The 288,358-nt window shown below is 50.2% G+C and overlaps 2 protein-coding genes across 11 annotated transcripts; one reads left to right on the forward strand and one right to left on the reverse strand.

Moving 5' to 3' along the window:
• Positions 1 to 4,476: 4,476 nt before the first annotated feature.
• On the reverse strand, positions 4,477 to 93,237 carry ccdc166 (coiled-coil domain containing 166). 6 transcript variants are annotated; one of them, XM_038793171.1, is made up of 9 exons: positions 93,139 to 93,237; positions 71,742 to 71,867; positions 69,331 to 69,464; positions 66,119 to 66,172; positions 65,203 to 65,257; positions 34,241 to 34,385; positions 13,749 to 13,828; positions 9,010 to 9,186; positions 4,477 to 5,161 (listed from the first exon to the last, which is right to left on the reverse strand). In XM_038793171.1, exons 3-9 carry the CDS (start codon positions 69,435 to 69,437, stop codon positions 4,706 to 4,708), a joined length of 1,074 nt encoding a protein of 357 aa, XP_038649099.1. In that variant the 5' UTR covers positions 69,438 to 69,464; positions 71,742 to 71,867; positions 93,139 to 93,237; the 3' UTR covers positions 4,477 to 4,705. The 6 variants fall into 6 exon arrangements, with proteins under 6 accessions (XP_038649099.1, XP_038649100.1, XP_038649098.1 ...); XM_038793172.1 differs by lacking the exon at positions 93,139 to 93,237 and adding an exon at positions 93,048 to 93,066; XM_038793170.1 differs by lacking the exon at positions 93,139 to 93,237 and adding an exon at positions 72,240 to 72,382.
• si:dkey-183c6.8 (protein O-GlcNAcase) lies at positions 85,478 to 161,116 on the forward strand. Of its 5 annotated transcripts, none has more exons than XM_038793164.1 (17): positions 85,478 to 85,683; positions 88,415 to 88,466; positions 96,832 to 96,929; positions 103,149 to 103,279; positions 107,263 to 107,434; positions 110,142 to 110,240; positions 120,035 to 120,301; positions 127,584 to 127,676; positions 129,217 to 129,854; positions 132,470 to 132,644; positions 135,196 to 135,252; positions 138,440 to 138,525; positions 141,671 to 141,775; positions 147,772 to 147,863; positions 149,757 to 149,949; positions 151,593 to 151,749; positions 160,359 to 161,116. In XM_038793164.1, exons 1-17 carry the CDS (start codon positions 85,653 to 85,655, stop codon positions 160,430 to 160,432), a joined length of 2,520 nt encoding a protein of 839 aa, XP_038649092.1. In that variant the 5' UTR covers positions 85,478 to 85,652; the 3' UTR covers positions 160,433 to 161,116. The 5 variants fall into 5 exon arrangements, with proteins under 5 accessions (XP_038649092.1, XP_038649091.1, XP_038649093.1 ...); XM_038793163.1 differs by lacking the exon at positions 160,359 to 161,116 and adding an exon at positions 156,050 to 157,333; XM_038793165.1 differs by lacking the exons at positions 88,415 to 88,466; positions 160,359 to 161,116 and adding an exon at positions 156,050 to 157,333.
• Positions 161,117 to 288,358: the final 127,242 nt, after the last annotated feature.

Raw genomic sequence — 288,358 nt, forward strand, 5'->3', positions numbered from 1 at the left:
ACGTAACCCGTATACCCGTAACCCAACAATCCCCCCATTAACCTTACACTACAGGCAATTTTTCCAAGCTTGGTCCATGTACATGGGAGAATGATCTGGATAAATGGCAAAATCACTCCGCCCGACACTGTTACAGACACCACAGTTATATAATTTTCCAAAAATCAATGGCCCACCCCAGTTGGACTTGATCCAATCCTTGGAGCTGTCAATTTTATATTGACCAATGAAATTTACTTTCAGCAAAATGATGACTGTGATCAGCTCATGATTTAACCCCATCCTGCCACCTGTTGTTTACCAGGATACTGTGTCCACTATAAAGTTGTTTTTTTGTCCATTCCCATCTTCCTTATCACAGCCAATTACTGCCTACCTCATTGTTAATCTAGGGGCAGGATGACAAAGTCCCCTTTACACCATGGATTGTCTGAGGGATGTTGGGGAACTGATAAGAACTGTTTACTGAGCTGACTGTGTTATTGTTGACCACACTATTTATGGCTAATTCTGTTTGTCTCAAAAAACATGGGCAAGTTAGCTAGCTTAAATCCCATCATGCATTGTGGCCACTGCTTTTAGCAAGAGTTTGAATGCTTATTACTGCTATGTCCCAAAAAATACAGATTTAATGGTTAATAATGATTGCTGGGTATACTTTCTATGATTAATCTCAATCCTCAATAAACTAATTTATGTAAAACTATTCTAGTGTTATCCTAGCTATCCAGTTTTAAGGGGTCTCATCTCAGGACACCCCTCTTCAGCCTCAGAGCTAATAGAGACCAAGGACCTTGGAACAATCATCATCAACAGGAAATAAGTACTAAACAAATTATTGGGATTGAAGGCAGACAAGTCCCTAGGGCCTGATGGCCTGCATCCTAGGGTCTTGAAGGAAGTGGCAGCAGAGATAGTGGATCCATTGGTTCTAATATTCCAAGATTCCCTGGATGCGGGAAAGGATGAGGAAAATGCTAATCTAACGTCCTTATTCAAAAAGGGAGGCAGAAAGTGTAGGAAACCATAGACCAGTTAGTTTAACAAATGTCGTTGGGAAATTGGTAGAATCCATCATTAAGGAAGTAATAACAGGACATTTGGAAAGTCAAAAAGTAATCCATCAGAGTCAGCTTGGGTAGTGGTTAGCACTGTTGCCTCACAGCTCCAGGCACCCGGGTTCAATTCTGGCCTTGGGTGACTGTGTGGAGTTTGCACTTTCTCCCCGTGTCCGCGTGGGTTTTCTCCGGGTGATCCAGTTTCCTCCCACAGTCCAAAGTCCAAAGATGTACAGGTTAGGTTGATTGGCCTCGATAAATTGCCCCTTGGTGTCCAAAAGGTTAGGGGGGTTACTGGCTTATGGGGTTCGAGTGGAGGCATGGGATTAATTAGGGTGCTCTTTCCAAGGGCTGTTGGAGACTTGATGGGCCAAATGGCCTCCGTCTGCATGGTAAATTCTATGATTCTATTTTATGAAGGGTGAATCGTGTTTGACGAGTTTGCTAGAGTTCTTCGAAGATGCAACAAATCAAATGGATATTTGGAATCCGGCAGTAGTACTGTATATCTGGACTTCCGGGAGGCATTTGTTAAGGTGCCGCAAAAAGGTTAATACACAAGGTAAGATCACATGGGATCAGGGTAATTTATTAGCTTGTATGGAAGACTTGCTTATGGACAGAAGGCAGAGAGTCGGTATAAATCGGTCTTTTTCTGGTTGGCAAAATGCAATTAGTGGGTTACTGACCTCGGGTCCCAACTATGTATAATGGTTTGGATGCAGGCATTGGTACTATAGCCAAATTTGCTGATTACACTAAAATAGGTGGGTTGATAAGTTGCAAAGAGGAAGTAAGAAATTTACAAATGATATGGATAGGTTAGGTGAGTGGGCCAACATTTGGTATGTAGAGTTTAACGTGGATAAGTGTGATGTTATCCATTTTGCTCGGAAAAATAGAAAGGCAGCTTATTATCTAAATGGAGAGAAACTTCAGTGCACAAATCACAGAAAACAAGCATGCAGGTAATAAAGGTGGCAAATGGAATGTTGCCACTTATAGCTAAAGGAATAGAATATAAAAGCAAGGAAGTATTGCTGCAACTTTACAACGCATTGGTGAGACTGCGCCTGGAGTACTGTGTCCAGATTTGGCCCCCTTATTTGGGGAGGGAGGTAGTGGCATTGGAGTTCAGAGGAAGTCCACTCTCGTGCGACTATCCTCTTGTACAACTTACTACCAACTGCCGATATCTCGAGCCACATGGTAGATCTCTATCACCACCAGCTGGTTGGAGGTCGCATCAATAACTATATACATTGATAGACAACTATGTACAAAACTGTGCACAGGCCACCACAAAAGATATTGACAAAGTAGACATAGAGCAGGTGGCTTTCTCTTGTGGGTTAATCTAGAATGAGAGGTCATAGTTTTAGGATGAGGGGTAGTAAATTTAAAACAGAGATGAGAAGAAATTGCTTCTCTCAAAAGTCCTAAATCTTTGGAATTCACCACCCAGAGTGCAGTGAATGCTGGGACATTGCATAAATTTAAGGAGTTAGACAGATTTTTAATCCGTAATGGGTTGAAGGGTTACGGAGAAGGGGCAGGAAAGTGGAGTTGAGGCCGAGAGGAGATCAGCCCTGATTGTATTGAATGGTGGAACAGGCTGAAGGAGCTGAATTGCCTACACCTGCTCCTAGTACTTGGGCGTGATTTAACGGAAACATTTACTTTTTTTTAAAGATATTTTATTCCAGACATATTTAATATCAACAAAATACACAGTCTATCAAAGCATAGTCAACAGTTCGTACAGTTATTTCCCTGCTGACCCCCCCCCCCCCCCCCCCCCCCACACAACGAACAGCTCCTCAAATAAAGTCATGAACAGCCTCCACTGCACCTCAAAACACTCTTCTCAACTCAAACTTAATCTTCTCCAGCCGGAGAAAGTCCCCCAGCCAGGCCACCACCCCCGGCAGTGTATCCAACTTCCCCGGACAGTCAGAGAAACGAAGGCCGCTACATCGACCACCTTCCCCTCCAGCAGCTCCGACTTCTCCAAAACCCCAAAGATCCACGCCACAGGGTCCGACCTGACCTCAGCCCCCACTATCCTGAATAACATCCCTATGTTCAGCTTGTTTCTTGGAGGGGGAAGGGACTGCACGTTCTCCCCGTGTTTGCGTGGGTTTTCTCCAGGTGCTCCGGTTTCCTCCCACCAATCCTGAAAGACGTGCTGTTAAGTGAATTGGACATTCTGAATTCTCCCTCAGTGAACCCGAACAGGCACCGGAATGTGGCGACTAGGGGATTTTCACAGTAACTGTATTGCAGTGTTAATGTAAGCCTACTTGCAACACTTATAAAGACCAACAAGCTGCAAGGGTAAGTTACCTACTGTCTCCTGGCATCAGTTCCGCCTGCCACCTCTAAAATTCCCAACACCCCCTCTCACAAATCACTAGCTGACATGTCACACCCTCCCCACAATATATGAAGATGAGTTGAAGGCCTCACAGATGAAAAACCCCATGCATCCCCGCCCCCATCACCCGCGGCTGATAGGTGACCCCCGACCTGGAATGCTTCAGCCCCCTGACCAAGCCCAACCCAGAGGACCCCTCCACACTGCATACTCCCCCCCCCCCCACCCACCCAGCCCTGGGGCTGACGTTCTAATGCTTTTGAGCTGCATGCTGGAAAATGAAAATGGCTACTCACCTCCTCAGCAGCCATTGCGCCAGCTTCATGTTTTTTAAATTTTAACTAAACGAAGCCCGCGTGATTTCTCGCTGGAGAGCCGGTTAATTCCCGGGAGGCCATTAAATTTGACTGTAAGCTTGCTAATAAGATGGAAGTTAATGCCATGTTTGAGCGAGATCCACAATTCACCATTAAGAGCGGGCCAGTGGGCGCGAATCTCCATTTTGGCCTATCCCTCTCTTGAACCGCCGCACCAGATCCATGCCTGGCCCAATGCAGTGGTTAAATCGCACCTCTTATGACAATTGATGATGGCCAATTTTTTCTTATATTCATTGATGGCTGGGTCAGCATTTATTGGACATCTCTAATTGCCCTTCAACTTAGTGGTTTGCTCGGCCATTTCAGAGGGCAGTTCAGAGTCAACCACATTGCTGTGAGTCTGGAGTCACATTTGGCCACACCAAGTAAGGACGGCAGATCTCCTCCCCTAAAGGACATTAGTGAACCAGATGGGTTTTTGTAACTATCAATGGTTTCATGGTCATCTTTAGGCGTTTACATCCCAAAAATAGTTCACAGAAAAATAGTTTAAATCTTTTTGAGAAGGCAGCCCATGACTATGCTGAGGAACACTAGCATTACATGTGTCTTTGCAACCTCCAAAAACAATTGTGGAAAACTGACTGTGTGCACTTTGGGTGGAGAAGATCTGTGGTTGGGAAGCAAATGTGTATTTAAAGAAATTACTCGTACTCGAGACTGTACAATACATCAGTTTAATATTCATTGATGGAGACAACAATCAAGTTGCAGAATTTTGGGAAAAAAGAAAAACTGGAAGAGGATGATTCTGATATCTTCCTTGGGTCAAGCAATATTTGTCATATATACACAGGAGAGACAGCTGATTAAATGAGTCAGGGCTGCCTGTAAGTTGCATGGTTCTGGCACTTTCTATTCTCCAGCCCAGCCTCTTCCAGCTTGGCTAACTACTCGTCATCTAGATCATCATCATCATCATCATCATCATCACTGTCTAGATCATCGTCATCTAGATCGTTCTCCTCTTGCTCCTCGAGCGTCAGCTCTTCCTTGGTCTCTGACAACTCCTCAGACTCTGGCTCCTCCTTTACCTTTGGCTGCTCCTTTATTACTGGCTCCACCTTCACCTTTGGCAGCTCCTTGATTTCTGGCTCCTCCTCGACTTTAGGCAGCTCCTTGACCTTTGGCTCCACATAGTCGCTGAGTTGCTTCCTGTACCGCAGTGTCCTCAACTTGCTGCAGTAGTCTTTCTCCTGCAGCAGTTGCTTGTGCTGTGCCTCGAGCTCCTCCTGCTGTTCACGGAGGACCCGGGAGCGTCGGATCAAACACACCAGTACCTCTCGCAGTTGCTGATTCTCCACCTTGATTGATTCGATGTGCTCAATCAGGCAGCAGACTGCCTCCTGTGGGGCGGACAGAAGACATGGTTTGAAACTTGACATATTACCTTCAACATCAGTTTTCTCCTTTGTCCTCTTAACCTGCAGGCTTTTGAAACCAACACACTGTGTTAATGTATTGGCCACACTAAATTGCCCCTTAATTGGAAAAATGAATTGAGTACTTTAAATTTATAAAAAATCAATGTCTACAGTCCCACTCTTTTTAAGCTGGTTTGTCTCCTGTACTATGGGCCTTCACCCAATTCCTGAGGGTTTGCCAGTCTACCATGGTGTGTAGAAGCAGGGTCATAGCCAGGAGTTTACTGGTTCCCACGGGTGGGAGAGGTGCTGGTAAAGTTTTGAGGATCTGCATTGGATCAGCTCCCCAGTGCTTCCCGCCATCGGACTATTTTTAAAAAAAATTTTTTTATTCTCCTCCCGTTTCACATTTTCTCCCAAATTTACACCCCACCATCAATAAACAATAGTCAGTAACAAATATGTCAATCCCCATATCAATAACAACGATGCCATCCTCCCACCAAACCCCCAACATTATCCCCATGTTCACACAAACAAATGACAAAAAGGAATCAGGGATTACCCATAGTCACCCGTAATACACACAGCCCCCCCCCCCCCCCCCCCACCAACCCTCCCACCCATCCCCTCCAACTAATGTTCAATGTTATCCCGTTCTTGAAAGTGTATAATGAATAATGCCCATGAATTGTAGAACCCCTCCATCCTTCCCCGCAGTTCAAACTTAACCTTCTCAAGAGTCAAGAATTCCAACAGGTTCCCCCGCCACGCCAGGGCACAGGGTGGAGAGGCTGTTCTCCAACCTATCAGGATCCGCCTTCGGGTGATCAACGAGGCGAAGGCTACATCTGCCTCCGCACCAGTTTCCAATCCCGGCTGGTCCGACACCCCGAATAGGGCCTCCCGGGGGCCCGGGTCCAGTTTCACGTGCACCACTTTAGAAATTATCCTAAAAACCTCCTTTCAGTAATCCTCTAGCTTTGGACAGGACCAAAACATATAGAACATAGAACATAGAACGATACAGCGCAGTACAGGCCCTTCGGCCCACGATGTTGCACCGACATGGGAAGTCAAAAACTAAAGGCCATCTAACCTACACTATGCCATTTTCATCCATATGCTTATCCAATAAACTTTTAAATGCCCTCAATGTTGGCGAGTTCGCTACTGTTGCAGGTAGGACATTCCACGGCCTCACCACTCTTTGCGTAAAAAACCTACCTCTGACCTCTGTCCTATATCTATTACCCCTCAATTTAAGGCTATATCCCCTTGTGCTAGCCACCTCCATCCGCGGGAGAAGGCTCTCGCTGTCCACCCTATCTAACCCTCTGATCATTTTGTATGCCTCTATTAAGTCATCTCTTAACCTTCTTCTCTCTAACGAAAACAACCTCAAGTCCATCAGCCTTTCCTCATAAGTTTTTCCCTCCATACCAGGCAACATCCTGGTAAATCTCCTCTGTACCCATTGCAAAGCTTCCACGTCCTTCCTATAATGAGGCGACCAGAACTGTACGCAATACTCCAAATGCGGCCGTACTAGAGTTTTGTACAGCTGCAACATGACCTCATGGCTCCAGAACTCAATCCCTCTACCAATAAAGGCAACACACCATGGGCCTTCTTCACAACCCTATCAACCTGGGTGGCAACTTTCAGGGATCTATGTACATGGACACCGCGATCCCTCTGCTCATCCACACTACCAAGAATTTTACCATTAGCCAAATATTCCGCATTCCTGTTATTCTTTCCAAAGTGAATCACCTCACACTTCTCCACATTAAACTCCATTTGCCACCTCTCGGCCCAGCTCTGCAGCTTATCTATGTCCCTCTGTAACCTGCAACATCCTTCCGCACTGTCTACAACTCCACCGACTTTAGTGTTGTCTGCAAATTTACTCACCCATCCTTCTGTGCCCTCCTCTAGGTCATTTATAAAAATGACAAACAGCAACGGCCCCAGAACAGATCCTTGTGGTACGCCACTCGTAACTGAACTCCATTCTGAACATTTCCCATCAACCACCACCCTCTGTCTTCTTTCAACTAGCCAATTTCTGATCCACATCTCTAAATTACCCTCAATCCCCAGCCTCCGTATTTTCTGCAATAGCCGACCGTGGGGAACCTTATCAAACGCTTTACTGAAATCCATATACACCACATCAACTGCTCTACCCTCGTCTACCTGTTCAGTCACCTTCTCAAAGAACTCGATAAGGTTTGTGAGGCATGACCTACCCTTCACAAAACCATGCTGACTATCCCTAATCATATTATTCCTATCTAGATGATTATAAATCGTATCTCTTATAATCCTCTCCAAGACTTTACCCACAACAGACGTGAGGCTCACCGGCCTATAGTTACCAGGGTTATCTCTACTCCCCTTCTTGAACAAAGGGACCACATTTGCTATCCTACAGTCCTCTGGCACTATTCCTGTAGCCAATGATGATATAAAAATCAAAGCCAAAGGCTCAGTAATCTCTTCCCTGGCTTCCCAGAGAATCCTAGGATAAATCCCATCAGGCCCCGGGGACTTATCTATTTTCACCTTGTCCAGAATTGCCAACACTTCTTCCCTACGCACCTCAATGCCATCTATTCTAATCGCCTGGGTCTCAGCATTCTCCTTCACAACATTATCTTTTTCCTGAGTGATTAGCCCCCCCCCCCCCCCCCCCCCCGCAACGTTCTCACACATCTTCTACTCCTTCAAAGAATCGGCTCATGCTCGCCCTCATGAGGTGCGCTCTGTATACCACCTTCAGCTGTATCAGCCCCAACTTCGCGCACGAGGGGGAGGCGTTCACTCTCCGGAGCATCTCACACCAGAACCCCTCCTCCATATCCTCTTTCAACTCTTCCACTTTGCTTTGATCCCTTCCAGTGGTGCCTTCTCCTCTTCCAAAATAGCTCCGTAAACCGCTGACACTACCCCCTTTCTCCAGTCCCCCTGTCGTCAGCACCTCCTCCAGCAATGTGGAGGCCGACTCCACCGGGAAGCTCTGTATCTCCTTTCTGGCAAAATCTCGAACCTGTATGTATCTAAACATTTCCCCCTGCTCCAGTCCATACTTCGCTTCCAGCTCCTACAATCCTGCAAACCAACCCCTAAGAAACAAATCTTTTAGTGTCTTAATCCCCTTCTCCTCTCATTTCCGAAAATTTCCATCCCACTTGCCGTCATACTATTTTAATGACAATAATACTACACATGGAGAGACTGTTCGCCTCCATCATCATGATTCTTTATGATTTTATCTTCACACACACACATACACAAACATCTTTTAAGTGGTGGGAGGATTCCAGTGCTGATTATCAATCAACCCGTTGTACCGCATTGTAAACGTTCCCACCAGAACAAGAACAAAGAAAATTACAGCACAGGAACAGGTCCTTCTGCCCTCCCAGCCTGCACCAATCCAGATCCTTTATCTAAACCTGTTGCCTATTTTCCAAGGATCTACTTCCCTCTGTTCCCCGCCTGTTCATATATCTGTCTCGATGCATCTTAAATGATGTTATCGTGCCTGGGTGAGAAGGTAGATATGGAACTTGGGGCTGGTTTAGCACGGTGAAGAATGAAGACAGGGTGAGGGAGGGTGACTGCCTCCGTTGAATCACATCTCAGCAAGAATGAGAGGAGAAAACAGTGGAGGAGAGAAGCATGAGAAAAGGGTGAAGGAAAGACCTCTGGAATAATTAAACTGATAAACGCTCCCCACATAAAATTGCCTCGCTGATTTGCCAACTGTGTTATTTCAGTGTCATTTTGGAGTTTGAAGTCCCGAGCCCTTCCTTGCTCACCTTGTTTGCATCTTTCTCCAGCTGCTTCACCATCTTCCTGGCGTTCTGTTTATACTCGGCCTTCTCCTTGTTGAAGTTGAGTTTGAGGTCGTATACACACTGTGAGTGTTTGGCTCGGGCATCCATCACCAGTTTGTCCAGTTCACTGATTTTGGCCAGCTGCTGTGCCCGCAGTTCCTAATGGGCCAGGATAAAAACAATTGTTTCACCATGACTGATTTTGATTGCTCTCTGATTTCTCTCAGCTTTTTTCGTCTAACTTCCTTGGTCAACATGGCTCTTGGTGCAGAGCAGATCTCCAGGCACCTCCCAGTGACTCTGTCATTTACCCGAGCACAGAAAGAGGAGGAGGTTATTCAGGAGCTCAAGCCAGTGGAAGCAGTCAGGTTGTGGTTGATCTGTACCTCAACGTGATTTACTGCATAAAAGTTTTGATCTCCTTACATGAGGAAGGATATATTTGTTTTCGAAGAGGTATGACTATTGACTCCTGGGGTGAGAAGGCTGTCCAATGAGGAAAGACTGAGTGGAATGGGCCCTTTTTTATATTCATTCATATGATGTGGACATCACTGGCAAGGCCAGCATTTATTGTCCATACCCAATTGTTTTGGTGGTGAGCCACCTTCATAAACTGCATCAGTCAATGTGGTGTAGGTACACCCATGTCCTGGTAAGGAGGGAGTTCCCGGATTTTCACCCAGTGACAGTGAAGGAACGGCGATATATTTCTAAGTCAGGATGGTGAGCGATTCGGTGGGGAACCTCCAGGTGGTGGGGTTCCTTTGCTCCTGCTGCCCTTGTCCTTCTTGATGGTAGAAGGTTTGGGTTTGGAAGGTGATGTCGAAGGGGTCTTGTTGAGTTCCTGCAGTGTATCTTGTACATGGGACACACTACTGTTACTGTGCATCGGTGGTGGATGGAGTGAATGTTTAGGGTGGTGGATAGGGTGCTCATCAAGTGGGTTACTTTGTCCTGGTAAGGCTTCTTGATTGTTGTTGGAGCTGCACTCATCCAGGCAAGTGGGGAATATTCCATCACACTCCTGACTTGTGCCCTGTCGATGATGGACAGGTTTTGGAAAGTGTTAAGGGCTTAGATGAAGTGGAGTTATTAAAATGTATGCAGGAGAACATTTTAGCTCAATTATATAGAAGATCCCAGAAGGGATGGTGCAGTGCTGGATCTAACTTTGGGGAATTAAACTGGATAGGTAGTTGATGTGTTGGCAATAGTGACCACAACATGGTACAATTTAAGTTTGTTATTGACAAAGAAATAAACAAGTTGCAAAAAAAAGATTTTGGATTGGGGGAGAGCGGACGTTAGTAAAATAAGGCAGGATCTGGCCAAGGTAAACTGGAAAGAGTTACTTGTGGGAATATCTACAGAAGAGCAGTGGGGGGAACGTAGAAAAAGAAATGGGGAAGATACAGGCCCAACATGTTCTGGGGTAATATGAGGGAGTAACAAGCCCAGAGAACCAGGGATAAGCAGAGATATTCAGGATATCATGAGAAGGAAAAGAGGGACTTTTAGCAAATACAAGGGGAGCAAATCAACAGCGGCATTAGTGGAGTACACAAAGTGCAGGATGGAGTTTAAGGAAGTGAAGAGGGAGTATGAGAAAGTTCTGGTTGGCAAAAGTAGGGAAAATCCCAAGATATTCTGTAAGTATACCAATGGGAAGAGGATAACCAGGAAAGGATAGTATCCATTTGGAACCAAGGGGGAAATCTGTGGGTGGAACCAGAGGGCATAGAATAATAGAATTTACAATGCAGAAGAAGGCTGTTCAGCCCATTGAGTCTGCACTGGCCCTTGGAAAGAGCACCCCACTTAAGCCCACACTTGGAACCTATCCCCGTTACCCAGTAACCCCCACCTAACCTTTTTGGACACTAAGGGCAATTTATCGTGGCCAATCCACCTAACCTGCACATCTTTGGATTGTGAGAGGAAACCGGAGCACCCGCAGGAAACCCACGCAGACACGGGGAGAACGTGCAGACTCCGCACAGACAGTGACCCAAGCCGGGAATCGAACCTGGGACCCATGAGCTGTGAAGCAACTGTGCTAACCACTATGCTACCATGCTGCCCGTAAAATTCTCATGACATAAGTGATCAGAATCTAACCATCTCCCCATGGGCGCGATCTAACCAAATTTGTTCTGTGTGGTAACAAGCGGGAATCGCTGGGTGATTCCCGAGGCCATTGGTAGGGTGTTGAACGAATAATTCACATGTCTTCACCCATGAGAATGAGAAGGTAGATATGGAACTTGGGGCTGGTTTAGCACAGGGCTAAAGAGCTGTCTTTGAAAGCAGACCAAAGTAGGCCAGCAGCACGGTTCAATTCCCGTACCAGCCTCCCCGAACAGGCGCCGGAATGTGGCGACTAGGGCAACTTTTCACAGTAACTTAATTTGAAGCCTACTTGTGACAGTAAGCGATTTTCATTTCATTTTCCAAGGGGAGAGAGACACTGTGAGGTTCTTGAGCAAATTGCCATAGAGAGTGACAAGGTATTGGAGGCGTGGCTGGCTTAAAAGTGGACAAGTCTCCAGGTCTGGATGAATTGGGTCCCAAGCTGCTATGGGAGGCGAGGGAGGAGATTGCCGGGGCTCTAACCCAAATATTTACCCCTCTCTGGCTCAGGGGAGGTGCCAGAGGTCTGGGGAACAGCTAATGTGGTCCCACTATTTAAGCAAGGTTGTCGAGATAAGCTAGGGAATCACAGACCAGTAAGTGTATTGGAGAAACTTCTGAAGGAGAGAATCTATCCCTACTTGGGGAGGAAAGGTTTGATCAGGGGTAGTCAGCATTTGATTGAATTATTTGAGCATGTGACCAGGTGTGTAGATGAGGGTAGTGCAGTTGATGTAGTTTACACGGATTTCTGCAAAGCTTTTGACAAGGTCCCACATGGGAGGCTTATAAAGAAGTCAAATGCATTTGGTATACAGAGTAACTTGATAAGGTAGATTCAAAATTGGCTTAGCTGTAGGAGACAGAGGGTGATGCCAGACGGCTGCTTTAGTGGCTGAGTGCCAGGGTGTGCTGGGGCATGGGCACAGTATTGTACTGAGTGAGGCAGTGCCAGGCGCAGGGTCACCGAGAGGGGCATCTGGGAATGGCAGGGGGCCGATGCCAAGTCACCCGTGTTGCCCGGCGGTGCTGACCGATCTTCTTGCAGCATTGGGTGGTGGTCCTCCTGGTCACACTGTGCTGACGACTGTCACCACTGCCTCCCAGGTGGCACTGGTTGACCTGTGGCTGACCCTCCAACCTCCTCGGGGCAGGAGGGTATCCCTTCTGGACCCAACCACGTCCATGAGCCTGGCCGTGTCGGCATCACCAAATTGTGGAGCTGGTCAGCGCGGTGGCATGGCTGCGTGTTGTCTGGGGTTTGCTCGGTGGGATCAGTTTATGTGATGCTCCCCCTAGCGGGGAGCTGCCAGGAGCAATCACAGCAAATCAGATGGAGGGACAGTCATTTCCGACATAAAGCCCGTGAGACATCATTAAGTGCCCTAATTATCGTTAGATACCGGGAACGGCCTCACCAGATCGACCATCGGCAATCACCCAGCGATTCACTTGCTACCACACTTAAAACAAATTTGGTTAGATCGCGCCCCATGGGAGAGACGGTTAGATTCTGTTGGAGATGATCACCTATGTCATGAGAATTTTACATGCTGCTCATCAATCCAAGTCTGAATGTTGTCCAGGTCTTGCTGCATGTGGGCACAGACTCCTTCAGTATCTGAGGAGATGTGAATTGTACTGAACATTGTACAACCTTCAGTGAACATCCCCACTTCTAACCTTATGTTGGAGCAAGATTATTGATGATGCAGCTGAAGGTGGTTGATCCGAGGACACTGCCCTGAGCAACTCCTGCAAGTGATGTCCCGGGACAGAGGTGATTGACCTTCAGCAACCATTGAGAAAAATGCCAGTCTCCTCGGGGAAGGGACGGGGAAGGGACCTCATTGTCAGGGGAATGGGGAGGGGGAGCAGGGGAGGGAATGGGGAGAGGGAGCAGTGGCTAGTACTAGATAAGCTTTTCTGCTACTGTGCCTGTGCATATCTGTGTTTTAGTCATCAGAATGCGAGGATTCCCTCCTGAAAGAGGCTAGTCTGGGTTTTTATGAAAAGCCGACACCTTCACGAGTGCTGGAAATCTGAAGTCAAAGCAGAAAATGCTGAAAAATTTCTGCAGGACAAGCAGAATCTGTGAAGAGCATCTGAGTTAACCTTTCAGGTTAGAACACTCAGTTTACCCATCACCATTAACAAGACCAGCTTTAAACTGCTGGATATTTAAAACTGACACAGTGCATTTTGAACTCTCATTCGCTGGATCGCTTGTCCACTGAGGTAACCACTATACTGTCGAACCAAGTTTCAGTTTGGTTGCCTGAAGAAAAAAAGACTGCCCAGCTGCAATGTTTTACTCAGTGATGCACTATCAATTACAACGAGACGAGAGTAGAATGTAATTGAGGCTTTATTACCCAGAGATGTGTGGCCTCCGACAGCAACTGGTGAAATGGCTGCTGTTCTGAGAGCACACACATTTATACTCCGCCTACTGGGCGGAGCCAGCAGGCAGGGACCTACCCCGTACCTGTAGTACAGGGGCCTTACCGTAAAACACATATATATATATATATATACAGTATATACATCAGTGGTGACTACCACATTCAGGCAAGAGGTTCACTTACTTTATATTCATCCAGATCCTCAATCTCCTTTTTAAGCTCAACCAGCTCATTTTCCTTTTCTGCTTGTGCCATTTCCAGTTCTGATGGAAACAAATAAAGAGAAAGAAATCAGATTGACGGCCATTTCCCACCCACCTTTGTGACTGGGTTCATGTTCATAAATGACACTTAAACTAAAATATTTTATGTGTCACATCAAAGAAGGTCTTGCATTTATAGAGCATCTTTCACATTGTCGGGGGATCCCGAGGGACGATTTGAAGTGTATAGTCATTGGTAGGTAGAAAGTAGAGCAGCCACTTTGCGGGATCCCACAAAGAGTAATCAGCCTTGAATCCACCGTCTGCAGACTCGGGTGAGGCTGTTACCAGCTGAAAGCCGGTCTTCCTCCACCATCAGATCTGTAACCCAGCCAGGGCCAAGCTCAGCACGCTTTTTCCAAAAACAACCCAAGTTTGGGAGGACCAATTTCCAGAACTGAAGGCCTTCGCTGTTTGCCACTGTTCAACCAACCGTCAGCCATACCACAGAGACGATACCAGCTGTGGGTGGAGGTATTCATGGAGGTTTCATCACCCTGTATGTACATCATGATGCCCTCATTCTCAGCCAAACCAGAAAGGCCTTGGATGATGCTGGACTGTCAGGTAAACAGCCTTTCTTTCACCCCTTCTCCAATATTTATGTAACTAACAGATCAAAGTGCAAATGGAAAATGAGAAACAACATTCACAGTCTTTTTGTCCAATGCTCTTTTGATTTTTCTCCTGTACTTTGCTCATGCCAACATCTTTGTGATTGATTCCTGGAAATGCCAGGGAGGCAGGGTTCACTGATCTTGTCTGATTGGGGAAAGGAAGTATCAACTGCAGTTCACTATTATCCAGTGACAGCCAGCCTCCAGCCAGCTACAATATGGATACTGGGTGAGGGAAGAGTTAAACTCCCCTCGTGAGACCTCTGGCCCTGCCCCTAAAATCGTGAGCTTGCAAAGTGGAACAAGGAGTGTTAAGTTAGGAGACTCATAGAGGAGAAAATAAAGAGTTGCACATGCCGGGAGTCGTGAGAGGGGAATGTGGCACATGAGAGGGGTTACAGCGGCCATGCACATAAAACACTGTGGCACACTGTGGGTTATGGCGATAGGATTTCAGCACTTGTGTTGGGTTGTATACTGTTCAGGCTGTGCCTGAGGACTCTTTCGTGCTGGGACCCAAACCACAGAGGAACTGATCTGCATCATTCCAAATTCACTTCAACCCTTGGAATGGACTCCCAAGGTTGTAAGAATATCGAAACCATTGCAGCATCCAGCCCCCACAGTGGGCTGCTTCGAGTTGGTTATTAACCCCTGCCAAATTACCTCATTGTGTCTCACCCACCAGTATTTGGCCTGAGGTTGCTGAATGTCGACATCGGTGTGTCACACGACAAACTGGTCTGGGCTGTGCTAAGCTGGGGTGGTCGTGTCTCCCCTATGGATGATTACAGAAGCCCTGAGCAGATCTTCTATGGGGATCTGTTTCAGGACAAACGGCATCAAAGTGGTCACTACAAACGACGTCAGGACACCCTTAAAAAAATAGCAGTGCAAACGTCTGCATTTCAGGCTGGCTCGCTTGGGAAAACACTACAGGCGACCGGCCCACGTGGCAGAAATTACTGAAACCTGGTTCAGTTTATTCTACCTCAAACTCGCAGCATCCAACGTGCAGATGTTCCCCACGCACCAATAATAAGAACATGACTTCCGGTCCTGTGAATGTCCAAGTCAATCCAACATCGGACGCTTCAGTTACTAGAGGACCACAGAAGATAATAAAACAATTGACACTTGAACATGCTCGAATAACACGGAGTCTACCATTAATCTGGGGTGTAGGGAGTATTGCAGTGCAGAGGGATTGTCCAATGGTGTAGGGAGTATTGCAGTGCAGAGGGATTGTCCAATGGTGTAGGGCGTACTGCAGTGCAGAGGGATTGTCTAATGGTGTAGGGAGTATTGCAGTGCAGAGGGAGTGTCTAATGGTTTAGGGAGTATTGCAGTGCAGAGGGATTGTCCAATGGTGTAGGGCGTACTGCAGTGCAGAGGGATTGTCTAATGGTGTAGGGCGTACTGCAGTGCAGAGGGATTGTCTAATGGTGTAGGGAGTATTGCAGTGCAGAGGGATTGTCTAATGGTGTAGGGAGTATTGCAGTGCAGAGGGATTGTCTAATGGTGTAGGGAGTATTGCAGTGTAGAGGGACTGTCTAATGGTGTAGGGAGTATTGCAGTGTAGAGGGATTGTCTAATGGTGTAGGGAGTATTGCAGTACAGAGGGATTGTCTAATGGTGTAGGGAGTATTGCAGTGCAGAGGGACTGTCTAATGGTGTAGGGAGTATTGCAGTGCAGAGGGATTGTCTAATGGTGTAGGGAGTATTGCAGTGCAGAGGGACTGTCTAATGGTGTAGGGAGTGCTGCAGTACAGAGGGATTGTCTAATGGTGTAGGCAGTATTGCAGTACAGAGGGATTATCTAATGGTGTAGGGCACACTGTAGTGCAGAGGGATTGTCTAATGGTGTAGGGCGTACTGCAGTGCAGAGCGGCTGTCTAATGGTGTAGGGAGTATTGCAGTGCAGAGGGATTGTCTAATGGTGTAGGGCGTACTGCAGTGCAGAGGGATTGTCTAATGGTGTAGGGCGTACTGCAGTGCAGAGGGATTGTCTAATGGTGTAGGGAGTATTGCAGTGCAGAGGGACTGTCTAATGGTGTAGGGCGTACTACAGTGCAGAGGGATTGTCTAATGGTGTAGGGAGTACTGCAGTGCCGAGGGAGTGTCTAATGGTGTAGGGCACACTGCAGTGCAGAGGGGTTGTCTAATGGTTTAGGGAGTATTGCAGTGCAGAGGGATTGTCTAATGGTGTAGGGAGTACTGCAGTGCAGAGGGATTGTCTAATGGTGCAGGGAGTACTGCAGTGCAGAGGGATTTTCTAATGGTATAGGGAGAACTGCAGTACAGAGGGATTGTCTAATGGTGTAGGGAGTATTGCAGTACAGAGGGACTGTCTAATGGTGTAGGGAGTGCTGCAGTGCAGAGGGAGTGTCTAATGGTGTAGGGAGTATTGCAGTGCCGAGGGAGTGTCTAATGGTGTCGGGAGTATTGCAGTGCAGAGGGATTGTCCAACGGTGTAGGGGAGTACTGCAGTGCAGAGGGATTTTCTAATGGTATAGGGAGAACTGCAGTGCAGAGGGATTGTCTAATGGTGTAGGGCGTACTGCAGTGCAGAGGGATTGTCTAATGGTGTAGGGAGTGCTGCAGTGCAGAGGGAGTGTCTAATGGTGTAGGGAGTATTGCAGTGCCGAGGGAGTGTCTAATGGTGTCGGGCGTACTGCAGTGCAGAGGGATTGTCTAATGGTGTAGGGCGTACTGCAGTGCAGAGGGAGTGTCTAATGGTGCAGGGCACACTGCAGTGCAGAGGGGTTGTCTAATGGTGTAGGGAGTATTGCAGTACAGAGGGACTGTCTAATGGTGTAGGGAGTATTGCAGTGCAGAGGGATTGTCTAATGGTGTAGGGAGTATTGCAGTGCAGAGGGATTGTCTAATGGTGTAGGGAGTATTGCAGTGCAGAGGGGTTGTCTTCTGGTGTAGGGTGTACTGTTGGAGCTGTCTGTCAGATGCAATCTTAAACTGAGGCCCCCTCTACCCTCACAGGTGAGTGTGAGAAATTCAAAGAAGAGCAGGGGAAGTTATCCCTGATGTTCTGGACAATAATTATCCCTCAATCAACAGCAGAAAAACACAATTATCATCGAGACCGGAGGTTTGATTGGCAAGTTTGCAGATGACACAAAAGTTGGCGATGTGGTAAATAGACAGGAGGGAAGTCTTAGATTGCAGGATGATAAGGAAGAGCTCATTAGCTGGGCTGTACAGTGGCAAATGGAATTTGACCCAGAAAAATGCAAGATGATGCAAGTTCATTTTAGGAGGACTAATAAGTAAGGAGAATACATACTGAACGGGAGGAGCCTCGGAAGTACAGAGGGCTAGCGGGATTTTGGGGTGCATTCCCAAAGATTGAAGACAGCAGGACAGGTAAATAAGGTGGTTACGAAGTCAGATAGGATACTTTCTGTAGTGAACGTATTGCTGCTACAATTCACCACTGTATTGTACTGTATTATGTTGATGCCCCTGTGGGCTCCGCCCCCTCGGGGGTGGTATATAAACCTGCAGCCTGTAGGCGACACTCAGTACAGAGCAGTCGCAGGCAGGCACAGATCTAGTTTATTAAAACCACATATTGAAAGTACGTGGATGTTTGCACATTTTTGCCTTTTTTGCTTCCTTTCTGATGATGTCTGTAACTGTTTATAAAGCCAAAAACTACCTCAATAAAATTGTTTATTAAAAAAAAACCACTGTTCACTTCTACTAAACGTCTCATGTGAATTGATGGTCGCATCACTTTCCTTTATCAACCGAGGCACAGAATATAAGAGCAGGGAGGTTATGATGGAGCTGTATAAAACGATACAGCTACAGCACACTATAGGAAGGTTTGATGCAAGATGGCGCCGGAGCGTGGCGACGCTCTGCAGGCTCTCCACCCCAAATTCTCTTCCTATATCTATTATAACCGTACTAACCTTTTAAAACTTTAATTCTAGCACTAACACTGGGCGGCATTCTCCCCTACCCGGCGTGACGGAGGGTCCCGGAGTAGGGGAGTGGCGCCAACCACCCAGGGGTCGCGCCTCCCCAAAGGCGGGGAATTCTCCCCACCTTTGGGGGCCAGCCCCACGCTGGAGCGGTTGCCACCAGAAGACCGGCGCAAAAAACCGGCCCCCCGGCAGCGGGTTTGGCCGAAAGGCTTTCGCCGGTCCGCGCATGCGCCGGCAGTGACGTCAGCGGCAGCTGGCCGCTGACATAGCCGGCGCATGCGCGGTGTGGGGTTCTCTTCCGCTTCCGCCATGGCGGAGGCCGTGGCGGACGCGGAAGAAAATAGTGCAACCAGGGCACTGACCCGGAGTCTGAGCGGGGGGCCCCGATCGTGGGCCAGGCCACCATGGGGGCACCCTCCCGGGTTCGATCGCCCCTCGCCCCCCCCAGGACACCGGGGGCCTGCTCGCACCACTGAGCCCGCTGTTCCAAAGGTGGTTTAAACCTCGGCGGCGGGAGAGGCCTCCCAGCGGCGGGACTTCGGCCCATCCGGGCCGGAGAATCACCGCAGGGGCCTCTCCGATCGGAGTGGCGAGATTCCTGCCCCCGCCACTTCCCAGGGGCGGAGAATCTCTGCCACGGTGGGGGCGGGATTTTAGGCGCCCCCAGACGATTCTCCGACCCTGCTGGGGGTCGGAAAATTTCGCCCACTATCTCTAACCATGCTCTTTTATATTTACTTACAGGTCTGAAGATCCTCCGACGTCCGTGGACCGGCCCACATGACCCGACACGACCCAACCGAGCAGGACTCCTCCAGCGACCCGACCATGACCTCGACCTGGAAGCTGAAGCGGCCTGGCGAAGAGGCCCGACACCGACCTCGCGTGCGAATCGACCTGGCTCCCGAGTGCCTGACCCGGTCTCGGTAGCAACACTGGCCCCCAATGTGCCTGACTCAACTCCCGCAACGACCGACCCGGCCCCCGATCATGGGACCCGTCCTGACCCGGAGATGCCCGCCCAGTACCCTGGCGTACCAGAATATGAAGAGGAGAATCGACATGGAACCTTGACCAGGCCTATATCAAGGCCCGATCCTGACCCGACCAATGCTAAAAGCAAACACGTGACCTGCCCAACCTGACCCAGAAAGACCCTGCCAGCCACCCAAACCCAGAATAAACACCCCCAAAAACAGCAAAGACCCCAAGCAAGGACAAGCCAAAAGGTAGATCTGTCCCTGCAGAACGGCGGAGCCCGATTGGATCACGAACGTGCCCGCTCGGCGACCCCGAAAATCGCAACCGGCGACTGGGACCCCGCCAGACACAACCACTTACCTTGCACAAGGCCAGATGTCTCCCATTGGATCCCAGGACCATCCAAAAGCAGCTGCCGACTGAGGAAGCAAGGGAAACGCGGCGGTCTGCAAGTGAGACTAAACGCGGTTTCAAGTCTCCTCTCCCCACCAGACTCCTGACAAACGTCCAAGTGATCAAAAGCAAGCTGGACGAGCTTAACGCTAGACTTACCTCTCAGAGTTAAGTGAGAGCCTGCTGTGTGCTCTGTTTCACAGAGACATGGCTTACCCCTGCCTCACCGGACTGTGCCATACAGGATGGAGGGATGTGCCTCCTCACCAACTCCTCCTGGTGCTTGGATGTGGCGACCCTGGCGACCTATTGCTCCCCAGACCTGGAATATCTGACTGTGGAGTGCCGACCTTACTGCCTCCCACAGGAGTTCACTTCTGCCTTCATCACGACAGTCTACATCCCACTGCAGGCGGAAGTGAAGAAGGCGCTGGATGAATTGAGACAGTTATAAATAACAATGAAGCAGAATACCCAGAGGCCTTGTTCATCGTGGCCAGGGAATTTAACCAGGCCAACCTCAAGAGTGTACTGCCAAAATTCCACGAACACATTTCCTATCCCACCAGGGGCCCCAACATCCTTGAACACTGCTACACAACCATTAAGGGTCCCGACCGATCCATCCCCTGACCGCACTTCGGAAAATTGGACAACAAGGGGGCAGCTGGGTAGCACAGTGGTTAGAACAGTTTCTTCATAGCTCCCGGCTTGGGTCACTGTCTGTGCGGAGTCTGCACCTTCTCCCCGTGTCTGCGTGGGTTTCCTCCGGGTGCTCCGGTTTCCTCCCACATGTCTAAAGATGTGCAGGTTAGGTGAGTTGGCCTGATAAATTGCCCTTAGTGTCCAAATGGTTGTGCTCGTTCCAAGAGCCGGTGCAGACTTGATGGGCCAAATGGCCTCCATCTGCACTGCAAATTCTATGATAAGGTGCTCCTTCACCTGACATACAAGCAGAAACCTCAGCAGGATAATCCGTTTAAGAAGGTTGTGCAGTGCTGGTCCAAGGAAACAGAAGAACTCTTACGTGACTGCTTGGAGACAGTGGACTGGTCCATATTCAAGAACTCTGCGACCAACCTAAACGAGTATGCCACCACCATCACAAACTTCATCAATAAATTTGTAGAAGATTGCATGGCAAAAAAGGTAGTATGTGCGTTCCTCAACCAGAAACCATGGTTTAATCGGGAGATTCACTCCCTACTGAAGGCCAGGTCTGAGGCGTTCAAGACAGACGACCCTTACCTATACGAGAAATCTAGGTACAACCTTCCTAAAACCATCAGGGATGTCAAGAGACAATACCAGACTAAGCTAGAGTCACAGAGTAACGACACAGACTCTCGTCAGTTGTGGCAAGACTGTAACAACATAATGGGCTACAAAGCAAAGCCAAGTAGAATCTCTGGCAACAGAGCACCCCTCCCAATGAACTCAATGCACTCTAGGCTTGCTTTAAGCAGAAAACCAACAAACCGTTGTCAACAGCCTCAACAACCTTGGACACACCCATACCTACTATCACAGCCTCCAAATTCAGTCCGTCCTTCTCGAAAGTGAACCTTCGGAAAGCAATGGGTCCTGATGGGATCCCTGGTCGTGCACTCAGATCCTGCGTGGACCAGGTCGCAGGTGTATTCGCGGTGATCTTCAACCTCTCCCTATTCCGTTCCAAGGTTCCCACCTGCTTCAAGAAGGCCACCTTCATACCGGTGCTAAAAAAAACCAGGCAAAGTGCCTAAATGACCACAGTCCGGTGGCCGTGACATCTATCATTATGAAGTGCCTCGAGAGGTTGGTCATCAGACACATCAACTCCCTACTCCCAAAACACCTTGATCCTCTGCAATTAACATACTGCTACAACCAGTCCATAGCAGACACCATCTCCCTGGTCCTACACTCATCCCTGGAGCATCTCGACAACAAGGACTCCTACGTCAGACTCATTCATTGACTACAGCTCCACCTACAGCCAAGCTAATTTCAAAACTCCAAAACCTAGGACTTGGCTCCTCCCTCTGCAACTGGATCTTCGACTTTCTGACTCATAGACCATAATCAGTAAGGATAAACAACACTTCCTCCACAATAGTCCTCAATACCGGGGCCCTGCAAGGCTGCATACTTAGTCCCCTACTATACACCCTATACACACACGACTGTGTGGCATATTTCGGCTCCAACTCTACCTGCAACTTTGCTGATGACACGACTATAGTGGGTCGAATCTCACAACGATGAGTCAGAATACAGGAGGGAGATAGAGAACCTAGTGGAGTGTTGTAAAGACAACAATCTCTCACTCAATTTCAGCAAAACTAGGGAGCTGGTCATTGACTTCAGGAAGCAATGTATCCTACACACCCCTGTCTGCATCAATGGTGCAGATGTGAAGATGGTTGACAGCTTCAAATCCCTAGGTGTAAACATCACCAGCAATTGGAAATTTGGCATGCCCACTGTGACTCTTACCAATTCTTACACATGCACCATAGAAAGCATCCTATCCGGCTGCATCAAAGCCTGGTATGGCAACTGCTCGGCCCAAGACCGTAAGAAAATATAGAGTCGCGGACACAGCCCAGTCCATCACATCAACCTGCCTGCCATCCATTGACTCTGTCTACAGCTCCCGCTGCCTGGGGAAAGCGGGCAGCATAATCAAAGAACCCTCCCACACGGCTTATTCACTTTTCCAACCTCTTCCATTGGGCAGAAGATACAAAAGTCTGAGAACACGCACTAACAGATTCAAAATAGCTTCTTCCCCGCTGTTACCAGATTCCTAAATGACCCTCTTATGGACTGAACTGATCTCTCTACACCAATAAGACTCGCAATATTAAATGGCAGCCAGCGTGAATCGTATTGCACTGGGTGAGCGGGGTCAGGCGTGAGGCAGGCGCTCTGTCCAATGGTGGCCCGTGGTAAACTTTGAAAGCAGCATCCACAGACCACAAATGAATCGAGGTGGCCAAAGCAGACAGGAGGGGGGCTCTGTTTCCCCAGTGGCTGCCTCAGGATCATGGTAAAGGCAATAATAGAAAAGAGGGACATCCTGATGCCAAGAAGGCCTGGGCCGAGATGACAGCCAAGGTCTGTGGCCATGACCTCATCAGGCAAACCTGGATTCAGTTCCAGAAGAGTTTCAATTACCTTTTGTGCTCGGCACAGGTGAGTACTGAGTGGGCACTGTGCTGATCGGGGCACTGAGGAGTGTGCCCACCCATGGTTATGGACAAATGTGTGGGTTTCAGGAAGTCTCAAGACGCACAATGCTGGTGCGTCTCAAGGCTGGAGAGATGGATCAGCAGCCTGTGGTCCATCACAAGGTCAGGTGTCCAAAGAGGTGGTAATATTCTCAACCATCTCAGGGATAGTTTGAGTTGTTGGGGCAGGGGGGTGAGGGGGGGGCGGGGGGAACAGTATGGTTTTGGAGGTCACGCTTTCGGCATTCAATAGAGCTCTGCATTTACTTGCAGGAGAAAAAAAGTAACAATTGTGAGCGATTCGCCACTGGTGGTAGTATGCAAAATCTGACGAGCCTCACCAGCCAGGATCTTGGAGATCTGGAGGTTGAGGGAGAGCAAGGAAGCAGATCATCAGGTTTCAGAGATGCTGGTGTCTCTGAGGAAGGTAAGAGCCCAGAGGGCTAAAGCGTGACAGAATGAGATTGAAGTGATGAATGAGCATTTTGTCCATCAGAACAATCTCAGTTATGCACCAACCACGGAGCCAACTCAGTATAACTGAGACCAATCGCGATGGGGGGTATGTGCTGAGAATTGAATCCATGTGCTATGAGTCATGTGTCTCACCCTTTGTATTCACCGTTCAGATGAGCCGTCAAACTGAGCTAGCCAAGAGGCCGATGACCCTCCCTTGGCACCCGAGACATCAAGGAAAAGCGTGTGGCACACCATCTCTCAGCGCCGTGCACCCGAGCAGACACTGGCACACTGGTGGCCATGACCATGTTGGATGAATTGTTCGGGCATAACAGTGAGGGCACATCACGCTCGCAGGTGCAGGCAGGGAGCGCCCAATATGCCAGCAGCTGCAGGACTGCTGGAGACAAGGACCACACTGAGTCCGAGGAGGACTATGAGCCCCATGGAGTTGTCAATAAGGTGCCAAATGCTGGATGCCCAGCAGTATGCAAGGGGAGATCTGTGGGATATTTCCGAGGGATTGCATGCCATGGTATCTGTCATGGAGGAGTCCTTGCGTAACATGAATGCTGCAGTGACTCTGAGCTAACGGCCTTAACTATTGAGAGAGTGGTGAATCAAATGGAGAGGCAGCTCCAGGGGCATGGTGATGCCTTATTGGGTTGTGCTCGGATCGGCAAGACCTCAGGCAGTGTGAGGGAAAGAAGCATCAACTAATGTCACTGATGGTTGGCCATCTTTCATTGGTGAGCGAGGTGGTGAAAACTCACCTCAGAATGGTGGACAAGGTGGCTGTCATCTCTGTGGACTCTTCTGACGGATCCCGGAATAGGGCACTCCCGCTCCTCAGACTCACTGCCAGCCATTGCTCCATCCTCTGAGTCCGCGGCGACTGAGTTGCAGAGTGAATGTCCCAGGCGATGACTGCTCAGGCCCCGCCGGCCATAAGACAACCACCAAAGTCATCTGGACATAGCACCCGCAAAAAAGCTCAAGACACACTAACAGTCACTAACAGTGGTCCGCACTGGGGCGGCACGGTAGCACAGTAGTTAGCACTGTTGCTTCACAGCTCCAGGGTCCCAGATTCGATTACCGGCTTGGGTCACTGTCTGTGCGGAGTCTGCATGTTCTCTCCGTTTCTGCGTGGATTTCCTCCGGGTGCTCCGGTTTCCTCCCACAAGTCCCGAAAGACGTGTTGTTAGATAAATTGGACATTCTGAATTCTCCCTCCTTGTACCCGAACAGGTGTCAGAATGTGGCGACTCAGGGATTTTCACAGTAACTTCATTGCAGTGTTAATGTGTTAATGCAGCCTTTTTTTAAAAAATAATTTTTAATGGAATTTTTTGAAAAATATATATCAACGAAACAATAATAACAATAACAATAATAATAATAAACACCTCCCGGCACCCACAACAATGCATATAACAAACCCCCCCAACCCCAATAAACAACAGAATAAATTAACAATAAGCAAATTCACTTAAACACTATCCCCCTAAACCCCCCCCCCTTCCCCCCCTCCCCCCGGGTTGCTGCTGCTGCTGACCTAGTACCCTTATCGTTGAGCCAGAAAGTCGAGGAAAGGCTGCCACCTCCTAAAGAACCCTTGTACCGACCCCCTCAGGGCGAACTTGACCCTCTCCAACTTAATGAATCTCGCCATGTCATTAATCCAGGTCTCCACATTCGGAGGTCTCGCATCTTTCCACTGCAGCAAGATCCTCTGCTGGGCTACTAGGGACGCAAAGGCCAAGACATCGGCCTCTTTCGCCTCCTGCACTCCCGGCTCCACCCCAACCCCAAATATCGCGAGTCCCCAGCCTGGCTTGACCCTGGATCCCACCACCCTCGACACCGTCCCCGCCACCCCCTTCCAGAACTCCTCCAGTGCTGAGCATGCCCAGAACATATGGGCATGGTTCGCTGGACTCCCCGAACACCTGACGCACCTGTCTTCGCCCCCAAAGAACCTACTCATCCTAGATCCGGACATGTGGGCCCGGTGCAGCACCTTGAACTGGATGAGACTAAGCCTCGCACATAAGAGGAGTTCACCCTCTCCAGGGCATCCGCCCATGTCCCCTCCTCAATCTGCTCCCCCAGTTCCACCTCCCACTTAGCCTTCAGCTCCTCTACCGACGCCTCCCCCACCTCCTGCATTACCTGGTAGATGTCAGACACCTTTGCATCCCCGACCCACACCCCCGAAAGCACCCTATCCCTTACCCCCCGCGGGGGCAGCAAAGGGAACCCCTCCACCTGTCGCCGAGCAAACGCCTTGACCTGAAGGTACCTGAACATATTCCCCGGGGGGAGCTCAAACTTCTCCTCCAGTTCACCAAGGCTCGCGAACCTCCCGTCAATAAACAGGTCTCCCAACTTCCTAATGCCCGCCCTGTGCCACCCCAGGAACCCGCTATCCATGTTCCCTGGGACAAACCGGTGGTTCCCCCGCAGCGGGGCCTCCACCGAGCCCCCCACTTCCCCCCCGTGTCGCCTCCACAGCCCCCAAATTTTGAGGGTGGCCGCCACCACCGGGCTCGTGGTGTACCTCGTTGGAGGGAGCGGCAACGGAGCCGTTACCAGTGCCTTAAGGCTCGTGCCTCCGCAGGACGCCATCTCCATCCCTTTCCATGCTGCCCCCTCCCCCTCCATTACCCACTTGCGTACCATCGAGACATTAGCCGCCCAATAGTACCCAGAGAGGTTGGGCAGCGCCATCCCCCCTCCATTCCTGCCCCGCTCCAAAAAGACCCTCCTTACCCTTGGAGTCCCGTGCGCCCAAACAAATCCCAGAATGCTGCTGTTCACCCTCCTAAAAAAGGCCCTCGGAATGAAAATGGGGAGGCACTGAAACAAGAACAAAAACCTCGGGAGCACCGTCATTTTAACGGACTGTACTCTACCCACCAACGACAACGGCAGCATGTCCCACCTTTTAAATTCCTCCTCCATCTGCTCCACCAACCTAGTAAAATTGAGCTTGTGCAGAGTCCCCCAGCTCCTAGCCACTTGAACCCCCAGGTACCTAAAACTCCTCACTGCCCTCTTTAGCGGGAGCCTACCAATCCCCTCCTCCTGATCTCCCGGGTGTACGACAAACAGCTCACTCTTGCCCAGGTTCAATTTATATCCCGAGAAACTCCCAAACTCATCAAGAATCTCCATCACCTCCGGCATTCCCCCCACCGGGTCTGCTACATACAACAGCAAGTCGTCCGCATACAGCGACACTCGGTGCTCCTCCTCACCTCGCACCAAACCCCTCCACCTCCTCGACTCCCTGAGAGCCATGGCAAGAGGCTCTATTGCCAGCGCAAAAAGCAAGGGGGGCAGGGGGCACCCCTGCCTCGTCCCACGGTGGAGCCTGAAGTACTCGGACCTCCTCCATTTGTCACTACACTCGCCATCGGGGCCTCGTACAGCAACCTCACCCATTTAATAAACCCCACCCCAAACCCGAACCTCTCCAACACCTCCCACGAGTACCCCCACTCAACCCTGTCAAAGGCCTTCTCTGCATCCAATGCCACCACAATCTCCGCCTCTCCATCTGCTGCCGGCACCATTATCACATTTAGCAGCCTTCGCAGCGGTTAGTGTTCAGCTGCCTCCCCTTCACAAAACCCATCTGATCTTCATGTATCACCCCCGGCACAGAGTCCTCTATTCTAGTGGCCAAGATCTTCGCCAGCAACTTGGCGTCTACATTCAGCAGTGAAATCGGCCTGTATGAACCGCACTGCAAGGGGTCCTTATCACGCTTCAGGATCAGGGAGATTAGTGCCCGAGACATCGTCGTGGGCAGAACACCCCCCTCCCATGCCTCGTTAAAGGTCCTGACCAACAGGGGGCCCAGCAGGTCCGCATATTTCTTATAAAATTCAACCGGGAACCCATCCGGTCCCGGCACCTTTCCCGACTGCATGTTGCCAATCCCACTGACCAGCTCCTCCAACTCGATTGGCGCCCCCAGTCCCTCCACCTGCTCCTCCTGCACCCTTGGAAATCGGAGCCTGTCCAAAAAATTCTCCATTCCCCCTCCCACCGCCGGCAGCTCCGACCAGTACAGTTCCCTATAGCAATCCCGAAAGACCTCATTGACCTCTGCCCCCTGCCGCACCATATTCCCATCTCTATCCTTCACTCCACCAATCTCTCTAGCCGCGTCCCGCTTACACAGCTGGTGCGCCAGCATCCTGCTCGCCTTCTCTCCATACTCATAGACCGCTCCCTGCGCCTTCCTCCACTGTGTCTCCGCCTTTCTGGTGGTCAATAAATCAAACTTGGCCTGCAAGCTACGCTGTTCCCCCAGCAATCCCTCCTCCGGGGCCTCCGCGTACCTCCTATCCACACTCAACAGCTCCTCCACCAGTCTCTCCCTCTCCCTCCTCTCCCCCCTCTCCCTATGGGCTCGGATGGAGATCAGCTCCCCCCTAATCACTGCCTTCAGAGCCTCCCACACCATCCCCAGCTGGACCTCCCCAGTATCATTGACCTCGAGGTACCTCTCGATACATCCCCGAACCCTCCTGCACACCACCTCATCAGCCAACAACCCCACATCCAGATGCCAAAGCGGGCGCTGATCCCGCGCCTCCCCCATCTCCAGATCCACCCAATGCGGAGCATGGTCTGAAATCGCGATAGTCCTCCACCCTCGGGACCAGTCCCCTGCTCAAAACAAAGAAATCAATGCGGGAATAAACCCTGTGCACATGGGAGAAAAAAGAGTACTCCCGAGCTCTCGGCCTCCCGAACCTCCAGGGATCCACTCCTCCAAACTGGTCCATAAACCCCCTCAATACCTTGGCCGCCGCTGGCCTCCTGCCTGTCCTTGAACTAGAACGACCCAGTAGGGGATCCAGCACCGTATTGAAGTACCCCCCCATGATCAAGCCCCCCCACCTCCAGGCCAGGAATGCGGCCCAACATACGCCTCATGAAACCAGCATCATCCCAATTTGGGGCATACACATTAACCAACACCACCCTCTCCCCCTGCAGCTTACCGCTCACCATCACATATCTGCCGCCACTATCAGCCACAACCTCAGATGCCTCAAACGCCACCCTATTCCCCACCAGGATCGCCACCCCCCCGGTTCTTCGAGTCGAGCCCTGAGTGGAAAACCTGCCCCACCCACCCCTTCCTCAGACGGACCTGGTCCGCCACCTTCAGGTGGGTCTCCTGGAACATGGCCACGTCCGCCTTCAGCCCCTTCAGATGCGAAAACACCCGGGCCCGCTTAACCAGCCCATTCAACCCCCTCACGTTCCACGTAATCAGTCGGATCAGGGGGCACCCCGCCCCCCCTCCCCCGTCAACTAGCCATAACCCATCGACTGCTCGCCCCTGGCCATCACCCATTCGACCCGTTTCCCACGGCGATAGAACCTCACCCCGACCCCCCCCGAACTCCTCCCTGCCCAATCCAGCAGCAACCCAGTATCCCCCCCCCTCCCCCTCCCCCCAGGCTAGGACCCCTCCTAGCCGCGACTCTCCCTCCACTGTACTCCCGTGAGCCAGCTGACTTCTGCTGACCCCGGCAGCTCCCGCTCTAACTCCGACCCCTCCTGATATGAGGTCCCCCCTCCTCCCCTGCATCAGCTCCTGGGCACCGCTTCAGCGTGGGAAACTCGGTCTAATAACCACGCCCCTCGCCACCAGCTCCACCCCCTCATCCCGCAGCGTGGGAAACCAGAGAAAAGCCCGTGCTTTCACACTGCCCCACCCCACCAATGCAGCTCCCAAACCGCAGTCCCAACCCAACCACCAACTCCGTACAAACAAAGACACAGATCAACCACAAACCCCAGTACCCCCCTTAGAACACAGAACCATAACCCACATCGTCCGAAAGCGAGAGAAAAAACAAAAACAAACAGAATAACCCGCTACAGCATAAACAATGATACATGAATAGAATAGAAAAACTCCCACAGCCCCCAATCTCTAGTTCGAGTCCAGCTTTTCAGCCTGCACAAAGGCCCACGCTTCCTCCGGGGACTCAAAGTAGTGATGCCGGTCCTTGTAGGTGACCCACAGGCGCGCAGGCGGCAACATGCCGAACTTCACCTGCTTTCCATGGAGCACCGCCTTCGTCCGGTTAAACCCGGCTCTCCGCTTGGCCACCTCCGCACTCCAGTCCTGGTAGATACGCACTACCGAATTCTCCCACTTACTACTCCTCACCTTCTTGGCCCATCGGAGAACACACTCCCGGTCACTGAACCGATGGAACCGCACCAGCACCGCCCGCGGGGGTTCATTCGTCTTAGGCTGCCTGGCCAGTACTATGTGAGCCCCCTTCAGCTCCAGGGGCAGATGGAAGGATCCTGCCCCCACCAGCGAGTTCAACATCACGGCCACATAGGCCGGCAGGTCCGACCCCTCCAGCCCCTCCTCGAGGCCCAGGATACGCAGGTTCTTCCTCCGTGACCGAAGCTCCATCTTCTCGAACCGATCTTGCCACTTTTTATGAAGTGCCTCATGTATCTCCACCTTCCCCACGAGGGCCTAAACCTCCTCCTCGCGCTCAGAGGCCTGCTGCTGCAACTCAAGTATCGCTGCACCCTGGGTTGTCTGGGTCTCCAGCAGCTTACTCGTCGTCACCTTCAGGGATTCCAACAACTCCCCTTTCAGCTCTGTGAAATAGCGCAGAAGGGCCACCTGCTGCTCCTCCGCCCACTGCCTCCACTCCTCAGGGGCTCCACCGGCCGCCATTTTGTCCACCTTCCCCCGCTTTTCCAGGGGAGCTGCTGCCGTTTTTTTCCTCGCCTCACCTCGAGTCCGAACCATAAATCCCGGGTGGTTTTGCTCCAGACCCCTTTATCCACCGGGAATCGTCGGATCAGCGCCGTTTGGGGCCCTTAAAAGAGCCCACAAGTCCTTTTAAAGCGGGAGCTGCCGAACGTGCGGCTTAGCTGCGCATAGCCACAACCGGAAGTCATCCGTGTTAATGTAAGCCTACTTGTGACAATAAAGATTATTATTTTGCTTTCTTTTCATTTAAAGAACTATTTTAATGACCTAGATGGATTCGCTTTGATTTGTTTCATGTTAATTTTCTCACCATAAATAACTTGCTGCACTCAAGCCAGAAATATCCTGTGTGCTACATTGGTGTCAGCCTCACCACTGCCTGTACAGAGATGTCCAGAGTGACAGACTTTATTTGGAAGGGAATGGGCTCATGGAATGGCTGAGCGTTATCTGTTGGAGATTAAGGTAGGGTCCATTGGTGATGTAGTAAGGCAGGGCATGCCAGCCTATCTGAAGGACCGCTGAATCAGGGCATTGCTGGTGTGTGTCCCTGCCTTCTGAAGTCTCCTGATTGCACCATCAGCATCCTCACCCTGTGGCTGCCAAGCATCGGCATCAGAGTTTTCAACAGTGTCCATGCCTGAGGCAGATACTGCAGCATCAGCATCCTCCTGCTCAAGAGGATCCCCCTGGAGACAGCAAGGTTGTGACGAGCACAGCAGACATAGAAAATAAGAGCCTGTAATCACAGGTTTGTTCCCGGGGGAGGGGGCTGGACGAAGGCTTTAAGGGGTGGCAGCGGGCAGGGATTGTGAAATTTGGGGATTTCTTCGTTGAAGAAGGTTTCCTGAGCCTGGAGGAGCTAGAGGAGGAGTTTGAGTTGTGGGTGGGAACAGATTTCGGTACATGCAGGTACGGGATTTTGACCAAAAGCAGGTTCCAAGCTTCTCTAGCCTCTCTCTAAGGGGACTACAGGATAAGGTGATGTCAAAAACAGGGGTTAGGGAGGGGAAGGTCTCGGAAATATATAAAGAAATGATGGAGTGGGAAGGGATTCGAATCGGAGAAGTGAAGAGGAAGTGGGAGGAAGAGTTGGGAGGGGAACTGGAAGCTGGGTTATGGGACAAGGCCCTGAGGAGAGTTAATGCATCCTCGTCATGTGCCAGGCTTAGCCTGATCCAGTTTAAGGTGGTCCACATATGACTGTGGCCCGGATGTGCAGGGATTTTGAGGGGACAGGTGTGGGCAGTGTGGGGGAAGTCCTGCGAACCACGTACATATGTTTTGGGCGTGTCCAAAGCTGAGGGGATTCTGGCAGGGATTTTCAGATGTCATGTCAGAGGTTCTGGAAGGGAGGGTGACTCTGAGTCCAGAAGTGGCAATATTTGGAGTGTCGGAAGATTCGGGCGCCCGGGCTGACGTTTTGGCCTTTGCCTCCATGGTGGCCCGGAGACGGATTTTGCTGGGATAGAGGGACTCAGAGCCTCCAAAGTCAGCGTTTTGGGTCAGTGACATGGCAGGGTTTCTTAGGCTAGAGCTGATTAAGTTTTACCTTAAGGGGTTTTAATTTGCCTTAAGGGGTTCATTACAAGGGTTCGCTCGGAGGTGGCAGCCATTCATCGGCTTCTTCATGGAGAATTGACCGTCAGTAGGCGGGCGGGGGGGGGGGGGGGGGGGGGGGGGGGCACTGAAGTGAAAACTAAGGGTAGGGAATCTAATATACGGGTAGCTAGGAGTTAGGACGGGTGGACGTTGGGTATGTTATAGTGTTTTTTTTGCTTGTGTTGGATTGCTCTGTTGTTTAGAATGTTAAAATTATAAATGCCTAAATAAAATGTTTTCAAAAATCAAAAAGAGCCTGAGTAGGCCCTTCAAGCCTGTGTCTGTCCTCAGGCACCTAACGGGCATCACCTTTTCAGTGGGTAACCCTGGTTGCCAATCAAACCACCCATTGAGGTGAGGTGGAGCAGCAAAGTGCCCGGGCACCTGTGAGTGATGAAGAATGAATGGTTGTGCGAGCTGCCCGGGTACCTGGCACAAACACCTGCAGAACCTGGGTTTTATGGTCACACACGATCTGAATGTTCATCAAGTGAAAACCCTTCCTGTTCACAAAAGCACCCTGGCTGCCCAACTGCCACCCCGATGGCAACGTGGGTGCAATCAATAGCATCCCAGCTGCAGGACAGCCCTGTAATGGCGGTGAATCCTCTTGCCCTCTCAGCCAAGCTGACCTGGTCCTCCCTGAACTGAATGAATGTCCTCACATGGCTGGGCAGGGTGTCAATGACCAGCTTCACACAGCGGTGTGCAGCCGACAGACTCCACATGGAACGACCATAGCGCCCTCGAACAATCCGGACGCATAAATGTTTAGTGCCACAGTGATCCACAGTGTCCACCAATTGGAGGCTGCCTCCGGCTCAATCACCTGGCAGATGCTCGTCATGGCTTCCCTAGAAAGTCAGAACCTCCTGCAGCACTGGACCTCTGTCATGTCGCGGTAGATTGATCGCGACCTGTACACGCTGGCAGCAGGGTAGTGGAGTCTTCTGTAGGAGCGGTCTGCTTGCCCTCCCTGCTGGCCCTGGTCATACTGTACCTGCATTTGTGCCCGGGGGGAGTACCTGCGACCACCAGGCCATGTCACTCTTTGTTCCCTCTCCTCCTCAGAGGAGGATGTGCTCCCTGCCGAGTAGACATTCATTACCTAGGTTGGCAAATGGGACTCAGTCGTGTGAAAAGTGTGACAGAGGGACCCAAACCTCTGGTACCAGAAGATAGAAATGTCCTGGGAGCTGCGCACTGGGATGAACCCAACACAGAAGACACTCTATCAATACTCCAAAACACCAGCTCACCTCACTCCTGGAAAGGCGGAAAACCTCAGTCAGCCCCTTTTATCCCACCCCTGCATGGAAAAAGATCAAGGGGCGGAATTCTCCGCACTCACGACGGGGCGGAGAATAGCAGGCGGCGTAAATTTTTACGGCCACGCTGGTCCGACGCCCTCCCGCTATTCTCCCCCCCCCCCCCCACGCCCGCCTCCCGACACGAATCGCTGCCCGCCATTTTTTTTACGGCGAGCAGCGATTCACCTTGGCCGATGGGCCGATTTCCAAGGCCTTTACGACCGTTTTTATGAACGTAAATCACACCTGGTCTGACCGTTCGTAAAAACGGCCGTAAAGTCCCGATCTGGGGAACCATGGCACCGATTGGCATGGCATCACCACGGCCGTGCCAAGGGTGCCATAGACCCGCGATCAGTGGGCACCGATCGCGGGCAGCGGGTACTTACCCCGCGCACTCTATCTCCTTCCGCCGCCCCGCTGTATCCATTCGCGGGGCGGCTCAGGGGCATACCGGCCCGCGCATGCGCGGGTTTCACGCATATGCGTGATGACATCATCCGCGTATACGCGGGTTGGAGTCGTCCAATCCGCGCATGCGCGGCTGACGTCATCTGACGCGTCAGCCGTCGCTAACTCTGGCTAGCGGGCTTAACAAAATTCGTTAAGCCCGCTATGCCGGATGTCACGGCCGCGCGATGCTAGCCCCGACCGGGGAGCAGAATCGGTTCCCGGTCGGGGGGGGGGGGGGGGGGCGGTGGAGGCTGGCGTCAAACCCGCCCGTTTTTTGACGCCAGCTTCCCGAGTCTTCGTGACTCGGGAGAATCGCGCCCCAAATTCGGTGGGTCCACCTGCGTGTGCGACGAGCTTAAAGTCACTGCACGAACAACATTAAATTCTCGTTATTTGAAGACTTCATCCTCTTAACTACCTCCATTATTGTTGCGGGCTCGCTGCCGATTCACGCCTGTGCCTGCTGACCGAGGTATTGCGCGAGTGTGCGATGATGTTGGAATGCGCGTCCGACATCAGAATGTGTAATCACGCTCTTCCGGATTGAGCACGTGCCCGCCCAACATAAAATTCTACCCATGGAGTGATGAATGAATGGTGAGCCTGTTCAATCAGGCTGTCATATCAAGGTGAATGATTTACATTTGAACAAACCTTGTTTATGTCCCTCAAATCCGGCCACTAATTTCTCCTTTGCAGTCCTGATTTCTTCCAGGTTCTGGTGGTTCTGATCATTCAGGGTGATGATCTGATGCTGCCTTTTGTCAGTCCTTTTTGACATCTGTACAATGTATTCATGCTAAAGCAGATTATAATTAAAATGTGTTAAACTGCAAATGTATAAATTCAAAATTATTTGCACTCAGCCAAAAATGCTGATTAAATAAATAGTATTGCAATCTTCATCAACATAATGAAGTAATCGGGTAGTTTACATATTGGGATAATGCCTAATCTGTGTTGTGTTATATCCCATTAACACCATGAGGGGTCTGGTAGATTGTGTATAGGACAATACAATCTGGAGGCGATGAACAGTTGTGTTATTAAAAAAATGAAAATTAAAAATATTTTCAAGTCCGTTTCACTCTATAAAAGTACAGAGGAAATTTTAATCCGCTGTCGACATTCTTAGCACTTGGAGTGGATTTACAGAGATATTACTCAGTGTCTAACTAACAACAAAGATACACAGGGGTCTTGATTCAAATAGGAAACAGATTGTTCAAGGATTTGAAGATACTCTTTTCACGACACCATGGCTCTGACTGTAACATTATATTCTGCAGTTTCTCCTTCCTTCCTTATATACGGTATGCGTTGTCTGTATAGCATACAAGAAACAATACTCTTCACTCGATCGTAATACATGTGACAATAATAAATCAAATGAAATAATGGTGAAGACTGTGAAATCTCACTGTCAGCTTACGCCTAGGATATTTGGGTTTGGATCTTAAGGCCCTGGGATAGAGTTTTCACTTGAAGGATCAAATGGGGGCCAGAAGTGTGTGTGTGTGTGTGTGTGTGTGTGTGAGGGGTGGGGGGGGGGGGAAGTAGTCCACCCCCGCTGTAATTTGCCCCAAATTGACCAATTGATGGCCTCATCAACATGGCTGCGTTGTCAAGGCTGCAGTTCCAAAAGGAGGCCCTCCCTCACTGAAGAATCAGACGGCTGTCTTTTCAGGTAAGTCAGCGAGATTTCCTCGAGATGGAGGCACTCCCACTCCAACTTTTTCAACTTTAATATAAAAGTTCTCCTCAGCAGTCAGGCGACCAATATAATGGAATACAATATTGACAAATGTGAGGTTATCCATTTTGGTAGGAATAACAGCAAACGGGATTATTATTTAAACGATAAAATATTAAAGCATGCCGCTGTTCAGAGAGACTTGGGTGTGCTAGTGCATGAGTCACAGAAGGTTGGTTTACAAGTGCAACAGGTGATTAAGAAGGCAAATGGAATTTTGTCCTTCATTGCTAGAGGGATGGAATTTAAGACTAGGGAGGTTATGTTGCAATTGTATAAGGTGTTAGTGCGGCCACACCTGGAGTATTGTGTTCAGTTTTGGTCTCCTTACTTGAGAAAGGACGTACTGGCGCTGGAGGGTGTGCAGAGGAGATTCACTAGGTTAATCCCAGAGCTGAAGGGGTTGGATTATGAGGAGAGGTTGAGTAGACTGGGACTGTACTCGTTGGAATTTAGAAGGATGAGGGGGGGTCTTATAGAAACATTAAAAATTATGAAGGGAATAGATAGGATAGATGCGGGCAGGTTGTTTCCACTGGCGGGTGACAGCAGAACTAGGGGGCATAGCCTCAAAATAAGGGGAAGTAGATTTAGGACTGAGTTTAGGAGGAACTTCTTCACCCAAAGGGTTGTGAATCTATGGAATTCCTTGCCCAGTGAAGCAGTTGAGGCTCCTTCATTACATGTTTTTAAGGTAAAGATAGATAGTTTTTTGAAGAATAAAGGGATTAAGGGTTATGGTGTTCGGGCCGGAAAGTGGAGCTGAGTCCACAAAAGATCAGCCATGATCTAATTGAATGGCGGAGCAGGCTCGAGGGGCCAGATGGCCTACTCCTGCTCCTAGTTCTTATGTTCTTATGTTCATTGTGGAGAGGGATCCACACAATAGGGCAGCCTGCAGCTGGAGCTGAAGCCAGCTGGATGCGTGGGCCTTTCGACCTGCCTGGAACACTAGCCATTGTCGAGAGGCTGCCTGCAGGAAGCGACACTGTTCCTCGATGCCTCCAGAGATCTGGAGGCGGACTAGAAAATTCCAGTCTTAATAAGCCTTTCAGAAGTTGAATTGGACACCCATAGCTTGTGACAGGTATCCCCGATCCTGCCCTTTGGAAAATGGCTTGGAGGTTGACAGTGCTGGAAAACCAACATGCTGGCCGGCATGGACCACCAGAACCTGCATCTGTTTAAAGCAGACAGACTGTGTTGTTAATTGTGAAACAGAGCAGCAAAGTGCCCATGCACCTCAGCAAGCTGGCACAAACTCACATCATTGGCAGAGGTGACAGGTTCCAGTTTTCAGATAATCTGATGGATCTGAAATTCCACACAGGGCCTCAGCCAGCTCATCTAAGGATCATCACAGAATTATCCAGCACAGAAGAGGCCCTTCTGCCCATTTCTGCCTATGCAAGTATTTGAAAGAGCTTTCCACTTAATCCCAAAGCCCAAATGTTTTGCCCCTTTGAGCATTTATCAAATTTCCTGTTGAATCTGATTCCACTGCCCTTTCAGACAGCGCTTTCCACATCGTAACAATTTACTTGCCTCTGGTTCTTTTGTCAACTATCTGATATTCTTCTGGCTATAGAACGCCCTGTCTCAGAACAACTATACTAAAGCCCCTTATGATTTTGAACAGCTTTATTAAATACTAAAAGTGATTTGCCTCCCTCTAGTGGTTACAGTCTGTATGTACTGTGAGAGTTTTTCCAATCTCGCACATTGAACTGGAGATGCAACATACATACATACATTCACAGAAAATCAGCTCATGCTGCTTTGCAGGAGCATGATTAAATAAAACTGGGCAGAGAGCCAAAGGAATGGAGGAGCCACTAAACATTTAGTAAGTTTGGTGCGCTGAAGGCTCCACAGCACTGTCCAAACCAGCCACCTTCACTGTCCAGGACAAGGGCAGCAGATGCATGGGAACAGCACCACCTGGAGGTTTGCCTCTGTTATAGCAGGATCTCCAGGTGATCATCAGCAGACAACAGCGACAGTTTATTTAGAGGCAAAAACTATTTACAGAAAGTATAAAAGAACATGTCAAAAAAAAAATTTAGAGTACCCAATTCATTTTTTCCAATTAAGGGGAAATTTAGCGTGGCCAATCCACCTACCCTGCACATCTTTGAGTTGTGGGGGCGAAACCCACGCAAACACGGGGAGACTCTGCAAACTCCACATGGACAGTGACCCAGAGCCGGGATCGACCTGGGACCTCAACACCGTGGGGCAGCAATGCTAACCACTGTGTAACTGTGCTGCCCTAGAAAGGAACATTGTAATACCAGCCAGCGACTCCAACTCTTCTCCCAGACTGGATCTGTTCTGTCTGCTGAAATCGCGCGTGCTTTGCTCTGATAGGCTGGGTGTTGCATTGCCTCTGAGGTTTGCTGAGTCCTTGCTCGGGGAAGTGACGTGACCCCTAATGTTCACCGCAACATCCTTCCCCCCCCGCTCAGCTCCACTGGTACTTCCCACTGGTACTGGAGATGTTGGTCAAAATAGCTCAGTTTATCGCAGGCCCTCCCTTCACTGGTTGGGGTTCTCCCTCAAGAGTTGTTTTGCTTGGGCCATTCTCTCCAAATTCTTCTGTGGGTACTGTTAGGTCCTTGGCCTCCACTTCTGCTTGCCCAGTAACCTCAGGTTCTATACACATGACGGCCTGTTTGGCCCCTGATCGGCACTAACCATGGTTAGGTTGGATGTTGAAGACGCTACCGCCTCTAGTGAAGGTTCTCTTCTTCTTAAATGATCCAAATGCTTCTGCAGGATCTTATCCTGCATCTGTACCTCATATGATACTGGGCCTGCCTTGCCTACAAGAAACCCCGAGACCCAGCTCGGTCCATTTCCAAAGTTCCTTATGAAAACTGTGTCATTTATTTCAAATACTCTCTGCCCTCGACGAGTCATGGTTCCTTTATTGGAGATGTTGCCTGGACGCTACCGTCCACCAAATTTGGGAAGATCAAGCTGCTTTGGTTCTGCAAATGACGGCCAATCAGCAGCTCCGTCAGGGCAACTCCCAGGTGGAATGCGGAGTAATCTTATACAACAACACAAACCATGAAACCGTGGTATCCAAGGAAGCTGTCGACTGTTTTCTAATTCCAAGGTCTGCACAGCATGTTCTGCCAACCCGCTTGGTGGGTGGTATGGTGCCGGTTTTATGTGCCTAATCACAATGAAAGACATAAACCGCTGGAATTCCATTCTGGCAAACACGGTAACAATGTCCGAAACGAGGACCTCGGGTACACCATGGTCACAAAAACACTGGTGCAACTGATCGACAGTCAGGAAAGATGTAGTGGACTTCATCTGGTACACATCCATCCATTTTGAGAGGACATCTACCAACAAAAGGAACATGGTCCCCATGAAAAGCCCCGCAAAGTCGGCGTCTAACCTTACCCAAGGATGCTCCAAGGAATATTCATAGGATGACAGTAGAAACGGTCAGCGTTGTATTTGGGCAGAGGCAATAGGGGGTATTACCTCATCCTCCTTGAATAATGCTAACAATACTTTGTGATCCATCATCACCATGAAATGCCATTCATAGACGTATTGGTGGAATTTCTTAACGCTCAACACGATGGCCAAAGCCTCCTTTTCAATTTGAGAGGACCTTTCTCTGCCTCGGAGTAGGTTTGTGGGCATGTCTGTTGGACAATCGATGAGAAAGTACCATATGGAGACTCCCATATGGAGACTCGTCGCAGGTGAGGACAAGTTCCTTTCGAAGAACAAAATGAAAGAACAAACTAGTGGATTAAGATGCTGCTTCACTTGATTGAAGGCGTACTTTCCAAAACCTTTCCTGGTGTTTCTTCAACAAAGCATGCAATGGCACTAACAGAGTGGCCAGATTTGGAAGGAATCTGCTGTAATAGTTAATCATCCCGAAAGACTTCAACTCCATAGTGTTTTTTGGGGCAAAGCATCCCTGGTGGCTTTTATATTCTCCTCCACCAGGTGCAACCCTTTTGCGTCGACCCTGTACCCAAATAGGTCACCTCATTGGCCAGAACCGTACACTTTTCCTTTTTTAAACGCATGCCAGCATTTGCAAATCTTTTTAGCATTTCTTCCAATTTGGAACTGGTAATCAGGACATCATCTAAATAAATGGCAACTTAAACTAGGCAGTCCCTGCAACAAATTTTCCATGGCGCATTGGAAAATTGAGCACACTGACGATAGCCCGAATGGTAACCGAGTATACTAGAACATAGAACAGTACAGCACAGAACAGGCCCTTCAGCCCTCGATGTTGTGCCGAGCACTGTCCCTGTCATTCTGGTGTGCTCCATGTGCCTATCCAATAACCGCTTGAAAGTTCCTCAAGTGTCCAACTCCACTATCACAGCAGGCAGTCCATTCCACACCCTAACCACTCTCTGGTAAAGAACCTACCTCGGATATCCCTCCTATATCTCCCACCCTGAATCTTATAGTTATGCCCCCTTGTAACAGGTACATCCACCCGAGGAAATAGTCTCTGAACGTCCACTCTATCTACCCCTCATCATCTTATAAACCTCTATTAAGTCGCCTTTCATCCTCCTCCGCTCCAAAGAGAAAAGCCCTAGTTCCCTCAACTTTTCCTCATAAGACCTATCCTGCAAACCAGGCAGCATCCTGGTAAATCTCCTTTCCACCCTTTCCAATGCTTCCACACCCTTCCTATAATGAGGTGACCAGAACTGCACACAATACTCCAAATGTGGTCTCACCAGGGTCATGTATAGTTGCAGCATAATCCCGCAGCTCTAAAACTCAAGCCCCCTGTTAATAAACACTAACACACTATAAGCCTTCTTCACAGCTCTATCCACTTGAGTGGTAACCTTCAGGGATTTATTGACATGAACCCCAAAATCTCTCTGTTCCTCCACATTCCTCAGAACCCTGCCGTTGGCCCTGTAATCTGCATTCAAATTTTTTCTACTGTAATGGACAATTTTAATACTTAATATTGAATAACTGCTCAATAGTGTGATTAACTAAAGCTGCAGGCGTTTGTGTGTGTGTGTGTGCAAGGTTAGAGAGCGAGACAGACTGATATGCCAGCTGTATGAAGGACGAGATAGTAAAGCCAGGAGAAAAACAACTCCTTATATGGAATGGAGAAATACTAGTAAGAAGAGAAAGCCAGCCATTGTCTACATGAATGCCTGTGTTTAACCTGCTTATCTTTTGAATGTATAAAGACTGACGGTTGCGGCGCTCGACGCGCTTTCCTCTCTCTCCTATGGTTAGAGGAACGTGTCCTCTGCAGAGTTAAGAAATAAACTAACTTGCTCTTATTCATGACTGATTGTTTCTGAGTTTTCCTTTTTCCCACCACAATTGTTGGCAACGAGGATGGGATCCCGTGCTTGAGATAGACACTGGGAGATTCCGGGGAGGCGTTAGCACTGCGCCTCGAGGGCTTTTCACCTCATCTCAAATGCTTCAATTGGCCATCAGCGTGAGAGGACCAGGAAATACTGTGTCACCTCAACACCGGGATCCGGACTGAAATCTATGGTAAGGAATTGCTCTATTATTAATTATAGACAGTGGTGAACAGTCTCACAGTGACGGGTGGATTTAGACTTGGATCTATCAAACAGGTTGGACCTGTAAAAATACCTAAACGATAGGTATTGGTTTGCTGGTTTAGGAAAACCAAGCCACCTAAGCGGACGCGCTTACATGTGGGAGCCTCCGGAGGAAAATAAAGTCACAAGGGATAAGGTCGCTGTGAGTCTGGGTCACAAGTAAGAGACCGGTCATGGGTAATAGCAATGGGAAAAAACAAACAAATGCTGCAAGTTTAAATAGCCCTAATATACGATACATGGTTACTAATTATGGACAAGGCTCGGTGAGTCAAGTTAAAATGTGGGTGAAGGAGTATGGTTTTCCTGAAGGAGGAAGTTTTAGTTTAAGACAATTGGAATGATTAAAAACTCAGTTAGAACAGAGGGCAAAAGAAAGTGGAAAGAAAAGCAAAAGGAAAAGAGAAACAATAAATTGGGCGGCTTATGGTATGTGGAAAACAGAGGCAGAAATAAGAAATAGACGATCACAGGCGAAACCCAAAGAAACTGCAAATAAAGAGGCTGACCGTCACCCTCTTTACCCAGATATCAGTACCATGACTACATCTGACTCCCCAGTAGCTCACCATACCCGGAGTAAGGCGTCGTGCAGACCTAAATCTGCCCTTCCAGATGCACCAGAACCATTTAATTATAACAAAGGCGACGAAGAAAGGGAAGGAGACAGTAAATTTCTTGGCAGTGTCCTCAATGCTCCAATGATAGAGGTGGCGGGCCCGGAAGGACAACCGATACTTGTCCACAGACCGTGGACAATGAAAGACATTGAATGTGCCTATGAACAACTCCCGGATCCCAGAGAAGCGGGAGGCCAGAAATTTGCAGGCGAGGTACGCAATTTCTGCCTCGAGTTTTGCCCCACGTCTCATGAGATGCGGCGATTATTGGGGAGGAAATTGGGCGCAGACATCTCCAAGATACGATACAATTGGCCAGATGATAATGTACGAGCTCGCCAAGTTCAACCAGATCATGCAGATAATGTGCCTTATAACGCCTTTGTTACAGGTCTGGTGGACGCCTGTCAAACTGCCTTTCCGGTAAGAATGGACATGACAAAAATTGCCATGTGTAAGCAGCGTGACGGTGAAACTGTGTCCCAGTACCTGACCCGGCTCACAGAAGTCCATAACGCTCATAGTGGACTTACACCACCAGCTGACATGAATACAGCTGCAGTGGCTCTGTATGAGGAACAGCGGAACAGTTTTATAAATGGATTAAGTGAGGACATCGCTAAGAAGGTGAAAAATACATGTATTACATGGGACACAGGAAACTCAACTTAATCGGACAACACGCCATACACGCTGAAAAGCTACTGACACAAGAAAAGGCGAAGCGGAACAAAAGGAGGATCAGAGTCACCAAACACAGCTAACTATGATGCAGATGGTGACACAGGCTGCAGAAGGTCAGCAACGAGGAAGAGGTAGAGGACGGACAAGAGGAAGAGGCAGGGGAGGTCGAGGGCGAGGACGCGGTAAGACGGATGGGTGTTTCACGTGCGGAAGCAAGGACCACTGGGCAAGAGACTGCCCAACAAAGAGACAAGAAGGGCCAAGAGACGATGATGACAATGGTAATTGACAAAGGGGAGGAGAGGACGATGGAGGTATGCCTGAAGGAGAGGGTGAGTCCAAAACCTTGATGCCTTGCAATGAAGAACTGCTTAAGCTAACCTCTTGTACTAACGTTCTTGAAAACTTTACACAGACTATAGAGTGTGTGATGCACGAATCTAAACCGCGAGGCACTTATGTTAAGTATAATGAAGAATTCTATCAACGGATGCCAGTGTACGTATTAACTGTGGAAGGGGAAAGGCTTACGTTTTTAGTTGATTCCGGTGCGGGAAACTCTGTGATACAGATTAGTCAATTAAAGGCACCAATTAAGACAAGTGGGAGGTACCTGAACTCCATCGGGGCATCTGGCGTCATAGTACAAGAACAATTTACTGCACCCTTAAGGTGTGAGACTAATTATGAAGAAAGGTTTAAATTTGCATTTTTACTCTCTAGGTGTTGCCCGATTAATCTCATGGGATGGGATTTGATAGGAAAATTGGGACTTAGCCTGATCAGCACCCCAGAGGGACTAAGGGTTACGGAAGGAGAGGAAATAGCATTCCAAGGAGTTAAATTTGACGCCAGACCTCTGATGTATATTTATGAATGGAGATTGACTCCAGCTGCAGTGAGTTCAGTAAACCGAGCACTCATGGGAGAAGTACGCGAATGCGTTAACCCTATTAACACTGACTTTATGTCCGAGGAGAATCTGCACTGCACCGCACACATTCACTTGGGGGGACCAGATAATCGATATGAGAATGAATGGCTCGGGAAGTTGCAAAAGTCTGAGGTGCTGCTGATACGGGAATTATATTGGGATGAGCATAGGTGCGCTGCAAGTATAGACCTGTCTAGAATACGTCTGAGATCGGGAGTATCACACCACTTTACAATAGAATGGTCACACCCCCAAGTATCGTTAGCGAAAGGGTGCAATAGACAATGGAAAGATTTGGGACCGTGGGTCCTTAAAAATCTCAAAGTCAATGATTGGACACTGCTTTCAGACACAACTGTGTGGTTCAGTACGAGTATGCGAGCTTATAAAAAAATCTTAACTGGCTATCTCAGGCAGAGAGAGTGGTGGAAATAGTCCCCGCCTCGGACCAGAGCCATAGGGGAACAACCTGGAGTTTTGTACAAATTACTGCCGATGACCCGCGACTGCAGACAGTTCCGGGGAAACTTTGGGCAAAGGGAAAACATGATGTGGGTCTAATACGCGATTGTGAGCCCGTAAAGATTACACCAAAGTCTGATTATAGACCATGCAGAACACAGTATCCGCTAAAACCCAAAGCGGTAGAAGGGATCACCCCCGTATTCAATTCACTATTGAAGGCGGGAGTCATAGTATTCTGCAAAAACTCACCAGTGCGTACACCGATTTTCCCTGTAAAAAAGGCGACTCTCCCGGGAGAACCCGAGGGATGGAGGTTTGTACAGGACTTGCAGGCAGTCAATGATGCTGTTATGGCCAGAGCCCCTAATGTTCCGAATCCATATACCATTTTGGCACAGATCCCACCCGGTTCTCCGTAGTAGACCTCGCTAATGTATTCTTTAGCATTCCTGTTCACTCAGACAGTCAGCACTGGTTTGCTTTTTCATTTAAGGAAAGTTCTTATACATTTACAAGGTTATGTCAGGGATATTGTGAATCGCCCACCATCTACAACAAAACATTAAAAAAGAGTTTGGAGCCACTAATCCTGTCCCCAGGATCAGCCCTCCTACAGTATGTAGACGATTGTCTAATCGCAGCTCCAACCAAGGAGCAGTGTGAGCAAGACACATTGGCACTATTATGCCACCTAGCTGAGGAAGGACACAAGGCAAGCCTTTCAAAATTGCAGTTCGTGCAAGAACAAGTAAAGTTTCTGGGACATTTAATATCGGCCCAGGGTAAGACCTTAGGACAAAGCAGAGTGAAAGCAATCCAAGAAATCCCTAAACCCAGGACTAAAAATCAGTTGATGTCCTTCTTGGGGGTGTGCTCATACTGTAGGATGTTTATTTCCAACTATGCCGTCCTTGAAGCCCCTCTGAGTGACATAGCCCACGGGAAGGGCTTGAAAGCCCACAGTACACTCAGCTGGACCCCAGAAGCAGAAAAGGCGTTCAGCAACTTGAAATTGGCTTTACAGTCTACACCGACCATAGGAATTCCCAACCCAGATAAACCTTTTACCCAAACGGTAGATGAAAAATGAGGCTGCATGACGTCCGTGCTGTTACAAGAGCACGGAGGGAAACTTCGGCCAGTGGCATATTTCTCTGCTAAATTGGACCCAGTAGCAGCGGGGCTGCCTACTTGCCTGAGAGCAGTCGCAGCTGCCGAAAAAGCAATAGCAGTCTCTAGAGATATCGTGGGATACAGTGAATTAACTTTATTGGTACCACATGCAGTCTCACTACTTCTCCTAGAGCAAAAAACAGCTCATATGTCTGCGGCAAGGTGGTTAGGATATAACACGGTCCTGCTGGAAATGCCAAACATTACAGTGAAAAGGTGTACCATACTTAACCCCACCACTCTTCTTCCCACCGCAGGTGATGGGGAACCACATGATTGTGTTGCTCTAACTAATGAAGTTTGTAGTCCGCGACCTGACTTGCAGGATACCCCCCTACAAAATCCCGACATGGAACTGTTTGTGGATGGGTCTGCGTTCAGAGATCGAGAAGCGGGCCAGGACCGTGTGGGGTATGCCACAACATACTAAAAGCAGAGCCGCTTCCTAGACGCCTCTTCGCACAAGCTGCGGAACTGATAGCCCTTACAGAAGCATGTAAACTTGCAGAAGGCAAGTCTGTTATTATCTACACAGACAGTAGATATGCCTTTGGGGTGACTCATGATTTCGGAACCTTGTGGAAACATAGGGAATTCTTAACATCAACAGGCAAACCAATCACGCACCATGGGCTGATTTCTGATCTCTTGGACGCAGTCCTCTTACCTAAGTGTATTGCAGTCTGTAAGTGTGACGCACACACAGGGAAAACCGATCCAGTCTCACAGGGAAATGCAAGGGCGGATGCGGCAGCGAAAGCAGCAGCACGAAAACCTATCGGTGATAATGTAAATATGCCAATGCTAACAGTTCCTATCCCAACAGCGGACATACAAGACCTGCAAACACAAGCCTCACGGGAAGAAAAGAAAGAATGGTCAAAGGCAGGGGGTAAGGTAAAAGAAGGGGTATGGTACGGCCCCAATGATAAGCCATGTCTACCGAGAGCGCTATTTCCTCATTATGCTAAGTTGACACACAGCAAGGACCATGTGTCAAAAGGAGGGATGTTCAAGAGTATCGCTGCACATTGGTACACCAGAGGCTTTATTAGTTACTCACAGAAATTTTGTGAGCGATGTGTTATTTGTGCTACCAATAATGTGGGGAGAGGAATTAAGATAAGCCCAGGGGCGCACCCAGAACCACTGAGACCCTTCGAGCATATTCAAATGGACTTTATTGAGCTAACCCCAAGTGAAGGGAAGAAATACTGCCTAGTAATGGTTGACATGTTCTCTAAGTGGATAGAGGTGTTCCCTACAGCCAAACAAGATGCTAGTGCAGTAACCAAAACCCTGTTAACTGAAATTATTCCACGATGGGGCATCCCAGAGAAAATCAGCAGTGATAATGGTACGCCATTTGTAAACCAGGCTCTTAAGCAGGTAGGAGAATACCTAGGCATTAATCTAAGGCAACACTGTGCATACCATCCAGCGAGTGGAGGATCGGTAGAAAGGGAAAATGCCACTCTAAAAAATAAGCTAGCAAAGTGTTGCGATGAAATGGGAATACCATGGACGAAAGCCCTGCCCGTAGTACTAATGTACATGAGGACTAGGGTCAGAGGGAGAGCCAATTTAAGTCCATTTGAAATATTATTCGGCAGACCACCCAACACTGGAATTGGGCCAAAACCCATCGCGAGGACCCTGACTAGCCATTGTGAGGATGAAATGTTACGTTACTGTACAAAACTCTCTGCGATTTTATCTCAGGTGCAAGCTCAAGTGAAGGAAGCCCTGCCACAACCGGCTGAGGGGACGTTGCACGACCTGCAGCCAGGCGACTGGGTAGTGGTGAAAGACTTCAGGAGGAAGAGCTGGAGAGCTAGACGGTGGCCGGGACCATTCCAGGTGCTCCTTGTGACGCAGACAGCGATAAAGGTAGCAGAAAGAGCAACGTGGATTCACGCTAGTCATAGTAAGCGGGTGCCGGAGCCCCAGCTCACACCGGACAAGTCAACATGAAAGGGGTAATGTCGCTTATCATGATGCTTATCATAGAATTTACAGTGCAGAAGGAGGCCATTCGGCCCATTGAGACTGCACAGGCTCTTGGAAAGACCACCCTATCCCCATAACCCAGCAACCCCACCCAACACTAAGGGCAATTTTGGACACTAAGGGCAATTTATCATGGCCAATCCACCTAACCTGCACATCTTTGGACTGTGGGAGGAAACCGGAGCACCCGGAGGAAACCCACGCACACACGGGGAGGACGTGCAGACTCCGCACAGACAGTGACCCAAGCTGGAATCGAACCTGGGACCCTGGAGCTGTGAAGCAATTGTGCTAACCACAATGCTGCCCTAACCCTAACCCTAACCCTTATGCCGGAACTGGTAATGGGAAAAGCGTATTGGGCTGGAGAGGTTACAGTGACATTAACCAGAGGAGAGACAGGCACATTTACGTGTGACCCGTGGCCCTATAACTCTAAATACTTGCGAGATGATAAGTACTTATGCCGAGACCCCTGTGGCCCATACAACTGGAACCTGGTGGTGGCGACCACGGCGAAAGGACTCACCAAAACTGGTAATCGCTTCAGCATAACCAAGACAATCCGAAACACCGCCCTGGTAACCGTAAGAGCAGTAAAGAAAACAGATGGAGAGATGACAGCAATTAGAACCGCCGTGATCCAACACAGGCTGGCCCTGGACATCCTGTTAGCAGAAAGAGGGGGTGTCTGCAAATTGCTTAACATGTCCTGCTGTTTTTACATACCTGATGAGCATGAGAACATAACCAACATCATCAAGCACATGCGAGAGGCTATTTGAGTGCCCCCAGCAGCCGATGACTCCTGGTTTGCATGGTTCACCGGGTTATGGGGAGGCTGGGGGTACTGGATAACACATGTGATAATACCAATCGTAATCGTGTTCATATTTTTGTTGTGTATAGGACCATGCATCTGCCAATGCCTATAGAAAGCAGCTATAGCAAACCTGTCCCGCAGTTACCGGATGTTGAAACTATCTGACCCAACAGCAGCAAGGGAACAAGTTGACTTAGAGGGGGCAAACCAGTGGATACCTCCATTTGAGAATGAACTGTCAATAGACTAATCTTCTGTATCATATAGCTATAATGACAACCTGTTTATCATTTTCTGTACCAAAGATTAATGATGGTATTATTGAAAAATCTACAGGAGTACGATAATACCTGATGTATGTTCTTTGAGCAAACATTTGTTTAACAATAAGGGAATGCAGATACTGCTTAGGTGACTGGCTGTGATTAACATTTTGATAGATGTTGTCATTAGGATGACAAAAAGGAGGGAATTGTAATGGACAATTTTAATACTTAATATTGAATAACTGCTTAATAGTGTGATTAACTAAAGCTGCAGGCGTTTGTGTGTGTGTGTGTGCAAGGTTAGAGAGAGAGAGAGAGAGAGAGAGAGAAACTGATATGCCAGCTGTATGAAGGACGAGATAGTAAAGCCAGGAGAAAAACAACTCCTTATATGGAATGGAGAAATGCTAGTAAGAAGAGAAAGCCAGCCATTGTCTACATGAATGCCTGTGTTTAACCTGCTTATCTTTTGAATGTATAAAGACTGAAGGTTGCGGCGCTCGGCGCGCTTTCCTCTCTCTCCTGTGGTTAGAGGAATGTGTCCTCTGCAGAGTTAAGAAATAAACTAACTTGCTCTTATTCATGACTGATTGTTTCTGAGTTATCATTTTTCCCACCACACTACCAAAATGAATCACCTCGCACTTATCAGGGTTAAACTCCATCTGCCATTTTTCGGCCCAACTCTGCATCCTATAAATGTCTCTTTGCAGCCAACAACAGCCCACCACCTCATCCAATACTCCACCAATCTTGGTGTCATCAGCAAATTTACTGACCCACCCTTCAGCCCCCTCCTCCAAGTCATTGATAAAAATCACAAATAGCAGTGGAACCAGCATTGATCCCTGTGGTATACTGCTGGTAACTGCTCTCCAGTCAGAAAATTTTCCATCCACCACCACCTTCTATGTGACAGCTAGTTATTTATCCAAATTTCCCTCTATCCTAGACCTCCTTACTTTCTTCATGAGCCGACCATGGGGAACCTTATCAAACGCCTTACTAAAATCCATGGGTGTGATTCTCCGCAACGACCGACGTTGGAGGCCGCTCCTCGCCCCCTATTCCGCCCCCCCCCCCCCCCCCCCCCCCCCCCCCGGGGGGCTAGGAGCGGCCTTGCATGAATCTCAGGTGCCGGGCCTTGACGCTTGCGTCAAAGTGGCGCGCCGAGAATGACGCAACCGGCGGCACCTAAGTGACGTCAGCCGCGCATGCGCAGGTTGGCCGATCCAACACGCGCATACGCGGTTGCCGTCTTCCCCTCCACTGCCCCGCAAGACGTGGCAGCTTGATCTTGCGGGGCGGCGGAGGGGAAAGAGTGCGTTTCTTAGAGACGCAGGTCCGACGATTGGTGGGCACCGATCGCAGGCCAGTCACCTCACGAGCATGCCCGTGGTGCTCAATCCTCTCTCCGCCCCCCACAGGCCCCACACTTACCTGTCGCGCGATGTTCACGCCGGCAGCGACCAGGTGTGGATGCCGCTGGCGTGAACCGGTCGGGGTCGTCAGGCCGCTCAGCCCATCCGGGCCGGAGAATTGGCAATCGCTGGGAAAAACAGCGAGCGGCGACACGCCATTTTGGGGGGGGGGGGGGGGGGGGAAGGTCGGCGTGGCGTGATTCGCCAGGCCGTCCCGCGATTCTCCCGCCTGGCGTGGGTAGCAGAGAATCGCGCCCCATGTATACGACATCAACTGCTCTACCTTCATCTACACACTTAGTTACCTCCTCAAAGAATTCAATCAAATTTGTGAGGCAAGACTTACCCTTCACGAATCCGTGTTGACTATCCCAGAGTAAGCTGCATCGTTCCAAATGGTCATAAATCGTATCCTTCAGGACCTTTTCCATTAACTTACCGACCACCGAAGTAAGACTAACTGCCCTACAATTACCAGGATCATTCCTATTCCCTTTCTTGAATAGAGGAACAACATTCGCCACTCTAAAATTATATTCATACAAGCCTTCGTACGTGTTCATGGTAACATGCTCTCGGGATGCCTCATCTAACTCCAATTATAAGTATGCATGGCTCATGTGCAACATCAAACCCCCCAGCAAGCTTAATGTACAGGTCCTCAATCTTAGGTATGGGATTTCGGTCCAATCTGATCACTCAATTAACAGTTGCTTATAGGTAGGGTACCAGAGGATTGGAAAATGGCTAATGTAACACCCCTGTTTAAGAAGGGAGGGAGACAGAAGTCTGGAAATTATAGGCCCATTAGCCTGGCTTTGGCTGTTGGTAAGATTTTAGAGTCCATAATTAAAGCTGAGCTCGCACGGCTTTGTCAAGGGGAGGTCATGCCTGACAAATCTGTTGGAGTTCTTTGAGGAGGTAACAAAGAAGTTAGACAAAAGAGAGCCAGTGGACGTGATCTATTTATATTTCCAGAAGGTCTTTGACAAGGTGCCATATAGAAGGTTGCTAATAAGATAAGAGCCCATGGTGTTAGGGGCAAGGTACTGGCATGGATAGAGGATTGGCTGACTAGCAGAAGGCAGAGAGTGGGGATAAAAGGGTCCTTTTCAGGATGGCAGCCAGTGACTAGTGGTGTACCTGCGGGATCAGTGTTTCACAATGTGCATTAATGATCTTGAAGAAGGAACTGAAGCATTGTTGCGAAGTTTGCAGACGATACAAAGATGGGGCAGCACGGTAGCATGGTGGTTAGCATAAATGCTTCACAGCTCCAGGGTCCCAGGTTCGGTTCCCGGCTGGGTCACTGTCTGTGCGGAGTCTGCACATCCTCCCCGTGTGTGCGTGGGTTTCCCCGGGTGCTCCGGTTTCCTCCCACAGTCCAAAGATGTGTGGGTTAGGTGGATTGGCCATGCTAAATTGCCCGTAGTGTCCTTAAAAGTAAGGTTGGGGGGGGGGGTTTGTTGGGTTACGGGTATAGGGTGGATACGTGGGTTTGAGTAGGGTGATCATTGCTCGGCACAACATCGAGGGCCGAAGGGCCTGTTCTGTGCTGTACTGTTCTATGTTCTATATGTAGAGGGACAGATAGTGTTGAGGAGCAGGGAGGCTGCAGAAGGACCTGGACAGGCTCGGAGAGTGGGCAATAAAGTTGCAGACGGAATACAATGTGCAGAAGTGTGAGGTTATGCACTTTGGTAGGAAGAATAGAGGCATAGACTATTTTCTAAATGGGAAAAGAGTTCGGAAATCAGAAGCACAAAGGGACTTAGGAGTCCTAATTCAGGATTCTCTTAAGGTTAATGTGCAGGTTCAGTCAGCAGTCAGGAAGGCAAATGCAATGTTAGCATTGATGTCGAGAGGGCTATAATACAACAGCAGGGATGTACGGTAACACAGTGGTTAGCACAGTTGCTTCACAGCTCCAGGGTCCCAGGTTCAATTCCCGCTAGGGTCGCTGTCTGTGTGGAGTCTGAACATCCTCCCCGAGTCTGTGTGGCTTTCCTCCGGGTGCTCCGGTTTCCTCCCACAGTCCAAAGATGTGCAGGTTCGGTGGATTGGCCATGCTAAATTGCCCTTAGTGTTCAAAAAGGTTCGGAGGGGTTATTGGGTTCCAGGGATCGGGTAGATATGTGGGCTTGAGTAGGGTGCTCTTTGTAAGGGCCGGTGCAGACTTGATGGGCCGAATGGCCGCCTTCTGCACTGTACATTCTATGATTCTATGATAGTGTTGAGGCTGTATAAGGCTCTGGTCAGACCCCATTTGCTGTATTGTGAGCAGCTTTGGGCCCCGTATCTAAGGAAGGATGTGCTGGCCTTGGAGAGGGTCCAGAGGAGGTTCACCAGAATGATCCCTGGAATGGAGGACTTGTCATATGAGGAGCGGTTGAGGACTCTGGGTCTGTACTCGATGGAGTTTAGAAGGATGAGATGGAATCTCATTGAAACTTACAGATACTGAAAGGGCTGGATAGAGTGAACATGGAGAGGATGTTTCCATGTTTCATGGGGCTAGTTTAGCAAGGGGCTGGTTTAGCACATTGGGTTAAATCGCTGGCTTTTAAAGCAGACCAAGGCAGGCCAGCAGCACGGTTCAATTCCCGTACCAGCCTCCCCGAACAGGTGCCAGAATGTGGCGACTAGGGGCTTTTCGCAGTAACTTCATTGAAGTCTACTCGTGACAATAAGCGATTTTCATTTCATTTTCATTAGAGGAGAATCTAGAACCGGAGGGCACAGCCTCAGACTGAAGGGACAATTCTTTAAAACAGAGATGAGGAGGAATTTCTTCAGCCAGAATCTGAATGGTGAATCTGTGGAACTCTTTGCCGCAGAAGGCTGTGGAGGCCAAATCACTGAGTATCTTTAAGACAGAGATAAATGGGTTCTTGGTTAATAAGGGGATCAGTGGTTATGGGGAGAAGGCAGGAGAATGGGGATGAGAAAATATCAGCCATGATTGACTGGCGGAGCAGACTCAATGGGATGAATGGCCCAATTCTGCTCCCATGTCTTATGGTCTTATAAACCCCCAAATTCGGAGTGTCTTGTCCGGCTTGAGGACAGGTACGATGGGTACAGCCCGCTCTGCGGACTGTACCAGTCTAATGATAGCTAGGTCTTTAAGGAAGCTCGGCTTTCACTTTCTCTAACATGGAATAAGGAACTGGTTGTGGTGAATGAGATTCACACGGTATTATAATCTGTATATATATATCAATATTGTAAGTGCAGTTGCACTACCTGACCACCAGGGGGAGTAGCTCTGGGAGTACTCGAGAGTTTGTACTGGACTCCTCCCTTGGCTCCACCCAGGACTCCTCCCCCTGGAGCTGCTAATAAAGATCCGTGCCACAGGGTCAGCCAGTCAGTTCACCGAAAGTTCAACGGCTAACAGGCTGGCTCTGTTGTAAGTATATTAAAACCGCTATTCTAATCCGACAAGCACGTGTCCGTAGAATTGTTGGTTCCAACAATTTAATATACTTACGAAACAGTCGAAGTAAATCATGGAAGCAGCCCTCAAGCCCGGACGCCTAGAGCCCGACCCGCAGGATGCAGAGGCTAAGGAAATTTTTTCCCACTGGCTGAGATGTTTTAAGGCCTACCTGGCAGAAGCCAGTACCGCCGGAACAACGGAGGAACAAAAACTCAGCCTACTGCACGCGAGGGTAAGCCACAGAATCTCCACACAGCTAAATCCGGCCAGTTCTTCCACCGCAGCGCTGGCGATATTGGACAAAATGTACGTTAGGCCCATTAACGAGGTTTATGCACGCCACGTGTTTACGACTCGCCGTCAGCGGCCTACAGAAACGCTAGCCGAGTTGTACGGGAACTGAACAATCTTTCCAATGACTGTAATTATCAAGCCGTTACCGCGGCTGAACAAAGGAAGCTTGCTGTGCGGGACGTTTTCGTAGCGGGCCTTAGATCTAACTATGTGCGCCAAAGACTGCTAGAAAAGGGGGCCCAGGACTTAGATACTACTGTGGAGGCTGCTACCACTATGGAAGTCTCCTTCCGCAGCCTCACGTCGTTTCCCGCAGACCCCGCGACCGCATCGTGGACCCCCGACCAACAATCCCCCCCAGGCCTGTGCCGCACGACCCCCCAGCTACCGCGCTGCCAAAGCCAGTTACTCTGCTGCCTCAGCCAGCTACTCAGCTGCTCCAGCCAGCTACTCGGCTGCCCCAGCCTGCCATTTCTGTGGCCAAAGCCAGCACCCGCGGCAGCACTGCCCAGCCCGATCCACGACCTGCAGCAGCTGCAGGAAGAAAGGCCACTATGCCAGAGTGTGCCTCGCGAGAAGGGCCCCAGTTTTTAACTCCCCAGTAGAGAGAACAAATCGCTCCCAACACCAGCGGGCCCGTGGGGCCCGAAACGCTGCGGCCTACGCCCCGTCTCCGCCCCCTCCTGCCACGGGCGATCCATGGGGGCCAGCATCTTGGCAAACCCCCATCATGCGGCCGGCCACGTGCGACTCATGGGGGCCGCCATCTTCCTCGCCGCTCACCAACGTGCGATCTGCGGGCCCCATCTGCATCGGCAAAGCTCATCTGAAGACTACGACTTCCCCAGGCACCCATCCCGCGGCCCGCAACTCAGCGCAGCGATCCTGCATCAAGCTCACCAGAACGTACCGGCATCTACTCGACCGGACACCCACTCGGAAGACTACGACCTTCCCGGGCACTCATCACGCGGCCCGCAACTCAACGCGGTCACCCTAGATCAATCCTGCCCCAAGCACCTACGAAGTTCGATGGCGGGGGTCCAGATCAACGGGTACAGCACGCCATGCCTCTTTGACTCCGGGAGCACCGAGAGCTTTATACACCCAGAGCTGGTAAGACGCTGTTCGCTTCCTATTTTTCCTGTGAGCCAAACTATCGCCCTCGCTTCGGGCTCCCACTCAGTCCAAATCCAAGGACGCACCGTCGCTACGCTCACAATTCGAGGCGCTAGTTATTCAAAATTTAAACTTTATGTCCTGTCTGACCTCTGCACGCCACTCTTATTAGGCCTGGATTTCCAGTGCAACCTCAAGAGCCTCACTCTCAGCTTCGGCGGGCCCCTGCCCCCACTTACTATCTGCAGCCTAGCCACGCTGCGCATCGCCCCCCCCTCCTCTCTTCGCCAATCTCACTCCAGATTGCAAACCAGTAGCTACTCGCAGCAAGTGATACAGCCCACAGGATAGGGTCTTTATACGATCGGAGGTCCAACGGCTGCTCAGTGAGGGGATCATAGAGGCCAGTAATAGTCCCTGGAGAGCTCAGGTGGTGGTCGTCAAGACCGGGGAAAAATTTTGCATGGTCGTCGACTATAGCCAGACCATAAATCGCTTTACGCTCCTAGACGCGTATCCCCTCCCCAGAATTGCAGACATGGTTAATCAGATCGCCCAATATCGGCTATTTTCCACGGTGGATCTGAAGTCTGCATACCACCAGCTCCCAATCCGCCCGGAGGACCGCCACTACACGGCGTTCGAGGCTGATGGCTGCCTCTTCCAATTTCCTCTGGGTTCCCTTCGGCGTCACTAACGGGGTTTCGGTGTTCCAACGAGCAATGGACCGAATGGTAGACCAGTACGGGCTGCGGGCCACGTTTCCGTATCTGGACAATGTTACCATCTGCGGCTATGACCAGCAGGACCACGACGCCAACCTCCACCGTTGTCTCCAGACGGCACAGAAATTAAACCTCACTTATAACAAGGAGAAATGTGTTTTCCGCACAAACAGACTGGCCATCCTCGGCTACATCGTGGAGAACGGAGTCCTGGGCCCAGACCCGGACCGCAGGTTAGAACTCCCCCTCCCTCATTGCCCCAAGGCCCTCAAACGGTGCTTGGGGTTCTTTTCATATTATGCCCAGTGGGTCCCCCAATATGCGGACAAAGCCCGCCCACTCTTTCAGGCCACACGATTTCCCCTGTCTGCTGAGGCGCGCCAGGCCTTCAGCTGCATCAAGGAGGACATCGCCAAAGCAGCCATGCGGGCAGTGGATGAATCCACGCCCTTTCAGGTTGAGAGCGACGCCTCAGAGGTAGCTCTAGCAGCCACTTTAAATCAGGCAGCCATTGCATTTTTCTCCTGTACCCTATCCGCTTCAGAACTCCGACACTCCTCTGTCGAGAAGGAAGTGCAGGCCATCGTGGAGGCTGTTCGTCACTGGAGGCACTACCTCGCAGGTAGGAGGTTCACCCTCATCCCCGACCAATGATCGGTTGCCTTTATATTTGACAACTCGCAAAGGGGCAAAATAAAAAGTGATAAAATCCTTCGGTGGGGGATCGAACTCTTCACCTATAGTTATGATATTAAATATCGACCGGGGAAACTCAACGAGCTCTCGGATGCCCTATTCCGCGGGACATGCGCCAGCGCGCAGATCAGCCGTCTGAAAGCCATCCACGTGGACCTCTGCCATCCAGGGGTCACCCGGCTCGCCCACTACATCAGAGCCCGAACCTGCCTTTCTCCAACGAGGAGCGGTCACCAGGGACTGCCCGATCTGTGCAGAGTGCAAACCGCACTTCTACAGACCAAACAGGGCCCACCTGGTCAAGGCTTCTAGCCCCTTTGAACGCCTTGTGATCGATTTGAAATGAAAATGAAATGAAAATCGCTTATTGTCACAAGTAGGCTTCAAATGAAGTTACTGTGAAAAGCCCCTAGTCGCCACATTCCGGCGCCTGTTCGGGGAGGCTGTTACGGGAATCGAACCGTGCTGCTGGCTTGCTTTGGTCTGCTTTCAAAGCCAGCGATTAGCCCTGTGAGCTAAACAGCCCTTTCAAAGGGCCACTCCCCTCCACTAACAAGAACATTTATTTCCTCAACATCATCGATGAGTTCTCCCGATTCCCTTTTGCCATTCCATTCCCCGATATGACCTCCCACACAGTCATTAGGGCCCTGCATAGTGTCTTCACCCTGTTCGGTTTCCCCAGCTACGTGACCGGGGTTCGTTCTTTATGAGCGACGAGCTGCGTCAGTACCTGCTCGACAAGGGCATCGCCTCGAGCAGGACTACCAGCTACAACCCCAGGGGGAATGGGCAGGTGGAGAGGGAGAACGCGACCGTCTGGAAGACCGTCCTACTGACCCTCCGGTCTAGAAAGCTCCAAGTCTCCCAATGGCAAGAGGTCCTCCCAGACACGCTCCACACAATCAGATCCCTCCTCTGTATAGCTACAAATCAAACCCCTCACGAGCGGCTCTTCATTTTTTCTAGGGGCACTACCACGGGGGTCTCACTTCCGGCATGGCTGAGGACACCAGGCTCGGTCCTCCTGAGGAAGCACGTCAGGGGGCACAAAACTGACCCCCTTGTTGAAAAGGTGCGCCTCCTCCATTCCAACCCCCAGTACACATTCGTGGAGTTCCCGGACGGTCGCCAGGATACAGTATCCCTTCGGGACCTGGCACCCGCTGGATCCAGACCCCCCCTACCCCCACTAAGGACCCCTTACCCCGTTCCCTATGCTGCCGCCCCCTCGTGCCCCCGATTCCGCAAGCTCGCCCCACCGGTTCCACGCGTTAGCACCAGCCCGCCCCCAGTCTCCAGTCAAGCCAGAGGTGTATGAAGTTTGGACGAGACCCGCCCCGGAGTCTGCCATCGTATCCCAGCTCTCAACACCCACCCAGCCACCGCAAGAGGCTGCAACCCCGGTGCTCCGCAGATCGAAATGAACAATTTGTCTACCGGACAGACTAACTCTGTGAGCCACCACCCCCGCCGGACTCGTTTTTTTTCACAGGGGGTGAATGTGGTCAATGAGATTCACACAGTATTATAATCTGTATATATATGTATCAATATTGTAAGTGCAGTTGCACTACCTGACCACCAGGGGGAGTCGCTCTGGGAGTACTCGAGAGTTTGTACTGGGCTCCTCCCTTGGCTCCGCCCAGGACTCCTCCCCCTGGAGCTGCTGTATAAAGATCCGTGCCACACGGTCAGCCAGCCAGTTCACCGAAAGTTCAACGGCTAACAGGCTGGCTCTGTTGTAAGTATATTAAAACCGCTATTCTAATCCTACAAGCACGTGTCCGTAGAATTGTGGTTCCAACACTGGTCTAGCCCTATAAAATCTTGGTGTGGCCGCTGGGTCTGCATATATTTTGGCTTCAAGCGCTGTTTATCTTCCCCAGTACGTCCCGGAAGACCTCAGAATACCTTTGGATAGCTTTATACAGGTCATGCTCGACCATATTGAATATTCCGCCCAATTTAATTTTGTGTGTTGGAGCCAGTCATGCCCCATTGAGCTCGGGCCCTGTCCATTTATGGCGACAAGTGGGAGCTGGGCTAACTGCCACAAGTATGGTCCCAAAGCCATCGTGATCCCCTTGATTTTTAGCGCCCCTCCTATTTAAGTGGCTAACTGAGCCGCAGTGTTCTTCAACCTCAGTGGCTGGATCCCTTCCTGCAAGTAATGATGAACCTGTTTCACTATAACAGTAGCTGAAGACCCGGTGTCTACTTCCATTATTATAGGGCGTCTGTTAACAAGTAGTACCAAGGTTATTGGAACCACTCTGCCCACCTCAATATGATGCAACATTAACACATTCCGACTGGTATTCCTCCATACTGTGAACAACTGCCAATTATTTTCCCCTTTCTGAGCTGGGCAGGCTCTGCTTAACTCTGCATCTATGCCTCAAGTGAACACTTTTGCTGCATCGAAAGCACTTGGCCTCTCGGAACTTGCTCATTCCTGGTTCTTCCGCAATGGAAACATTCATTGAAACTTGCCATCCAATTAATGTGGCTCCTGCCCCAGTTCCCTCCATGGGTGAATCTTCCTCTGTCTGCGCTGTAAGCTTCATTCCTATTGCTGCTATTTGCGGCACCTTGCACCAACTGGTAGACCTTCCCCCTAGCACGATTTGCAATTCCTGGGCGCCTTTCTCAGCCCCCCAACTCTCTCACTGGGAGTGGCCCCGCTGCTCCTCTCCCCCTGTTAGTGGCCCCGCTGCTCCTCTCTCTCTGGGAGTAGCCCCACTGTGTTGGTTTCCTCCGGGTGCTCCGGTTTCCTCCCACAGTCCAAAAATGTGCAGGTTAGGTGGATTGGCCATTATAAATTGCCCTTAGTGACCAAAAAAGTTGAGGAGGGGTTATTGGGTTACAGGGATAGGGTGGAAGTGAGGGCTTAAGTGGGTCAGGGCAGACTCGATGGGCCGACTAGCCTCCTTCTGCACTGTTTGTTCTATGTTCTATGTTCAACTATGGAAAAAGCTATTTCGGCCGCCCTTTTTAAGTCCAGCTCAGGTTCCAACAACTTCTTCTGAATAGAAATGTTATTCACCCAACACAGCAGCGTGTCATGTAACATATAATTTAGGGACATCCCAAAATTAAAATAATGAATGCCAACGTCCTCAAGGTGGTCATAAAAATTACAATGGATTCACCTGGGGCCCTCTCCATTGAATTGAACGTATACGGCTGAAGGATGATAGAGGGTTTTGGGTGATAATGACCTCTGACTAATTCCACAAGATTAAATGGTTTCGAATCAGGGGCCTCAGGGTAGGTCAAGCTTTTTATTACACTGTAGGTCTTTTTTTTAATAAACATTTTATCGAGGTATATTTTGGTATTATAACACATGAAACTATAAACATAGTGCAAAAGCCATCTCCCTTCCTTACAGGTCCCACCTTTATTAACCCCTACTCTAAGCTAAACTCACCCCCCCCCCTTCTGCTGACGATTAATTTTCCATGAAGATGTCGACGAACGGTTGCCACCTCCGGGCGAACCCTAACAGTGACCCTCTCAAGGCGAACTTGATTTTCTCCAAACAGAGAAAGCTAGCCCTGTCCGATAGCCAGGTCTCCGACTTAGGGGGCTTTGAGTCCCTCCAAGCTAATAGTATCTGTCTCCGGGCTACCAGGGAAGCAAAGGCCAGAACGTCTGCCTCTTTTTCCTCCTGGATTCCCGGGTCTTCCAACACCCCGTAAATCGCCACCTCTGGACTCAGTGCCAGCCCTTTGGACATGGCATCTGCAAACCCCTGTCAGAATCCCCTAAGCTTCAGACATGTCCAGAACATGTGGACATGGTTCGCTGGACCTCCTGCAAATTCTGCACACCTGTCCTCCACCCCAAAGAACCTGCTCATCCGGGCCACTGTCATGTGAGTCCGGTGAACGACCTTAAATTGTATCAGGCTGAGCCTGGCACATGTTGCGGGCCCGTTTACTCTACTCAACACGTTCACCCATAGACTATCCTGTATCTCACCTCCCAGCTCCTCCTCCCACTTGCACTTCAGCTCCTCGGTCTACATCTCCTCTAACCCCATAAGTTCCTTGTAAATGTTCGACACGCTCCCTTCTCCTACCCACCCTTTGGAAACTACCCTGTCCTGAATCCCCCATAGCAGCAGGAGTGGGAAGGTTGACACCTGTTTACGTAGGAAGTACCGCACCTGCAGATACCTGAATTTGTTTCCCCTCGCAACCCAAACTTCTCCTCCAGCGCCCTCATACTCGGAAAGCTCCCCTCTATAAACATATCCCCCATCCTCTCAATCCCCGCTCTCCGCCATATCCGGAATCCCCCATCCATACTTCCCGGGGCAAACCGGTGATTATTACAGATTGGGGACCAGACCGATGCTCCCTCTGCTCCCACATGTCTCCTCCATTGCCCCCAGACTCTCAGGGCCGCCACAACCATGGGGTTGGTGGAGTACCGTGCCGGCGGGAACAGCAGAGATGCAGTTACCAACGCCCCCAAACTGGTGCCCTTGAATGAAGCTGCGTCCATACGCTCCCATTCCGACAGCTCCCCCACCATCCATTCCTGATCATGGCTATATTCGCCACCCAGTAATAGTTACTAAAATTTGGCAGCGCCAGCCCGCCCTCTCCCCGACTCCGCTCAAGCATTATCTTCCTTACTGTGGAATAAAGATGGGGAGACATTGAAACATGAACAGGAATCTCGGGAGGACCGTCATCTTCACCGTCTGCACCCTCCCAGCGTCCCAAATCCGAAAATCGTCCTTCATTTGGTCTATTAGCCGGGCCAGATTTAATTTATGCAGCCGGTCCCATTCCCGCGCCACTTGAATGCCTAGGTACCCCTACTAATCTAAACGGAAGCTCCCCCAATCGCCTCTCCTGTCCCCTCGCCTGGACCGCAAACATCTTACTTTTCTCCATATTTAGCTTATACTCCGAAAACCGGCCTAATTCCCCGAGAATCCTCATGATTTCTTCCAGCCCCTCTAATGGGTCCGATACATACAGAAGCAGGTCGTCTGCATACAGCGAGACTCTGTGCTCCACCCCCCCACCCACACCCCCGGACCAGCCCGTTGAGGCTCTCAGAGCAATTGCCAACGGCTCTATGGCTAGCGCGAACAACAGTGGGAAGAGGGGGCATCCCTGTCTCGTCCCCCGGTGAAGTTTAAAATAGTACGATGTCGTCCTATTTGTCCGTACACTTGCCACAGGAGCCTGATAAAGCAACCTGACCCAGTCAATAAACCCCGCTCAAATCCAAACTGTCCCAGTTGTCATGTGAGAGTACCTTTAAGAAATGGGTGTATGAAAGTGATGTCAGAGTGTGGGTGGAGCTGAGCTGTCAGTTTTTTATTATCGTTTTAGGCTGTTTGCTGCAGGGTGTGTTTTAGTTTTGTTTATCCTTTGGTGATTTAAAACTAATAACTGCTCTCAGTAGTGACTTTAACCTGATGTGCTTCTGTTGAAAGGTTTTTTTAAGTCGTATGGATGTTAAAAGGAAAGTAAGAATTACTTAGTGTTGTATTCTTTGGGGGTTGTATTTGAATTAATTGTTGCTAAGATGTTCACTGTATGTTTTAAAAAGGTTGAGTTCATAGAATAAACATTGTTTTGCTTTAAAAATTACTTTTCCATTTCTGCTGTACCACACCTGTAGAGTGGGCTGTGTGCTCCCCATACCACAATCTATTAAAAGTTGTGGGTCAGGTGAACTCCATGATACACTTTGGGGTTCTCTAAACTCTGGCCCATAACACAGTAACTCCCACAGATAATCCCATTCTACCCAATCAAAAGCCTTTTCTGCATCCATTGTGATCACTACCTCCACCTCCCTACCTTCCGGTGGCATCATGATCACATTTAACAACCTTATTACATTGGCCACCAACTTCCTACCCTTAACAAACCCCGTCTGGTCCTCCCCAATAATGTCCGGATCACAATCCTCAATCCTGGACGACAAAGTTTTGGCCAGCAGTTTGGCGTCCACATTCAACAGGGATATCAGCCTGTAGGACCCACACAGCTCTGGGTTCTTGTCCCACTTCAGAATCAGCGAAATCGTGGCCTGTGACATCGTCGGGGGCAGCACCCCTCTTTCACTTGCCTCATTGAAAATCTCATCCTGATCCACCCCGCCCATCTGCTCCCTGAACCCTTTTAGTTCCTTTGCCATTGCTGGCACCCTGCCCGTTTTCGAGCTTGACCGGTCCAAGCCAAGGTCCATAACTGTGTTGAAGTCCCCTCCCATGACCAATATCCCAGAGAACGTTTTACAAAACTCCATTGGGTACCTGTCTGGCCCCCAGGGCTTTACCCATCTGCATAAGCTTCAGACCCTCCACCATCTCTTCCAACCCGATCGGGGCCCCCAGCCCGTCCACCTTTGGGAAATTCAGCCAGCCCCCCCCCCCCCCCCCCCCCCCCGGCCAAGAAGTGCCTCATCCCCTCCGGCCTATACAGCCTACTGTAGAAATCCCTATTCACCCCGGCTGAATCACCAACCAGGTTCCCATCCCCGTCATTTACTTTCCCTATCTCCCTGGCTGCCTCTCTCTTTCAAAGCTGATGTGCAAGCATTCTGCTGGCCTTCTCTCCATGCTCATAGATCCCCCCCCCCTCGCCTTTCTCAGCTGCTCCACCGCCCTCCCTGTAGTCAGGAAGCTAAACTCCGCCTGTAACCTCCGCCGTTCCCTTAAAAGCCCTGCCTCGGGGGTCTCCGCATACCTCCTATCGATCTGTAGTATCTCCTTTACCAGTCAGTCCGTCTCTGCCTTGTCCACCTTCTCTCTATGGGCCCGTACCGAGATCTGCTCCCCTCTGATCACCGCCTTCAGTGTTTCCTAGACCACCGCTGCTGAAATTTCCCCAGTGTCGTTGACCTGCAGGTAGTTCTGAATACATTTCCTCAGCCGCTCGCACACCCCTCCATCAGTCCAAAGTCCCACATCTAACCTCCAGTGCGGGCGCTGGTTATTGTCTTTACTAATCTGCAGGTCAACCCAGTGCAGAGCATGGTCTGAGACTGTGATCGCCAAGTACCCCGTGTCCACCACCCCTGCAAGTAAGGCCCTGCTCAAAATAAAGAAATCTATCCGGGAGTACACTTTATGCACGTGTGAGTAGAAGGAGAACTCTCACCCTCGGCTGCCCAAATCCCCATGGATCCACCCCGCCCATCTGCTCCCTGAACCCTTTTAGTTCCTTTGCCATTGCTGGCACCCTGCCCGTTTTCGAGCTTGACCGGTCCAAGCCAGGGTCCATAACTGTGTTGAAGTCCCCTCCCATGACCAACCTGTGCGAGTCCAGGTCCTCTTTATAAACTCCACATCATCCCAATTTGGCGCATACACATTTACTAATACCACCTGCACGCCCTCCAGTTTCCCACTGACCATAATGTACCGACCTCCCACATCCAAAACTATTCTACCCGCCTCAAACACCATCCGCTTATTGATCAGGATCGCATCCCCTCTAGTCTTTGAAACCAGTCCTGACCCAGCCTTTCCTCAATCTAATCTGGTCAGCTACTCTAAGGTGTGTCTCTTGCAACATTACCACATCCACCTTCAGTCCCCTAAGATGCGCGTATATACGTGCCTTTTTGACCGGCCTATTTAACCGTCGAACATTCCAGGTGAACAGCCTAGTTTGGGGGGGGGGGGGGGCTCATTAGGGTTAGGGTTACCCCTTTGCCCATCAGCCATCCCCTTTTTGGGCCCGCCTCCAGCCCATGCTCTGCGCCTCCACCGGCCCAGCCCCAGGCAGCCACCGCCCCAACCTCCTCTCTGTCCCTTAACTCACTGAGCTCTACCGCTGGTCCCAAATCAATGCAGAAGGCATTACAAACAGCTTCCACAAAACGAAAATAGAGAAACGTTTTTTTTAAAAAAACAGAGAAACAAAAAGAAAGAAAAAACCATGAACGTTGCAGCAAAGTTCAAAAGTTCTCAGTCCACCACCAGTCCTTTCCTTTTCACGAAGTCGAGCGCATCCTCAGGAACTCAAAATAAAAGTGCTGTTCCTCGTGCGTGACCCAGAGACGGGCTGGATATAGCAGTCCGAACTTCACCTTTTTCTTAAAAAGGATCGACCTAATCTGGTTGATGCCTGCTCTTCTCCTGGCCACCTCCACACTCAGGCCTTGGTAAACCCGCAGGATACTATTGTCCCACTTACAGCTCCGTGTCTGCTTGGCCCACTGTAGAATACGCTCCTTTTCCAAGTACCTGTGGAATCTCACCACCATTGCCCTCGGGGGGTTTCCCATTCGCGGCTTCCTTGCGAGTGCTCCGTGAGCCCTGTGCACCTCCAAGGGTGGGCAGAATGTCCCATCCCCCAGCAGCTTCTCAAAAATATCTGTGATGTCTGCCCCAGAGTCCATTTCTTCGGATCCCTCCAGTACCCCAACAATTCTCAAGTTCTGCCGGCGGGGCCTATTCTCTAGGTCCTCCACCTTCTCCAGGAGCTTCTTCTGCTGGTCTCTCAGCATCCTTACCTCCAACTCCACAGCAGTTTGATGTTCCTCCTGTTCAGCCAGCGCCTTCTCCACCTTCTGGATCGCCCGATCTTGGGCGTCCAATCTAAGCTCCAGCTGCTCAATCGACTCTTTTATTTTGTCCAAGCAGTCCTGTTTCTGCTTAGCAAAGCCTTCCTGAATAACTAGCATCAGCTGCTTCGTTGACCGCTGGGTCAACAAACTGAGGTCCGGTCCTCTGCCATTATGTCTCCTGCTGCAGCTTCAGCCCAAGCTTTCTCTGTCTTTCTGTTTCTGCCTTTATGAGCACTTCTAGTCCTTCTCTCCATGCACCGATTTGGGAATTCAGTACACAATTGCCTCTGTGTGGAGTCTACACGTTCTCCCTGTGTCTGCGTGGGTTTCCTCCCACAAGTTCTGAAAGACGTGCTGTTAGGTAATTTGGACATTCTGAATTTTCCCTCAGTGTACCTGAATAGGCGCCAGAATGTGGTAACTAGGGGCTTTTCACAGTAACTTCATTGCAGTGTTAATGTAAGCATACTTGTGACAATAATAAAGATTATTATTATTATTAGTTTTTAATGTGCTGGAACTATGCGTGCTTTGCCCTGATGGGCTGGGCATCACGTGGCCTTTGAGGTTTGCTGAGGCCGTGGTCGGGGAGGCCACCTGAAACCCCCCCCCCCCCCCACCCCGATGTTTGCCACAATAGGTGCAAGCCACGTACCATTCTGACTTGGAAATATATCGCCGTTCTTTCACTGTTGCGAGGTGAAAATCCCGGAATTCTCTCTTCCGAACAGCACTGTCGGCGTTCCTACACCATAGGAATACCATAGGAGGTAGCTCACAGTGAGGGATGGGCAATAAATATTGGCCTCGCCAGCAATACTCACATCCCATGAGCAAATGAAAAAAGGCCACTCCCTGCCCCAACCCCCACCCCACCCACCCACCCACCTTTCCCAATCCTGACCACATGATCTAATCCATGATCCTTTGCCTCAGTCCCTGACACCCTGGCCCGGTCCCTAAGCCCCTGGTCCTGGCTCTCTATCTCCCCCTTGTGCTAATGTGCTGTATACTCACGGTCTCCAGGCGGGTCTGTTGAGCTTCCTTTTCTAGGAATTCATTCTCCTTCCGCCTGGGAAGTGATGGCTAAAGAAAGTTATCAGAAAATCATTTCTCTATAAATACACAAACATGCTTGCTATTTCAGGTAATATCTCCTCAATCAGTTCAGGTGAGGGAGACCATTCAGTCCATCATGTTGATCCGGCAGTAGCCCCTCCCAGAAGTTTTTCCTCATTCCCTTGTTGAAGGACATTGAAGGACCCTGGGCTGGATTCTCCGATTCTAGGGCTATGTCCCCACGTCGGCGTGGGAACGGTGGCGTTTCCACCAGAAAAACTGTTCTGCAGGGGACTAGCAGGACGGCAGCGTAGAGCACCCGTCTCTAGGTGCCGTTACGCCCTGGAGAATTGCGGCTCAGTGGCCGTTCCGTGCAACATGGTGCCAGCCCCGCGTGGACCCGGCCTGCAAAATAGTCCCCCCTCCTTTGGCCGGCGCGTGCGCCACGGACCACTCACCCCCACAGTGACCCGAATAATGTCCCCACCTGCCCGCGAATTGGCCCTCCCCCGATTGTGGCGGCACTGGACTGAGTCTGCAGCCGCCACGCGAGTTCCCGACGGGTGAGACCCACCGAGGGGGCGGAGCATCGCGAAGGCTTCACCGTTCCCGATTTGGTCGGAAACCTGATTCTCTGGCCGATTTGCCAAACTCGATATTGCCGTAGGCGACCGGAGAATCCAGTCCCATGTCTCTATTGCCTGAAGAGCAAGAGGAGATTGAACAGCAGTGAATTTCAGGTCTGCCATTATCCCCAAGCCAGGAGAGGACTGCAGTACCTGATCTGTCAAGGAAAAGATGAGCCACAATGGGCCATGTCCATTTGAACCACTGTCACATATCCACATGTTTAGAAAAGCACAGCAAAGGATACAGGTTATAAATCTTTAACTTCATTTGTTTCAGCTGTTTGACAATTTCATCGTACCTTTCAAAGAGAAAAATGAAAATATTAACAATTTTAGACTAATTATTCCAAACTTTCTTTTTCTTTAAATTTAGAGTACCCAATTATTTTATTTTTCCAATTAAGGGGCAACTTACCGTAGTCAATCCACCTAAACTGCACATCTTGGGGTTGTGGGGGTGAGACCCATGTAGACATGGGGAGAATGTGCAAACTCTACACGGACAGTGACCCAGGGCCAGGATTCGAACCCGGGTCCTCAGCGCCGTAGGCAGCAGTGCTAACCACTGTGCCATGTGCTGCCCCAATATTCCAAACTTTCACTTTAACTAATGGGTTGGTTGCTCTATGGCTTGTCTACGACAGCTGTCAGCTGTCTTTCACTATCCAGCTCTCAGCCAGCCTCGAACGCTCACATTGAGTCTAACTATTTCCATCTCTGACCCTCATTTACAGGTTGCTCCTTGGAGACATTTAAAATAGGCACGGAATTAAGCTCCCTCTACATTGTCCCCATCAAACACTCCCAGGACTGGTACAGCACGGGGTTAGATACAGAGTAAAGCTCCCTCTACATTGGCCCCATCAAACAATCCAAGGACAGGTACGGCAAGTGGTTAGATATAGAGTAAAGCTCCCTCTATATAATCCTCATCAAACACGCCCAGGACAGGTACAACACGGGGTTAGATACAGAGTGAAGCTTCCACTACACGGTCCCCATCAAACACTCTCAAGGACAGGTACAACACGGGGTTAGATACAGAGTAAAGCTCCCTCTACACTGTCCCCATCAAACACTCCCAGGACAGGTACAACACGGGGTTAGATACAGAGTAAAGCTCCCTCTACACTGTCCCCATCAAACACTCCCAGGACAGGTACAGCACGGGGTTAGCTACAGAGTAAAGCTCCCTCTACACTGTCCCCATCAAACACTCCCAGGACAGGTACAGCACGGGGTTAGATACAGAGTAAAGCTCCCTCGACACTGTCCCCATCAAACACTCTCAGGGCAGGTACAGGTACAGATTCAGAATAAAGCTCACTTATGGGCAGCATGTGGCACAGTGGTTAGCACTGCTGCCTACGGCGCTGAGGACCCAGGTTCGAATCCCGGCGCCAGGTCACTGTCCGTGTCGAGTTTGCACATTTTCCTCGTGTCTGCGTGGGTTTCTCCCCCACAACCCAAGTATGTGTAGGTTAGGTGGATTGGCCACGCTAAATTGCCCCTTAATTGGAAAAAAAAATTGGGTACTCTAAATTTGTTTAAAAAAAAGAATAAAGCTCCCTTTACACTGTCCCATCAAATACTCCAGGGCAGGTACAGTACGGGGTTAGATACAGAGTAAAGTTCCCTCTACGATGTCCCATCAAACACTCCCAGGACAGGTACAGCACGGGTTAGATACAGAGTAAAACTCCCTCTACACTGTCCCCATCAAACACTCCCAAGGCAGGTACAGCACAGGGTTAGATACAGAATAAAGGTTCGTCTACACTGTCCCCATCAAACACTTCCAAGACAGGTACAGCAAGGGGTCAGACACAGACTGAAGCTCCCTCTACACTGTCCCCATCAAACACTCCCAGGACAGGTACAGGCCCAGGGCCGGTGCTAGGAATTGCGGGCCCAATTAGAAAAGTGATGGCGGGGCCCCTACTCTACAAAGTAAAAATTTATGTATGTTTATATTTCGTGTAGTATGCTCGTCTTTAACCAAAAAAAACATTAAATGCTTGATATACTAAAATTTTGAAACTTACTTACCCGGGCGGAAGGATTTGGCGGCGCAGGGCTGAAGGATTTGTCGACAGTAATGCGGTGCGTTCCCCAAAAGTAAAAACTACCCTATAGTTCCTCTTAGAATACAGAAAAGGCTTCAAACGGTAACTCTGTCGCCGCTGGCGCGGGGCCCCCTTAAGGTGCGGGGCCCAATTTGATGAAATTGGTCAAATAGGCTTAAAACCGGCCCTGGCTGTACAGCACGGGGTTAGATGCAGAGTAAAGCTCTCTCGACACGATCCCCATCAAACACTACCAGGACAGGTACAGGCGTACAGCACGGGGTTAGATGCAGAGTAAAGCTCTCTCGACACGATCCCCATCAAACACTACCAGGACAGGTACAGCACAGGGTTAGATACAGAGTAAAGATCCCTCTACACTGTCTCCATCAAACACTCCCAGGACAGGTACAGTACAGGGTTAGATACAGAGTAAAGATCCCTCTACACTGTCTCCATCAAACACTCCCAGGACAGGTACAGTACAGGGTTAGATACAGAGTACAGCTCCCTCTACACTATCCCCACCAAATAGATGTAGCCAGAATAAATAAAATCTGGCCTCCAGCCTATCCCCCCAGTAATCCCACCCATCCTTTTGGACAGGAAACTGGAACATCCGGAGGAAACCCACGCAGACACGGAAAGTGCAAACTCCACACAGTCAGCCAATTGAACCCGTATGCCTCAAGCTATGAAACAGTAGTGCTAGCCACTATGTTGCCCTAGAACATCTTTAAACATCTATGACTCTGTCAAGTGGGACTAGCTTAGTGATCAAAACTGGGTGGCGTGGACAAGCTGGGCCAAAGGGCATGTTTCCATGTTGTAAACATCTATGACTATCTAGAATGGGCAACAAATGCCGGGCCAGCCAACAATGCCCAAGTTCATGAAAGAATAAACGAAAAGGTAACATATTGTGGTTGAGAATTGTGAGCCAGTGATTAGGGTTGTGTACTGTTGCGAATGGTTAGCCCTCAGCTCATTCTGCCTGTGGTTAACCCTCTAGCACTGAGGGATGCTCCATTGCACTGTCAGCAGGTGGGAGATTAAACCAAGGTTCCATCCACCTGTGGTGATGTGGAAGATCCCACAGCCATGATGGGAGATGGAGCAGGAGTTTTGCCCCAGAGGTCTGATCAGCAGTGTACCCATTGACCAACACCACTGAACCAGAGGGTCACTACTTTCTCATCACGTTCATGACCTGGGAATTTGCAAAATGGCTGCCGAGTTTAATGAGAGTTCAACATTGAGAATGTACTAATCTGAGGTGACAAAATCTTCTCCAAATGCTAGTTCTTCCTATCTTGGCTGTTGGCACTTGGTTCCATTCCAGCCCCCGCACCCTCTCTGTAACACCGGTTATTAAGTGCTGCCAAGCTCACTCATTTTGTAGTGTGACAATCCGCTCTGTCGCTGCCGTCAGAACCTCCAGTTCCATCCCAATTGGCTTGCTCTTGCCTTCGGCACGCCCCTTCTTCTTCTTTGACATACTTGCTGCTGTTTCTTTCTCCTTGGCCTGCATTAAAATGTGAGCAGGAAGTTACTTTTGATAATGCGGTCCATGGAACACTTTCTTACCAATTTCCCCCACCCTCCTGGATGACATGAAGCTTTGCCGTGTGTCCTCCCATCTCCACCCCCCAATTACCTGCTACCTCTCCACTTGACCATTCTTTCTCTTCATGTCTGGTTAGTGAGCAGCAGTAGATTCTTTGGCAGGGGAGAAGAGAGTGGCCTCGGTCTACACACAGCTCCACTCTCCATCGGGAAGCCAGCTAAATATGGAATTACAATTGGAACCAGAGTATGGATTTTTGATGAGGTAGTGGCGTACTGGAAACGTCACTGAACTGGTAATCTAGGAACATCGATTCAAATCCCACCATGGCAGCTGGTGGAATTTAAATTCAATTTGCAAATCTGGAATTCCAGCCTACTCTCAGTAATGGTGACCATGACAACCATCGCCAATTGTCGCAAAGCTTATCTGGTTCACTAGTTAATGTCCTTTAGGGAAGGAAATCCGCCATCCTTACCTGGCCTGGCCTACATGTGATCCAGACCCACAGCAAAATGGTTGACTCTTAACTGCCCTCAACAGCAAACCATTTGAGGGCAATTAGGGATGGGCAATAAAAACTGGCCTCAAACATAACGCCAACATCCCATGAAATAATTTTTTTTAAATTCATTCTCGGGATATGGGCTTAGCCAGTTTTTGTTGCACAGTCTGATTTACCTTGGGACGGTAAGGTTGTACCTTCATCTCTTTGAAGGCTCACCAGTCCATTGCAGAGGGCAGTTGAGAGTCAAGCACCTCAGTATGAGACTGGAGTCATATTTAGACCTAGACAAACTTAAGAACAGGAGGTTTCCTTCCCCAAAGTGTATTAATGAACCTGTTGTGATAACCTGACAGCTTTATGATCACTTTTATTGGCAGAAATTTTCAATTTCTAGATTTTAATTTAACTGGTTCTCAATCTCGGGGTTACTAGCCCAGTTGCATAATCACTATGCTGCCATATCCATCATTAATCCATCATTAATCTTGCTTCCTCAAACCCTCTCCCTCCATCATACTCTTATTGTAGCTACAACGAACATTGACTAACTGCATTTTGGGCACCGGTTTACTTATGGGGGAGTGATATGCACAGTCACAGTTTAGAACAAATCAAATTTCTTGACTTAGTCCTTGATCACTAACAATAGGGTGGCATCATGGCATGTTCACACTCAGTATCACTGAGCTGGAGTAACCCATGTTCAAAACAAGGAACGTCATTTGGCAGACAGTTGGACACATCAGTTGGGATATGGGGGGAAGAGGGGGTGGGATTTGGTCATTTGGGAAGATAAGAGGAATGCTGCGGTGCTTCCCACAGCCTTGTGACTGTTACAGAGGGCAGGACAGTTTAGGAAGGATCAAACTGATGATGGTCTCGGAATAAGACACAAAGGCAATGGTCCAAATGACCTGTTTCCAAACTGTATCATTTAATAACCCACTGCTACGCCAGCAGCCTGGAAATACAGTACCAGCTGAGGAACAACATTATATAACAAGGTCTGTGTTTTAGTAACTTGAAGATGATGATGATAATGATGATCTTTATTGTCACAAGTCGGCTTACATTGACACTGCAATTAAGTTACTGTGGAAAGCCCCCAGTCGCCACACTCCGGCGCCTGTTCGGGTACACAGAGGGAGAATTCAGAATGTTCAATTCACCGAACAAGAGCGTCTTTCGGGTCTTGTGGGAGGAAACCGGAGCGCCCGGAGGTAACCCACGCAGACACGGGGAGAACATACAGACTCCGCGCAGACAGTGACCCAAGCCGGGATTCGAAGCTGGGATCCTGGCGCTGTGAAGCCACAGTGCTAACCACTGTGCTACCATGCAGCCCCACAAAGTCAGTGGTTGTGGGAAATGATTTATTGAACTAAAGACGTAACAGCCTCCCCGAACAGGCGCCGGAATGTGGCAACTAGGGGCTTTTCACAGTGCTTCATTTGAAGCCTACTCGTGACAATAAGCAATTTTCATTTCATTTCATTTTTCATAGTACTATACGCACGGCAGTAACACACTCTCTACCAAGTCCCTGTTGGGACAACCAACAGCTCCGTGCCTTGTTAGGACCGGCTGCATATGTAGATCTAACAAGCTCCTGCTGGGTGGCCTCTGCCCCCTACCTAGGAAGCTCGTACTCCACGAGCCCCACGGCGAGATCGACAATGGTTTCCCTGTGGTCCTCGATAAATGCCCACATCTGCAATGGAACTTGCCTATGTAAACATGTCACGCTGCAATGACAGGCATCCACCAGCGATGGCGCTATTGCAGACCGCAAGCCCGAAGTTGGAAATTCATTCTGCTAACCGACTCTGTCCTCCTCCACTTTTTACTCCAGACTGTCAATACAAAAACAAATATTAGGCTCTATAAAAGTGAGGATAATACAGGATTTAAAATGCTGACCTGAGTCAGATCCTCCTACTTTCCAAGGATTCTCAGGTCTCAAATCCCACAACACTTGGTCCCCAACTTCCACAAAAATAACTAGCTGAACTTTTCAAAACAAAATGCTATAATCCGCATGTCCGTGAATGCTGTTCAATAACTGGGAGATCACTACTGTCGGTGTGAGCCCAGCAAACAGCCGTCACCATGGCAACAGCTGGAGGGCTCGTCCCCGTCACCATGGCAACAGCTGGAGAGCTCGCCCTTTCCGTTTCAGAAAAATGACTTTTATAACATACAGGTATTTTAAACAAAACAAGTACCCGTGAATAATGAGTCGAGGTGTAAATCGAATGAAATGTTTTGATTTTAAATATATGCCACAGGGCGGTCTTTTTTAAATTTTCAGTCGCCACGGCAACGGCCGGCACAGGAAGTGGATGGGCGCCGTGCTACTCCGCGCGTTGCATGCTGGCACCTTGGCTCTGGAGACTCGGGCGGCGCGAGGACGCATGCGTGAGGACGCACGGCTCGTTGTCGGCCGATGGGCCGGCGAATGCGACCTGGAGGCGCCGTGAGGGCGCATGCTCCCGGTGCAGAGTGGCCCCAGGATTGCTTGAAATACTCTGGGCGAAATTCTCCCCCCCCCACGACGGGTGGGAGAATAGCGGGAGGGCCTTCCCGACTTTTTTGACGCCCTCCCGCTATTCTCCCGCCCCCCCCGCCGAAATCCCGACACGAATCGCTGCCGCCGTTTTTTTACGGCCGGCAGCGATTCACAGCTGTTAGAAGGGCCGAAGTCCCAGCCCTTTACGACCTTTTTACGAACGGCAAACACACCTGGTCCTGCCGTTCGTAAAAACGTCGTGACCACCTGGAAAAAAATAACCATGGCACCGATTGGCACGGCAGTACCACGGCCGTGCCAAGGGTGCCATGGGCCCGCGATCGGTGCCCACCGATCGCGGGCAGCGGGCCCGATGCCCGCGCACTATTTGTCCTTCCGCCGCCCCGCAGTATCAATACGCGGGGCGGCTGAGGGGCAACCCGGACCGCGCATGCGCGGGTTTCGCGCAAAAACGCGATGACGTCACCCGCGCATGCGCGGGTGGAGTCTTCCCACCTGCGCATGCGCGGCTGACGTCATATGACGCGTCAGCCGGCGCTAAGTCCGACAAGCGGGCTTAACGATTTTCGTTAAGCCCGACTTGTCGGAGCCTCCGACGTCGGGCTGCTAGCCCCGACGGGGGACCAGAATCGGTCCCCCGTCGGGAAGGGGCGCGATGCCGTAAAACCCGCCCGGGTTTTACGGCAGTTTGACGATTTCTCCCGTTTTGGGAGAATTTCGCCCTCTATTAAAAATTCATCAAAGTACAGAGAAAAAAACAAAAAATACATTTCATGATAGTCGAGAAACAATATAAATAGAATAACCTACTTTGTTTAATGAAATATTGCACCTACGTTACATAAATATCCTTGACTAAAGACCTGACTCCAAGCCTATGCTGATCCAAGAGTGCAGTGCTGCACTGTCTAATTGTATGATGTTAATTCAAGACACTGTTAAGCAATTTCAAAGACCCCACAAAGCTATACATGGAAGGGGAGTTCTCCCCAATAGTATCTTTTTGAAATTTAGAGTACCCAATTATTTTTTTCCAATTAAGGGGCAATTTAGCATGGCCAATCCACCTAGCCTGCACATCTTTGTGTTCTGGGGGAGAAACCCACGCAAACACGGGTTGAATGTGCAATCCACACGGACAGTGCCCCAGAGTCGGGATCGAAACTGGGACCTCAGCGCCGTGAGCAGGGCTAACCCACTGCGCCACCGTGCTGCTCTGCCCAATTATATCTTACCCAACATTTTTTTTTAAATATGAAAATAAATGCAAAATTCTGCAGATGCTGAAAATCTGAAATAAAAGCAGAACATTCTGGATAAACTCTGTATATCTGGCAGCGTCCATGGAGAAAGAAGCAGAGTTAACACTTCAGGTCAAAATGATCCTCCTACCGAACAGGTCCTCTGCTTATCTCCACACTTGCTGCCAGACCTGCTGAGTTTATCCAGTGTTTTCAGTTTTTAAATATTTGGAAAAAAAACATGATCAACTTTCTGACTGGGAGGTTTGTTGTGTGCAAGTTGCCTCCCACGTCTGTTAAATCAGTGACTACTCTTCAAAAGTGCTTCATTTAGTGCAAGGTGCCGAAACAGAGAACTGGAATGGTATCAGCATGAGGAATTTAAGTTTACGCGGAGAGATAGAAAAGCAAGGGTTGTTAGAGCAGAGAAGGTCAAGTCGAGATTTCATAGAGGTGTTCAAAATCATGAAGGGTTTTGATAGCGTAAATAAGGAGACACTGTTACCACTGGAGGAAGATTCAGTACCCAGAAAGTGATTGGCAAAAAGGGTCAGGTGGGTCGTGAGGATTTTATTTTATGCAGTCAGTTGTTGCGATCTGAGATGCACTCCTAAGGAGGAAGCAGATTCAATGGTAATCATGAAAAAATAATTTGATAAATACTTGAAGGGAAATTTACTAGGATGTGGGAAAAGAACGGAAGGGTGGGATTAATTGGATGACTTTTGCTTATTCTAATCTCGATGTTTCATGGGCGCTATTTGACAAACAGCAACAGAGGCATCCCTTAACCAATGTCAGCAGAACAGGTTAATCGGTTATTTATTTTGTCGTAGAACCTCACTGTGCACCAATTCTCTGCTGCATGTACCTACATGTCAGTGATTACACTTCAAAATTGCATTGCAGGCCATGAGACATCGAAACGATGTGAGAGTTCCTACTAAAATCAAGTTATTGACAGATAACTACCGACGTGGCGTTGCATTTATTGGCAATCTCATTCAGAGATCACAAAATAATAGATGCAGGAATTGGCACATGCACAGACTGGTAGAGTTGGGCAGCACACAGTCAGTTGAGTTTGAGAGTCAGCTGCCTTGTGAGGGCAGAGTACTTCATGAGGCGAGGTTGGCAAAGTTGGGAATGTAGTCCTTGGAACAGAAATGGGGCAGCACGGTAGCATAGTGGATAGCACAATCGCTTCACAGCTCCAGGGTCCCAGGTTCGATTCCCGGCTTGGGTCACTGTCTGTGCGGAGTCTGCATTCTCCCCGTGTGTGCGTGTGTTTCCTCCGGGTGCTCCGGTTTCCTCCCACAGTCCAAAGATGTGCAGGTTAGGTGGATTGGCCATGATAAATTGCCCTTAGTGTCCAAAATTGCCCTTAGTGTTGGGTGGGGTTACTGGGTTATGGGGATAGGGTGAAGGTGTTAACCTTGGGTAGGGTGCTCTTTCCAGGAGCCGGTGCAGACTCGATGGGCCGAATGGCCTCCTTCTGCACTGTAAATTCTATGAAAAGGGTAACACCCAAGCTGGAGGGTTCCAGATGATGGGAGGTTGCAGCAGAGTGGAGCAAACCAGAGGTCATGGATCTAACACCATTGGCAAAAGATCCCAACAGAAGATGATGAGAAATTTTATTCACTAAAAGAATTGTTTCAATTTGGAACATTCTACCTGAAATGGTGGTGAAAGCTGATCCCATGAATAATTCGAAATGTCGGATAGGTACTTGAGGAATTTACAGGATTATGGACAGAAAGTGGAGGATGTGGCACTAATACAGCCACTAATACGGCCACTGTTGTAATAATGTGGGAAACACAGCAGTTGATTTGGGCATAGAAAGCTTCCACAGGGAGCAATGCCATAATTCTAGCGTGAGGTCATTGAACTGATACATTAACTCTGCGTTTTTCTCCCTCATGATGTGAGAGTATCTTTAAGAAATGGGTGTTTAAGAAATGTACCTTTAAGAAATGGGTGTTTATCAGTAATGTCAGAGAGTGGGTGGAGCTGGGCTGTCTGTCAGCTTTTTACTTTCGTTTTAGGCTGTTTGCTGCATGGTGTGTTTTAGTTTCGGTTTCAGAGCTGGATAGCTGCAGTCACAGCCAGAAGATGTATTAAGAGTCTCTCTCTCTGTAATTTAAAGACTGTAAATCGATCCTGGTGATTTAAAACTAATAACAGTAGAGACTTTAACCTGTCGTGCTTCTGGTAAAAGGTGTTTTAAGTCTTATGGATGTTAAAAGGAAAGCTTAAAGGATTATTTTGTGTTGTATTCTTTGGGGTTGTATTTGAATTAAAGGTTGCTAAGATGTTCACTGTATGTTTTAAAAAGGTTAACTTGAGTTCATAGAATAAACATTGTTTTGCTTTAAGAAAATACTTTTCCATTTCTGCTGTACCACACCTGTAGAGTGGGCCGTGTTCTCCCCATACCACAATCTATTAAAAGTTGTGGGTCAGGTGAACTCCATGATACACTTTGGGGTTCTTTAAACCCTGGCCAATAACACTCTCCACAGCACTTAGAGTCATAGACTTTTACAGCACAGAAAGAGGCCCTTCTGCCCATCCTGTCTGTGCGGCCATCAAGCACCTATATATTCAAACCCATTTTCCAGCCTTAGTCTGTAGCCTTATACGCTGCGGCATTTCAAGTGCTCATCTCAATGCTTCTCAAATGCTCTAGTGTTCCCGCCTCTACCCCGCTTTCAGGCAGCGAGTTCCAGATTCCCACCACCCTCTGGGTGAAACTATTTTCCTCAAAATCTCTCTCAATCTCTTGCTCTACTAAGGGTAAAAAGGGGTGGCACGACAGCATAGTGGTTAGCACTGTTGCTTCACAGCTCCAGGGTCCCAGGTTCGATTCCCGACTTGGGTCACTGTCTGTGCGGAGTCTAGTTAATTTGGACATTCTGAATTCTCCCTCAGTGTACCCGAACAGGCGCCGGAGTGTGGCGACTAGGGGCTTTTCACAGTAACTTCATTGCAGTGTTAATGTAAGCCTACTTGTGACAATAATAAAGATTATTATTATTTTCTTCCTACCTATGCCCCTCATAATTTTATACACCTGAATCAGGTCCCCCCCACAGCCTTCTCTGCTCCAAGGAAAACAACCCCAGCCTAACCAGCCTCCATTGACAGCTGAAACGCTCCAGTCCAGGTGGGTGAATCTCCTCTGATTAAACTTTCCAGCGTTTTCTTTTTTTATTTCAGAGTTCCAGCGTTTAGTATGCTTTCGGAATAACGCAATAATGATCGTTTTAGCAACTGGTTTAGGTTTGCGGATTGGTCAATGCACAAGGAATAAATCTCCTGCACGTCTTCATTATGGTGTTATGGGTCATCCACCAGAGAGGGAACTTCATCCAGAAGAAGGTATCGGTTGACAGTGTGGCACTCCCTCAGCATGACACTGGAGGGTCAGCACTCCTGGATTAATGGATGAAATGTGTTTTCCTTGGTTACCAACATTTTTGCCTGTGCAAACAATTTCCCCAAGCTACTCGGTAAGAACCTCTTAATATTCAACCCATCGAGTAGATCTCCACCTTGTTCTGGTGTACATTAGAGAGCCAGGACCTGGTTCAGTTCCTGACTCTGAGGCGTGATTCAGGCGACACCGCTCCGCCGATTCTCCGGTCACCATTGGCACCGGCACGCCGCCAGTTGGCCCCCCCCCAGTGATTCTCCCCACGCAATGGGCCGAGTGCCCGCCCAGTTAGGCAGGGTCCCGCTGGCACCGTTCTGGTATGGTATCACCCGGCAGACCTCAGCGTTCATTGTTGCGGGGGGCGGCCTGGTTGGGGGGTTGAGAGGGGAGATCAGACCCTGCGGGGGGGGGCAGCCTCCACGGTGGCCTGGGCCGCAATCGGCGGTCTACCAATCGGCGGGTGGGCTTAGCCTGGTGGGGACCAATGTTCCTCCGCGCTGGACCCCTGTAGCTCTCCGCCATGTTGCGTTGGGGCCGGCGTAGAGAAGGCAACTAGCTCGCATGCGCGAACTCGTGATGCCCGGTCTGACGCCGGTACCAGCAGCTGGAGAAGCGTGAGGCTCTCCGGTGACGTGCTGGCCTCCTGTGCAGCGCAGGATCGCCGATCCTCGGGGCCAGATGACGCCGTTGTAAAACGCTCCGGCGTTCACGACGGCATCAATACTGAGCTCCAGCTGCCGATAGGGTCGTGAGCACGGCTGGCGCGAGTGTGCGCGTGCGCGCAGGTTACCGTCTCCACGCCAGCCCCAACGCAACATGGCAGAGACCTACAGGGGCCTGGTGCGGAGGAACATAGCCCACCCCCTCCCCGGAATAGCCCATCCGCCGATCGGTCGGCCTCGATCACGGGCTAGGCCACCATGGAGGATCCCCCCCCCAACCAGGCCGCTCCCCGCAGCCAGAACGCGGAGGTCCCGCTGGGTGGGACCACGCGAGATCGACGCCGGCGGGTCTTGGCCGAACTCAGCGGGCACTCAGCAGATTGCGCGGGAGAAGCGCTGGGGGGGGGGGGGGCACGTGGAGCGGCCCCCGACCGGTGCCGCGGGGACCGGAGCCGTGGAATTGGCGGGGGGGGAGGGGGGGGGGCGAACTCCGCAACGCTGCTCCGATCCGGGGCGGGATTGGAAAATTCCGCCCATTATTTCTGCATTTTACTGATAATTCTGAGCTTTGTTTTAGGTGTGGACATCGGGGGCTCTAATACAAAAGGAAAAACTAACTGGTGCGACTTTAAAAGGAGGAATTGGCACAGTACAGGGGCAGAACATTATAGCGGAGGGAAGATCCGGAGAGGAAGGAATTACTGAGCTGATTTGCAGCCTCTCTGTGATGGTATCTGCAGAGCAGACTCCTATCCTCATGCTGCTTCACTACAAACCCCATCCTGGGCAGCAGCTTCTCTCCATCTCCCAACTCCTATTCTTTCCTGTCTCTCGTTTCCCCTCCATCCCTCTGCGTCCTCCTCCGTTTTCCTTCCTTCCCAGTTTCCGCTTCTCCTTTTCTTTCCCATTCTCCCCTAAATCTATCTTTCTCCTACTCCCCTCTCTTTCTCCCTTCCTCCTTCCCTCTGCCTCTCTTCCTCCCTCCAAGTCATCCACCCTCATCCTCTCTCTCCCTCTACCTCCCTCCCTTCTCCCTTCCCCTTTGCTCACTCCTCTCTCACCCTCACCTTCTCTCCCACTCCCACCGCTTTCTCCCACACCGTCCTTCCCCTCTACCTCTTTCCCTCCCTCCCTCACTCCCTCTTACCCTTCCTCTACCCTCTCTCCCTCCCCCTCTCCCCACCTCAATACCTCTCCCTCCTTTCATCTTCCTTTCTTCTCCCTCCCCTTAATTTCCTCTTTCCCTCTCTCTCTCCCTCCCTTCCTTCCTCCCTCTCCGACCCTCTCTCTCCCTCCCTCTCATTTCCTACCTCTCTCTCCCTCCCTCTGTCCCTCCCCTCCCTCTCTTCCTTCCTCCCTCCATGGCCCTCCCTTCCTTCGTCTCCCTCCCTTCATCTCTCCCTTCCCTCCGTTCCCCTTCCTTCCTTTTTCTCCCTCCCTCTCCTCCATTCCCTCCCTCTTTCTCTCCCACTCCCACCCCCGTCGTTGCCCCTTCCTCACAAACTCTCCATCCCCTGCCTCCCCTCTATTTACCTCTTTGATGCGACCATCAATTCACGCAAAACAGAGAGTAGATGTAATCTGAGGCTTTAATCGACTAGAACAGTGCCTGCCTGCAACTGCTCTGCTACTGAGAGCCGCCTACAGGGCTACTGCTCTTTATACCTCCCCTCAAGGGGAGGAGCCAGGGGCGGAGCCCACAAAGGCACCAACATGATACATCACAGGTAATACCTTACGATGGTCCACAGGTGGAGCCCTCATGGGCAAGAGTGTGGTACATTTACATACATGGTGAATGGTTAATGCAATCCGTTCACCACATTCACCCCCTGTTAAAAAAAATGAAGTCCGGCAGGTGTGAAAGGTTCACAAGTTCAGCCTGTCCGGCGCTCGGATCGTGCGCTGTGATCGCCGGAGCTCCGGCATCGCAGCTGGCCCGGGTGTCAAACTCATCCGTGCAGGCATGGGTAGTGAAGTTGCTGGTGTGGGTACCGATGTGCTCTCCGGGAGTGTGTCGTTTGGAGTTTCGTTCCTGTGGGTCGGTGAAGTGGGAATGGGAGGCGGGAGGGGGTGCGGGTGCCATGTAGGGACGGGGGCGCTGGTCAGCGTAGGCTGGGTGGGTTAAGTTGGGGTGGCGGTGGTAGTGGAACCTGCGGGCGCTAGGTCCCGGAGGGAAACCGTATCCTGTCGCCCGTCGGGGTGATCTATGTATGCGTACTGGGGGTTGGTGTGTAGGAGCTGGACCCTCTCAACCAGGGGGTCGGACTTATGGCTCCTGATGTTTTTGCGGAGTAGGACGGGCCCCAGTGTCTTCAGCCAGGACGGAAGCGAGGCCCCGGAGGTGGATTTCCTGGGGAAAACAAACAGGCGGTCATGAGGGGTCTCGCTTGTGGCCGTGCAAAGAAGTGACCTAATGGAATGGAGTGCGTCGGGGAGGACCTCCTGCCAGTGGGAGACTGGGAGATTCCTAGACCGTAGCTCAAGGAGGACGGCCTTCCAGACCGTCGCATTCTCCCTCTCCACCTACCCATTTCCCCGGGGTAATAACTGGTCGTCCTGCTCGAGGCGATGCCCTTACTGAGCAGGTACTGACGCAGCTCGTCGCTCATGAACGACGAGCCCCGGTCACTGTGAACATACATGGGAAAACCAAACAGGGTGAAGATACTATGTAGGGCTTTACTGACGGTGGCGGCGGTCATGTCGGGGCAGGGGATTGTAAAGGGGAAGCGGGAGAATTCGTCAATGACATTGAGGAAATATGTGTTGCGGTTATTGGAGGAGAGGGGCCCTTTGAAATCGATACTGAGGCGTTCAAAGGGCCGGGATGCCTTTACCAAGTGGGCCTTAGCCGGTCGATAGAAGTGCGGCTTGCACTCAGCGCAGATCGGGCAATCCCTGGTCATGGCCCTGACCTCCTCAGTGCAGTCGTGCAGGTTGCGGGTCTTGACGTAGTGGAGAAGCCGGGTGACCTCTGGTGGCAGAGGTCAGTGTGGATAGCCCGGAGTTCGTCATCTTGCGGGCTGGCGCTTGTGCCGCGGGACAGGGCATCTGTGGGCTCGTTCAGCTTCCCAGGACGATATACTGTATCGTAATTATAGGTGGAGAGTTCGATCCTCCACCTCAAGATCTTATCATTCTTGATTTTGCCCTGCTGCGTATTATCGAACATGAAGGCGACCGATCGTTGGTCGGTGACGAGGGTAAACCTCCTACCAGCGTGGTAGTGCCTCCAGTGCCGCACAGCTTTCACGATGCCTTGGGCTTCTTTTTTGACCGAGGAGTGTCGAATTTCAGAGGCGGTGAGGGTACGGGAAAAAAATGCTACTGGCCTGCCTGCCTGATTGAGGGTAGCAGCGAGGGTGACCTCTGACGCGTCGCTCTCCACCTGGAAGGGGAAGGACTTGTCCACCGCGCGCATTGTGGCTTTGGTGATGCCCGCCTTGATGCAGCTGAAGGCTTGGCGGGCTTCGGCGACCAGTGAAAAGGTGGTGGCCTTGATTAGTGGGCGGGCTTTGTCCGCATAGTTGGGGACCCATTCGGCGTAATAGAAAAAGAACCCGAGGCGCCTTTTCAGGGCTTTGGGGCAGTTGGGAAGGGAAGTTGCATACGATCGGAGTCGGGTCCTGGGACCCTGTTTTCCATGACGTAGCCGAGGATGGCTGGTCTGGTTGTGCGGAAAACACATTTCTCCTTGTTGTCAGTGAGGTTAAGGGTTTGGGCGGTCTGGGGAAATCTCTGGAGGTTGGCACCATGGTCTTGCTGATCATGGCCGCAGATGGTGACGTTGTTCAAGTACGTAAACGTGGCCTGCTGTGCGTACTGTTCCACCATTCGGTCCATGGTTCTTTGAAAGACCGAGACCCTGTTTGTGACGCCGAAGGAGATCTGGAGGAAGTAGAAGAGGCGGCCATTTGCCTCAAAGACCGTGTAGTGGCGATCCTCCGGGCAGATTGGGAGCTGGTGGTACGCAGACCTAAGATCCACCATGGAGAACACCCGGTAGTGTGCGATCTGGTTAACCATGTCTGTGATCCGGGGAAGGGGGTACGCATCAAGGTGCGTGCACCGGTTTATGGTTTGGCTGCAATCCCCGGTCCTGACGACCACCACCTGAGCTCACCAGAGGCTATTGCTGGCCTCGATGATCCCCTCCCGCACGAGCCGCTGGGCCTCGGACCGGATAAAAGTCCTGTCCTGAATGCTATACCGCCTGCTTCTGGTGGCGACTGGCTTACAGTCGGCGGTGAGATTTGCGAAGAGCGGGGGAGGGTCGACTTTTAGTGTCGCAAGGCTACATACAGTGAGTGGGGGTAGGGGCCCGCCTAATTTCAGAGTTCGGCTCTTGAGGTCACACTGCAAATCCAGTCCCAACAGGAGAGGAGCAGGGCGGTCGGGGAGTACATATAGCTTAAAATTGGCGTATTCGGCGCCCTGTATTGCTAGGGTTGCGGTAGTGCACCCCCGGATCTGCACCGAGTGCGACCCAGAAGCGAGGGAGATGGTTTGGTGTGCTGGGAAGATTGGGAGCGAGCAGCGTCTTACCATGTTGGGGTGAATAAAGCTCTCTGTGCTCCCGGAATCGAACAGGCAAGGTGTTTCGTGTCCATTTACCCAGACGGTCATCATGGAGCTCCGGAGGTGTTTGGGCCGTGACTGGTCCAGGGTGACCGCGCTGTGCTGCGGGTAGCCGGCGTGGTCGGAGATGCTGGGGTGGTCCCAAGATGGCTTGGGTCAGTCGCACGTGTCGGGTGGCGAGGAAGATAGCGTCCAAGTTGGCGGCCCCCACGAATGACACGTGGTGGGCCGCATGGGCGAGGATGGCCAAGATGGCGGCCGCGGTGAGTCACACACGTTGTGCCGGCTTGGACATGGCTGGCCCCACGGACAGCACGAGGCCGATGACGCGTCCGGGGTCGGAGCCGGCAGGCAAGCTGCTACACTGCGGGATCTGCAGACCGTGAGTCTGAGGGTCAGGCCTGCGATTTTGAGCGTTTGGACCTGGCCAGGCAAACCTGAGCAAAATGTCCTTTTTTCCCACAGTCGCTGCAGTTTGCGTTCCGGGCCGGGCAGTGATGCCTCGGGTGCTGATGGTGGCCGCAGAAATAGCAGGGTAGCTCCCCCCTGGTTGGGCAGGCAGCCGCGCGGCACAGGCCTGGGGTACTCTTTGGTCGGGGGCCCACGAGGGGGGTCACATGGTCAGACTGGAACGCGTTGAGGCTTTGGAACGCTACTTCTAGGGAGGAGGCTAGCTTTACCGCCTCTTCCAGGTCCAGGGCACCTTTCTCGAGTAGGCGCTGTCTCACGTAGTTGCACCTGATTCCAGCCACGTAGGCGTCACGGACTGCAAGGTCCATATGTTGAGTGGCCGTAATGGCCTGGTAGTTGCAACTTCGCGCAAGGACTTTGAGGTCGTGTAGGTACTCCTCCAGCGATTCCCCGGGAATTGGCAGCGAGTAGTGAGGAGATGCTGCGCGTACGCCTCATTCCCGGGTCTTACGTATAGGCGCTTCAGCATCACGAGGGCGTCTGCGTAAGTGGAGGCTTCCTCGAGTTGTACAGAGATTTGATGGCTCACCCGGGCATGGAGGAGGCTCAGCTTCTGATCGTCAGTGACGGAAGGTGAGGAGGAGGCGGCGAGGTAGGCCTCGAAACAGCTGAGCCAGTGCAAAAAAATCTCTTTGGCCTCCCCGGCCTGTGGGTCGAGTTCCAGTCGGTCAGGTTTGAGGGCCGATTCCATTGTGGTGTTGCAGTCGATTAAATTGATGCGACCATCAATTCACGCGAAACAGAGAGTAGATGTAAACTATGGCTTTAATCGACTAGAACAGTGCCTGCCTGCGACTGCTCTGCTACTGAGAGCCGCCTACAGGGCTACTGCTCTTTATACCTCCCCTCAAGGGGAGGAGCCAGGGGCAGAGCCCACAAAGGCACTAACATGATACATCACAGGTAATACCTTACAATAGTCCATAGGTGGAGCCCTCATGGGCAACAGCGTGATACAGTTACATATATGGTGAATGGTTACTGCAATACATTTAACACACTCTTTACCCCTCCTTCCCCTCCCTCCACTCTCCCCCTCCCTCTCTTTCACCCTCCGGCCTCCCTCTCCCTCCCCCTCTCCGTCTTCCTCCCTCTTGCCTTCCTCCCCTTCGCTCTTCCTCCCTCCCCCTTCATCTCTCCCCTCTCCCTCCCCACCTCTCTCCCTTCCATTGCCCTCCCTCTGCCTCCCTCTCTCCCTTCCCCCTCCGCCTTTCTCTCTCCCTCCCTCCACCCATCCTTCTATTCCCTCTCCCTCATCCTCTCCCTCCCCCCACTCCTATCCCTTCCATCCGCACCCTCCATCCCATCTCTCCCCATTCTCTCCCTACCACTCCCTGCTTCCCATTCCCTGCTCTCCCATTCTCCTCTTCCCTCTGCCCCTTTTCTTTCTCTCCCCTCCAGCCTCCCTCTCGCTCCCTCCTTCCCTTCCTACCTCCCATTTCCCTCCCTTCCCCCCTCTCTCTCCTTTCCTCCCTCCCTCTCCCTCCACCTTCTTACCCCCTCTCCTCCTGCTCTTAACCCCTCCCCCTCCCTACTGCTGCCACCCTCTCTCCCAAACGTCTCCCTCCATCCCCCCCATCGCCTTTTCTCTCTCCCCCTCCCTTCCTCCCTCCCTCCCTCTCTTCCTTGCCCCTTTCCCTCCCTCCCTCTTCCTGCCATTCTCTCCCCCTCTCTACCATTCCCTCCCCCTCCCTTCCTCTCTCTCCCTCCCCCTCCCTCCCTCCCCCTCCCTCCCTCCCTCCCACTCCCTCCTCTCTCCCTTCCTTCCTCCCTCCCTCTCTTCCTTGCCCCTTTCCCTCCCTCCCTCTTCCTGCCATTCTCTCCCCCTCTCTACCATTCCCTCCCCCTCTCTACCATTCCCTCCCCCTCCCCCTCCCTTCCTCTCTCCCTCCCCCTCCCTCCCTCCCCCGTTCCTCCCTCCCCCTCCCCCGTCCCCCCCTTCCACTCCCTCCCTCCCCCCTTCCTCCCACTCCCTCCCTCCCCCTCTTCCTCCCTTCCTCCTCCCCTTTCTCCCCCTCTCCCTCCCCCCCTTCCTCCCCCTCTCCCTCCCCCCTTCCTCCCACTCCCTCCCTCCCCCTCTTCCTCCCTTCCTCCTCCCCCTCTCCCTCCCTCTCCCTCCCTTCCTCCCTCTCTTCCTCCCTCTCCCTCCCTCCCCCCTCCCTCCCTCTCTCTCCCTCCCTCCCTCCCTCCCTCCCCCTCCCTCCCTCCCTCCCTCCCTCCCTCCCTCCCTCCCTCCCTCTCCCTCTCTCCCTCCCTCTCCCTCTCTCCCTCCCTCTCTCCCTCTCTCCCTCCCTTCCTCCCTCTCTCCCTCCCTTCCTCCCTCTCTCTCCCTCCCTTCCTCCCTCTCCCTCCCTCCCTTCCTCCCTCTCTCTCCCTCCCTTCCTCCCTCTCTCTCCCTCCCTTCCTCCCTCTCTTCCTTGCCCCTATCCCTCTCTCCCCCTCTCTACCATTCCCTCCCCCTCCCTCTCTCCCTCTGTTCCTGTCCCCCTCTCTCCCTCCCCTCCCTTTCTCACTCCCTCCCTCTCTCACTCCCTCCCCCCTCTCTTTCCCTTTCTCCCTCCCTCTCACTCACTCTCCCTTCCTCTCTCTCCCTTACTTCTTTCCCTCCTTCTGCCTTTCTCTCTCTCCCTCTCTCTCTCCCCACTTCCCTTTCCTGCAATAAAAACCATTGCTTATTGGGAGACTGAGGTGCCAGGAGACGGGTGGAGAAGATGTTGCCTTTTATCTGCGGGATTGTGGAAGGTCAGTGACAGTTGACAGCACTCTCTCTGCTCTCTCCATCTCCCGAGTATGTGCAGCGATTTGCCCTCGCCACGCTGTACCAAGCTGCCAGCTGCATTGAGATATTAGTCAACAAGCAAATTGAAAAGCAGCAAAGACTGGACTGCGAGTACAGCTCTTTTTTAAATTAGGCAGTGCGGCCTTTACGCTGACAGCAGAATTGCTCCGTCCTCTAATTTCCTCAGCATTGAAGTTTAACCCCCTGAACACCAGCTGCGAACAAATCCTGAGAGGAAAATCTTAACACCAACCAGAAAATGATTATTTTTTTGTGATTCTTCTTTGAATGCTGAAGAGTTATAAAAAATATCAGAGATGGGGAAGGCCTGATAGTGAGGTTTGACGGTGGTCTTGTGAGAAAACCTCCAGAAATGCCTCCAACCCAAAGTTTGGCAACCCCCTGGCCTGACCGGGCGGAGGAGGGGAAGGATTTGATGGGACTATAAAAGGATGACCTGTTCTTGGCATTGTAGCCAGGGTGACGCTATTGCTATGCAGTTGGCAGCAGGCCATTTGGCAAATGGGTGAGAGAGGATCCCACTTGACGGGTTCTTCATTTTCACAGGGTTGGAAGGGGCAGACGGTGTCCTTCGAAGATTGATTAACCATAAGACTATATGACACAGGAGCAGAATTAGGCCACTCGACCCATCGAGTCTGCTCCGCCATTCAATCACGTCTGATATTTTTCTCATCCCCATTCTCCTGCCTTCTCCCCATAACCCCTGATCTGCTTATTAATCAAGAACCTGTCTATCTCTGTCTTAAATACACTCAGTGATCTGGCCTCCACAGGCTGAGTAAGCCATTCAGTTCAAGGGCAAATAGGGATCACATGCACAGTGGTTAGCACTGTTGCTTCACAGTGCCAGGGTCGATTCCCGGCTCGCGTCACTGTCTGTGTGGAGTCTGCACGTTCTCCCCGTGTCTGTGTGGGTTCCCTCTGGGTGCTCCGGTTTCCTCCCACAAGTCCCGAAAGAGGTGCTTGTTAGGTGAATTGGACATTCTGAATTTTCCCTCCGCGTACCCCAACAGGTGCCGGTATGTGGCGGCTAGGGGCTTTTCACAGTAACTTCATTGCAGTGTTAATGTAAACCTACTTGTGACAGTAAAGATTATGAAGATTATTAAAAATAATAAATAATTTAGATGCACTGGTCTCCCTGCCTGCAGGAGGAATGGGTGGGGCCCCTTTCTCTGAATCAGAAGCTCTGGTTTCGAGCCCCACTCAGGAGAAGGTGCCCCTTACAAAGTGGATGAACAGGTTGAGTATAAACCTCTAAATTCTTCCAACACATACCGATGGCAGGCAGGATGTCAGAGCGACTGCTGCTCAGCCCTGTGAACATTGGAGCTTCTATTGTCACTGTCACTGGTTTAGCTCACTGGGCTAAATCGCTGGCTGTTAAAGCAGACCAAGGCAGGCCAGCAGCACGGTTCGATTCCCGTACCAGCCTCCCCGAACAGGCGCCGGAATGTGGCGACTAGGGGCTTTTCACAGTAACTTCATTGAAGCCTACTCGTGACAATAAGCGATTTTCATTCATTCATTCATTCCAGACTACACCGTGCATGGAAAAGTGCATGTTGCCACGGCAACCCGGACTGTGACCCCCACCATCATCGCAAGCACTCTGCTTTATTTCTGCACGGGACAGAAGTGAAAAGTAGGGAAGTTTTGCTGCACCTGGACTTTAGTCCACACTTTGAAGAACGGCAGGCGATAATGGTCGGCAGTTTATAAAAAGGATATCGAGGCTCTGGGGAGGGGGCTGCCAAACTTCACCAGAGTGAAACCGGAAATGTGAGGGTGCACCGATCAGGAAAGAATTGACAGGCCGGGGAGTTTTTCTTCTGAAAAAGGCGGCTGAAGGGCGACCCACCAGAGATCTTTAAAACGATAAACGGTTTTGATGAGTGGCTGGAGACCCCTTGTGGGGAAGAGCAGGACTCGAGACAGCCGATATAAAATGGTCACCAAGAAATCGAATAGGGAATTCAGGAGAAGCTTCTTCACCCAGGGAGTGGGGGGAATGTGGAACCTGTTACAAGAGAGAGAGTGGTTGAATAGTATTGCTGTATTTAAGGGGAAGCTGGACAAGCTTATGAGGGAGAAGACATGATGATAAATTGAGGTGGGGAACGACAGGAGGAGGCCTGAGTGGAGCATAAATGCTAGCAGACGCTGGTTTGGCCGAATGGCCTGTTTTAAAAAAAATTTTGAGGATCCAATTTTTTTTTTTCCTATTAAGGGGCAATTTAGCGTGGCCAATCCACCTGCCCTGCCCATCTTTGGGCTGTGGGGGCGAAACCCACGCAAACAGGAGGAGAATGTGCAAACTCCACACGGACAGTGACCCAGAGCCAGGATCGAACCTGGGACCTCGGTGCCGTGAGGCAGCAGTGCTAACCACCGCACCACCGTGCCGCCCTCAATGGCCTGTTTCTGCTCCATGGATCCTGTGTAATTCTATGTTAAATAATAAACGGGAAACACTGCCCCATTTCAGTGGATCAGTTTGTCTCCAATGCTGGTTGATTGAATTCAGTTTCACAAGTTTCAGTGGTGGGAAGAGAGTGGATTGACCAGCGCTGTAACTGTTGGACTGCCTGTTAACCCCTGCTGTCACTGGGATATGTGGCTCGTGGTCAATTACTGACGGGTTCCTGTATGTGTATGTTCTTTCCCTAGGTTTCTATGGCAGGCCATGGTCGATGGAACAGAGGATGGTGCTGTTCAAGTGGTAATGTAGACAAAATGTAGACTGTTGACATTTGCACTGCCAAGGATTTGGGAGAACGAGCATGCATTCAGCCCTGACCAAACCCTGGGGAGAGGTTTTAGCAGACGCCATTTTACCTCAAATCTCTTGTTCTCCAATTGCAGTATCCTTTTGGTGTGACCCAATTGGTCCAGAGGAAAGAAGCTGGTCCTGGGAAATGGGTTTGGTTCACTGCTTTGTTGATCCACTCAATCTTTTGGGTTGAACCCCAGCCATAGGAATTTAAAGGAAAATGATTCTCGTTTGTTAAACTGGAGGGTGTTAAAGGAACGAGTACTTTTGCACTGATTCAACTGTGGCTCGTCAAAGCTCTCCCCAAACAGTGAATTGCCTTGAAATGTTGCCAGATATGTCTCGCATCTCGTGCACAGTAAGATCCACAGTAAGAGACGAGAGGAAGACTTGCACTAAAATACCTTCATTCCCCACCCAATGCCTACCTCACAAAGTGCTTTTGAAGCATTGTGTGGGATACAGAGCAGCCAGTTTGAGCACTGCAAACCCCCACAAACAGTAATGCAATACTGGCCAGGTAATCTATTTCGTGTGACTTCAATTGAGGGAGAGGCATTGGCCACGACATCAGGGCGACTGATGGGCCATCAATAATAGACAGAGAGAGTTATAGAACTAAATTGTGGCTGTAATACACTGAGATGTGTGCCTGCCTGCAGCTGATCCCACATTGGGGGCAGGGCCACAGATCAGCCAACTATATACAAAGCCCGAGGGGCGGAGCCACAGGCGGAGCCAACAGAAGCAACAACAACAACAACAGTAAGTAACAATGGAACAAACAATAACAGTGAATATATATATACAGCAGTGAGTAACGGTGGAACGTGGTTCACTACAGCGACCTCCCCATCTCTTCTTCAAAATAGCGCCACGCGATCTTTTATATCCACTGATGGATCCTCGGTTTGACATCTTATCTGACAGACAGCACTTCCGGCAATGCAGCACTTCCTGCAGTACTGCACTGATGTGCCAGCCTGGATTTTTGGCTCATGCCATGGAGTGGAACTCGAACCCAGAACTTTATGACTCAGAGGCCAGAGAGCTGCCAACTGAACCAAGGCTGACAGGTTTAGCTGGGCATCTTTTGGGGATGACTTTTGAGGGGTGAATGTTGACCAGGACATTAAAAGAACTCTTCAAAGAGTGCCACAGGACTGTCAACATTCACCTGATGAGGTAGACAGGGCCTCGTTTTCACTGGCCGGTGCTGATGGGGAGTTTAAGGACAGTATTAACTGTCGATCGCAGGGGCAGGTGTTTTACCAACTCAATTTGGAGGGGAAAGGAGGCTGTCGGTTATCTCTTCAATAGATGAGGTCGGCAACTTGATTTGGAAGAGCTATTTTTGGCAACAGCTGTTTCTTTTTGCAGACGGGCCTAGTTTCCTGAGTGCTTTGATGACATCAGAGAGGAATTTTCCCTCCTACCTGAAGTGAGATATACTGTGGTTATATCATCAACTGGTAGCTTTGTCACCTCTAGTCTCAGTGGTCGACCTATCCTTGTACTCTTTGTAAACTTCACTTCAGCTTATCTAAATCTATGCTGTCCCATATTCTAGTAACTCACACAAAGTCCAGTTTCATCTATTACCCCTGTGCTCACTGATCTACATTGACTTCCACTTAGTAAACGCCTCAATTGACAAATTCTCATTCCTGTTTCCACACGTCTCCCTGACCCCGCTCCTCTCCATCTCAGCAATCTCCTCCAGCTCTGAGATTTCTGCACTCTTCCCAATCTGTTCCCATCCCCGATTAACTGACGGCTGTGTCTTCAGCTGCTGGAGCCTTAGGCTCAGGAATTCTCTCCCCGAACCGGGGCAGCACGGTAGCATTGTGGATAGCACAATTGCTTCACAGCTCCAGGGTCCCAGGTTCAATTCCAGCTTGGGTCACTGTCTGTGAGGAGTCTGCACACCCTCCCCGTGTGTGCGTGGGTTTCCTCCGGGTGCTCTGGTTTCCTCCCACAGTCCAAAGATGTGCAGGTTAGGTGGATTGGCCATGCTAAATTGCCCGTAGTGTCCAAAATTGCCCTTAGTGTTAGGTGGGGTTACTGGGTTATGGGGATAGGGTGGAGGTGTTGACCTTAGGTAGGGTGCTCTTTCCAAGAGCCGGTGCAGACTTGATGGGCCGAATGGCCTCCTTCTGCACTGTAAATTCTATGATAATGATAAAAAAATCTCTCTGTCGCTCAACCTTTCTCTCTCTTTCCTTCCTTGCTCCCCCTTGTTCCACCTCACCCCCTCTTCTCTCCCCCTCCCCCCCTTAGCCTCTCCCCCCCCCATCTCCCCTCTCTGTCCATTTGGGCCTGTGGTCAGCATCGGTTTTGATTGATAGGGATGCTTTAATATATTAGAAATACTACATTAATGCAAGTAGTTATTGTTGTAGTTGCTTTGTGGAGAGGAGCCATGAAGAATTCCAGCAGGAATCACTGACACTGGGTCCCAGAAGACAAACTTTGGTCCTGTCTTAATATGCCACCTTGATGATTTTCCGGATTCCTTCCGATTGCTGGAAAAAGAGACAAGTTGCCGATCGTTTTCATCTTGCACTAATCTAGACAAGTGCAAGAATGCAAAATTTCAAAGGATCAGAGAACAGGCCTCAGCATATGAATTTATTTCAGAAAATTAATTGGAGTTGAAGATATATCAAATTTTCTAGAAGGGTTACGGTACCGGACCAGACCAGACCCCAATTTACATTAGGAAACCGAACGAGGCACCCCAATAATTTTTCAACTTGTAAAACTATAAGGAGTGATTCCACTGACAAATAGGGATTTTGAATATTAAAACAAATTTTATAATTAACACAGGATTAATCACATGAACATCACAGAAAATAAGTTCAACAAGTGTTAAATAAAAGGAAACATTTCAACTACTAACTTAGACCTTCTCCACTTCCAATTAAGCAAAGCCCATTATATGTCAAAAGCCACTTGTAAATAAAGTAGACAAACACAGGGATACTTGCTGTACTATTATGTACAATTGAGAGACCCTTTCAGGAATAGCCTGCAAATACTTTGGTCTTTGTCAGGCTCCTGCTCAATCTGACAACATTTGACAAAACTGTTGCTCAATTTAAAAACTCCAAGTAGACTGCCAAACCTATACCAAACGTCAAAACTCCAGACAGACCTGGTCCCTCCCATTAATAACATCATCTTTATCCCATTCAGTTCCCACAACCTGCTTACCAAAGTCTAAACACAATGTCTCAAATTATCCACTGTCCAGGGAATCTCCAGTAATCTTAACTCCAATCGGCATCCCCTTGTAAACAAGTACATGGTTGGAATGAATGATTCTCTCACTTTTATGACATATTAATTGCATCTTTTGCTGATATGCCACCTGCCTGTATGTTAAATCAAGATTTTTTAAAAAATTACTGCAACAGTATATATATCTTAATTCAGGCTTTCAATAACATTAGCCTTAATTCAGGCTTTCAATAACATGCAATCTATATAGAAATTTCCTACATTCATCACAGAAGTGAAAAACACAGTGACCTGTTTTCGGCAAACAGAAGCAATATTTTCAAGCATTGCGCCAATTTGTATTACCTGGAAGATATAAACAAGGAACAGGAGTAGGCCGATTCAGCCCTTCGGACCTGCTTTGCCATTTACTAAGATTATGGCAGATCTGATAGTAACCACAAATCTGCATTTTGCCTACCCTCGAAAACCTACCACTGCCTTACTTAACAAGAATCTATTCAGCCCTTCCTTAAAACTAATCAGGAGACTCTGCTTCCACTGCCTTTTCCATCAGATTACAAATACAAATGTAAGAACACAGCCTAGAGTTCCCCATTGCTTTCTCCATGGCAGCAGGGGCTGGTTTAGCACACTGGGCTAAATTGCTAGCTTTGAAAGCAGCGCGGTTCAATTCCCGTACCAGCCTCCCCGAACAGGCGACTAGGGGCTTTTCACAGTAACTTCATTTGAAGCCTACTTGTGGCAATAAACTCTATGTTCTATGTCTTTTTTCAGCAAGATTCAAGTCCTATACTACTAAATGACCTGAATCACTAAATGAAACTAAATCACTAGTGGTTTAGGGTCTTATCATAGAATTTACAGTGCAGAAGGAGGCCATTCGGCCCATCGAGTCTGCATCAGCTCTTGGAAAGAGCACCCTACCGAAGGTCAACACCGCCACCCTATCCCAATAACCCAGTAACCCCACCCAACCCTAAGGGCAATTTTGGACACTAAGGGCGATTTATCGCGGCCAATCCACCTAACCTGCACAGCTTTTGGCTGTGGGAGGAAACCGGAGCACCCGGAGGAAACCCACGCACACACGGGGAGAATATGCAGACTCCGCACAGACAGTGACCCAAGCCAGGAATCGAACCTGGGACCTGGTGCTGTGAAGCCATTGTGCTATCCACTATGCTACCGTGCTGACCCTCAGTGTGGAACTATCAGACAAATATATAACCCAAAGGCCAGACCTCCACTGCCAGACCTGTACAATTGATGAGGAATACAAACCCTTGGAGTTGAAGACTGATTGGTGGCCCATTACGCAGCAATTATAGCAAAAGAACAAAAATAAAATCAGCCATGAAAATTTGATTCTGACCGTTCTGCTAGAATGGAGAAATACTGCCTTAAGGTTGTCTTGCGTCATTTATTTGCAAACTTCCCTGCTTCATTGTAAAACCTTGTTGCAGAGAAGGAGGGTTGATTAGAGCCGTGGCCTAGTTCTGAAAATAGAACTGATCTCTCAACCCTAATTGTATTGTTCTCAAATTAGAATTAATCAATCATCAGTAGTAATCCTGAAGCTGCCATCGACAACCTTTTTAAAATTCTGATTGGGTTAGATACAGAGTAAAACTCCCTCTACACTGTCCCCATCAAACACTCCCAGGACAGGTACAGCACGGGGTTAGATACAGAGTAAAGCTCCCTCTACATTGTCCCCATCAAACACTCCCAGGACAGGTACAGCATGGGTTAGATACAGAGTAAAGCTCCCTCTACACTGTCCCATCAAACACTCCCGGGACAGGTACAGCACTGGGTTAGATACAGAGTAAAGATCCCTCTACACTGTCCCCATCAAACACTCCCAGGACAGGTACAGCACGGGGTTAGATACAGAGTAAAACTCCCTCTACACTGTCCCCATTAAACACTCCCAGGACAGGTACAGCACAGGGTTAGATACAGAGTAAAGCTCCCTCTACACTGTCTCCATCAAACACTCCCAGGACAGGTACAGCACGGGGTTAGATACAGAGTAAAGATCCCTCTACACTGTTCCCATCAAACACTCCCAGGACAGGTACAGCACGGGGTTAGATACAGAGTAACGATCCCTCTACACTGTTCCCATCAAACACTCCCAGGACAGGTACAGCACTGGGTTAGATACAGAGTAAAGCTCCCTCTACACTGTTCCCATCAAACACTCCCAGGACAGGTAGAGCACGGGGTTAGATACAGAGTAAAGCTCCCTCTGCACTGTCCCCATCAAACACTCCCAGGACTGGTACAGCACAGGGTTAGATACAGAGTAAAGATCCCTCTACACTTTTCCCATCAAACACTCCCAGGACAGGTACAGCACGGGGTTAGATACAGAGTAAAGCTCCCTCTACACTGTTCCCATCAACACTCCCAGGACAGGTACAGCACGGGGTCAGATACAGAATAAAGCTCCCTCTCGACTGGAGTTTTAGGGGCTAGTTTAGCACACTGGGCTAAATCGCTGGCTTTTAAGGCAGACGAAGGCAGGCCAGCAGCATGGTTCAATTCTCGTGCCAGGCTCCCCGGAATGTCACAGTAACTTCATTGAAGCCTACTCGTGACAATAAACGATTTTCATTTCATTTTCCCACGTGTTTTGGGGTTCAATATTCTGTGAAATCTCCAATCCGTAACTCTGGTGAAGAAAATAATTTTATTGATGCTACATTTATTAAAATATCTTCACACCATTCAGTATTACAGATGGGTCTATTCTTCAATGCAGTCAGATATCGCTGCCATCGCTGGTGGTGATGACACAGGCACTGTGACTGTGAATGTGGTGAATGTGGTAATTGTGGTGGGAGCAAGCACAGCCTTTCAATATTCCCCTCCTCATGCTCTTTCTTCAGAGTCCAACTCTCACATCGCACTGGTGACTGTCAGCGTAGATTCCGTGCTGAATTTCCTGGAGTGGGGGTCATACCCACAACCTGCTCCCAGCCCTGACCCCAAACAGTGACACACTCCTGTGGGTGTCGTGTTAAGCACACTGAGATAACACGGGCTGCAACTGGATGCAGCTATGACTGAAATAGACTCCAGATCTTGAAGCTAGTTCAATTCGATTTTTTGAACCTGTCACACAGTTAGCTCAGCTCTCTGTGAGTTCGACTCTCTGCTAACCTAAGTGTGATCTCTCTGACTGAACCAGACTAGCTCTTAGCCACGTGCTGTATGCGTTACGTGATATATACACCGGATTCACTCTGTAGATGTCCCCAGTAGAAAGAGGCGGAGTGTGAGTGCCTCGTGCCATTTATAGTGGGAAACCACCCCCAAGTGCTCTGCCCTCTGATTGGTTATGTCCTGTTCTCTGTGTTCATTAGCTGCCTGTCTGTATCTCATTATGTGCATGTCTGCATATCATGACATCTCCCCTTTTGAAATGTTTTACTGCAGCCTATGTGAAAGTATTTACATGTGTAGGCCGAAAAACTAGCGTATTTACATGAGATGGCAGATAGGAAGATATGTATGTATGAAAACAGGAGTCTAGTGTGCAAAAACAGAACATAGCAAACAAAACAAATGTTCATAATTCCAGTCTCTGGGGCTTGCATCTGATCCTGGTTGACCGTCGGAGAGTTGGTGGTGGGGATGACAGCGCCCTGATGGGCGGGATTGCAGCCAGACTGGTGGTGCAGACCTGCACATGGCTGCATAGTGTCCAGGCTTCCCGCAATTTAAACAGCGTCTGCCTCTTGCAGGGCAGTGTTTCTTTAAGTGGGTGGTGCCACAGTTCGGGCACGTCATGACGTTGTTACGCTCCGTGCGTCCTTGCACCTGCGCAGTGTGGTGATCGGCCGCTTCATTATCCCATTTGCATCGCGCATGCATGGGGCTCCGGGAAGAGCGCGCAAAATGGCCGCTTACACCAAGGCTGAGGTGCTGCATCCGGGCGATGGCCTGCACACTCTCTGCCTCGTGGGAGGCAAGTTTCTCAGTTTCAGCCGATTTGTATTGGGAATACCGATTGTTGGCGTGCTCATGCACTGTGCATGTTTCAATCGCGACTGGCAGGGTCATATGCTTGATTTTTAAAAGCTGCTCTCTCAGAGGATCAGAGTGAACGCCAAAAACAATTTGATCTCTGATCATGGAGTCAGCAATATCACCAAAGTTGCAGGATAGCACCAGTAGACGGAGATTAGTTAGGAAGGAGTTGAAAGATGCGTCTTTACCTTGTAGGCATTGTTTAAATATATAGCGCTTGAAGATTTCATTGGTGTCCACTTCACGATGACTATCAAACTTGTCCAGGATGGTCTGAAACTTTGTCTTGTCCTGGCCTTCGGTGAAGTTAAACGAGTTAAAGATTTGGACGGCTTGATCCACCACAGTTGAGAGGAGAAGCGCGATCTTTCTAGTATCAGACCCACCCTCGAGGTCTGAGGCTTCGATGTACAGCAGAAACGTTTGATTGAAAGTTCGCCAGTTGGCACTGAGATTGCCGGAGGTCCGCAGCAGTTGAGGAGCCTGGATCTTCTCCATGGTGCCGGGATGCATTTGCTGGTCGTCACAGAATAGATTGAGGTAAACCACCCAAGGATAGCAGTCTACTGGTACCATGTTGTGTTAAGCACACTGAGATAACACGGGCTGCAACTGGATGCAGCTATGACTGAAATAGACTCCAGACCTTGAAGTTCGTTCAATTTGATTTATTGAACCTGTCACACAGTTAGCACAGTTCTCTGTGAGTTCGACTCTCTGTGTGATCTCTCTGACTGAACCAGACTAAAAGCCACGTGCTGTATGTGTGATATATTATCCGGACTCACTCTGTAGATGTCCCTAGTGGAAAGAGGTGGAGTGTGAGTGCCTTGTGCCATTTATAGTGGGAAACCACCCCCAAGTGTTCTGCCTGCTGATTGGTTATGCCCTGTTCTCTGTGCTCATTAGTTGTCTGTATCTCATTATGTGCATGTCTGCATCTCATGGCACAGGGTGTATGTGACTGGCGATGCTATCCGACTACCTCCCAGCTGCTAACAGACTTGTCTTTGCCTTATCTCAGGATGCAGAGCTGGGGGCTAAACGTTTACATGTATGGCCCAAAGGATGACCTGAAGCACAGGCTGTTATGGAGGGAGACGTACTCAGCGGAGGAGTCAGGTAAGGAACGAGCCTGACACGGGGGAAGGGTGGCGGGACATTGGGAAACTCCGGAGCAGTGAGCCCTTGTTCGTGTTGAGAAGTTGATTGGCAGTTTGTACTTTTCTAATCCTAAAATCGGTCTGTTTTCTCGATGGGTACCATTATCTCGTGTTATCTCTAATGGGTGGGATTCTCCATCCCACATTTCTGCCTCATCCCGCCGGAGGGATGCTCCGTTACGCCAGCCAGTCAATGAGGTTTCCTATTGTGGGGCAGCCCCACGCCGTCTGGAAACCCCCGGGCTGCTGGCAAAACGGAGCATCCCGCCAGCGGGGAATCCCGCCCATCATGTGTCTGTCCTTCTCTCTCTGCAGCCTTTAATTATTTAAGGATTGTGTCAGGGAGTTGGCTTATTTTTTGTTGTCTCAACCACGTTTGCTTGAAGGATGTTTGAAAACAAAAAAAGATGCAGAAAATGTCCGAATGACAGAAAAGAACGTGTATTTAGATAGCACGTTTGTCACAGGAATTTGGCCCCTCGCGCCTGCTCCACCATTCGATAAGGACATGGATGTGGTTTCAACTCCACTTTCTAGTCTGTCCCCTCATAACCCTCGACTCCCTTTGTCAGTCGAAAGAGTACCTTGCATCTATACTGTGACCCAGCCGGCATCGCCCTCTGGGGTTGAAAATCAATATCTCTTCACCTCAGTCTGAAGTGGGAGATCCCTCATTTATAAACGGGGTCCCCTAGTTTTCGACTCCCCCACAAGTGGGAACGTCCGCTCAGCATCCACACTGCCATCGGTCTAAACTCTAGTGGGTATAGGCCCAACCTGCTCAACCTTTCCTCACAGTGTTGTGTTATGTACTCTGGGATAACACAGGCTGCAACTCGATGCAGCTTTGACCAAAAGATACTCCAGACTTTGAAGTAAGTTCAATGTGATTTATTGAACCATTAGCACAGTTCTCTATGAGTTCAACTCTCCTGCTAATCTTGCTATAAGAACTCAGTCTAACTAACCAGTCTGCTCTAAGCCACGTGGTGGGTGTGATGCTTCTGATCTGCCCCTGTCCTACTCTCAAGTAGCGCCTGTGAAAAGGGTCAGAGTATGTGCACCCTGTCCTTATATATGGGTTGTGTAATGCCCTGCTTGTGGTCGTGTCACCTCTGGGTGTCTTGACTGCCCATTGGTCGTGTCCCATTCTATGTGTTCATTAGCTGTATGTCTGCATGTCATGACATCTCTGGTGCTCCCTCTAGTGTTTACTTAGTCGCAGTGTATTTACATTAACCCCTTGTGTATTTACAGTGAAGCATATCACCCCACACAGGTTACCCCTTCATCCCAGGAATCAGTGGAATTAACTTTCTTTGAACTGCTTCACTTGCGATTATATCGTTTCTTACAAAGGGACCAAAACTGTACACAGTGCTCCAGATGTGACATCACTGAAGCCCAGTACAGCTGTACAAACACGACTCTGCTTTTATACTCCATTCCCCTTGCAAAGTAGCAACAAAGCTGTTTTAAGGAGCAGGTCGAATCTGACACCAAGTCAGTGGGTAAGGGATGGGCACCACGGACCAGATTCATCAGAATGATACCCGGCTTGAAGGTCGAATTTGACGCTAACCCAACAATAGAGGCGTTCGGGGAGGTCACCGAAAGCGTGGTCAGAGGGGCAGCGACTGAAAGGAATAGCGAGTTATAGGGTATTCCAGAGCTTGAGACCAGACAGCTGGAGGTACAGACACCAGTGGTGGGACAAGGAATGAATATAGGAGGTGGACACGAGGCCTGAATACAGGTCCTGCAGAGATCCCGGAGGCTTATGAAATGAGCTTGGAGTTTTACTCTCTGGGAACACCAGATGTAAAGAATGTCTCTGATGTGGACCACAGGGGAACGATTAAGGTCAAAACCATGAGAAGTCATTTGAAATCTTCGTTGAGGCTGCAGAGAATTAGCCAATGCCTCTAGCTGAATTATACCACGGCAGTTTCTCAGCCTTCGTGTAAGGAAGTGCTTCCTCCAGAAAAATAAATCTGCTCTTTTAATTTTTAGCCAAGATGCAATCAATTTGCAGATCTGAAATGTTAACCGTTTCTCTGTCTCCACAGATGCTGCCAGGCATGCTGAGTATTTATTTCAGGTCTCCAGTCCCTGCAATATTTTTGCTTTGGGTGACATTTTTGTTGGAAGCTCCCTTTAAAAGTGGAGGCTGACCACATGAGGAGCTCATCTTCTAACCAGTGAACTCCAAAGCAGTTGAATTAAATTGTAGAATGATATATTTCTGCTGAAGGCCATTCGGTCCATTGTGACTGTTTGTGCTCATTGCAACAGAAACTCGATTTTCATTCCAAATCCTGGAACTCCCTCCCTGACAGCACAGCGGGTGTACCTGCACCACATGGACTGCAGACTCGAGGTTGAGGGGCGACCTGGTAGAGGTCTACAAAATTGTGAGGGGCATAGACAGAGTGGATAGTCAGAGACTTTTTCCCAGGGTCGAGGGATCGATTACTAGGGGCCCTAGGTTTAAGGTGCGAGGGGCAAGGTTTATAGAATTTACAGTGCAGAAGGAGGCCATTCAGCCCATCGAATCTGCACCGGCTCTTTGAGCACCCTACCCAAGCCCACACCTTCACCCTATCCCCACAACCCAGTAACTCCACCCAACACTCAGGGAAATTTTGGACACTATGGACAATTTAGCATGGCCAATCCACCTAACCTGCACATCTTTGGACTGTGGGAGGAAACCGGAGCACCCGGAGGAAACCCATGCAGACATGAGGAGAACATGCAGACTCCGCACAGACAGTGACCCAAGCCGGGAATTGAACCTGGGACCCTGGAACTGTGAAGCAATTGTGCTAACCACAATGCTACCGTGCTGCCCTTCGAGGAGATGTATGAGGCAAGATTTTTACACAGAGGATAGTGGGTGCCTGAAATTCGCTGCCGGAGGAGGTGGTGGAAGCCGGGAGGATAGTGACGTTTAAGGGGCATCTTGACAAATACATGAATAGGATGGGAATAGTGGGGTCCCAGAGTGTAGAAGATTTTAGTTTAGACGGGCAGCATGGTCGGCACAGGCTTGGAGGGCCGAAGGGCCTGATCCTGTGCTGTACTTTACTTTGTTCTTTGCAGCTCTTCGAGAGGCACATCAGCCCCACCTTCTGACGGGGCAATTAGTGATGGGCAATAAATGCTGGCCTGGCCAGTGACACCCACATCCCTCAAACTAATCCCCCGGATGATGTTGAGCTTCTTGAATGTTGTTGGAGCTGCACTCATCCAGGCAAGTGGAGAGTACTCCATCACACTCCTGACTTGTGCCTTGGAGATGATGGACAGCCTTTGAAAAATGAAATGTAAATGAAAATCGCTTATTGTCACGAGTAGGCTTCAATGAAGTTACTGTGAAAAGCCCCTAGTGGCCACATTCCGGCGCCTGTCCGGGGAGGCTGGTACGGGAATCGAACCGTGCTGCTGGCCTGCTTTAAAAGCCAGCGATTTAGCCCAGTGAGCTAAACCAGCCCCTAAAATTGCTTATTGTCACGAGTAGGCTTCAAATGAAGTTATGTGAAAAGCCCCTAGTTGCCACATTCCGGCACCTGTCTGGGGAGGCTGGTACAGGAATCAAACCGTGCTGCTGGCCTGCTTTAAAAGCCAGCGATGAAGCCCAGTGAGCTAAACCAGCCCCTTAGGGAGTGAGGAGGTGAGTTACCCACCATAGGATTACTAGCCTTTGACCTGCTCTTCCAGCCACAGCATTTAGAGGTTCAGTTTCTGATCAATGGTAACCCCCAGGATGGTAATTGTGGGGGTTTCAGTGATGGTAATGTCATTGAATGTCAAGGGGCAGTGATTATATTCTCTCTTGTTGGAGATGGTCATTGCCTGGCACTTGTGGGCACAAATGTTACTTGTCACTCATCAGCACAAGCCTGAATGATGTCCAAATCTTGCTACATTTGGACACAGACTGCTTCAGGGCCTGTGGAATCGCGAATGGTACTGAACATTCTTTAATCAACAGGGACGATCCCCACTTCTGACCTTATGATGGAAGGAAGGTCATTAAGGAAGATGGTTTGGCCTAGGACACTACGCTGAGAAACTCCTGCAGTGATGTCCTGGAGCTGAGATGATTGACCTCCAACAGCCACAACCACCTTCCTTTCTATTAGGTATGACTCCAACCAGGGAAGAGTTTTCTCCCTAATTCCCATTGGCTCCATTTTAGCTAAGCCTCTTTGATGCCTGACCACTGGGGTTCAGCTCTTTTGTCCAGACTTCAGGTCTGGAAAAACGTATCAGCGTTTGGCAAGACAAATGCGGTTACGATGCGATTTGGTAAGAGCTGTTATTGAAGAAATTGACTTGTGTAGTGCTGGAGTGGGTCTAGAAAGTTCGAAGTAATGTTAGAGATTTGAATCAGAGAACAGGAAAAACATTTTAGCCGCAGAAGGTTGTGAGGCGTTGGAATTCGTTATTAATGACAACTTGGTTCGATATTGTGCCTTTGAAATTCAGATATGCAGGTCAGGTGGGGTTACGGCGATAGGGAGGGGGAGTGAGCCGCTGTAGGGTGCTCTTTCAGAGGGTCGATGCAGACTTGATGGGCCGAATGGCCTCCTTCTGCACTGTAGGAATTCCATGCTTCGACGGTTCATTCAAAACAGTAAAATTACCCAAGGCACTTCTGAGTAAGGTTTTGAGGCAAATGTTGGCAGTGAGATATGATGGCACAGTGGTTAGCACTGCTGCTTCACAGCACTCGGGGCCTGGGTTCAAATCCAGCCTTGGGTGACTCTGTGTGGAGTTTGCACTTTCTCCCCGTGTCTGCGTGGGTTTCCTCCGGGTGCTCCAGTTTCCTCCCACAGTCCAAAGATGTGCAGGTTAGGTGGATTGGCCGTGATCAATGTATGGGGTTACGGGGTTAGGACAGGTGTAGATTCAATGGGCCGAAAGGCCTCCTGCTGCACTGCAGGGATTCTATGGAAAATGATAAATGAGGTGACTGGATACTTAGGAAAAGAGGCGAGTGTTTCAGAGTGAATTAGAGAAAGGGAGAGACAGAGAGGTTTACGGAGAGAATTCCAGAAGTTCGAGTCTACACTGGCACCAATGATTGGGTGAAGAAAGTGGGAGCTCCTATTGCTGGGTAACATACTTATGCTTGGTCACAGCCCAGGTAATGTCCGTAGGGAACACAATCTGTCGACCTCGCCTGACAAGGCCAGTAATTCTCGGAGAGGCCTCTCGGGAGATTTACCGGCCTCCTCAAACTTCGCGAGATCTAATGAGATCTCACATAGCATCGTGATCTGGTCCCACCCATTGAGGTCGGGACCCAGATTTGCATATTGAAGTGAGCAGTTAGTCTCAGTTGGATATGTCTACACCGGATCTACCCAGCGCCCGGGACCTGATGACGTTGCCTTGGAGACCCTGAGTGAGCGCCGTTTAGTATGGTTTGCACAAACATGGACCAGGCATACCGGTCTTGGGGGAGGTCTGCCAGAGGCGCCCGGTGTTGGGGCTCTAAGAAGGGCAGTACCTTGGCACCCCAATGCCACCTGGGCACCACGGGCCCCGCACCCTGGCAGAGCCATCTGGGCAGCCAGGACGTGCCACCCTGGCGGTGTTAGGGTGCCCAGGTTGCACTCTCAGACTGGCAGGGGTGCTGACAGGGTGCCACACTGGAAGTGCCAATGTGCCCAGATGGCATCATGCCCATGCTGGGTATCAGAAACGGGGGTGCCCCGCCCTTGTGAGGCGTGGTGCGGGGGGGGGGGGCTCGATAACCCCCTCATTGGTGAGTTGGGGCATTGGAAGGGTCCAGAGGCTATGGTGGGGGGGGGTTCATAAGAGCGCGTTAGTCCAAGAAACGGATGTTTGTAGCCTCAGCAGGGTATTACTCACTGGAGCCCAGAAATGAAGCAGAGTCCCAATTAATAGCGGGGTCATTGTTGGCAACGCCTACACCGGGAAACACCCGGCCAAATGCCCTCGACATGGGACTCATTTAATTTCTGTTAAATCGCACCTATGATCTTAAAATTAGTTCCCCTGCCAGTAACCTTCTATCACAGGTTTGCTGCCATTGATGAGGATTCCAACTTTCAGCTAAAGGGCGAAGGACCTCGATGTATAAAATCAAATAAAATCAAAGTGTCTGCTCCATTTTCAGGTTTCTTTTCTTTTCTTTCGACAGTTCAGCTCAAGGCGTTGGTATTGGGCGCCCAGGAGCGTGGGGTTGAGTTTGTGTACGCCATCTCCCCAGGACAGGACATCACCTTCTCCAGCTCGTGTGACCTGGCCTTGTTGAAGCAGAAATTGAGGCAGGTAGTGTGAATATTGATATGTACGGAACAGCTGGGTCGATGAGATTGTGTAAATGACGGTTGTGCCCATTTTTTCAAATTCATTTTTAACGGGCTGTGAGCTTCGCTGGCTAGGCCAGCGTTTGTTGCTCATCCTTAATGACCCTTGATGCAGTGGTGATGAGCTGCCATCTTGAACCGCTGCAGTCCATTCGCTGTAGGTACACCCACAGTGCTGTTATAAGGTTTTGACCCAGCGACAGTGAAGGAACAGCAATATATTTCCAAGTCAGGATCGTGAGTGACTTGGAGAGGAACTCCCAGGTGGTGATGTTCTCAGGTATCTGCTACTCTTGTCCTTCGAGACGGTAGTGGTCGTGGGTTTGGAAGGTGCTGCCTAAGGAAACATTCATGTCAAGAGGGCTGGAATAGAAAACCAGGGATGTACCTCTGAGGCTGTATAAGGCTCTGGTCAGACCCCATTTGGAGTATTGTGAGCAGTTTTGGGCCCCGTATCTAAGGAAGGATGTGCTGGCCTTGGGAAGGGTCCAGAGGAGGTTCAGAAGAATGATCCCTGGAATGTAGAGTTTGTCATATGAGGAACGGTTGAGGACTCTGGCTCTGTACTTGTTGGAGTTTAGAGGGATGAGGGGGGATCTTATTGAAACTTACAGGATACTGTGAGGCCTGGATAGAGTGGACGTGGAGAGGATTTTTCCCCTTGTAGGAAAAATTAGGGTGTCTGACACAATCTCAGACTAAAGGGACGATCCTTTAAAGCAGAGATGAGGAGGAATTTCTTCAGCCAGAGGGTGGTGGATGTAGGTTCTTGATTCATAAGGGGACCAGGGTTTATGGGGATTTGAAAAATATCAGCCATGATTGAATGACGGAGCAGACTCGATGGACCGAGTGGCCTAATTCTGCTCCTCTGTCTCATGATCTTATGGTCTTAGTGCATCTTGTAGATGGTACACACGGCTGCTACTGTGCGTCGGTGGTGGAGGGAGTGAATGTTTGTGGAAGGGGTGCTTTGTCCTGGATGGTATCGAGCTACTTGAGTGTTGTTGGAGCGGTCCCACCAAAGTTGGCCAATCATGGCGGGTTCCCGGTGGGTGAGCCACGCAAGGTCCATCCGCCCCGAGAGGGGGGGGCAATATCAGCCATAGCCAAGCAAAGGAAGAATGAAGGGATGCACAAGGGGCCAGAATTGGAGGGATCGAGGGTCATAGGGCTGAGGAGATTACTGAGATAGGGAGGGAGCAGGGCCATAAAGTGATTTAAAGGTGGCGGAAAATAATTTTAATTGGAAGTGTTGGAGGACTGACAGCCAATGTAATCCAGCGAGTACATTGAAGGTGCGTGAATGGGACTTGTGCACGTCAGGGCAGTGAGGGTTTGGACATGATGAGGTTTACCGTCTTTATCCCGAGAAGTTTGGAATATGAGTGAGGAGAAAGTGATGTGTTAGTTACACAGAGCCTCGAGCAGGCCTCAACTGGAGTCGCTGCATTCAGTTCTGGGTTCTGCAACTCACAAACAACATATATGGGACCTGAATGGGAACTGCCCTCCATAAACACAGGCTGAAAGAGCTAGAAAATAGAGGCATTTGTATTGATTGATGTTTGACTTAGGGACAGGAAGTTGGTAGAATCATAGAATTTGATAATAATAATAATAATAATCGCTCATTATCACACACAGGCTTCAATGAAGTTGCTGTGAAAAGCCCCTAGTCGCCACATTCCCCCACCTGTTCGGGGAAGCTGGTACGGGAATTGAACCCGCACTGTTGGCCTTGTTCTGCATTACAAGCCAGCTGTTTAGCCCACTGTGCTAAACCAGCCTTGGAGAAGGAGGCCATTCGGCCCATCGAGTCTGCACCGGCCCTTGAAAAGAGCACCCGACCGAAGCCCATACCTCCACGCAATCCCCGTAACTTCCACCTAACCTGTTTTGGACACTCAGGGCAATTTAGCTCAGCCAATTCACCTAACCTGCATATCTTTGTGGGAGGAAACCGGAGCACCCGGAGGAAACCCACGCGGACACGGGGAGACATGGGCAAACTCCGCACAGGCAGTCACCCAGCGGGGAATCGACCTGGGACCCTGGCGCTGTGAAGCAACTGTGCTAAGCACTATGCTATTGTGCTGCCCCTATGGTGGCTACATGTCACCATTTCAGTCATGTCCGCAGTGTTTGTGAACACTGGGTGGTTAATATCTGGCCTCTTAAGCATCCCTAATATCCATCCCTCAATCATTGCCTTCAGCTGCCAGGGCCCCAAACACTGGACGTCCCTCCCTCAACTCCTTTTATGCCTGTCTCTCTCTCTCTCTCTTTACCTCCGACCGTCCCTTCCCTGTATTCTCCCCTTTTAAGACACCCCTTAAAATGTAATGTTAATGTTCACCAGATTGGTTGCTGGGATGAGGGGATTGTCATAGAAACAGAAAATATGAGCAGGAGGAGGCCATTCAGCCCTTCGAGGCAGCTCCTCCATTCACTATGAACATGGCTGATCATCCAGCTCCATAGCCTGAACCCGCTTTCCCCCCTCCCCCCCCATATCCTTTGATCCCCTTCGCCCCGAGTGTTGTATCTAACTGCTTCTTGAAAACGTTCGCTGTTTCTTGAAAGCAGCCCTGTGCGGAGCGATTGGGTCGGCTGGGGTTGAAGTTTAGAAGGATGAGAGGCGATCTAAATGAAACTGAGAAAATATTCCCTGGGGTTGAAGAATCTAGAACATGGGGGGGGGGGATCTTGATCATTCAGGACTGAGGTGCGGAGAAATGTCTTTACTCAGAGGGTTGTGAATCTTTGGATATTTCTACCCCAGAGGGTTGAAAATTTTACCCAGAGGGAGATGAGAATGTGGAAATCATTACCACAGGAAGTGATTGGCCCACTGAGTATATTCAAAGCAGAGGTCAAGAGATATCTGGTACTGATATACTGGTATTTGGGATTTGAGACAAGTACTGAGCTAAGCAGCAGCCTCTCAGCTCCAGGGACCCCGGTTCAATTCCAGCGTTGTGGAGTTTGCACTTTCTCCCCGTGTCTGCGTGGGTTTCCTCCGGGTGCTCCGGTTTCCTCCCACAGTCCAAAGATGTGCAAGTACAGGGCTGGTTTAGCTCAGTGGGCTAGACAGCTGGTTTGTAATGCAGAACAAGGCCAGCAGCGCGGGTTCAATTCCCGTACCGGCCTCCCCGAACAGGCGGCGGAATGCGGCGACTAGGGGCTTTTCACAGTAACTTCATACTTGTGACAATAAAAGATTATTATTAGAGGGGTTGCTTTAGCACACTGGGCTAAATCGCTGGCTTTTAAAGCAGACCAAGGCAGGCCAGCAGCACGGTTCAATTCCCGTACCAGCCTCCCCGAACAGGTGCCGGAATGTGGCAACTAGGGGCTTTTCACAGTAACATCATTGAAGCCTACTTGTGACAGTAAGCGATTTTCATTTTCATTTCATTCAAATTAGGTGGATTGGCCATGCTAGATCGTCTTTAGTGTCCAAGGATGTGCAGGTTAGGTGGGGTTATGGGGTTACGGAGATAGGGCGGGGTAGTGGGCCTAGGCAGAGAAGGATGGTGCAGACTCAATGGACCAAATTGCCTTCTCTGCAATGTGCAAATTCTATGGATTTAAGTGCAGGAAGATGGTTTTTAGCAGTGGAAGAACAACCATGATCTTGCTGATATCTGGCACAGGATCAAGGTCTAGTCCAGCTCCTTTTTCTTATGTTCTTGTTGACAAGGTTTTGGTCACCTGTCCTAATATTACCTCATGTGGCTCGCTGTCAGAACATGTTTATTTTGCTCCTGCACCTCAGGGCGTTTGACTATGTTAATGGTGTAATCTAAATGTACATTGTTGTTGCATTGCTGGAGTTACTGCTGCTACTGGGCCTATTGCTGACACCACTTTTGCTGCAATTGTGGGTTTTTCACCAATTGCTCCCGCTGACCTTTTCTGGCACCCTTTGCCCTCTTGCAGGTCAAAGGGTTTGGGTGCATGGCCTTCGCTATCCTGTTTGATGACATCGACCACGCCATGTGCACCACTGACAAAGGAACCTTCAGCTCATTCGCTCACGCTCAGACATCAGTGGCCAATGAGATCTACCGGTACTTGGGAGAGCCTCCTGTCTTCTTGTTCTGCCCCACTGGTAAGGTCGCACAAGGCCCTATGCTCTGAAATGGGGTGGGGGGTGGGGACATGGGTCGAGAACAGGTTGATGTGTCGCAGGTCATTAAGAGTCCTATCTGATCCACCTGGAAAGCAACACGGCTGCTTCCAAAATACACGCATTTGCCAACAACTGAGGAGAAATTTTACCCAGAGGGAGATGAGAATGTGGAAATCATTAGCACAGGAAGTGATTGAGGTAAACATTTAAGGGAAGCTAGATAAATACGGTGAAGTGAGGATTAGGATGTGTTTATGACATGGTGAGATTGACGAATGGAAGGATTGTGGACTGTGAATACCAGTGCAGACCAGTTGGTCTGTTTTTGTGCTCTTTGCCCTTTACTTTCCTGACTCTCTCCTCCTTCCCCTGTCATGTCCTCTCTTGACTCACCAGTAACAACAACTTGCATTTTTATAGCGCCTTTAACAAAGATAAAATATTGGTTGAATATTAGGCCCTCTGGCCCTCATCCCTCACCTTACACCTCCTCACTAATCCCCCATGCCCCATCCATGCCAACTCACGCCAACCATCACCACCCCCCCCCCCAAATGGCCCTCTTTGCCAACCTATGGCTCTCTCATCCTCACGTCATCTGATAACAGTCTCACGAGTTGCATAGGTAGTTTCCTAACTACATTAGAAATGAAAGTTATCATTGTTACTTTTTGTACCTGTCCATTAGCTGGACACCCTTGTTATGGGCCAGGGTTTAGAGAACCCCAAAGTGTATCACGGAGTTCACCTGACCCACAACTTTTAATAGACTGTGGTATGGGGAGCACATGACCCACTCGACAGGTGTGGTGCAGCAGAAATGGAAAAGTATTTTTTAAAGCAAAATAACGTTTATTCTATGAACTCAAGTTAACCTTTTTAAAACATACAGTTAACATCTTAGCAACCATTAATTCAAATATAACCCTTATAGAATACAACACTAAGTAATCCTTAAGCTGTCCTTTTAACATCCAAAGGACTTTAAAAAAACCTTTAAACAGAAGCACATCAGGTTGAGAGCAGTTATTAGTTTTAAATCACCAAAGGATCGATTTACAGTCTTTAGATTACAGAGAGAGAGACTCATACACCTTCTGGCTGTGACTGCAGCTATCCAGCTTTGAAAATGATACTAAAACACACCCTGCAGCAAACAGCCTAAAACGAAAGTAAAAAGCTGACAGACAGCCCAGCTCCACCCATACTCTGACATCACTGAGAACACCCATTTCTTAAAGGTACATTTCTTAAACACCCATGTCTTAAAGGTACTCTCACATGACACCCTTTGCTCCTGTGCTGTATGTAATCGTGTGTGTCATGGGTGCCTTCAAGCACATTTCATTGTTTTCTGCCAGAATCTGGTTTTGGGACCAATGGCAGAGCTGATGTGAGAGTTTTCGAGGGACTAATGTGTGGCCCAGGGCGCCCACTGAGCTGTGCCGTGAGGTGAGAGGGGGTGGAGAAATTGCCACACAGACACGTGAACATGCACAACTGCAGTCATCAACATATGCACACACATGAACCCATGCACGCCTGAACACACACATACATACACGAACAAATGCACAGACACAAATGAACACATACAGACATGAACACACACTCAGATATTAATTCTCAGACAATGGCCTTGGGTGACTGTGTGGAGTTCGTAAGTCTCCCCCGTGTCTGCGTGGGTTTCCTCCGGATGCTCCGGTTTCCTCCCACAGTCCAAAGATGTACAGGTTAGTTGGACTAGCCATGATCAATGCGCAAGGATACGGGGATAGGGCGGGGGAATGGGCCTAGGTTGGATGCTCTTTCGGAGGGTCGGTACAGACCCGATGGGCTGAATGACCTCCTTCTTCACTGCAGGGATTCTATCGATTCTATGGAAATGTACACACGCACACAGACGTGAATGCACACAGACGACATGAATGTAAACACACAGACGACATGAATGTAAACACAGACATGAATGTAAACACAGACATGAACGTAAACACAGACATGAACGCACACACAGACATGAACGCACACACAGACATGAACGTAAACACAGACATGAACGCACACAGACATGAACGCACACACAGACATGAATGTAAACACAGACATGAACGCACACACAGACATGAACATAAACACAGACATGAACGCACACACAGACATGAACGTAAACACAGACATGAACGCACACACAGACATGAACGTAAACACAGACATGAACGCACACACAGACAGAAACACACACCGAAATGAGCGCTTACACACACAGACATGAGCATAACACAGACATGAACGTTAACACAGACATGAGCGTAAATACATAACAACATGAAGACATACAGATATGAACCTGCACACAGATGAGCACATACAGTCAAGAACATGCACACAGGCATGAACACACACACAGGCATGTACAGACACATACAGACATGAACACGCACACACACATTAACACATATACCAGCATACAAATTGGCGAAGCTCGATTCTTCCCTCAGATTGTGAGCAGGACTTCCACCCCCACCCAAGCGGAATTTTAGGCTTGGCGTTTCTGGTGACCATTTATGTGGTTCTAAATCCACGAACAATGATATTGTTCCTTTGGTAGTGGCTCAGAAATGCAGTTGACAGAAATTTCACGAGAAGTTAATCTGCTTTCCCTGTTCCTCTGGTTGTCTTTCAGAATACTGCAGTTCCCTGTGCTACCCCAGTCTCAGCAAGTCTTACTACCTGAAGGTCATTGGAGATGACCTGCACCCTGGGATCGGCGTCATCTGGACAGGTACCAGGCACACAGCTCACTTCCTATACTCCAAGATGGTCTGATGGCTGATTGCACTGTTACAGGACAGTAATTTTCTCAAATTCCCCTGGCAGTGGGGCAGCATTGGCAAGGCCGTATTTCTTACCCATCCTCACAGCACCAGGGACTTGGGTTCGATTCCGACCTCGGGTGGCTGTGTGGAGTTTGCGCTTTCTCCCCGTGTCTGTGTGGGTTTCCTCCGGGCGCTCCGGTTTCCTCCCACAGTTGTCCCTAAGTGTCCTCCCTTTGGGCAGCACGGTAGCATAGTGGTTAGCATAATTGCTTCACAGCTCCAGGGTCCCAGGTTCGATTCCCAGCTTGGGTCACTGTCTGTGCGGAGTCTGCACGTTCTCCCCGTGTCTGTGTGGGTTTCCTCCGGGTGCTCCGGTTTCCTCCCACAGTCCAAAGATGTGTAGGTTAGGTGGATTGGCCATGAAATTGCTCTTAGTCTTGAATGGGATTACTGGGTTAAGGGGATAGGGTGGGGTGTGGGTTTGGGTAGGGTGCTCTTTCCAAGGGCCGGTGCAGACTCGATGGGCCGAATGACCTCCTTTTGTACTGTAAATTCTATGACTCTATGACGTGTCCAAACATGTGAGGGTTGGGTGCGGTTTCAGAAATGGGATAGGGGTGTAGGCCTGGGTGGGGAGCTCTTTCAGAGGGTCAGTGCAGACTCAGTGGGCCAAATGGCCTCTTTCTGCACTGTAAGGATTCAATAAAATCAAATAACTTGCACTTATATAGCCCGTTTCACAAAGTCAGGATATGTGAATGCATTTTGAGCCAATCCAGTAATTAAGATGTTGCTTGTTGGCACTGATCCTCAACCCAGCTGAAAAGAGGAACATAAACGCAAATTCCTGCGGGTGCTGGAATCTGAAACAAAAACAAAACACTGGACAGTCTCAGCAGGTCTGACAACAGCTGCGGAGAGAAAAGGGAGCTAAGGTTTCGGGTCTGGATGACTCTTTGTCAAAGCTGAATGGGGGGGGGGGGGGGGGGGGGGGGGGGACGGACGTGGAGTGTGTCGCTTCTCATTTCAACTCACCTCCTACTCTCATGTCCACATGTCCATCCTTGGCATGCTGCAATGTTCCAGTGAGGCCCACAAATTAAGGGCAGCACGGTGGCCTAGTGGTTGGCACTGCTGCCTCACGGCGCTGCGGACCCGGGTCATTGTCCATGTGGAGTTTGCACATTCTCCCCGTGTCTGCGAGGGTCACACCCCCAAAGATGTGCAGGTTAGGTGGATTGGCCACGCTAAATTGCCCCTTAATTGGAAAAATCTTTTTTTTAAATGTTTTTTTCGAAAAGAAGCCCGCAGACTGGGTGACCGCTTTGCAGAATACCTCTGGTCGTCCGCAGGCAGGACCCAGCACTTCCTGACGCTGCCATTTAAACTCACCGTCCCCCTCTCACGTCCACATGTCCGTCCTTGGCCTGCTGCAATGTTCCAGTGAAGCCCAGCGCAAACTGGAGGAACAGCAACTCATCTTCCGCTTACCACGTCACAGCCTTCCGGACTTCATATTGAGTTCCACAACCTCAGACTGTGAACTCTCCCCTCCACCTTCACCCCATTTTTATTTCTATCAATTAATTTTTATTTTCATTTCTTCCATCGATCTGTTTTTCTGCCACCATTGTTTCCCCCCCCCCACCCCCCCCCCCCCCCCCCATCCCCCCACTCCACTCGGGTCATCTGTTCCCTGGTCCCAGTTGCCCCTTTGACACGCTGCTCCCCCTTTGTTCTGCCATTCACACATTCTAACCTCTTTATGTCCCACTATCAGCACCCTTCTTAGCCTTAATCACCCCCATTTACCTTCCTTTGTCTTCTGTCCTTGAAATCATGGTCCATCTCCACCAATCGCTGGCCCCCATTCCAGCCCCAGCACTCTACCCTCCCCCTCCCCCCCCCCACTACAGGACAAATCTGACCCTATTTCCAGTTCTCCCCAGCTTTGACAAAGTGTCATCCGGACTCAAAACGTTAGCTCCCTTCTCTCTCCACAGATGCTGTCAGACCTGCTGGATTGTCCAGTGTTTTCTGGTTTTGAAAAGAAACATATGTTGCCAAAACTTTTCATCCGGATTGTGGTGAATCACAGTAGCGTAATTCACACTGTATTACACATGTTGTACTATGTCTCTGTAAGCTCGGCACATGAGCAGTTGCGCTGCTCTGCCACTAGGGGGAGATGCACTGGGAGTGTACGGGAGTTTGTACTGGGCTCCACCCTTGGCTCCACCCCCGGCTCCTCCCCCTAACCGGAAGTATAAAGGTTGATGCTGAGAGCCTGCCTGCCAGTTCATCTGGAGTTCATCGTGTCACAGGCAGGCTCTGTTGTAAGACAATTAAAACCACTGTTCACTTCTAACCACGTGTCGCGTGAATTGATGGTCTCATCAATTTAATCGTCTTAAGAAACAGTAAGGAACGACTATGGATTTAGCCCTCAAGCCTGATCGACTGGAACTCGACCCACAGGATGCAGAGACGAAAGAAATCTTTTCACATTGGATCCGATGTTTTAAGGCCTACCTGGCTGAAGCAAGCACCCCAGAAACGACGGAGGAGCAGAAACTCAGCCTACTGCACGCAAGGGTGAGCCATCGTATATCTACTCAGTTAATTTGTACCGGCTCAGATACAGAGGCCCTGGCCCTACTCGACAAAATGTACGTGAAGCCCGTCAATGAGGTCTACGCGCGCCACGTTTTTACTACTCGCCGCCAGCGCCCCACAGAATCGCTAGAAGAATTTATAAGAGACTTGAAAGCCTTATCCCGGGACTGTAATTACCAGGCAGTAAATGCTGCTGAACATAGAGAACTTGCTGTCCGCGATGTCTTTGTTGCATGCCTTAGATCGAATTAAGTGCGCCAGCGACTACTGGATAAAGGGGCTCAAAATTTAGAAGAAACTGTTGAACACGCTACAACTATGGAGGTCTTGTTTCGTAGCCTCACCTCGTTTCCTGTGGACTCCGCGACCCCGTCATGGGCCCCCGACCAGTGACTGCCCCAGGCCTGCGCCGCGCGGCCGCCCAGCCACCATGCTGCCCCAGCCTGCCACTTTTGTGGCCAGTCCCAGCACCCGCGGCAGCACTGCCCGGCCCGCAACGCGACCTGCAGCAGCTGCGGGCGAAAAGGTCACTACGCCAGAGTGTGTCTGGCAAGGAAGGCCCCAGCCCCTAACCCTCTCGCGGCACAAAGCAACTGCTCTCCGCACTCACAGGCCCGCAGGCCCCGGAACGCTGCGGCCTATACCCCGACTCCGCCCCCGCCTGCCACGTGCGATCCATGGGGACCGCCATCTTGGCGGATCCCCACCACACGGCCGACCACGTGCGACTCATGGGGGCCGCCATCTTGGACGCCATCTTCCTCGCCCCCCCGACACGTGCGATCCACGGGGGTGGCCATCTTGGGCTCCATCCTCTCCAAACTCAGAAAATTTGATCGAAGACTGCGACCTCAGCGGACACTCATCACGGGGCCACCCCAGCGCAGCCAACCAAGCCGCCGACTACCCACAACTGAACGCAGTCACACTGGACCAATCGCGCCCAAAGCATCTCCACAACTCGATGACGACGGTCCAAATCAACGGGTACAGTACACCGTGCCTTTTCGACTCCAGGAGTACTGAGAGATTCGTACACCCAGATCTGGTAAGACGCTGTTCGCTCCCCGTCTTCTCTGCACGGCAAACCATCTCCCTCACTTCGATTTCCAACTCTGCCCATATCCAAGGGCGCACCGTCGCAACTCTAACAATCCAAGGCGCTAGCTACTCTAAATTCCAACTATACGTCCTGCCCGAACTCTGCGCCCCACTCTTATTGGGACTCGGCTTTCAATGCAATCTCAAGAGTCTCACCCTCAGCTTCGGTGGACCCCTACCCCCACTCACTATCTGCAGCCTAGCCACGCTGCGAATCTCCCCCCCTCCTCTCTTTGCCAACCTCACTCCGGACTGTAAACCTGTAGCCACTCGCAGCAGGCGGTACAGCCTGCAGGACACGGTGTTCATTCGATCCGAGGCCGGAGGCTCTTACGTGAGAGGACCATAGAGACCAGTAACAGTCCCTGGAGAGCTCAGGTGGTGGTCGTCAAGACCGGGGAAAAATTCTGCATGGTCATAGTCTATTATCAGACTATTTATCGGTTTACGCTCCTCGACGCGTACCCCCTCCCCAGGATTGCAGACATGGTGAATCAGATCGCCCAGTATCGGATTTTTTCCACGGTGGATCTGAAGTCTGCATACCACCAACTCCCAATCCGCCCGGAGGACCGCCACTTCACGGCGTTCGAGGCCGATGGCCGCCTCTTCAACTTCCTCCGGGTCCCCTTTGGCGTCACGAATGGGGTTTCGGTGTTCCAACGAGCAATGGACCGAATGGTGGACCAGTACGGGCTGCGGGCCACGTTTCCGTACTTGGATAACGTCACCATCTGCGGCTATGACCAGCAGGAACACGATGCCAACCTCCACGATTTCTCCAGACGGCCCAGAAGCTTAACCTCACATACAACAAGGAAAAATGCGTTTTCCGCACAACCAGACAAGCCATCCTCGGCTATGTCATGGAAAACGGAGTCCTGGGTCCTGACCTGGACCGTATGCGCCCCCTCTTAGAACTCCCCCTCCCTCATTGTCACAAGGCCCTCAAACGGTGCTTGGGATTCTTTTCGTATTATGCCCAGTGGGTCCCTCAATATGCGGACAAAGCCCGCCCACTCTTTAAGGCAACACTATTTCCCCTGTCAGCTGAGGCTCGCCAGGCCTTCAACTGCATCAAGGAGGACATCGCCAAGGCTGCCATGCGGGTGGTGGATGAATCCGTCCCTTTCCAGGTTGAGAGCGATCCCTGAGAGGTAGCATACTAAATCAGGCAGGGAGACCAGTCGCATTTTTCTCCCGTACCCTATCCGCTTCGGAACTTCGACACTCCTCAGTCGAAAAGGAAGCACAAGCCATTGTGGAGGCTATTCGCCACTGGAGGCACTACCTCGCAGGTAGAAGGTTCACCCTCATCACCGACCAACGATCGGTTGCCTTCATGTTTGACAACTCGCAAAGGGGCAAAAGTAAAAATGACAAAATTCTGAGGTGGAGGATCAAACTCTCCACCTATAAATACGATATTATGTATCGACCGGGGAGATGATGAGTGCAAGATAAAAAACTTTGTCTCTCTGTTCAGAACATGTGCTCTTTAAAACTTACCTCGTCAACCAAGATTTTAGCCATCTATCCTAATATCTCCCTCAGTCTCATGTCTTTTTTTGGCTGATGACATTCCTGTGATGTAATGTGACACTGGATAAAAGCAAATTACTGCGGATGCTGGAATCTGAAACCAAAGAGAAAATGCTGGAAAATCTCAGCAGGTCTGGCAGCATCTGTAGGGAGAGGAAAGAGCTAACGTTTTGAGTCCAGATGATCCTTTCTCAAAGCTCCCTGTTTAAGAAGGGAGAGAAGCAGAAGACAGGAAATTATAGGCCGGTTTGCCTGAATTCGGTCATTGCTAAGATTTTAGAGTCCATTGTTAACAATGAGATTGTGGAGTACTTGGAAGTTCATGGTAAAATAGGACTGAGGCAGCACGGCTTCGTCAAGGGGAGGTCATGTCTGACAAACCTGTTAGAATTCCAGAAGGCCTTTGACAAGGTGTCGTACAGGAGGCTGTTCAATAAGTTAAAAGCCCATGGTGTTGAGGGTAAGATCCTGGCATGGATGGAGGATTGGCTGACTGGCTGAAGGCAGAGAGTGGGGATAAAGGGGTCTTTTTCAGGATGGCAACCAGGTGACTAGTGGTCAGTAATGGGACCACAACTTTTCACAGTATGCATTAATGATCTGGAAGAAGGAAATTGAGGGCACTGTTGCTAAGTTTGCAGATGATACAAAGATATGGTAGGCACAGGTAGTATTGAGCAGGTGGGTGGGGGGGGGGGGGGGTGGCTGCAGAAGGACTTGGACAGGCTAGGAGTAGGCAGATGCAATACAATGTGGAACAGTGTGAGTTTATTCATCTTGGAAGGAAGAATGGAGGCATAGACTATTTTCTAAATGGGGAAATGCTTAGGAAATCAGAAGCACAAAAGGACTTAGGAGTCCTTGTTCAAGATTCTCTGAAGGTTAACGTGCAGGCGCAGGCTTGGAGGGCCAAAGGACCTGTTCCTGTGCTGTAATTTTTCTTTGTTCTTTGTTCAGTCGGCAGTTAGGCAGGCAAGTGCAATGTTGGCATTCATGTCGAGAGGACGAGAATACAAGAGCAGGGATGTACTTCTGAGGCTGTATAAGGCTTTGGTCAGACCCCATTTTTTTAGTATTGTGAGCAGTTTTGGGCCCCATATCTAAGGAAGGATGTGCTGGCCTTGGAAAGGGTCCAGAGGAGGTTCACAAGAATGATCCCTGGATTGAAGTATGAGCAGTGGTTGAGGACACTGGGTCTGTACTCGTTGGAGTTTTAAAAGGATGAGGGGAGACCTCATTGAAACTTACAGGATACTGTGAGGCCTGGCTAGAGTGGACATGGAGAGGATGTTTCCACTTGTAGGAAAAACTACAACCAGAGGACACCATCTCAGACTGAAGGGATGATCCTTTAAAACAGAGATGAAGAGGAATTTCTTCCGCCGGAGGGTGGTGAATCTGTGGAACTCTTTGCCGCAGAAGGCTGTGAAGACACTGAGTGTCTTTAAGACGGAGATCGATAGGTTCTTGATTAATAAGGGGATCAGGGGTTATGGGGTGAAGGCAGGAGAATGGGGATGAGAAAAATACCAGCCATGATTGAATGGCAGAGCAGACTCGATGGGCCGAGTTGCCTAATTCTGCTCCTATGTATTGCGGTCTTATGGTGATGGGTTTACAAAATGACATGACGTTTTCACAGCCTTTTTAAAGATCTGGTGCAAGCTCACAAATATATCACCATGTTTATCAAATTCAAGATTAGTGGGATATGAACTCTCAATCTATTGGGTTCTTAATACCAGTAACATTATCAGAAGGTCACTGTTCCCTAACTTCTCCAAGCTACTGAGGTAAAATGGTGGAAAGCCTTGCATTATATGGCATCTTTCACAGGCCGCAGGACATCTCAAAGTGCTTTACTGTCAATTAAGTATTTCTGAAGGGCAATCACTGTTACAATGTAGGAAACACCAGAGCCAACTTGTGCACAGCAAGCTCCCACAAAAACTAACATGATGTGTTAGCGGCATGGTGACACAGCGTCAGGGACCCAGGTTCAATTCCAGCCTTGGGTGACTGTCTGTTTGGAGTTTGCACTTTCTCCCATTGTCTGCATGGGTTTCCGCCGGGTGCTCCGGTTTCCTTTGTTGCTCTCTTGGTGGCTATAAATATGGTGATTAATAAGGTCGCCTTTCTTAATCTTAATTATGGATATGCTTTCAGAGTCGCCAGGTATCTCTTGATACCGCCACAAGGTTCAACCGAATACCGATCAAAGAACCAATACACCAGTTAGTTAGTTCAAAGTCAATGCTACTTTATTTACACACAATACAATTTACTCATGCACAATAACACTACAGGCTAAACTATGTCTGTCACTAACACCCATACTTAACTTCGGGTGCCCACTTAGGTCAGAAAAACAGTGGCCGTTGTTCGGATCTGTGAGGCTGTTGGTTTCCAAGAGGTAACAGGAGAACAGCTAAGGTCGTCCGTCTGGTAGCGAGCGTTGACGTTGAACTTACTGCTTCTGGTGGTGCTGGTGGAAGGGTCTCTCTGGTTGAGAGCCAATTCCAAGAGGCTGAATGTATGGCGGGGGTTCCTTCTTATACTTGGAGGGGCTTCGCGCGCTTTTAGGCGGGCCTTAAACTTGGTCCCAATCAATTGGGCAGCTTCTCGATCACCGCCATCGATCTGAGCCAATAAAGGGACAGGTGCCTTGATGGCTGGGCGTATCCTAGGTGGCCGTTGGCTTTGCTTTGTTTGTGTCTTCTTGCTGGGGGTAGTGGCGCTGGAATGTCTGGGCCGGTAACGGCTAACTGAGCACCAGTCTTTGTTCATTGGAGATGGGCCATCAATGTGCAAATCGGCCAAGAGTTTCGGTTCTGTCTGCAGTCTGTCTTTTAAATACACATTCAGGCTCTGTGCTGGCTTGTTGCTTTGTATTGTCCATTTTTCCCTGTATGCTCTGCGAGTGTCCATTTTATATGCTGAAAGTGGCCTTCCCAGATGGCTACACCTTCCACAGTCCAAAGGTATGGAGGTTAGGTGGACTGGCCATGCTAAATTGCCCATTTGTGTCCAAAGATTACATAGAATTTACAGTGCAGAAGGAGGCCATTCGGCCCATCGAGCCTGCACTGGCTCTTGGAAAGAGCACCCTACCCAAGGTCAACATCTCCACCCTATCCCCATAACACAGTAACCCCACCCAACACTAAGGGCAATTTTGGTCACTAAGGGGAATTTATCATGGCCAATCCACCTAACCCGCACATCTTTGGACTGTGGGAGGAAACCGGAGCACCCGGAGGAAACCCACGCACACACGGGGAGGATGTGCAGACTCCGCACAGACAGTGACCCAAGCCGGAATCGAACCTGGGACCCTGGAGCTGTGAAGCGATTGTGCTATCCACAATGCTACCGTGCTGCCCTGTGATGTGATGGTTAGGCCGGGTTACAGGGATAAGGAGGTAGGGATGCTGCTCTTTCGGAAGGGGGTGGAGACTCGATGGACCGAATGGCCCCCTTTTGCACTGGAGGGATTCTATGGATTCTATATTGATTAGAGATTGGCCTCTTGTCATTTTAACTTTCATGCAGCTTTTGAAATATTGACTTGCATTAATTTCCTAAAATTTCAAATTTCCTTTTACAATTTTTCCCTGATGGTGGAGGAAACATGGAAGAGATTTTTCGGATGTATTCATGAGGTGGAATGAAGTGTAATTACAAAATAGCAGGGAATCTGACAGAAAGTTCTCCTGTTCTTTTCCACCTAGTGGCCATGGGATGAATTACATCTGCCCGAGAGGGCAGGCCAGGCCTCGCTTTATCATCTCGGGTTGGATTCTCCGCGAAAAATCCAATTTCACGCCGAATTCGGGCCGGGGTCCCGTCCAACAGAGTTCCCGACAGCGTGGTTCTAACCACCTGTTGCCGTTCGGGAAGCACGAGTGGCGGCTGCGGACTCGGTCCATGGCCGCCCAGGTAGGGGGTGGGGGGATCGGACACCGGAGGGGGGGGGGGCCTTATAGCCGGTCGGATCTTCGGGCTCGCGACCGATTGGGGGGTCTAACATTCTTCATCTGCCTCCGCGGTCCGAGTCCTCCATGCCGCTCGGCGCGGCCACTAGAGGCCGCCGCCGTACACATGCGCAGACTCAAAACCGGACGCACGGTGCCCTTATCTGCAGCTAAAGCTGTGTGAAGCACTCTGGGTCCCAGCTAGCTCCCTGCAGGTCTGTGAATCGGCTCCACTTTTCCCAAGGAATCTTGAGAGTGAAGCACGAGCGTTTTTACGCCGGAGTGGAGACAGCGTCCCATTTTGGGGGAATCCAGCCCCTCATCCGGCTGTGCCTCGGGATGATTACCTGGATTTTGTACTCGAATCCCTGGGGTGGGGTTCAAACCCAGGGAAGGGCAGCAATCTGAGAGGTGTTGGCTTTTTTCTGAACAGGATGGGGTAGTGCTGGGGCAGTTTGCGCACAGGACGAAGAATGATCCAGAAGCAGACTAAATAAGTGGTGCTTTTGTTTACCTGTGCATTTTAGGGACGTCTGTTGTATCCAAGGAGATCACACTCGAATCAGTGCAGGAGATTCAGGATGTCATCAAGAGACGGCCACTGATATGGGACAACCTTCATGCCAATGACTACGCCCAGAAACGGGTTTTCCTCGGGCCCTATAAAGGCCGTCCCTCCGACCTGGTCACCAAGCTGCACGGCATGCTCCTCAACCCCAACTGTGAACTGGAGGCCAATTACATTCCCATCCATACCCTGGCTACCTGGTACAGATCCGGCCTCGGAGGGAAAGGTACAGATATGGAGGTGAAGCGGCAGGCGTCACTGCATGATAGGAACAGTGATTGATGTGGAGGCCACTCCCCGCTACACCTTCCCCCACATCTCCCCCACATCCCCCACAGCTCCCCCACACCTTCCCCCACCCCCAAACCTTCCTCCCCTCTCCCCAAACCTCCCCGCACCTACCCCACATCCCCACACCTCCCCCTCCACCTCCCCCTACACCGTCACTGCATGATAGGAACAGTGAGTGATGTGGAGGCCACTCCCCGCTACCCCGCTATTAGGGGGAAGGTATGGGGTTTTGATAGAGTGGGTCTGGGGTTGGTTTAGAATGAGAAGGGGTGGGGTGTGTTGGAGGGGTGGGTGGTAGGGTCTGGATGGAGGAGATGGGTTAGCTTTGGGGCAAATGCAGGTGGAATGGAATGGGCTGGGAAAAAAATCTTATTGCTTCGATCTGACTCCTCCACCCCCACTCCATACATCCCCCCCACCCACGCCTTCCCCCATACCCCCCACCCCCAAATCTTCCTCCCCACTCCCCAAACCTCCCCCCACCTTCTCCAACAACCTCACACCTCCCTCAAACCCCCACACCTCCCCCACATCCCTACACATTCCCCCACATCTACCCCACTCCCCCATACCTTCCCCCACTCCCCATACCTTCCCCCACTCCCCCATACCTTCCCCCACATCCCTACACCTTCCCCCACATCTCCCCCACACCCCACAGCTCCCCCACCCCCAAACCTTCCTCCCCACTCCCCCAAACATCCCCGCACATCCCCCACACCTTCCCCACATCCCCACACCTTCCCCCACATCCCCACACCTCCCCCTCCACCGTCACTGTATGATAGGAACAGTGAGTGATGTGGAGGCCACTCCCCGCTACCCCGCTATTAGGGGGGAGGTGTGGGGTTTTGATAGAGTGGGTCTGGGTTGGTTTAGAGTGAGATGGGGTGGGGTGTGTTGGAGGGGTGGGTGGTAGGGTCTGGTTGGAGGAGATGGGTTGGCTTTGGGGCAAATGCAGGTGGAATGGAATGGGCTGGGAAAAAATCTTATTGCTTCGATCTGACTCCTCCACCCCCACTCCATACATCCCCCCCACGCCTTCCCCCCATACCCCCCACCCCCCAAATCTTCCTCCCCACTCCCCCAAACCTCCCCCACCTTCCCACACCTTCTCCCACAACCCCACACCTCCCTCAAACCCCCACACCTCCCCCACATCCCTACACCTTCCCCCACATCTACCCCACTCCCCATACCTTTCCCCACTCCCCCATGCCTTTCCCCACTCCCCCAAATCTTCCCCCACTCCCCCATACCTTCCCCACTCCCCCATACCTTCCCCCACATCCCCACACCTCCCCCCTACACCTTCCCCCACACCCCCACACTCCCACAGCTCCCCCACACCTTCCCCCCACTCCCAAACCTTCCTCCCCACTCCCCCCACCTTCCCCCACAACCCCACACCTCCCTCAAACCCCCACCCCTCCCCCACACCTTCCTCCCCACTCCCCCAAACCTCCCCCACCTTCCCACACCTTCTCCCACAACCCCACACCTCCCTCAAACCCCCACACCTCCCCCACATCCCTACACCTTCCCCCACATCTACCCACTCCCCCATACCTTTCCCCACTCCCCCATGCCTTTCCCCACTCCCCCAAATCTTCCCCCACTCCCCCATACCTTCCCCCACTCCCCCATACCTTCCCCACATCCCCAGACCTCCCCCTACACCTTCCCCCACACCCCACACTCCCACAGCTCCCCCACACCTTACCCCCACCCCCAAACCATCCTCCCCACTCCCCCCACCTTCCCCCACAACCCCACACCTCCCTCAAACCCCCACCCCTCCCCCACACCTTCCCACTCCCCCAAACCTCCCCCCACCTTCTCCCACAACCCCACACCTCCCTTAAATCCCCACACCTCCCCCACCTTCCCCCACATCCCCACACCTCCCCTACACCTTCTCCCACAGCTCCCCCCACATCCCCACACCTTCCCCCACACCTCCCCCTACACCTTCCCCCACACCACCACACCTCCCCCCACATCCCTACAACTTCCCACATCCCAACACCTCCCCCCGATACCTTCCCCCACATCCCAACACCCACATCTCCCCCAACTCCCCCAACACCTTCCCCCACACTCCCACTCCCCACACCACCCCTACACTTCCGCCCCAAATCTCCCCCCACACTCCCACACCTCCCCACACCCCCCCCACACCCCTACGCCCCCACATCCCTAAACTTTCCCCCATTCCCCCACACCTTTCCCCCCCACCTCCACACCCCCACTCCCCAACACCGGCCCCCACCCCAACACCTTTCCCCACCTCCACTCCTCCATATCTTCCCCCACTCCCTCATACCTTCCCCCACTCTCCCCCATACCTTCCCCCACTCCCCCATACCTTCCCCCACTCCCCCATGCCTTTCCCCACTGCCCCAAACCTTCCCCCACTCCCCCATACCTTCCCCCACGTCCTCCATACCTTCCCCCAATGCACCAAACCTTCCCCCACTCCCCCATACCATCCCCCACTCCCCCATACCTTCCCCCACTCCCCCTTACTTTCCTCACTCCCCCAAATCTTCCCCCACTCCCCCATACCTTCCCCCACTCCCCCATACCTTCCCCACTCCCCCATACCTTCCCCCACTGTCCCATACCTTCCCCCACTCCCCCATACCTTCCCCACTCCCCCATACCTTCCCCCACTCCCCAGACCTTTCCTCATTCCACCATACCTTTCCCCCTCCCCCATACCTTCCACCACTCCCCCCATACCTTCCCCACTCCCCAGACCTTTTCTCACTCCACCATACCTTCCCCCACTCCCCCATACCTTCCCCACTCCCCAGACCTTCCCCCACTCTCCCATTCCTTCCCCCACTCCTCCATACCTTCCCCCATACCTTCCCGCACTCCCCCTTACCTTCCCCCACTCCCCCATACCTTCCCCCACTCCCCCAGACCTTTCCCCACTCCACCATACCTTTCCCCACTCCCCCATACCTTCCCCCACTCCCCAGACCTTTCCCCACTCCACCATACCTTCCCCCACTCCCCCATACCTTCCCCCACTCCCCCATACCTTCCCCCCACTCCCCAGACCTTTCCCCACTCCACCATACCTTCCCCCCCTCCCCCATACCTTCCCCCACTCCCCCATACCTTCCCCCACTCCCCAGACCTTTCCCCACTCCACCATACCTTCCCCCACTCCCCCATACCTCCCCCCACTCTCCCATATCTTCCCCACTCTCCCATATCTTCCCCCACTCCCCCATACCTTCGCCCACTCCCCCATACCTTCCCCCACTCCCCCATACCTTCCCCCACATCCCCAGACCTCCCCCCTACACCTTCCCCCACACCCCCACACTCCCACAGCTCCCCACACCTTACCCCCACCCCCAAACCATCCTCCCCACTCCCCCCACCTTCCCCCACAACCCCACACCTCCCTCAAACCCCCACCCCTCCCCCACATCTTCCTCCCCACTCCCCCAAACCTCCCCCCACCTTCTCCCACAACCCCACACCTCCCTTAAATCCCCACACCTCCCCCACCTTCCCCCACATCCCCCACCCTCCCCTACACCTTCTCCCACAGCTCCCCCACATCCCCACACCTTCCCCCACACCTCCCCCTACACCTTCCCCACACCACCACACCTCCCCCCACATCCCTACAACTTCCCCACATCCCAACACCTCCCCCCGATACCTTCCCCCACATCCCAACACCCACATCTCCCCCAACTCCCCCAACACCTTCCCCCACACCACCCCTACACTTCCGCCCCAAATCTCCCCCCACACTCCCACACCTCCCCACACACCCCCCACACCCCTACGCCCCCACATCCCTAAACTTTCCCCCATTCCCCCACACCTTTCCCCCCCACCTCCACACCCCCACTCCCCAACACCGGCCCCCACCCCAACACCTTTCCCCACCTCCACTCCTCCATATCTTCCCCCACTCCCTCATACCTTCCCCCACTCCCCCATACCTTCCCCCACTCCCCCATACCTTCCCCCACTCCCCATGCCTTTCCCCACTGCCCCAAACCTTCCCCCACTCCCCCATACCTTCCCCCAATCCTCCATACCTTCCCCCCATGCACCAACCTTCCCCCACATCCCCCATACCATCCCCACTCCCCCATACCTTCCCCCACTCCCCCGTACTTTCCCTTCACGTCCCCACCAAATCTTCCCCCCACTCCCCCATACCTTCCCCCACTCCCCCATACCTTCCCACTCCCCCATACCTTCCCCCACTGTCCATACCTTCCCCCACTCCCCCATACCTTCCCCACTCCCCCATACCTTCCCCCACTCCCCAGACCTTTCCTCATTCCACCATACCTTTCCCCACTCCCCCATACCTTCCCCACTCCCCCATACCTTCCCCCACTCCCCAGACCTTTTCTCACTCCACCATACCTTCCCCCACTCCCCCATACCTTCCCCCACTCCCCAGACCTTCCCCCACTCTCCCATTCCTTCCCCCACTCCTCCATACCTTCCCCCATACCTTCCCGCACTCCACCCCATTACCTTCCCCCACTCCCCATACCTTCCCCCCCTCCCCCAGACCTTTCCCCACTCCCCCTACCTCCCCCACTCCCCCATACCTTCCCCACTCCCCCAGACCTTTCCCCACTCCACCATACCTTCCCCCACTCCCCCATACCTTCCCCCACTCCCCAGACCTTTCCCCACTCCGCCATACCTTCCCCCACTCCCCAGACCTGTCCCCACTCCACCATACCTTCCCCCACTCCCCCATACCTTCCCCCACTCCCCAGACCTTTCCCCACTCCACCATACCTTCCCCCACTCCCCCATACCTCCCCCCACTCTCCCATATCTTCCCCCACTCCCCCATACCTTCCCCCACTCCCCCATACCTTCCCACACTCCCCAGACCTTTCCCCACTCCACCATACCTTTCCCCACTCCCCCATATCTTCCCCCAATCCCCCACACCTTCACCCACTCCCCCTCACCCCTACTCCTCTCCTCCACTGTCATCCATCCCACCCCGAGCCTGTCCTGCTCCTATAAAGGTTTTTTATTCATTCTCTGTCTGTGGGCATTTGTGGCAAAGCTCTCACTTATTGCCACCTTTGTTGAATGTGCTGATGTGCCACCTTTGAGAATAATGGGCGGGATTCTTCGACCCCCCGCCGGGTCGGAGGATCGCCGGGGGGCGGCGTGCATCCCTCGCCTGCCAGCCACCGAATTCTCCGGCACCGGAGGTTTGGCGGGGGTGGGAATCGCACTGCGCAGGGTTACCCCTCTTGGTGAGAGAGGAGGCTTTCAGGCCTACACTGGGAAATGCTGGCTAGCTTCTTCCCCTAAAGGACATTTTCTTTATTCATTAAAGGGATGTGGGTATCATTAGGTAGGCCAGCATTTATTGCCCATCCCTAATTGACCTCGCGAAGGTGGTGGTGAGCTGCCTTCTTGAACCCTGCAGTCCATGTGGTGTAGGTACACCCACTGTGCTGTTAGGGAGGGCATTCCTGGATTTTGACCCAGCAACAGTAAAGAAATGGCGATATATTTCCAAGTCAGGATGGTCAGTGGCTTGGAAGGAAGTGACCTTTACCGAGAACAACCTTTTAATTTCTCCTTGAACCAAATTCCAATTGAGATTTGTACTTGCGTTTCCTGGATTATTAGTGAGTGACCAATCAAAGAACAAACAAAGAACAAAGAAAAGTAGAGCACAGGAACAGGCCCTTCGGGCCTCCAAGCCTGTGCCGACCATGCTGCCCGTCTAAACTAAAATGTTCTACACTTCCGAGGTCCGTATCCCTCTATTCCCATCCTATTCATGTATTTGTCAAGATGCCCCTTAAATGTCACTATCGTCCCAGCTTCCACCACCTCCTCCGGCAGCGAGTTCCAGGCACCCACTAGCCTCTGTGTAAAAAACGTGCCTCGTACATCTCCTCTAAACCTTGCCCCTCGCACCTTAAACCTATGCCCCCTAGTAATTGACCCCTCTACCCTGGGGAAAAGCCTCTGACTATCCACTCTGTCTATGCCCCTCATAATTTTGTAGACCTCTATCAGGCCGCCCCTCAATGTCAGTCATTCCAGTGAGAACAAACCAAGTTTATTCAACCGCTCCTCATAGCTAACACCCTCCATACCAGGCAACATTCTGGTAAATCTGTTCTGCACCCTCTCTAAAGCCTCCACATCCTTCTGGTAGTGTGGCGACCAGAATTGAACACTATACTCCAAGTGTGGCCTAACTAAGGTTCGATACAGCTGCAACATGACTTGCCAATTTTTATACTCAATGCCCTGGCCAATGAAGGCAAGCATGCCGTATGCCTTCTTGACTACCTTCTCCACCTGTGTTGCCCCTTTCAGTGACCTGTGGACCTGTACACGTAGATCTCTCTGACTGTCAATACTCTTGAGGATTCTACCATTCACTGTATATTCCCTTCCTGCGTTAGACCTTCCAAAATGCATTACCTCACATTTGTCCGGATTAAACTCCATCTGCCATCTCTCCGCCCAAGTCTCCAAACGATCTAAATCCTGCTGTATCCTCTGACAGTCCTCATCGCTATCCGCAATTCCACCAACCTTTGTGTCGTTTGCAAACTTACTAATCAGACCAGTCACATTTTCCTCCAAATCATTTATATATACTACGAACAGCAAAGATCCCAGCACTGATCCCTGCGGAACACCACTAGTCACAGCCCTCCAATCAGAAAAGCACCCTTCCACTGCTACTCCCTGCCTTCTATAACCTAGCCAGTTCTGTATCCACCTTGCCAGCTCACCTCTGATCCCATGTGACTTCACCTTTTGTACCAGTCTGCCATGAGGGACCTTGTCAAAGGCCTTACTGAAGTCCATATAGACAACATCCACTGCCCTACCTGCATCAATCATCTTTGTGACCTCCTCGAAAAACTCTATCAAGTTAGTGAGACACCACCTCCCCTTCACAAAACCGTGCTGCCTCTCGCCAATACGTCCACTTGCTTCCAAATGGGAGTAGATCCTGTCTCAAATTCCTCAAGCTCTGTGAGGTACTGGGAAATCTGGACTTATCGATCCTGCCAGAGACCCACGAGGCAGCAGGTTGTTTGGATGCATTCCAACTTCCCAATAACCACCTTCCCGGGACAGTGCTGAGGATGAGGGAGTAGGGGAAGGTTCCGCTCGGGTGAGACATTCTAACAGGGAGATTTACTGTTGAATCATTCCAGGTGATGAGTCATGCAGGCCGTACTGTCCCAACGAAGCCTTAAACCTGGCCCTGGCTGACTGGGTGAAGGAGGTGAACAGACCTCTGTGTCCAAGTGAGTGAATTTGTGTGTGTGTAAGCGTATGTGTGTGTGTTTTATAACCTCCCTTTCTATAGAGAAGGAACTTGCATCTAATGTCTTTCCATGCATTCTTGGGAATGAGGGGTAGTAATCATGCTTCAACGATGCAAAGCCCTCGTCAGACCACTCCTGGAATAAATACATTTTGGGAACCAGGGGCTGGATTCTCCACCCCCCCCGTCCCCGACGGCGAAATCGCATTCGACGACAGGGCGGAGAATCCGTTTTCGCTTACGAAATCGGGACCGGCGCCAGGTTTGCAATTTTCCACCACCCCCCCCCATGCTCCACGCCGAATATTCATGGCCTCAGGCCATTGCCTAAAGCCCGCCCCGCGATGCTCCGTTGCCAGCAGGCCGAATTCCCGACGCCGTGGTTCTAACATGGTCCCATTGTCCGTGACCCTCGCGTGGCGGCTGCGGACTCAATCCGGGGCCGCCACAGTTGGGGGAGGACCGATCGGCGGGCTGGGGGGGGCTTCATTCGGGGCTGGGGGCTACGTGTGCAGGCGGTCCGGGGCGGGCGAGCGGCCGATGCGGGACACTATTTTGCCCGTCCAAGACCACGGGCTGAGTCCGCCCTGGAGCATGGCGCGACCGCTGGAGGCCGCCGTCGTGCGGAAGCACGGCCTCTGACCCGGAAGTGTGGGGGGCTGTATTGGCAGCTAGAGCTGCGAGCTCCAGGATGGCTCCCTGCTAACCCCCAAAGTCCCAAAAACGGAGAATTCAACCCCACATCTCAGACATGACAGATTGGTCTTGGGAACTGTACTATTTAGGCTTATTTGGAAGACAGGAACATAGATCATAGGAACAGGAGTAGGCCAATCAGCCCCTTGATCCTGCTCTACCATTCAATGAGATAATGGCTGATCTGTGGCCTACACCATATACCTGTTGTTGGCCCATATCGCAGATTAAGGGGTAATTTGCTCATGATATGGGGGGATCCAATAGCGTAGACTGAAAGAAGCTATTTGGTTGAGGAGTCTGGGACGGGGGACATAGTCTCAAAATTAGAGTTCAATGTTTCAGGAATGGAAGTAGGAAATACTTTGACTCACAGAGCGTTCAATAAAGGTATCATTGGGTTGAGGTTAGCAGAGGGAAAACGAACAAAAATAGTTGATTGGCGAAGTGTCAATTTGCGTGGGATGAGAAATTATCTGTTCTGGGTAAATTTCAGTTGAAGGTGGCAGGTAAAACTGGAATGGAACAATGGAAATGGTTTGGATTCAGTCGGTGGGGCAGAAGGGGGATGGGAGAAGTAGGGCAGACAAAACCAAAGCTCCCTGGATGACAAGAGAGATAGAGAGTAAGATGGCGCAGAAAAAATACGGTTGATGTCAGGTGGATGATGCAGTGATAAAGGAAATGAGAGGCAAAGAGAGAGTATGAGGAAAGATTGGCAGCTAACATAAAAAAGAAGCCAAGAAATTTATTTTCAGCTTAGGGTCGGGAACCCAGTGTGAAGGATGGTGAGATTAATTCCCTTTAATTGGCCTTGTCCACAGGTAGACAGCTGCTTAAGGAAGAAGTGGAGGGACAGCTCAGGGGCAAACTCTCCAATGTGGTCCCCCAGAATGGGAATATCGAACCAACGGCTGAGAAGCCATGTACGAGCACCACTGACTTACTGCCTCAGTGCAGCCCATCGAAAGAGGGCAAGGCAGGAGATGTCCCTTCACGGCGTGAGCAGATCCATGAGAGGCCAGAGACGGGCACTGCCCATCGATCAGTGAAAGAGGAGGCAGAGAGCGGAAAGACCCAACCTTCCAGGCCTGGGGACTCTGAGAAAGATAGCCCCTTGTCAGCTCCTGAGAAACGGGGAGCAGAGAGAGTAAGAGCCGGTGACCTCGACCGCACAAAGCCTTTAAGCGGGCCGTCTGCTGGCAAGGAGGGCTGTGGAGTGACGGAGCCGGATGGGGCTGAGGGTGATCCAGAGCGGGGTGAAGGCGAGGGTCGTGTTTCTCTCACAGGAAGGACGCTGCTCCTCACGGGCGCCATGACACTGGCTGACTTGCGGTTGATGGCGGACCTGTTTCACTTGCCCTATGAGCACGGGGAAGAGACGGCTGGCCTTCTCCGCGAGCTTCACTGGCTCAAAACCTACAGTGACTTTGTGAGTGTCTCCAAGGTGGAGTCGAAGAAGGTAAGCCAGGAAAATGGAGGCTGGGGGGTGGAGAGGGGTGAAGTTGGGTGGCAGAATTGAGGCAAGTCGAGGGAATCTTACAGGACAGAGAGGAGGCCATTCAGCCCATTTTACCTGTGCTGACCCTTTGAACAATCCAATTAGTCCCACTTCTCGTACCTTCTCCTCACAGCTCTACAATTCTTTTCCGTTTTAATATTCATCCAATTCCCATTTATGGAATCTGCATCCACCTCCCTTCCCGGCAGTACGTTCCAGGTAATAGCATCTCGCTGCAAGCAATGACTGCCCCTCATCTGACCTCTGCCAATCATTTTAAACCTAGTCATGAATCTCATTAATATATTAAATTGGCCGTCCTGCCTGAGGAACGGATGCTAATTGCCCATCCTTCAACATACCTTTGTTAAGGGGAAGTGCACTTTGGGGGTTGAAATGGGGTTTCCCATTTTTACCTCGCTGCCTGTATGCTGCTGTTCCAGGGCAATTTACTCAGTACTTCCATCTGAAGCCTGACCAGAGAACTTTAGAATAACCTTTTTATTCTCTCAGTTGAGACACAGGTGGGTAGGGACCATTTCGAAGGGAGGGTTCAGTGGAGTTGCAGTCATGACATTAATGTTTCTAAGCACCGGGAGCCATTACTGACAGCTGTCTTCTTATTGCCTTTAACACTAACACTGTCATAAGTCCTTAATAATCTTTATTATTGTCACAAGTAGGCTTACATCAACACTTCAATGAAGTTACTGTGAAAAACCCCGAGTCGCCACATTCCGGCACCTGTTGGGGTACACAGAGGGAGAATTGAGAATGTCCAATTCACGTAACAGCACGTCTTTCAGGACTTGTGGGAGGAAACCAGAGCACCCGGAGGAGACCCACGCAGACACAGGGAGAAGGTGCAGACTCCACGCAGAGAGTGACCCAAGCTGGGAATTGAACCCTGGTCCTTGATCTGTGGCACCTCCTCAGAGACTGTACAAGTCTCTGCAGACTATGTAATCCAAATTGTTTAGACGTGTTTGGACAGTGCCTTCCCAACTGCCATGAGTCAGGTGGTATGTCCACCAATCAAACTCCACCTCTTAATCATAGTTGTCCGCCCCCTGTCAGGCCATTCATTGCCCTGACTTTTAATCCAAGGGACATCGAAGGCACTAAAAAAAGAACTAACGAGTAATAACAAAAAAAATTTAGTTTGAAAGAGGAAACTGAGGTGTAGACTAAACACCCGGGGCGGGATTCTCCGGCTGCGCACTCCCAGCCATCAGAAATTCCCGCCCGAGGGAAACGGACCTTTAGATGGGCCTCGTCCCATCCCTGACGATCTTGCGGCGGGTGCGGCCGAAAAATCCAGCCCCCGATAGCCAATATGGAAAACAAAGGGCGAAATCTAGCGGGAATATTTCTGAGTGTCATTTGTGGCAGGTTTCGCTGCCCCCCCGCCCCCCTCCGACAGAGTCACCCTGGCATCCGGGCAACCTGACACTGCCACCCTGGAGTGCTCCTGTCAGCCTGGCAGTGCCAGAGTGCCAATGCCAAGGTGCCAGCTTGGCAGTACCAAGGTGACCAGGTGCCAGAGGGAGAGCCAGGGTGCCACCCTGCTCTGTCCCTGACCAATGGCCTGGGAGAGCCCCCCCCCCCCTTTCCCACCCCCACCGGTGCTGTGACGCTAGGTTCACACTTGTGTGGGCCAGTACTAATTGGTGCCCATGTGACTGCTTGCTCGGGAGCCGGTTAGATCACGGTGGCCGTTTGATAGGGGGTCCTTCCCATTAACAATATGGAAATTGGCCTTAATTAGTGATTATTGGTTTCTCGTCACGTCGCCAGAGTCCCGTAGAGAGAGCGTTTAGCCACATCTTTGCCGGCGCTCGCAGCGCTGAGTTACAACACTATTTCCCAACCCCCCCAGTGTGACCCTGATGTGACCCCCAACCTACCTATAAAAGGATCAGAGGTCATGCACCTCGGGTCCTTCCGTTTGCCTGGGAGACCCCCCACGAGTGTCGTTCTATCCAATCCCATTTTGTGGGGGACCGGTACTGAAGGGCGCTTGCCCGAGGTCTCCCTCGAGGAGATAGATCCCCTCAGGGGACTGCATATTAGAGTGAGGCTAGCTGTCCTGCTCTAATATGCAGATTTGTCAAAAAGTGATCACACTTGGTTTAGATCCAGGTCTACAAAGTAAGAAGTACAATAAAATAATTTTGAATGTTCAATATTGGCTTAAAATCAAGAACAAAGCAGAAATAAAATGCAAAAAATTAGCAGCTACAGGCCTCAGGCCTATAGCTTGATGGATCATTGATTAAGCTGAGATTTTGAGAGTGAGATTGATAGATTGTTGATTTTGGGAAAGTATGGGGGGGGAGGTGAGTTTGATAGATTTTGAGTAACAGGGGAATGGTGGGAGAGTGAGGTTGGTCAATTTTGAGATGGGGGGATAGCGAGGTTGGTAGATATTGAGGAAGAGGAGAGTGGCAGTGGAAGGAGTGAAACTAAAAAGGATGAGGGGTGAAAGATTGGAGGGATGGTGCTGCATGGCAGAGTGAGCTTGTCATGTTGAATATTGTCCCTGGTCTCCACCTCGTCCCATCTTATTTCCACAGGCGGAGGAGTGGAGAGCCCGATCATGTGCCTTCCAGCTCGCCTGTGATAGGATCGTGCAGCTGTACCGACAGTTCATAAGCAGCTCCAACAGGGCAATAGTCTACGACCTTTACCCTTATCTCTGGGACATCAGGAACACGCTACTGGTTGTCAAGGCATTTGTGATGTGGCTGGGTGAGTGAGAGGTTCCACGTGCACCATGCTTGGTGAAGATTAGAAACTGGGCACAGGGAGAGCTCCTGATTGGATTGTGAGATCGAGGGAGTCACTTTTAATGCTGGTCAGGGGAGGTAGTAAACTGATCAGCTTGATTAATCTCTCCAAACGATTGCCAACCAAAGGAACGCACCTGGAAAATTTGATCATTTAATCTAAAGCGGTTACTTCCTTTCTCCATAACCATTTCTATGGACAGCAGGTAGCACAGTGGTTGGCACAGTTACTTCACAGCACCAGGGTCCCAGGTTCGATTCCCGGCTTGGGTCACTGTCTGTGCGGAGTCTGCACGTTCTCCCCGTGTCTGCGTGGGTTTCCTCTGGGTGCTCCGGTTTCCTCCCACAGTCCAAAGATGTGCAGGTTAGGTAGATTGGCCATGCTAAATTGCCCCTTAGTGTCCTAAAAAAAAAGGTTAGGTAGGGTTACTGGGTTACGGGGATGGGGTGGAGGTGTGGGGCGCTCTTTCTAGGGGTGGTGCAGAGTCATGGGTTGAATGGCCTCCTTCTGCACTGTAAATTCTATGATTCTATGATTGGTGCGTGAATCTGTTGTGAACGGATCAATATAACAATAATCGCTTATTGTCACAAGTAGGCTTCAATGAAGTTACTGTGAAAAGCCCCTAGTCACCACATTCTGGCGCCTGCTTGGGGAGGCTGGTACGGGAATTGAAACCGCACTGCTGGCCTTGTTCCGCATTACAAGCCAGCTGTTTAGCCCCCTGTGCGAAACCAGACCCTAACATAATTGGCATTCCAAGGTGATGTGAGCACGCAGTGGAGTATAAATAATGAACAATAGATGGAATCATGTGAGTTTGGCCTTGGTATTCATCTCAAGCCCACAAAGGCACAGAAATCAGAATATAACTTCTTCAGATTTAACAGATTTGGCAAAATAGCTAAAGGGGAGATGGGAATGCACAAATAGTTGTGATCTAGAATGTTCTGAAATGTTGGTGGAAGCAGATTCAATAAGGCCTTTTGAAAAGGAATAATTGTAAGATTATGGAGAAAGAACAGGGTTAATCTCAATTCAGAGCTCGTCAAAGAGCCAGTACAGACACAATGGGGAGTGCGGTGTTGGGGGTAATGTCGCTGGATTAATAATCCAGAGGCCCAGACTAAAGTTCCAGGGACACGTGTTCAAATCTCACCATGGCAGCTGGTGGAATTTAAATTCAGTCAATAAATCTGGATTTAAATTGTCTCAGTAATGGTGACCGTGAAACCCATTGTCATAAAGACCCATCTGCTTCACGAATATCCTTTAGGGAAGGAAATCTGCCCCCCTTACCCGGTCTGGCCTACACGTGACTCCAGACCCACAGCAATGTGGTTGACCTTAACTGCCCGCAGTTTAAAGGGCAATTAGGCGTGGACAACAAATGCTAGCCCAGCCACTGATGTCCACAACCCATGAAAGAATGAAAAAAAAAAATGGGCCTAAATGGGCTGGGTCACTGTCTGTGTGGAGTCTGCACGTCCTCCCTGTGTGTGCGTGGGTTTCCTCCGGGTGCTCCGGTTTCCTCCCACAGTCCAAAGATGTGCGGGTTAGGTGGATTGGCCATGCTAAATTGCCCGTAGTGTAAGGTTAATGGGGGGATTGTTGGGTTACGGGTATACGGGTTACGTGGGTTTAAGTAGGGTGATCATTGCTCGGCACAACATCGAGGGCCGAAGGGCCTGTTCTGTGCTGTACTGTTCTAAAGTTCTAAAGTTCTAATGGCCTCTTTCTGTGGGGTATGACTCTACGTTTTAAGTATTTAAAATAATAATACTTGGGACTTGCATGGATTGACAGCACTGCAGGCCTGAACATAGCTGTTGCGTTAATTCATAGAATCTTAGAATTTACAGTGCAGAAGGAGGCCATTCGGCCTATCGAGTCTGCACCGGCCCTTGGAAAGAACACCCTACCTAAGCCCAGACCTCCACCCTATCCCCGTAACCCACCTAACCCTTTTTGGACATTAAGGTCAATTTAGCTCAGTCAATTCACCAAAACTGCACATCTTTGGACTGTGGGAGGAAACCGGAGCACCCGGAGGAAACCCACGCAAACACGGGGAGAACGTGCAGACTCCACACAGACAGTGATCCAAACCGGGAATCGAACCTGGGACCCTGGAGCTCTGAAGAAACCGTGCTAACCACTGTGCTGCTGTGGTTCATTTTGTAGCCAGTTTAGGAGTAGGAAATCCGACTCTAGCCTTTTACTTAATACCAGATTTTTTACAGAATGCAATGTTTATAAATGCCTGCCTCCTCCCTAACCAGCACCCAAGGGTCTCTCAAAAGTGCTAAAGATACTGAATCAATCAGTGTCTTAACCGTAATGATACAATTAACATTCTGTGGCTGCATGTCAGAAACAACAGATGTTCTTTTATTTAATTCCAATCGTGAGAAAAATTCCTTTGTTGGGTTCACAATCATTCTGGGAAATGTTATGATCTAATTTTGCATGTCTGCAATAAGAACTTGTTAATAATTAACTGTTTCTCTAGATGGCAGAATCGAGAGGGACATTTTCTCATTCAATTCTTGGATGAACTGCTTCCAATGTGAGTATCGGGTTTTAACTGCACAATAACTCTTGTTCTGGCCATAGAATTATGGAATTAACAACAAAATACTATATTTCTATCGCGCCTATAACACAGTCAGGCACTTCACAAGGGTGTTCCCAATCTATTGTTGTCAATGAGTGTTGTGTTTGGTCTTCTATGTCTTGCAAAGGAATCCATTAAACACCTTGACTTGTCCAAACCAGGATCTTTATTGAATCACACGCGTTAAAATATCGATCTGGTACAGAGCAAGTTATCATGGAAGAGATAATGCCAGGAATGCCTACCCTGAAGACGTTATTATGGAGTTTCTTTGTACTCTCTGGAACTACACCTTGCACGACTGTTCACCTGTATGTCTTACCATTTCCGACAACCATCTGCTGATGGCCGGATGTTCCCCATCTCCCTTATATTGGAGCCCCCAGTCATCTGACACACTGTCTTGAGACCGCATGGTGTGTCTGCACCACCACCTACTGGTTGGAGGTCATCCATCTATGATATTGCTGACAGGCATATCACCACAATGAGGAGTCCCGAACAGGAAAGTCAAAAATAGTTTATTTCGTACTCACGCTAGGAAATGTAACTCTCAGTTAAGAAAAGTGTATCCAAAGCAATAGTTCAAATCCCAACGGGACCATCCTGAGCTGTCGGCTCCTTCCTGGGCCGGCTTTTATCTCAGGGATTTAACAAGCCCGCTGTTGGGCTTTCGCCCCTCAATGGGGGAGCTCGTACTCCACCATATCCGTCGGGTCATCCCCATGGGTCGCGTGGGGGCTGTAACACAAACAAAAGTTGACACCAAGCAACCTGTGGAAAAATGGCCAAACGTTGTCACAGAGGTTGCTGCGAATGAGCATCTTTTAAAAGGGGAATGAGAGCTGGAGAGTTTCAGAGAGGGAATTCTGGAAATTAGGGTCTAGACAGCTGAAGGCATGGCTACCAATGGTGGAGCAATCAAAATTGGAGGATGCTGAAGAGGCCAGATTTGGAGGATTGCAGCAATCTCGGAGATTATGCGGGAGGCTGGGCGTACAGAGATATGGAGGTAGCAAGGCCAAGGAGGGATTTTAACACAAGGAGTGGAAGTTCACCCCCCCCTCCCGGCCACCCTGCGCGGCAGAGCCATTGACATCTCTGTTCGCATCAGCAGGACTGGAAGATCCGGCCGCGTGAAGTGCTTTAAATCTGTGGCCAAGGATGAGAATTAAAAAACTGAAGCATTGCCACATCTGGAGTCAATGTAGGTAATTGGACCAGCGGGGTGCAAGTTAAGGTAGCAGAGAGGTGGATGAGTTGATGAACAGTAGAATGTGGAAGGCCGCTCAGGAATTTGTTGGGATAGTCAAGTCTAGAGGTCACAAAGGTGCAGACGAGAGTTTCAGCAGAAGATGAGCTAAGATCTCGATGAAGTCCGATGATACTATGGACCTGTGCATATTAGATAAGGTGTGCTTATCTGGTTAGAAGCTCATTTAGGGCTCAAGTATGCAGTTTTGGTGTCCTTATTTAAGGAAGAATGTAGTTCAGAGACGTTTTACTAGATTGAGACCTGGAATGTGCGGGTTGTCTATGAGGATAGAACAAAGAGAACAAAGAAAAGTACAGCACTGGAACAGGCCCTTCGGCCCTCCAAGCCTGTGCCAATCATGATGCCCTAACTAAAAACAAAACCTTCTGCTCGTACTCGCTCCGTACCCCTCTATTTCCTCCCTATTCCTGTATTCGAAGCTCATATAGATTGGAAAGGCTGGGCTAGTTTCCACTAGAATTTAGAAGCGTGAGGGGTGACGATTGAAGTATACAATGACTTTGATTCTTCGTTCTCGCTGCAGTGAATGGAAATTTGGCTGCGCGCCATATTCTCCGTCCTCACTGGCAGCTGTAGCGGAGGGAACTCACAACGGAGAATCCCGCCTATATCTTGGATGGCATTGACAAGGGATGTAGAAAGGATTCTCCTCTTGTGGATGAGTGCAGAACTGGTTACATTACTGTCTGCGGGGGCTTGCTGTGCACATGCTGCTGCGTTGTTGACTTCACAACAGTGCCTAAAATTCAGCAGTACTTAATTGGCTGTAAGACCACCTGAACTGTCCTGAAAGGCATTATATCAGCTTTTATATTAATGGGGTTCATGAGATTATTGTAAATAGTAAAAATCACCATGCAGGTTGTTAAGACCATGACACCAAGTACTGGTTGCACCTGGGGAGTCGTGTCTGGTGAAATAAAAGGAGTAATATAGCAGCAGTCATTGATCTCAGTAATGGTGACCATGAAGCTATCGCCCGAAAGCCATGAAAACCCATCTGGTTCACTAATGCCCTTGAGGGAAGGAAATCTGCCAGCCTTACCCGGCCTGGCCTACATGTGACTCCAGCCCCATATCAACATGGTTGACTCTTAACTGCCCTCTGAGTTGGTCAAGCAAGCCACTGGAGCCCTGGTTATGATGGACTAATGGCGACAAACAGGATTCAGTTGGATAGGTTTCCACTGCAATGGACGTCTCCCAGGGTCATGTGCACCTCCTCTAGAGGACCCACGGGGATGGCCCGATAGATATCCCCGTGGGGCTCTTGGAATACGAGCTTCCCCGATAACAGGCGGAGGCCCATCAGCTGGTACTGGTAGAAAGGGCCTCATCAAAGCCGGCCCAGATTGGGACCGGCATGATTGGAAGTCCCGGTTGGGACCTTTGTGCTGTGAGCCGCATTGCGGCCTTTTCTTTTGGCTTAAAATAAACTGCCGTTTATATTCACCTTCTGGGACCTCCTGAGCTATTATAGTTTTTATTTCCTTCCTTGCACCAATATCTTTGCCTTTCACCATCATCCTTTCTCTCATCAATCTCTCCTATCTTCCATCTGATTCCAAACCTTCACTTTGTTCTTACCACAGCCCCTCCCCCACTTTCTCTGCCTCTTGTAGCTGTCTGAACCATGTTCTGTTGAAACGTCATCGAGCTGAAACTTTAACTCTTGTTTCTCTCTCCACAGATGCTGCCAGGCCTGCTGAGTGTTTCTGGAACTTTCTCTTTCTAGTTCAGATGTGCAGCGCCTGCAGCATTTTGCTTTTCCAGTAGTTTGTCAGTTGTAAGTCTTTCTTTTGAACAAAGAAATAGAGTTGTGTAGCAAAGACTCATTAAACTCTCAAGTTGTGTCCCGCACAGGGTGCCGAACTGGCAGCGCTCCAGTTGTCCTGGGAGTAGCAGGTGGGACCTGGATCCACAGGGGAGGCCTGGCAGGAGAATTCCAGGTAATTTGATCACCAGCCTCCCACCTTCTCAGATTTTAACCCTGATGCGCGATCAATGAACACAGAAACGAAGGAGTAGTCAGAATCGAAGGCTGTAATCTACAAGAAGTGTGCCCAGCAGCAGGAGTACAAAAACCTGACGATGGCTGCTGGGATACACGGGTTCCTATACTCCGCCTCATAGGCGGAGCTACCTTCCTCTCGACCAATGAGAAGACAACACTTGGACCAATGGGCAGCGAGCCTTCTACACCAATAGCGGTTCACACTCCCAGGTACCGTAATACCCCTAGTCATACTACCACAAACCCTGCGACAGAAATTTTAATTAAAAAATTCTTCGTTCTTGTGTTCAAATCCTTCGGTGATCTCATTCCCTTCCCATCTCTAGCCTACCAAGAGGATAGGCGGTGGTGCAGCGGTGATATCCCTGGGCTAGTAACCCAGGGACACAGGCTAATGCTCTGGGGACAAAGGTTCAAATCCCATGTGGTGGACTTTAAATTCAATTGATAAATCTGGAATTGATTGCTCGCCTCAGTAAACGATAATCAATTGAACCCATCTGGTTCAAATGCCCTCATCATGAAGGAAATCTGCCATCCTTATCTGGTCTGGCCTAGATGTAAATGCAGATCCACGGAAATGTGCTTGATTCCGGTGGCAATTAGGAGTGAGAAGCACATGTTGACTGTGCCATTGATTTCCACATCCCATGCCATTCATTTTTAAAGAGGTCTGCACTCTTCCAATCCTGGTCTCTTGTTCATCTGTACACCGGCTATGTGGCTGTGCCTTTAGCTGCCACGGTTCTGAGCCCTAAGGCTACCTCTCTAAATCTGTGCGCCACTCCACACCTCTCCCCTCCTTTAAGGTGCTCTTTAAAACCGATGGGTGGCATGTTCCGCCTCGTTGCGACAGCGGAGGCAGCCCCGTCATTAGCCGACGTCAGCATCTTCCGATCCCGCCACTCTCAACGGGGTTTCCCATTGTTCGCGCCCTCTGACGCCGGGGAATGCGCAGCGGGAAGTCGCCGTCAGAGGGAGCCAGAAAATCCCGCCCAATAGCTTTGGCCAAGCTTTTGTTTATCTGCTATTTGATAGCGTCCCCGTGAAGATGCTTGGAGGCTTTTATGACATTATCGGTGCTGTGTAAATCCACGTTGTTGTTGTTGATTGAACTGATTGGCTCACGCCTGTGATTGGGTGGGATTGATGGGGCAGGTAGTAGGTGGGGCTCCGTCTCTAGGGATCTCCCACTTAACATAAGACCATAAGAACTAGGAGCAGGAGTCGGCCATCTGGCCCCTCGAGCCTGCTCCGCCATTCAATGAGATCATGGCTGATCTTTTGTGGACTCAGCTCGACTTTCTGGCCCAAACACAACCCTTAATCACTTTATTCTTCAAAAAACTATCCATCTTTACCTTAAAAACATTTGATGAAGGAGCCTCAACTGCTTCACTGGGCAAGGAATTCCATAGATTCACAACCCTTTGGGTGAAGAAGTTCCTCCTAAACTCAGTCCTAAATCTACTTCCCCTTATCTTGAGGCTATGCCCCCTTCGTTCTGCTTTCATCCGCCAGTGGAAACAACCTGCCCGCATCTATCCTATCTATTCCCTTCATAATTCTATATGTTTCCATAAGATCTCCCCTGCAACCTTGTAAATTCCAACGAGTACAGTCCCAGTCTACTCAACCTCTCCTCATAATCCAACCCCTTCAGCTCTGGGATTAACCTAGTGAATCTCCTCTGCACACCCTCCAGCGCCAGTACATCCTTTCTCAAGTAAGGAGACCAAAACTGAACACAATACTCCAGGTGTGGCCTCACTAACACCTCATACAATTGCCGCATAACCTCCCTCGTCTTAAACTCCATCCCTCTAGCAATGAAGGACAAAATTCCATTCTCCTTCTTAATCACCTGTTAACATGGAGATGAGGGCGAATTTCCTGTCAGAGGATTGTTCGTGTTTGGAATTCCCCTCCCCCATAGAGAGGAGTGGAGGCTGGGCCATTGTACACGTTCATGGCCGAGCTGGACTGATATCTGTTTGGCAGTGGAGTGCTTCAGGAGGGACGGACAGGAAAGTAGAGTTAACGCCACAATCAGATCTTGTTGAATGTTGGAGCAGGTTTGCGGGGGCTCAATGGCCTACTCCTATTCCTGTTTCTTTTTGATCCCACTCCCCAGCCATTCCCCACAGCCCTGGAAATAATTCCCCTGTGGATAATTATCCAATTCACGTTTGAAAGCCTTGCATAAATCCTACATCCACCGCACTCTCAGGCTGTGCATCTTCATCAATCTCTGCGTCAAGAATTTTCTCCTTATGGCCTCCCGGGTTCTTTTGCCTTTTGTCGGTGTCCTATGGTTCTTCAGTCGGGTGGAGCTCTGGGATGATAGGGGCAGGATTCTCCCATTCGGCGGCAGAGTGTCCACGCCGTCGCGTTTCACGACAGCGTGAACGGGCTGCTGGGAGTACCGATTGTGGCCCCTACAGGGGGCCAGCACAGCGCAGGAGCGGTTCATGCCATTCCAGCATCCCATCCGGCCCGAACTGTGCGCCGTGTCAACCCGTGCATGTGCAGTGGCGCCAGCGTCAACGAGGACATGCGCAGTGGCGCCGGCGCCAACCCGTGCATGCGTGGTGGCCTCCCTCAACGTGCCGGCCCCAATGCAACATGGGGCGAGAGCTCAGGGGCCAGCGCGTTAGAAAGTAGGCCCGGGGAGCAAGAGGCCGGCTGGCTAATCGGTGGGCCCCAATCGAGAGCCAGGCCCCATCGGAGGCACCCCCACAAGCCGCCCCCCGACCCTGCACGTAGACTTCCCGCCGGCTGTGACCAGGCGTGGATGGCTCCGGCGGGACTCTGCTTTTTCAGAGCGGCTGCTCAGCCCAGCCTAGAGCGGCGAGCAACCGGCACCGCGCCAAACGCTTTGGCGCCAATGGCGCCGATTGTCCGCTCCACGGAGAATCACATGCTGGTGTCGGGGCGGTGTGGCACGATTGCGGGGATTCTCCGGCCCGGTGCGGGGCTGGGAGAATCCCGCCCATGGTGTGCACAGTTTAACTCAATGTCCACTGAATATTGTAAAGGAACAGACATAGAGACAATGGCTGCCCTCCTCTTGTTTACAGATGATGCTGCCAGTCACCAACAGCAGTGAACTCTTTAACCAGCCTCCTCCACTCTTCCCCACTCTGAAGTCTTACACCATTCGGCCATTCGTTCACGAGGACAAGGTAGGCACATCAGCTTAAACTAATGCGGCAGGGGGATGGGAACCAGATTAGGAAGTTAGAGGTCAGTAAAGAAGCAGCAACTAAAGCCAGTAAGGTACGAGACAATAAACTCAATGTGACTAAGGGGAAGAGTAGACAGGGAAGAGACGATGAACGCAAAGGTGGTCTGAGGTTCATTTGTTTTAATGCGAGAAGTGTAGCAGGTAAGGCAGATGAATTTAGGGCTTGGATCAGTACCTGGGAATATGATGCTATTGGTATTACTGAGACTTGGTTGAAGGAAGGGCAGGACTGGCAACTAAATATCCCAGGGTATAGATGCTTCAGGAGGGATAGAGAGGGAGGTTAAAGGGGTGGAGGAGTTGCATTACTCGTCAGAGATGATATCACAGCTGTGATTATGGAGGGCACGATGGAGGATTCGAGCACTGAGGCAATATGGGTGGAGCTGAGAAATAGGAAGGGTGCAGTAAGATTGTTGGGACTTTACTACAGGCCTCCCAAAAGCGAGCATGAAGTAGAGGTACAAATATGCAGACAGATTATAGAAAAATGTAGGAGCAATAGGGTGGTTGTGATGGGAGATTTTAACTTCCCCAACATTGAATGGGATTCGTGTAGTGTTGGAGGCGTAGATGGAGCAGTTTGTAAGGAGCATCCAGGAGAGTTTTTTTAGAGCAGTATGTAAATAGTCCAACTCGGGAAGGGGCCATACTGGACCTGGTATTGGAGAATGATCCCGGCCAGGTGGTTGATGTTTCAGTCGGTGATTACTTTGGGAATAGCGATCAGAATTCCGTAAGTTTTAGAATACTCATGGACAAGGACTGGAGGGGTCCGAAAGGAAGAGTGCTAAATTGGGGAAAGGCAGAGTACAACAAAATTCGGCAGGAGCTAGGGAATGTGGATTGGGAGCAGCTGTTTAAGGGTAAATCCACATTTGAAATGTGGAAGTCTTTTAAGGAAAGGTTGATTAGAGTTCAGGACAGACATGTTCCTGTGAAAATGAAAGATAGAAATAGCAAGATTAGGGAACCATGGATGACGGGTGAAATTGTGAGACTAGCTAAGATGAAAAAGGAATCATACATAGGATCGAGGCAACTCAAAACTGATGAAGCTTTGGAGGAATATCGGGAAAGTAGGACGAATCTCAAACGCGCAATAAAGAGGGCTAAAAGGGGTCATGAAATATCTTTGGCTAACAGGGTTAAGGAAAATCCCAAAGCATTTTATTCGTATGTAAGGAGCAAGAGGGTAACTAGAGAAAGGATTGACCCACTTAAAGACAAAAGAGGGAATTTATGCGTGGACTCAGAGGAAATGGGTGAGATTCTTAATGAGTACTTTGCATCGGTATTCACAAAGGAGAGGGACAAGACGGATGTTGAGGCTAGGGATGGATGTTTAAATACTCTCGGTCAAGTTGTCATACGGAAGGGGGAAGCTTTGGGTATTCTAAAAGACATTAAGGTGGACAAGTCCCCAGGACCGGATGGGATCTATCCCAGGTTACTGAGGGAAGCGAGGGTCGAAATAACTGGGGCCTTAACAGATATCTTTGCAGCATCCTTGAGCACGGGTGAGGTCCCGGAGGACTGGAGAATTGCTAATGTTGTCCCTTTGTTTAAGAAGGGTAGCAGGGATAATCCAGGGAATTATAGACCTGTGAGCTTGACGTCAGTGGTAGGCAAACTGTTGGAGAAGATACTGAGGGATAGGATCTATTCACATCTGGAAGAAAATAGACTTATCAGTGATAGGCAGCATGGTTTTGTGCAGGGAAGGTCATGTCTTACAAACCTAATAGAATTCTTTGAGGAAGTGACAAAGTTAATTGAGGGAAGGGCTGTAGATGTCGTACACATGGACTTTAGTAAGGCGTTTTATAAGGTTTCCCATGGCAGGTTGATGGAAAAAGTGAAGTCGTATGGGGTTCAGGGTGTACTAGCAAGATGGATAAAGAACTGGCTGGGCAACAGGAGACAGAGAGTAGTGATGGAAGGGAGTGTCTCAAAATGGAGAAGGGTGACTAGTGGTGTTCCACAGGGATCCGTGCTCGGACCACTGTTGTTTGTGATCTACATAAATGACCTGGAGGAAGGTATAGGTGGTCTGATTAGCAAGTTTGCAGATGATACTAAGATTGGTGGAGTTGCAGATAGCGAGGAGGACTGTCAGAGAATACAACAAAATATAGATAGATTGGAGAGTTGGGCAGAGAAATGGCAGATGGAGTTCAATCCAGGCAAATGCGAGGTGATGCATTTTGGAAGATCAAATTCTTTTTTTTTTTTTTTTTTTAATTTTTTTATTGGAATTTTTTACAGAAAATATAACAAAAAGTATAGCAAAAAGCAGTAATATGCAACTAACAGCCCCATAACACCCACAATTCCCCCCATACCGTAACATCACATGTATCACATTCCCCCACCCCCCCCCAAACAAGAGAACTTAACCATAAATTAAAATTAGATAAATCAAATTTAAATAAAATAAGCTAACATAATCAACTTCCCCCCCCCCCCCCCCCCAGTTGCTGCTGCTACTGTCCCAGTACCCTATCGTTGAGCCAGAAAGTCGAGGAAAGGTGGCCACCGTTTAAAGAACCCTTGCACCGATCCTCTCAGGGCGAATTTAACCTTCTCAAGCTTAATGAAGCCCGCCATGTCATTGATCCAGGTCTCCACGCTTGGGGGCCTCGCGTCCTTCCACTGTAGCAAAATCCTTCGCCGGGCTACTAGGGACGCAAAGGCCAGCACACCGGCCTCTTTCGCCTCCTGCACTCCCGGCTCTACCCCAACCCCAAAGATCGCGAGTCCCCATCCTGGCTTGACCCTGGATCCCACCACCCTTGACACCGTCCTCGCCACCCCCTTCCAGAACTCCTCCAATGCCGGGCATGCCCAGAACATATGGGCATGGTTCGCTGGACTCCCCGAGCACCTGGCACACCTATCTTCACCCCCAAAGAACCTACTCATCCTCGTCCCAGTCATGTGGGCCCTATGCAGCACCTTGAATTGGATGAGGCTAAGCCGCGCACACGAGGAGGAAGAATTTACCCTCTCCAGGGCATCAGCCCATGTCCCGTCTTCGATCTGTTCCCCCAGTTCCCCCTCCCACTTCGTTTTCAGCTCCTCTACTGACGCCTCTTCCTTCTCCTGCATAAGCTTGTAGATATCGGATATCTTCCCCTCCCCGACCCAGACCCCCGAGAGCACCCTGTCACTCACCCCCTTCGCGGGGAGCGCAGGGAATCCCTCCACCTGCCGTCTAGCAAATGCCTTTACCTGCAGATATCTAAACATGTTTCCCGGCGGGAGCCCAAATTTCTCTTCCAACTCCCCCAGGCTCGCAAACCTTCCGTCGATAAACAGGTCCTTCAGCTGTCTAATGCCCGCTCTATACCATCCCCGAAATCCCCCATCCATGTTCCCCGGGACGAACCTATGGTTCCCCCCTAACGGAGCCTCCATCGAGCCCCCCACTTCTCCCCTATGTCGCCTCCACTGCCCCCAAATCTTGAGGGTAGCCGCCACCACCGGACTCGTGGTATACCTCGTGGGAGGGAGCGGCCACGGCGCCGTTACCAGGGCCCCCAGGCTTGTATCCCCACAGGACGCTCTCTCCATCCGTTTCCATGCTGCCCCCTCCCCCTCCATCACCCACTTACGCACCATCGACACGTTGGCCGCCCAGTAATACCCCGAGAGGTTGGGCAACGCCAGCCCCCCCCCATCCCTACTCCGCTCCAAGAAGACCCTCTTCACCCTCGGGGTGCCATGCGCCCAAACAAATCCCATGATGCTGCTGGTCACCCTTTTAAAAAAGGCCCTAGGAATAAAGATGGGCAAGCACTGGAAGAGGAACAAGAACCTCGGGAGAACCGTCATTTTGACGGATTGCACTCTGCCCGCCAGCGATAGCGGCACCATGTCCCACCTTTGGAAGATCAAATTCAAGAGCGGACTATATGGTCAATGGAAGGGTCTTGGGGAAAATTGATGTGCAGAGAGATCTGGGAGTTCAGGTCCATTGTACCCTGAAGGTGGCAACCCAGGTTGATAGAGTGGTCAAGAAGGCATGCAGCATGCTTGCCTTCGTCGGACGGGGTATTGAGTACAAGAGTTGGCAGGTCATGTTACAGTTGTATAGGACTTTGGCTCGGCCACATTTGGAACACTGCGTGCAGTTCTGGTCGCCACATTACCAGAAGGATGTGGATGCCTTGGAGAGGGTGCAGAGGAGGTTCACCAGGATGTTGCCTGGTATGGAGGGTGCTAGCTACGAAGAAAGGTTGAGTAGATTAGGATTGTTTTCGTTGGAAAGGCGGAGGTTGAGGGGAGACCTGATTGAGGTCTACAAAATTATGAGAGGTATGGACAGGGTGGATAGCAACAAGCTTTTCCCAAGAGTGGGGGTGTCAGTTACAAGGGGTCACGATTTCAAAGTGAGAGGGGGAAAATTTAAGGGAGATGTGCGTGGAAAGTTTTTTACGCAGAGGGTGGTGGGTGCCAGGAATGCTTTACCAGCGGAGGTGGTAGAGGCGGGCACGATAGCATCATTTAAGAAGCATCTAGACAGGTATATGAATGGGCGGGAACAGAGGGAAGTAGACCTGAGACAGGTTTAGATAAAGGATCTGGATCGGCGCAGGCTGGGAGGGCCGAAGGGCCTGTTCCTGTGCTGTAATTTTCTTTGTTCTTTGTTTATAACAGTGCGTTTTGGGGGACTGAGTGGGGAATGGATGTGAAGGCAACCCCCTCATCTCTGCTAAATAACATTTGAATGACATCCCATGTCAGATGAAAGCTTTGCCCCTCTCCGCTGGATGTATTTGATAGGACCATATAGAGAGAGCTTTACTCTTTATCTAACCCTGTGCTCTACCTGTCCTGGGAGTGTTTGATGTGACAGTATAGAGGGATCTTTACTCTGTATCTAACCCCGTGCTCTACCTGTCCTGGGAGTGTTTGATGTGACAGTGTAGAGGGAGCTTTACTCTGTATCTAACCCCGTGCTGTAGCTGTCCTGGGAGTGTTTGATGGGACAGTGTAGAGGGAGCTTTACTCTGTATTTAAACCCGTGCTCTACCTGTCCTGGGCGTGTTTGATGGTGACAGTGTAGAGGGAGCTTTACTCTGTATCTAACCCCGTACTCTACCTGTCCTGGGCGTGTTTGATGGGGACAGTGTAGAGGGAGCTTTACTCTGCATCTAACCCCTGGGAGTGTTTGATGAGGACAGTGTAGAGGGAGCTTTACTCTGTACCTAACCCCGTGCTCTACCTGTCCTGGGAGTGTTTGAGGAGGACAATGTAGAGGGAGCTTTACTCTGTATCTAACCCCGTGCTGTACCTGTCCTGGGAGTGTTTGATGGGGACGGTGTAGAGGGATCTTTACTCTGTATCTAACCCCGTGCTGTACCTGTCCTGGGAGTGTTTGATGGGGACAGTGTAGAGGGAGCTTTACTCTGTATCTCACCCCGTGCTGTACCTGTCCTGGGAGTGTTTGATGGGGACAGTGTAGAGGGAGTTTTACTCTGTATCTAATCCCGTGCTGTACCTGTCCTGGGAGTGTTTGATGGAACACTTCTTCCAATTTGGTCTTTTACGTATTCCACTGGTGGCTTTGCCTCGGCCCAAAGCTCTGGAGTACCCTCCTCTAATCATTGTGCTTTCTACCTCGTACTCTCTCTGTGACAGGAGACAAACTCTCCCTCCTTTAAACCTACCTCGGGTGAAGGTTTTGGTTGTTGTCAGTTCAGTACGTGGCGGGGTATGAAATCGAGCATTATGACTTGGTGCCGTTCCTCTGCCTTTTCCCCCTAACCCTGAACATTGTTTCTATTCCAGTAATCATCTGATGCCATCTTGATTCCCTCAATTGAACAAACCTAGTCTAATAATGCTGCTGAAAGAGTACCTGCGATGTTTTGTATGCTACAGGCACCTTTATCATTGAGGGTGCTGCATGTCTGCTCTCTCTTACAGAAAGCTTTGTACTCTGTATGCAGAGATATCCACAATACCAAGTCACAGGAGAAAGATGCAGCAGATATTGACACTGATCTGATTGGAGACAGGTAATCATTCTAGATGGAGACTGAAATTGTGGAATTGTGTGCAGAATGACAAGAGTCTAAACAAATATTATGGTTGCCGCTCAAGAACTCAAAATAAAATATCAATAAATATCAATGGATCTTGGTTAACAGTGCAAATTTCCAACAACGTTGAATGTGGAGATAGTGGGCGGAATACTCTCAAAGATCCTCTGGAGTAGGCACCATTTCCAGGTCCCGACCCTGATGGTGTCCGAGTCCCGCCCACCTCTGTGACCTTCCTGCTAACCAGCCAATGGCACAAGCCCGGTCTGGGAGCAGCGTCCAATCAAGGATGGTGGGTGGGTTCCACTGGCAGGAGGGTGAATTGAAGTGCCCATGGCTGTGGATGGCCGATAACTCTGTCAGGAAAGGTGGGCACTGCTATTGTAGGTGGGTGCCCAGGAGGGCTGCTCAAGGTGGAGGCACCCTTTGAAGATTTCCTATGTGGCAGGCCATCAGTGTGGGGAAGGAATCCCTACAGAGGATGTGTGACCTCAGCTGGGTCCTTTGACTGTCGGGTGCTGAGGGGTGATGGGGGTTAGGATTTAGAGGCCTCGCAGCCAACTTGCTAGCTATTAAGAGGTATCACCTCCTCCCCCCTGACCACCCCACCCCCAGGTAACAGCCTACCTTCAGCCTCAGTGGGGTGGTGGTAGCATCATCAACCTGCCCCAATCAGGGGCCAAATTGATAATTAGCTGCTTGCCATTGCTGTGCTCGCAGCCGGTGTCAATTGGGTCCTGCCTCTGGCATGATCAGGCTAGATTCTCTAAACCTGCTCCAGGCCCCACGTCCACCAAACCCGGCTCCGCAGGTCCGGGCAGATTCCACTCGGTAAATAATTGGGACTGGAGAGAGTGGATTGTATCGAGTGGACCCTCTCAGTTTTTCTAGTATCTCCACATTAGTGACGCTCCCTCAGCTCTGAGCTCCTGAAGTAGTCTAGGATACAGGGAGGCCAAGTTGACAATCTTGAAAGGATTAATTTCTTTATAACAGTGAAGCTCAACGCAAGCTTGAGGAACCTTCGACTCAGAACTACATTTTCTGGACGCAACATCGAGTTCAACAATTTTAAATTATTGCTTCTGCCCCCATCTTGTTCAATCTGTTTTTTTTCCCCTTCACTTATTTTTGTTTTACTGGGTTAGTCTTGTCTTTCTTCCTTTATCCTCTCATGATGCATTCAGATGGTTTCCATGCAACACAACTTTTGTGTCTTTACCGTACCCATTACCACACAGGCTTTGGCTGTTACATCATCAAATCTTTCATCATTCAATGTCTCCTGCCCTCCACACGATCACAGAGCTTCGCTTTTGTCCTTCCTGCCCCCTTTCTATTGATTACATACCCTTCCCTTTCTCGCCTTCTTCACTTCTGGCGAAAGGCCATCTCAATCTGAAACCTGCTCCGGCATTTCCCAGAGCGGGATTTGTCTCGGGCGGGACGGAAAATTTGACGGACCAGCCAAAGGTCGGTGGACTTTGAGCGGGAATTCCCATACTGCAGGGAGTGGGTTAGGAAAGCCCTGGCCGGTAACTCTGTTTCTCTCCCCATACATGTTGCCTGACCTGCTGAACATTTCCAGCATGTTTTATTTTTTGTTTTTATGCGGGATTTCCAGAATCCGCAGTATTTTGCATTCCAAGAAGGGAAAACCAGTGCAGAATAATCACATCCCAGTAAAAAAAAACATAAGTAACACTGGCACCGATAATACTGGAGTTCCATTTCAAGGTATACAAGGGCAGTTCGGCCAAGTTTCACTGGCACTCTTCATGTCCAAGTTACTGGTTTTTACCTTTTGGGAATTTGTTGGGTCAGGATAGCCGGTCAGATTGCTCATGAAGTTTTGTCGCTCGCCTCCAGGTTCCTGGGCCATTTCCTAACCCTATGCCCCGACTATTGCTTCGTACTGGAGGATGAGGAGGGGGCGTGTGGCTGTGCATGCGGAGCCCTGGAGGTCAGGTCCTTCCTGAAGGGATGTGAGGCTGCTTGGTATCCTGCAATGCAGGAGAAGTACTCCAAACCGACAGCCCGCGATAACCTCACTCCGACACAGGTAAGGCCTTGGGAACTCCCAAAGGACTAGCTGAGAGGAAAGTCACCGGGAGGGGCATATCCCTCCTTTCACAAACTATGTTTGCTACAACACACAATTAGGGCTCATTGGATTGGGGGCAATATATCAGCATGGATTGAAGGTTGATTAATAGACAGAAAACAGAGAGCAGGAATAAATGTAACATTTACGCGTTGGCAGGCGCTAACTTGTGGAATACCATGAGGCACATTATTTGAGCATCAACTATTTACAATCCTGTCGCGTGTAATATATTGAAGCTTGCTGATGATATAAAGTTGGGTTTAGGTGGGGTTTACTGGGTTACGGGTATAGAGTGGAGGCGTGGGCTTAAGTTGGCTGCTCTTTCCAAGGGCCGGTGCAGATGGGCCTTGATTCTATGATTCTGTATAAAGTTATTGAAAAGTAAGCTCTGTGGATGACACAAAGAGGCGGCAACAATAAACAAATCCAATCCAATCCATACAGACAGTAAGTGGGCAAAGTTATGGAGGCGGAACATAATACGGTGGAAGTGTTAAAGTAGCCACTTTGGAAGGAAAGGTAGGAAGACAAATTTTTTTTAAAAGCTAAGAGACTGGGAAGTGGTCGTATTCAGAGAGACCTTGCACACAAAACGCAGAAAGTTAACATTCAGTACGCAATTGGGAAAGTAACTGTTGTATTCATTTTTATTACAAAAGGTGTATGGAATGTAACAGTAAAGAAACAGTTTTTACATTCTTTGATGTGATATGGGTGTCGCTGGCAAAGCCAGCATTTGGCGCCCATTCCTAATTGCCCTTGAACAAAGAGGCTTGATTGGCCATTTCAGAGGGCAGTTGAGAGTCAAGCACATTGCTGTGGGTCTGGAGTCACACCTAGGCCAGACCAGGTGAGGACGACAGTGGATTATCTCCCCTCAAGGACATTCTTGAACCAGATGGATTTTCATAACGAGCAACGACGGTCATCATCACTGAGAATAGCTTCATATTCAAGATTTATTAATTCCAATTCCACGGTAGGATTTGAACCCAGTGCATCAGTCTAAATCTCTGGATTGCTAGTACAACTGATGCTACCATTATGCCACAATGATCCCCCCCCCTCCCTGGAATTGAACCGGGACCCGGGTTCAATTCGGGCCTCGGGTGACTGTGTGAAACCGAATGTCGGGTTTTGTGACCTAGAGGTGGGAGAGGACTACCCTCTGAGCCACAGCACAGCATTGAAGCTGCAATGAGTAATGGTGCTCCATTTGACCGAGGAGGGAACAAGGCCCATGGGGGGAATTCAAGGATGAGGATTTGAACATGGAGATGTTGTCGGACCAGACCAGGGCCCAGTGTTGGTCAGTGAGTACAGGGCGTGAGGTGGTTGAACGGCATTCGATGAGGACCCAAGCAAGAGCATTGTAGATGAATAGAGCTTGGGACTGGATTCTGCTGAATTTAAACAGTTATACTGGGAAATATACAATAGTCACAAAAATATCTCGACTGCGAACAGATAAGAACTAGGAGCAGGAGTAGGCCATCTGGCCCCTCGAGCCTGCTCCGCCATTCAATTAGATCATGGCTGATGACACAGGACAGACAACTGCTTCCAATTGTCACACATTTTCCTTATTTTATTTTCAGGAGCTGATGATGTTTTTCCGCCAGAAATCCAGTTTTCCAGATTCCTTACTCTACCGCTTCCCCTCGCTTCTCCAATTGAATGTCCATCCACAGTTACTGGATTCCAGTGAAGCCAGGAATTTGGTCATCTGCCTCATGTCTGCATTAAAAGCTAACGGTGGGTGTTCTGAATGTTATTCAGCTAATACAAGAACATTGAGGAAACATCCATATTTTAAAAGATTTATAGTACCCAATTATCTTTTCCAATTAAGGGGCAATTTAGTGTGGCCAATCCACTTACCCAGCACATCTTTGGGTTGTGGGGGGTGAAACCCACGCAGGTACGGGGAGAATGTGCAACGTCCACACGGACAATGACCCAGAGCCGGGATTCGAACCCTGGTCCTCAGCGCCGTTAAGCAGCAGTGCCATCCACTCCACCACCGTGCTGCCCCGAGGAAACATCCATAAGGGCTAACCAGTCTTCTCTACCTGCTTTGTCAAACCAACCTATCCCTTCGTATCCTTGCAATTCTTACTTCCGAAACCCATCCTCCCCCCAGTATCCCTCTGGCCTTTCACTCCGTGTCCCTCGTGTGTCCCTCTGACCTTTGCATCCTATATCCCTCTGACCCGTCACCCCATGTCCCTCTGGCCCTTCAACCTATGTCCCTCCTACATAGCTCCCTGAATCATTCCCGCCCTGCTCCCTGAATTACAGCAATTCCTCTTTCACCAGCGTTATCACTGATCCCTGTGTACGGTCCACAGGTTTGTTATCCTCCATCCTCTTTGTGAAACTATCTTGGCGCAAGCATCAATTTGCTAAATTCTGGATGGGTACCCCCAATCTCTTATATTCTCAGGTGAGGAGGGATGAACTGGCGCCCTTTCTTCATTTAATCCCTCGGTTGGTCACAATAAGATTTGTTTAAAAAGCATCCCATCCCTAGCAGATACCTTTTTATATTCATGTTTTACAAGGGAAGAATTTAACTAGGTTTTCTTCAGTTAAAGATGAGCGAGTTTATTAACTCCGAAATGTGAGGAAAATAATAAAACACTTGCAATTACATTCACACAGATTAGAAATGAGAAGTGAGTCCAAAAATAAGAAACCAAATTTGAATCAGTCAAATGAGGAGTAGATGGTGTTTGAGAGCAGTTGTTTGAGATTTATGGGGTGGGATTCTCCGACCCCCTGCCGGGTTGGAGAATCGCCGGGGGGGGGAGTGAATCCCGCCCCCGCCAGCTGCCGAATTCTCCGGCGCCGGGGATTTGGCGGGTGGGAATTGCGCAGCGCTGGTCGGCGGCCGCTGGCAGCGGCCCCCCCTCCCGGCGATTCTCCGGCCTGCGGTGGGCCGAGTGGCCGCCCGTTTTGGCTGGTCCCGCCGCCGCAAATTAGAGTAGGTACTTACCGGCGGGACCTGGCTGCGCGGGCGGCCTCCGGGGTCCTCGGGAGGGGGGGGGGGGGGGGGGGAATGGGGGGATCTGGCCCCGGGAGGTGCCCCCACGGTGGCCTGGCCCGCAATCGGGGCCCACTGATTCCCCCCCCCTGCGCATGCGCTGGGATGACGCCAGCACACACTGGCGCTCCCGCGCATGCGCCAACTCACGCCGGCTGGCGGAAGCTCTTTGGCGCCAAGCCTCTTCCGCGCCGGCCGGCGAGGCGCAAACCACTCCGGTGCCAGCCTAGCTCTTGAAGGTGCGGAATCCATTACGGCCGGCCCGACGCCGGAGTGGTTCACGCCACTCCTTCACGCCGGAGGTGCCCGCCCCGCCGGTTCGCGGAGAATCCCGCCTATGGTTCCAGTAGCCTTGACTTCAGCAGTCGAATAGGTGGTTTGAAGATTCCAGGGTCCTGCACTTTAGCTGAGACGTTCATAGAGTCACGGAGTTTTTACAGCACAGAAAGAGGCTCTTCGGCCCATCATGTCCACGCCGGCGAACAAGTACCTATTTACTCTAAATTGTCCTGCTTCCTTTTCAGTTGTGGCTTTGCTGACATGGTTACATCAGCAATCAGAGAGAGAGCAAGAGTGAGACCTTTATTTTACCTGTTTCTTAAAAAATCTTTTATTGTCACAAGTATGAAGTTACTGTGAAAAGCCCCTGGTCGCCACATTCCGGCACCTGTTTGGGTAAGCTGGTATGGGAATTGAACCCGCGCTGCTGGCCTTGTTCTGCATCACAGACCAGCTATCTAGCCCACTGAGCTAAACCAGCCTTGTAAGAATAGCCAATGTGTAGGTGGAGGGGGGGGGGGGGGGAATCTCTGCTGCCTTTTTGGGTACGTCACACACTCTGTCACGCTCAGCACTAGTCCACACTGACCATGTGTGCAGCTGGTTTTTCATCCCAGACTTTTGAGTATTCCTGGGAGAGGAAAACCCACAAAACAGGAATGGGGCATAACCTTCAGGATATAATTCCTGCTGAGATGACAATCAGCTTCCATTATCTCCACAGAAGATGCAGTTCATATTTGCATGGGTTCTTCCTTTGAGAGAAGGTGTGACATTCCGTTGTCTCTCCCTTCGTGTCACCCACACTGAACCTCTCAGACATTCACTGAATACAGTATTACGTTCTCAGAATTTACACGCTCAGCCATCTTTGTCTTTCATGTCGATTTTTTAAAACATATGTCTTGTTTGAGTCTGTAAGTAATTTGGGGTTTACCTCCATCGTCAGGACACTGGACACACTTCCAATTGTCTCTTCAATCTCCTTCCTTGAGTTCTAATCCACAAAGCTCTCTCTCTGGGTGACCGTGTCCTTGTCTCCTGTTTGATGCTGACTGCTGCTGTTCTGTTTAATCTCTCAACTGACAGCTTGGGGGCGATTCTCCAAGCCGGGCCGGAGAATAAGAGCAACCGCGCCACGGCGCCCCGACACCGGTGCGCGATTCTCCGAGGTGAGGAGAATCGGTGCCATTTGCGCCGGCGCGTTTGGCACGGCGCCGGCCGTGGGCCTCTGGAAACGGCGGGGCCGCCGATTCTCTGGCCTGGATGCTCGGCCGCTCCGACACGACAGTCCCGTCGGCGCCATTCACACCTGGTCGCTGCCGGCGGGAACTCTGCGGGAACGCTCGGGGTGCGGCTTGTGGGGGGCTCCTTCACCGGGGGGGGGAGGCCTCTGAAGGGCTCTGGCCCACGATTGGGGCCCACCGATCGGTGGGCGGGCCTCCTTTCCTCTGCTGGCAATGTTATAGCCCTGTGCTATTGTTGTGCGGGGCGGCCTGGGGGAGGACGGCCACTGCGCGTGCGTTAGTTGCCGCCTGCCCAATTGCGCATGCGCCGGACCCAAGGCTCCGCGTCTTTTATGCGCCGCCGGGTCTCCGACGCCGCACCGAGGTCCCGCCCCCGCAAATCGCGCCACGCCCCTGCCAGCCCCACAGAGATCCCAGAATAGGGGTCTGGGAACGGGAGCCGATGCCGGAGTAAAACACTCCGGTTTTTACTCCGGCGTCGGCACTTACACTCCCGTTGGGAGAATCCCGCCCGTAATCTTTACACAAATTCATTCATATTTGTGGGTACCAGTTGTGAGGCCCAAGTTGTACACCCTCATTGCCCGAGAATGTGATCTGATCAAAACATAGCACCTCAGATAGTGCAGCACTCCTGCAGTGCAAAGTTTAATGCCCAAATCCGAAGAATAAATGAAATCACGGGTTTGTCACGATACAAACCACATGCATTTCAAAAAGTAATTAATTGTGGGCATTGCACTAAAACTTTTCAATGTCTGACAACTCTCTATAAAAGCAATAACTCATTACAAAATCGTTGTCGGATAAAGAATGGTTCCAACACAAAACTCTCACACCACAATATGATTTTCGCCCAATAAAGCAAACTCTAAGGGGAACAATGACAGGGTTATATGATAAGACACGGTGTAATAGGGCCAATTGGCCCAGTCTTTTGAAGAACTGCCGCAGGTTTGATGGGGCAAATAAGCTCCGTCTGCAATGTAAAATTCTGGATTATAATGCACAGAGAAGTGTTATACAACACCAACAACACTGTCTCAGGAGAATTGGAAATTCTTTTTAAAATTTGATTCATGGGTCATTGTCAAGGCCAGTATTTATTGCCCATCCCTAATTGCCCTTCAGAAAGTCGTGATGGGCTGCCTTCCTGAACCGCTGCAGCCCATGTGGTGTAGATACATCCACAGTGCTGTTAGGGAGGGAGTCCCAGGACTTTGAACCAACGCTGCTGATGGTGTGATGATGTATGTCGAAGTTAGAATGATGCATGACTTATCTTTGTCATTCTCTCTTCCTCTCAATTTCTCTCTCTTGTTGTGCCTCATCCCACCCCCTTCTCTCTTTCCCTCCATCATCCTCTGGTCTCTTTCTCGATCTCTCCTTCTGTTTCACTCTCCATTTCTCTCATCCCCTTTCTTTTTCTCTCCCACCCTTCCCCACCCTATCACTTTCTTGTTTTTCTCGCCCCCTCCCCCAGGTTCCCAGGGTGTATTCTGTGAGCTGAAGGCTAGCAACAAGCAGGCGGTGGAACTCCACGTCAGTCTGGGTTTTCTGGAGCTGCCTGGGGCCGAAGTTTCCACCCGGGAGACAGTTATCTTCGGAAGACCCCTGTAGGCCTCACTCGTTTATGGCTGTATTTGGCGTCTCGTCCTTGGGCTAGCCAGAGGTAGTTGCAAGAATGTGGCCGCCCTGTTTCGTTTGCACATTTACTGGTCACAGTGAGAAGGTGACTGGTTATTATGGGCCATGTTCGGCTATGCTATAACGTTTACTGATATCACTTCCCTCTGTTGTGTTTGGGACGTTTGCCCTGTGATGTACGGATGGTCCGAATTAAAGATCTTTATTGATTTAGAGGGTCTGTGCACAGAACCCCTGAGCCAATGAGAGACTTCCAAACTAACCTATTGACTTCCCAAGGTGGATCTTGTGTGGCCAAGGCTGAGCTAGATTTTTCATCAGCAAGTAAGGGCAGGGTTATCAGGGGCTAGACAGGAAAGTAGTGTTGAGGCCACGATCACTTCAGCCATGATCTTATTAAGTGATCTAATTAAGCCAGCTTGAGGGGCTGAATGGCTTTTTCCTTCTCTGAATTGTTGAGTTTTTGTTTTTCTTCACCCTTACCTGAGTTAGTTACTGTCTCCAGGAGTGCATCTGTCATTTGTCCAATTTTGCCTTGAGGTTTGCACTGCTATTTTAAAAAAAATTTAGTGTATTCAATTTATTCTTTTCCAATTAAGGGGCAATTTAGCGTGTCCAATCCGCCTAGCCTGCACATCTTTGGGTTGTGGAGGCGAAACCCACGCAGACACGGGGAGAATGTGCAAATTCCACACGGACAGTGACCCAGAGCCGGGATCGAACCTGGGACCTCAGCGCCGTGAGGCAGCAGGGCTAACCCACTACACCACCATGCTGCCCGGGTTTGCACTGGTGTAGCCTACTTTCAACGCATGGGTTCCCCAATGGGTGGATAATTTGTATTTCCAGATTATCCTCCGTAGAAGGCAGGCGGAGGCCGTTCAGTCCCTCTTTCACTATTCTACTCGATCTTGGCTGATTTGTGTCTTTAACTCCATCTACCCAGTGTGCTGCCGTTATAATAATACCCTGACTGGGTTCTGTCTACCTGGGGTCTGAAATTTTCAACTGACTTGCTGACTCAGTAGTTTTTGGGAGGTGGTGCACGGGAGGGAGAATTGCAGCTTTCCACTGAAACCATCCAGCTGATCTCTGACAACAGAAAATACTGGACAATCACAGCAGGCCTGACAGCATCTGTGAGAGAGAGAAGGGAGGGAACGCTTCGAGTCTGGGTAACTCTTTGCCATAGCTCTGTCAAAGGGTCATCCAGCCTCGAAACATTAGCTCCTTTTTCACTACACGGATGCTGCCAGACCTGCTGCGAATGTCCAGTATTTTCTGTTTCAGATTCCAGCATCTGCAGTAATTTGCTTTTGTACGACACGACAGAAACAGGCTCCTTGGTCCAAATGGTCTATACTGATGGGTTGTGCGTCACAATAGCCTTCCCTCCCCCACCCTCCCACCCCCCCACCCCTCTTCATCTCACCCGCTCAGGATAAACTCCTATTCCCTTCTTCCTCATAACACTTAACTATCCTCTTCAATGATCTGTAATATTTGCCTCAACCGCTCCCTGTGGTAGAAAGTTTCACATTCTCAACACCTTTTGCGAGAAGAGGTTTATCATGAGTTGGGAAACTCGAGAACGGGAATCTGCTGGGAGGACATGGACCCCGTTGGGAGGTGGGGGGGATGGCATCAGGCGATGGGGAATAGTGTTGGGAGGGGGGAGATGGTGTCGGGAGGGAGTGGGGTGGTGTCGGGAGGGAGGGGATGGTGTCGGAAAGGGGGGGGTGGGTGGTGTCCGGCGAGGGGGGAGATGGTGTCGGGAGGGGGTGGGGTGGTGTCGGGAGGGAGGGGATGGTGTCGGGAGGGGGGTGGGGTGGGGTGGTGTCCGGCGAGGGGGGGAGATGGTGTCTGGAGGGGGTGGGGTGGTGTCGGGAGCGAGGGGATGGTGTCAGAAAGGGGGGGGTGGTGTCGGGAGGGGGGGTGTCGGAAGGGGTGTGGGGTGGTGTTTGGCGAGGGGGGGTGGTGTCGGGAAAGGGGGGGTGGTGTCGGGAGGGGGGTGGGGTGGTGTCGGGAGGGGGGGGTGGTGTCGGGAGGGGGGGGGGGGTGGTGTCGGGAGGGGGGGTGTCGGGGGGGGTGGTGTCGGGAGGGGGGGTGTCGGGAGGGGGGGTGGTGTCGGGAGGGGGGGTGGTGTCAGGAGGGGGTGGGGTGGTGTCGGGAGGGAGGGGATGGTGTCGGGAGGGGGGTTGGTGTCGATGGGGAGTTGGCAGGCGAGAAATTGAAAAGAAGACAAATATTCCTCATAGTTAGACAAAGAATGTGTGCACTGACAAGACACGTGACTGAAGATTTGATGAGACCTTAGAGTTGCAAACCTTCATATTGTATCTGCACAGAGCTGCTGTAAATATAAAACTATTACAAAACTGTTCACTTGTTAATTGCTTATTTAATAAATTTGCTGTGTTTTTAAAAACTGTTCCAGGCTGTTGTGAGATTGAATTGGTGTTGAAGAAAATTGTTGTGGTGTCAGAGCCTCAGTCACTATGCAGTTATCTCCAGACAAGGTGTGCTGTTTGTACAGCCGAGTGCGCTGCAAGGTCAGAGTCACTTGCAAAAGTGGTGGCACAGTGGTTAGCACTGCTGCATCACAGCTCCAGGGACCCGGGTTTCAAGTCTGGCCTCGGGTGTGGAGTTTGCACTTTCTCCCCGTTTCTGCGTGGGTTTCCTCCGGGTGCTCCAGTTTCCTCCCACAGTCCAAAGATGTGCAGGTTAGGTGGATTGGCCATGATAAATTGCCCCTTAGTGCCCACAGATTAGGTGGGGTTACTGGGTTATGGGGTGGAGGCGTGGGCTGAAATGTGACGCTCTTTCCGAGGGCCGGTGCAGACTCGATTGGCTGAATGTCCTCCTCCTGCACTGTAAATTCTATAAGAAAGGCCGGGATTCTCCCCTACCCGGCGGGGCAGGGGGTCCCGGCGTGTCGGAGTGGCGTGAACCACTCCGCCATCGGGCCACCCCAAAGGTGCGGAATTCTCACATTGAGGGGCCTAATTGTGATCTAATCTTTTACACCAACCTGCCATGAGGGACCTTGTCAAGTTCTTTACTAAAGTCCATGAAGACAACATCCACAGCCCTTCCCCAGTCAATCACTCCTCGTGCAATTTACTTACCGAATTCAACTAAAGGATAATGCGCAACCTGTAATACAGGCACCTAAGAAAGTACCAGCACCATTAAGGGATCGGCTGAAAGCTGAACTTGATAGAATGATAAATCTGGGGGACAAGAAAATTGGAGATCCAACAGATTGGGTAAATTCAATGGTGTGTGTGTTAAGAAACGCAAGAACGATTTAAGAATATGCAAGGATCCTAAAGATCTCAATGCCAGTATCAAACGAAAACACTATCCAAGACCAAAACATGAAGAAATAACGAGCGAAACGTGCAACGTACTTCAGTAAACCGCTGATGCTCCGGCGTATGCGTGGATTTACGCCGGCCGGCGAAGTCCTTTCGGCCCTGGCTGGCATGGCGCCAAAGGCCGTTCACGCCAGCCGGCGGAGTGGGAACCACTCCGGCTTGGCCCCTAAAGGTGGGGAGACTTCCGCACCTTTGGGGTGGCCCGATGCCGGAGTAGTTCACGCCACTCCAACACGCTGGGACCCCCCACTCCGCCGGATAGGGGAGAATCCCGGCCAATAATACCACTGTCTCCGCGAGCCAAAATTTTACATAAAAACTCATGAGGGCCACCTCGGAATTGAAAACTGTAAAAGGAGAGCATGATACACAATATATTGGCCAGGGATCAACCAGGATATTCAAAGGATGGTAGAGGAATACATGACATGTCAATAATTCAAATATAGACAAAGGAAAGAACCAATGCAGATGGGTGACATGGTGACACCTCCTTGGAAGAAAGTAGGTATAGACTTGTTTTATCTCGAAGGGAAAGAGTATTTACTGGTCGTAGATTATTTTTCCAATTTTCCTGAAGTGGCACAGCTATCCAGCTTGTCATCCAGGTGTGTCATCACGCATACTAAAGCTATCTTTGCTCATCATGGCATTCCACAGGTTGTTATGAGTGACAATGGCCCATATTTTAGTTGTCAGGAATGGAGGGGATTTGCGCAGAAATATGACTTCAAGCATGTCACATCCAGTCCTTTATATCCACAGTCAAATGGAAAGGCAGAGAAACGTGTGCAAATAGTGAAACAATTACTTTGAAAATCGCTGGACAGCCAGGATGATCCATATTTGGCATTGCTCAGTAATCGAGCATCACCATTGAACAATGGTTCGTCACCATCACAACTACTGATGAAAGTGTGCAAAAGTGATCCAGAAGATAGATTCGAGATCCTACACAGTCATCACAGAGCAAGGAAGGGTACTCAGGAGGAACAGAAGAGCTTTGTTAAAAATTCAGCAACCTGTTACTTCACTGCCAGCAGATGATGTGTGTGAAAACGTCTGTCTATCCAAACCAACGCAACCAGAACAAGAAGCAAATGTGCAACCTGAAGATGCAGTTCCAACCGAGGCATCCTCAGAGCCACCAGAATGTCAAGCAGATTTGGCGGATCAACAAAAGCTTAGAAGGTCAACGAGACTTTGAAAGAAGCATGGCAGACTGAATCTGTAGTGGACACTGTAATTGTAAATAATCTGAATTGTTATGCTTTGCATATATTTGGTTGAACTGATGTATATTATAGTTTTGTTAAAATCTAAAGGAAAGGGATGTAATTATATGCATAAGCAATTCTGTATGTTAATATATTAGACAACTAGCATGTGGCAGTAGAACTACACCACGTGGTACTGCAACCTCGGGGAATCTGGGTGAGGAGTTGTAGATAGTTGTGTTTTGTATTAGCTCTCATACTCTAGTTGTTATCAGTTTACACATCGTTAGTAGTATTAGTATTATTTTCTACCCACGTTATTGTAATTTAATAAATCTTAACTAGTCACAAACTGGATGTTCTTTGGTGTACGGACTCAATCATTGCAATGCACTAGAACGTAACAACTCCCACAACCCTGGAGATGGCCTCAAAGAAGCTTGCCCAGTTCCCGACAAGTCTAGGACATGCCCAGAACATGTGGGTGTGGTTGGCCTGGTCTCCTTGGCTCCATTTGCATTTGTCCTCCACCTCTGACAGAAGCCACTCATTTGAGTTCTGGTTATGTAGCCTCTGTCCACCATCTTTAGCTACATTAGGCACAGCCCTGAGCATGGGGAGGTGAATTCGCCCTGTGCAGTGCTTTGATCCAGATTCCTCCCCCTATTTCTATGCCGAGCGCCTCTTCCCACTCCATGAGTTCACCCAGCTACTCTATCATCCGTGTACATGTCCCTAACCATCAAGAGTCCCCTCGTCCTGTCACCTTTTTGAAGAGGTGACAAAGAAATTTGATGAGGGATGGACTGTGGATGCAGTTCCTATGGACTTTAGTGAGGCGTTTGACAAGGTTCCACGTGGCAGACCGGTACAAAAACTAAATTCACATGGGATTCAGGGTGGGCTGGCAAGATGAATACATAACTGGCTTGGTTAAGAAGCCAGAGAGTGACGGTGGAAGGGTGTTTTTCTGAATGGAGATCTGCAGCTAGTGGTGTTTTGCAGGGATCAGTGCTGGGACCTCTGTTGTTTGTAGTATATATAAATGATCTGGAGGAAAATGTGGGTCATCCGATTAGTAAGTTTGGGGATGACACGAAGATTGGCGGAGTTGCTGATAGTGCCGAGGATTGTCAGAGGTTGCAACAGGATATAGGTAGATTGGAGAATTGGGCACAGAATTGATTTAGCACAGGGCTAAAGAGCTGGCTTTTAAAGCAGACCAAGGCAGGCTAGCAGCACGGTTCAATTCCCATACCAGCCTCCCCGAACAGGCACTGGAATGTGGCGACTAGGGGCTTTTCACAGTAACTTCATTTGAAGCCTACTTGTGACAATAAGCGATTTTCATTTCATTTCATTAATCCAGACAATTGCGATGTGATACATTTTGGAGGGTCAAATCCAGGTATGAATTATAATGTAAATGGAAGAACCCTGAGGAACATTAACCTACAGAGGGATCTGGGCGTGCAGGTCCACAGTTCCCTAAAAGTTGCAACACAGGTGGCCAAGGTGATTAAGAAGGCATACGGCATGATGTTCCCCCTTGGTCCGTGACCATCCTTGTCGCTGTAAATGCTGTCCTCTTTCTGAGCAGTATGGCCACCCCCATTGCCCTCCTCCCGTAGCACGATCGGTAAGTCTGTCGCTCCCAGCTCTTTCTTACCTGCAGTCGGTCCTTCTTCCTCAGGTGAGTCTTCTGGAGGAAGACGATGCCGTCTCTCAGACTTTTCGCCGTGCCATTAATTCCCCTGATGTTCCAGGTGACTACTCTGATGGGGTCAAGCACACTTACCTTGTGGATTTGCCGCTGCACTCCGGAGTTTCCCTTTGTTTGGGGGCATTCTAAGGTGGCTGTTTGCGGTGTCATTGTTTCCATTGTCATGTGCGATCCGGGAACGATCTTTGCCTTCCTCTATGTGTTGAGTTTCTCCCCTCTTTCCCTCTCCGCACCCCTCTCTATACCTTACCGCTCTCACCCCCTCCTTCCTGAGACTCATAGTCAGACCGACGACGAAGCAGATCTATCCTGCTCAATTCATCTGTTGATTTTTAAACAGAGGAAACAAGAGTTCAAGTTCACCGCTGGTGTCGCTGCCTTCCCAGCCAATGTTTGCGCACAAAATTGCCAGTGCGGTGATGTAGATCTCCTTATTCCGGAGGCGTGGGGTGGCTTCAATGGGAGATCCCATTGACAAGCAGGAGGAGTAGAGAATCCCACCGTGGGCGAACGGCGCGGCACCGAGAAACACACGGCTGGGGCATCGGAGAATCCGGCCTGGTGTGTGGTTTGGCGGGAAACCTGCAGGTGGAAGTGTTCACGTTTATCTGCAGCCATTGTTGCTCAAGGACTCGGTGGCAGAGGTCACGAGTTTGGAATGTGCTGTTAGAGGAGCCTTGGTGAGTTGCTGCAGTGCATCTTGTCGATGGTAGGCACGGCTGCTACTAAGCGTTGGCGGTGGAGGATGGGGGAACCAGTTCAGCGATGACTTTGTCCTGGATGGTGTTCAGCATCCTGAGTGCTGCTGGAGCTGCACTCATCCAGGCACAGTATACCTGACTTGTACCTTGATGGAGGACGATCTTTGGTGAGTTCCGTTCTGCAGAAGTCCCAGCCTCTGACCTGCCCTTAGAGCCACAGTATTTATGATGAAGAATCTTTGGTAAATTTATGCTGAATTCTAAGATGCTGTTGAAAGTATTGACCCTAAACCAGTCCCACACCTCCACTGGGGGCTGGGTTAGCACAATGGGCTAGACAGCTGGTTTGTTGATGCAAGGACAAGGACAGCAGCATTGTCTGTGCGGAGTCTGCACGTCCTCCCCGTGTCTGCGTGGGTTTCCTCCGGGTGCTCTGGTTTCCCCCCACAGTCCAAAGATGTGCAGGTTAGGTGGATTGGCCATGATAAATTGCCCTTTGTGTCCAAATGCCGAGGTGGGATTACTGGGTTATGGGGATAGGGTGGAGGCATGGGTTGAAGTAGGGTGCTCTTTCCAAGGGCCGGTGCAGGCTCGATGGGCCAAATGGCCTCCTTCTGCACTGTAAATCTAGAATCTATAAGCACGGGTTCAATTCCCGTACCAGCTGAGAATTCTAAATTCTCCCTCTGTGTACACGAACAGGTGCCAGAATCTGGCGACTAGGGGATTTTCACAGTAACTTCATTGCAGTGTTAATGTAAGCCTACTTGTGACACTAATAAAGGTTATATTATTATATATAAAGTCTGTAACTTTAGACCAAACCTTTGTTTATGCTTACGGATGTGGGATTACATGGCTCAAGTGGCTGGGGTGGTTTAGTTAGGGGCTGGTTAGGGGCTGGTTTAGCACACTGGGCTAAATTGCTGGCTTTGAAAGCAGACCAAAGCAGGCCAGCAGCACGGTTCAATTCCCGTACCAGCCTCCCCGAACAGGCGCTGGAATGTGGTGACTAGGGGCTTTTCGCAGTCGCTTCATTTGAAGCCCACGCGTGACAATAAGCCATTTTCATTTTTCAGTTCTGTGTGATTTAATCTTCCCACCACCCCCAGCAGAGGGCAGTGTGACCACAGCCAAACCCTCGGCTGAGATTAGCCATTTTTCTGGATAAACAGTGAGAGGCGACGGTGCCCAGACACCGAGCAAAGCCCTCCAGCTGGGTCCGCTCAAGATTTTGCACATACGGAGCATCACTTATTGCCTGGAACCCAACCTTTGTGTTCCAGGCCTTCTGGAGGCCCAGGCCCGAAACACTGAGTACAGGAGGCCCCGGAAGGACTGGAGAAGTGGGTGCATTGTAAACACAAATAAAACAAGCTTTAAATCCCAGTGATGTCACCAGTTGGGAATCTGGGAAAAGCTGGCTGCGCAGCAGGGCCGCTGAGTTGTGTGAATTTGGAAACTGGAGATTAGCTGACAGATCTCCCCCCCTCTCCCTCTCACTCTCTCCCCCCTACCCTGGGAACAGGCCCAAAGACAGAGGCCTCAGCAAACCTCTCCTGTACTAATGGGGCTGTCACTTTGTGCCCAAGTCTCGTTGACGGCCATGAGCTTGTTTCCAGGGGTGCGGTTGCCATGGTAACTTCCCATGTTCGTCGTCCTACTTCAGGAAGAGATCGTTTCAGGCCTTGTTAAGGAGACAATGCAGGTTCCCCAGGATAATACCAGGGTTTAAAGCGTTGATACTTGAAGACACATCATTGTATAAGAGATTAAAGAGTGAAAATGATCAAGGGAAGGAAGGCAAACTAGAGAGGAATGATTTCCTCTGGTGGGAGAGTACAGAACAAAGAGGAATAAACGTGAAGTAGAACAACGACATTCAGGGATGATGTCGGGCAGCATTTCTTTGCACAAAGGATAATGGAAATAATAATAATCGCTTATTGTCACAAGTAGGCTTCAATGAAGTTACTGTGAAAAGCCCCTAGTCGTCACATTCCGGCGCCTGTTCGGGGAGGCTGGACAGGAATTGAACCCGCACTGCTGGCCTGGTTCTACATTACAAGCCAGCTGTCTAGCCAAGTGGGCAAAACCGGCACCAATATCATTTGATCGAGCCACACACCACCCTGACTTGGGCATATAGCGCCGTTCCTCACTGTTGCTGGGTCAAAATCCTGGATCTCCCTTCCCTAACAGCACAGTGGGTGCATATACACCACAGGGACTGCAGCGGTTCAAGAAGGCAGCTCATCGTAGCATGGTAGCACAGTGGTTAGCACTGTTGCCTCACAACTCCAGGGTCCCAGCTTCGATTCCCGGCTTGTGTCACTGTCTGTGCGGAGTCTACACATTCTCCCCGTGTCTGCGTGGGTTTCCTGCGGGTGCTCTGGTTTCCTCCCACAGTCCAAAAGGGTTAGGTGGATTGGCCATGCTAAATTGCCCCTTAGTGTCCAAAAAGGTTGGGTTGGGTTACGGGGATAGGGTGGAAGTGAGGGCTTAAGTGGGTCGGTGCAGACTTGATGGGCCGAATAGCCTCCTTCTGCATTGTATGTTCTGTGTTCTCTGTGCCGCACTGTCCCCTTGTTGATGCGGAGCCTCCAGCGCTGTCCGTCCTCTGTACACCTTTCCCCTCTGGGTTCCTCCCTGGCCTGATGGGCAGCCGGGTCCCCAGGGTATGGCCGGGGCCCTGCACATGGGCCACCACCTGGAGTCTCTGGCGACACTGCTGCTGTCGCCTCCTCTGGCGTGTGGTAGCCTGGCCTGTAGGCGGCACCACGAGGGGAGTCCGTGGGGTCCAAGATATCATCTATCCCGTGTAATATCTGTGAGGAACTAGAGACAGTGAGAGACTGACAACCAGTGGTGTCTCCCTCCCCAGGACCACCAGTCTCCCATTGTTACCCCCCCCCCCCGACATCCCTGGCTATCCAACACGACTTGCCCACGTACCCCTGACCGCAGCAAGGGCTCCTGGTCACCGGACCCCACACCCTCTACCCCAGACACCCCCATGTAATGATACCTGGACCGGGCGTATCCCCCTCCTTGATGCACACAGCCACCCTCTGGTCAGGGAGATGTCCTCGGTGCTGGGCCCAGCCCCTGGGTGTTTGGGTCGGCCGCTGCGTCCATGGTGTTGCTTCCTGCAGTGTTCGGGCACAGAGTCCAGGCCTCGCGTTCCGATTGGGATGCTGGGCAATAACTCCCACATGGCCCACCCAACCACGGGGATCCAATTGGGAGGTGCTCAGTGCAGAGACCAGAGACCGATGCGGAGACCCGCCACAATGAGGCCCATGTGGCCACCCACCCAGGCTCTCATTAAGCGCTGCATCGGACTCCTCAAAATGCGGGTCCTATGCCTCGACCGCTCTGGGGGTGCCCTGCAGTACAACGCCCGGAGGGTCGCCCGTTTTGTGGTGGTCTGCTGTGCCCTCCACAACCTGGCACAGCAGCATGGCGACGTGGTAGAGGTGGTGGCGGAGGGAAATGCGGCCACCTCAGAAGGTGAGGATGAGGAGGCGCGGGACCAGGAGGGGCTGGAGGGCGAGCCCGGCGAGGTCCCGGAGGACCAGCTGGAGGATGGAGGATAGACGACGGTGCGGCAAACCTGGAGGGCCAGCGAGGTCCTCACCCTCACCCACTTCACATAGGATGTGACTTAATCCGACGTCTCACCCCCTCCACTCCCCTCCCCCTTTCCCCTCCCCTTCCCCCCCCCCATCAATTTCCCCCCTCCACCCATGCCCACCACCCACCCTCCCAGGGTCTGTGTCACGTCACTCCAGGGTGCTGGGAGTGTGTTGGCACTGTCAGCGGGTCACTGCCTAGGGCAGGAGGGTGAAGGTAACCCGCAGAGAGCTGGGCGCTGGGACTCCTCAATCTGCCAAAATCTGACTCCTGTCTGTCTGCTGAGGGCCCGCTGACACCCATGACCTCCGCGTGGTGTGCCGGGGATGGGGGGAGGGGTGAACCAGGACCACCTTCCCGGGGGGGGGGGGGGGGGGGGGGGCTGGGGCAGGGATTGATAGACGGCCTGCCAGAGGCATCGTATTTCTCAGGTGCAATGTTTTTTAATGCGTCCCTAACTGCCCCTGATGTTGCTGTCCCACCTTTCCCACCCATCCCCCTCACTCCCCCTCCTCCCCCAGTGCCCTCTCAGTGATCCTCAACCTGCTGTGTCTAGGCGTGTCTCCAGGACGCACATCAGAACTGGAGGCAGCCAGCTGCCTTCCCCGTCCCATGGCCTTCGATGTCCCTGATGAGCATCCTCTGAGGGCCCTGGGGCCAGAGGGTCCAGGCCCACTTGCCGGCAGCACATGCCCGCCGTGCCACCCTGTTCCGGGGGCTGACTGTGAGAGGGGGGCGTTGTCACGGGGGTGGTTCTTGGGTGGAGCTGGTGGCTACAAACGCCACTTTGTCGGCACCCAGCTCCTGGTCGGTGCCTGTAGACATTAACAACTGACATGTGACAGGCCACCTGGGTGGATCCTCACCTCTACATCGGTGACCGATGTGTCCTCGGCCACCCCTGCGGCCTCCAGAACATTTTCCTTGTGGGGGTTGAGAACTCTGATGTCTGGCACCGCACTGCCAGTCTGGGCCATTTCCCGTCCGTTGTGGGCCAACTTCTCCAGGGGTGGGTGGGACAGAGGGCCATCGTGAAATCCACGCTTTGTTCATCATGGAGGAGGGTGGTGGATGCGACGGGTGATGGGGAGTATGGAGGGATGGGGGGAATGGGAAGTTGGGGGGGGTGGCACTGCTTGACATGGGTTAGCACAGTACGGTGCTGGGCTGGGCGAAGTGCCAGGGGGCCAGTGCCAACCCAGCCGTGCGACCCGGTGGAGGTCGTTGATCTTCTAACTATGTGCCTCTCCTCCAGGTGACTCCCCGAGCTGACGGCCGCTGCCATTTCCTCCCAGGCGGCACTGGCTGCCCTGTGGTTGACCCTCTGGGGAACAGGGCATCCTGCCTGGTCTCGACCAAGTTCAACAAGCTGGACAGGTTGGCATCCCCGAATCGTGGACCTGGCCTCCTTGGTGGCATGGCTGAGAGGTGTGTGGGGTTTGCTCTGCGGGATTGATGTTTAAGTGCTGCTCCCCCTTCATAGCGGAGGGCAGGCGAACACAGTCCCAGCGAATCAGCCGGTGGGACCATCATTTTCAGCGTGTGGTGCCTCGTTAAGTGGACCAATTAACGTTTAATAGCGATGACGGTCTCGTCAGGCCGAGTGTCGGGAAATTCGCAGCAATTACCGCTCGCTACCACATTTAGAAACATTTCCATTAAAGCACGCCCATTGTTTTGGGTGAATGTAGTGGAAATGAGGGGTTGTCCGGCCCTCCAGCCGGCTGCTTGTCCGGCCCTCCAGCCGGCTGCTTGTACGGCCCTCCAGCCGGCTGCTTGTCCGGCCCTCCAGCCGGCTGCTTGTCCGGCCCCCCAGCCGGCTGCTTGTCCGGCCCTCCAGCCGCGTGCTTGTCCGGCCCTCCAGCCGGCTGCTTGTCCGGCCCTCCAGCCGCGTGCTTGTCCGGCCCTCCAGCGGCTGGTTGTCCGGCCCTCCAGCCGGCTGCTTGTACGGCCCTCCAGCCGGCTGCTTGTACGGCCCTCCAGCCGGCTGCTTGTCCGGCCCTCCAGCTGGCTGCTTGTCCGGCCCTCCAGCCGGCTGCTTGTCCGGCCCTCCAGCCGGCTGCTTGTCCGGCCCTCCAGCCGGCTGCTTGACCGGCTCTCCAGCCGGCTGTTTGTCCGGCCCGCCAGCCTGTGCTTCTCAGTCGTGCTCCGTTCGCTGGCCATGGGATTTTATCTTCCTGCCGATTGTCAACGGGATTTCCCATTGTAACCCCCCCTCCCCACTCCCACCCCCCTGCACACCCCGCCCCAAACCCACTGGCGGGGCTTTGCTGTAGGTGGAAAATTGAAACGCTAACGAGCGGAGAATCCTGGCCGAGGTTTGCAACACAGTGGCACATTTTAAAGTGGATGACAATCACTGCACAAAAAAAAGGGGTTCCGCTAATTATATCTCGCTGAAAGGCGCCTGTTTCATCTCTAATGCGCTCTCTTACTCTCTCCCCCTCACTCTCACATACTTACCCTTTATCCACTCACACTCTGATACTCCCACCCTAACAGCACGATGGGCGTACCGGCCCCGTCTGGACCAAGGCGGTGGCTCCACACCACCTTCTCATGGGTATTTAGGGATGGGAATAAGAATGCTGTGGCCAGTGAAGCCCATATCCCGATAAAGAAAAAAAAATAAACTCTCACTCATCCTCCTACATTCCCGAGAGGAACGTTACTCTAAATCCTTATGTTTTAAACTGTTGATCAGATCGGCCCTCAATCCCTTATCCTCAAGGGTGTACAAACCTAGCTCGGGTCCTCTTGCATCAACGCTTTAAACCCTGGTATTATCCTGGGGAACCTGCATTGTATCCTTAACAAGGCCTGAACAATCACTTCCTGAAGCAAGACGACGAACATGGGAAGTTACCATGGCAACCGCACCCCTGGAAACAAGCTCCTGGCCGTCAACGAGACTTGGGCACAAAGTGACAGCCCCATTAGTACAGGAGAGGTTTGCTGAGGCCTCTGTCTTTGGGGCTGTTCCCAGGGTAGGGGGGGAAGAGAGTGAGAGGGGGGGGGGGGGGAGATCTGTCAGCTAATCTCCCGTTTCTCTCCGAGTTCACACAACTCAGTGGCCCTGCTGCTCAGCCAGCTTTTCCCAGATTCCCAACTGGTGACATCACTGAGATTTAAAGCTTGTTTTATTTTTGTTTGCAATGCACCCACTTCTCCAGTCCCTCCGGGGCCTCCTGCCCTCAGTGTTTCCGGCCCAGACTTCCAGAAGGCCTGGAACACAAAGGGTGGGTGGCGGGTTGGTGCCGGAGTAGGGGGCAATAATCGATGCTCCGTATGTACAGAATCTTGTGCGGACCCAGCTGGAGGGCTTTGCTCGGTGTCTGGGCACCGGCGCCTCTCACTGTTCATCCAGAAAAACGTCTGATCTCAGCGTCGGCCTGCCCCCTGCTGGCAGTGTGGAGGATAATTGGAACAGTTCGCCCAACCCCCCCCCCCCCAACGTCTCATCCCACTGCACCCCCTCACCAAGCCGCCTTCCCCAATCTCTCCATCTCCCATTCCCATCAGTCTCCAGCATTCCTCCCCCCCCCCCCCCCCCCCCCCCCCCGCCCTACCCCGGCCTCACGTCACCCACCCATCCACGCGAATCCCCAACCACTTCAGATCAGGAGGGAGGAATGCTACCGTTGGACAATGAGGGAGCGAGGTAAGGCGATACAGCTGTGACTACAGGGACCTGAGCACAAAAATACAGCCTCTCGCCCCAGGTCGCACCGTCAGAGGCACCGCCTTTCAAGCGAGGCATTAAACAGAGGCCCTGTCTGCCCTCTCACATCGTAATAAAGGAGTCTGTGACACTGGGCTATATTTTACTCCCCGGCTAGGCGGTGGGAGGGAACGGTAAGTACAGTGGTTGCTGCGCCCAGCAGCTTCTCACCCCCCCCCCCCCCCTTAGCTCACCTCCATAATGCAGGGGATGGGTGGTCACCCAAATCAGCAGCCTGCCCACCATACCTAAATAGATGATCAAGGGTTACCAAGCCTATTGACACAGATAATACGCCATCAATGCCTTAAAACGTTAGGTGTGGGCCAGAATGAGCAGCCTGAAATTTTAAACAATGTCTTCAAAGTGCAAGGAGGAAGACGGGGGTTTATTTTTGGGGCTGCTATTTGCCAATTGGGTTTGGGGACCTTCGGATAGGAACCCCCCCCCCCCCCCACTCCTTTCCCACCACCCCCACCAATATGCACCTCCAGGACCTGCCCAAACCCTCCGAGCCCAAGACCACAGACCTATCTCTACTCATGAGGAGGAGGTGGCATGGTGGCACTGTCACTGGACTGGTAAACCGGGACCCAAGTTCAGATCCCGCCCCCCGCAGATGGTGAAATTTTAATTCAATAAAAATCTGGAATTAAAAATGTGTAATGATGACCATGAAACCATCGTAAAAACCCATCTGGTTCACTAATATCCTTTAGGGAAGGAAATCTGCCGTCCTTACCCGGTCTGACCTACACGTGACTCCAGACCCACAAAGTAATGTGCCTGACTCTTAACGGCCCTCTGTAATGGCCGAGACAACCACTCAATTCAAGGGCAATTAGGGATGGGCAACAAACGCTGGCAAAATAATACATTTTGTAAAAAGGTACTGTGTATATTTATACCACCAGGACCCAAATCCAGCGTTCCAGTAACCGAGGACCCATCACCTTCAATGTAACAAGTGCGAGCATCGGCTCCACTCCCTCTCTCCTCGCTGAACAGTTAGCACTTGATCTCGCTCATCTGTGAAATTCAAAATAATTTCATTTAAATTAGAATGCTGCGTTTGTCTGGAATATAATTGGAGCGGGTGAAAAGTGACTGCAGATTGCAGAGGGCTCATTGCTGCCGCTCCTGCTTTGTAATTGTGCTTCATAAATTTAGATTCAATATGCAAATGAGCTTCATTTTAATCAGCGGTGAGTATCTTGGTGATGTGTCTGCAAACAGCACGTTCTAATTACTATTCATTAGGGAAGGTTCGCTTCACAGGACAGAGGTGCAACTTGTCAATTCCCAGCAGCGGGCGAGGTATTTATTAAGGCTGGTGGCATTACCCATTGCTTCTCCGAATTCCTGTTTTGGAATTAATCCTTCGGACTGGACTGAGGGTGGAACTAGCACTGACCTGGTTTTCAGTGCTCCATGTCCGGGACTCTGTTGCTCTTCAACCTCAGCTCCGTTCACACCTCACCCCACTTCCCCCCCCCAAACAAAATCCAAGAGAATCTGAGCCACAAAGCGATCCAAAGCTCGTCCAATTTAGATTGAGGCCAAATCTGGGGATGACCTGAGCAGGACCACGTGCCAATATGCTTATTTTTGAAATTTGTTCGTGGGTCGTGGGCACCGCAGGCTCGGCCAGCATTTAATGCCCTTCGCTAATTGCCCTTGAAAAGGTGGTGGGGTGCCGCCTTCTTGAATCACTGCAGTCCACGTGGTGTGGGGAGTCACACAGTGCTGTAAACGAGGGAGTTCCAGGAGGTTGACCCAAAGACAGTGAAGGAATGGCGGGGTGGTATTGTTCCAGGTCAGGATGGTGCGTGGCTTGGTGGGGGTCTTGGAAAACCGTGGTGCTCCCAGGTATCTGCTGCCCTTGTCCTTCTAAGTGGTAGAGGTTGAGAGTTTGGAAGGTTCTGTCTAAGGTGTCTTGGTGACATGTTGCAGTACATTCTTTAGATTCAATGCAATTGTGTAGCGGTCATGCTATGGGGTTTCTGATCCAGAGAACATAGAACATTACAGCGCAGTACAGGCCCTTCGGCCCTCGATGTTGCGCCGACCTGTGAAACCCCTCTAAAGCCCATCTACACTATTCCCTTATCGTCCATATGCCTATCCAATGACCATTTGTATGCATTTAGTGTTGGCGAGTCCACTACTGTTGCAGGCAGGGCATTCCACGCCCTTACTACTCTCTGAGTAAAGAACCTACCTCTGACATCTGTCCTATATCTATCTCCCCTCAATTTAAACAGCTCTCCTCGTGCTAGACATCACCATCCGAGGAAAAAGGCTCTCACTGTCCACCCTATCTAATCCTCTGATCATCTTGTATGCCTCAATTAAGTCACCTCTTAACCTTCTTCTCTCAAACGAAAACAGCCTCAAGTCCCTCAGCCTTTCCTCGTAAGATCTTCCCTCCATACCAGGCAACATCCTGGTAAATCTCCTCTGTACCCTTTCCAATGCTTCCACATCCTTCCTATAATGCGGCGACCAGAATTGCACGCAATACTCCAAATGTGGCCGCACCAGAGTTTTGTACAGCTGCAACATGACCTCATGGCTCCGAAACTCAATCCCTTTACCAATAAAAGCTAACACACCGTACGCCTTCTTAACAACCCTCTCAACCTGGGTGGCAACTTTCAGGGATCTATGGACATGGACACCGAGATCTCTCTGCTCATCCACACTACCAAGAATCTTACCATTAGCCCATTACTCTGTCTTCCTGTTATTCCTTCCAAAATGAATCACCTCACACTTTTCTGCATTAAACTCCATTTGCCACCTGTCAGCCCAGCTCTGCAGCTTATCTATGTCCCTCTGTAACTTGTAACATCCTTCTGCACTGTCCACAACTCCACCGACTTTAGTGTCATCTGCAAATTTACTCACCCATCCTTCTAAGGTCTCCTCCTGGTCATTTATAAAAATGACAAACAGCAGCGGCCTCAAAACTGATCCTTGTGGTACACCACTAATAACTGGACACCAGTCAGAGCATTTCAACCGCCCAACTTATATACAGGTACTCACCTTCCCGACAGGCCCCTGCTCCCGCCGAAAATCCGGAGGCCGCTCCCGCTGAAAAGTAAGTGAATTTAAAGGCCCACACTCACCTTCCCGACAGGCCCCTGCTCCTGCCGAAAATCCGGAGGCCGCTCCCGCTGAAAAGCAAGTGAATCCAAAGGTTTACACTCTATACAGGTACTCACCTTCCCGACAGGCCACTGCTCCCGCCGAAAATCCAGAGGCCGCTCCCGCTGAAAAGCAAGTGAATCCAAAGGTTTACACTCTATACAGGTACTCACCTTCCCGACAGGCCACTGCTCCCGCCGAAAATCCAGAGGCCGCTCCCGCTGAAAAGCAAGTGAATCCAAAGGTTTACACTCCATACAGGTACTCACCTTCCCGACAGGCCACTGCTCCCGCCGAAAATCCAGAGGCCGCTCCCGCTGAAAGGTAAGCAAATTTAAAGGCACTCACTCACCTTCCCTACAGGCCCCTGCTCCCGCTGAAAATTCGGAGGCCGCTCCCGCTGAAAAGCATGAGGCTTGCATTCATGAGCTGGAAGCATGAATTTCAATCTCATCATTACACTTGTGGAATTAAAATTCTGGGTTAATGGATGAAATCAGAAATAAGAACCTGGTATCAGTATTGGAGCGTGTCTTGTGGTGCAGTGGTTCGTGTCCCAGCCTCTGAGGCAGACATTCTTGGTTCAATCAAACTCCAGGTCTTGATGGTCAAGGAAGGTGTGTTCATAACGTGGCCAAATTGAGCATCAACCTGTGCATCTTACCAACACCCGTCAACGTCTGACAGTAAAGGAGATGCCAAGTCAGCCATGTCATGGAGAGAGAATTGGAGCCTTCACCATCACCATCCATAGCTCCAGGCGACAATGTGCATGTAAACGTTGTCCCAGCAACTCCCACTGCTTGGTGGTTGATTGGCTCAGATGGTGGAACTGCCGGGGTGGATCAGATTGGTTCCAACAGCATGAGGTTTGATCCCCGTTCTGGGTGGGGTGGATCTGAGACCTCCTTCCTTGCCCTATCTATGAACGTGCTTGTGATAGAATCATAGAATCCCTACAGTGCAGAAGGAGGCCATTCGGCCTATTAAGGCTGCACTGACCCTCTGAAAGAGCACCTAAGCTAGGCCCATTCTCCCGCCCTATCTCTGTAACCCCACCTAACCAGCACAGCTTTGGACACAAAGCGGCAATTTTTAGCTTAGCCAATCCACCTAACCGACACGTCTTTGGACTGTGGGAGGAAACCGGAGCACCCGGAGGAAGCCCACGCAGACAAGGGGAGAACGTGCAAACTCCACACAGACAGTCACCCGAGGTGGGAATTGAACCCGGGTCCCTGGCGCGGCGAGGCAGCAGTGCTAACCACTGTGCCATTGTGCCGCGATGCTTCGGGTGGGACCTGCCTTCAGGCAGAGAACTCCAGAACAATCAGTCATGGTGACCATGTTGCGACCGGATTGGCATCAAAATCCATCTGGTTCACTCATGTTCTTTTGGGAAGGAAATCTGCCATCCTTACCTGTTCTGGACTACATGTGACTCCAGACCCACAGTTATATGGTTTACTCTTAACTGCCCTTTGAAATGAACCTAGCAAGGCAGTCAAGTTGTCAAGGAGGCAGCTCACCACCACCTTCTGCTGAGCAATACATGCTCACTTTACCAGCAACACCCACACGCTTGTATAATAAATAAAATATAGATCGTGTGCCAGTAGTGGAGGGAGAAAATATTTAAGGTGGTGGATGGGTGTGTTAATCAAGTGGGCGGGATGGTATCGAGAGTCTTGAGTGTTGTTGGAGCTGCACTCATCCAGGAAATTGGAGAGTATTCTATCACACTCTTGACTTGTGCCTTATAGGTGGTGGACAGGCTTTGAGGAGTCAGGAGGTGAGTTGCTCACCGCAGGATTCTCTGTCTCTGTCTTGTTCTTGTCGTCACAGTATTTAAATAGCTGGTCCAGTTAAACTGGCGGTCACTTGCAACCCCCAGGAATGTTGATGGTGGGGGAATTGGTAATGGATGAATCTCAAGGATAAGTATTTTGTTTTGCTGTTCTGTGATAAAGCTAAGCCATGTGAAGAACCATGATTTGATGTCAGAAGTTTATTATCCTCTTCTTAATTTAATCACTCACATTTTCAAACGAATTAAATGCAAACAATTTAACATCTGACATTTAGCTGTCTGTTTGAGCGGTGCCTTGGACGAAGGGTTCATCTTGATTAAGGATATTGTTGGCTGTAAATGTTTTTCTATTATTCATGGGATGTGGACAGGCCAGCATTTCTTGCCCATCCCTAATTGCCCTTGAGAAGGTGGTGATGAGCCGCCTTCTTGAACCGCAGTATTCCATGGTGTAGGTACACCCACTGTGCTGTTAGAGAAGGAGTTCCAGGATTTTGACCCAGCGACAGTGAAGGAACAGCGATATATTTCCAAATCAGGGTGGTGAGTGACTTGGCAGGGAACTTCCAAATGGTGGTGTCCCTGGGTAGCTGCTCCCCTTGTCTCTCTGGATGGTAGGGGTCATGGTTTTGAAAGGTGCAGCCTAGTTGATCAAGTTTAAGTCGCAAAACATTTAGGAGACAGTGGTTATTATACCATAAGGTTTAGGATGACCATGGAAAAAGACAAAGGTCAATCCAGGGTGAGGAAAGTCAACTGGGGGAAAGCCAACCTCAATGGGGAAAGATCGGATCTGAACCAAGTAAATTGGAGCCAAAGATTGGCAGGGAAATCTGAACAATGGGCCACCTTCGGCGGAGAGATAATTTAGGTATAGTGAAAGAACCTGCCCTCGAAAGGGTAAGGTAGGGCAAACAAATCCAGGGCTCTCAGGATGACCAGGGCTGGTTTAGCAGAGTGGGCTAAACAGCTGGCTTGTAATGCAGAACAAGGCCAGCAGAGCTGGTTCAATTCCCGTGCCAGCCTCCCCGAACAGGTGCTGGAATGTGGCGACTAGGGGCTTTCCACAGTAACTTCATTTGAAGTTATGACAATAAGCGATTATTATTATTATGACAGAGAAGATAGAAATTAAGATGAAGAAGAAAAAGTGTGTGTGTGATAGACAAGAAAATGAAATGAAAATCGCTTATTGTCGCAAGTAGGCTTCAAATGAAGTTACTGTGAAAAGCCCCTAGTCGCCACATTCCGGTGCCTGTTCGGGAAGCTGGTACGGGAATTGAACCGTGCTGCTGGCCTGCTTGGTCTGCTTTAAAAGCCAGCTCTTTAGCCCTGTGCTGAACCAGCCCCTAATACAAGTGAAAACCATGCTGCAGTTGGGCATTGCAATAGCACCTAGACTTCAGAAGATGCTTCACTGGATGTAAGTTCCTTTGAGACGGCTGTGAAAGGTGCTATGTAGATGCAAGTTCTTTCTTTTTACCGTGCCCCGAATTTCACTCCTCGAGCTGTTCCGTGTTTGGGTGAAGGAGAGAGATTGAGCAAACGGGAACCTGGGTGGGAAATGGACCAGATTCAGGCAATCTTGAAGTGGAGATTGATCAAAATGGAGACAGGCCTCGCCTCACGGGATCATCCTATCCCTAAAGGTCATCACGCTCTTGATGCAGAATTATAAGGAAGTCAGGATTGTTACCAGTCACACAATATTAAAATAGAGACTGAAGGGAAAAGCTGAGTGAATAATTCGACCCAGGGCATGCTGCAGGTTATCTAACCATTACAGCGGTGATTAAAGACCCAATAATGAGCACAGGAATAGCTCTCCTAATGATCTCACTGCCTAGTGATTATAAATTAATTTTTTAGAACTGTTTGTCATTCTCTTTTGAGGAGGGTTTTTCATCAGTGCTGCGCAGAGCAGTGTTGACTGCTGCAGGGTGCTGCTGTAAAATCCCTCGACACCGAAAGTGAGCTAAAGTAGGCCCACCATCTTATTTATATTGCAGCAGTGTGACCCCAGCTGGTTACCTGAAGGTCAAGGGTCTGGACAGTGATGTTCCGTAGGCTGTGGTTTCAGAGGGTGTTCAGAGAGCCAACCCTTGATTGATGACAGCATTGATTGAGGGGGGGGGGGGGGGGGGGGGGGAGTGGGAGGCGGGTTGGTGGGGGTGTCACATTAAAAAAGGTATTTGTTCCTGGGATCTGAACATTATTGGCAAGGCCAGCATTTCCGTAGAATCCCTGCAGGGCAGAAGGAGGCCGTTCGGCCCATCGAGTCCGCCCCTCTGAGAGAGCACCCTGTCAAAGCCCACTCCCCACACTATCCCCGTAACCCCACCACCAAACCTGCACATCTTTGGACACTAAGGGGCAATGTAGCATGGCCAGTCCACCCAACCTCCATGTCTATGACTGTGGGAGGAAACCGGAGCACCCGGAGGAAATGGGAGAAAGTACAAACTCCACCCAAGGCCGGAATTGAACTCGGGTCCCTGGCGCTGTGAGGCAGCAGTGCTAACCACTGTGCCACCATGTCACCCTTGAACTGAGTTGTTTGCCATGCTATTTCAAGGGGCAGTTAAGAGTCGACCACATTGCTGTGGGTCTGGAGTCACATGTAGGCCAGACCACTTTGTTTATTTTCTAATGAAACTTGGGGAAACAGGATGACAGGAGAGGGGGTAAGGGGTCACGTGTTAATGGGACAGTATCCGTGAGGTGGGAGGATCATTCTGTGGAGGGTATGTCAGCCATGGTTGGTGGAGTAGCACTCTCACCTCAGAGTCTCACTCCAGAAACATGAGCACACAGTCGATGCTGACCCTTCAGTGTTGTACTGACCGAGTGCTGCACAGAGAGAGCTGCCATCTTTGAATTGAGATGTCACGAGCTTTGGGACATCTCGAGGACATGAATGGTCACTCACCTCAATAATGATAAACCTTCGATTAATCACTGACCTTGCATCGATCCATTGTGATTTCAGATTTACCTCTTTGGTGGGGAGGGGTGGGGTCAACGTTCAAAAGGTGCCTCCTAACCATAGAATTTACAGTGCAGAAGAAGGCCATTCGGCCCATCGAGTCTGCACCGGCTCTTGGAAAGCGCACCCTACCCAAGCCCACACCTGCACCCTATCCCCATAACCCAGTAACCCCACCCAACACTAAGGGCAATTTTGGACACTAAGGGCAATTTATCATGGCCACTCCACCTAACCTGCACATCTTTGCACTGTGGGAGGAAACCGGAGCACCCGGAGGAAACCCACGCACACACGGGGAGGATGTGCAGACTCCGCACAGACAGTGACCCAAGCCGGAATCGAACCTGGAACCCTGGAGCTGTGAAGCAGTTGTGCTATCCACAATGCTACCGTGCTGCCCTAATCTCAGGTGCCTCGTCTTTGTATAAGATAGCACAAGAGGCAAGCGAAGATTCTTTTATAAAACAACTAAATATGGAAATGTGGGGGTAGGCGCAGTGGATGGATGAAGTTTGATGGGCCGAATGATCTTTTTTCCATTAGTTTCTTGTGAGCTTGCAATATGATGGGAGTGAGCTGAAAGATACCAATATAGTAAATAGCAGGGAGTTAAGCACAGAGTAACTGATACCTGTGAGTAAGTTACACAAAGTAATGGCAGGGAGTAAGTTGTACAGAGTAATAAATACCTTGGAGTGAGTTGCACAGAGTAATGGATACATTTTTTTAATGTATTCGCTCGTGGGGGGAAGGCATCACGGACTCTGCCAGCCCATTCCCAATGGCCCTTGAGAAGATGGTTCTTGAATCGCTGCAGTTCATGTGGTGTAGGTACATAGAAAATAGAAAACAGCAGCTGGAGTAGACCATTCGGCACTTTGAGCCTGCTCCACCATTCAATATGATCATGGCTGATTATCCAACTCGTAACCTGTTCCCACTTTCCCCCCATATCCTTTGATCCAGGTAACTCCAAGAGCCATATCTAGCTGCTTTATGAAAGCATGCACAGCGGAATTCTCTGTCAACAGGAGCCTCCGTTCCGCCGGCAACGCACTAACATCCGCGTGTTTCCCTATGGCATGGGGTGGCCACAATAGGAAACCCCATTGGCCGGCTACGGGAACGGAGAGTCCCACTGCTGGCGGGGGCACGCCGTGCAGGAAACCACAGCTGGCCAACTGGAGAATCTCGCTCCCAATGTTTTGGCCTCAACCGCTTCCTGTGGTAGTGAATTCCACAGGTTCACCACTGTCTGGTCCGAAAAGGTTTATCCCTTAGACTATAACCTCTGGATCTGGACACCCCCACCATCCTTCCTGCATCTACCTTGTCTGGTCCTGTTAGAATTTGATAGCTTTCGATGAGACGCCCCCTTATTCTCCAGTGAATATAATCCTAACTGACTCAATCTCTCCTCATCCGTTAGCCCTGCCATCCCAGGAATCAGTCGAGTAAACCTTCGCTGCACTCCCTCCATGGCAAGAACATCCTTCCTCAGAGAAGGAGACCAAAACTGCACAGAATACTCCAGGTGTGGCCTCACCAAGGCCCTGTTTAATTGCAGCAAGACATCCCTGCTCCTGAACTGGAATTCTCTCGCACAATGCTGTTTGCGAGAGAGTGTGAAGCGGAGCGACAATGAAAGAACGGGAATATATTTCTAAGTCCAGATGGTGTGTGGCATGGAGGTTGGATTGGATTTGTTTATTGTACCGCGGTACAGTGCAAAGTATTTTTCTGCGTGCAACTCAAACAGATCATTTAATACATGAGTTCAATAGTACAATAGTTTAGTACAATAGTTCATTTAGTGAACTTGGAAGTGGGGGTGTACCATGCATATGCTGCCCGTGACCTTCTAGGTGGTAAAAATAAAGTCGCCATGGTTCCAGATGCCCATAGGCTACTTTTCCCTTTAACAGGGAGAGTTAACTGGTGGTGATTTAACCTGAGGATCACCACACTTCAGGCAAGAGGCAAGATTGAGAGACCATAGATCATAGAATTTACAGTGCAGAAGGAGGCCATTCGGCCCATCGAGTCTGCACCGGCTCTTGGAAAGAGCACCCTATCCAAGGTCAACACCTCCACCCTATCCCCATAACCCAGTAACCCCACCCAACACTAAGGGCAATTTTGAACACTAAGGGCAATTTATCATGGCCAATCCATTTAACCTGTGCATCGTTGGACTGTGGGAGGAAACACGAGCACCCGGAGGAAACCCACGCACACACGGGGAGAACATGCAGACTCTGCACAGACAGTGACCCAAGCCGGGAATCAAACCCGGGTCCCTGACGCTGTGAAGCAACAGTGCAAACCGTTGTACTACCGTCCTGCCCGATAAATAACCTCAGCTGGTACAGGAATTGAACCCAAAACAGGGGTCTTGTTCATCATGAGCCAGCTGTCCAGTCAACTGAGCTGAAGCATCCCCGGTGCAATGCAGTGAGTTACACAGAGAGGAATGACTACTTGGGAGTGAATTACACAGAGTAATTGAAATCTGGGAGTGAGTTACAGAGAGTAATGAACATCTGGGAGTGGGGTGCATCGGGAGTAATAAATACCTGGGAATAGATTTGAGGCTGGAATCTAATCAAGGGGTTTGGAACAGTTCGGATTATGAAAGAGCTGAAAACTGTTGATTTGAGCTGAATGAAGTGAAGGATGGAGGGAGGATGGGCAGTGAATATTATTGACAAGCCGGCACATACAGTTGGAGAAAGATGAGATGGTGACAGTTGAAAGTATTGTAAAAGTACCTGATAGCTACAGGCTCTCGCTCTCTCTGGCGTTGCTTTGCTTGTGTTGTGCTTTGCTGCTCCTAATTACTGGATGCTAATGATGCATTCATGGCTGTTTGTAAGACTGATTAAACACACTGCTATAATTGGTGCTTGTGAAATTAGCTTGACTGACTGCCGAGGTATCTGTCACCAACACAGTAAACTCACTTCATCACTGCACCCAGTCTTATTGGCAATCTGTATACATAGAAAGTTCTGGGAATTCACCGTTTGCCAAAAGAGAGGGACCAAGTTAATGTTTCAGTCAAAGTGTTTTTCCCGATGTCAGGACAACTACGTGCCATGAGAATGTCGCTTTAATAAATGTTTGGCTGCTCATATTACTGCAGTGATGTCTAACACGACCTCGCCAGGTATCGCAATGTGAATCCCGCCCATTGTAGGCGGGGTTACCTTCTGGCAAATCTGCATATGAGAGTGTCTCACTCTAACATGCATCCCCGAGATCTAACCAAGGCTTGGGCCCTAACCCCTTCGCCCTGGAGACCTTGAGTGAGTGCCTTTCAATCCAGATCTCCACAAATGGGAGGCCAGATGGAACGGCACTTGTGGGGGTCTCCCAGGGGACTGGTGTTCCCCAGGTCCATGTCCTTTGGGAAGGGTGGCACCATGACTCTGCCAGCCTGGCAGTGCCACCTGGGCGCAGGCCTGGCACTGCCAAGATGGCAAGCTGACATTTGTTACGTGGCGGGGATCAGGCCACAGGGGTGCATTATGTGGATAGTGGGGGTATGTGGGGGCCCCATCGTATGAGGGGGGTTCGGGGATCACGTAGGGGGCTCGTGGATGCCATTGAAAAATCCGGAGTTCCTCACTGCAGAAAATGGGACTACGTGCGGCCTCAGACGTGCATTCCCCGCTGAGGCCCCCGAACCACCCGGATGGACACAGAAAGAGGCCATTGGCCCATCAAATCCATGTTGGCTCTCTGAAGGAGCAATTCACCTGCTGCTATTCCTGTGCCTTCTCACTGTAACCCTGCACATTCTTCCTGATCATAAAATGTTCTGATCTGTGTTAACGGGCAGGTTGTTTGTCGCCGAACAAGTTTAGAGCTGGTGTTAAAATAACTTTGATTGGAAAATCTGGGTTATGGTGTGTCAACTCATTAGCCAGGCCCCACGTTACCTGCTACCTCCATAAAATATTCACCTCACTTATTGTTCAATCTTTGAAGAGGAGGAATGTCTCTGATTCCTCACATATCGCCCTTGGCAACTCTCTCTTTGCTGATATTACCTCCTGCCTTTCTTTGAACCATCCTGTTATCCAAAGCTGCTGATGGACAGTTTGCTGAACTCCTTAGATGGAGGTCAACGACGTGACCTTTGGTGCGTGTGTGCTCTGAATTAATCTGCTATGCGTTGGCAGCGCCTCTTTATATTATCCTTATCAACGGGAGAGCAGGAGGTGAAGGAAGGAACCATCCATCACTTTGAGAGCTAAGCATGAGGAACAAGGGGCTCAGTGTTAACCCCCTCATGGCAGGCCAGGGAAGGGTGGCGTTTTAAGAGTTAAACACGGGGCTGTGATCTCAACACATGATGTACAATCACACTGACCACTTTACAGCGATAGGTGTTGGGTGTCCCAGCCATGCAAACATATTGGGCAGAATTGAAAGGCCCCACATGAGATTCACTCCTGCTGCATGCGTTTCCCAGGACTCCGAAAACTCGAGTAAAAAAGGGACTGTCAACTCCATGAGGTATATGGATTCTGCAGCACCCCCTGTGGGCCAGGAGGAGCAGGGAATTTGGCTTACAGACCAATAAAAGAAATCTTCGACTTTACCCCAAACCTCCCCCCGATCACACACTCTCCCCAGACCTCCAAACTCTTTCTCTCCTCTCCCTTCCTTACACTGGGAGTGTTTGATGTGGACAGTGTAGAGGGAGCTTTACTCTGTATCTAACCCCGTGCTGTACCTATCCTGGGAGTGTTTGATGGGGACAGTGTAGAGGGAGCTTTACTCTGTATCTAACCCCGTGTTGTACCTGTCCTGGGAGTGTTTGATGGGGACAGTGTAGAGGGAGCTTTATTCTGTATCTAACCCCGTGCTGTACCTGTCCTGGGAGTGTTTGATGGGGACAGAGGGAGCTTTATTCTGTATCTAACCCGTACCAGCCTCCCCGGACAGGCGCCGGAATGTGGCGACTAGGGGCTTTTCACAGTAACTTCATTGAAGCCTACTCGTGACAATAAGCGATTTTCATTTCATTTTCAACCCTGTGCTGTACCTGTCCTGGGAGTACTTGATGGGGACAGTGTAGAGGGAGTTTTACTCTGTATCTAACCCCGTGCTGTACCTGTCCTGGGAGTGTTTGATGGGGACAGTGTAGAGGGAGCTTTACTCTGTATCTAACCCTGTGCTGTATCTGTCCTGGGAGTATTTGATGGGGACAGTGTAGAGGAAGCTTTATTTTGTATCTAACCCTGCACTGTACCAGTCCTGGGAGTGTTTGATGGGACAGTGTAGAGGGAGCTTTATTCTGTATCAACCCTGTGCTGTACCTGTCCTTGGAGTGTTTGATGCAGACAGTGTAGAGGGTGCTTTACTCTGTATCTAACCCCGTGCTGTATCTGCCCTGGGAGTGTTTGATGGGGACAGTGTAGAGGGAGCTTTAGTTTGTACCTAACCCCGTGTTGTACCTGTCCTGGGAGTGTTTAGAACAAAGAAGAACAAAGAACAGTACAGCACAGGAACAGGCCCTTCAGCCCTCTGCCATACCCCTGTACACCCATCCTATCTATGTATTTATCGAGATACCTTTTGAATGCCATTAATGTAACTGCTTCCAAAACTTCCCCTGTCCGCGTTCCAGGCACTCAACACCCTCTGTGCAAAAAACCTGCCTCGCACATCTCCTCTAAACTTTGCCCCACGGACCTTGAATAAATGCCCCCTGGACTGACCCCTCCACCCTGGGAAAGAGTGCCTGCCCATCCACTCTATCCATGCCTCTGATAATCTTGTAGACCTCTATCAGGTCACCCCTCAATCTCCGTCGTTCTAATGAAAACAGTCTGAGTCCATTCAGCCACTACGCATAGCTAACACCATCCAAACCAGGCAGAATCCTGGTAAACCTCCTCTGCACCCTCTCCAAAGCCTCCACATTCTTCTGGTAGTATGGCAACCAGAATTGTGCCCAATATTACCAAGGTTCTATACAACTATAGCACGACTTGCTAATTTTTATACTCAATGCCCCGTCCAATGAAGGCAAGCATTCCAAATGCTTTCTTGACTACCTTGTCTGCTTGTGTTGCCAATTTCAAAGATCTGTGGACCTGCACGCCCAGATCTCTCTGACTTTCTATATTCCTAAGAGTTTTGCCATTTAGGTATTTTTCCCTCTATGTTCAACCTATCAAAATGCATTACCTCACATTTGTCCAGATAAAACTCCATTTGCCATTTCTCTGCCCAAATCTCCATCTATGTCCTGCTGCATCCTCTGACAATCCTCAACACTATCTGCCACTCCACCAACCTTGGTGTCATCCGTGAACTTACTAATCAGACCAGCTACATTTTCCTCCAAATCTTTTATGTGTACTGTAAACAACAGAGGCCCCAGCATCAATCCCTGTGGAACCCACTAATCACAACCTTCCATTCAGAAAAACACAGTGTAGAGGGAACTTTACTCTGTATCTAACCCCGTGCTGTACCTGCCCTGGGAGTGTTTGATGGAGACAGTGCAGAGGGAGCTTTACTCTGTATCTAACCCTATGCTGTACCTGTCCTGGGAGTGTTTGGTGGAGACAGTGTAGTGGGAGCTTTACTCTGTATCTCAACCCGTGCTGTACCTGTGCTAGGATTTAGATTTATTGTCACGTGTACTGAGGTACAGTGAAAAGTATTGTTCTGCGTACAGTCCAGGCAGATCGTTGCATGCATGACAAAACACAGGACATATGATAAATACATAATGTAAATACATAGACATTGGGTGAAGCATATGAAGTACAATGCGAACAATAGTAGAGAAGATGCGTAGAGCGATCAGTTCAGTCCATAAGAGGGTCAGTTAGGAGTCTGGTAACAGCGGGGAAGAAGCAGTTTTTGAATCTGTTAGTGCGTGTTCTCAGACTTTTGTATCTTCTGCCCGATGGAAGAAGTTGGAAGAGAGAATAACTCGGGTGGGAGGGGTCTTCAATTATGCTGCCTGCTATCCCAAGGCAGCGGGGGGCTTGATAGAGTCAATGGATGGTAGACAGGTTCATGTGATGGACTGGGCTGTGTTCACGACTCTCTGAAGTTTCTTATAGTCTTGGGCCGAGCAGTTGCCATACTGGGCTGTGATGCAGCCAGGTAGGATGCTTTTTATGGTGCATCTGTAAAAGCTGGTAAGAGTCAATGTTGATGTGCCGAATTTCCTTAGTTTCCTGAGGAAGTATAGGCGCTGTTGTGCTTTCTTGGTTGTAGCATCGATGTCGGTGGGCCAGGACAGATTGTTGATGATGTGCACACCTAAGAATTTGAAACTGTCAACCATCTCTACCTCGGCACCGAGGTGTGTACGATACTTTGCTTCTTGAAGTCAATGACCAGCTCCTTAGTTTTGCTGACATTGAGGGAGAACACAGTCCAAAGACTGTTCGGTGGGGTTATGGGGATAGGGTGGAGGTATGGGCTTAGGTAGGGTGCTCTTTCCAAGGGCTGGTACAGACTTGATGGGCTGAATGGCCTCCTTCTGCACTGTAAATTCTGTGATTCTATGACTACGATGGTGTCATCAGCAAACTTATAGATGGAGTTGGATCCAAATTTTGCCACACAGTCGTGTGTGTTCAGGGAGTATAGTAGGGAGATAAGAACGCAGCCTTGCGGGCCCCGGTATTGAGGATTTTCGTGGAGGAGGTGTTGTTTATTCTCACTGATTATGGTCGATGGGTCAGGACGTTGAGAATCCAGTTGCAGAGGGAGGAACCACGTCCTAGGTTTTGGAGCTTTGATACGAGCTTGGCTGGGATTATGGTGTTGAAGGCAGAGCTATAGTCAATGAATAGGAGTCTGACATAGGTTGAAATGAAAATGAAAATCGCTTATTGTCACGAGTAGGCTTCAATGAAGTTACTGTGAAAAGCCCCTAGTCGCCACATTCCGGCGCCTGTCCGGGGAGGCTGGTACGTCCTTGGTGTCGAGATACTCCAGGGATGAGTGTAGGGTCAGGGAGATGGCGCCTGCTGTGGACCGGTTGTGGTGGTATGCGAATTGCAGTGGATCGAGTCAATCTGGGAATATGGAGCTGACATGTCTCCTGACCAACCTCTCGGAGCATGAGAGGGAGAGAGAGATGTAAGTTGACTAAAGTATGGCTGCCAATGTTGAGACATATGGAAGGGGTGATCAGTTTTGTGTTCAGAGTAAGGAGAGGTGGTTAGATGTAGTTCATATACAGAGCGGCTATAATCAATGGAGCTGCAGCAACAAATTGGATTTATCCCTTGAATGGAATAAAACCCCGAGGAGCAGTAATCAGAGAGCTGCACAGGAGATATTAGGACAGATGGCGAGAAGCCTGGTCACAGGTGCCAATTTTAACAAGTGTCTTCAAGAGGAAGAGAGAGTTGGAGGGTTGTGATTTCAGGAGGGAATTCCATAGTCTTTCCCCAAATCTTCGGTAGGGAAAACCGTGACGCGATTGGAAGGGGGGGGGGGGGGGAGAATCGTGTGACCATTACGTGTTCCTATAATGTAGAGCTAGTGTCAGAGAATGAATGAATGAATGAAAATCACTTATTGTCACAAGTAGGCTTCAAATGAAGTTACTGTGAAAAGCCCCTAGTCACCACATTCCAGCGCCTGTTCGGGGAGGCTGTTACGGGAATTGAACCGTGCTGCTGCCTTGCCTTGGTCTGCTTTCAAAGCCAGCGATATAGGAACTAATCGAATGGTTAAGATCAGGATAGGAGACCAAAAGTCGAATTTGGTCCCTCTTTCTCGCCATATCCCTTAATCTCTTTCATCACGCTTGTTTGGACAGACAGCCAGGGAGAGAGAGAGAGAAAGAGAGAGAGAGAGAGCAAGATGAGTCTATGCATGAGAAAGCCTTGTTCCTCGGGCACCATCACGAGCCAAGATTCCATTCGAGATCAGAGATGAGAGGAACACAGAAGTGCACCTTTGCCAACCTGGACCTGCTTTGACCTTGACGCTGTTTCTGGCCTTCAGACTCTCTGCACCTGGTTTTGATCAGCAGGCACAGACGAGAAATCAAAGGCCCTCTGTTCAGAAATTGAACTGGAGACGGGGGTCAGCAATCTGCTGTTCCAATGCTCCTTGTGTTAGCGCCAAAACTATCACTTTACAAAATAAACCTGCTGCTTTTTAAAAAAATGTTTTCCCTTCCCTCCTGAGGCTGCTGATTTATGCTGGGCACAGTCTCTGGCACCGTGCCCAACAGGTCAGCTAATGCAACATCAACCGAGGATTATCACTGGGTTTATTCATAGGAATAGGAGGAGTCTGTTCCACCATTCAGTTAGATCACGACTAATCTGTGTCTTAATTCCATCGACCCATCTTTTACCTAAATTTATTCCTATCGTGGGATTTGGGTTGTCACTGGCAAAGCCAGCATTTATTGCCCAACCCTAATTGCCCTCAAACTGAGTATCTTTCTCGGCCATTCCAGAGGGCTGTGGGTCTGCAGTCACATGTCGGCCAGGCCTGGCAGGGGTGGAACATTTCCTTCCCTAAAGAGCATTAATGAACGGGATGGCTTTTTTAACGACAATTGGTGATAGTTTCATGGTCACCATTTCTGAGACTAGTTTTCAATTCCAGATTTATTGATTGAAATTAAGATCTACCAGCTGCTGACGTGGGGTTCGAACCTGCCTTCCCAGGGCATTAGCCTGGGCCTCGGGATCTTGGTTCCATAACCCTTAATATTCTTACTCATTAAAGATCTTTTATATCTTCTATTCCAGGTTTGAGATTTTCAGTTACCTCCCAGTTGCGACTCCATTTTGGGGACAGAGAATTCCAGATGTAGCCTTTGTGTGAGGAGGTGCAATGGCCCAGTTCTAATTTTAAAGTACTGTGCCCTTGTTCTGGCCTCCCTGCTGCAAAGGGAAATAACTTCTATCTACTCTGTGAACTACTTAAATCATCTTAATAACCTCAATTAGACCAACCCTTTAAAGTCCTATTTTCGAGCAAATTTAGGCCTGGCCTATAAGACCATAAGATATAGGAGCATCGTGTCTGCTCCGCCATTCAATCATGGCTGATACTTTTCTCATCCCCATTCTCCTGCCTTCTCCCCGTAACCCCTGATCCCCTTATTAATCAAGAACCTATCTATCTCTGTCTTAAAGACACTCAGTGATTTGGCCTCCACAGCCTTCTGTTCCACAGATTCACCACTCCCTGGCTGAAGAAATTCTTCCTCATCTCTGTTTTAAAGGATCGTCCCTTTAGTCTGAGATTGCGTCTTCTGCTATGTAACCTGTCCTTGGATTTAACCATTTCAGCCACAGTTCTGCATTGGGCCACGCTAGTCTTTGCCATCCCTCAGAGTCTTGTAAGGAATGGATCACCCAGTTACCCATTGCAAGACCAAAGAGAGGGTGGGGGTCATTGGGTGGTGGACGTGGACACTGGCTACCCCAGGGGATCACCCCTCCCTTAGTCTGTCAGAACCCAGTGTATCAGTGAGCTGAGGTGTATCAACATGGAGTCATAGAGTCATACAGCTCAGAAAAGGTCCTTCGGCCCATCACACCTGCATCGGTCAACATATCTGCATTCATCTAGCACCTTTCATGACCTCAGCTTTACAGTAAACAAAGTACTTTTTGAAGCCTTTTATAAAAAGTGGGGAACATGGATGCCAATCTGCACGACATCCTATAAATGGCAATGTGACAGTGACCTGATAACCCTAATGTTAGAATGTTGGTTCAGTGACAAATATTGGCCAAGATACTGGGGAGAACTGCCGGATGCTTCCCTTCTCTGTCTGGAAGCGTCACAACATTCCATCTCTCCATCTAGATGCCCCATCTCTCCATCCGACGCTCCCCATCTCCACCTCTATCGGTTCCTTTACCTGAGAGGGCAGGAAGGGCCCTGCTTTAACATCTCGTTCAACACCCCAGGCACTGCCGCACTCCCTCAGCAAGGCACGGGAGTGTTGGTCTGGATAATCAGCTGAGGTCTCTGGAGAGGGAGCAATTTACAAAAAAGAAAACCGGATGGGGGTGAAAGGGTTCCCTTGAGAAATAACCTGAGAACAGCGCTCACAGTCCACACCACATTCTGGACATTCCCTGGCTTTCAAAGCTGTGACAGACCCACAGTAAAAACAAATCGGAATATTTTGGCTAGAATAAAAAGCTCCACATAAGGCAACAGCAGCTCTGAGACTGAATGCAGAAAATTCCCTGCCAACTTTCAAACTGCTCACTGCTCAGTCTGATATCCTGTTGCTGTACAAATATGGTCTAAACTGTCAGCACGCTCAGTGCCGGTAATTTTCCTGCTCATTTATAACCTTGGAGACACATTATTCAGGTGCCAATTCATAGTCAGTGGGTGAGGAATGTGTAATGGGTTATCTGACGATATCCTGCTGCATCCAGAAACGAGGACTCATAGCAACACGGAGCAGAAGTAGGCCATTCGGCCCCTCAAACCTGCTTTTTCACAATTGATTTTCGGCATGTGGGTGTCTCTACAGTCCCCGTGATGCAGGGACTGTTAGGGAGGGTTTTTTTTGACCCAGTGACAGTGAAGGAACGACAATATATTTCCAAGTCGGGGCGGTGAGTGACCTGGAGGGAACCTCCAGGTGGTGGGGTTCCCAGGTATCTGCTGCTCTTGTTCTGCTAGATGGTGGTGGTCATGGGTTTAGACGGTGCTGCCTAAGGAGCCTTGGTGAATTCTGCAGTGCATCTTGTAGATGGTTCACACGGCTGCTATTGTGTTTGAATGTTGGAGGGATTGAATGTTTATGGATGGGATGCCAATCAAGCGAGCTGCTTTGTCCTGGACTGTATGGAGCTTCTTGGGTATTGTTGGAGGAGCTGCACTCATCCAATTAAGTGGAGGGTACCCCAGCACACTCCTGACTTGTGCCTTGTAGATATTGGACAGGCTCAAGGGAGTCAGGAGGTGAGTTACTCTCCTAGTCTCTGGCCTGCTCTTGTAGCCATAGTATTTCTAAAGCTGGCTCAGTTAAGTTTCTGGTCAATGATAACCCCCAGGATATTGATAGTGGGATATTCAGCAATGGTCGTGCCATTAAATGTCAAGGGGGTGGTGGTTAGATCCTCTCTTGTTGGAGATGATCATTGCCTGGCATTTGTGTGGCATGAATGTAACTTACCACTTGTCAGCCCAAGCCTGGATATTCTTTAAGTCTTGCTGCAGTTGGACATGGACTGCTTCAGTATCTGAGGAGTTGCGGACTGGGAATTTTCCATTGCCATGCGACCCATATCGAGGTTGAAAATCCAGGCCAATGTTTCAGGTCGAACTCACCAAGTCGCCTTCCAAACCCATCAGATCTGAGGATGATAGAAATGTAATAGGTTTTGAGCAACAGATGAAATAACAAAAGGTTTCATGGAGCAAAGCCTAAAGGAATGGTAATGAGTTCAATAAAGAAACAGAAGCTAGGCCCCGATGAGGTGCAAATGGCACCCAAATGAAGGAATACAGACAGAAACAAGACCAAACTAAACCAGTGAAAAGAAAACATGAAACAAAATTGATGCTAAGGTTATGATGTAAAATTGTCGAACTCAGTGTTCAATCCTAAAGGCTGCAATGCGCTGGGTGAGCAGATGAGGTGCTTATTCCTCAAGAGCAGTTCTGGGCACCACACCTTGGGAAGGATATTTTGGCCTTGGAGGAGGTGCAACGTAGGTTGACAAAAATTATGCCTGGATTACAGGGGTTGAGTATGAGCAGAAATTACTCAAATTAGGCCTGTTTTCGCTAGAATTTAAAAGGTTCAGGGGTGATCCGATTGAAGTATTCACCATATTAACAGGGAAGGACAGGGTAGATAAAGTTAAACTATTTCCACTAGTTGGAGATTCTAAAACTAGGCGGCATTGTCTAAAAATTAGGGTTAAACCATTCAGGAAAGATGTTAGGAAGCACTTCTCCACTCAAAGGGTGGTAGAGGTTTGGAATTCTCTCCCACACACAGTAGCTGAAGCTGGAACAGTTGTTAATTTTATATCTGAGACAGATAGATTTTAGTTAAGCAAAGATATTGAGAGATATAGGCCAATGGAGTATGGAGTTAGGTCACAGATCAGCCATGATCACATTGAATGGTGGGACAGGCTTGAGGGGCTGAATGGTCTACTCCTGTTCCTCTGTTCTTTGCCCTGAGTTCATTGAAGTGTTGTAACAGGCTGAGGTCAGAATAGCAGCAAGGACAGGTGACAATAAGCTCAGGGCCATGTTGGCAGACTGAATGAACAAAGAACAAAAACAAGTACAGCATAGGAACAGGCCCTTCGGCCCTCCAAGTATGCGTCGACCATGCTGCCCATCTAACCTAAAACCCTCTATACATCCGGGGTCTGTAACCCTCTATTCCCATCCTGTTCATGTATTTGTCAAGATGCCCCTTAAACGTCACTATCGTCCCTGCTTCCACCACCTCCTCTGGCAGTGAGTTCCAGGCACCCACTACCCTCTGTGTAAAGAAACGTCCCTCACACATCTCCTCTAAACTTTGCCCCTCGCACCTTAAACCTATACCCCCTAGTAATTGACTCTTCCACCCTGGGAAAAAGCTTCTGACTATCCACTCTGTCAATCCTCCTCATAATTTTGTAGACGTCTATTAGGTTGTCCCTCAACCTCCGTCATTCCAGTGAGAACAAACTAAGTTTATTCAACCTTTCCTCATAGCTAATGCCCTCCATACCAGGCAACATCCTGGTAAACCTCCTCTGCACCCTCACTAAAGCCTCCACATCCTTCTGGTAGTGTGGCGACCAGAATTGAACACCATATTCCAAGTGTGGCCTAACTAAGGTTCTATAAATACAGGCTCTATAAAGGGGCTGGTTTAGCACAGAGGGCTAAATCGCTGGCTTGTAATGCAGAATAAGGCCAGCGACACAGGTTCAATCCCTGTACCAGCTTACCTGAACAGGTGCCAGAATGTGATGACTGGGGGCTTTTCACAGTAACTTCATTGAAGCCTACTTGTGACAATAAGTGATTATTATTAACGCTGCAACATGAATTGTCAATTTTTATACTCAATGCCCCAGCCAATGAAGGCAAGCATGCCTTCTTGACTACTTTCTGAGAGAAACACGTCAGTTTTCAGCCAGAACCTGACACTTTGCCGTTCTTTTGGAAAATTCTGCCCAATATAAAATAAAGGATATGATTTTGAAAAGATGTGAAGGAGGAAGGGAACTTAAAAAAAAAATTATCTCACAGGGTCCGGGCGTCGCTGGCTAGCCACCATTCATAGCTAACCGGGGGGGGGGGGAGGGGGGAGCGAGAAGGGAGGCAGTGTGTGTGTATGTGTGTGTGTAGGTGATAGTTTAAGGAGAGGGAGAGGGGGGGAGGGACAGAGAGGCGAGATTCAGTAAGGGGGGGGGGGGGAAGGCAGCGAACACCGCCCGGATGACGGGAAGTCTGTAGATAGAGGAGAAGGAGTGGGGAGGGAGGCCATCTAAAGGATCATGGTTCCCTCCCACACAGGCCAAATCGGGAGAACGGACCTGTCTACACCCCTCCCACCCACCAAGAACAATGTTTGGCCTCAACTACTTCTTGTGGTAATGAATTCCATAGGCTCACCACTCTCTGGGTAAGGAAATTTCTCAGTCCTGAAAGGTTTACTTCGCATCCTTAGACTGTGACCCCTGCTCCAGGACACCCCCACCATCGGGAACATCCTTTCTGCATCTACCCTGTCTAATCCTGTTAGAATTTTATAGGTTTCTATGAGATCCCCCTTATTCTTCTGAACCCCAGCGAATACAATCCTATCCGACTCAATCTCTCCTCATATACGAGTCCCTCCATACCAGGAATTAGTCTGGTAAACCTTTGTGTGGTGGTATGATTAGCATAGCTGCCTGTCATTGGTGCAGATCACCGGCTTACCATTGGCCCTGGTCGGTCATGTGCCTCTCGATCTATTGGTTGAGACCAGTCATGTGACGGCTCCCCGATTGGTCGAGAGGCTGAGTTAACCCCGCCTCCAGGGCGGGGTATAAATACCCAGTACGCCCGGCGGTTGTCCTTCTACTGTAATCGACCGCAGGGCTAACATCTATTAGATTAAAGCCATACTTTTGTTCAGCAACTCGTCTCGCGTTCAGTTGATGGTACATCAATTTAATCTACTAGAAATTTGAAGATGGAACTCCGGATCAAGCCCGAATGCCTCCGCATCAGCCCACAAACTCCGAACGCATCGGAAATCTTCAAGCATTGGCTGGCGTGTTTCGATAGCTATCTGGTGACCGCAAGCAGCCCCCCCACCATGGCACAGAAACTTCATATTCTTCATTCCAGCGTGGGCATGGCGGTCTACGCGATGATAGGGGAAGAAAAGGAATACGACGTGGCCATGGACAAGCTAAAAGGACTATTTCTTAAGCCGGTAAACCGAGTGTTCGCCCGACATCTGCTGGCTACCAGACAACAGTTCCCCGGTGAGTACTTAGACGATTTTTACCGGGCCCTCGCTGTCCTGGGGAGGAATTGCGCCTGCCTCCAAGTTTCAGCCACTGAGCACATGGAACTTTTGATCAGAGATGCTTACGTGGCAGGGATGCAGTCCACCGCTATCCGCCAGCGGATGCTGGAAAAAGACGACCTCAGCCTAACTGAGGCACGGACTCTCTCCACCTCCCTGGAGGTCGCTAACTTAAACGCCCGCGCCTATGTCCCCAGCCGCGCAGCACCATCCTGGGCCTCCTGGCACGCTTCCCCACCGCCATCCGCCGCTCCCAACCCCCCTCATGCCTGCACCGCGGGATGCCCCGACAAGTCCGCGGGGCCCCGCTGCTATTTCTGTGGGTTAGCCAAACACCCTCGCCCGCGCTACCCGGCCCGCTCCGCCCTTTGTAAGAGCTGCGGGAAGAAGGGCCATTTTTCATCGGTCTGCCAGGCCAAATCGGTCGCTGCTGTGCCGCGCAGCGACCGGGGATCTCCTCCTCTGGGCCCTTCTGGGCCCTTCCAGCGCATCGCGTCAATCTCCCCCCCCCCCCCCCCCCGCCCTCGGGCCCCTGCGTCCGGCCTGCGTGCCTCTCTGCCCCCGCTCTCAGCCGCTCTGATCGGCCCGCCGGCACCGCTAACCCCGCCCCCAGCAACCACGAGGGTCCTGCGGGCGCCGCCATCTTGAGCCCCGGACACCACGTGCGGGTCCTGGGCGCTGCCATCTTGGGGCCCCCGACCCCATGTGCGGATCCTGGGCGCCGCCATCTTGGGACTGGCACACAAGGTCCTGCCAGCACCCACTCGGCCGACGACGATGACAACTATGGATCTTCTCCACGGCTCGCGGCCATTCAGCTCGACCAGTCACGTCCATGCACGCTCGCCAAGACGACGATGCAAATCCACCTCAACGGCCACGAGACGGGCTGCCTGCTGGACTCCGGGAGCACGGAAAGCTTCGTACACCCTGACACAGTAAGACGCTGCGCGCTCCCTGTCCACCCTGTAAAACACAAAATCGGGTTAGCCTCAGGTTCGCACTCCGTTCGCATCACCGGGTGCTACATTGCGGACCTCACGGTCCAGGGGAAGGTTTTAAAAAATTATAAACTCCTTATCCTCCCCGACCTTTGCGCACCAGCACTCCTAGGACTGGACTTCCAGTGCAACCTGCAGAGCTTGACCTTTCAATTCGGCGGCCCTATACCCCCCTCACTGTCTGCAGCCTCGCGTCCCTCAAAGTGGACCCCCCCTCCTTGTTTGCTAATCTCACCCCCGATTGCAAACCCGTCGCGACCCGGAGCAGACGGTACAGCGCCCAGGACCGGACCTTCATCAGTTCCGAAGTCCATAGGTTGCTGAAGGAAGGGGTCATCGAGGCCAGCAACAGTCCCTGGCAGCCCAAGTGCTGGTGGTCCGGACTGGGGAGAAAAACCGGATGGTCATCGACTACAGCCAGACCATCAACCGGTTTACGCAACTGGATGCGTATCCTCTCCCCCGTATTTCCGCCATGGTAAACGAGATTGCGAAATACAAAGTCTTCTCCACGGTGGACCTCAAGTTCGCTTATCACCAGCTCCCCATCCGCGCGAGTGACCGTAAGTACACCGCGTTTGAGGCAGATGGGCACCTCTACCACTTCCTCAGGGTTCCATTCGGTGTCACAAATGGGGTCTCGGTTTTCCAACGGGAGATGGACCGAATGGTCGACAAATACGGATTACGGGCTACCTTCCCGTATCTCGATAATGTCACCATCTGCAGCCACGACCAGCAGGACCATGACACCAACCTCCGAAAATTCCTCCAAACCGCAAAACTCCTTAACCTAACTTACAATAAGGATAAGTGCGTGTTTAGCACCGACTGTCTAGCCATCCTCGGCTGCGTAGTGCGTAACGGAGTGATAGGCCCCGACCCCGAACGCATGCGCCCCCTGATGGAACTCCCTCTCCCTAATACCCTCAAATCCCTTAAACGCTGCCTGGGTTTCTTCGCTTACTACGCCCAATGGGTTCCCAACTACGCTGACAAGGCCCGTCCCCTCATTCAGTCCACGACCTTCCCGCCATCGTCAGAGGCCTGCCAGGCCTTTAGCCGCATCAAAACGGACATCGCAAAGGCCACGATGCGCGCCATCGACGAGTCCCTCCCCTTCCAGGTCGAGAGCGACGCATCAGAAGTAGCTCTGGCGGCCACCCTGAACCAAGCGGGCAGACCCGTGGCCTTCTTCTCCAGAACCCTCCAGGCTTCCGAATTCCGCCACGCCTCAGTGGAAAAGGAAGCCCAGGCCATAGTCGAAGCTGTGCGACGTTGGAGGCACTATCTGGCCGGCAGGAAGTTTACCCTCCTCATAGACCAACGGTCAGTAGCCTTCATGTTCGATAATGCACAGAGGGGCAAGATTAAGAACGACAAGATCTTGTGGTGGCGGATCGAGTTGTCCACGTACAACTACGATATCTTGTATCGTCCTGGGAAGCTCAATGAGCCTCCTGATGCCCTGTCCCGCGGTACCTGCGCCAGCGCGCAGATAGACCGCCTCCGCTCCCTCCACGCGGACCTCTGCCATCCAGGGGTGACCCGTTTCTATCATTTCATAAAGACCTGCAACCTGCCCTACTCCATTGAGGAAGTCAGGACAGTAACCCGTGACTGCCACATCTGCGCAGAGTGCAAACCGCACTTCTACCGCCCCGAGCGCGCACATCTGATCAAAGCATCCCGCCCCTTCGAACGTCTCAGCATTGACTTCAAGGGGCCCTTTCCCTCTAGCAACCGCAACATTTATTTCCTGACGGTGATCGATGAGTACTCCCGCTTCCCCTTCGCCATTCCCTGCCCCAACATGACCACATCGACCGTCATTAAGGCCCTCCTCTCCATCTTCTCCCTGTTCGGCTACCCCGTGTACATACATAGCGATCGGGGGTCCTCATTTATGAGCGACGAGCTGCGTCAATTCCTGCTCAGCAGGGGCATTGCCTCTAGCAGGACGACCAGCTATAACCCCCGGGGTAACGGACAGGTCGAGCGGGATAATGGTACCATCTGGAAGACCATCCTACTGGCCCTCCGGTCCAGAGATCTCCCTATTTCCCGATGGCAAGAGGTTATCCCCGATGCCCTACATTCTATCCGCTCCCTCCTCTGTACCACAACTAACCAAACATCTCATGAACGTCTTCTGGTTTTCCCCAAGAAGTCGTCCTCCGGATCCCCTCTCCCGACGTGGCTGGCCGCCCCCGGACCCATCTTGCTCCGGAAGCATGTGTGGGTGCACAAGTCCGACCCGTTGGTGGAACAAGTCCAGTTACTCCACGCTAACCCGCAGTATGCGTATGTGGAGTACCCCGACGGTCGGCAGGACACGGTCTCCCTTCGGGACCTGGCACCCGCCGCCGTGCGGCCTCCCCCCCCCCTTCACCACAGACCCCCCCCGCCCCTTTTCCCCCAGCGCCCCACCCAGGCCACCCCTTCCTCATCCATGGCGTCTCCACCACCAGCCCGGGGTACGGAGACAGTTCAAGGACCATTGCTCCCGGAGTCCAGGACATCAGCTGAACCACCACCATCGGCTGAACCAACGTCGCCAACTCCCCTGCGGCGGTCTGCCAGAACGTCACGGGCAACGAAAAGGCTGATTGAGTCCATTTAACCTTAACACCACCATGGACCTTGTATGGACACTATGTACTGTTGCGAAATGTCTGGGCCAGTGGGAAGCCAAGGATACAATTTTTTGTTCTCTCCTTACTACTCATACCACCAGTTCTCTCCCCCTCCCCCTCTCGTTGACACCCCCCCCCCCCCCCGGCTCCTTTCTCCGCAAGGGTTGAATGTGGTGGTATGATTAGCATAGCTGCCTGCCATTGGTGCAGAACACCGGCTTACTATTGGCCCTGGTCGGTCATGTGCCTCTCGACCGGTTGGTTGAGACCAGTCATGTGACGGCTTCCCGATTGGTCGAGAGGCTGAGTTAACCCCGCCTCCAGGGCGGGGTATAAATACCCAGTACGCCCGGCGGTCATCCTCCTACTGTAATCGACCGCAGGGCTTAACATCTAGTATATTAAAGCCATACTTTTGTTCAGCAACTCGTCTCGCGTTCAATTGATGGTACATCACGTTGTTTCATTTTCTCTCGGGCAAGAACATCCTTCCTCAGATAGGGAGACCAAAACTGCACACAATATTCCTGGTGTGGCCTCCCCAAAGCCCTGCATAATTACAGCAAGACATCCCTGCTCCTGTAGTCAAATCCTCTCATTATGAAGGCCAGCGTACCATTTGCCTTCTTTACCACCTGCTGCACCTGCATGATTACCTTCAGCAACTGGTCTACAAGGCCACCCAGATCTCATTGCACATTTCTTTCTCTTAATTTATAGTCATTCAGATAATAATGCCTTCCTGTTTTGCTACCAAAGTGGATAACCTCACATTTATCCACATTATACTGCATCTGCCATGCGTTTGCCTACTCACTCAGCCTGTATAAATCACACTGAAGCATCTGTGCTCTGCATCCTCCTCACAGCTCATCGTCCCACCCAGCTTTGTGTCATATGGAAATTTGGAGATATTACAATTAGTTCCCTCATCTAAATCATTAATATATATTCTGAATAGTTGGGTTCCCAGCACCGATCCCTGCAGTACCCCACTAGTCACTGCCTGCCAATTGGAAAAATACCTGTTTATTCCTACACTTTGTTTCCTGTTTTCTATCCATCTCAATATACTACCCCCAATCCCATGCGCTTTAATTTTACACGCTAATCTCTCATGTGAGATTTTGCCAAGAGCCTTCTGAAAGTACAAATAAACCACATCCACTGACTCCCCCTCATCAACTCTACGAGTTACAGGGCAGCACGGTGGCGCAGTGGTTAGTGCTGCTGTCTCACGTCACCGAAGTCCCAGGTTCAATCCCGACCCTGGGTCACTGTCCGTGTGGAGTTTGCACATTCGCTTCGTGTCTGTGTGGGTTTCACCCCCACAACCCAAAGATGTGCAGGCTAGGTGGATTGGCCATGCTAAATTGCCCACAATTGGAAAAAAATGCATTGGGTACTCTAAATTTATTTTTTTTAAATTCTACTATGTTACATCCTCAAAGAATTTCTGTAGCTTTGTCAAGCACGATTTCCCTTTCGTAAATCCATGCTGACTCTGACCAATTCTACCACTGTTTTCCAAGTGCTCTGCTATAAAATCTTTGATAATGAATTTGAGAACTTGCTTCACAGTGCCAGGGACCCGAGTTCAATTCTGGCCTCAGGTGACTGTGGAGTTTGCACCTTCTCCACGTGTCTGTGTGAGATTCCCCCGGGTGCTCTGGTTTCCTCCGAAGATGTGCAGGTTAAGTGGATTGGCCATGCTAAATTGGACTCCTTATTGTTCAAAGATGTGCAGGTTAGGTGGACTGACCATGCTAAAATTGCCCCTTAGTGTTCAAAGATATGCAAGTTAGGTGGACTAACCATGCTAAAATTGCCCCTAGTATTCAAAGATATGCAAGTTAGGTGGATTGGCCATGCTAAAATTGCCAATAGTGCTCAAAGATATGCAGGTTCGGTGGGGTTGCGGAGATGGGGTGGGGGAGTGGGTCTGGGTGGGGTGCTTTTTCAGCAGGTCGGTGCAGACCCGATGGGAAGAATGGTCTCCTTCTACATGAGAGGAATTCTGTGCTTCTATTCTATTCTATTAGCTACCTTCCAATTTGTAGGAACTCTTCCAGAGTCGTTAGAATCTTGGAAGGTGACCACCAATGCATCCATTATTTCGAGCGCCATTTCCTTAAGTACTCTGGGATGTAGATTATCAGGCCCTGGGCATTTATTGACCTTCAATTCCATCAATTTCCCCAACACCATTTTTCTATTAATATTGATTTCCTTCAGTTCTACTGTCTCATAAAACTTGTGTTCAACAGCATTTCTGGTATGTTCTATGTGTCCTCCTTTGTGAAGACAGAAACAAAATATGTACTTAACTGGTCAGTCATTTCTTTGTTCCTCATTAGAAATTCCCCTGTTTCTGACTGTAAGATCTTCACCAATCTTTTTCTTTTCACGTACCTACAGAAACTTTTACAGTCAGTCTTTACGTTTCCCACAAGCTTACTCTATTTTTAATTTCTTAATCAAATCCCTTTGTCCTCCTTTGCTCAATTTCAAACTTCCCAAACCTCGAGTCTGTTGCTTTTTCCTGGCCAATTTGTATGTCTCTTCCTTGGGTCTCAGACTAGAACCAGCCATATAAATGCTGTGGCTACAGGAGCAGGTCAGAAGCTGGGTATTCTGCAGCGAGTAACTCCTGACTCCCCAGGGCTTCTCCACTATCTACAGGGCACAAGTCAGGAGTACCTGAATGAGTGCAGCTCCAACAACACTCAAGACGTTTGACACCACCCAGGCCTCTTGATTGCTCCCCCTTCCACAAACATCCATTGCCTCCACCACCAGCGCACAGTAACAGTCACGTGTACCATCTACAAGATACACTGCAGGAACTTCCCAAGGCACCTTGGACAGCACTTCAATAAGGATACGGGAAGTTCACACCGAGTACAATAAAGAATGTTGGTTTATTTAATTATGTTATATACAACTCTTGGTAGATCCCTTCCGGGTCACTTCTCGATCGATGCCTTACTGGCTGATGTTTTCTACAGAGCTAAATGGAGTTCCCCGCCCCTCAGCAGGGAAGATGCGAGGACAACTGGGAAAATAATCACTCCCACCCCGGAAGCCGTGTGGGATAATGCAAGCACCTTGCAAATAAATGACTGCTGTTATCTAGAACAGGCATTGTCAAACTCGAGGGCACGACCTGCGGGTGGGTCGTGGGCGGGTGTCGGAAGGGTAGCAGAGCCGTCCGTCACGGCGCTCCCGATCGTGCAAATTTGCGTGCAACAGCCACAGCAACCGGCTTTTAACTATGACAGCTGCAAACGGCCTTCAAAATGGCCACAAGCATATAAAAAAAATTGGCGACACTGATCATGCACGCCCGCTCATTGGTGCGCATGCGCAAAACTATGCGCTTACACACCTATGATCGGGCATGCACACACAGTGCGGCCGCATTTTCTTAATACGGTTGCAGCCTTTATTTTTGCAAGTTCGGGGGCCAAAGGGACGATTGGGGTCAAAGGGACGCAAAACCATTTCCTCCATTTTTGTCAGCAACAAACAAGGTAAGAGAAAATGGTGAGTTGTGCAGGTCGGCCGGGTTGGGCCGTGAAGGTCGGCCGGGTTGGGCCGTGAAGGTCGGCCGGGTTGGGCCGTGAACCCCCAGACTGGTGCCCTTACATGAAGCCGCCTCCATACGCACCCATGCCAACACCTCCCCCACCACCCACTTCCTGATCATGGCTAGATTAGCGGCCCAGTAAGAGTTGCTAAAATTTGGCAGCACCAGCCTGCTCTCTCCCCGACTCCGCTCAAGCATTACCTTCCTTACTCGCGGGATCTTGCCCGCCCAGACGAAGCTCGTGATCACTCTGTTGACCCGCTTAACAAAGGACCGCGGAATAAAGATGGGTAGACACTGGAATACAAATAGGAATCTCGGGAGACCATCAACTTCCCCGTTTGCACCCTCCCAGCCAAAGACAACGGAAGCGCGTCCCATCTCTGAAAATCGTCCTTCATTTGGTCCACCAGCTGGGCCAGATTCAATTGATGCAGCCGGTCCCATTCCCGCGGCACCTGGATGCCGAGGTACCTAAAGCTTCCCTCTACTAACCTAAACGGCAGCTCTCCCAGTCGCCTTTCCTGTCCCCTCGCCTGGACCACAAACATCTCACTCTTTCCCATATTAAGCTTATACCCCGAAAACCGACTAAATTCTCCGAGACTCCTCATGGTTTCTCGCATCCCCTCTATTGGGTCCGAAACGTACAGAAGCAGGTCATCCGCACAGAGCGAAACCCTGTGCTCCAACCCACCCCGGACCAGTCCTCTCCAGCCCCTTGAGGCTCTCAGAGCATTTGCCAACGGCTCTATCGCCAGCGCAAACAACAGTGGAGAGAGGGGGCATCCCTGTCTCATCCCCCGGTGCAGTCTAAAATAGTCCGATGTTGTTCTATTCGTCCGTACACGCCACAGGAGCCTGATACAGCAACCTGACCCAGTCAATAAAGCCCCGCCCGAATCCGAACCGTCCCAGTATCTCCCACAGATAGTCCCATTCTACCCAATCAAAAGCCTTTTCTGCATCCATTGCGATCACTACCTCCACCTCCCTAACTTCTGGGGGCATCATGATCACATTTAACAACTTACTTACATTGGCCCTTAACAAACCCCGTCTGGTCCTGACTAATAACACAGTCCTCAATCCTGGAGGACAAGATTTTGGCCAGCAACTTGGCATCTACATTCAACAGGGAGAACGGCCTGTACGCCCCACACAGCTCCGGGTTCTTGTCCCACTTCAGAATCAGTGAAATTGTGGCCTGTGACATCATCAGGGGCAACACCCCTGTTTCACTTGCCTCATTGAACATCATCAACAACACCGGCTCCAATATCCCTGAGAACGTTTTATAAAACTCCACTGGGTACCCATCCGGCCCCGGGGCTTTACCCGCCTGCATGGCCTTCAAGCCCTCCACTATCTCTTCCAGCCCAATTGGGGCCCACAGCCCTTCTACCCGCTCCCTGTCCACCTTTGGGAAATTCAGCCCCTCCAAGAAGTGCCTCATCCCCTCCTGCCCCGTAGGGGGATCCGACCTGTACAGCCTACTGTAGAAATCACGAAACGCCTTATTCACCCCTATTGAATCGCCAACCAGGTTCCCATCTCTGTCCTTTACTTTCCTTATCTCCCTGGCTGCCTCCCTCTTCCTAAGCTGCTGTGCAAGCATTCTGCTGGCCTTCTCTCCATGTTCATAGATCACCCCCCTCGCCTTTCTCAGCTGCTCTACCGCCCTCCCTGTGGTCAGCAAGCTAAACTCTGCCTGTAACCTCCGCCATTCCCTTAAAAGCCCTGCCTCTGGGGTCTCCGCATACCTCCTATCAATCTGTAGTATTTCCTTTACCAGTCAGTCCGTCTCTGCCCTGTCCACCTTCTCCCTATGGGCCTGGAACGAGATCAGCTCCCCCCTGACCACCGCCTTCAGTGCTTCCCAGACCACCACTGCTGAAATTTCCCCCGTGTCGTTGACCTGCAGGTAGGTCTGAATACATTTCCTCAGCCGCTCGCACACCCCTTCGTCAGCCAAAAGTCCTACATCCAACCTCCAGTGCGGGCGCTGGTTACTGTCTTTGGGATGACTGGTGACTGGGATGGGGGCAACCAGCTAGCTGACCCACTGTCAACCCAGTGCGGAGCATGGTCTGAGATTATAATCGCCGAGTACCCCGTGTCCACCACCTCTGCCAGTAAGGCCGTGCTCAAAATAAAGAAATCAATCCAGGAGGACACTTTATACACGTGTGAGTAGAAGGAGAACTCCTTCACCCTCGGCTTCCAAAATATCCATGGACCCACACCCTCCCCCATCTGCTCCATGAACCCTCTTAGTTCCTTTGCCATTGCTGGCACCCTGCCCGTTTTCGAGCTTGACCAGTCCAAACCAGAGTCCATAACTGTGTTGAAGTCCCCTCCCATGACCAACCTGTGCGTGTCCAGGTCCGGTATCTTCCCCATCATCCTCTTTATAAACTCCACATTATCCCAATTTGGCGCATACACATTTACTAATACCACCTGCACCCCCTCCAGTTTCCCACTGACCATAATGTACTGACCTCCCACATTTGGGGCAGCAGGGTAGCATGGTGGTTAGCATAAATGCTTCACAGCTCCAGGGTCCCAGGTTCGATTCCCGGCTGGGTCACTGTCTGTGTGGAGTCTGCACGTCCTCCCCCTGTGTGCGTGGGTTTCCTCCGGGTGCTCCGGTTTCCTCCCACAGTCCAAAGATGTGTGGGTTAGGTGGATTGGCCATGCTAAATTGCCTGTAGTGTCCTAATAAAAGTAAGGTTAAGGGGGGGTTGTTGGGTTACGGGTATAGGGTGGATACGTGAGTTTGAGTAGGGTGATCATGGCTCGGCACAACATTGAGGGCCGAAGGGCCTGTTCTGTGCTGTACTGTTCTATGTTCTATCCAAAACTATTCTACCTGCCTCAAACACCACCCGCTTATTGATCAGGATTGCATCCCCTCTAGTTTTTGAATCTAGTCCCGAGTGGAAGACCGGACTGACCCAGCCTTTCCTCAATCTAATCTGGTCCGTTACTCTAAGGTGCGTCTCCTGCAACATTACCACATCCACCTTCAGTCCCCTAAGATGCACAAACACACGTGCCCTCTTGACCGGCCCATTTAACCCTCGAACATTCCAGGTGATCAGCCTAGTTGGGGGGCTCATTGCCCCCCTCCCCTCCGCCGATCAGCCATCCCCTTTTTTGGGCCCACCTCCAGCCCGTGCTCCGCGCCTGCACCGGCCCTGCCCCAGGCAGCCTCCGCCCCCAACCTCCTCTCTGCCCCTTGGTCCAAGTCCCTCCCTCATCAGCAGAACATTCACCCCTCCTTCCCACCCCTAGCAAAAGACTCTGTAACCCACCCCTTTACTAAACCAAACATATGCACCCCCCCCCCCCCCCCCACTGCGCGTCCGAGAGCTGGCCCGCCCAGCTAGCTTGGTTGCCCCCATCCCAGTCACCAGATAGTCTCCCACCTATTATTCCTTCCCCCCCCTCATACAAACAAACTCCAACATCAAACAATCCCCACACAATTGCCCAGCAGAAAAACACCAAGATCAAAACAAGCACGCCTCTATTCCCCAACAGTTCAAATGAAAACCTTAACTTACTCAGCATTACTGCTGGTTCCAAATCAATGCAAACAGCATCACAAACATCTTCCATGAAACGCAAAATGAGAAACTTTTTACAAAAACAGAGAAACAAAAAGAAAAAACAAAAACATGAACGTTGCAGCCAAGTTCAAAGGTTCTCAATCAATCACCAGCCCTTTCTTTTTCGCAAAGTCCAACACGTCCTCAGGTGACTCGAAGTAGAAGTGCTGATCCTCATGCGTGACCCAGAGACGGGCTGGGTATAACAATCCAAACTTCACCTTTTTCTAAAAAGGATCACCCTGATCTGATTGAAGCCTGCTTTCCTCCTGGCCACCTCTGCACTCAGGTCCTGATAAACCCGCAGGATACTATTGTCCCACTTGTCTGCTTGGCCCACTGTAGAATGCGCTCCTTACCCGAGAACCTGTGGAATCTCACCACCATTGCCCTCAGGGGGTCTCCCATTCGCGGCTTCCTCGCGAATGCTCTGTGAGCCCTGTCCACCTCCAAGGGTTGGGAGAATGTCCCATCCACCAGCAGCTTCACAAACAGATCTGTGATGTCTGTCCCAGCGTCCGTTCCTTCGGACCCCTCCGGGAGCTCGACGATTCTTAAGTTCTGCCGGCGGGACCTATTCTCTAGGTCCTCCACCTTCTCCAGGAGCTTCTTCTGCTGGTCCCTCAGCATCTCCACCTCCAGCTCCACCGCAGTCTGATGCTCCTCCAACTCAGCCAGCTCCTTCTCCACCTTCTGGATCGCCCGATTCTGGGCGTCCAATCTATGCTCCAACCGCTCAATTGACTCTTTTTCGGATCCAAGCAGTCCCGTTTCTGCGTAGCAAAGCCTTCCTGGATGACTTGCATCAGCTGCTCCATAGACTGCTGGGTCGACAAGCGAGAGGTCCGAACCTCCTCCATGCTGTCTTCTATTGCACACAACCAGTTAGTTAGTTCAAAAGATGGCTTATTTACATACATAAGGGTTACCTCGACATACAAACACAATATCTACCACGAGTTAAACTACACCTATCCGTTACAATAACCTATACTTAATTTCATGGCGACCGGCACTGTGCAAATGGATAAGGCCTTTATCTGGATTTCACTCGGCTGGTTCGAAGAAAGTGGCTCTGTGTCTGCTGGGCTCATGTCAAGTAGCGATCGTTGGTCTTGAACTTAGCTGGCTGTTCCTGCTGCAATTGGATTGGCACAGGCTGGATCCAAAAGAGACAGAACACATGGCTGTGTCCTATTTTATCCCTCTGGGATTATGCGCTCTTTGGGGCGGTCCTTAACCTTGGACCCAATAGTACGACAGGGCACTGATCACTGTCTTCGATTTCGGCCAATAAAGGGGCGGGTGGCTTGGTAGCTGGGCGGGTCCTTAGCGGTCATTGACCTTGGCAGTTGGGCTCCCTGAGTAAAGGGAGTGGCACCGATCAGTCTGTGGCTGTACCGGTTGCTTGATTGGAGTTCTATTGTCCTGGGAAAATGGGCCATTGAAATGCAAACCAACGGGGGTTTTGATCAGGCCTGGTGCTCTGTATCTGTCTGAGTCCTGGGTTGGCCATAATTCCCATGGGCCTTTGCAGGTGGCCATCTTAGATGGCTACACATTGTCAGCACCATCTCCTGTGCCCGAAGCCTTTGCGCCACATCCAATCAGCCTTGCAGGCACTGGAATGTTGCTGACAGCCCCTTCTGATTCTTCCTAGCACCTGCAAAATCTCTGGGAGAACCTTGTCCAAAGCCTTGGCATCCAGCTGGGACTCAACTGTGTCATGGGCTCCAGCAGACCTCTGACTGCTGTCCCCCTGGATGTTCCTGCCTCGACCTGATGTGCATCAGCAACCATGTGGTGCTCACCAGATTATGCACCAGAAGCTTGTCACTCGTGCTTGTGGGTGGCATGATAGCACAATGGTTAGCCCAGTGTCCCGGGTCTTGGGTCACTGTCGGTGCGGAGTCTGCACCTTCTCCCTGTGTCTGCGTGGGTTTCCTCCGGGTTCTCCCGTTTCCTCCCAGAAGTCCCGAAAGGCGTGTTTGTTAGGTGAATTGGACATTATGAATTCTCCCTCCGTGTACCCGAACAGGCGCCGGAATGTGGTGACTTGGGGCTTTTCACAGTAACTTCATTGCAGTGTTAATGTCAGCCTACTTGTGAAAATAAAGATTATTATTATGTGCCCACCGAGGTGTGTGTCTCTGCAGTGGTGGAAGGTGACAGATGTGACACCTCACCGGTTGTCTTCCTCGAAGCTCTCCTCCAAGGTGGTCTCTTGGGTGGCGAGGGGGGGGGGGGTTGTGGAATGACTCTGGATGGCCCAGACCTCATCAGATTGTGAACCTGAGAGAGAATGGACATGTGGGCAGTGAGAGGAAAGGACCATTTTGTCAGACCTGAGACTCACTTGATGAGACATCTCACTTGGGACATGTTATCTGGGTGAACAAGAAATGGACCCTCACCTCTCTGGTGCAGGCCAACCTCGCTGTAGGTGACGGCTCTCTCCTCGGTCAACCCCACGATCTGCAGCGTCTGTTCCTCATAGGGGGTGTGGATTCAGATCTCTGGGACTCCACCCCCTGCCTTGACCCTTTCCCGTTCATTATGGGCTATCTTCTTCTGCGGGGGACAAAGAGATGATTTTGTGAGCCGCACACTTGGTGGCTCGGGGGTGGGGGGTCTATAGCAGGTGGCATATGTGGGCACCGTAACTGGACATGAAGGGGCTGTGCTGGTGGGTGCCAGTGGTTCTGAAGGACAAATATAAAGATTGAATGCGGGGAGGGTGCGAGGTGTCAGCCAGTTGATTGGGGGCGAGGAGGGAGGTTTTGGGAATTTGAGGGGTGGAAGGCAGAACTGATGCCAGGAGAGAGGTTATAACCTACTCTTGCAGCTCATTGGAGGTCATTCGTCTTCTTTCTGTAGTGATCTGTATTTCTGCTGGTATGTAAGGGGTTAACATGTGCAAGTAAGTGCTAGACAACCACTAGATGGCAGCACCAGATCTATGTACATAAGTTACACTCAGAGGAGATTCCCACCTCTTCATATCAGGAGTGACTAGTGAGCAGAGTTAGAGATATAGCTTAGTGAGCAGGTGTAGTTAAACATTATTTATACTTATTCTTATTTATCTAACCTTCAGTTATAGTTGTAGAAGAGTGAACAAACTCATAGTTAATTTATAATCGTTACTCAATAAACAGTATTTGCTTAATTTGAAGACTGAGAGTTTTACTGAACACCAACCATCAGACCATTCTGGACGTAAGCAAAAGAGTAACAAGATATTACAGTAGTGTAATGTAACACTTCCTACATTGGACATCGATCCATCTGGTCAAGCTGCCCGCAACTCACAGCCGCTGCCACTGCCTCCCAGGCGGCATTGCTGACCCTGCCGCTGGTCCTCCAACCCCCTCGGGGTGGTGGTGGGGGAGGGGGGGGGGGGGGGGGGGGGGGGGGGGAAGGAACCGGGTGCCCCGCCTCTCATCCACTGCGTACAGAAGCCTTGCGAGGTCTGCAGCCTGCCATGCTTGTGTGTTGACTGGGAGTGAGGGAGCGTTTAAAAGCAGCTGCCCCTTGTTAGCGGCGAGTTGCAGAGGCTCGAGTCGGGCGAAGCAGGCGGCGAGGGAGCCAGCAATGTCGCGAATCTCATTTATGGGCCGTTAAACATGGGCCGCGATCTCGCCAACACCATCGTCACGGAACTCGCCCAAAACCGGACTTAAACTCGAGTCCGCTGAATCGGGCCAAAAGAGAATGAAAGGACTTTCATTAATATAGTGCCTTTCATGAACTCAGCAGCTCGCCAATGTTGTGTTTTGTGCATAACAAGAGTGAGAGAACTTCAAAAGTAATTCACTGGCTGAGAACGTTTTTGACGCAGTGATGTTGTGACTGGGAGCGCGTTGCCTAGAAGGGCAGTGGAAGCAGATTGTGTTGTAACTTCCAAAAGGGGAATCGGATAAATACTTGGCGGGGTGGGTGGGGGGGGGAGGCGACTAAACTTGCAGGGAACTGGGGAAGAAATACAAGAATGAGACTAATTTGAAAGCTCTTTGAAGAATCTAGTATGGATACGATGGCCCGAATGGCCTCCGTTCATGGTGCGTCACTCTATGAGCAGGAGAACGAAAAGAGGCAGAAGCGAAAAACAGATTCTGGGAAAAGAAAAAAAAGGATTTAGTATAAAACAGCCATCAGAGTACAGAACAACATGGCTGCTTCAGTCAAAGGGACTTGCTTAGAATAATGCCTGGGTTAATGGTTTTGAAAAGGGCAACGGTCCCAGAGGAAAGATGTGCCCCTCGTAATGTAATAAATCATTTATAACTCAGTGGGTTGGGTTTGAGCTTAGCCCTTGTAAACATGATCTATTATATTGTTTTTGTTCAGTATCCAGCGGCTTTCCTGGAAGTGCTGTACAAATCAAAGTGATTTGACAGCAGACACGGGACATTCAAGACCCCAGCTGAGAGTATTGGCACCAAGTCAGCTTCTCAACCGATGCATGGAGACTCTCTCAAGTTCTGTTCGGCAATCTGTTCATCAAAGTGGATTCGCACAGTATATAACAAGTAATGCGGGGGAACGAAAGGGCAGACCTGCTTGTATATTCCAATAAATGAGTGTGGTTCAATGGTGGTTCCTGTGGATTTAAAGACAGACGGTGAAAGGGGAGAATGCCTTTACATCTATTGCTGGGTGACCAATGTCAGACACAGAGTCAGCTCAGAGTGTTACAGCACGGAAATAGGCCCTTCGGCCCATCGAATCCTCACCGGCCATCAAACACCCATCTATTCTAATCCCATTTTCCAGCACTCGGCCTTTGCCTGCGAAGCCATTTCAAGTACTCACCTGAATACTTATTAAATGTTGTGAGGGTTCCTGCCTCGACCACCCTTTCAGGGGAGTGAGTTCCTGCTTCCCACCGCCCTCTGGGTGCAAAAGCGTTTCCTCACATCGGGCGCGACTTAACGAAAAAGAAACAGAGTCCCGTTTTGGGCAAGTTTAGCGGGGTGTTTATCGGCCCTGCAGCGCCGGGAACGGCCCTGTGATTAAACGGGACTCTTTCTATTTCGGGCCTCAGTGAGGAACGCCCCTCCGAGGCCTCACAGCTTCATTTCCTGCTCAGCTCGTCAACGCAGGAAGAAATCAGGGTGCCGTTTTTAAATGCAGCCCCCGATGTCTCCGATCTCTGGACCACCCCCCATGGCCTCCGGACCTCCCAACGCCCCAACTTACCGATTAGGGGGTCCCTCCTCAACCTACCTCATAACAGCATCCCTGGCATGGGCAAACTGGCATATTGGCACTGCCAGCCTGGCACTCTGGTGCTGCACCTAGGCACACTGGTACTACAAGGGTGCCAGTGTGGTATGCCAGGAGGCCAGGGTGGCAATGCCAAGGTGCTCAGATGGGATTGGGGATCCAGGTTCCCACCCTGCCCAGAACCCGACCGCCAGGAGGCCTCCGATCGCCTGGGAGACGGCCCTAAGTCACGTCTGGTCCACGTTTGTGGGAACTGGTGCTAAACAGTGCCACGGCGAGGTCTGATAGGGTGGAAGTTTGATCCGGCACCTTGGGATATTCTGAAGAAGGCCTATATGTGGAGATGCAATCGCAGAGCCAGGGACTGCATGAGGGGTTGTTGGCGAGCATCCAGCACCTCAGTTGGAGGAGTCCAACCTGCAGGAACAGGAGGTGGTGCCGACCATGCGTGCCACCCAGGCCAACATGGCATGGGTGGTGTCCGGGATGGAGGCCTTGAGGGCGAAGTTTCCGGCCATGGGTCAGGATGGCCACTGTCTGGGGCAATCTGTGTTGCTGGTCGCCGAGGCCCAGGTCAGAGCTGCCCTCTCACAGGCAGCCATGTGCCAGAGCCACCTGGACATTGCAGCTGCGCTCCAGAGCATGGCCCAGTCACAGCAGGCCATGGCTGAGAGCGTTGGCGGCATTGCCCAGGTGCTGGCCGACATGGCACAGACACAGAGGGAGGTGGCCCAGTCCCAGAGGGAGGTGGCGCAGTCACTGGCTGATGTGGCACAGACCCAGAAGGTGGTGGCACAGTCACTGGGTGATGTGACCCAGTCCCAGATGGAGATGGTCCCTATGCTCCATGGCTACAAGCATGCAGACGCTGGCCGAGACGAGAAAGGTCCCAGGACTGGCAATGCCAGGTGGCGGGGGCACTCGGAGGATAGCTCCCTTCATTCACATCCCTGTCCCATGGAGTAGCACCGGGGGCCATTGGGCACCCCGAGGGAGGAGGAGGTGATGGGGGCCGTGCCGGTGACCCCCGCAGGGGAGGTGCTGGAACACTTGCAGCGGGTCGGACTGCCCCCCCACCCCCCTCTTGTCCCTGGTGGGCAGCGGACAGGACAGGGCAGCACCATGCCACCTGGGACACGCAAGCAGCAGCCAGGCTCATCCAGGCCCGGTCGCCCCAGAAGACAGGCGCGAAAGCGCACCCAGGTCACAGGACAGGAATCACAGCAACCCTCCTCCACTCCTGATGTACCTCCTGGGGATCCACCTCGATGTAGCGCTTGGGCCCGTAAGGCCAGAAAGGTAGATACCAGTTAAGTTGGTACAGTTTAGAGATAGGAGCTAAGGCACAAACCTGTATCTATTTGTTCGTATGAAACACTTGTTGCAACGTTACAACCTGCCTCTGTGCTCTGTCAGATGGATGTAAGGAATGGGTCCCTCGGGGCTGGACGCAGGGGTCAGGGGTGTTGGGGGAAGTGGAGGGGCCAATGGGCGGATATTGTGGGTGGGCTTGGCACAGTGACCTCGGTTCAGCCAGCGATGACTGCTAAGGTGTCCCACCCCCACCCCGCACTCCCACTCCCCCACCATCCCCACCTCTGAAACCCCAGGGGTTCGGTGGGACCATGTGATGGAATGGCCAGTTCGCCTGTAGGGATCACAGGTGGGTGGTGAAAAGTGCTACCGTGGGCAGGGGTCAGACGTTGTCAAATGGTGAGGCGCACCAGAGCACATCGGAGAGCGGGTTGCCACCACCGCCCCATCCCAGGGACCAGACCCGCTGCTACTGCCAACCCAGGGCCTGCACCACGTTGTGAGGCAAGCCGGGGGGGGGGGGGGGGGGGGGGGGGGGGGGGCGGTGGCACAGGGAGAGTGTTCATGGGAGGGGGGGCATGGGCGGTGGGAGCCGTAAGGGGTGGGATACGATGCCCGTGCTCCTGGCCAGCCCCCACTAGTCGTTGAATCTGGAGGCGTTCAAAGCGTCTCGTGGGCGTCACACGTTATGCATCCTCCCGTGCCTGCCCCAGCCCCACATCCGAGGACTGACGTTAATCCACTTCATCCAGAATGTCGCCCCTCTGCTACGCGATGTTGTGGAGGATGCAACAGGCCACCACGAATGACAGGCACAGCTGGTGAACATGAGGCCTCATGCGGCGCCTCCTTTGCACCTCGTTCTCGGCCTGTTGGGCGGCCGGCTCTCCATCCTCGCCGGCTGTGTCCTGTTCCTCTGAGGGCCCAGGGCTGTGGCGACTAGCAGGAAGGCCACCATTGCTGGTTGAATTCCAATCCAATGGGCTATGTGGTGGCCCCGGTTGGCACTGACCCCGAATGTCCCCCTCCTTCATCTCCGCACATGTTGGTGCCCGGCATCGTGGCTGCCTCTGTCACCGGCGGGTGGTTGCCGGTTAGGGAGGATATGGCGGAGGGTGGGGTGCAGAGTTGGTGGGGTGGGGGCACCCATACGCCGATGTCACTCTGACCCCACGGCCCGTCACCTGGTTCACCCCCATAACTCCCCCCGTCACGGCTGCCACGCTCTTGGCAGCCCCCCAACTAGCCTGGCTGGTGTTAGGACAGGCAGCCCACGGTCCTGCTTATCCAGGTCTTTCCTCTTCTCTCTTCCTCATCAGCCATGGCGCCGGTTTCCTGATTTTTAAAAACACAAGTGAACCTCGCCATCGGGAATTCCTCCTGGCGGACATGGAGAATCGCCGAGGCCCCAGAGAATACCAGGTCGGGCCCGTTAATAAGATGCAAACGGCATTTACTGTACATGCAGAGTCGAACGCATTGAAGCCACTGTCGAGGCATTGGAGAATTGCAATTGGGCGTGAACCCGGCATCCATCACGATTTCCGCGTCAAGGCCGATTTTCCGCCCAATCACCTTTCCCAATATCAGCATCGGCCGACAGAGAATCCCACCCAAAATCTATATTGGGTCTATATGGAGTGGTAGGAAGGAGGATGGATCAATTTCCATTAGCAGAGAGGTCCACAATCAGAGGGTGTAGATTTAAAGAAAGGATTAGGGGAGTTGAGGAGTATTTTTTTAAAGGGTCCAGATTCACTTCTAAAAGGATGACAGAGGAAGGAACTGTCATTTCATTAGAAAAGATTATTGGATGTGCAATTTAAGTGATGTAATCTCCAGGGTTACAGACTCAGTGCTGGAAAGTGGAGATTGGATTGGATAGCTTTCTTTCAGCTGGCACAGTCATGATGGGCTGAATGGTCTCAAAATGCTGTAAATTAAATTTTTTTCTGTTTCTATGCAATGCGTCACTCCCTTTTAAAAAAAATTTAGAGTACCCAATTCATTTTCTCCAATTAAGGGGCAATTTAGCATGTTCAATCCACCTACCCTGCACATCTTTGGGTTGTGGGGGCGAAACCCACGCAAACACGGGGAGAATGTGCAAACTCCACACGGACAGTGACCCAGAGCCGGGACCGAACCTGGGACCTCGGTGCCGGCAATGCATCATTCCTGATGGTTAATGTATGACCCCGTGTCTCAGCGACACAACAGGTAAAAGGGAATGTTCACTCCTGACTGGTACTGTAGAGACCGTGGACAGGGTTTTCCATCCTCCCGTCCCCAAATTGCGTATTTTCCAGTGGCAGAGGACGCCCGCCATTTGCCACCGGGTGGGATTAGCCGTTCGAAGTCCATGGCTCGCCCGTCCCTCTGCCAGGGAACCTGCTGCTGGCTGGAAGGAATAGAAAATCCCACCCTTGTGTGTCTCGGTGTCAGCTCCTGCACACGTACTGCACAAAGTGGCTAAAATGGAATGAGACAGTGCTGTTCCCTTTAGTGGTCGGGTCAGGTACAAGTTCAAGGTCACAGGTTTAGGGGGGGGATTTGAGGGAAAAATGTTTTTATCCAGAGGGTGGTGACGGTCTTGAACGCACTGCCTGGGAGGGTGATAGAGGCAGGTTGCCTCACATCCTTTCAAAAATACCTGGATGAGCACTTGGCACGTCACGGTATTCAAGGCCAAATTCTGGCAAACGGGATTAGGCAGGCAGGTCAGGCGTTTTTCATGTGTCGGTGCAGACTCGATGGGCCAAAGGGCCTCTTCTGCACTATCATTCTGTGATTCACACCAGATCTGGTACTGTACATCCCGTGCACGTTTACAATCCAACGCCTGTACGGGTAGCGAAGGGAACAATTCTCTCTGGTGTATCAACATTTCTGCTTCACTTAGAAGTCACATTATCTGGACTTATACATTTTTTCATTTACTTGGCAACTAACTGTGTAACAAGCTAAACAGTGCCTTAATGCCTGACAGCTGGTGATATTAGGACTCTTCCTTAATGAGGAGGATGTGACCTCACGGAACACTCGGGTCTGTGAGATGACACAGAGAGAGGTAAGAAGGGTGTTGGATTTGGCAAACTGCACCTCATGAGAGTAACTGAGAGCCCTGTTTACATTCCAAAGGAGGCCTGACCTCAGCCTTGATTAAACAAGACTGCTGTTCTTTCATTTAGGGGCCTTGCTGCAGGGGAATTGTAAAAAGGCCCTCTCATTTCTGACAGTGGAAAGATCATTTCTCACTTGGTAATGCCGCAGAATTCTGACCAGACCTACACCAAGATCAATTAGAAGCAGGACTCCCCGCCCACCCAGCTTCTAATTAAGGGACTTCAAAGGTTTCGGCCTAGACCGAGGTTCCAGCAAAACATCACAGGGGGATTTTTTTTTTTTGGTCAGGATGTTTAAAGAAATTTTGCTGGGGAGGATTGTTTTGGTTCTGATGAACTGCGCTCATTCATGGATTTTCTCGTGTACAGCCAGGCATATAACCAAGTAAAAGGCTTTGAAGTATCGCTGAAATGGACCATGGGATACGGAGCAGTGAATGGATCCTCTTTCTCTCACTTCTGAAAAAAGAGCGGCAAGACAAAGCAAATTGCTTGAGGGTCTAATTTCGCTTTATAACACCTCTGTGTAGCACCTTGGAACATTTTCCAAGGAATATGCACCATAGCACAGTGGTTAGCACAATTGCTTCACAGCTCCAGGGTCCCCAGTTCGATTCCCGGCTTGGGTCTCTGTCTGTACGGAGTCTGCACGTTCTCCCTGTGTCTGCGTGGGTTTCCTCCGGGTGCTCCGGTTTCCTCCCACAGTCTAAAGGTGTGCAGGTTAGGTGGATTGGCCAGGCTAAATTGCCCTCAGTGTTAGGTGGGGTTACTGGGTTGTGGGGGGGGGCTTAAGTAGGGTGCTCTTTCTAAGGGCCCATTCAGACGTGATGGGCTGAATGGCCTCCTTCTACACTGTAAATTCTATGATTCTATGATTTTATAATATATCAGACCTTCAGACATCGGAGCACAAGTGGCGGTACGGCAGCATTGCTGCTTTACAGCGCCAGGGACCCGGGATCAACTCCAGCCTTGGGTGACTGTCTGAGTGGAGTTTGCACATCCTCCCCGTGTCTGTGTGGGTTTCTTCCCACATCCATAGATGTAAAGGCTAGATGGATTGGCCATAAACAATACGCGGGTTACAGGGAAATTGGCAGAGGAGTGGACCGAGGTAGGGCGCTCTTTGAGAGGGTTGGTGCAGACTCAATGGGCCGAATGGCCTCCTCTACACTGTAGGGATTCTATGACTGATACAAATACAAGCTGTTGTCTTGAGTAAGAATAATTACAGACCAGTCAGTCTAACCTCCGTCGAAAGAGAAAATGCTGGAAAATCTCAGCAGGTCTGGCAGCATGTGTTGGGAGAGAAAAGAGCTAACGTTTCGAGTCCGATGACTCTTTGCCAAAGCTAACAGACAGAGAAAGTGGGGAATATTTATACTGTGGAGTGAGAATGAAAGATGAAATGGAAAGCAGTGAAGGTGGATAATGGGGGACAGAAGGAAATCCTGTCGGATCCTGAACTTCCTAACCCACAGGCCACAATCAGTAAAGATAGGCAACAACACCTCCTCCACGATCATCCTCAACACCGGTGCCCCACAAGGCTGTGTCCTCAGCCCCCTACTATACTCCTTATACACCTATGACTGTGTGACTAAATTCCCCTCCCACTCTATTTTCAAATTTGCTGATGACACCACCGTAGTGGGTCGAATCTCAAACAATGACGAGACAGAGTACAGGAATGAGATAGAGAATCTGGTGAACTGGTGCGACGACAACAATCTCTCCCTCAATGTCAACAAAGCGAAGGAGATTGTCAGCAACTTCAGGAAGCGTAGTGGAGAACATGCCCCTGTCTACATCAATGGGAACAAAGTAGAAAGGATTGAGAGCTTCAAATTTTTAGGTGTACAGATCACCAACAACCTGCCCTGGTCCCCCCCATGCCGACACTATAGTTAAGAAAGGCCACCAACAACTCCACATTCTCAGAAGACTAAGGAAATTTGGCATGTCACCTACGACTCTCACCAACCTTTACAGATGCACCATAGAAAGCATTCTTTCTGGTTGTATCACAGCTTGGTATGGAGCCTGCTCTGCCCAAGACTGCAGGAAACTACAAAAGGTCGTGAATGTAGCCCAGTCCATCACACAAACCAGCCTCCCTTCCATTGACTCTATCTATAATTCCCGCTGCCTCGGAAAGGCAGCCAGCATAATTAAGGACCCCACGCATCCCGGACATACTCTCTTCCACTTTCTTCCGTCAGGAAAAAGATACCAAAGTTTGAGGTCACGTACCAACCGACTCAAGAACAGCTTCTTCCCTACTGCCATTAGACTTTTGAATGGACCTACCTTGTATTAAGTTGATCTTTTCTCTACACCTTGCTAGAACTGTAACATTATATTCTGCAGTCTCTCCTTCCTTCCCTATGTACGGTATGCATTGTTTGTACTGCATGCAAGAAACAATACTTTTCAATGTATACTAATACATGTGACAATAATAAATCAAATCAAAAAGGTTCCATCTTTTACCTATTCTTCCTCCAGGTGCTTCAGGATGATGGACAGGCTGAACACCACGTGGTTGGGACAGGTCACGTGGTCGGAGTCCAGAGGGAACAGCCACGTGGTCTGACTCCGCTCTGGGCCTAGTCGGGCCTCCACCAGGGAAAGGATGCAGTAATTCTCCTGGGCTAGGTCAGTTAAAGAGTTTTTGCTGGAGCCTTGGGTGTTCGCTGGGCAGGGGGAGGGGGGAGCAGGGGGAGGGGGCGGCTCCGGTCGAGGGTCAGTTGCTGCTCGGCGGGGGGGGGGGGCTCCTTGTCTGCGGGTAGTCGCTGGGCGGGCGGTCTCTGCTGAGGAGGGATCAGGTCCGCGGTCGCTCGCTGGGCGGGTGGTCTCTGCTCAGGGGGGCTCGGGTCAGGAGTCGCTTGCTGGTCAGGCAGTCGCTGCTCGGGGGGAGACTCGGGTCCGGGGTCGTTCGCTGTGTTATGGGAGTGGTGTTTTCAGAACCCCAAAATGTATCATGGAGTTCAACCAACCTCTCCCTTTAATGTATTGTTGCTTTTGAAGCACACGGCTTGGTCTCCAGGTGTGGTATTACAATTATGGACATGTGGACTTTTAAACACAAAACAATGTTTATTCCATGAATTCAACTTAACCTTTTTAAATAAACATTGGATCATTTACCACCCCTTACTCCAAAGATAACCCCAAAAATAATACAACACTAAATAATCCCTCAAAATGTTCCTTCAAACCTCCAAAAGACTCAACACCTTTAACAACAGAAACACATCAGGTTAAAGACAGTTGAAATCACCCAAATGATTCAGAGATAGTCTTTCATGGCAGAGATCACCGCAGATCCAGCTCACTGCAAACACAGACACACCCAAGCTATTTTTCTTCATGCAGCTCTGAGCAAACCAGCCAGGCACTTTTTAGCTGCTCTCTCAAAACTGAAACTAAAAGCGGGTGAGCTCAACTCAGCTACCCCCACCCTCTGACATCACTTCAGTAATAGGAGCTGCTCCATTTGAAATGAAATGAAAATCGCTTATTGTCACGAGTAGGCTTCAATGAAGTTACTGTGAAAAGCCCCTAGTCGCCACATTCCGGCGCCTGTCCGGGGAGGCTGGTATGGGAATTTCTTAGGTACATTGCTTAAACATCAATTTCTTAAAGGTACATGACACCTCCCCTCAAGAAAAAAATAAACCAAATAAATCAACTTCAAGATGGTTTCATTTTTCACATTTGCACCATCCACTAAGAAATGTACACAGTAAATATACTTTTTTGTTTCACAAAAAAAAACAACACACGCAAACAGGCATAATAATAAAGTCCATCTTTCCCGTTCTTCTTCCTCCAACCAAAATTCTTCTCGATTGACAGTCCCTTTGAACAAGAAAGTCAGTGCATGATCCATCCATTCCTCTACGCCTCAGCAATTATCTTTAAAGTTAGATACTTAAGTTCACTCTGATCAGAGTCCCTTGCAATTCTCCAATACAGGAGCATCGGTTATCACAGCTTTCAGGCAGTCACATGCCTGTTGAAAGGCTGCTGTCCATTAAATTTTTTTCGTTTCTTCAGCAAGTCCATCAGTGGAGTAATCACGCCACAAAACTTTTGCACAAAAGTTCGATCAAATCCACTCATGCTAGGAAATCGCATTATGTCCCTTCGTCTTGAGGGTATAGGAAACTCCTCATGGAAAGTGATTCGGGCTTCTCCAAATTCACTTTTGGCTAGGTTCATCACCAAACCCGCCTCCTGAATTCGATCGAAGAACTCCATACAATGTTTTAAATGTTTTTTCCATGTTTGTATATTGGAAATAAAAGCAGATTGTCCCACTTGCTCAATGCAATCCTTCAAACATGGGATAGGGTAAGAGTCCATTCTTGTAACTGCATTCACCTTTCAATAGTCCACACACAACCTTGGGTACTGTCTGGTTTAGGTACCATCACTGAGGGTGAGCTCTATTGGCTGCAACCCACTTCAATTATGCCATTTTTCAGCATACTCTCTATCTCTCTGTTAATCTGTGCCAATTTTAAAGGATTAAGTCTATATGGATGTTGTTTGATAGGAACAGCATTTCCCACATCTACATCATGTATAGCCATTTTAGTACTTCCCAATTTATCTCTACAAACTTGCCCATGTGATATCAATAACTCTTTCAGGTCAGTTCTTTTTTCCTCTGGAAGGTAACTTAACAATTCATCCCAATTTTTAAGAACATCCTCATTTTCCAATTTAATTTGAGGTATGTCAAATTCACAGTCATCTGGATTTGGTTCGTCACTTTGAGTTAGGATCATTAAAACTTCCTTTTTCTCTCCTTCCCTTTCAAAGTACCTTTTAAGCATATTCACATGACACACTCGGTGAGTCTTCCTTCTATCTGGTGTTTTTACCACATAATTCACCTCAATTTCCTTTCAATCTGATACGGTCCACAAACCTAGCTTTTAAAGGCTCACCTACCACTGGTAACAACACTAAAACTTTATCCCCACTGACAAAACTACGAACTTTGGATTCCTTGTCCGCTACCCGTTTCATCACATTTTGTGCTACTTTCAAATGTTGCCTCGCCAATTAACCTGCTCTATTTAATCGTTCCCTAATATTTGACACGTAATCCAATAGTGTAATTTCCGATTTCTCACCCACCAATTTTTCCTTAATCAATTTAAGTGGTCCTCTTACCTCATGACCAAACATTAGTTCAAAAGGACTAAATTTGGTAGACTCATTGGGTGTATCCCTAATTGCAAACAATACGAATGGAATTCCTTTATCCCAAACCTCTGGATAATCTTGACAATACGCCCTCAACATTGTCTTTAATGTCTGATGCCACCTTGCTAACGCTCCCTGCGATTCTGGATGATACGCAGTTGATTTAAATTGTTTTATTCCGAAGCTATCCATAACTTCTTCGAATAACTTTGAAGTAAAATTTGATCCTTGATCTGATTGAATTTCTGTGGGTAGTCCATATCTAGTAGAGAATTTAAGTAACTCCTCCACAATCCTTTTAGCTGTAATGTTACGTATTAAGGGCAGCACGGTAGCATTGTGGATAGCACAATCGCTTCACAGCTCCAGGGTCCCTGGTTCGATTCCGGCTTGGGTCACTGTCTGTGCGGAGTCTGCACATCCTCCCCGTGTGTGCGTGGGTTTCCTCCGGGTGCTCCGGTTTCCTCCCACAGTCCAAAGATGTGCAGGTTAGGTGGATCGGCCATGATAAATTGCCCTTAGTGTCCAAAAATGCCCTTAGTGTTGGGTGGGGTTACTGGGTTATGGGAATAGGGTGGAGGTGTTGACCTTGGGTAGGGTGCTCTTTCCAAGAGCCGGTGCAGACTCGATGGGCTGAATGGCCTCCTTCTGCACTGTAAATTCTATGCAAGGTACTGGAATGGCCTCTGGAAACCTAGTAGACACCTCCATTATAGTCAAAAGATATTGATTCCCACTTTTTGTTTTAGGAAGTGGTCCTACACAATCAATTAGGACCCTCGTAAAAGGTTCCTCAAATGCTGGAATGGGTATTAAGGGCATTGGTTTTATCACTGCCTGAGGGAACCATGCTGAGGCTGTTGGAAACCACATCGAGGCTGCTGGGAACCCCATCAGGGTTGTTGGGAACCATGTTGAGGCTGATGAGAACCATGTGGAGGCTGTTGGGAACCATGTCGGGGCTGTTGGGAACCACGTCGGGGCTGTTGGGAACCACATGGAGGCTGTTGGGAACCGCATCGAGGCTGTTGGGAACCATGTGGAGGCTGTTGGGAACCATGTGGAGGCTGTTGGGAACCATGTGGAGGCTGTTGGGAACCATGTGGAGGCTGTTGGGAACCGCATCGAGGCTGTTGGGAACCATGTGGAGGCTGTTGGGAACTGCGTCGGGGCTGTTGGGAACCGCGTCGGGGCTGTTGGGAACCGCGTCGGGGCTGTTGGGAACCGTGTCGGGGCTGTTGGGAACCATGTCGGGGCTGTTAGGGCAGCACGGTAGCATTGCGGATAGCACAATTGCTTCACAGCTCCAAGGTCCCAGGTTCGATTCCGGCTTGGGTTGCTGTCTGTGTGGAGTCTGCACGTTCTCCCCGTGTTTGCGTGGGTTTCCTCCGGGTGCTCCGGTTTCTTCCCACAGTCCAAAGATGTGCAGGTTAGGTGGACTGGCCATGCTAAATTGCCCTTAGTGTCCAAAAGTGCCCTTAGCATTGGGTGGGGTTACTGGGTTATGGGGATAGGGTGGAGGTGTTAACTTTGGGTAGGGTGCTCATTCCAGGAGCCGGTGCAGACTCGATGGGCCGACTGGCCTCCTTCTGCACTGTAAATTCTATGATGTCGGGGCTGTTTGGAACCATGTCGGGGCTGCTGGGAACCATGTCGAGGCTGCTGGGAACCATGTCGAGGCTGCTGGGAACTGTCGGGGCTGCTGGGAACCGTCGGGGCTGTTGGGAACCATGTCGGGGCTGTTGGGAACCATGTCGGGGCTGTTGGGAACCGCGTCGGGGCTGTTGGGAACCATGTCGGGGCTGTTGGGAACCGCGTCGAAGCTGTTGGGAACCGTGTCGGGGCTGTTGGGAACCGTGTCGAGGTTGCAGGGAACCGCGTCGAGGTTGCAGGGAACCGCGTCGGGGCTGTTGGGAACCGCGTCGGGGCTGTTGGGAACCGCGTCGGGGCTGCTGGGAACCGTGTCGGGGCTGCTGGGAACCGCGTCGGGGCTGCTGGGAACCGCGTCGGGGCTGTTGGGAACCGCGTCGGGGCTGTTGGGAACCGCGTCGGGGCTGTTGGGAACCGCGTCGGGGCTGTTGGGAACCGCGTCGGGGCTGTTGGGAACCGCGTCGGGGCTGTTGGGAACCGCGTTACGGCTGTTGGGAACCATGTCGAAGCAGCTGGGAACCAAGTCGAGGTTGTGGGGAACCATGTCGGGGCTGTTGGGAACCATGTCGAAGCTATTGGGAACCATGTCGGGGCTGTTGGGAACCATGTCGGGGCTGTTGGGAACCATGTCGGGGCTGTTGGGAACCATGTCGGGGCTGTTGGGAACCGTCGGGATGCTGGGAACCACGTCGAGGTTGCTGGGGACTGATGTGTTGTGTGCTCTGGATCCGTGAAACACATACAGGCCACCAACACTTAAAATAGTACATGATGTGGAGATGCCGGCGTTGGACTGGGGTGAGCACAGTAAGAAGTCTTACAACACCAGGTTAAAGTCCAACAGGTTTGTACGATGCCCTCGTACGAACGGGATATGGCGCTCGACTCATTGATCGACAGTTCCACCGCGCCACAGCAAAAAACCGCACCGACCTCCTCAGAAGACAAACACGGGACACCACTGACAGAGTACCCTTCGTCGTCCAGTACTTTCCTGGGGCGGAGAAACTACGACATCTTCTTCGCAGCCTCCAACACATCATCAGCGAGGATGGACATCTTGCCAAGGTCATCCCCACACCCCCACTACTGGCCTTCAAACAACCGCGCAACCTCAAACAAACCATTGTTTGCAGCAAATTACCCAGCCTTCAGAACAGCAACCATAACACCACAAAACCCTGCCAGGGTAATCTCTGCAAGACATGCCAGATCATCGACATGGACACCACCATTACACGTGGAAACACCACCCACCAGGTACGCGGCGCATACTCGTGCGACTCGACCAATGTAGTCTACCTCATACGCTGCAGGAAAGGATGTCCCGAAGCGTGGTACATTGGCGAGACCATGCAGACACTGCGACAACGAATAAACGGGCATCGTGCGACTATCAACAGGCAGGACTGTTCCCTTCCAGTTGGGGAACACTTCAGCAGTCAAGGACATTCAGCCTCTGATCTCCGGGTCAGCATTCTACAAGGAGGCCTTCAGGAGACGCGACAACGCAAAATTGCTGAGCAAAAACTTATAGCTAAGTTCCGCACGCATGAATGCGGACTCAACCGGGATCTGGGATTCATGTCGCATTACATTCGGCCCCCACCAACAAGCCTGGACTTGCAGAGGCCTACCGACTGAACTGGCTTGGGACAATTCACACCTCTTTAACCTGGAGTTACCTCTCTCTCTGCATCTTTGATGATTTGATTGCCTGCAGGTGCTCGCATTCCGGGGCATCTCTGACTGTGTCTATATAAACATTTCTGGAACAAGCCTTTCCATTCACCTGAAGAAGGAGCCGTGCTCCGAAAGCTCGTGTTTGAAACAAACCTGTTGGACTTTAACCTGGTGTTGTAAGACTTCTTACTGTACTTAAAATAGTACAACACTATTTTATTAAACTATAAACTGTTGAACATACTATTACTGTGGGTAAACACGATGTTAGATTAACTAAAGACCTGTGCCTGTCCTAACCAGTCGAATCACTCAGTACATGGTGAGAATCTGTGCTGTAAACTATAAGCTCTTGTGGTTCTGAAAGGCTACATCCCGAATGAGCGGGAAAACTGATGCCCTCTGTCTTTATAGTGAGTGTGCTCTAACTGGCGTTTGGCTGCGGTGTTATGAAATGAAATGAAAATGAAAATCGCTTTATTGGAGTAGGCTTCAATGAAGTTACTGTGAAAAGCCCCTAGTCGCCACATTCCGGCGCCTGTCCGGGGAGGCTGGTACGGGAATCGAACCGTGCTGCTGACCTGCTTGGTCTGCTTTAAAAGCCAGCGATTTAGCCGAGTGAGCTAAACCAGTTGATTGGTCCTATTGTATGTCCATCAGTGTGCGTGTCTGCACCATGATACACTGGTGTATATTATGACATCCCCTCCTTTTTTAAAACAAAACTTGTATGTATGTGTCAATAAATAGTGTGCGTGTGTGGGCAATGTTCCTAACTATATGTATGGTGCGAAGATGTTTTACAGGACTATGTACAGGAAAACTGAGCTACATACAAGGGAAGGTGCCTGGTGCAGAGAACTAATATGCAACAAAATGAATGAGAACAATACTATGTACAACCCAAGAAAAAGATCAAACAGGGCAGGGAAACAACTCGGAGTCCATAAATTTGTAAAGTTCATAAATTCAGTCTCTGAGGTGGGTGACGAATTCTGGTTGACTGAAAGAGCATTTGGCTCTATTGAGGCGGAGGCCATGTTCGTGTATGCGTCTGAAAACGTGCTGGCGGCAACTAATGTGCTCCTGCAGGGTGGTGGACCAGATGATCATGTCATCGACATAGACGCGAACACCTTCAATGCCTTCCATCATTTGTCCCATGATCCTATGAAACACCTCGGACGCCAAGATGATCCCAAATGGCATTCTGTTGTAGCAATATCTTCCAAAGGGGGTATTGAACGTACATAGCTTTCTGCTAGATTCATCCAGCTGGATTTGCCAGAATCCTTTTGAAGTATCAAGCTTTGTAAAGAGCTTGGCTTGAGCCATTTCACATGTGAGTTCTTCGCGCTTGGGAATTGGGTAGTGCTCCCTCATGATATTGCGATTAAGATCCTTGGGATCGATACAAATTCTCACTTCGCCGGACGGCTTCTTTACACATACCATGGAACTGATCCAGTCAGTTGGTTCCTTGGTCCTGGAGGTCTTGGAGCTGTTGCTTGAGGCGGAGGTCTTGGAGCTGTTGCTTGAGGCGGTCCTTAAGGGGCGCTGGGACCCTGCGAGGTGTCCAGGCGTGGTGTTCGGCTTTAATAGAATCTTGTAGGTATACGGGAATGTTCCAGTGAAGCGCAATGCAAACTGGAGGAACAACATCTCATCTTCCGGTTAGGCACGCTACAGCCTTCCGGCCTGAACATCGAATTCAACAACTTCAGATGATCAGCCCCACCTCAACCCATTTGTTTTCATTTCATTTTAACTGTCTTTTACCATTTCTTTCTTTCCTGCACCTTTCCTGCACCTTTCTCCTCTTTGCTCCCCCTTCCCCTCCCCCCACACCTACAGTCTATCCTCTGATGTTAGTTTCCCTGCTGTTTGACGTTTCACATCTTTTGTCCTCTCTGGGGACAGCCATTAGCACTCTTTCCCCTTGGTTACTGTGGCCGTTAGCACCCAATTTCCCTGGGTTTCTGTGGCTATGACACATCTTTAATTCTCACTCCACAGTATAAATATTTCCCACTCTCTCTATCTGTTAGCTTTGACAAAGAGTCATCGAACTCGAAACGTTAGCTCTCGTCTCTCCCTACAGATGCTGCCAGACTTGCTGAGATTTTCCAGCATTTTCCCTTTCGTTTCAGATTCCAGCATCCGCAGTAATCTGCCTTTATCCAGTTATTGTAGAACGCTTACCCGGAGATCAGAGGCTGAATGACCTTGACTGCTGAAGTGTTCCCCGGCTGGAAGGGAACATTCCTGCCTGGTGATTGTCGCACGATGCCCGTTCATTCGTTGTCGTAGTGTCTGCATGGAACATACCTCTCCATTCACCTAAGGAAGGAGCAGTGCTCCGAAAGCTCGTGTTTGAAACAAACCTGTTGGACTTTAACCTGGTGTTGTAAGACTTTTTACTGTGCTCACCCCAGTCCAACGCCGGCATCTGATGTGAAACGTCAAACAGCAGGGAAACTAACATCTGAGGATAGCAAATGTGGTCCCTTTGTTCAGAGGATAGCAAATGTGGTCCCTTTGTTCAAAAAGAGGAGTAGAGATAACCCCGGTAACTATAGGCCGGTGAGCCTAACGTCTGTGGTGGGTAAGGTCTTGGAGAGGATTATAAAAGATACGATTTATAATCATCTAGATAGGAATAATATGATTAGGGATAGTCAGCATGGTTTTGTGAAGGGTAGGTCATGCCTCACAAACCTTATCGAGTTCTTTGAGAAGGTGACTGAACAGGTAGACGAGGGTAGAGCAGTTGATGTGGTGTATATGGATTTTAGTAAAGCGTTTGATAAGGTTCCCCACGGTCGGCTATTGCAGAAAATACGGAGGCTGGGGATTGAGGGTGAATTAGAGATGTGGATCAGAAATTGGCTAGTTGAAAGAAGACAGAGAGTGGTAGTTGATGGGAAATGTTCAGAATGGAGTTCAGTTACGAGTGGCGTACCACAAGGATCTGTTCTGGGGCCGTTGCTGTTTGTCATTTTTATAAATGATCTAGAGGAGGGCGCAGAAGGATGGGTGAGCAAATTTGCAGACGACACTAAAGTCGGTGGAGTTGTAGACAGTGCGGAAGGATGTTGCAGGTTACAGAGGGACATAGATAAGCTGCAGAGCTGGGCTGAGAGGTGGCAAATGGAGTTTAATGTGGAGAAGTGTGAGGTGATTCACTTTGGAAAGAATAACAGGAATGCGGAATATTTGGCTAATGGTAAAATTCTTGGTAGTGTGGATGAGCAGAGGGATCTCAGTGTCCATGTACATAGATCCCTGAAAGTTGCCACCCAGGTTGATAGGGTTGTGAAGAAGGCCTATGGTGTGTTGGCCTTTATTGGTAGAGGGATTGAGTTCCGGAGCCATGAGGTCATGTTGCAGTTGTACAAAACTCTAGTACGGCCGCATTTGGAGTATTGCGTACAGTTCTGGTCGCCTCATTATAGGAAGGACGTGGAAGCTTTGGAACGGGTGCAGAGGAGATTTACCAGGATGTTGCCTGGTATGGAGGGAAAATCTTATGAGGAAAGGCTGATGGACTTGAGGTTGTTTTCGTTAGAGAGAAGAAGGTTAAGAGGTGACTTAATAGAGGCATACAAAATGATCAGAGGGTTAGATAGGGTGGACAGCGAGAGCCTTCTCCCGCGGATGGGGGTGGCTAGCACGAGGGGACATAGCCTTAAATTGAGGGGTAATAGATATAGGACAGAGGTCAGAGGTGGGTTTTTTACGCAAAGAGTGGTGAGGCCGTGGAATGCCCTACCTGCAGCAGTAGTGAACTCGCCAACATTGAGGGCATTTAAAAGTTTATTGGATAAGCATATGGATGATAAGGGCATAGTGTAGGTTAGATGGCCTTTAGTTTTTTTCCATGTCGGTGCAACATCGAGGGCCGAAGGGCCTGTACTGCGCTGTATCGTTCTATGTTCTATGTTCTATCTCCACATCATGGTGTATATTATGACAGGGACCACGTCGGGGCTGTTGGGGACCGCGTCGAGGCTGCTGGGAACCATGTCGGGGCTGCTGGGAACCATGTTGGGGCTGCTGGGAACCATATCGAGAAGGGTCAGGAGACTCACAGTGGGTTTCATGGCCAGCGTGAACCTCCTTTTTCTTGCCCAATCCTAACCAGGACACCGGGATTCCCGCTGCTGGCTGGTGCTGCAGGACAATCCCGGCCAAGTGGCCCGCAACCTTGACTCAAGAGGTGACTGCTGTTCACTCAGCAGACATCGAGGTCGTACCTTTAATATAGGAAAACGTCACAAAGTCATAGTGTCAACGAGGTCTGCAGCACCGAAAAGGCCCTTCAGCCCATCGCATCTGCTCCAGTCAAAAACAACCACCTAAGTATTTTAGTTACATTTTCAAGCACTTGTCCCGTAGGCTTGGCACACATCAAAGAGGCATAATCGGACAGGTTAGGACAGGCGGCTAAAAGCTGGATCGAAGAGTAGGCTGATAAGGAGAATCTTATAGACAGGGGGCAAGGTTGACAGGGGTAAAAGGTTAGGGAAGGAATTCCTAAGCTTCGGGTTGAGAAGGCACAGATTCCAATGGAGGGAGCAAAGGGAAGGGTCATTATAAAAAAGCAGAAGAGAGTTCTGATGGAGAAGGGCGAGGGGTATGGGGAGACTGTGAATATGGAATGTAACCAACCCAGGGTAGTTCACCTGAGCTGGTCAAAGAAAGAAAAGGGGTTGGAGGAGGGAGATGTGGTCGACTATGTCAATGGATAATAAACAGAGGAAAAGTCAGGTGCGCAGCAAAGAGTCAAAGAACAGCACTGAGGAAGGCCATTCATCCCATTGTTCCTGCGTTGTCTCTTTGCTAGAACAATTCAAAATGAATTCAATGGAGCTGAAGAACAGAAACTGTCCCCAATGTCCTGGTCAATATTTACCCTTCAATATAGATGGGGAGGAGGTGGCATATTGGTATTGTCACTGGGCTAGTGACCCATAGCCCAGGGATTATGCGCTGGGGATTTGGGTTCGATTCCCACCGTGGCAGATGGTGAAATTTGAATTCAATAAAAATATGGAATTAAACGATGACCAAAAAAACATTGTCAATCGTCGTAAAACCCCATCTGATCCACTAATGCCCTTGCAGGAAGGAAATCTGCCGTCCTTACCTGGTCTGGCCTACTCGTGACTCCAGACCCACAGCTAAGTGGTTGACTCTGAAATCGCTGAGTGGGCAATTAGGGTCGGGCAATAAATGCTGGCCCAGCCAGTGACACCCATGAGCGAATAAAAGAAATAGATGATCTGGGTATTATCACATTGCTGTTTGTGGAGTCTTGCTGTGCACAAATTAGCTGGCATAATTCCTGCAATACAACAGTGGTGACACATGAAAAGCACTCAATTGCTTGTGAGGTGTTTAGTGATAACCTGAGGTCAGCGGAGAGGCTGTGGAAAAGCGAGTGTTCCATTTCTCTCTGATACTGGCTGATCCGTTCAGGAACCCTGTGTATTTGAAGGAGCCGGAGGGAACAGGTCTCGGTTTTCATCAGGAGAAATTTCTGTTTCTTTTTTAAGGTTTGATTTAATATCCCCTGGTGTCTAATTCTATCAGAGGAGCCTGTGATATATATCAGTGTGACGAGAATCTAATTTTAGGAGTAATTAAGTATGGAACTGGGTTTAATGAAAAATTCTGTCGCAGCCTCATTAATCTTCACAAGGCTCAGGGAGTCAGACCTAACGATGAGCAAAATAAAAGCTGCTGTTAATGCTTCTTCTATTCTTAGGCTATCTCCTCCCCATCCCATCTTCCCTCCTTTTCTGAATGTCCTGACTAAGGCCGGGAAGTCATCTGTCATAACCCGCCGCACGGGACCTGCGGGATAGGGATGGTTCTCTTCCCCGTGTCTCTCGCGGCGTACGAGCTCCCTCGTTAAGGGGGTGGGGTAAACCCTATCCATATTGTAAAAACGGTAGGCCGGTTTGGCACTGGCCGTTAAGGCCCGGTTGGGATCTACTGGGAGCTGTGTATTATAGCCTTGTAAATAAACCCATGTTTCTTTAATACAACCCGGTGTGGACTCTCTGTAACACATAATGGGCAGCATGGTAGAATTGTGGTTAGCACAATTGCTTCACAGCTCCAGGGTCCGAGGTTCGATTCCCGGCTTGGGTCACTGTCTGTGGGGAATCTGCACGTTCTCCCCGTGTGTGCGTGGGTTTCCACCGGGTGCTCCGGTTTCCTCCCACAGTCCAAAGATGTGCAGGTTAGGTGGATTGGACATGCTAAATTGCATTTAGTGTCCAAAATTGCCCTTCGTGTTGGGTGGGGTTACTGGGTTATGGGGATAGGGTGGAGGTGTGGGCTTGGGTAGGGTGCTCTTTCCAAGAGCCTGTGCAGACTCGATGGGTCGAATTGCCTCCTTCTGCACTGCAAATTCTATGACATAAAACAATTCAACAGGATTCAGCAGTCACTGTCGGTCAGATCGTCATTGGCCCTTAATAATAATAATCATCGCTTATTGTCACAAGTAGGCTTCAATGAAGTTACTGTGAAAAGCCCCAAGTCGCCACATTCCGGCACCTGTTCGGGGAGGCCGGTACGGGAATTGAACCCACGCTGCTGCCTTGTTCTGCATTGCAAGCCAGCTATTTAGCCCACTGTGCTAAACCAGCCCCTTGGGAAGGTGAGTGGGAGAGACACGGACAGAGAAAAGGAAAACGTCCCTGGAAAATGTTACGGCAACAGCAGCAGACAAACCCGCCAATCGTGCCCAAACAGCCTGGCTCCAACCTTACGATTGTTCTCTCTTGCTCCCCAGCAGAGGAAATGGTTCCTCTCAATCCACCCAGTCAACTTCTTTTAACGTTTTTAGCCCCTCGATTGGGTAATCCCTCCACCATCTAAACTGGGGAGAACGCGAACCATGTTTACACAATCACATCATTTAATCATTTACGCACCAGATTTATTTTGGGAAGTCTGTCCGTGCTGTTCTGTCGCCGATGCCAATACATCCTTCCTGAGGTAAACATAATACCACAGATGAGGCCTGACCAAGGATGAACAATTTGTGAGATATCTTGCATCCCTTTGTATTTCAACCGAGTTAATGGCTGGCATTCCGGTTCCCTTTTTGGGTTCCCACGGGAATTTTTTTTAAAAATTTAATTACCCAATTATTTTTTCCAATTAAGGGGCAATTTAGGGTGTCCAATCCACCTACTCTGCACATTTTTGGGTTGTGGGGGCGAAACCCACGCAGACACGGGGAGAATGTGCAAACTCCACACAGACAGTGACCCAGAGCCGGGATCGAACCTGGGACCTCAGCGCCGTGAGGCGGTTGTGCTAACCACTAGGCCACCGTGCTGCCCTGGGAATTTAATGCTTATCTGGACACCCAAATCCGTGCTCCTTCACTTATCCCAACGCAAAGAGAATTGTTAATTTCTGGGAAAAATGGAAAGAATTCACTCGATGCTCTTTATGAATTCACTCAATGACACTGGGAGGATGTCTCCTCTTGTGTGTGTGGGGGGGGGGGGGGCCACCTGCCAATCAGATTTCCCATTGTGGCCACACCTCAGGCTGCCGGGAAAGCGGCAGGTATGGGCGTGCTGCCAGTGCAAAGGAGAATCCCGCTGAAGGGGTCCCCCATTTTAAAAAAAATGAAATAAAATTAAGTTAAAATCACTTATTGTCACAAGTAGGCTTCAAATGAAGCCTACTTGCTCTTTGTTCTTTCTTAGAAAATAGGCGACAGTTTTAGATAGAGGATCTGGATCGGTGCAGGCTTGGAGGGCTGAAGGGCCTGTGCTGTAATTTTTCTTTGTTCTTTGAAGTTACTGTGAAAAGCCCATAGTCGCCACATTCCGGCGCCTGTTCAGGGAGGCTGGTACGGGAATTGAACTGTGCTGCTGGCCTGCCTTGGTCTGCTTTAAAAGCCAGCGATTTAGCCCTGTGCTAAACCAGCCCCTGGTTGACAAAGATGAGGAAGAGTTTCTTCTCTCAAGGGGGTCGTCTTCAGAATTCTATTCCACAGCTAGCATGGGAACATTGGAGCAGGGGTAGGCAATTTGGTCCATCGATTCTGATCTGCCATTCAACCAGATCATCGCTGATCATCTACCTCAACATCATTTTACCGCATTAACAACAGGGGCTGGTTTAGCACACTGGGCTAAATCGCTGGCTTTTAAAGCAGACCAAGGCAGGCCAGCAGCACGGTTCAATTCCCGTACCAGCCTCCCCGAACAGGCGCCAGAATGTAGTAACTGGGGGCTTTCCACAGTAACTTCATTTGAAGCCTACTTGTGACAATAAGCAATTTTCATTTCATTTCATTTCATATCTCCATATTCCTTTATTGCATTTGTATCCAGAAATATGGCGACTTCAGCCTTGAACATAGAACATACACTGCAGAAGGCGACCATTCGGCCCATCGAGTCTGCACCGACCCACTTGATCCCTCACTTCAACCCTATCCCCGTAACCCAATAATCCCTCCTAACCTTTTTGGTCACTACGGGCAATTTATCGTGGCCAATCCACCTAACCTGCACATCTTTGGACTGTGGGAGGAAACCGGAGCACCCGGAGGAAACCCACACAGACACGGGCAGAACGTGCAGATTCTGCACAGACAGTGACCCAAGCCGGGTATCGAACCTGGGACCCTGGAGCTGTGAAGCCACAGTGCTAACCACTGTGCTGCCATGCTGCATGTTCAATGACTGAGTCTCCACAGCCCTCTGGGGTAGGGAATTCCAAAGACTCACCACCCTCTGTGTGAAGAAATTCCTCCTCATCCCAGTCTTAAATGGCCTACCCTGGTATCCTGAGACTGCGTCCCCTGCTTCGAGACTCACCAGCCAGAGGAAAGATTCTGGAAGAATTTTGCAATTAGATTACCTCTCATTCTTTGAAACACTGGAGAATAATGGCCCAGTTTCTTCAATCCCTCATCATAAAACAATCCTGCCATCCCTGGGGTTCGCCTGGCCATCCTCTGTTGCACTCCCTTTATGGCAAATGTACCCTTCCTTAGGTAAGGTGACAAAAACTGTACATAGTAGAATAGGTGTGGTCTCACCCAGGCTCGATACAAATGTAGCAAGAAATCTTTATTCCTGTACTCAAATCTCCTTGTGATGAAAGTCATAGGGTGGCACGGTGGCGCAGTGGTTAGCACTGCTGCATCACAGTGCCAGGCACCCGAGTTCATCCGGCCTTGGGTGACTGTGTGGAGTTTGCACTTTCTCCCTAAGTGTACGTGGGTTTCCTCCGGGTGCTTCGGTTTCCTCCCACAGTCCAAAGATGTGCAGCTTAGGTGACGTGGCCATGTTAAACGGCAGCGGAATTCTCCGTTCCCACAGCCGGCCAATTGGATTTGAAGTGGGACCAACTTGTCTAAACCACACTGAAGCATCTCTGCATCGTCCTCACAGCTCACCCTCCCACCCAACTTTGCGTCATCTGCAAATTTGGAGATATTACATTCAGTTTTAGTTGTTAAATGTCCAAAAGGTTAGGTGAGTTTACTGGGTTACGGAGATAGGTTGGGTGCTTGGGCCTCAGCAGAGTGGTGTGTCGGAGGGTCAGTGCAGACTCGATGGGCCAAATAGCCTCCTTCTGCACTGTAAGGATTGTATGATTCATTGAAACACAGAAAATACGAGCAGGAGGAGGTCTTTTGGCCCTTCAAGCCTGCTTCGCCATCCATTATGAGCATGGCTGATCATCCAACTCAATAGACTGTCCCTGCATTCCGTGCATATCCATTGACCCCGTTCGAGTACCCAATTCTTTTTTCCAATTTAGGGGGAATTTAGTATGGCCAATTCACCTACCCTGCACATCTTTTTGGGCTGTGTGGGTGAAACCCATGCAGAGAATGTGCAAACTCCGCACAGTGACCCGGGGCTGGGATCGAACCTGGGCCCTTGGCGCTGTGAGGCAGCAGTGCTAACCACTGCGCCACCTTGCCACCCTACCAAGTGCTATATCTAACTCTTTATTGAAAACATAAGAGGTGAATTCTCCTCCTCCCCAGCCGCATGTTCCTCGGCAGCGCTCTATGCCGGCAGCGGAATTCTCCATTCCCACAGCCGACCAATTGGATTTGAAGTGGGACCAACTTGTCTAAATCACACTGAAGCATCTCTGCATCCTCCTCACAGCTCACCCTCCTACCCAACTTTGTGCCATCTTCAAATTTGGAGATATTACATTTAGTTCCCTCACCAAAATCATTAATATATATTGTGAACAGCTGAGGTCCCAGCAATGATCCCCATGGTACTGCCTGCCAATTTGGAAAAAGACCCATTTATTGTTGTCCGCCAACCAGTTTCCTATCCATCTGAATACATTACCCCCAACCCCTGCTCTTTAAATTTACATGCTAATCTCTTATGTGGGACTTTGTTGAAAGCCTTCTGAAAGTCCAACTAAACCACATCCACTGGTTCCTCTTCATCAATCCTAGGAAGTACGTCAGCAAAGAATTCTTGTAAATTTGTCAACCATCATTTCCTTTTCGTAAATCCATGCTGACTCTGTCCGATCCTGACACTGTTTTCCAAATGGTCTGCTATAAAATCTTGAAACCCATCGTACAAGGTACGCCCAGCTTCTGTCGCGACACAACGGACTTCCTACAGAAACTCAGCACCCATGGACCAATTGAACTAGGAACATTCCTCGTCACAATGGACGTCTCGGCACTCTACACCAGCATCCCCCATGACGACGGCATTGCTGCAACAGCCTCAGTCCTCAACACCAACAACTGCCAATCTCCAGACGCAATTCTGCAACTCATCCGCTTCATTCTAGATCACAACGTCTTCACCTTCGACAACAAGTTCTTCATCCAGACGCACGGAACAGCCATGGGGACCAAATTTTCACCTCAATATGCCAACATCTTCATGCACAAGTTTGAACAAGACTTCCTCACCACACAGGACCTTCAACCAACATTATACACCAGATACATCGATGACATTTCTTTCCTTTGGACCCACGGCGAAGAATCACTGAACCGACTACATGATGACATCAATAAGTTCCATCCCACCATCAGACTCACCATGGACTATTCTCCAAATTCAGTTGCATTCTTGGACACACTCATCTCCATCAAGGACGGTCACCTCAGCACTTCGCTTTACCGCAAGCCCACAGACAACCTCACGATGCTCCACTTCTCCAGCTTCCACCCTAAACACATTAAAGAAGCCATCACCTATGGACAAGCCCTCCGTATACACAGGATCTGCTCAGACGAGGAGGGGCGTAACAGACACCTACAGGCGCTGAAAGATGCCCTTGTACAAACGGGATATGGCACTCGACTCATCAATCGACAGTTCCAACGCGCCACAGCAAAAAACCGTACCAACCTCCTCAGAACACAAACACGGGACACAACCGACAGAGCACCCTTCGTCGTCCAGTACTTTCCTGGAGCGAAGAAACTACGACATCTTCTTCGCAGCCTTGAACACATCATCGATGAAGATGAACATCTTGCCAAGCTCATCCCCACACCCCAACTACTTGCCTTCAAACAACCGCGCAACCTCAAACAAACCATTGTTTGCAGCAAACTACCCAGCCTTCAGAACAGCGACCATGACACCACACAACTCTGCCAGGGCAATCTCTGCAAGACATGCCAGATCATCGACTTGGGTACCACTATTACACGCGCGAACACCACCCACCAGGTACGTGGTACATACTCGTGCGACTCGGCCAACGTTGTCTACCTCATACGCTGCAGGAAAGGATGTCCCGAAGCGTGGTACATTAGCGAGACCATGCAGACGCTGCGACATCGAATGAACGGGCATCGCACGACATCACCAGGCAGGAATGTTCCCTTCCAGTCGGGAAACACTTCTGCAGTCAAGGGCATTCAGCCTCTGATCTCCGGGTAAGCGTTCGCCAAGGTGGCCTTCAGGACGCGCGACAACGCAGAATTGCCGAGCAGAAATTTATAGCCAAGTTCCGCACACATGAGTGCGGCCTCAACCGGGACCTTGGATTGATGTCGCATTACATTCATCCCCCACCATCTGGCCTGGGCTTGCAAAATCGTACCAACTGTCTTGACTTGAGACAATTCACACCTCTTTAACCTGGGGTTACCCCTATCTCTGGATCTGTAAAGACTTGATTACCTGCAATTGCTCGCATTCTAAGCATTGTCTGGCATCTTTGACTTTGTCTCTATCGATGTTTCTGGAACATACCTCTCCATTCACCTGAGGAAGGAGCAGTGCTCCAAAAGCTAGTGTTTGAAACAAACCTGTTTGACTTTAACCTGGTGTTGTAAGACTTCTTACTGTGCTCACCCCAGTCCAATCTCCTCATCATAAAATCTTTGATAATGGATTCTAGAACTTGCCCACTAGCGAAGTCAGGCTGACTGGTCCATAATTCCTTGTTTTCTCATACCTCCCTTTTTAAATAGTGGGGTTACATTAGCTATTCTCCAATCTGCAGGGACTGTTCCAGATTCTGTAGAATCTTGGAAGGTGACCACCAATGCATCCACTATTTCTAGAGCCACTTATGTACTCTGCGGTGTAGATTATCAGGCCCTGGGGATTTATTGACCTTCAATCCCATCAATTTTCTCAATATCATTTCTCTACTAATACTGATCTCCTTCAGTTCCTCCCACTTGAGTATAAGAATTGGCAATTGAGTACAAGAATTGGCAAGTCATGTTGCAGCTGTACAGAACCTTAGTTCGGCCACACTTGGAGTATAGTGTTCAATTCTGGTTGACACACTACCAGAAGGATGTGGAGGCTTTCGAGAGGGTGCAGAAGGGATTTACCAGGATGTTGCCTGGTATGGAGGGCATTAGCTATGAGGAGCGGTTGAATAAACTCGGTTTGTTCTCACTGGAACGAAGGAGGTTGAGGGGCGACCTGATAGAGGTCTGCAAAATTATGAGGGGCATAGACAGAGTGGATAGTCAGAGGCTTTTTCCCAGGGTAGAGGGGTCAATTACTCGAGGGCATAGGTTTAAGGTGCGAAGGGCAAGGTTTAGAGGAGATGTACGAGGCAAGTTTTTTTACACAGAGGGTAGTGGGTGCCTGGAACTCGCTGCCGTAGGAGGTGGTGGAAGCAGGGACGATAGTGACGTTTAAGGGGCATCTTGACAAATGAATGAATAGGATGGGAATAGAAGGATATAGGCCCAGGAAGTGTGGAAGATTTTAGTTTAGACGGGCAGCATATTTGGCACAGGCTTGGAGGGCTGAAGGGCCTGTTCCTGTGCTGTACTTTTCTTTGTTCTTTGTTCTCACTAAACCCTGTGTTCCCCAACATTTATGTTATGTTATTGGTGGTTCTCCTTGATGAGGACAGAACCAGTGCATTTATTTAGCTGGTCAGCCATTACGTTGTTCCCTATTCTAATGTCCCCTCTTTCTGACTGTAAGATTTCACAGACTATTTGGCTTCCCCTTGCATGCTATTTTTTAGTAACTCATAAACAATGACACCCAGGTCTATTTCTTATTTTTTTTAAACGGGTTAAAGGGACATGGAGACCAGGAAGAGATCGGCCATGATCTGATTGAATGGCGGAGCAGGCTCGAGAAGCTGAATTGCCCACTTTGCTCCTATGTAACCCCGTTACAGTACACTCCGTTACTGTACACTGTCCGAAGCAGCATAGTGGAATTCTGCCCTGTGTCCTGGCAATTGTTTATCCTTTGATTAACAGATCACTAAAACAGATAATCTGACCATTGCCCCTTGTGGGAGCCCGCCGGGTGCAATTTGGCAGCTGAGATTCTAACATTACAACTGGGACAACACTTCAAAAATACTTCACTGGTTGTAAGTTGTGAACAATATTAGATAAAGCCAAACTCCTCCTTCTTTGGTGAACGACAAAAACAAATGAAAATGAAATGAAAATGAAAACTGCTTATTGTCACGAGTAGGCTTCAATGAAGTTACTGTGAAAAGCCCCTAGTCGCCACATTCCAGGGCCTGTCCGGGGAGGCTGGTACGGGAATCGAACCATGCTGCTGGCCTGCTTTAAAAGCCAGCGATTTAGCCGAGTGAGCTAAACCTATTTTCACCTCCAGACATTCCACGAGTCCAAATCACAAATTTAAAAAATGGCAGAAGGAAAAGCAAGTCAGCGAACATTAAAAATTCTGCACAACCCGCTCAAAAAAGAACAGACCGTTGAAGAACTCGACGGTTTGTGACCTGGAACATCCCATAGTGTCTGTTCGTAATGAATGGTTTGACATACACAATTGGGCCGAGGTCACAAAGATGTGCGGGTTAGGTGGATTGGCCATGCTAAATTGCCCGTAGTGTAAGGTTAATGGGGGGGATTGTTGGATTACGGGTATACGGGTTACGTGGGTTTAAGTAGGGTGATCATTGCTCGGCACAACATCGAGGGCCGAAGGGCCTGTTCTGTGCTGTACTGTTAATTAATTAATTAATCTGTCCAGCCCTGGGGGAGTGACTCTCTCACTGGGGTGCTATCTTAGGCTGCGACCAGCTGAAACACCTCAACCTTTTCAATTACCATGATATGTTTTAATTAAACTGTTAGAAGGCCCCACGGCGACGGGCCCCTTCCCCCGTCCCCACCTCGCGACCTCTGCATTATTGATAAGCAAAAGGAATTCCCCTCCTCAGGCCTTTCTTGTGCCCACCTCTCCTCAGGAAGCTCATTGTCTATTTGCTGAATATGATTGGCGTCCAATTGGTGAGCAGGTATCCTGGTGTGCCAGTGTGAAAGAAAGAACTAGTTGCATTTATATAGCACCTTTAGTGACCTCAGGATGTTACAAAGCAAATTACAGCCCATGAATACGATTGGATAAGCTTTCATAGGGTCCCGGCAGTGCCGAAGGAGACCATTCAGCCCATCGAGTCTGCACCGATCCTCTGAAAGAGCACTCTCACTAGGCCCACACCTCCAAACTATCCCTGTAACCCAGTAACCCAACCTAAACCCACCTACCCTTTTGGACACTAAAGGGCAATGGATCATGACCAATCCACCTAACCCGCCCATCTTTGGAATGTGGGAGGAAACCGGAGCAGCCGGAGGAAACCCACGCAGACACGGGGAGAGCGTGCAGACTCCGCAAATAGAATTTACAGTGCCGGCGGAGGCCATTCGGCCCATCGAGTCTGCACCAGACCCTGGAAAGTGCATCCCACCCTATCCCTGTAACCCAGTAACCCCACCTAACCTTTTTTGGACACTAAGGGCAATTTCTTCATGGCCAAGCCACCTAACCTCACCTTTTGACTGTGGGAGCACCCGCAGTAAACCCACACAGACACGGGGAGACCATGCAGACTCTGCACAGACAGGCACCCAAGGCTGGAATTGAACCCAGGTCCCTGGCTACTGTGAGGTAGCAGTGCTAACGACTGTGCCACCGTGCAGCTCTTTTATTCTTCCATGAGGTGAGGCGGAGCCAACATTTATTACCCATTTATCAAACATTCTGAAATTAGTCTTCAGAATACTGACACGGGCGATCTTCTGTGACCACTTGAGCAAGCAGATGGGGCCTCGGTTTAATGGCTCATCTAAAAGACAGCACCTCTGGCAGTGCAGCACCCCCTCGGTACCACACTGGGGTGTCAGCCTGGATTTTGTGCTCAAGTCTTTGGAGTGGGACATTAACCTTCGGACTCAAAGGTGAGATTGCCAAACATTGAGACAGGGCATCTCACCAACAGGTACTTATCACCGAAGCCACTGAATTGTTGCAAACACTCAACCAGTTCTTTTGTATCATGCAGTGAAGGGAACCTCTCTGGTTTGACCGACCAGACCGACTCTGAATACTCTGAAGGCAATTAGGATTGAGTGTTAACCTGCCGGTGTTGCTCACATGATAATACACCCAAGAAAAGTACTGAGCAGTTATCACGTAGCGAAGATGTGAGCTTGGTGACGTAGTGGCAATGTCACTGGGCGAGTCATTCAGAGTCCCAAGCTAATGCTCTGGTGATGTGGGTTCAAATCCCACCAGCTGGTGTCATTTCAACTCAATTAATACAGTTTGGAATATAAAGCTAGTCTCAGTAATGATTACCACGAAACTTTCATCGATGGTTGTAAAAGAAACCCGTCTGCCTCACTAATGCTCTTGTGGGGGAGGAAATCTGCTGCCCTGACCTGGTCTGGCCCACATGTGAATCCAGACCCACTGCAATGTGGTTGACTCTCAATTTGCGTCGGAAATGGTCCAGCGAGACACTCAGTTCAAAGGGCACTTGGGGGATGGGAAATAAATGCTGATCCAGCCAGTGACGCCCCCATCCCACGAAAGAATAAAATAAACTTCCTGCGGTACATGATGGACCATAAGACATAGGAGCAGAATTAGGCCACTCGGCCCATCGAGTCTGCTCCGCCATTCAATCATGGTTGATATTTTCTCATCCCCATTTCCCTGCCTCCTCCCCTTAACTCCTGATCCGCTTATTAATCAAGAACCAACTAACTCTGCCTTAAAGACACTCAGTGAATTGATCTCCACAGCCTTCTGCGGCAAAGAGTTCCACAGATTCACCACCCTCTGGCTGAAGGAATTCCTCCCCATCTCTGTTTTAAAGGTTTGTCCCTTTAGTGTGAGATGGTGTCCTCTGTTTCTAGTTTTTCCTACGAGTGGAAACATCCTCTCCACGTCCATCTATCCAGGCCTCGCAGTATCCGTAAGTTTCAATAAGATTCCCCCTGATCCTTCTAAACTCCAACGAGTACAGACCCAGAGTTCTCAACCGTTCCTCACATGACAAGTTCTTAATTCCAGGGATCATTCTTGTAAACCTCCTCTGGACCCTTTCCAAGGCCACCACATCCTTCCTTAGATATGGGCCCCAAAACTGCTCACAATACTCCAAATTGGGTCTGACCAGAGCCTTGTACACCCTCAGAAGTACATCCCTGGTCTTGCAGTCTAGCCCTCTTGACAAGAATGCTAACATTGCATTTGTCAGCCTACTCTTGACAATAAGCGATTTTCATTTCATTTTTAATTTTCAACTGCCGACAGAACCTGCACATTAACCTGAAGAGAATCGTGAACAAGGACTCCCAAGTCCATTTGTGCTTCTGATTTCTAAGCATTTTCCCATTTAGAAAATAGTCTATGCCTAAATTCCTCCTTCCAAAGTGCATAACCTCATACTTTTCCACATTGTATTTCATTTGCCACTTCATTGCCCACTCTCCTAGCTTGTCCAAATCCTTCTGCAGCCCCCTTGCTTCCACAATACTACCTGTCCCTCGACAGATCTTTGTATCATCTGCAAGCTTAGCAACAGTGCCTTCAGTTCCTTCTTCCAGATCATTTATGTATATTCTGAAAGGTTGTCGTCCCAGCACAGACCCCTGAGGCACTCCACTAGTCACCAGCTGCCATCCTGAAAAAGACCCCGTAATCCCTACTCTCTGCCTTCTGCCAGTCAGCCAATCCTCTATCCATGCCAGGATCTTACCCTTAACACCATGGGCTTTTAATTCATTTAACAGTCTCCTGTGCGGCACCTTGTCAAAGGCCTTCTGGGACTCTAAATAAATCACGTCCACTGGTTCTCCTTTGTCTAACTTTCTTGTTACCTCCTCAAAAAACTCTTAACAGATTTGTCAGAAACGACCTCCCTTTGAAATTAAATTAAATTAAATTAAATTAAATTAAATTAAATTAAATGAAAAGAAAATCACTTATTGTCACAAGTAGGCTTCAAATGAAGTCACTGTGAAAAGCCCCTAGTCGTCACATTCTGGCGCCTGTTCGGGGAGGCTGGTCCGGGCATTGAACCGTGCTGCTGGCCTGCTTTGGTCTGCTTCAAAGCCAGTGATTTAACCCTGTGGTAAACCAGCCCCTGACACCCCACGCCAAAGCCGTGCTGACTCAGTCCTATTTTATCATGCACTTCCAAGTACTCCGCAATCTCATCTTTAATAACAGACTCTAAAATCTTACCAATGACCGAAGTTATGCTAACCGGCCTATAATTTCCCATCTTCTGCCTACCTCCCTTCTTAAATAGGGGTGTTAAATTAGCCACTTTCCAGTCTTCAGGGACCCTTCCTACCCCCCGTGATTTCTGAAAGATCATCACCAATGCCTCCATAATTTCCTTAGCTATCTATTTTAGGACCCTGGGGTGTAGTCCATCTGGTCCAGGTAACGTATCCACCTTCAGACCTTTCAGTTTCCCCAGACCCTTCTCCTTATTGATGGCCACTGCATTCACCTCTGCCCCCTGCTTCTCTGGAGCTCTGGCATCCCACTGGAGTCTTCCACCGTGAAGACTAATGCAAAGTAACTATTCAGTTAGTCTGCCATTTCTTTGTTTCCTATTATTACTTCTCCAGCCACATTTTCCAGTGGTCCAATGTCTATTTTTGCCTCTCTCTTACCTTTTATGTATTGAAAAAAACTCTACCCATCTTCCTTTATATTACTAGCTAGTTTGCACTCAGACTTCATCTTCTCCCCCCCTTATTGCTTTTTTAGTTGTCCTCTGCTTGCTTTTAAAGGCTTCCCAATCCTCTGGCTTCCCACTAATCCTCGCCACTTTGTGTGCTTTTTCTTTAGCTTTAATGCTGTCCTTGACTTCCCTCATCAGGAGTTTAGACTTGAGCAGAAGGAGGACTATGGTAGAAGCCAATGCGACTGAAGAGTTATGTTTTCCATAGAATTCCTGCAGTGCAGAAGGAGGTCATTCGGCTCATCGAGTCTGCACCAACCCTCCGAAAGTGCACTCTGCCCAGGCCCACACCCCTACCCTATCCCCGTTACCCGGCACATTGATCATGGTTAATCCACCTAACAACATCTTTGGACTGCGGGAGGAAGCCTGAGCACTCGGAGACATGGGCGGAAAAGTGCAATGAAATTACTGTGAAAATAGCAAGACACCACATTCCGGCACCTGTTCGCAAGAATTCAGAATGTCCAATTTACCTAATAGCATGTCTTTCGGGAATTGTGGGAGGAAACTGGAGCACCCGGAGAAAACCCACACAGACACAAGGAGAACGTGCAGACTCTGACCCAAGCCGGGAATCGAACCAGGGACCCTGGATCTGTGAAGCGACAGTGCTAATCACTGTGCTACCGTATGTGGGAGGAGTCCCAGAGTCAGGCCTCTGGTGTGGGGTGCAGGGTAGGCGCAACAGTGTGGATAGGAGCTGATGCTTAGACACATAAATGGCACTTACAGTATGAGATAGAAGTATGCTGTTCACTCTACCCATGCTCATCTTATCAGTAATGAGATAACCTTTCAACAGCCTCCAGTGTAAAACAAACGGTTTCAAATGTCATTACCTTCCAGTGTGGAGTGGCTATGTGCTGTGTCCTACGCCTTCTGAGAACCTTGCACAATTAATTATGTGAATATGACAGAACAAATATCAGACACTTTGCGGCAGTTCAGTGGTAATTAGTAATATTGCTGGCTGCCAGCCCATAACCATTCAGTTCCAGGCACAAGATGGAAGTTGGGATCATTGACCCTAACTCAGTTATTCTCAGTGTTATATGGTTAGAAACTACACATTGCACTCAAATCTTCTGTTAGCATTACAGATTATTGTGGATTTTACAGCATTTGAAAAACTCATGTTGATAGATTTATTTCATTATGCTGACAGAGAATGGCTGGTTTAGCTCAGTGGGCTAGACAGCTGGATTGTAATGCAGAACAAGGCCAGCAGCGAGGGTTCAATTCCCGTACCAGCCTCCCCGAACAGGGGCAGGAATGTGGCTTTTCACAGTAACTTCATACTTGTGACAATAACAAGTTATTGTTATGGGCCAAATGGCCTGTTTCTCCTCTGTAAATTCAATGGAAGAACTAATTTTGTGAACACTTAATGATACTGATGTGAGTTGGAGACGCAGAGAGTTACCCCTGTCCCATCACTGACAGGTACTGACCCAGAGAGATCCCCCTCTCCCATCACTGACAGGTACTGACCCAGAGAGTTCCCCTGTCCCATCACTGACAGACACTGACCCAGAGAGTTCCCTCTGTCCCATCACTGCCTGGTACTGACCCAGAGAGTTCCCCCTGTCCCATTACTGACAGGTACTGACCCAGAGTTCCCCCTGTCCCATCACTGACAGGTACTGACCCAGAGAGTTCATCCTGTCCCACCACTGCCTGGTACTGACCCAGAGAGTTCCCCCTGTCCCATTACTGACAGGTACTGACCCAAAGAGTTACCCCAACAGACGGGCACCAATTAGTGACTTTGCAATGTCAATTAGTCACTTATTAAATGATTCACTAATCAATAATTTGAGCAATCGATTCAGATATTAGTCGTTGTTCAAATCAGATGCATCTTATTATGAATGTGAACATAATAGTTCATAGAAAGGTAGAAAATAGACACAGGAGGATGCCATTTGGCCCTTCGAGCCTGCTCCTCCATTCATTATGGTCATGGCTGATCATCAAGTTCAATACCCTGAACCCGCCTTCCCCCCCATATCCCTTTATAAGGACTGTACGAACTGAGTTTGGTGTGAATTGGGTCTCAGTGATATCGAACCTATGTTTTGACACCATGGGCAAGTGCTTGGTCGCTTCCAGCCTCACAGACTGCGGCGTCCCAACACATGCCAATTAACAAATAATTTGGATCAAATTTGCAAACTCTTTGGCCCTCTTTACTGCTCAATAAGTTATAGCCATCATGTTTGCAAGTTGAACACAATAACTGTTTATTTATAACAGGAACAAATTTGAAATATGTATGAATTATAAAGGAATAATTGCCAGCTCATCTACTACTGCCCCTTTTTACCATTTCACCCTCTACCCAAACACACACAAGTCACACACACAAAAAGGGAGGGGAAGGGGTAAAAATAATAGGAGTCAAAATGACATGAAAGGCCAGTGTCCTTGCTTCCGATGTCAAAGCTGTAGCAGCAGGCAACAAGGTGGTGCCGGAGCATGGCGACTCTCTGCCAGCTCCCTCCCCCTGTCCCTTTTCTTTTGTCTCCTATCAGCCTTCTGACCTGCTAAAACTATTTTCCTCTTATATAATTACTAACTATGTTCTCCTATGTTTTCTTACAGATCGGAGGGTCCTACGAACCTCGAGGACCGGACATCCAAGGCATCCACACGAGCCGCCGGACCGCCGCTCCCGCCCAGCGACTGCCCGCAGATCGGAGCCTCCCCCCCCGGAGCAGCGACTAGCCCCCACCCAGCGAACACTCAAGGCCCCAGCAAAAACTCTTTAACTTACCTGGCCCAGGAGAACTGCTGCATCCTTTCCCCGGTCGAGGCCTGACTAGGCCCAGAGCGGAGTCCGACCACGTGGCCGTTCCCTCCAGACTCCGACCACGTGACCTGTCCAAACCACGTGGTGTTCAGCCTGTCCATCATCCTGAAGCACCTGGAGTAAGAATAGGTAAAAGACCGACCCGGCCTTTCCAGACCCCCACCAAGGCCAACCTCAGCGTGACCAGACCGCGGGGGCGCAGGGCCACGCCAGCGAAGCGGGAATGCCCCAGCCAACCCTGGAGCGACAGGTACCCGCCCGTCCCCACCAGAAGGTGAACTCAACCTCACCGTCCCATGGGACCAGACCGGCCCACACACATCCCCTCGGGTGACCCTGACACTGCCACCATCCACGACCCCTCCGAACGCAATCACCTACATTATGCAAAGCCAGCCCTGCCATCCACGAGCAGCCGCCGACCCAGGAAGAGGTGAAAACGCACCGGCCTGAAGGTGAAACTTAAATTACGCGGCTTCAAGACTCCTCCCCCCAGCGTACCCCTGGCGAATGTTCAAGCGATTGAGAACAAGCTGGATGACCTCAACGCTAGACTTACCTCCCAGAGTGAAGAGAGAAACTGCTGTGTGCTCTGCTTCACCGAGACATGACTCACTCCAGCCACACCAGACTGCGCCATCCAACCCAAAGGTTTTTCAATCCACCGTATGGACCGCACGAAGGCCTCAAGCAAGTCGAAAGGCGGGGGTGTTTGCCACCTGATCAACACCTCCTGGTGCTTGGATGTGGTGTCGCCCCTTCTACCTCCCACGCGAATTCACCTCTGTACTCATCACAGCAGTCTACATCCCACCCCAGGCGGACGTAAAGAAAGCACTTGGCAAACTACATTCCACCATCAACAACCAAGAAACAAATCACCCCGGAGCCCTGACAATTGTGGCTGGAGACTTCAACCAGGCCAACCTCAGGAAGGTCCTTCCCAAACTCCATCAACATATCTCCTGCTCCACCAGAAGTGCAAACACCCTGGGCCACTGCTACACAAGCATCAAAGGAGCCGACCGCTCCATTCCCCGACCTCACTTTGGCAAATCCGACCACAAGTCGGTATTCCTACCTCCGGGTTACAAACTCAAGTGTGCTGAGCCAGTCAAGAAAACCGTGCAGTGCTGGTCCGAGGAATCTGAGGACATCCTCCGTGACTGCATGGAGACTGTGAACTGGTACGGAAAGCCATCAGGGAATCAAAAAGACAATACCACATCGAACTAGAGTCCCAGGCCAACGACACAAACCCACGACAAGTATGGCAGGGGCTACACAAGATCACACGCTATATAGCAAGGCCAAGCGGAATATCTGGGCTGGACCATCCCTACCCGATGATCTGAACAAGTTCTATGCCCGCTTTGAGCAGTCAGCCAATGTATCAGTGCCACCCGCCCCAACAGCCCTGGACACACCCATACCCACTATTACAGCCTCACAGGTAAGAGGTACTTTCTTGAAAGTGAATCCGCGGAAAGCGACGGGCCCTGACGGAGTCCCTGGGCGAGCACTCAGAGCCTGCGCAGACCAGCTGGCGAGTGTATTCACAGATATCTTCACCATCTCACTCCTCCGCTCTGAGGTCCCCACCTCCTTCAAGAAGGCCACCATAATACCAGTACCAAAGAAGAACAAGGTAGCCTGTCTCAACGAATACCGACCGGTGGCCCTAACGTCTGTTATCATGAAATGCTTCGAGCGGCTAGTCATGAGACGGATCACTGCCAGCCTCCCAGACGGTCTCGATCCACCGCAGTTTGCCTATCACTGCAACCAGTCCACAGCAGACGCTATCTCACTGGCTCTGCAATCAACACTGGAATACCTCGACAACAAGGACACCTATGTAAGACTGCTGTTTATCGACTACAGCTCCGCCTTCAACACCATTATCCCAACAAGACTAATAACCAAACTCTGCAATCTTGGACCCTCCCTGTGCAGCTGGATCCTCGACTTCCTCACCAACAGACCGCATTCTGTCAGGATAAGCAACAGCACCTGCTCCACAATAGTCCTCAACACTGGGACCCTGCAAGGATGTGTGCTCAGTCCTCTACTGTACTCCCTATACACCCATGACTGTGTGGCAACATTTAACACTAATTCAATCTATAAGTTTGCAGATGATACAACTGTGATGGGCCGCATCTCAAACAACGACAAATCAGACTACAGAAGGAAGATAAATCACTTGGTTGCATGATGTACCGAAACCAACCTCTCTCCAAATGTTGGAAAGACCAAGGAACTGATCATCGACTTCAGGAAGCGCAGCACGTCGCACACTCCAGTCTGCATTGTCGTGTGAGAGTACCTTTAAGAAATGAGTGTTTATCAGTGATGTCAGAGTGTGGGTAGAGCTGGGCTATCTGTCAGCTTTTTACTTTTGTTTTAGGCTGTTTGCTACAGGGTGTGTTTTAGTTTCATTTTCAGTGTTGGAGCTGAAGCCAGACAGAGCAGGTGCACAGTTGATCTCTCTGCCATGAAAAGACATTCTCTTAATCATTTGGTAAATTCAGAATTCAAAATGTTCTCCATGATGTGGAGATGCCGGTTTTGGACTGGGGTGAGCACAGTAAGACGTTATACAACACCAGGTTAAAGTCCAACAGGTTTGTTTCAAACACTAGCTTTCGGAGCACTGCTCCTTCCTCAGGTGAATCATTATGTTCTCAGTAGTGAATGTAAACCTAATGTGCTTCTGTTAAATGGTGTTTTTTGCTGTCTTCTGGATGTTGTTTGGGAAGCTTAAAGGATTACTTAGTGCTGTATTCTCTGGGGGTTCTATTTGAATTAATGGTTGCTAAGATGTTCACTATATGTTTTAAATAGGTTAATGTGAGTTCATAGAATAAACATTGTTTTGCTTTTACAAAATACTTTTCCATTTCTGTTGTACCACACCGGTCGAGTGGGCAGTGTGCTCCCCATACCACAATCTAATAAAAGTTGTGGGTCAGGTGAACTCCATGATACCCTTTGGAGTTCTCTAATCCCTGTCCCATAACAGCATCAATGGCTTCGAAGTGGAGATGGTCGATAGTTTTAAGTTCCTGGGGGTCACCATCACCAACAGTCTGTCCTGGTCCACTCACATTGATGCAACAGTCAAGAAAGCCCAACAACGTCGCTCCTTCCTGTGAAAGCTAAAGAAACTTGGCATGTCTGCATCGACTCTCACAAACTTCTACAGAAGTGCGATAGAGAACATCCTATCCGGCTGCATCACAGCTTGGTATGGCAACTGCTCGGTCCAAATTCGCAAGAAATTGCAGACTGTGGTGAACTCAGCCCAACGCATCACACAAACTTGCCACCCCCACATTGATTCTGTATACACCTCCCGCTGCCTCAGGAAGGCAAACAGCATTGTCAGAGACCCCTCCCACCCTGGCATTGACTTCTTCCAGACCCTTCCATCAGGCAGAAGGTACAGAAGTCTGAAGTCTCGCACATCCAGACATAGGAACAGCTTCTTCCACACAGCTACAAGACTCCTCAACGACTCCCCCTCGGACTGATCTGTTGCCTGTAAGAACACTATTCACGATGCCCTATGCTGCTCTTGCTCATGTATTTGCTTTGTTTGGCCTCTTGTTCCGCACTGTAACCAATCACTGTTTTGTCGATGTAGCATTTGTCAATGTTTCCTGTTGATTATACTTCTGTCTACTATGTACGCACTGTGTACATTCCTCGGCCACAGAAAAATACTTTTCACTGTACTTTATCTCGGTACATGTGACAATAAACTAAATCAAATCAAATCAGGCTGTCCTCCCTTGATGGTTACGGTTCAAAACCACCAGTTTGATTGTCAGGGTAGATCTCTGGCAGGAAGACAGTCAGAACTCCCAAGCAATATGATTCCCTCTGGGCAGTCACTTTAACTTTTATTAACCTGGGCCTACACTCAAAGATCTGCCTCAGTTCTGCTTAATTCTTGCTTGTTTACAACTCCACTAGACTGACCAACAGACTTGCTAAGATAAGAACTGAGTTCCCCACCCGACATTTTTAATAGGGTTTTAAACAGCTGATCCTGCCTTCAGCTGGTGGCTGGACTGGGTTTCCTTGCAGTTCAGTCTGGCTGTAGAGATAGAAAGGTCTTTACTTTGGATCTTCAGAAAGAATCCATTGGATTGCAGAGAGAGATCAGGGTTGTGACCTTCCAGCATTTGACCAAAATGAAAGTAAAGGAAACACAGTCACACAGCAGAAAGAACATTCCAGAGAAAACCCCAACCAATCGGCAGGGGCCATTGATAAGACCCAGCAATTCGAAACAGTCTATTGGCTGACAGCCAGGTCCATCAAGACGTGTCAGCGCTGATCTCCCTGGAATCTGCTGATCAGAAACGTAAACAGTGCTTTGCAACCTGACTTGCCCGAGGTCAGACGGCCGTTCTCAGTTTACTAGCCACTCGAATTAAAGGCAAAGTTCATCTTAAAGGCATAGGCACACTAATTGGCCAGGTACAAAAATTGAAATCGCAAAACAACAGAAATTGAAAGGAAGAAAACAAGGGACAAACGAGGATTGACAGGAGTGTCCTTACGCCTCTGAATTGGAACCGGGTGAATTCAGTTTCATTTACGGTGGTCCCATTCCTGAGACACGGCATCAAATCCAAGATGACTCACCCCGTGTATTACTGAGGGAGTGTTGCACTGTTGGAGCTGCTGTCCTTCAGTTGAGATTCCTGGCTGTTTAGTTGGATGTGAAAGATCCCTTCGTTCTAAGTGCAGAAGGGCAGGGAATGTACCCTGGCTGCCATTTACCCCACATCCAATATCACGAAAACCAAATCGTTGTGGTCTCTTGCTGTGCACAAATTGACTGCTCCATTACTGTGCTGCTGTGAGGCACTTTACGACAACCTGAGGTCATGGAAGATGCATTGATGTCTTTCTTTTCTCTGCCTGTAAAATTGTCCCCGTGTTTCCTGAGATGCTTCACTGTCGAGAGCAGCATTGTGAATCTTCACTTGACTTTAGTTTATTTGAAGTGGATAGTTGAATTCAAATTGATTGACTTGAGTTTCCCGAAGTATCTTTTATCTTTTTAATCATAGCGTTTTATGTGTAGGTAATGAGGGAAGACTGTGAGTGAGATTTATTACGCCACCTGCTCACCCTGGCATGTTATAGCCTCTCGAGGTTGCTTTTTAATTAAATCTCATCATCTCAGGACCTTCAATCCCAGGAAGAGTTTGATTTTCAATGTGAAATGCAATCATGTGATTGGCAGTAACAGGAAGATGTGAAACTCTCAGTATCATTACAGACACAACCATATCCATTTGTTGTCCTTGCGATTAATTTAATAAAGGGAGTGTCAGCGGATCATAGAATCTTACAGCACAGAAGTAGGCCACCCTGTCCATTGTGCCTCTGCTGGCCCTCTGAAATACTCCGTTCTTCCCTCAGAACCCTCCAAGTATTTCCTCCTCAAGGTTAGGTGGATTGGGCACGCTAAATTGCCCGTAGTGTCCTAAATAAGTAAGGTTAATGGGGTTGTTGGGTTACGGGTATAGGGTGGATACGTGGGTTTGAGTAGGGTGATCATTGCTCGGCACAACATCGAGGGCCGAAGGGCCTGTTCTGTGCTGTACTGTTCTATGTTCTATGTTCTAAGTATTCCTCCAATTCCCTTTTTAAAGTTACTATTGAATCTGCTTCCACCACCCTTTCAGGCCGCACCTCCCGGATCATAATAATTTGCTGCCTTTAACAAATAACAACTCAGGAGGGGGTGCCGCATGACGTGAGCGCTGAAGTGGTTGTGCTGCGGCGATCTCCAGCTCGGCTCATCCTTTAATCTGTTGTTTTATCCTGCTGCACACTTCATTCTTTTTCTGCTCACATGGTGTGTCCCTGGAACCTCCTGACTGGTGTTTCTGTGAGGAGGAAGTTCGGGGCAGTCGGAGTGGGCCGGGGGTGGGGCCCGTCTGGCAGTGGCGCAGTTACCTCTGAACGGGCTCTCACCTTGGTGCATGACGGCCGCCATCGAAGATGTTGTCTCGGCTGAGGATCTCCACGCTGCGGTTCAGGCCGTTACAGCTCACCTTGAAGGATTGCGGGCTACTTTTATGAGAGCGATTCTTGTTATCGAAAGAGCGCTCTCCCTGGTGAGGGCCCACGTTTGTGCTGTCAAAGTCTTGTCGCATGTTGTGTCATCCACCCTCCTTGGTTTGGAGGGGGTGGAAGGGCTGGGTGGGGTGGGTGGGCAGGGTGGGAGGGTGGATGGGTGGGGTGGGTGGGGTGGGGTGTGCCCCTGAGCCCGGCTACCTGACGAGAAGTGGGAGGTGAGTTCCCGATTGAGTTTGAACGTTGGCTGCCATGCTCTGGTCATCTTGATTTGGCATCAGATTCGATGGAGCACAACGTATCTAGTCTTCGAGGTCGGGGGTCGATCTGGCCAACCGATCATGGATCCTTTTACTGTTCTATTCTCGATGCTTGACCTGAGATGTTGATAGTGACTGAGCCTGATGGGTCATTCCCCCTGCCTGGGGCCAAGGTTCTGCACTGCCTGGATGTTGGGCTGACGGCATGGTGGAAGTGATGGTGTCTCGTGCTTCGATCGTTGGAATCCTCGAAAAGTCCTGAAGGTTACTCGTTGATCCTGTCTTATCCTTTGTCTCAGTGTACAAATTGCCCTGCGGTGCCTCTGTAATCCTGACGTCGCTCCCTGTTGATTATGCTGCTGACAATTTGTTGTTGTCTTCTCTCCTGCAGTCCAGTTAGAACTAATCCATTCCGCGTTTCTTTTTGGTATTATTTATTTTGTGTCTTTTTGTGCTATCGAATTTAAGAATCCTTATCCATCGATGGCCTCGGGCAGAATTTTTTTCCTGGCGGGGACTGGGTTCCTGCCTGTTGCTGCCGAATCTCTCTTTTAATTTGTCTGGAATGATTTTGGTTCTGGCTAGGGCCTGGACTGGGGTTTAGTTGCGTTGGGTGGCATCTATGTAAGTTTTGTTCGAACTTGGGTTTCCATGTTTTTTCCTTAGTTTTGTTTTGTAACGGCAAATCCGCTCTCAGCTTCTGCATGGGTGCGGATGGGTGTTGTATCAGAAGAGATGAGGCTGGGACGGGTATAGGGTGCCTTTGGCATTGCTGGAGTTGAGGGGGATTTATGTTGGTGGCACGGTGGCACAGTAGTTAGCGCTGCTGCCTCATGGACCCAGGAACCCCGGTTTGATTCCGGCCTTGGGTGACTCTGTGTGGAGTTCTCACGTTCTCCCTGTGCCTGCGTGGGTTCCCTCCGGGTGCACCGGTTTCCTACCGCAATCCAAAGGTGTGCAAGCTAGGAGGATTGGCCATGATAAATTGGCCCTTCATATCCAAAGATGTGTAGGCTAGGTGGGGTTATGGGGTCACAGGGATAGGGAGGGGGTGTAGGCCTCGGGAAGGGGGCTCTTTCAGAAGCTCTTCAACAAATATACTTTAAAATAAAATATGAAAAAAGACTCCTTATTTCCCCCTCTAGTTCTTGGACAATTATCATAAATCTGTTCCTGACCTTCATTCCAGTTTAGGGATTTAAAAGTGTCATGGGAATGCCACTTTAATAAATGTTTGTCTTCTCAAGTGGCTGCAGTGATGTCAGTGTGTGGGTGGAGCTGGGCTTTTTACTTTTGTTTTGAGCTGGAAGCTGTTTTTGGCTCTGAGGTTTAGTTTTGTTTTCAGTTGGAGAGCTGCATTCAAACCAAGGATGTGTAGTTTGGTCTCTCTCTCTGCATGCTAAAGAATGCCTCCAGATCACTTGATGATTTCAAAGTAATACCTGTTTCTGTAAGGAATGCAAACCTACTGTCTTTGTTAAAAAGGGTCTTTAAAAAGGATGCTGTTAGGAAAGTTACTAAGTGTTACCGATAAAGTACTATTTCTTTTAGGGGGTATTGGTGTTGGTAGCTGATAAGATGTTTACTGTGTGTTTATAAAATGTTAACTGGATTCATAGAATAAACATTGTTTTTGTTTTAAAATACTTTAGCTCGGTTGCATCGCACCTGTAAAGTGGGCCCTTGTGCTCCCCATAATCAAAATGTATGAAAAGTTGTGCGTCAGGTGAACTTCATGATATACTTTGGTGTTCTCAAAACCCTGGTCTATAATAAACGAAAAACCAATTTCCCACAGAAATGACTTTGAGCAAAGGGGTTTCTCAGCATCATGGGTTTTTAAAGTAAAGAATGTTCACCCAAATTTCAGGAGGATAAAATCTCTCTGGATGTCAGGTGATCAATATTCCAATGAAATTTGTTGTCCCCAAAGAGTATCAATAGATTCTCCAGCCTGGATGGGCCGAGCGGCCGACAAAATAAATTACAGTCCCACTGGCGCCGTTCTAACCTGCTGCCGGGCATGCAGGACCCGGGGCTTCAAGGGCCGGGAGCGGCCTGTTGGGGGGGGGGGTCCCAACCCCGGGGAGGCACTCCGAAGTGGCCTGGTACGCGATCGGGACCCACCAATCGGCAGGCCGGCCTCTCTGTCGGCGGCAAGCCTTTCTTCCGTCGGCAAGCCTGGATCCATGCGCCATGTTTGTGCCAAGCGGCCTGGGGGAGGACGGCCACCGCGCAAGCGCTAGTTGGCGCCGGCCCAACTGCGCCTGCGCGGGACCCAAGGCGCCGCGTCTTTCACGCGGCGTTGGGTCTCTGACGCCACGCTGAGGCCCCGCCCCCGTAAATGGCGCGACGCCCCTGCTAGCCCCACGGAGGGGGGAGAATAGGGGTCTGGGAACGGGCACCGACGCCGGAGTAAAAACACTTCGGTTTTTACTCCGGCACTTAGACTCCCGTTCGGAGAATCCCGCCCAGTGTGTTAACACAACTGATAAACTCAGACTCATTATATTGGTCAGTCTCTGTTCAATGGTGCTCGACTTGTTATGACTCTGAAGAGAAGGAAATATGACAGGAAGACAGCCAGGGTTTTGAACTCTGAGAGTTGCAAGGTTTTCAGGCGAAGTCAAAGAAGAGGTCAGAATTGCCGTGTAAAAGTTAGAAGTCATAGAGTCATAGTTGTTATATTCCTTGTCTTGTTCTCAAGATAGCCAGATATGTTGTCTTGACAAAGAATATAAACTAAGATGTTTAAATCAAAACTAATTTATTTTACACTACTGATAGCATGTTATATTTCTACGACTTGATTAGGTTCGCACACTTTACTGAGTAATAGATAACAAAATAATAGTATTGAATCTGTGATACGGTAATTAATAATCTCTCTACTATATAAGCTACACTCTAACTCAACCTCACACTATCCTTCCACGTCAAAATCTCTATCAGCTTCTCCCAGCATGCCTAGAGACGCAGTCTTTTATAATGTCACTCAGTGACGCCATCTGGTGTTGATATACATGTAATCTCTCTTGTTACCCCTTTACTATGCTTGCACTACACATATCATTACAATAGTCAAACAGTATTACAGCACAGAAGGATGTTCTTCAGCCCATCATTTCTATGCTGGCCGTAAAACATCTATTTATTCTCATCCCATGCTCCAACACTTGGTCCATTGCCTGGTATGCTATGCCATTTCAAACGCTCGTCTAGAAGCTTCCTAAATGTTGTGAGGGGTTCCAGACTTTGCCACCCTTTCAGGCAGTGAGCTCCAGATTCCCACCACCCTCTGGGTGAAAAGACTATTCCACAAATCCCCTCAAAATCTCCTTCCCCTAATCTTAAATCTATGCCCCCTTGGTTTTTGACCCCTGTACGAAGGGGAAAAGCTTCCTCCTGTCTACCCTATCTATGCCCCTCATAATTCTGTGCACCTCAATCAGACTCCCCTCCAGCCTTCTCTGCCCCAGGGAAAATAACCCCAGCCTAACCAGCCTCTCTTCATAACTGATACCCTCCAGCACAGGTAATACCCTGGTGAATCTCCTCTGCACACTTTTCAATGGAATCGCAGCCTTAAATCATCGGGGGTGAATATTGCCCAGTCTCTGCCATGACTGGAAGTTCTCTTGGGTGGAACTTCCATCTGCCTTTTACATGGGAATGCATATCAGAAGGTCACGGAGCCTGGGCGCTGGGTATTTGGTGTAGCATCACAGAATGGAGCACTGAAGGAGAAATATCGCCCCAACTTCCAAATCTGGCACCAGTGCGTCTTGCCAGAGGAGCGTGGGAGAGCAAAATGAGATCTCAGCTGGATGCTTGAAGGTCTAAGGGAGTTTCTTCCCCAAAGGAGGCCTTTGTTCTGTTTCCAAGGGGCCTTAGGGAATTCACCCTACCACCCAGTCCCCCCCAAAACTGCCCACTTAGGCTGCACCATTTGGCATTTGATGATGGAGGGCTAGGCGACGGAGTGAGGGTCAAAGTGGCAAGTTTTGCCCATCACCCTGTGACCTGTGAACTTGAGCGGGGTCGAGAATAGTAGCTGTGGGCAGGGGCGTCTCGGCCCTGATGGAACCATCCACATATTTTTCCAACACACCTTTAAGTTAAATAAGATGCCCCTCTGATGTTGGGGACTATGGCAGGCTGCTTGTTTTGTATCATAACATAGAACATTACAGCGCAGTACGGGCCCTTCGGCCCTCGATGTTGCGCCGACCTGTGAAACCATCTGAAGCCTATCTGACCTACACTATTCCATTTTCATCCATATGTCTATCCAGTGACCACTTAAATGCCCTTAAAGTTATTACATGAAGATAAATTGTATAGATTGAATCAAGACCAGGATTATTCCTTTTGTTCACCATTCTTGAATGGAAGCCTTGCTGATATCCAGTCTACGTCAGAGGGGGGGGGGGGGGGGGGGGGGGGGGGGGTGTAAGGGGCTGGTTTAGCAGTGGGCTAATCAGATGGTTTGTAATGCAGAACAAGGCCAGCAACGCGGGTTCAATTCTCGTACCAGCCTCCCAGAACAGGCGGCGGAATATAGCACCTAGGGACTTTTCACAGTAACTTCATTGAAGCCTACTTGTGACAATAAGCGATTATGATTATTATTATTACCTTTCCCATTCTGAGTTATGCTATTGTGCAAATAGATACAGGTCAAATATCCTTTATCCAAAACACTCAGGGTTAACTGCATTCCTGACTACAGATAATTCTGCTTTTCAGATCATAAAATCATACAACTTACAGTGCAGAAGGAGGCCATTCAACCCATCAAGTCTGCACCGGCCCTTGGGAAAGAGCACCCTACCTAAGCCCTCACTTCCACCCCATTCCCACCCAACGCTCTCCATAAAAAGGTGGTAGAGGCTATTTACTGCAAGTAGGTTTTTAATTTCAGATTTATCCATCAGTTTCCATTATGGGATGTGAACTCAGTGCCCCCCAGAGCGTTAGCCTGGGCTTGTGGAGTACTAGCCTAATGACATCTCCAGTATACCCAAATCCTTTTCATCCCAAAGAGAAATGTTGCTTTTATACTCTGTGATCTTATGTATGAATGAGAGTGTGTGAATTAATGCCTGAGTGACTGAGTGAGTGTGCAAATGAGTGGTGATTGAGTGAATGTGTGATTATATCATAGAATAGAATCGTAGAATTTACAGTGCAGAAGGAGGCCATTCGGCCCATCAAGTCTGCACCTGCTCTTGGAAAGAGCACCCACACCTCCACCCCATCCCCGTAACCCAGTAACCCCACCTAACCTTTTGGACACTAAGGGGCAATTTAGCATGGCCAATCCACCTAACCCGCACATCTTTGGACTGTGGGAGGAAACCGGAGCACCCGGAGGAAACCCACGCAGACCCACGGAGTAAGTGCCTTGTGTAACCCGAGGCCGGAATTGAACCCAGAATCCTGGAGCTGTGAGGCAGCAGTGCTAACCACTGTGCCGCATTTGAGTCAGCGTCAATGTACAATCGTGTATACACGTGAGCGGGTGAATGTGGAATTATGGATGGAGCTGTGGGACAACGGGACACTGAGGCCGGCTACAGTGACACCAGCTGACTGAGAATTCTCTGTTCCTTTGTTGTAGCCATCGACTCACTCGCTGGTAAAGGGACCCATATCCTTCCTCATCAGAGGAGCCATTCTTTTGGGGGGGGGGGGAGTGAACCTGGGCAATATGTGACAGCCAAGGTGTAGGGCCATGGGTTGTGAAAGTGTGATCTGAGTTGAGTCCCATCTGTCATCGTCCATCACACCCAATCCTCTGCCAGCAGGTGAGCAATAGCAGGTTATCCTTCAAGGAACGGGAGACTCGGCCGAGCTAATCCCTTCCCTCCGCATTAACCTTCCTGCAGGTAACACTTATGTACCAACTGAGCCAATGCCCAGGTTTCCCCAGAGGGCAAGGGGGCTTCGCTGAGGAAGTGCCTTGTGTACGTCTGTAGGCCAGACCAGGTGAGGATGGGCTCGCCCCCCCCCCCTCCCAAAAGTAGAGGCTAATTATTCCCTGTCCACTAACCCCCATCCTTATCTCGCTATCCCACCTCACCAGCCGCAGCAGAGACAAGTTAGTTCAGCATGAACCAGAGATTGAATTTACAGCCTTACTGGTTTATACTGGTTGCTGTCACTTTATCCTTTTTATTTATTCTTTCAGTGGGATGTAGGCCACTATTTGTTGCCCCTCCTAAGTGCCCTTGAGAAGGGCAATTTTCTCAACTGAACCATTTTCGTGTCATTATAGTAATCAAAGAATCCAAATATTGATATAGTTTTAATGAGAAGTCGGTTTGTTAAATGTTTCAGGCTGCGAGGAAAGCCCTTTGAACTTTAACCTGTAACCTCCTGAATGGAGCTTCACGTTGATGGAAATAAAATACAGCTCTGGAAACCTCTGTGCGTTTAGTCCCAACCTGCATTCGAGCAATACTTAGATTTACTACACAATCTGGTTCTGTTGTATTCCAGTACTGGGTATTTAATTCTGACCATGGTGTCACCCTCTAATTCTACGTAAAACTCTCTTCATTAACCTCTGTCATTTTCGAGGTTTTACCTTCATTACTCACAATTTAGATGTAGAAGCAGGAGTAGGCCGTTCGACCTAAGGATTTATTATTGTTTCGCTTGCCTGACCGGGAAATGTGCCTGTCGTCAGATGGCCTCCAACTGTACATCCCCCTCCCCCAGCCCCTTCACTAAACCTCACGCTCTCCTGCCATTGGCCACCTAGTATGCCCATCCTCATCCGCAGAACCCTGCCTTTTCAGTCAATTGGAAGGTGAATAGGCTCATAATTAGCCAACTGGCTAATGCTTGGCTGCCAGCCAAACCCATTAGCAATATGTTTATAACAAATAACTAAGGCTTCCTGATGGTGTCATGTGAGAGCACCTTTAAGAAATGTGTGTTTAAGAAATGGGTGTTTATAAAAATATCTGTAGTGGATGTACCTTTAAGAAATGGGTGTTTGTCAGTGATGTCAGAGTGTGGGTGGAGCTGGGCTGTCTGTCTGCTTTTACTTTTGTTTTCGGCTGTTTGCTACAGGGTGTGTTTTAGTTTTGTTTTGAGAGCTGGATAGCTGCAGGCAAAGCAAGCAGCTGTATAAGGATCGCTCTGCAATCTAAAGAGGGTCTCCAGATCAATTGGGTGATTTCAAAGTGCTGACTGCTCTCAGTAGAGAATTTAAACCTGATCTCTGTGTTAAAAAGGGTATTTTGTCTTATGGATGTTGCAAGGAAAGATTAAGGGTTACTTATCGAATATTGTATCTGTGGGGAGGATTGGTGTTGATAGTTGTTAAGATGTTTACTGTGGGTTTATAAAGTGTTAACTGGTTTCATAAATAAACATTGCTTTAATTTAAAAATACTATGGATCTCTGGTACATCACGCCTGTAAAGTAGGCCCGTGTGCTCCCCATAACCACAATCTATTAAAAGTTGTGGGTCAGATGAACTCCATAATACATTTTGGGGTTCTGTAAACCCTGGGCCAAAACAATGGACACTAAACCAGGTAGCATGTGGTTAATCATACTGGCTGGTCTTCCTACATTACAACAGGACAAATCACCAAAAAAGCATGTGGGTCATTTGAGAAGATGGCAGTCACTTCAAGACCCATGACAAGGGATACTCAATGAATGACACGATCCTAGAAACCTCAGCGGAACAGAAGGATCTTGGGGTGCTTGTCCACAGATCCCTGAAGGCAGCTGGACAGGTTAAAAAGGGTTGTTAAGAAGGCTTCCAGGACACTTGCCTTTATCACTCATGACATAGATTATCAGAGCAGGGAGGTATGTTGGAGTTGTATAGGATTTTGGTTAAGCCACAGCTGGAGTACTGTGTGCAGTTCTGGACACCTCACTATAGGGAGGAAGTGATCGCACTGGAGGGGATGCAGAGGACATTCACTGGGATGGAGCATTTTAGCTATGAAGAGAGCTGGACAGGTTGGGGTTGTTTTCTTTGGAGCATAGAAGGCTGAGACAGGACCTGATTGAGTGTATAAGATTATGAGGGGCATTGACAGGGTGGATAGGGAGCAGCTCTTCCCCTTAGTTGAAGGGTCAATAACAAGGGGGCATAATGTTAAGGTGAAAGGCAGGAGGTTTAGATGGGTTTTGAGGAAAGGGTGCTGGGAATCTGGAATGTACTGCCTGGGAGGGTAGTTGAGGCAGGAAGCCTCACGATCTTTAAAAAATACTTGGATGAGAACGTGGATAAGAATGTCATAACATTCAAGGCTATGGGCCAAGAGCTGGGAAGTGGGATTAGTGTAGATCAGAGTCGTTTTTCTTCATCGGTGCAGGCTTGATGGGCCGAAGGGCCTCTCCTGTACTGTACGATTCTGTGATTCTATGTGACCCAACATTTGAAGAGATGGCAGCTGCTTTACTTTCCTTAGATGTCGACTGATTTCAACTGGTACTCCTGAAAGAGTTCCATGCGAAGCAGAACATGAACCGTTTGGGAAGAAAGACAAAGGTATCACAAGATTAACTCAACCTCCTCAAATAGGTTCAAATATTCGCAAAGTCTTTGAGAAAGATTAATAGCCATCGGAGACAGATGTTAACCACTTCAGAACGTGAATCTTATTCTCTCCCAGTTGCCTCGGTGCCTGCTCAGTTTTGAATCCTCTGTCCAGACAGTCACGTTCTGAAACAAATCTTCTTTTTCTGCTTTTGCCAGTATTCCTCTGTTTCCTCTGGTCCCCTGCGGGCTTTGGTTCCCGTGAGGCTTCTGCTTCGTAGACATGGATTCTCTACAGTGGAACATTTCCAAGAGACATTGGCCACATTCTGACAGTTTTCACAAGCGCCCCATTTCCCACCCTCAGATCGTGGGCTTGGGCAGAGGGAGGTGTGTGGAATGCCAGGCTGACGCTGCCCTCGCAGTTACACTATCTCCAGCAGTGGGCACTGTATCTGGAGGCAGAGCTCGTCAGAGAATCTTACAGTATTGAAGGAGGCCAATCTGCCCACCATGCTTGTGCTGGCTCTTACAGAGAGCTATCTAAGTAAATGCCACTTGCCCTATGGCCCTGTGACCTTGTGCTTTTCAAGTATCTGTCCAAGAAGATCCTTTTGAAAGTCACCTATCAACCTGCTTCCACCACCTTTCCAGACAGTGAGTTCCGAATCAAAACAACTTGCTGTGTCAGGACACTGTTCCACATTTTTGAGAACGGACAGAGACAGTGATCTGGATGAAACATTGAATGGGGGATGGGTGCCAGGAAAACCCAGTCTGCTTTCTCTCCAACAGAGCCAACAGCTGTGGACATAAGTATTGGCAGCTTTGACGTCGCAACACCACTTTTCCACAGGAGATACAGATTTACAATCTTCTTCTAAATAATCAAAGCACATTTCTTCAGTTATTGGTCAAATGTGGACAAAGAGAGGCTGTCTGAAAGGATAAGGAGGAATGGTACAAAGAATTAATCGACATGACTGAAGCAGGTCATTTGGCTCAAAAAGTCGCTGTCAGCATTTATACACGGGCCTGTTCTCACTCTGATCATCTTTTCTCGTCCTGACCCCCCTGTATCTCTTGCACCCTCCCGAATCCATCAAAGCTCCCCTTGTACGCTTCAACCAGTCCAGATGGCAGCGAGTTCCATACTCTGAGTATTCTCCAAGATACGAGATGTGATGTACAGTGTTGGGGAAAAACACACAGCAACTCTGTGAGGACTGGATTTAATGTTCCCCTGCCAGGGGCTGGTTTAGCACACTGGGCTAAATCGCTGGCTTTTAAAGCAGACCAAGGCAGGCCAGCAGCACGGTTCAATTCCCGTACCGGCCTCCCTGAACAGGTGCCGGAATGTGGCGACTAGGGGCTTTTCACAGTAACTTCATTTGAAGCCTACTTGTGACAATAAGCGATTTTCATTTTATTTCATTTCAATGGGTTTGAAGGCTTGGGCAGAGGGTTGGTGGGGGTGGGACACTCATTAACTCTGCCCACTGCCTTCCCATCCACCCCTGTCCTCACTGCAATTATACCAGCGTCAAGGGTGGCAGTAGGTCATTTAATTCTCACTTCAGGGCCTCTTTCTGCTGCTGCGAGATTTAACAGAGAGTCTCACACCAAGCTGCAAACTGTTTTTTCGGCATTGGCTGCTGGCCGGTGTGGTGATATGTGTATATCTATGTTTAACTGTACATAGTTGCACCAATGTATAGATTTATATATATCAGCACCAGTATACCTAGCCACTGACCAATACATGTCGGGACAGTTATGACCTCCTGCCAGCAGGTGGAACCAGGCACCCAGATAGACATTATATATATCGGGGGACGGACGGGAGGTGGGCACCTGGTAGTAGGATGGACAACAAGACAGTCACCCTGTCCCTTAGTTTCACTCTAACGTAGACGGAATGGTTTGTACATAGAAATGCATGGTTACCATCCAGCGTGTTGAGAATAAATACTTCTGGCAATCATATCGTTGTGTTCTTTGTGTATTTTCATGATTAAGGAAGCAGCAGAACACAACAGCGGGGAGAGGGGTTTCTTACTGAAGGGACCTCTGGACTCAGCAGGCTGCCTGACAAGAAGCTTCCATCACCCCCGCACCCTCCCCTCCCCCCCCCACCACCCCTTCAGATTGCCTTTCCCCTCACGGCTGATCTTGCCCTCTGTGTGTTCCCCCTTCCCCACCCTCAAACCTTTTAGCCTTGGGGGGTGGGACAGTGGGGGGAAGGGGGGCGGTAACAGTGGCAGGCTAGGAATCCAGCACATTGGATAATTAAGTCCCGACACATGTCCCTCACCTGTAACCTCTGCCAGCGCAAAGCTGAGAGCAGCAATTCTGTACCAGACAAAAACTGTTCACAGCAAACTGGCCAAATCTTAGAATTTACAGTGCAGAAGGAGGCCATTAAGCCTATCGAGTCTACACCGGCCCTTGGAAAGAGCACCCCACTTAAGCTCATGCCTCCACCCTATCCCCGTAAACCAGTAACCCCAGCTAACCCCACTAAGGGCAATTTAGCGTGGCCAATCCATCAAACCTGCACATCTTTGGACTGTGGGAGGAAACGGGAGCACACGGAGGAAACCCACGCAGAAACGGAGAGAACGTGCAGACTCCGCATAGACAGTGACCCAAGCCGGGAATCGAACCTGGGACCCTGGAGCTGTGAAGCAAGTGTGCTAACCATTGTGCTACTATCAATAGGTGAGAGTACTGTCGGTACCCTAACCATGATCTTCTCTTGACTGGTAACTGCTTTTTTAGACTGGAATATTGTGCGTTTTACTCCGCTATTTAAGAAAGTTGACAGATGAAAACTGAAGAATAATGGACCAGTTGGCTGAATATTTGTTTTGTGGAAACTTCCAGAATCCATCGTTAAGGATAGGATGACTGCAACCGTGAAACTTTGCAGCTGATCAGAGGGAGCCAACATGGATTTTTAACGGAGAGATCATGCCTGACAAACCTGATTGGATTTTTGAAGACTGGACCAGGGGAATACCTCTGGATTCCAGAAAGCTTTTGACACAGTTCCTCACTGGAGACGAATAACAAAGCAAAAGAAAAACCAACTGCTGGACAACTGAAATAAAATCAGAAACTGCTGGAAATATTTAACAGGCCGGTCAGTATCTGTGGACAGGGAAACAGAGTTAAAGGGTGGAGGAGGGAAGGGTACAGGTATTGGGGGCCCTGATTGGAGGATCGAGGCAGGAAGGGAAGGCCCCGGGGCTGGACAGTTCCCGGCAGAGTTTTACAAGAAGTTTGGCGAGGAGTTGGGACCACTGCTAGTGAGGATGTACCACAAGGCAAGGGGAAGGGGGGAGCTCTCTTCCCCCCCACCCCCACACACACACATTGCCGCAGGTGTCCATTTCGCTGATTTTTAAAGAAAGTTAAGGACCCGGAGCAGTGTGGGTCTTATCGCCCAATATCGCTACTTAATGAGGATGTGAAGTTGTTAGCGAAGGTGTTATCGTCGCAGATAGAGGTTTTGTGCCGGGGGGGGGGGGGGGGGGGGGGGGGGGATCGGGGAGGATTTGTGATGGGGCGGTAGCTGTCGGCAAATGTGTGATGGCTGCTTAATGTCATTATGGTGTCCACGGAGGGGCAGGAGGTAGAAGTAATGGTGGCAATGGGTGCGGAGAAGGCTTTTGATCAGGTGGAAAGGGCATTTTTGTTGGAGGTGTTCAGTCTGTTTGGGTTTGGTCAGGGGCTCATGAATTGGGTTTGACTGGCTAGTGTCTGCAAGAAAAAGACGAGTTTGGGGTACTTCGGGCTGCATCGGGAGATGAGGCAGGGTTGTCCGCTCTCCTCATTTCCGTTTGTTTTGAAAATGAAAAATGAAAGAAAAACCGCTTATTGTCACGAGTAGGCTTCAATGAAGTTACTGTGAAAAGCCCCTAGTCGCCACATTCCGGCGCCTGTCCGGGGAGGCTGGTACGGGAATCGAACCGTGCTGCTGGCCTGCTTGGTCTGCTTTAAAAGCCAGCGATTTAGCTCAGTGAGCTAAATCACAGGTCTGATACTCTGTGAGCCTGGTGGTGGGCTCAACGCTGCGGGTTTGGAACCAGTGCAGGCAACACTGGTTTGTGCCGGCGGGGTTGAATGCGAAGTTCCCAGGGTACCGGCTGCTCGGTGGGGGCGTGTGCGGGGGGGGTTTGCGAATCACGTCCACATGTTCTGGGCATGTCCAAGGTTGAGGGGGTTCTTGGATGTCATGTCTGAGATTCTGGGGGTAGGGGTGGCTCCGAGTCCGGAGGTGATGATATTTGGCGTGCCGAAAGGTGGGGAGGGAGGCCGATGTGCTGGCCTTTGCTTCCCTGATAGCCAGGAGACGGATCTTGTTGTGCTTGGCGGGACTCAGAGCCACCAAAGGCGGGGGTGTGAGTGAGCAACTGACCCCCCCCCCCGCCAGTGAGTTTCTTGGCGACATGGGTTGGCTTCACATTGACAGCGGCGGGAGCAGAGAATCCTGCGACCAGCGAATAGCACGCCGCCTCCAACCATACTGGCTCTGGTTACCATTATTGTGGTCGGTGTTCGTTGCCCAGCAAGGTGACTTGGCCAAACCAGGATTTTTATTAATGCACACGTGGTAAGGTAACGATCAGACACAGAGCAAGTTATCATAGAATCATTGAATTTACAGTGCAGAAGGAGGCCATTCGGCCCATCGGGTCTGCAACAACCCTTGGAAAGAGACCCTCACTTAAGCCCACGCCTCCACCCTATCCCCGTAACCCAGTAACCCCACCTAACCTTTTTGAACACTAAGGGCAATTTAGCATGGCCAATCCACCTAACAACTTTGGACTGTGGAAGGAAACCGGAGCACCAGGAAGAAACCCACACAAACAGGGGGAGAACGTGCAGACTCCGCACAGACGGTGACCCGAGCCGGGAATCGAACCTGGGACCCTGGCGCTGTGCAGCAACAGTTTCTTTAGGCTCCCCTGGATCTACCCCTATGCATGACTGTCCTCATGTACGTCTCACAACCTTCCGAGGAGTGTCCCCTGTCTCATGACCTCTGTCTCCGGACCACATGGTGGATCTGTAGTGCCACCTGCTGGTGGGAGGTCATACTGCTGATGGGAAGTCAAACTGCTGAATACATGGCCACCTGCTGGTGGGAGGTTACGCTCCTGAATACATTTAATATTATCTACAGGCACATTACCACGACACTGAAGGCCCCGCCTTCTCAAAGTTGTCCCTCGTCTGAGGTACGGCGACACTCGGGTTCAACACCAGTGCGCCCTCCCTCTGGAAAGGGAGAGCAGCCTCTGGCAGTCTGGGACCATGATTACTTCCACTTTCACATTCGGCTGCGGCGGTAAGGTGATGATTACATTACTGGACCAATAATCCAGAGGCCTGGACTAAATGATTTGGGGACAAAACATCAAATCCCACCACAGCACCTGTGGAGTTTAAATCCGATTAAATAAAATCTAGAATGGTGACCACGGAAATATTAGATTGCTGTAATCTCTCATCCGGTTCGCTAATGCCCCCTTAAGGAAGGAAATCGGCCATCCTTTCCTGATCTGGTCCACATGACTGTTAATCGCCCTCTGAAATGTTGTGACAATTCACTCAGTTGTCAAGATGGCAGCTCAAGGCAGCACGCTGGCGCAGTGGGTTAGCCCTGTTGCCTCACGGCGCCGGGGTCCCAGGTTCGATCCCGGCTCTGGGTCACTGTCTGTGTGGAGTTTGCACATTTTCCCTGTGTTTGCGTGGGTTTCGCCCCCACAACCCAAAGATGTGCAGGCTAGGTGGATTGGCCACGCTAAATTGCCCCTAAATTGGAAAAAATTAATTGGGTACTCTAAATTTATAAAAAAAAAGATGGCAGCTCACCACCACCTTCCCAAGAGAGGGCAGCACGGTAGCATTGTGGATAGCACAATTGCTTCACAGCTCCAGGGTCCCGGGTTCGATTCCCGGCTTGGGTCACTGTCTGTGCGGCGTCTGCACATCCTCCCACGTGTGTGCGTGGGTTTCCTCCGGGTGCTCCAGTTTCCTCCCACAGTCCAAAGATATGCAGGTTAGGTGGATTGGCCATGATAAATTGCCCTTAGTGTCCAAAATTGCCCTTAGTGTTGGGTGGGGTTACTGGGTTATGGGGATAGGGTGGGGGCATTGACCTTGGGTAGGGTGCTCTTTCCAAGAGCCGGCGCAGACTAGATGGGCCGAATGGCCTCCTTCTGCACTGTAAATTCTATGAAATCAAGTATAGGAGCAGATGTTGGTTTAAGAAAAATGGTTTAAAAAAAATTATTTCCAATTGAGGGGCAATTGGCGTGGCTAATCCACCTACCCTGCACATAGTTGTGGGGGTGAGACCCACGCAGACACGGGAAGAATGTGCAAACTCCACACGGACAGTGACCACGGGTCGGGTCCTTGCCGCCGTGAGGCAGCAGTGCTAACCACTGCGCCACTATGTGCCCACGCAGATGCTGGTCTTGCCAGCAACACTCAGATCCCACAAAATGAATACAATAAATCTTATCCCAGCAGTGCAAACAAACTTACGACATTCGGGTATCATTTTAAAGGAAGAACTGATAATTTTGGCGGAATTGAAGCATTTTCTCCTGGCTTTGTTTCCTTTAACTCTGTCATGGCCATTGTAGAATCCGTCAAAGTAGCACGCATGGACCCATGAAATGAAAATGAAATGAAAATCGCTTATTGTCACAAGTAGGTTTCAAATGAAGTTACTGTGGAAAGACCCTAGTCGCCACATTCCGGCGCCTGTTCGGGGAGGCTGGTACGGGAATTGAACTTGCGCTGCTGGCCCAGCAGGTAGAAGGCAAAATTAAGGTTTATTTACGTCATACAAGAATCTCCAATCCCCGAAGGGTCTCTCTCCACTCCCTGACCTGCACCAGGTTGGACTTTTTATACCAGTGAGCTTGTCCGTTGTTAAGGGAAGCAGCCCCACGTTTCCTTGTCGTTCATACACTGTGGAGGTCACGGGCCAAAGATGTTCTTGTGTTGTGACCTCTGTGAGGGTTATAACAGTTATCGAAAAGTTAAATCCCCCATCCTCCACTTTTTAAAATATTCTACCATTCGTTACCAATCCATTCGTTGCCCTTGACAACTGAGTGACTGAGGCAATTAAGAATCAACCACATTGCCGTGAGTCTGGAGTCACTGGTAGGCCGGACCAGGTGAGGGCGGCAAATCTCCTTCCCTGTAGGTGGATTTTTTCCAATAATGAATTCTAGTTTCATGGTCGCCATTACTGAGGCTGGCTTTTAACTCCATTTTAATGAATTGAACTTAAATTCAAGTTACTGCCACGATAGGCTTTGAACCCGTAGCCCCAGTGCACTATCCTGGACTGCTAGAGCAGGCTAATTAGCATTGCAACATCATCCCCTCCCTGAAGAGTGCGTTAGCCGTGTTGGTGAACCAATGGTTGCCGGGCTGGTGCCCAAGGGAGGGGGCAAGCTACTCAATTCAAAGACAAGCATTCTGGCTGGTATTTTCCGCTCCAGTTACTGTCGGAGGAGTTTGGAGACGAGAGTGGAAAGTATCATGAGAAGGCCAAAGTTGCGTTTTATGTTGGTGTGAAAACTTGCTGCTTTCGCCCCCCCCCCCCCCCCCCCCCCCCCCCCCCCCCCTGTCAGTGGCGGGCCAGATTTCCTGCTATTCAATGGCGAGAACCTCGTTGCAATAGATTTACATCTCATTGACAGGCCCATACGCCAGAATCATCCCCCCCCCCCCCCCCAACATGGTGGCATGCTGTCAGAATGGCAGGAATCATGTCTGGCTTCAAATGGTGTGCACCTGGCGAACACCTTTCTGAGGTACAATGAGGCTCATGCTGCAACCGGCACTTTGGTGGATTAGAACATGGGAATGCCTTGGATGAGGTTCTGGTGCCGGGATTGGTCTGGTGGAGCCCTGCAATACAATCCGCAGAGATTGTCCTGCATTGTGGTCGATTGCTGCACCCTGCACAACCTGGCCCTGCAACGGGGGCAGTGCGGGGGGGGGGAGAGGGGTAGAAACTGCCTGCTGGAGGAGCGGCACGTTTCCTCCGATGATGAGGACATCGAAGGGGACGTGGCTGAGGAGATCCTCAGCGGGAGGATGTTGGCCATGAGGCAATGGCAATGGCCAGGCGGGGCAGACAAACTCGGGACGCAGCCATTGCCACTAAATTCACAAAGGATGATGAGGCGATCCAGTGAGGACATCTCATTAGCTCCACAGGGAAAATGCTGGAAAATCTCAGCAAGTCTGGCAGCATCTGTAGGGAGAGGAAAGAGCTAACGTTTCGAGTCCGATGACTCTTTGTCAAAGCTAACAGACAGAGAGAGTGGGAAATATTTATACTATGGAGTGAGAATGAAAGATGAGTCATAGCCACAGAATCCCAGGGAAATCGGGTGCTAACGGCCACAGAAACCAAGGGGAAAGAGTGTTAATGGCAGTCCCCAGAGAGGACAAAAGATGTGAAACGTCAAACAGCAGGGAAACTAACATCAGAGGATGAACTGTAGGTGTGGGGGGAGGGGAAGGGGAAAGCAAAGAGGAGAAAGGTGCAGGAAAGAAAGAAATGGTAAAAGACAGTTAAAATGAAATGAAAACAAATGGGTAGAGGTGGGGCTGATCATCTGAAGTTGTTGAATTCGATGTTCAGGCCGGAAGGCTGTAGCGTGCCTAACCGGAAGATGAGATGTTGTTCCTCCAGTTTGCGTTGCGCTTCACTGGAACATTGCAGCAGGCCAAGAACAGACATGTGGGCATGGGAGCAGGGTGTTGTGTTAAAATGGCAAGCAACTGGAAGGTCAGGATCCTGAATGCGCACAGACCGAAGATGCTCAGCAAAGAGCTCCACATGTCTTTTGTGGACATTGCTCTCTGATTTGACTGATGGCAGTGATAAGGCTCCTATCATGGGGGCTCAGTGGTTGTCCATAGTCCCTACCCTCTGGGAGGATGATAGCGACTTGCAGAGGGGACAGCGCATTGATCCTCACAGACCATCTGTGAAAGTCTGCCTCCTGTCTGGCTAATGGCAGTTTATTTATTCCCAATGTCTTGGGGTCATATCTGGGCGATGTAGCGGGGAAAGTTAACTTCTGATCTTACTGCATCTTTGGAGTGCTGAACCCTTGAGGTTCAATGTCAGTGGAGGCTGAAGCAAATGTGAGAGGGGATCAGCCGCAGTTTAAACGGTGCAGAGCGCGCACATTGACAATGAGTGGAATAGGTGACACTAGCCCTGTGCATTGTGGGAGACATCCTCATTACCCATGAGATACAGGCAACACTGATGTGTTCAATCATTGTGAAGGGACGCTGTCAATCTACTGGAAACCTCGCACAAAGCACATGGAATAAGCTCTGGACTGAACGCCCAGCCTATTCCAGGTGCAGGAATCCGGTTTTCAGATCGGGATTATGGGAGCACAACTCCTCAGAATAAAGCACATAGAAAGATTCAATTAGGGAGAGCTTATTTACAGAGGTGAATGTTGTGTACCATTGCTTAACATCCGTTCCCATGCTGTGCAACTAGAACTTCTTAACTTTTCTAACCCTGTCACCACGCCTTGGCACATCCCAAACATCATTAGCGGAGGTGGAGTCAACCTGCTGTCTGCCACGCTCTGTTGTCTGTCATGACCTTGGCGGACGTACTCTGGTCCTGCTGTGTGACAGTACCACCCTTCTCGGCCTGGGGAGCTGAAGCGGTCACAGGAAGAGGGGATTCAGATGGGAGGGACACTGCCGGGTGGATGTCCCCGGGTGTGCACCAGTTAATCCCCCCTCCCTGGGTGTCTAAGGGCCTCAGGCTTCCTCCTTGGCTAGATTGGCAGCTGGAATGAGGTCGAGAAGCAATGCCATCCTCTGTAGTGGTGCAGTTGGATCCCAGCAAGTGCCTGCACCATGCAGTGCATGTCCTGCAGCAATGCAGGTCTTGCCCCGAAGTCCCCACAGTGGCCACCAACCTCGCTGTGTTCACCTCATTGTGTTGTAGTGCCGGCACCAATCGCCCCAGACGTAAGGCGGGCCGATTCCTCCATGCAGCCTTTCAATCCACATGTACCAGACATGCGTTCCTGATCTTCCCGAGTTTACCTTTGGAGATCCAGGAACTGAGGCGTGACCGAGTCTAGAGGCTCCTCACCTGACTGGGGACTCAGCAGATTCCTGGCCTCCAGCAATCCTCCGAGTGCCAGCACCCTGGGGCGTCCCCGCCTCCGCCTACTGTGGATGGGGCAGTGTGATGTGCTCCTCAGCTTGTGACCCCCACCCCCCAAGGCTACTGTGGAACTAAGTCCCATCGAGGTGTGTATCTCTGCGGTTTGGAGGGGGTGGGTGAGCACTGTGGCAGGCCTTTGGTATTTTGAACCCCTCTTCTGCACTGCTGCCGGGGCTGGAGTCGAGGACCTGGCTGGTGGACTTCCTCAGTTGCTCCCCAGATGTGCCTGTGACTGAAAGGAGAGGTCATTAGTGCACGGCAGGGGTCTGAGAAACAGGAGACAATATTTCTCGCACTGTTCTCTGATGGATGATGCAGTGCTGGATCCTACTTAGGCCCATGCCCTCACCCTAACCCCATCTAACCTTTTCGACACTAAGCAGCAATTGAGCAAGGCCAGTCCACCTAACCGCAGATCTTTGGGCTGTGAGGGTCTTGATTTCTGGATCTCTCCACCTGTCTGTGCTCTCTCCCTCTTGTTGTGAGCCTGCTTGCCCTGCGTGAAGACAGATAGAGAGAGAGTAAGCAGGACGCGTGTCAAGGCAGACGGAAAGGATGCCTGGCATGTGTGGATGGTGAGTGGGACCAGGGAGGTGATGAGTACACGGCCCACAGGGGAGATGAAGATGTGTCTGGGAGAGCGAGTGGTGTCCCGTGAGCTGGCAGAGTGAGCTCCCTGTGGATGTGTGATGGGTGCGTGAGTTGAGGGCGATGAGAAGGATGACGCACCCCGGCAGAACGGACGAGAACATTCATCCTCACTCACGACCGCTGTCACTATCGTCCATGCTGGGTTGGTGGGCTGGCTTTCTTCCTGAGTGAGGGCAGAGGACATCACTTCGGACCTCTACAACATCCGGGAGTCTGCCCAGTGACGTGCCCAAAAACCTGGAGCAGGATGTCTCAGTAGCCATCACTTGCCAGCCACAAACGAAGTGTGGCCTGTGTGCACTGGGCCGACCATTAAATGCGGAGCCCCAATGATTGCAACGCCAAGGTGAGAGCGGGACCGGTTAATCAGAGGCTAGTGACGCGGCATGGAGCCCGTGGCAGAAGTGTTTGGCACTAAGTGGGGCTGGTTTAGCACAGTGGGCTGAACAGCTGGCTTGCAATGCAGAACAAGACCAGCAGCGCGGGTTCAATTCCCGTACCGGCCTCCCCGAACAGGCGCCGTAATGTGACGACTCGGGGGTTTTCCACAGTAACTTCATTGAAGCCTACTTGTGACAATAAGCGATTATTATTATTATTATACGGCAAGAAAAGCTGCCTTTGCTGTCAGGGGGCTCAACGTCGCTTATCCTGCCCGCCATGTGCCTTTGCAAACTTCCAGGAAAATTCCGTCTTTTGTGTCCGTTGGGCTAAATATTTTTGAGTGGCATCTCGTTTTGTGTTTGATAAACCGTTGACTCGACCCCGGTCACTTTCTGGATATTATTCTTTCGGAGTCGGACTGCAGCCTTTGAAGTGAGATGTTTAATCCAGACGGTTTATCACAAGAACAGGAAAAGAGTCATTCCATAGGAATACTGCTTATGTCACCAGGATGGCACAGCTGTTGAAAACTATTTACTGCTTCATGCAGAGCTGTATAAACTCAGAAACTATGATAAAAATGGGCGATGCTACAGATCAGATGTCCGCCGTGGCTAAGTGGGCTGCACTCTCCCGTCTCTGGGTCAGAAAGTTGAGGCCTGAGGCCTGACTCCCAGAGGCTTCAACACAAAATCTAGGCCGTGATTCCCAGCGCAGGAGAATTGAGGTAAAGAACGTAGTGGCTGGGTTTTTTAAAAGTCTTGTTGGCCGCAGGTGAATGGAAATGCATTCCTGAAAACCCTGGGAAGCAGTGAGCGTGAGGGATTGAGCCTGCGCTTTGGAATTTCACTTTGTGCAAATATTGCTGGATATGTCCCGAGCACACCCGAGCTGCATTCCTTTGGCTGTTATTTTAATGGATGCATTTAGGTTGGAGGAATTTAAAATCGGGAGCTGGTCACGGAGGGACGAATCCAAGTCCTAAATTTAAACACACTGAGGATCCAGGGAGAGAAAGAGGAAGAAGGTGCGGGATAAGGAGGGGCTAGGGTTACAGAAATCTTAGATGTTCACTGTGCTGCCCTCTGTGTGAACAGACGAAGGCTAAGCCAGGAGAGAGTCTCTGAAAGAAACCAATTGACTGGGAAAACAATTCTCTCCTTGTCCACGGGTCTGCTTTGTATATCCGGCCATTATGAGGTGTGTCAAAAATAGATCCTTCTCAGAGGCACGGGGGGGAGGAGAATTGGATTTTGGGGAGGGGGTGGGGAGAGGGGGAGATTGGGGGGGGGGGGGGGGGGGAGGGGGTTATCGAGAGGGAAGAGTCTCGCCAAGGCATTCTGTGCCACTTCATACCTTCCAGTTTTACAACAAGCCTTTGGGCACTTTAGGCTGAATATGATTAAGATCAGAGATTCTTTGCAAATGATGTAAGTATGTGCTCAGAGTGGAGGGGAGGGTGGGGGAAGGTCTGAGAAGCAGCAGCAAAGGAGGCCGCAGGATGTAACGCTGGACTGGTGAATCTGCAGTCAAGTGCACTGGAGGAGTTGGTTTTAACCCTTACATTGCCAGCTTTTTCTCAGCCTGCCTCTATCTGTACACAGTCAATGCATCACCTACACTTAGTTCATTGTAAATTCTGCTTTCATACAATCATAAATTGCACAGGAAAGAGAACTTTGGACCCATTGCATCTTTGGAGAGAATTCTCAGAGACAAGATTTATACCCATTTGCAAACAAATGGACTCATTAGCGATAGACAGCATGGCTTTGTCGTGGCTCAGGGAAGGTCGTGCCTCACTAACTTGACCGAGTTTTTTGAGGATGCGACAAAGATGATTGATGAGGGGAGGGCGGTGGATGTTGTTTCCATGGACTTCAGTAAAGCCTTTGACAAGGTGCCTCACGGCAGACTGGTACAAAAGGTGATCAGAGGTGAGGTGGTAAGATTGATACAGAAGTGGCTCGGTGACAGATGGGTACTACTGGAAGGGTGTTTTCCTGAATGGAAGGTTGGGACTAGTGGCGTTTCATAGGGAATTGTACTGGGGCCTATGTTGTTTGAAATATATAGGAGCTGCGCTCCGAAAGCTAGTGTTTGAAACAAACATAGAACATAGAACATAGAACAGTACAGCACAGAACAGGCCCTTCGGCCCTCGATGTTGTGCCGAGCAATGATCACCCTACTTAAACCCACGTAACCTGTATACCCGTAACCCAACAATCCCCCCATTAACCTTACACTACGGGCAATTTAGCATGGCCAATCCACCTAACCCGCACATCTTTGGACTGTGGGAGGAAACCGGAGCACCCGGAGGAAACCCACGCACACACGGGGAGGACGTGCAGACTCCATACAGACAGTGACCCAGCCGGGAATCGAACCTGGGACCCTGGAGCTGTGAAGCATTGATGCTAACCACCATGCTACCGTGAGGCCCCAAACCTGTTGGAATTTAACCTGGTGTTGTAAGACTTCTTACTATGCTCACCCCAGTCCAACGCCGGCATCTCCACATCATCTTCTTTTTCTAGATGGTAGAGGTCTTGAGTTTGGAAGGCGCTGTCCAAAGAGACCTGGTGAGTTGCTGCAGTGCATCTTGTAGATGGTACCCACACAGTTGCCACTGTGCGTTGGTGGGGTGGATGGAGTGAATATTGGAGGTGGTAGATCGAGCAGCCTGCTCTGTTTTGGATGGTGTTGAGGTTATTCAGTGTTGTTTGAGCTGTTTTCATCCAGGCAAGCATTATATCATAGAACTTACAGTGCAGAAGGAGGCCATTCGGCCCATCGAGTCTGCACCGGCTCTTGGAAAGAGCACCCTTCCCAAGGTCAACACCTCCACCCTATCCCCATAACCCAGTAACCCCACCCAACACCAAGGGCAATTTTGGACACTAAGGGCAATTTATCATGGACAATCCACCTAACCTGCACATCTTTGGACTGTGGGAGGAAACCGGAGCACCCGGAGGAAACCCACGCACACACGGGGAGGATGTGTAGACTCCGCACAGACAGTGACCCAAGCCGAAATCGAACCCGGGACCCTGGAGCTGTGAAGCAATTGTGCAAACCACAATGCTACCGTGCTTCCCCCATTTGGGCGGCACGGTAGCACAGTGGTTAGCACTGTGGCTTCACAGCGTCTGGGTCCCAGGTTCAATTCCTGCTTGGGTCACTGTCTGTGTGGAGTCTGCACGTTCTCCCTGTGTTTGCGTGGCTTTCCTCCGGGTGCTCCGGTTTCCTCCCACAAGTCCCGAAAGTTGTGCTTGTTAGGTGAATGGGATATTCTGAATACTCCCTCTGTGTACCCAAACAGGTGTCGGAGAGTGGTGACTAGGAGCCTACTTGTGACAATAAAGGTTATTTTCATTATTATATTTCATATCTCCGACCTATGCCGGGATGGTGCTAGTTTCAATGTGTGCAACAGGCTTCAAAAAGCCTACTCTGTGCTTCATCTCCTTCGACAGCTTTCTTTACTTTTTCCCAAGTACCCAGACTTAACCAATCAAACGGTTAAAATAAAAACATTACTTCATGGGGTATGGGTGTGACTGGAAACCCTAGCAGCTGTTTCCCTCATTGCCCTTGAACTAAGTGATTTGTTCGGCCATTTCAGAGGGTCGTTTCAAGTGAACCACATTGCTGTGGGTCAGGGATCAAAATTTGGCCAGACCAGGTAAGGACGGCAAATTTCCTCCCCTGAAAGACATCAATGAACCAGTTGGATTTTTATAACAATCGATGACAGTTTCATGGTCCAAATGTATTGATTGAATTTAAATTCCACCAGGTGCTGAGCTGGGATTTGAATATGTGCCCCCAGAGTCGTCCAGATTACTAGTTTAGTGACATTACCAGAACGTCACCCTCTCCCATAGAAGTGAGCATTAATGGTAAACTGCTTCATATAATCAAACACAGAACAACTGAACACTGCAGAGAGAATTCCATCACACTCCTGACTTGTGCCTTGTAGATGGCGGACAGGTTTTGGGGCGTCAGGAGGTGAGTTATTTGACCTCTGACCTGCTATTGCAGCCATGGTATTTATATGGTTGGTCCAGTTCAGTTTCTGGTCAATGGTCACCCTCCTGGTAGAGGATTTAGTGATGGTGATGCCATTTAATGCCAAAGGGAAAAGATGTTATCCTCCATATGAGCAACCTCTTAATTGTATCTATTCACACTTTTCCTGAATCCATTGGTTCCTCTTTCCTTTAACCACTGAGATAATCTAATCTTCGAGGTTACCTCGTGCTTATAATTTCCACCCATTTTTTGGGTGTCAATATAGTAAGTCTGGGGGATATTCAGGCCTCACCATATGAGTGGGCCCAGGTTTCACAGTCATTGGGCTGGATTCTTTGTTAGGTGGCTAAGTGCCGGCTGAAACGGAGAATTCCCCTGCGATTCCGGGGCCGGTGAGGGGCTAGCCGCGGTGCTCCTGGCTCCCGTGCCGAAAACGGCCGGAGAATGGCCGGGTCCCTGGCCCCACATGCCCACAGCAACGACCTGCAGCGGTCGCGCCATACAACATGGCGCCGGCCACGTACGGACCTGATCTGCAGTCCTTGGCCTGCATGCCACCCCCGGCCACTCCCTGGCCACACTCACCAGTCCCCCCAACCCTCACGGAAGCCCCCTCCCGGTCAGTGGCACGGATACCGGCCGAGTGTGGCAGCGCTAGACACAGTCCGCAGCCTCCACGCGGGTTTCCGACCACTCAGACCACACGTCACCCGCGCGGCCGGGAACCCGACCCATCGGGGGCGGAGTATCGCGAAAGAGGCTGTCGATGACGTGCCAGCGGCACGCAACGCGATTACGCTACTTCCGAGGGTGTGGAGCATAGCTGACCAGCGCCAAACCAAAAAACCTTCCAAAAAAAGAAGAAAGGGCAGCACGGTAACCAGGGTCCCAGGTTCGATTCCCCGCTGGGTCACTGCCTGTGCGGAGTCTGCACGTTCTCCCTGTGTTCTCCCCGGGTTTCCTCCGGGTGCTCCGGTTTCCTCCCACAGTCCAAAGACGTGGTGGAGGTTAGGTGGACTGGCCACGCTAAATTGCCCTTAGTGACCAAAAAAGGTTAGGAGGGGTTATTGGGTTACAAGGATAGGGTGGAAGTGAGGGCTTAACTGGGTCGGTGCAGACTTGATGGGCCAAATGGCCTCCTTCTGCACTGTATGTTTTATGTTAAAACGGCGCCTTCCCCGATTTGGGTGTTGGAGTGAATACTCTGTCTGCTGCCGATTATTGTCTCTGATCATTAGAGCCTTTCACAGTCTCACATTCCTTTGTCAACAAAAACAAAATCCTTTGGCCTACATTTCTTACGTTTAATCTTGTATCTGTGACACAGTTGGTGATCCTAAAGGATTACATTTGTATAGCACCGTTCGCAACCTTGTGAGGCCTCAAGCCATTTAGCAGCCAGTGCAGTCACTGCTCCATGTGGGAAACACAGCAACCAATGTGTGCACAGCAAGCTCCCGCAAAGAACAATGTGACGATGACCAGATAATCTGTTTTTGTGACATCGACGGAAGGATTGGCCAAATCACCAGGGATAAGTCCTGAGGCATTCTTTGAACCAGTGCCCTGGGATCTTTCACATCGACCAGACTACACCAATGGGACCTCGGTTTAATATCTCAAATGAAAGATTAAAGATTTTTGGTTAGGTCGGTATATTAAGGGTTAAGGAACCAAGGCAAGAGTCAAGATACAGTTCAGCCGTGATCGAATTGAAAGGCAGTCTGGCTAAAATGGCTGAATGGTCTACTCCTGTTTCATATTTCTTCATTGCCATGGCGATGCCCTTTGGACCCGAGGTAAACCTTTCCAACTCTCTGGAATTGTCATCAGGAATTAAAGATTAGGCAATGGAAGTCATGCCAAACCTTCTTAAATCACTGCATAAGCCTTGCCTGGAGTGTTGTGTCCACATTTGGTGTGAACAGCTTAGGGAGAAATATCACCAGGCCAATAAAGAAAGAGAGAAAAATGGTGGGCGTTTCCTTTCCTCGCATTCTTTCTATCCTTCTGCTTTTTGGTGATGGGCCGAATGGCCTCCTTCTGCACTGAAGGAATTCTACAGAAGCTTCCCAACCAGAGCAGATAATTGTGACCTGGGGCCTTTGAGAAGGCTTGATTACTCGCTGAGCAGCGCTGCCATCAAAGGAAGTTCGGGAAAGCATTAAAAAAAAAGTTGTAACAGGACCTATTCTTCCCTTGCCAAACCTCAGAGTGATCGCGTCCAAGGAATGCAAAACGGGTGAAGCAAGCTTTGTGCAAAGCACCCGTGAGGTTTCACTTACAAGTTAATAACATTTTACTTCAGAATGAACCTGCATGAATAATTAGAAATCGAAAACAATTTAGATTGCGCGATTAAGAAAAAAATCCGCTGTGTACTTTACAGCGCCGACTGTATGAGAACAAACGCTTTATAAATAGAGGGCTAGAGGACAAAAGTGAGGAAGTCATTTTCAACCTTCATAAATCACTGGTGTGATGTCAACTGGAGTATTGTGTCCAGTTCTGGGCGCAGCACTTTGGGAAGGATGTCGAAGCCTTGGAAAGGGCACAAACGAGATTTAACCGAACGGGACAGAAGAATGAGGGACTTCAATTCTGTGGAAAGACTTGAGGAGTTGCGGTTGAACAAAGCTGATGAGGCCTTGACAGAGCATTTAAAATGGGGAAGGGTTTAACAGTTTCCACTGGCAGGTGAGATGGTAACCAGACGACACCAGATTTAAAATAATGTACATCAGCAATGCAGCAGAATGACAAGAGGGCTCAAAAGGTTAAATGACAGGGTGGAACTATCTGGTCCCATCTGCCTCTGGGTACCGTCGGGTTCTGCCAAAATCAATGGACTTTTGTCTGGGCCGCCAAATCTCTCATGGCAGGTCCCAAGGTGATGGGGCCAGAAACCCCCTGCTCTATGTTTATAGAATCATAGAATCCCTACAATACAGAAGAAGGCCATTCAGCCCATCAATTCTGCAGTGACCCTCTGAAAGAGCACCCTACCTAGGTCCACTCCCCCGCCCTATCCCCGTAACCCCACCTAACCTTACCAGCCAATGAGTGGATCCGCTACCTCTGTAGAATTCAGCCAGATGTGTTTTTCTGTGGCCATTTCTCTGCCTTGTTAGTTGAATTTGTTTTCACCTTTGCTGCTTCTGACCTAAAGATTTAGGTCTTTAATGTGAGACTTTCATTTCTATAGCACCACATGTGACCTCAGGACATTATGTTAGGTGGGGTTACTGGGTTACGGGTTTACGGGTGGAGGTTTGAGTTTAAGCAGAGTGCTCTTTCCAAGGGCCGGTGCAGACTCGATGGGCCAAATGGCCTCCTTCTGCACTGTAAATTCTACGTTTATAAAGGGATTTATAGCCAATAACGTGCACATTTGAAGTGTAGTTGTTGGTTTAATGCAGGAATGAGAGCAGTTAATCTTTACATGGACAAGCTCCCACAAACAGCCGTGCAATAATGGCCAGACAAACTGAGGAGGTTGGTTGAGGGGTAAATAGTGGGCTAGACACCGGGGAGAACTCCCTTGCTCCTATTCCAATAGTGCCATCTGATTGAAAGATGGCACCTCTGGCAGTGCAGCACTCCCTCAGCACTACACAGGGAGCTCTAATCCAGACTTTTTCCTCAAGACTCCGGAGTGGGACCTGCCTGATTCCGAGGCGAACGTGTGACTGAGTTAAGGCTGACACCGTGTTAATTATTAACGTCCATTCAGTGCAGGACTCGCACAATTCACAATCACCCTGCCAAAGTGTTTACTCCAGTAAATGCCTGAGAGTTTTTGTAATGGGTTCAGTCGAGCCTGGATTGTGGTGGTGGTGGTGGGGTTGGGTTGGGTGAGCGGTGGACAGCACAGATTGAATTAAATGATTGCATGTTCCACATTCCTATCAGCAACAGTCAGCACTCACAGATGGACATGCTTAGGTAACCTGAGGTGGAGAAACTTAAACCTTGTAGCCAATATTAGCTGCAAAGAAAATGTGTTTTGGCTTTGAGACTCAAAGAGGAGATCACTGAGTTGGATGTAACTCAATTAAAACACAACATATGGAGCGGGGCCAATCCTTTACTGTGGAAGAAATGTGATCGTTTATCGAAAGTCTACCTCAGTGCCTTTTCCTATTCCTCAGAGTGTTTCTATTTTCGAGCTGGCTGTTTTAACAGACATGGGACTATTGTGAAAGGTGCATGGGGTGGGAGAATTTATTCACAGCAAAGCACCCGCAATGTTTTTTTCATGCTATTTGAAAGACTGGTGGGTGAGTTCAGTTAGTTGAAGTGCAGTGCTTGATGTTGTCGATGGCACAGGTTCAATCCCTGTACTGCCTGGGGTAGTTCTTGGAGCTGTTGTACATTTTATATGTTGCATCTATATAGCGATGACTTCTGTGTGTGTAACACGTCTTATTCACAGGGCTTAAAAATGTTGACAGCACACCTCAGCTCTGGCTTGCAACTCGTTCTACAATCTGCTTACTTTTCTCTGAGTCCACACCCAGGCTGAACCAATCAAGTACAGTGAGCGTAGATCAGGCTCACATCATCAAATGCAGAACAACTGATCAAACAATTGAGAGGGGTCTCTTCTGCTTGTCCCATCGGGATACCAAGGCATCAATGAGCCGTGATTAGCAACTTTCGAGTACAACTTTTTTACATGGAGAGAGACTGAGAGATAAATATTGAGAGAATTCCCCGGCTCTTCTTCCAAATAGTTCCCTGGAATGTTTCATGTTCAGCTGAGAGGACCGCACTGTACTGCCTCATCTGAAAGATGGCACGTCCAACAGTGCAGCACTCCCTCAATACTGCACAGGAGAGTCCGTCGGGATTACCTATTCAAGTCTCGGAAGCGGAATTCAATATCAGAGGCCAGAGAGCTAACCACTAAGCCACATCTGATAGCTCACTTTCGTTGGGTTGCAGATCCATAGCAGACGCTTGACTCAATTGGTCTTTCATCCTTGCCTGAGTTACCACCAGGGGACTATTCACAGAGAAAGAAGAGGAAACTTGCATTTATGTAGCTCCTCAGGTTGACTTCAGTGCTTTCCAGCCAACTCAGTATTTTGAAGCGTTTTCGCTGTTGCGAAATTACATCAGCCAATTTGCACACAGTAAACGACAGGGTGATAATGATCATGTGATAATCGATATTAGTGATCAGTCACAGAATCGTACCAAGTTATGGCACAGAAAGAGGCCACTCAGCCCATCGTATCTGCATCGGCTGAAAAATGAGCCTCCCAGCCTAACCCCACATCCCAACGTTTTGTCCGCAGTCCTGGAGGTTACAGAATTTGAGGTGCAAATCCAGACAACTTTTAACTGAGTTGAGGGTTTATGCCTCGAATATCCTTCAGGCAGCAAGTTCAAGACCACCACAACCCTCTGAGTGAAAAATAGATTCCTCATCTCCCCTCTAATCTCCCCTTAAATCTATGCCCTCGAGTCACTGACTTCTCTGCTGAAGTAAACAGGCCCTTCCCATCCGCTCTATCCAAGTCCATCCCAATTTTGTGCATCTCAATTAACTGTGTTTGAAGGATAAACATTGTGCAGGACAATGGGGTAACTCCCCTGCCCTTTGTGCGTTCTCACCTGACCTTAACTGTCCTCTGAAATGGCTTCGAAAGTCATTCAGTTCAATGAGGGATTGGATGTGCAACAAATGCTAGCTTTGCTAGTGACACCCACATCCCAAAACATTATTTTACCGACACATAAATTACAATTGATCACAAGAGAATTGGCAAACTTGTTGAATTGCTTTTTATGATAAAACTCCAGATGGTATTCACTCATCCTCACTCAAGGAAACTAGTTTATAAATGTGAGTTAATAGAAGGTACAAACGTAAAATAACAGCAGCAAATAGGGTCAACGGGGCAAAATGGTAAAAAGCAAAATTAATGGTTCTTTACTGAAATGCATGTAGTATTCAGCACACAATGAATGTGTTAACGGCACAAATTGAAGTAAAATCTATCCCTCAAAGTCAGCAAAACTAAGGAACTGGTCATCGACTCCAGGAAGGGAAGTGTCGTCTACACCCCTGTCTGCATCAATGGTGCCAAGGTGGAGATGATTAACAGCTTAAAATTCCAAGGTGAAAACATTACCAACAATCTGTCCTGGTCCACCCACGTCAATGCTATGACCATGGAAACACAACTACGCCTATTCTTCCTCAGGAAACAAAGGAAATTCAGCATGTCCACTTTGACGTTTACCTATTTTTACAGATACACCATAGAAAGTATCCTATCTGGCTGCATCACAGCCTGGTACGGCAACTGCTGCTTGGCTCAAGACCATAAGAAACTATAGAGAGTCCTGATCACAGCCCAGTCCATCACGCAAAGCCACCTCCCATCCATTGACTTTGTCTACACCTCCCAGTCCCTTGGGAAAGCGGGCAGCATAATCAAAGACCCCTCCCACCCAGGTTATTGTGTCTTCCAACCTCTTCCAATGGGCAGAAGGTAGAAAGGTCTGAGAACACGCACCAATAGATTCAAAAACAGCTTCTTCCCCGCTGTTACCAGACTCCCGAATGGCAATCTTTTGGACTGAACTGATCCCTCTACACGTCTTCTCTACAGCTGAGGCACTACACTCCATTTCCTTCACCCGATGTCTATGTCTATGTATTTACATTGTGTAATTATCATTTGTTCTATGTTTTCATGTATGGAACAATCTGCCTGGACGTTTCGCTGTACCTCGGTACACGTGACAATAAATCTAAATCTAATGGGTGTGATCTTTTATCCATTACAGAGATGTGGTTACAAGAAGATCAAAGCTGGGGACTAAATATTTGGGGGGTATGTGACTTTCCGTAAGGACAGGCAGGAAGGAAAATGTGGTGGAGTAGCTTTGTTAGTGCGAGATGGAATAAGTACAATCGCAAGAAATGATCTCGGATAAGAAGATGTAGAATCCATATGGGTGGAGGTAAGAAATAACAAGGGGAGGAAGAGACTGGTGGAATCGTCCAGAGGCCCCCAAACAGTAGTTATACTGTAGGACGGAGAATTAGTCAGTAGATAATGAAGACATGTCAACAAGGCAGCACATTAATCATGGGTGAATTTAATCTGCATGTGGATTGTGAAAATCAGATTGTCAGAGGTAGCCATGAGGAAGAATTCATAGAATATATTGGGAACAATTTCTTCAAACAATATGTTGTGGATCCAACCAGGGATCAGCCTATTTTGGATCTGGTAATGTGTAATGAGGCAGGGATAATAAGCAATCTCAGAGTAAAAGACCCCCTTGGAAACAGTAACCATAGCATGGTAGAATTTAGCATTCGGTTTGAGAGGGAGAAATGTGTTCCAGAAACAAATGTGTTAAACTTAAGCAAGGGTAATTACAAAGGAATGAGGGCAGAGTTGGCTGGAGTGGAATAGGAAAGGAGTTTAGCAGATAAGAGGGTGTAGGAAGGTGGGATTAGAAAGGGCACCTCGGTGTCTGTGGGCTGACATGGTTTAGATGGGCCAAGTGGCCTCCTTCTGCGCTGTAACATTTCTATGGTTCTAAAACACTGGGGCAGGGGCTCATGCTAGCCAGCCTTGTGGTCCTCGATCGTCTGGTACCAATAAGAAAGGAAACAGAACAATTCATGTGCATTCAGATTGGAAGATGACCATCAATGCATCCACTATTTCTAGGGCCACTTCCTTAAGTACTCTGCACTGTACATTGTCAGGACTTGGGGGGATTTATCGGCCTTCAATCCCATCAATTTTCCCAACAGCATTCGCTTACTAATGCTGATTTCTTTCAGTTCCCCACTCTCACTAAATCTTAAGTTGCCCAACATTTCTGTTATGTTATTTGTGTCCTCATTTGTGATGACAGAACCAAGGATGTATTTAGTTGCTCAGCCACTTCTTTGTTCTCCATTATTAATACCCTTGTTCTGACTGTAAGGAACCTACATTTGCCTTCACCAATCTTTTTCTCTTTGGATACCTATACAAGCTTTTAAAGTCTTCTCCAGTCTTTTTACAGACTAGCAAAGGCGATGGGCTCTGACTATATTCCAGCAATAGAACTGAAGACTTCTGTTATTATCATTATCAGAACTTGCCGCCCCCCCCTAGCCAAGCTGTTCCAGTACAGCTACAACACTGGCATCTACCCGGCAATGTGGAAAATTGCCCAGCTGTGTCCTGTGATTAACAAACAGGACAAATCTAATTCAGCCAATTACTACACTATCAGTGTACCCGCTAACATCAGCAAAGTGATGGAAAGAGTCATCAACAGTGCTATCAAGCAGCACTTACTCAGCAATAACCTGCTCACGGATGCTTAGTTTATGTTCCATCAGGGTTACTCGGTGATGCGACCATCAATTCACTCAAGACAAGAGTAGAAGTAAACCGTGGCTTTAATCAACTTAGAACAGTGCCTGCCTGCGACTGATCCAATACTGAGAACCGCCCACAGGTCGATTGCTCTTCATACCTCCCTTCAAGGGGAGGAGCCATGGGCAGAGCCATACATGTCCCAACATGTTCCTCTATGGATAATGCCATACAATGACCCATAGGAGGAGCCCACGAGGGCAACAGCATAGCACAGATACAAATACCAGGGCAACAGCACAGCCACAAATGCAATGGTGGATTATTGGCATAATGCATTCACCACATTCACCCCCTGTTAAAAAAATGAAGTCTGGCTGGGGTGACGGGTTCATGAGTTCAGCCAGTCCGGCGCACGGATTGTGCACTGTGATCGCCAAAACTCTGCCGTTGTTGCTGGCCCGGGTGTTGAACTCGTCCGTGCTGGCATCGGTAGTGAGGGCGCCGGTGCGGGTACAGACGTGGACTCCGGGAGCGTCTCTTCTGGAGCTTCATTCCTGTGGATCGGTGCAGGGGGTATGGAGGGCGGGAGGGAGCGCGGGAGCCATATAGGGGCGGGGGCGCTGGTCATGGTAGGTTGGGCGGGATATGGCGTGGGGGCGGTGGTGGTAGAATCAGCGGGCGCCAGGTCCTGGAGGGAGACTGTATCCTGTCGGCCATCGGGGTGTTCGATATAAGCGTACTGGGGGTTGGAGTTTAGGAGCTGGACCCTCTCTAACAGAGGATCAGACTTATGACTCCTGACGTACTTTCTCAGTAAGACTGGCCCCGGTGTCTTCAGCAAGGATGGAAGCGAGGCCCCTGAGGTGAATCTTCTAGGGAAAACAAATAGGCAGTCAAGAGGAGTCTCGTTTGTGGCTGTGTAAAGTAGGGACCTAATAGAATGGAGCGCATCGGGGAGGACCTCCTGCCAGTGGGAATCTGGGAGATTCCTGGACCGCAGGGTCAGGTGGACAGTCTTCCAGACCTTCGCGTTCTCCCTCTCCACCTGCCCGTTTCCCCTGGGGTTATAACTGGTAGACCTGCTCGAGGCGATGCCCTTACTGAGCAGGTACTGACACAGTTCGTCGCTCATGAACAACGAGCCCCGGGCTTCGAGGAGGGGCTGGAGGGGTCGGACCTGCCGGCCTATGTGGCTGTGATGCTGAACTTGCTGGTGGGGGCAGGATCTTTCCATCTGCCCCTGTAGCTGGAGGGGGCTCACATAGTACTGGCCAGGCGGCCTAAGGCGAATGAACCCTCGCGGGCGGTGCTGGTGCGGTTCCATCGGTTCAGTGACCGGGAGTGTGTTCTCCGATGGGCCAAGAAGGTGAGGAATAGTAAGTGGGAGAATTCGGTAGTGCGTGTCTACCAGGACTGGAGTGCGGAGGTGGCCAAGCGGAGAGCCGGGTTTAACCGGACGAAGGCGGTGCTCCACGGAAAGCAGGTGAAGTTCGGCATGTTGCCGCCTGCGCGCCTGTGGGTCACCTACAAGGACCGGCATCACTACTTTGAGTCCCCGGAGGAAGCGTGGGCCTTTGTGCAGGCTGAAAAGCTGGACTCGAACTAGAGACTGGGGGTTGTGGGAGTTTTTCTATTCTATTCATGTATCTTTGTTTATGCTGTAGCGGGTTATTCTGTTCGTTTCTGTTTTTTCTCTCGCTTTCGGACGATGTGGGTTATGGTTTTGTGTTCTAAGGGGGGTACTGGGGTTTGTGGTTGATCTGTGTCTTTGTTTGTACGGAGTTGGTGGTTGGGTTGGGACTGCGGTTTGGGAGCTGCATTGGTGGGGTGGGGCAGTGTGAAAGCACGGGCTTTTTTCTGGTTTCCCGCGCTGCGGGATGAGAGGGTGGAGCTGGTGTCGAGGGGCGTGGTTATTAGACCGGGTTTCCCGCGCTGAAGCGGTGCCAAGGAGCTGATGCAGGGGAGGAGGGGGGACCTTATATCGGGAGGGGTCGGAGTTAGAGCGGGAGCTGCCGGGGTCAGCAGAAGTCAGCTGGCTCACGGGAGTACAGTGGAAGGAGAGTCGCAGCGAGGAGGGGTCCTAGCCTGGGTGGGGGGGATACCGGGTTGCTGCTGGATTGGCCAGGGAGGAGTTGGTGCGGATCGGGGGTGTCGGGGTGAGGTTCGATCGCCGTGGGAAACGGGCCGAATGGGTGCTGGCCAGGGGCGAGCAGTCGATGTGCTACGGCTAGTCGACGGGGGTGGGGGGGCGGGGTGCCCCCTGATCCGGCTGATTACGTGGAACGTGAGGGGGTTGAATGGGCCGGTTAAGCGGGCCCGGGTGTTTTCGCATCTGAAGGGGCTGAAGGCGACGTGGCCATGCTCCAGGAGACCCACCTGAAGGTGGCAGACCAGGTCCGTCTGAGGAAGGGGTGGGTGGGGCAGGTTTTCCACTCAGGGCTCGACTTGAAGAACAGGTGGGTGGCAATCCTGGTGGGGAAGAGGGTGGCGTTTGAGGCGTCTGAGGTTGTGGCTGATAGTGGTGGCAGATATGTGATGGTGAGCGGTAAGCTGCAGGGCAGAGGGTGGTGTTGGTTAATGTGTCCGCCCCAAATTGGGATGATGCTGGTTTCATGAGGCGCATGTTTGTCCGTATCCCTGGCCTGGAGGTGGGGGGTTTGATCATGGTGGGGGGGACTTCAATACGGTGCTGGATCCCCTACTGGATCGTTCTAGTTCAAGGACAGGCAGGAGGCCGGCGGCGGCCAAGGTGTTGAGGGGGTCTATGGACCAGATGGGAGGAGTTGTTCCCTGGAGGTTCGGGAGGCCGAGGGCTCGGGAGTATTCTTTTTTCTCCCATGTGCACAGGGTTTATTCCCGCATTGATTTCTTTGTTTTGAGCGGGGGACTGGTCCCGAGGGTGGAGGAGGCCGAGTATTGGGCTATTGCGATTTTGGACCATGCTCCGCATTGGGTGGATCTGGAGATGGGGAAGGTGCGGGACCAGCGCCCGCTTTGGCATCTGGATGTGGGGTTGTTGGCTGATGAGGAGGTGTGTAGGAGGGTTCGGGGATGTATAGAGAGGTACCTCGAGGTCAATGATACTGGGGAGGTCCAGGTGGGGATGGTGTGGGAGGCTCTGAAGGCAGTGATTAGGGGGGAGCTGATCTCCATCCGAGCCCATAGGGAGAGGGGGGAGAGGAGGGAGAGGGAGAGACTGGAGGAGGAGCTGTTGAGTGTGGATAGGAGGTACGCGGAGGCCCCGGAGGAGGGATTGCCAGGGGAACAGCGTAGCTTGCAGGCCAAGTTTGATTTATTGACCACCAGAAAGGCGGAGACACAGTGGAGGAAGGCGCAGGGAGCGGTCTATGAGTATGGAGAGAAGGCGAGCAAGATGCTGGCGCATCAGCTTCGTAAGCGGGACGCGGCCAGGGAGATTGGTGGAGTGAAGGATAGAGATGGGAATGTGGTGCGGCAGGGGGCAGAGGTCAATGAGGTCTTTAGGGACTTCTATAGGGAACTGTACTGGTCGGAGCCGCCGGCGGTGGGAGGGGGAATGGAGAATTTTTTGGACAGGCTCCGATTTCCAAGGGTGCAGGAGGAGCAGGTGGAGGGACTGGGGGCGCCGATCGAGTTGGAGGAGCTGGTCAGTGGAATTGGCCACATGCAGTCGGGAAAGGCGCCGGGGCCGGATGGGTTCCCGGTTAAATTTTATAAGAAATACGCGGACCTGCTGGCCCCTCTGTTGGTTAGGACCTTCAACGAGGCATGGGAGGGGGGTGCTCTGCCCCCGACGATGTCTCGGGCGCTAATCTCCCTGATCCTGAAGCGTGATAAGGACCCCTTGCAGTGCGGATCATACAGGCCGATTTCACTGCTGAATGTAGACGCCAAGTTGCTGGCGAAGATCTTGGCCACTAGAATAGAGGACTGGGTGCCGGGGGTGGTACATGAAGATCAGACGGGTTTTGTGAAGGGAAGGCAGCTGAACACTAACGTGCGATGGCTGCTAAATGTGATAATGATGCCGGCAGCAGAAGGAGAGGCGGAGATTGTGGTGGCATTGGATGCGGAGAAGGCCTTTGACAGGGTTGAGTGGGGGTACTTGTGGGAGGTGTTGGAGAGGTTCGGGTTTGGGGTAGGGTTTATTAAATGGGTGAGGTTGCTGTATGAGGCCCCGATGGCGAGTGTAGTGACAAATAGGAGGAGGTCCGAGTACTTCAGGCTCCACCATAGGACGAGGCAGGGGTGCCCCCTGTCCCCTTTGTTTTTTGCGTTGGCAATTGAGCCTCTTGCCATGGCTCTCAGGGAGTCGAGGGGGTGGAGGGGTTTGGTGCGAGGTGGGGAGGAGCACCGAGTGTCGCTGTATGCGGACGACTTGCTGTTGTATGTAGCAGACCCGGTGGGGGGAATGCCGGAGGTGATGGAGATTCTCGCTGAGTTCGGGAGTTTCTCGGGATATAAATTGAACCTGGGCAAGAGTGAGTTGTTTGTCGTGCACCAGGGAGATCAGGAGGAGGGGATTGGTAGGCTCCCGCTAAAGAGGGCAGTGAGGAGTTTTAGGTACCTGGGGGTTCAGGTGGCTAGGAGCTGGGGAACTCTGCACAAGCTCAATTTTACTAGGTTGGTGGAGCAAATGGAGGAGGAATTTAAAAGGTGGGACATGCTGCCGTTGTCGTTGGCGGGTACATTGAACATAGAACAGTACAGCACAGAACAGGCCCTTCGGCCCTCGATGTTGTGCCGAGCAATGATCACCCTACTTAAACCCACGTAACCCGTATACCCATAACCCAACAATCCCCCCATTAACCTTACACGTGCAGACTCCACACAGACAGTGACCCAGCCGGGAATCGAACCTGGGACCCTGGAGCTGTGAAGCATTGATGCTAACCACCATGCTACCGTGAGGGTAGAGTACAGTCATTTAAAATAACGGTGCTCCCGAGGTTTTTGTTTTTGTTTCAGTGCCTCCCCATTTTCGTTCCGAGGGCCTTTTTTAGGAGGGTGAACAGCAGCATTCTGGGATTTGTTTGGGCGCACGGGACTCCGAGGGTAAGGAGGGTCTTTTTGGAGTGGGGCAGGGATAGAGGGGGGCTGGCGCTGCCCAACCTCTCTGGGTACTATTGGGCGGCTAACATCTCGATGGTACGTAAGTGGGTAATGGATGGGGAGGGGGCAGCATGGAAACGGATGGAGATGACGTCCTGTGGAGGCACGAGCCTGAAGGCATTGGTAACGGCACCGCTGCCACTCCCTCCAACGAGGTACACCACGAGCCCGGTGGTGGCGGCTACCCTCAAAATTTGGGGGCAGTGGAGGCGACACATGGGGGAAGTG

Source organism: Scyliorhinus canicula, chromosome 3, assembly GCF_902713615.1.
Source record: "Scyliorhinus canicula chromosome 3, sScyCan1.1, whole genome shotgun sequence".
Taxonomy (NCBI): Eukaryota; Metazoa; Chordata; class Chondrichthyes; order Carcharhiniformes; family Scyliorhinidae; genus Scyliorhinus; species Scyliorhinus canicula.

Excerpts from the sequence above, each read along its gene's own strand:
- ccdc166 (XM_038793171.1), bottom strand. The coding sequence starts at position 69,437 with ATGTCAAAGAAGAAGAAGGGGCGTGCCGAAGGCAAGAGCAAGCCAATT. Across the intron at positions 65,258-66,118 it reads AAGTTAAAGATTTATAACCT|GCGGAAGGAGAATGAATTCC; the intron begins GTATCCTTTGCT and ends ATCACTTCCCAG. Across the intron at positions 5,162-9,009 it reads TGGAGAAAGATGCAAACAAG|GAGGCAGTCTGCTGCCTGAT; the intron begins GTGAGCAAGGAA and ends TCCGCCCCACAG.
- si:dkey-183c6.8 (XM_038793163.1), top strand. The coding sequence starts at position 85,653 with ATGTTGCCTTTTATCTGCGGGATTGTGGAAG. Across the intron at positions 110,241-120,034 it reads GATCGGCGTCATCTGGACAG|GGACGTCTGTTGTATCCAAG; the intron begins GTACCAGGCACA and ends TGTGCATTTTAG. Across the intron at positions 132,645-135,195 it reads GGCATTTGTGATGTGGCTGG|ATGGCAGAATCGAGAGGGAC; the intron begins GTGAGTGAGAGG and ends CTGTTTCTCTAG.